Source organism: Pagrus pagrus (genome assembly GCF_965226575.1).
Source record: "Pagrus pagrus genome assembly, chromosome: 9".
NCBI classification, from domain to species: Eukaryota; Metazoa; Chordata; class Actinopteri; order Spariformes; family Sparidae; genus Pagrus; species Pagrus pagrus.
The window spans coordinates 18,129,801-18,342,756 of NC_140193.1; the positions used below are offsets into that span (position 1 = coordinate 18,129,801).

The window sequence follows — 212,956 nt, forward strand, 5'->3', positions numbered from 1 at the left end:
CCACTGGAAGGGCACCCTAGAGGGCTCTTCATCATGTTTTCTCCACTGGAAGGGCACCCTAGAGGACACTCTATCATGTTTTCTCCACTGAAAGAGCACCCTAGAGGACACTCTATCATGTTTTCTCCACTGGAAGGGCACCCTAGAGGGCACTCTATCATGTTTTCTCCACTGGATGGGCACCCTTGAGGGCACTTCATCATGTTTTCTCCACTGGAAGGGCACCTTAGATGGCACCTTATCATGTTTTCTCTACTGGAAGGGCACCCTAGAGGGCACCTTATCATGTTTTCTCCACTGGAAGGGCACCCTAGAGGGCACTCTATCATGTTTTCTCCACTGGATGGGCACCCTAGAGGGCACCTTATCATGTTTTCTCTACTGGAAGGGCACCCTAGATGGCACCTTATCATGTTTTCTCCACTGGATGGGCACCCTAGATGGCACCTTATCATGTTTTCTCTACTGGAAGGGCACCCTAGAGGGCACTTTAACATGTTTTCTCCACTGGAAGGGCACCCTAGAGTGCACAGTGTAGGCTGTTGGCATGAATGGATGGATTACATTAATCACTGTGACAAACATTGGTAAAGTATGTGTGCAATGCCTTTAAAAGTAACCTATATACAGAAGATACCAAAGCAAGACGAATCATCATGTCATGGCCATTCAATGCATTTATTTTCTGATATCTTAAGTAGAGTTCACTCATTTTTTTCAAGTCTGACAAGAAAAATGGCAGATTAAATATTACACGCCAAAAGGCTCTTAAGACTTTTCATTTCATCACAAGACTTTTAACATGTACATAGAAATTCTTACACTAAGAAAGCTCTCTTCCATTATCACTGAGGTGTCGGTAATACTGGTATTTTCAATCAGGCAAAGCCATTCTTCAGCAACAGGTGAAATCATATAAATAAACAAATCAGTACAGATAAATCTCAGAGGTGTGCGCTTTCATGGAGTGTCAGTACAAATTAATTAAAAAGCTCCTTTACAAAGCGGCATGTCACACTGTTTTTTGGAACGGCAGTAAAATTTGGCTTTTTTTTTCATCACTTTATTTACACCATAGTCTGAGAGTTTTCACTTTTCCATTTCAAAATTAGTGGACATCATTAAGTGAGAAAAACAAAAAATCATGTAATAATGAGCTTAAATTTGAGCAGTGTACTTTGTTTTCTTCATTACAGAATCCCTCGTTTCTGTGAGTAAGCAGAGGACTGACACATAAATCACAGTACAGAGAGGAGGCCACTGTGACTGAGAAATAAACCCTGACCTCTGTGGAAGATCGGTACATGAGTTGACGAGATCTCAGCCTTGAGATGTGAGTTTTCTATCTACAGGTTGTTGATTATGTCGAGAAATTACTTTCAAAATTTGTATCTTTCACACATTCTGAAGTGTTAGACATTTTCAAAAGAATGTTTTTTAGAAATCCTGTTTTAGGGGGAGTGCTGCAGCCCCCTCAGCACCCCTGCTTCCTGTGTCCATGGAAACGTGTCCTTATAACCATGAACAATCTAAAGAAGCATTTTGCAAAAAAAGAAAAGGGGATTTTTGAGTTTAAGTGCACCTCTCAGCTGAATCTCTATTAAATGAATAGACTGACCCGGGAGTAACTCAGCAGCTACCATCAGCGTGGCAACTATTAATTGCACAGAGCTGATAGACCTTTTTCACAACAGACATTTTCGCTTGTCAGAGCAGGAACAACATAGGTGTGACCGATAACGTTAACATTAACAATACCAGAGCCCTGGAGCAAGTTTGTAATGAAGCCATCAACACCTGTGCTTGTCTGGCTTTGACAAGTCAAAATGTCTGCCGTGAAAAGGGTCTGTTGAGATGTGCTGATCTGAGTGCTTCCTCGATCTCTGTGGCGTCACATTAGCTTTGTTACAGATAAACACAGGTGTTATTTACAAACATTTGAACATCTCTAAATGCTATTTCAGCTTCTGCCCCTCGTGTGAATCTCTAGTGAGTGGCCGGTCTGTCCGCTCACAGAAGGCTTTAAGGCAGCGCAACACAGGTGTGAGTGATTACACACAGACACATGATCATAGACACACACACACATATACCCCACCTCCTTATCTCTTTGTATTGTAACTCAGCTACAGTAATTGCAGTGCTTATGGGTCTTTAAATTAACTCGTTAAACCAAAACTCTCATTTCAAAGCCTTTCTTTGCTTACGCTATGTTTTGTTTTCCCTTTTTTGCCATTGCGGCCTACTCATGGTCCTTCTGCTGCTCCTTTATATAAAGTTAAGCCAGCAATGCAGCTCAGTGTCGCCTTTTTCTTTCGGCAGCGAGTGATCCCTCCACAAGTTTTCCAGAAATTGCATGCTTTTGTTTGCAATAATACAATGGTAACACATACACACACACACACACACACACACACACACACACACACACACACACACACACACACACAAACACACACACACACACACACACATACTGTATATATTACTTGGGTATATAGCACATTGACAACACCAGAAGTGTTTCATTAATAGCTATAAAGCACTCGTACTGCTCATGCAGTGCTGATGCCATCTGTCACTGGGGAACATTGTAAACCATCCAGCCTGTCACACAGCAGTGCAGCATGTTTATTAAAATACATTTCCATCATGAAATAAAACAGCTATTACCGTACCGAATTATTCTTTATGAAGAAGAAATCCTACTGTGGTCTCACTGCAATTAGCAATGAATGCATTGATCGGTGGTGAAAGCAGTACTCAGTTATCATTTACCTGAGTGAAAGTAATAATATCAAAATAAGCCTCTGTGCACAGTAGATGTTTTGAGTTGTCACAGTAGGAAAAGCACAAGTATTACTAATAGTATGAATAATAACAATAAAAAGACAGAAAGAGACAAAAACATTACCCTGAAAATCGAAGCAGCTTAACAAAAAAGAATCGAAGCAGCTTAATGGAGCTCCGACATCATTCATTGGATTATTTACACCTGCTTTTCCGACTGTGATTTGCCTTTAGTGAAGAAGGCCTAAATACTCCATTACAAGTGAAGTTTACTTGAAGGCCAATAAAACATACTTTGTCATCAGCTTATTTAAACAAAGGATTATCCCATACTTCAGAGCACGGATCACATTTGAAACAGGGGGATGTTGTACTCTTAACTCCACTACATTTATTTGATAGTGTTCCTAGTTACTTTACTGATTAGATATTTCACACATAAACATATGAAATACAGCAATTTGTTAAGATTTAACCAGTGGTTTCCAGCACATTTGGCTTGTGATCCCTTGTAGTAAAACCTTGTCTAGCTGGGGCCATGTGTCAGATATGAGCACTTCCACATTTCCCCTCTAAACAAGCCTCAAAAGTGATCCAATATCTCAGAAAAAGAAAGTGAAAATAGATTTATGTAGCAGAACGTTTAGTTTTTAATTTTCTTTCCTCTACCATGTATCATCTCATGTCATAACCCCCAGACTTGCAGTATTTTGTGACCCTTTGGAGGCTGCTCACACACTGACACATTACTATTTATATTCTAAAGATTGTATTTATTTATTTAGACCTGCAATATTTAACATAGTATGTTAGCATTCGATATATAATGATAAATCAGTCACAGGGGCCAATTTTACTGCACGACAACTACTTCACAGTACTTGAAGTCCATTTTGTAGATCATACTTCAGTGCTTTTACTTACTGTAAGTAGGAAGTAAGTTACTTGCAATGAAGTATTTTTAACAATGATGCATGGGTACTTTAACTTAACTAATTTAGGTAAAGGATCTCAGTGTGTTTTCCACCGCTGATCAAACCACACCCACACTGTCCTGCTAAAGCAGATAAGCGTTTTTGAGGTTTAAATGTTTAATGTCAGAGCAGTATTGAGAATTAAGCAGATCATATCAAAGGTATTTTATATTAATGAACTATTGGTAATGATACGTGAACAGATAAGTAACATGACGGGTGACAAACAGAAGGAAACAAACGACATAAACTGTCTTAATAAGATGTTGATGTTGTTGTTGAAGAGTTTGCAGCTCCACTGAGATACTCCCTCATTTGGTGTTTGGACGACAGTGGTGGAGAGCACTTGTCGAACACTTCAGTCCAAAATCATCAGGTGTGCAAATGGGTTGACGTCTGTTCAGTATGAAGGCCACAGCATACAATTCACATCCTTTTCATACGCATCAAACCATTCAGTGAGGCCTCGTGCCCTTTGGATGGAGGCTTTGTCATCATGGAAGAAGCCATCAGGATAGAAATGTTTCTTTCATCGTAGGACAAAGGTGATCCCTCAGAACAACTTTGTATTGATTTGGAGTGACCCTTCTTTCTAAAAGGATGAGAGGACCCAGCCCATGCCAGTGGATTTGCACTTTGTTCTGGGTGCACGCCACACATGTACTCGCCCACTTGTTGAGAATATGGTGAGGGATGACTCAACTGACCACATCAACCTTTTCCACAGCTCTGTAGACCAGTGGCTACTGACAATGTTTTTTGCACCACTGAACTCTCACATATGTATCCGTCTTTGTAATGAGGGGTTTATGCACTGCAACCTTACTACAGTATCCCTTTGTATGTAATTGTTGACAGACTGGTCGTACTGATGCAGTCTGATCACGTCCTGCATTGACATTCTGAGTCAACTGAGGAAGTGTAGCTCTTCTGTTACAAATGCACGAGCGTCACGTTCGTCAAATGTGCGCCATTGACCACAATTTCCAACCTTGTTTATTTTTGTCACAGTCACTTAGATATTTTCCTCTCACCAGTTTGAGAAAATCAGAATCAACTGGGCCTGCTCAGCAGTTTTATACATGCCACAGAGCACGATTTGATGCTAATTGCCTAATTGTAGTGCGCAGTGCACCTGTGTGGAAGCATCTGCATTCATTATGTTCCTGCATTTATTTACTCAGCTTTTTCATTTAATTTGTCGCCCATCTGATTTTCAGTGTAACGGAGTTTAAAGGATAAGTTCACCAAAGATGAAAATTCTGTCATTATCTAATCACACTTGTGCCGATGGAAAGAAAATTGAAGTATTGTAGTCCACGAATCATTCCTGGAGCTCCACAGCAAAACGGCGTTGCAGCATTCCTTTAAACATCAGAAGTAGCTGGGGACTTGTTTAAAAATATGCCAAAACAACTGAAAGAAAAAGCATAAAATGGCTCCATAAAGCTCATCTGGAAGAAACCAAGTCTCTGGAATCCCTGGGATCCCAAATTGCTTTGAAAAGAGATGATTTACACCCCTGCTGGGTTAAGCTTGTGCACCCACTTCAGACAGGTTGTGCTTTCATCTTAGCAGCTACAATGAAGATTACGGCTTTAACAAAGGACGTAAATGACGTCTCTTCATATCAATTTGGGATGTCTGGGATTCCAGAGACTTGGATTATGCCAGATGACTTGTATGGAGCCATTTTATGATTTCTTTCAGTCATTTTTTCACGTTTTAAAACAAGTCCCCATCTGCTTCAGTTGTTTAGGAGAATGCTGCAACACTAATTGCTGTGAAGCTCCAGAAATGTTCGGCATGGGGTGAGTAGATAATGACCTCATTTTCATTTTTGGGTGAACTTATCCTTTAAAGTGCCTTGTATAAGGTAGCATAACACTGAGACAAAATGTACTGAAACAAGACTTTAGACTATACTGCTCTTTAGGAAAAAATAAGTATCCAAAATGACCCTTTATCAATCATTTGACATAGACGAACATGTTGTCACCGTGTTGTTTCACTGCTGACTATGTCAATTATAAATTAAACAGAGAACGACTCAATATTCAGAGCTGTAGCACATCTTGAAACACATGATTGATGATCGTTATCAATATGCTATACACCTCATATACACCTACTTTCCCATTCATGCACACACTCAGTGAACTCATACAGACTTAAGTGCATCCACACAGACAAGTGCACCAATTTAGCTCCAATTGAACACTTTCGCTGTATGAATCACTCAACCAGGACAGAACACAGGTGATTCTTTTATAATGGAACAAAAGTGTGCTATCTGAGGTATTTTATAAGAAATACTGCAATCACAGAAGAAACATCATGTTCAAATAGCAGCAGCCACAACACTTAAATGTCTACATTTAGTGAACATTTAATTTGATAAGCAGGGATTTGGAGTGAATATGAGATAAGAGGCATAAAAAGCATCACTGAAGCCTATTCAGCCGCATCAAAACAAGCCCTCTTTCATCTCCGTGTACTGCTGTGCTGATTGGATTTGAGGGACTGGAAACTGTTGGGCAGAAGAAATGACAGACATGTTTTATTTCCCAACTATCTGCTGGGCCGGTCTTTGTAGGCTGGTGCTCTGCTGGCATTAGAGCGCTCTCACTGCCCGCAGAGCAGTCGCCGTCAGCTCTGCAAACATGTAAAAGCAGCCAGTGTGACGGGGAAGGGGCGTGAGGACTGAATGCTGATCATCTCATTCACAGTCGGGCCACACAGCAGCCACACTGACACATTTCATCACTTGTTCTATTTACCAACTTTTTATCTCAGCAGCCGACTACTTCAAAAAGGAATTACTCACAAAATATGGTTTTCTCATCACAGAGTTGTTTCCCATTCTGGTGTTAAAAAACACAATGTTCTACCGAAAGTAAGGGGAGTGTTATATTGCTTTGTGGCTGTGTGATTTGGAGGCTTAGGGCCACTATAAAAGAAAAAATTGAAAAAATTTAGTTTAGAACTTTTTCTCAAAATGCTCACTTAAAATTCAAAATTCTGAGGAAAAAGTCACAACTCAATTTTTTGTCTTTTATGTCTTTTTACAGTTCTGTGTGTTCATATTATGTTACCTTTGGGAGACGTGTTAAAGTCTGCCAGGTATTGCACTTGGACAATACATATATATATGTATATGTAATAATATATCTTGTGCTGTAGCCAAAATATAAAGCATCAGATATAGAGCTTCTGTATTTGGGTTAAAACATAAGTAACGCATGCATACAACATGATCTTTAGAGAGGGTGTCAGTGTCGTTAAATAAAAATACAACAAATGCATTGTGTTTTTTATTAAACTTGGCTCGTAAATATTTTGGAAAATTCACTCTCCTCAGTTGTCAGTATTATGTGGACGTGTGACATGCAACCATCTTCTACAACTACATCCTTCAAACGGAGTACGTTTTTCTACCAGTTGCAACGAAGACGACATTCATCACTCTTGCACTGAATGTCAAAATTAAAAGCAATGCAGTCTATGGCAGCTTCTTTTGATTGTTTTGTTTTTTTTTCTCTTTCACCTCAGTTTAAGTATTCTTATTCAACACATCATAAATAAACAAGGCAGAAATTAAATGACAAAAATATAACAGCATTTAAGAGAGATTTAAGACACCAAAGGGCACTCCAAGGCAGAGCTGCTGTGAGACTCACAGACTTGGCAGTTTTCATGAAGAAACAGCAGAGCACTCGGATCACACTGAAGCTGAGAAACAGACAGATGCAGGAGACAGATTAAAGGTGAGACGAAAAGAGAGGGACACCAGGATGTGCCAGAGAGAGAGAGAGTCAAAGGAAACATTTCAACTAGTCTGTGAGGAATCTCTCTCTTGCTCCTCTCTCTCGGGACCAAAGCCTCACCAGCGGGCCACTTGGCTCGTGTAGTCCTCAGTGGTGGTGGGGAAGTCACCTTCAGTCCCTTTCTCCGCACCTCCTCCCCTCCTCCCACCTCTATTTCCTCCCCCTCTGTGTTTGGCCGGCCATGGCCTGCCCTGCTCTTTCTGCTCCCTCAGCCAACGCCTTTCCTCGCGCCTCTTCAAGCGCACTTCCTGGTGCTCCCTCTGGCGGGTGAACTGGAAACGCTGGAGGAACAGGTCCTTGGCGTACTCGTACAACTGCACGTCCAGGAAGTTGAGCTCCTCGATGCGTCTGCGCACGAGCTCGCTCAGGTCCACGTTGGCGGCTCGCGTGCTGTTGATCTGCGTGAAAGCGGCGATGAAGCGCAGGCTGAACGTCCGCTCAAACAGGTACTGCGTCTTGCGTTGGAACTCCGTCAGGCCGTAGAAAGCCATGTTCTTCAGGTTGCTCATGGCGCTGCTCAAGAGGATGTGGTTACGCTGGCTCTCGTTCATGGAGGACAGGTTGTAGCAGCCCACCAGGCTGAGGTCGGCCAGCATGCGCACCTGACGGTTATTGGCCAGGTTGGACGGGCAGTTCATGAACTCTGTCAGGGTGACACCGGACCAGTCATCCCCGTTGTAGCAGGTGGGCAGCTCGTCCTGGGTGGGCGAACGTCCATCACACATATGGAGAGCGGTCTTCCATGTGGCTCCGCGCTGGACATGCTTCCACTCGCTCAGGTAGCGGGAGACCGGGTCACGCAGCATGGTGATGTAATAGAAGTTCCTGCAGCCAAAACAAGCACAGTTAGAGAGCTGTGAGCACATCATCATCATCACAGAGGGCTGCCCTGCATTGTGCTGACAGATGGTGACTTTTGTCTGTGTATGAAACTTCAAGGTTGAATGCTAATTGGCTAACTGAAAGTCTCAGTAATGAGGTTAATATAGAGTATCTATTGCCCTTGCAAGCTGAACCCTTGCATCAGAGTAATGATTTTACAAAATTGAGCTGGAAGTGCTTTCGTTCCACAGATTCCTTCCACCTGCCAACATGAGGAATAATTGGGAATCAAGACATAATGGTAATCCCCCGGACACACAGGAAGTGAGTAAAACCAACCCAACCAACCCCCTAAACATGTCACTGCTGCAAAATAATGAGGTTTCAATTTTTGTGCCTCAAATCTGTTGAACTCTTAACTGGGTATAGCCATCATTTGTCACCCAATCACAGCAGGGTATTTTACAGGCACAAACACATTCGGCTGGCAGTTTGGCGGTGAAGAACTGGTAAATGAGTGCTATTTTTTTCCTTTATACAAGCCACTGCCTCTGCCAAGAGACTGAATATGTCCTCAATCATTGCAAAAGGACAGCCGCTGAACTTGGAAGACAGGCCTAACATTGATTCATCAGCATTCTGCGGTGGCGGAGACATTCAAAGAGAATGAGGTAGAAGAACAGTCATTTTCTACAATAACATTTCTAACAATACTGCTAAAGAAAAAGCAAACAACAAATATACGTAATTGCGAGTCGTATTGTTCAGTTGGTATTTTGCTTGAGAAACAACACGCACAGAGTCACATCTGCCCTTCATGCCAAGGAAGCAGACCTCCAAGGAGATCTACTCCGCTGAGCTGCAGAAATGTCAAAGTGCATTCTGATGGAAAACAAAGATGGGACAGGTGTTGGTCAGGTAAACCTCTTCCTAAGGTGATGTCCTCTGAGTGCCATGTGAATATTTGATGATGCGACCACCTCCCCTGAGAACAGTCTGGACAGATAAAGTGCAGTGCGGCACTGACATTTCACATTGACTCTCAGTGCTGCTTCAGTTCATGGCAAAACACTCAGATATCACCGTGAAACTTCCCCAGTTGATTACTTTTTTGTGTTACAAGTTTTCTGAAATGTTTAAATATGGAAATGAGGCACTAATCAATTAAATATGTAGCCTACGCATTTGAATTAATTTCCAGAAAAGAAATCTGAACTTTGGCTCAAGCCAGGTTCAGATTTCTTATTTCATTTTGTTAACATATTAGAGTAAAAGGTTTTCACAAAGGGGAATGTGAATATCTGAAAAAATAAAAAAGAAAGAAAAATCAATCCATAAATCAGAAAATATTGTCAAAAGCCAGACGAAATATAAAAATAAAAAATAAAAATGCTTTGCCTTGTTCTTAGCAATACAATGTAATATAAATCAGGCTATGAATGATACATGAATAAACCCCTCTGTAAAAACCTTCAGAATAGTGATCCGAGTAAAACTGGTCTCGTCTGAGAAAATCTTTGAGAGATCATCCTTTAAAAATAGGTAGTGTTGTAGTACTCCAGACCGGTCTTGGTCTCAAGAACGGTTTCAAGACCAGTTTCTGAGGGTCACGTCTCAGAATCGGCACATTTTTACCTGACTTGTCTCAGTTTCAGAAAAAGAGGTGTCTGGATTTTATTTCAAGACCAGTCAAGACCACAACTGCAGGATTGTCACTCCACTGTTTGATACATACTGTACTTAATAATGGTTTTCTATGGGAAGAAAACCAGATGTATTGTGCAAGGTCGATGGTAAAACTTGGAAGAGGAGTTTTCCCTACACATAATTCTTCTGCTGCGAAGACATTTCTCCTATGACAGGTTTGCAGGGTCCACAGGTGTGTCATGCAGTGAGGGCCTTGCACTGGTCTTGTCTTGGTCTCTTTACACTCTCTGACTCTGCTGACTTACTTACTTACTCTTAACTATGACACTGAAGATTCTCAGACATAAAAAAGATGAATAAGGTCATTTTTTAAACTAATAGATATCGCCATTAAAATGCTCGGTTTACTACTTACATGAAGACAATTATTTTGTTGTATTACATTATTTCTTGAATGAATCCCCAAATATGCAAATGCTATATTATACAATTTAACATTGCACTTATTTGCATTAATTTCCAGAACAGAAGCTGTTCTGCTGCCCTAAGTTATGAAGGAAATGTTTGGTAGGCACGTTCAAAACCACTGTTAAAAAATAAGAAGAAAAACAGAAGTGGTGCAGCAACAGGTTACATTTATTCATACTGCTGAGTGTTTTGAGTATTTATTAAAAAGGGTGTCTGTATTACACCTAAGTGTGTATTTTAGATGTTTTCTTTCCACCAGTCTGAAAGAAAACATCTCAGGGAAGCAAAATAGCCCAAAATCCCAAAAATTGACCAGTGCATGAAAAAACGATTTTTGCCTGCCGTGTCTGGCCTTACTCAGCAGACATCCACCCAGACTGACCCCGGAGTCTAAATAAAAGCGCTACACAAACAGTCTCAGTGTGCTCATACTTTCTTTTCCTTCAGGGTTGGATTCAGTGCGGACGTTATAAGACCTCTGAGATTGTTGGTATACTGGTATACCAACAATCTGGTATATTTTTCCCAGACTTCATTCAGGTTGTTTTTAAGGGAGAATATACTGTTTGTTTTGTCCTTACCAGTCTTCTACCACTGAGATACGATCAGAGGCATTATCAGAGTCTGATTCACTATCAGCCTCTGAGAAGGATGGAGGTGACTGTCTCCAGGACGCTGTTCTAAACAGAAAACTAATGGATTCACTGATTTAATCGCCAACCTAAAGAAAACCTCAAACATTTTCTTGTTCCAGCTTCTCCATTATGATCAGAGGACTGTTGCCGAGTTTAGTTGTCTATCTTTGTAAACTAATACATTGAGTTAAATGTATGTAAACTCTAGATTTTGGTCTGACACAACAACACATTGGAAGATGTCAGCTTGGGAACTCTGTGAACATTTTTCTGAAATTTTTTAAAGCAAACAATTAATTTATAAACAACAGATATAATGAATGGATTAACTAAAAACGAACACAGATTACTTGAAGGGGCACTATGTAGTTTTGGAGAAGAAATTCAAGCTCAGAATAATTAATGAGGTTATAATAAAAACTAAAAATATTTTCTATTTCCATAACTGAATTAACAAGCTGTTGTCAGAGGAAAATAAGGTCAGCAGAACACTGAAGAGCACATCTTTAAGGTCAGTTTGTTTATTCAGTTTATTCAGCCATGAAAACAAAGAGAGTTTGTTTATTTGGTTTGTTGAAGTACAACAGCCAATGGAGATCTTTCTCTTCTGATCAAAATGTCTTCCCAAAAACTACACAGTGCACCTTTAATCAAATGTTTTCATCAGTTTCACTTAAAATAAAAAAAATCTTTGTTTTATGGCTGCCATGTCAGGTGATGGCAGGCTATCAAATATCAGTGCATATCACACTTCACACTTCGTCCCTGCAGAAATCAAGCTGTATTTAAGTGTGGTGTAATTTGCAAGAGTGCAGACCTGCTCTCATACTAATCATTTGCACATTAAGAAAAGTAATTTTACATATCCTGAAGACTGAGTGAAAAACAGGAGGTCGTTTGACAGCGAGGTGTAAAGTAACACCTCGAATACTAAAGTGGGAAAACCTGACTTTCTCTTCTGGCAGAACTGGTTCACTTCCAAACACGCAAGTTGCTGTGGGCTGCTGTGCATTAAAGGTGCAAGACGAAGAATTTTAGTTTAAACATTAAAGTTGCAATATGTAAGAATTTTAGTTTAAAACATTAAAAAATGAACTATAATCATCAACAGAATGTGAAGAAGTAAAATTTTTGACATTTTGTGAAAGACGTCTATGTATTGTGTTGCAGTGATATCTAGGGATGTTAGCATGCTAACCAGCTAGCCCAGGGCCTGTAAACCTCTAATTCCAAGCAGTCAAGCAGTGTAAAAGCCAACTCTCTGGCTAGCTGCATACCTAACTAAGCTAACAAGCTAACAGTGGCTACAGTCATTTGTTTGGAGTTCAACAGGTAACCACATCTTATATATTACAACTTTAAAAAATTAACAAAACTTTTCAATAGAATGTTAAGAAATAACACTTTTGATGATGTGTCAAGACTGCTATGTATTTTGGTGTTAGCATGCTAACCAGCTAGCCTCTAGCCACCCGTTACCTCATGAGATGATGATCCTATATTAAACACCAACACTCCCACAGTGATCCAAGCTCTCAGTCCGGGCTAATAGGAGCTACATGGCTGGCTTAGCTAACTAGCTAATGGCAGCTACAGTTAACAGTGGTTATTAGTTACTCTGGTAATATACTGCCCCCTATTTGTTTGGAGTATGAATTTGACAGGTGGCCAATTCTTATATATTGCACCTTTAAGGTTTTATTTGTGGCTAAGCATGATCAACCTTTATCTCATACCTCAAACACACTTCTTCCAACCCAAAACACAACACCGGTTTAGTATGCTGAGAGAAAAGTAGTGAATCCAACTTTCCCTGAGATATCACACAAACACGCCTCAGGATGAGAACAGACTGAGCAACAGGAAAATATGCGGGTGTATTCAAGCGGCAAATAGCAACATTAACTGACTGAACAAACAACAAGATTGCCAAATATATGTCTTAGTTATAGTTAGCAATATCTTATCTAGGGAAGATTCATCCTAACTGTGCCATAGAAATGCCACCGCTGACAATGCTACCCAATGTGAGTCAGGCAAGAGGCTCTGATGATTACAGCCCTGGTGGCAGCTGCATCCTGGCACCTGCTGCTGGAGTTGGCTGGCTGTGGCTACATCCTCATTAGACTGTCTCTGAGACATAAACACATGCAGCAAGTGTTGTTTGAGTGCACTCAACAGCCCAAAGGTCAGTTGTGTGCACCATCAGTGTCAAAATGCATCAGGATCAGCAGGCCTGCAGAGCTGTCTCGAGGAGGCTTTCCCTGAGTGATACAGATGGCTGTCGAGAGGGGAGGGGGTATAAGCTAACAGGCGTCTCTTACCTCTGGCCCGTGTTACCACCCCTACAGTCATCTCTCACGCACTATCAAAAGCAGAGTGAGAAAGTTTACACCGCTCTGCTGCTTTCCTGTAGATTCAATTCAAAATGCACAGAAAATACTGTGGAAAGCAGCTTTAATGAGACAATTTATTAATAAACTGTCTCATATGTCAAAGCTGTGACAGAGCCACCTCTCTTTGCCAAGACGCCTCAGCCTGCTGTAGTGTGATGGAATAAGTCTTTAGTCAGACACTGGGGCAAAAACAAGTATATACGCATATAGCCTGTGTGTGTGTGTGTGTGTGTGTGTGTATAACATTATATTTTTTAAGGTTAAAGAACAACCATCAGCATCTGTGTATGGTATGTTTTATAAAAATGGTCACACACAATGGGTTTCACTTTATTTTTAATATTAACCCTTTAACCTGTTACTCGCTACATGTTGGATGTTCAGTAAAACACTGAACACACTCACACAGAGTGATAAGGACCAAACGCCACGGGCAATGATTACGTTTCCGAACTGCCACCCATTAGTGAGTTTTTTAACAATAACATAACTATAACCTTGCTGGTTAAAGCAACAATATGTAACTTCCTGGAAAAAGATCATCAATTACTGATGCTTTGGGTTGGCAGCTAAGGTCGGTAAAGCCTCAGTATTTGTTGCTGTTGCTTTCATAACGACCTAGTTTAGTGACAAATCAACAACAGACACACATTTCTAAAGGTGATCTTCCAGCCTGTTAAAAGCACCCAACCAGATATATTCATTGAGGTTGAGCAAATGGGCCTACTTGGCTGAAATGAGTATCCGGTACAGATAATGTGCATTCATCTGAGTGAAATGTGTCAATATCTGTAGCCATGATGAAGGAAAAATACTCACTGGGTAGCTGACTGAAGTTTATTCTTTGAAGTTTATTTAAAACTTGCTCGGTAAAGTGAAATCCTCGTACTCTTAAGATCAAAAACATTGATTTCTGAATTCTGAACTACTGAATTTCGACATTTGTATGTATAACACAACTGAATGTTTATGAGGAGACGATGGGAGAATTTTCAGCCGTGTTTGTCGTGACAAAATCCAGATATTTCTGACAGGAAGCTGAGACATCTTCAGGCATTTTAAGCCAAAACATGATGTTTTCCTAAACCTAACCAAGTGGTTGTAGTGGCTAAAAATGACCAGACCATAATCACAGCATTGTCATAAGAAAACTAAACCTAAAGAAACATCAAGTTACGAAATAAAGAATATATATACATATTTCATACACTGGATGGGACATATTCCCATATCTTATATATTGGGGGGACATGACACCCCGTCCCCTTGCGCTTGCTTGCCATCAAGAACTCTGCTGAACTCTAGTTAATCACTGATCAATAATGGATAGGAGGCATATTGCAGCTCATTCCACCACAGAATACTCATCTCTAAAGCAGCTGCACGAGCAGCAGCAGCCTGACTTCACTGGAGCACAAACTAAATAGGGGCCATTAAGCAGAGGGATGGAAGAGGAATTCAAAAGTATGGATAAAAATGGAAACTAAAGCAGGGAGAGACGAGGGGAGCTGCAGACAAGAATATTGAAGCTTAGTGTCATTTGAATAGATGTAGTTAATGGACATGGAAAGAGTTTGGTTGAGACAGCATGCATGGAAACGCTGTTTGACTGAGACATCTGAAAAATGTCTTAAAGCCATTTGAGATAACAGAGAAGAAAATGATATGATATTTATTTAAACCACCAAGTGTTTTTCAGTTACAAAATTCAAAGCTGTTGTTGAACCATTTGGGGTAGAGACATGGTTTTTTGCTCTTTGAAGAAGGTTATAAGCTGATTTTTTTCCCCAAGCTGTCAGAAGCTTCTGGTCAGGGGCTTCTGACATTGATCTATAGGAGAGAACGCTGAATTATTCATTTATTTTAAAATAAGCCCGCAGATGACCTGTAGCGGTTAGCTGGAAAACACAATGGGTCCACATCATATAGTCGAACATGGTCCAAGTTTGAATTAGATAAAAATATCAATGAAAATGAAAACTTAACGCGTGTTTTCTAAAGACGTATTCAGACGCCTGGCAAAAGGAAATCTATTTTGTGACCTCAAAATAGCCCTGCTTGAGAGTAACATGGGCAAAAACTCATTTGTGCATATGAAATAGTCAAAAACTAGTGCTTAGGTGGAAAAACAGCCTGTTCAAAGAGCAAAAAACAAATACACAAAGCTCCCCCCACACACACATAAAAGCAGAGAAAAAGATAGAGAGGTAGAATAAGAGAGTACGCACGCAATCCCATGCTAATTATAAACCAAACAATTTATGTTTTAATGTTGAAAGCACGTTTTTCTGTTACAATGAAGATACAGATTTGCCAAAACACTTCAGCTCGTGTGTGTTTATAAGGGTGTAAAGCAGAATGGATAAAAAATATGTCATATTAAAATTATACTGAACGACTGGATGTTTTGCATAACTAATGCCTAACTATAACATTTATGAATGTATTTTTAATACGCTGTAATTTTAATGTAATTAAAGAGGTCACATTATGCTTTTGGGGGATTTGCCTTTCCTTTATTATGTTATGTAGCATTTTGGTGCATGTAAAAGGTCTGCAAAGTGAAAAAGCCCACACCAAAGGGAGTTCCTTGTATATATATATATATATATTGTGCAGCAGTGCACAATATGAGAAGTATGTAAACCTATTCTTCTAGGACCCCCAAATAAAAGCGTGAACCTGAAAATTAGCGTAACATGACCTCTTTAAAAACCTGCCCAACTGATACTAACCAGCCCAAATCCTGCACATTACACCCCACACAAAGCTGCCCAAAAGCACCATATCTGCCAACACTGTTTGCAGGTATTTGGTCATAAACCAAACTAAATTAAAAATTTTGCCTGCTGATGGTGCCAGAGGAAAAGTCAGAGAACAAGGTTTTTACATTTCATTCGGAGTTGGACAGACAACACTCAGATCATTTGCATGGCACCAGCTCCCTGTGAATATTGTCACTAAAACGGACCCTAAACAGATGCAACACAAAGGAACAGTTTCGTCCTGAACCAGTGTCAGTGAAATAGACTACTGGCTTTTAATTGCCCATAATTAGCCTCAACGACACGCTTTCAGCCCACTGCTTCTCCCTGATTGCAGGCTGCTGAAAGGGACATACAGTATCTATACTTTCAGCTTAAGTGCGTGGTGTTTGGAAGTGGATGAACTGAATTCGCTCATCAAGACAGTCATGTGTGGGAGTTGGATATTGTTGCAGGTGCTCGAGGGTGGGCTAGACAACAGGGAGAAGCAAAACAATATATCTCTGTGAGCTGGGCAGAAAGTTGTTCAGAGCAAAGGCTAACACAGTGAGCAGTAAATAAGTAAAGACAGACCGTGTCCCAGTACAACAGTGGGACTGACTGATGTTGATGGGATGCAGTGAAGTAGACACTGTGTGTGTGTGTGTGTGTGTGTGTGTGTGTGTGTGTGTCAGAGTCGAAACCTTAACCTGTTTACAGTCTGCTGACTTCTCTCCTCACAATGTAACAGCTTTGATCTCCCTCCATTACTCCTCTGCAGTCCAGGAGCGTTCAGAGAAACAGTTTTTAAACATCTTTTTACTGTCACTCTCTGGACTCAGCTGCTTTTACAGTCAGGACAGACAGGTATGACTGTGGATGACATTTAACACCACAGTTACATAATGTGCTGCTAAACAACTGGAATTGTGATTTGATTCATATCCGTCAGGTATAAATAAGTCTGTTGCATTTAACATCTATTTAATTGTTTTCCGCTGTGTTTATATTTGTTGTATTTATTCTACATTTCTTCCTGGTTTCCCAGCAGGACCCCTTGGATGTCACAGTTAGACCACTAAGCCAACATGACACCCCAGGATCTTATTATTAACAAACTTAAAATCACTGAAGGCACTGAAAGCTAATTTTCTCAATCAGCTTCTCACTGTGAGCAACGATGTGTTACATGAGCACTCAATTTTCAGCTAAAATAATACAATCTTTAAACCAAAGTTAGTGAGTGTATGCAGAGTTTTTAACCACGGGCAAATCTGCTAAAATTATTGTCAGTGTTGGTGTTTCCAGAACCGGGGCTCAGCAGCCTCCAAGGACATCATGACAGAGACGCAGACAGAAGATAAAAACACAAGACTACATCTCAGATCGGCTTTTCTTTGTTGTCGTTGGCAGCAGAGTCACTAAATAAAAAGCTAGGGCGAGCTGGACTCGCTAACTTACATCTTGTGCTGTTGCACTTGCTTGATGTTTGACTCTCTTACCAAACTTGTCAAGTCTCTACTGTCATGACCATGAGCCAAGTAAACCCCTTTCATCAGAGGTTCAGCCGGTAGCATGTTATAGCCAGGTGTTAGCAGCATATTGTCTCTGGTTCAGGTTACATTAGCTTGGCCTGGCAAGGCTTGAGCAAACTTTGACTGCCGCATGGCAAAAAGTCTGAGCGTGCATGTTCACTTCAAGTTTTCAGTTTTCAAGAATTGACATTGTTGTGACGTGCTGAGTTTTGTTTGTGGTTAGCATGTAACGTTACATCGTAGGTGAGAAATTGTCACAGGAATCTGGGATCCATTTACGACAGACGTGTTGCACTCAGAAGCAGTAGGGGGCGCCAAATAACACAAAATATGAATTTCTACAGAATGCTGCTTTAACAACAGCATTCTCAAAACATAAAATCGCATAAAATTCAAATGAAGAGATTCAACATATTACTGGCTTGCATAAATGTACAATGCCAACATTTTTTTCTGACGACTGCGTTAAGAAACCAGCTGTATGTCAGGCTGTGTGTCAGGCTACATGAATAAGGTGAAATTAAATGAAAATGCAGTCTGATTGTCAGGCTAGTTTTAGTATTAAACTCTTAATAACTGATAAACAAGACATAAGGAAAATACCATCTTTATCATGAATGTCCACCAATTATTACTATTAAATGCTGCTATTAGTAATTGATCTTACATTTACAGGGATATTTTTGATATCCGTCTAAACCTAGTATAGCTGCAGGGCAGTTAGTGTTCAGGATTACAAGCATTTTATGTGCCGTTATTCAGTATTGTCACTAAAGAGGCAAAATATTCTGAACCTCGAGGCGAATGTAGCGGCACAGTATGACAAAGGGATATTCCTGTATTATGGCACCTCACTTGACTCTTGCCCTTTTCTCCACTCCGCCTCTCCTCCATGTCCGACATTACTGTTAGACATTAGTGTTCCCTCCGGATCCATAACCTTTTCTTAAAGGTTGTCACATTAATCACACCGCTGATTCCACTCGTCAATCTCCCTCCGTATCTCTTGTGTTTATCTCTCACTCTGCTGTGCGTCGTCTCTCTCCGCCGCCCTCCACTTGAGGCACAGCATATAAACAAGAAGCGCCCTCCTTCCTCACTCTGTGTTTTTTACAGCCTCCTCCCAGAGACCCCTCATTCAGGTAAATCATGGTAATGATAAAAGTTTACGAGAGCGGAAGGCAACATCCTGATGTCTGATTCAATCTCAACAAACAATTTCAGGCTGGTGTAGTTTTTATTTTTTAACATCTGAAATCAAAGAGTGGAACATGAGAACTGTTGAAAGCTGCTCCCGAGGAAATCAGTTTTATTAACAACCATGGTAACAATAGACCATGGAGAGCATTACAAAACGGGGTTACTGAGTGCACGGAGACAGTTTGTCTAACACTTTCAACCCCGTCGCCTCAAAATTACATTCATATACATCATAATGAGGAAATGTTTTCCACCAAAATATTAGATGGCGAAATACATTTTCAGCTTGTAGTGAATACATTATTGAACTTTTTTTAAAATGGATTTTTATGGTCTAGTCAACATTTTTGCATTAATAAAATGTCTAAAAACAAATAGACCTTAGCTATACACTTTGTTGAATTGTGTATTTACATTAAAACCAAACTTTTCCAACAATCTTCAAACCCAGAGAAATCAGAAATCAGCTGTTGCTAACTTATGTTGCTATAAGTTCGCGAAACACCAGATGATTAACCGGACAAAAAAAACGACTAAACGTTTCATGACTGAAACTGTAATACATCATCTGTCTGCCTCGTGTCATGCCAGGTAAGACTTTAATGACAATTGTGGTTGTTCAACAATAAAACTTTATATTTAGGTTAAGCTAATGAGAAAATATTAGTTGTTTCCACCATATCCCTGTATGACTTTTTACAGTGTGATTTTGGAAAGGATACTACTACATGATCTACAACTCCCATGAACCCACGCTACTTCAGGCATCATCAAACTACTTTTGTTTTTAATGTTTTGATTGAGGGACTGGTGGTGGAAAATTATACCCTGTGCGTGTAAGTCTGTGGTCTGGGTTAACAGAAAAAGGCCGTATTTCAGCAGATTGTAACAACGAGACCTTCCCCGTCGCTCTCGGTTGTCTATACAAGCCTGTGGACAAGGATGTGACTTTATGCACGTTCTCGAGCGCCCCATCTCAGTGCCTCTCTCCGCTCCACTAACAGAGAGCAAGAGTAGCTAACGTTAGTTGAGAAATGGAGTCCGCTAAAGTGAACTAACAACCGGAACAGCACAGAAGCTCTACCGAGCCCCTTTAACCAAAGTGTTTAGCTTTAGCGTTTCAGCATCTGTTCTATTATCTGCCACAAAAACCCATCCCAGATAATCTATTAGCAATATTGCCACTGTTTTTTGTGATTTTACATATTCGTTCTTAATAGTTGTTGGTTGTCTAAACAGAGAGCGAGAGGGACGAGCACATACTGTACAGATACACCCACACTGGCTGCAGCTAGGAGAGAACCTACCGTCCTTTTAACTTCATTGTTACAGAAGAAGCAAAGTACAACCTGTCCAGAGACACATAAAAGGCTATACGTTATAAATTCATGAGGTTATTGAAAAGATCAGCACCCCTCGCATCACCAAAATGTGAACAAGAGAAGTAATGGCACCTTTGTTTTACATAGTCCTGGACTTCGTACGCCCACAATCCACGCCAGCCATCTCCACGCAACTGCGCTGCTGTAGATAAAATGTAATGTTTCATTATCTCAAAAAATGTTGCCTGTGAACATAATCCATTTGTCATAATTGTGAAAACAATTTGGTACGAAACAAATACATTTCCAGGAGAGAATGTTATGTGCATGGCGGAAAGCTGCAGCAGATAGTGTCTGGTTGTGTTGTCCCACAGCCCTCGAGCACTATCCGAGCAGTACGTCTGATCAGAGTCAGTCTTCAGCAGTCAACAAGATGACTGAGCAGGAATGTGGGTATGCCGGTGGCACTGCCCTCAGCTAAACTACCTCAGCTCTCAGTGAGATGGCCTCAGTGCTCCTCTTTAACCAATAAACAACCACAGAGCTGCAATCCCAGACACTCATATACACAGATGTGCTGATGTAAAGCATTTCGCAACATTCGTACAACTCCGATCCTTTTTTATTAAGATCATGTAGTAGTATCCTTTCCAAAATCCCACTGTGAAAAGTCATACAGGGATATGGTGGGAACAACTAATATTTTCTCATTAGCTTAACCTAAATATGAATGAATTGAAATCAAAATTTTATTTCTTTTTAATTTTCAGGCCACTTCAGAACTTATAATACGAGTTATTTTAACTTAAAGTCATTTGACTTAAAATGATGAGTTTTATGAATATTCTGCACAGACTTCAATCAACTCATTAAAATAGTCAGCATATTAGCAGACTACCCAGCAAGTATTTTTTAACAGTTAAAATTCCCCTCTTGTTTTGCATAGTTCCTCATAGTTGCTGTGTGTCCTTGATACAGATTTAAGATAATTCGGGGTTGTTTATTGTTTTCACAACAATGAAAACATTGCCAACTATGATAGAGGTTAGTATTGAATTCAGTCTTTACCCCTCACACATTTACTTTGAAAATATTACCTGGGAGTGGTTTAATTTTATACCAATGCTGCTACAGCTGTTTTTTAAAGTGACAATGTTGTTGTATCGAAGTTAGATAAAATAGATATTTTAGGTAGACTGAACTGCAGATGAAGTATTTTCAGCTTTGGAAAAAAGACTGTGTTGACTTAAAAAGTAACATTAATTGATTGATTAATTAATTAATTAATTAATTAATTAATATCAAGTTCATATGACTGCAAAGGTTTATTCATTTTGAATTATTACAAAATGACCTCAACTTGTCTCATCAAATTTAGTCAACTTAACACTTAAAGGAAGCCTGGACAATAACTTTTATGTAATAAGTTTCATGTATATATAATATATATATGTATATGTATATATACATATACTGTATATTACTGCTATATATGTTATATATACAGTGTTTTTACGGGTGTTTGACAAACTGGTGAATCTCGTCCCATCCTTGCCTGTGAACGACTGAGCCTTTCAAGGACGCCCCTTTCGTACCCAATCATGATACTATCACCTGTAACCAATGAACCTGTTTACCTGTTTTTGGAGTGTTCCACCATGTGGATTGTCTGATGTTCCTGGCATCGAATTCAAAATAAGCATATATTTATGAAAATCAATGAAGTGAAACATTAAACAGATTCCCTTTGTGCTATTTTCAACTGAGTGCATGTCAAAAAAGGACTGGCAAATTACCACATTTCACAGCGACATAACAGTTCTTGTGGAATCTGGTTTGCAAATTATTTTAACTATAGTGACGAGCTGTTGAAAACTTGACTTTAAGCACAGGCTTCACACACAAATGACAAACTGCTCTAGTCTTAGACGCAGTTTGAATCAAGCAGAAGAAATGTGTGCCACAGCGGATGTAACTGCATTATGTTCAGCTCACCTGCAGAGCTTCACAAGAACATAATACCTAGCTGGACTTTGAACAAAAGCCTGAAAACTCTGCAAAGGTGCTTTCTGCTCTGCCAATATATCTTTTGATTTAAATTTTCAATGAGTATGGCCTGTAACCTTGGTTTTGGTAACGGTTCCATTTCACCAAACAGTGGTTTCAATATTTTAAAACCATTTCTTTGGGTCAAATTGCTGAAAATCCTTCCAACATGGTGTATGCCTACATCTGATTTCGTAAGTCAAGATCTAATACAGCCGTTGTAATGAACCCTTTACCTCAAAGGGAAAGACCAAAGAAAACAATCAGATCACAGCTGGATCTCAGGGGAAGTTTCAATTTACAGCCTCCTGAGGAAGAAATAATAACCTTTTTAAGTGTTGGTATATACCAGATGAGATGCTGCAATCTTGTGTTTTATTAAGCAATTTCTTTCTAATATAGTGCCAAGGACAAATAATCAGACTTTACTTTACTTCAACACACTGAGACATTATTAACTGATTTGTCAATTACAAATCAAGAAACCAAAAATAAAGAGAAAACTGTAAACCCTCATCTTTCTAGTTATCATACTCGGCATATGAAGGTGTAAATCCATTGAAAACTTGCCACACAATGACAATTATTGGAGCAAATATTGCTTCATATAAGTGAAAGGAAAAAAAAACCTTGAGACAATTATGAGCTCTAAAAAGATTCAACAGCATATGACCTCTGTTTTTATACAGTGAGATAGGAGAAGACAGAAAAGAAAGGAAAACACTGGAATAGATTAATGTTTTTAATCAACTTGGTAGCTGTGATAAAGAAAGTGTCTGAAGCTGCTTTATGTGAGCGTTACTAAAATCTTTAAGGCCCTCTACACGGCCTGGGTTGGAAGCTTTCCTTGGTGTGAACACTGGCACACCAAACCCAACCTGTTCACGACAGGCAGAGCTCCCATCGGTCCATGTCTCAATGTGAGACAAACAGGCCAAGTTCATACATGAGATATGGATTTGATATGTGTGATGACACGCTGGGTTACTCACATTGTCTTGACGTAAAAACCATGTCACACCCAGTTCGAGTGATGGAGGTGACTGATTAAATCAGACATGACTGAGAGGAGATGATAAAAGCAAAGGTATGAGGCAGATATACAGTGTATTCACCGTTCACCTGCTGCAGTAGATTCTGCATCAAACATGAGATTTTTTCATGAATGTCCGCCATGTTTCTACAACACCTTTTGCATTTTTTGCGATTTTCGCATTTTTAGCAGAGACAAGGCATACTCAGTTCGTTCAGCCAATAAAAAAAAAAAATTGAAGAATACGCTAAATGTAAGAAGTCTTGCTGAGTAGCAGATAACAGCTATGAGCACTATTTTGGAAGTCCTAGATATCAGATCATCACGTCAAAACATAGATTCAGTATAATAGTTAATATGGGTAATGATCCCATGGCTGATGCCCACAAATTCAACACATCCTCATGCCTAAAAGACTGAATATGTTGTCCTCAGCATCTAAAAAAATGACATATCATCGTTCCCAACATGACCATTGCAGTGTAACAGCGACACATGTATCAGACCTTTGTCGTACGGTTGTAGGTTTCGACAAGAAAACTACTTGGCTAGGTTTAGTACATTATGTTATGTACGTGAGGTAACTTCACCATGTTAGTAAATTCAAATTACTCACTCTTGACCTCTTGACAGCAGTCTCCTGAATGAAAGTCGTGAGCTTAACCCGACCATCCATATCCGACCTCCTCCCTATACAGACTTTTCACTCTTAATACTGCTTCTCCTCACTTCCTCCTTTGCAGCTGTAATCATTTCTACAGCTGCTAGAGATCGCCACCTAACAACAAATGCAAATATGGCTAATTTTCAACCTATATGGTTGTTTTTTTGATGAGGACAGGCTCATCGAATTATATCCAAATATATTTCCTTTTCTTCTTTCTTTGAACAGAGCAAAGGTGGGGTTAGCATCTCCTCCAAGATATGGCCACCTTTTTACATATGGAAGAAGTTCAACAAACTCTATTTGCCAGTAAGGTGCCTTCGAGTTCAGATTATTCTGTCAGATAACACAAATCTCTGCCCGGATCACCGTCATTAAATTTTACTGCAAGGTGAGAACATCATATTGCTATCAGACATTGTTGCAGATGTAGCTGTCAAACCACAGAGTGTAAGGACTAGAGCGGTGATGTGGGGATATGAGCTCACATAGATATTAATACATTGCCAGTATTAAATAACTAATTCTCTCTGCTGTAAGTGCCACAACCCTGGCTGTGTCTGAGGATGTTACAGATATTAGCTGCACCAAAGGAATCATCAGGCATCTTCGGCGGGATGCGGGTGTCTAGTCGTGCTTGATCAGAAGGATACAACAGTATGAATATTTGGTACACTCCGACTGCTGCACTGAGGCAAATTTTCTTTAATTTCTGTGATACAGATCATTTTCGTGACACGCGCCGTAATGACAGTGTTGTTCACTGGCAGACTTCTGCATTTTGTTCATTACATTTTAAATATTTTCCGGTGGAGAGTGCCGCTCGCTCGCTCGGCTTCGTCACATGGTCGTCAGCGTGAATCCTAATGTTACAGCCCGTGGCCCACAATGTGCCGAGGAACATTTAGTCGTGTACTTGACATTCACAGTCTGCAAGGTTTTCATTTGCACAAAAATCACTGCGTATGAAGGCAATTTAGCTCTCTCATTAAAAAGACATAAACGCCTCAGAACTTAATGGCATCTCACAGTAAAAGAGGGAGCCTTTAGAGTTTTGAGATTACATCTTTAGATTGTCACGCGCGTAAAAGCGGACAGGCTGGTATCGGCTCAGTGTTGACTTTCAGTGTTTGAAAGAAAACGGCTGAAAGTACAAGTTTGTGGTCGTCCAGCTGTTTATCTGCAGTGCTCAGACATTATGTAAGGCGTTTTGCGACTATAACTTTGACATGTTTTGAATGTGTTTTAGTCACTACAAGTATTGTGTCTGCATGGATACAATGTAGAGGCAATATGAGGTGAACTTGTGTCAGTGATGGGGATCTTAATCAACCACAAACCAGCGTGTCATGCTTTGCTACCAGCACCTTTCATTATAAAATCCATCACAGGGAGATAGTTGTGGGAGGAATTTTCTGCATTTGATCATAATTCATTTTGATGAGTGCATCTTTTAGCACTTCAGAAATGTTACAGAAAGTGCTCTGTGCTTAAGGTTGCGAAGAAAACCTCGAGCGTTGCACCACGCACCATGTGCAAAGATGTTTAAAGAGAAATGACTTCTCTGTTTAATGACTTCCTGCATCCCTGCGGTCTTTAATTTCAGCAGTCATGAAAAGTGACATTGATAACACCAGCGGTAAGGTGATTGAGACTGATGAGGACTCTGCTTTATCAGTCCACTTTATGGACTGTGACATTACGTATCCTCCCTTCACACAGCAGAACAATAAAAACAATCACAATATGATGTACAAAAGAGACACACAATGTGGTGTGTTTGTACTGTAGATCTGTCTCAGTTGTTCATATAGTTGTTTAACGGCTTTGGAGTGGGGATTATATGGCAAGCTCTTATCTGAATCCTCTCTTCGCCATCTCTCTGGTGAGGAGATGTCCTTGGACTGTGAGAGCCATTCAGCATGCAAGGTCTCTGCGGTGCATCTGTACATCTCTGCACTGTCCCGTTTCTCTCAGACAAGACGAGAATGAGACTGGAGACATGCATTATTTGCAACCGATACCATTCCTTAATGGTGTCTGCGCTTCCCCTGGCAGCCCATAATGGACCGTTTTTGAGGTTCTCGGCATCTTGTTCGGCTTTTTGATGGTGACGGAATGGGGACAGTGGGTGTCACCTGGGAAGAAACAAGAAGAACGATGGGACCTTTCATTTACTTGTCAGGAAGCTGGCATTGCAAGCACTTGACATGGTGTGCATACAGAGAGTGCTTGTACGAGGAGAGGCAGATAACAACGAGGGGAAAAATTGCCCTTCAATGGGGAAACATTTTATTCTTTTATCCTATAGAAGAAGAGGATAAAAGGAAAATGTCACATAAACAAGGGAATACTTAATCCCTCATGTATAAAATGATTCAACTATTTAACAGGGAAATGTGCAGATTTTACACATCAGAGTCTGTGTACTGATCTTGGGGAGTATGACTGCAAATGTGAAAACAAGGCTGTCTAAAGAATTTTGTGGCTGTGGAGGGAGCTGTACAAAATCTGATAAACTGCCTCAATTGACATCACTTGAGACGCTCCTTATCTCTTCTCAGGGTCATTGGTAGATTTCTAAGTTTTGAATGGAGGGCAGGACTGGGGCATAGCTTCTAAAGGTGTATAGTAATTTGTCAGAAATAGCCAAAATTGGAAGTTGACAAAGGTCCTCAGTCATCCAGGTCATGGTAAATCTAGGTGCTGTATTTAGGCAACTGGACTTGTTTCAGTTTCTTGAAGATGTTTCACCTCTCATCCGAGAGGCTTCACGACACAGCCTTCGCAACCAACGGACGCCAGTTTGTAGACTGATGATAAAGTATGGAGGTGATTTACAGCAGCTCTGACCAAGACTATGACTCCCGGGCAAGAAGACACAGCAGGCAAGGACGGGAGTGGCATGAAGCGGCAGAAGAGCGAGAGAGTCCGGCATCAGAGCTGAGTGAGTTTTGGTGAGTTTTGTATTGTTTATGTCGAGTTTGAATGAAGTATGCTTTATGATGAATTAACAAGGCAGTTCATCTAGTCCTAGTTCAGTAAAAGAGAGAACTGTGAGTTCAGAAGGTGTATGGTTGTATGTTTCTGTACAGTTAAGAAAAGAGGGGTAAAAATATTTTCTTTCTTAACATTTTTTAAAAATTTTATTTTGTTTACTTATTAGACTAAGTACCACTTGCATACATCTCCCAGCTGAAACTACAATGGACTGCACCATCTGACTTGAGGTAGTGTTACAAGACAGGACAGTAGAGGGTTAACTGGTTATCATGCTAACTTCAGTAGAAATCTCTGCGACATAATGTGTCTTTGACATGACATCAACACTGTTGTTTCTTAAGGTTCTGTTTATAATGTTAGTTCATTTTTTTAATGTTTTAAACTAAAATTCTGGCCATATCTCACACATTGCTCCTTAAAGAAGGAAGGCACATTTGTAAAATTTATAGCCCTGTTTCTTAGCAAAAACATGGTTTTGTTGTTATTAATAGTTACATTGTTTTTTAGAGTAATAAACGAACATTAAATGAACAACTTGGATGAGCTTCTGGGATGCTTAACAGTGTGTGACTTGAGTAGCTGACCTGTCCATTGATTATTGACATGAACTTAAACAAAATGTTTTTATATATTGCTGCTGGTTGTTGCTGCATGTATGCCGGTCTGTTGCCTGTGACAGATAACTTTCTTGCCTGGGGGTTTGGGACTTGGTAAGCTATGAATTCAATTGATAAGCTGCAGATGAAGTGCCCTTCTTTAGATGAATGATTTCCAACTCTGAATCTAAATCTAAACTTTAACGTATATTCTAAAATAATAAAATGAAATAGTTACTAATTGCAACTCCAAAAATCCTACATCCATGGACGGATTATGAGCAAATATGACACATCTAGTCCTACATAGAGGAAAGACACCCAAGCTGAAGAAATGCTTTACCAATGTGTAAGTAGTTGCTTAGTGTGTCTTTGTTTTTTACTTCATACAGAGGTTCTCATCCCTGGGCCTGTACCTAGATGGCCTCAATAATTTGCGATATTAACAAGCCAACTACCCATCACCTTTTGAGTCTGGTGGAGCCCCTGGCCACCCCTCTGGCTCAATCCCTAATTGAGGCTAGTAGCTTGAGGCTACATTAGCCGCTACTTCACAACTCACAAAAATCTCTGACCTAACTGCTGGTGGTCGAACTGCATTAGAAGGAAAATGTGTTGATCAAAACAGAGAAGGGCAATTCTATGTGCAATACTCTTTAACCACCTATTTCTACGACTTTGGGTCTTCCTTGAAGCCAGGATACAGACACAACAGCTCACAGAACAATCTCCCTGAGCTGAGACACAAGAAACCACTTCATGCACGACAGCGATGGTAAGCAGAGCAATGTAGCGGCTGAACGAAAGTGAGTGTGGAGTGAAGTCTCAGGTAGCAGACTGCTTTAACAGAGTGAAATGCCACCGGAGGTGAAATCACCACATTCTGTTCAGATATGAAATACACACTGCGAGCAGGGTCATTGAAGGCCTTCCTGTTTTTATCCTCTGTGTGATGTTCATGCACCTTGCAGTCTGACACAAAGGTGCGTGATTCACAAACACAAAATCTAACCTTGCCGCAATGAGCAGCAGCGTATAAGGGCAGGGAGAAAAAATCTTTACCGGGGGCGAGACCTAAATAACAAGCTGAATACTTTGGGAGAGATGAATGCACCTCCAGAGGATGCAGCTCAGGGTTGGCACCATCTTCTCTCAAATCTGAATGGCTGTGTATCTTTAATGAGATCTGTCATCTCATTTCAGCTGCTGGGACAGCACCTGTTTGACCTCCCCTGCTTGTCCGGCAGCAGAGAACAAAGATTTAAGTGGCAGTTTAGCAGTGCCAATACAGCTGCTTAATTGTGTAACAATCATAACAGATCTCATATGCTACTTTGTAACACGTGACATAGTTGAAATGCAGAGAAATCTACAGCCATGTAAGTGCTGTGTTTGTGTAACCAATCACGTTTTTGTAATGTCAAAGCTTAGCAACTCGCAGAAAAAGACTGGAAAAATAAGCACATGAGAGAACTTTTAAACACTCGGTTAATGTTGTGAGAGGGAGTATTTTGACCCAAAATATGTTTTCCTAGACCTAACCAAGTGTTTTAGTTCCCTAAACCTAATCAGGTATATCTCTTGCTTAAACCTAACTGAGTAAATTAGTTCCCTAAACCTCACCAAGTATTTTAGTTCCCTAAACCTAACAAGTATATTTCTTGCCTAAACCTAATCAAGTGTTTTACCTGCCTTAACATAAGAAGTATGTTTCTTGCTTAAACCTAACTGAGTTTTTTAGTTCCCTAAACCTAACCAAGTATATTCTTGCCTAAACCTAATCGATTATTTTAGTTCCCTTACCCTAGCCAAGTGTATTTCTTACCTGAGCCTAAGCCCTTCCTTAAACCTGTCCAAATATATGTGTTGCTTGAACCTAATCATTTATTTTTAGTTCCATAAACCTAACCAAGTATTTTAGTTCCCTAAACCTAGTCAAACAGCAACAAAAAACTTTAGAGACACAAAAATAATAAGTGAACTGTATAATAATATATTGCAGGCAGGTCTCTAAAGAGTCCGATACATATCCCACTCAACCAGCACAGCTTGCTCTAGATGTGGTGTCAGTTGCTATTTCCCTTAAATTAAGTTGAAATGATGGTCTTTGAACAACATTAACTTTAATGTTGCTGCGATATTAGATGCACAATAACTGGACAAGATATGCTGAGATAAAATAAAAAGTACTGGTTGGACAGGCAGGCGACACCCTTCTGTCATAATTGCTTTTCTGTAATTTGAGACCAATTAGACATTGTGACATGACAGCACAGCCTCAATTACCATGATAGTGAAAATCCTCCTGTCTAATTATGCTCTCCTTTTAATCTTTCTCTTTTAAAGATCTTTCCAAGAGACAGAGGAGGAGAAGACAAGGCGTGTACTCGCGTGAATTAATAATACAGCCAGAGGAGAGACACAAGTACACAGGCTGGCAGTGGAAACCACAGTACATGCCACATCACATATCACAGAGCTGAGGACACTGAGAGCTTTCCATGCTGCCATGAGAGTCCAACGTCTCCAATACTTTCACTCACTCACACACACACACACACGCGCACGCACGCGCGCACACACACACACACACACACACACACGTAGCTGCAGCATTACATCCTCTCACTCCTTCATATTACCGCACATTTAATGTCCCCAAAAGTATCATTTAAACTAAGGAGTAATACTTTTTATCCTATTTGTGGAATTGAATTTTCAGGATGACCATCACCATCATCATCATCATCATTGTTGGAGCAAAACAAACAATGCTGAGGTAGCATTCTCTGGGCATTGAGTGAAAAGAAGGAGGGATGGGGAATTATTAATGATATCAGCAACTGTCCTCAGGCACTGACACACAAATACTATCAAGTGATACTACTTCTTGTCAGTTACTCTTGCTGTATCTCACCATGCAGTATCTCACCACTCCACATGACTTGGGGGATGGAAATATCTGTTGGCCCATCACTTTGGTCCAGACAGAAATATGTGAACAACTACTGGGTGGACTGCTATGAAATTTGGCACATACCTTATTCATGTCCAGCTCAGCAGGGATTTTATTTACTTTTTTGATCCCTCAATCTTCATGTAGTCATGTAGTGTAGCCACCAGCCTCAGCTTTACAGCCCCACAGAGCAGCAAGCATGGCTGTTGCCTCTCAGTGTTGTTATAGGCCAACTGATATATCCAGATGGTTGATAATCAAATGTTTTGGCACCTTGTGTTCTCTGTTGTAATTGGTGCTTATATACATATAAAGCAGACACGGAGCAAAATTAACATTCATGCAGAGTTGTGTTTCTGTCTTCTTGCCAAATGTAATTCCTATAATGTATCATCACTCTCCTTTTTGGGCACCTTTAGATCTCTTTAAAGGTTAACTCCACAAATCTCAGCTTTACGGCAATGTTATGACACATTAATGTGCCTACATTACCCACAAAGCAATTTAGCCACTGAGTGACATCACTGGAGGCAATTTAGCAGATTACAGTACATGCAATTTCCTCTGGAGACACAAAAGGCTTTATGAACCAAATGAACCAAAACAGATAAATTGTTGGCTGTAAAACCAAAACAACGAGCCGAAAGCTGCTGGAGTGTTCTGTAGGGTTGGTGGATTCTGCATTAGATTATAATTTTTTTTCCAGGGAGTTAGATGAGAAGATTGATACCACTCTCCTACATGTATATGTCCTTTAAATATAAAGCTCAAGCCAGGAGTTAGCTTAGCTTAGCTTAGCTTAACACAAAGAGTTGCAACAAGAGAAAACATCTAGTTTGGCTCTCTCCAAAGGTAAAGAAATCCACCTACGAGTGTCTCTAAAGCTCGTTACTGACTGTATTAACACTATAAGTAACTCAATATATGTGTTTCTATGAGTCAACTGGATTTTCACATCACTACAGTTGACAATCTTTCAATAGGGCAGTCCAACGTGGGGCCTGCAGGCCAAAGTTGACCTGTCATGCAATACAATACAATACAATACTATACAATATTTTTTGCTTAGGCCTGTGGGCCACTATTTAGTTTCAATTCTGGCCCTCCAAGGAGAAAAAGTTTGCCTTTAAATCTACAAAGCCACCAGGGATGTTAATAGATGATAATTTATACAATAACTTCCAAAATCCGAAGTGCTTTGACCATTCCTGCTTACTGAGCTCGACTAAGTTACAGTGAATAAATTTAATCAAGAATGATGGAGCTGGCATTGATTTTATAACCTCATGGTTTTACACTACGAGACTGGGTGGTCTGCTTTATTTGAAGTGCACCAGCCAAGAGCTTATGAACTCTGAGAGAAGGAAGCTGTAACACCACCAATAAACATTTTCATGTTATTCTTGCAAATACCACTCTGCTACAGTCAATAAAGCTTGTTCTTTCAATAATTACTTTTATGTGGTCCTTTCAAATTATATAGTGGCTTTAATCATGATACATAAAAGTTTTAATTTCCTTTAATGCCCATTTCTAATGGACACACTCCTCTGCCAATGTAGCTGTCGGCCATGTTGAGCAAATTGAAGAGCAATTGATGTGGAAACATTTCCCAGCACTAAGGAGGCCTGATATTGAACTGGCTCTACTTTTGCTTTATCCATCCATGTTATCCAGCAATGGATATTTGCATACTTTGCTCACTTGGCTTATAAAAATGTTTCTTTTCAGTGTTTGAACTTATTGTCTTCAAGATTTGATCTCCCCAAACATCCAACCAGGTGGGACTCGAAGTTTAATTAAGTGAGAGCCTCCTAAATGTTAGTGTGGCTGAGAGAGAGTCATGTAGATGAGGCCGATTATCTAACTTTCTGAAGCTCATTTTGGTCTCTGCTTGGCACGGAGGATCAAGCCAGTAGCACTGGAAAGGTTTTAACCATGGCGATAATCCCTGCCCTGCTGAGAGTCTGGATTTGGAGGGAAAAAAAGTGTGTGTGGGTGTGAGTGTGCGTGAGTGAGGAAAGGATGTTGGGTAGAGAAACAGAAGGGAAAACTAGAATTATCGTGTACCAAGTTGCTGTTCCTGAGTTTTGGCGTTAAAAAATGGATAGAAAAGTGTTTTTGCACAACATTATGATGTCACAGTGAAGTTGACCTTTAACCTTTTGGATATAAAATACCATTACTTCATCATTTCATCCTATTAGACATCATTTATCATATAAATTGTTGAGTAATTGTCGAGTCATCTAATCCTTGAGTCTAACTGGACAGACATCCAAAAACCGTAATGCCTCCGGCCATGGCTAGTGCTGGTGTGGAATACTTTAAAAGAAATAATGACAAGATAGAGTAAACATATAGGGTATACAACACCGGTTCTGTTGTTTATTCAGATAAACACATCTTGAAACAATATTGATTTATCTTTGAGTCATTTTCTAACTTTTATGTCCGAACCTGGCCCTGCCCTTTGGGACCGCTTCGGATTAGGTATCCACGCTCTAGTTCCAACTACGCTGCTGTGCAGCTTCTCCTTGTCTGTGATATTGAACAGAGAACTTAAGGCGTCTGGTTCGTTGTTTGGGGAAAAAAAGCCATTTAAAGACATCACTTTAGATTTCTGGAACATTATGATGGACATTTTTTCAGAGAAAAGAGAAAAATGCTGTGTGCAAATAAATTATAATGTGTTATAAAACATTTATCAATTGTTTGCATACTGCTGTTAAATGCTAAATAGGGGGAATTCAGGAATTCGGTGATAGATATAGATAGATAGAGAGAGATAGAGGTTGTCCACTGTCAGAGCTAAATGCAGCAACGCACCAGCTCTGCCTGCTTTCTTCAGGACACATCGATTCAGCTACTTATTAGTCTAATGAGCACTGTGTTCGATGATACAGTGGGGCTTTTAGAAACTCAGCTGCATACCCACCACTGTATCTGTGCAATTCAACAGAAACACTCAAAATTTTGCCTCATGGTTCGTATCTTAGTTTGCTTTTATCACTAATATGATAACTGCAGAGTAAATTATTCAGAAGCGCTCCCTGCTCTCATGTTTAAGGAACCATAGCTAGCTGTGATCAAAGAGGGAATGTTTCTGTCAGCCATCTCTGTAAAAGTCTGTCTATAATGAATGATCAAAGGAGGACACTCATGTAAACACATTGGTTCCATTCAGTATAAGCTGTCATCTCAAAACCAGGTCTTTTGTGACATTAAATCTGAAATAGCAATGAGATGGGTTTAATTATGAACTATGCCCAGAGCAGATGACTGGTCTTCACAGGAAATGAAGAATGACCCACAATCTTTCATGGTGGAACTTCCAGCTGACTTAAGAAGGCGTAATTACTTATTTACAGTCAAAAATATACTCACGGAAGAGAACAATAACTTTCAGCGTGTAATATGTCCATCAGAGGTGTGTTTAAAGGGCCAATTTGTAAGATATGGACAGAATTTTTAATTAAAACAGAGTGTGAATAAACAACAGTGCAGACAAAGACGTCTGTGTTCTGTATTGAAGAGATACCTACTTAAGTTAGCATGCTAACCAGCTACCCCTTGGCCAGTCCTGTCTCCTAATACGACTTTGTACCCAAAGAGTTTGAGAGCACAAATGCAACCGTCCCCTTCTGAATTTCAAGCGTCTTTTTCTAGTCCCTGGTCATAGTCGCTGTAAATCACCTCTGTACTGTATCCCCTGTCTGCAACTGGCATCTGTCCGTCTCAGAGGCTGTGTTCAGCGTCCCCCCTTCACCTGAGGTCGTAGTGTGGGCAGACTCAGCTAATATGGCCTCTTAGCTCCAAAGCTAGCTGAGCTACTTGCTAACGGTAGCTTACATTAAGATCACTACAGCCAAAGTCAGCTACAGCAAGGAGCATAGTGAGCAGCTGTAAGCGGTAATGCAGCCCACTCTAGTTTTGAAGCTACCTTCAAATTCTGCTCATTTCTTACAAATTGTAAAGAAAACGCACAAAAATATCAGGTACTAAGTGAATCAGGACTTCTAGTGCAAGTTCTTGTAAAAAAAAGCAAGAACACAAGCCTACTCAAACATGTTACTAAGTAATGCATTACTACCCAATGCTAGTCTACAAGATCTACAACTCAAATAAGTTCCTACATTTGTTTGGCAAATGATCAACACACAAGATATTTTTAATTGAAATTATTTAAGAGTTTTTTTATTAAACACATAAACTCTGTTCAACTCCCTGTTCAAACTTTTTCTCTTGGGGACAATTTCACTTTACTCTGCAGATTAATAACCGAACACTTTTTTCTAAATTCAGCATCTGAAACTAATTAAAACAGTATTGTATTAGTGGCACAATAATTCAAAAGTGAAAGGAAAAGCTTAGGAGAAGAAACACAAAAGCTACAAAAGCTTGGTGATGGCTTCGTGCCCGGCTGCCCTCCGAGTTCTTTCTGGCACTGAGTGAGCATGATGTGCAAACTGAGACTCTCATGCTGTACAAAGCAGCGACCTGAGGCCTGTATTTACAGACACCAAACTCCTCTTCAGTCCGTCAGATCAGCAGGTTAATCAAACAACTCACAGCTATTTGGATCTGAGATAGAGCAGAATAAATTATTCACAAGAGTGACAGACTTTCTGAAGAGGGCTGGCAGTGTTGGGGATCAAAGTTGTGTCATGGTGTGTGAGTGTGTGTGACGCTGAAAGTTGCTGTGTATCTCTTCAGTTTGGTCAATTCAGAGATTTTTGTATTTGGAATAATTATATCGTCATAAAATAGGCTACTCAATTTACTGAAGAACCCTCTGGAGTTATCAGCAGAATTTGAAGGATTTCAGCAGTTCAAAGTGGCTCAAGGAGATATGAGAATCATTCGTACATGCACTAAGGCTCAATTACATTTCCAATCTTTAACCCCTCGTTTTCAAGTGCCCCCTTGCCCCACAGAACAGTTTCAAGGGCGGGTCGCTGAAATCTCTCACTATGAGATGAGCCAACCCTTCAGGCCCCTCATATGTCATCAGCTGTTAAGACATTTCCAGCGTGCCTTCTTCAGCTACGGTGTGTTACTGTGCGAACCTTCTATTATCTCTATGCCTTTTGTCATTAATATGATGGAGATATTAAAGCATGTACGCTCGAAATTCATTCACAACTTCACACTATCAAGCAACTCATCAAATAAAAAAGCACACTGTTTCATTACTTGACCACTAGCGTTGTTTTATAGGCTAGAATTACTGACATGCACAATTCATCAAAACAATTTTACGTCAGCTAACTTGTAAGTTAGCTTCGAGACAACAGCAAAATCTTGGCCATTGTTTTATGCTTGTTATAAAATACAGGGCCATAGAGAGTTTTCTCGTCATGCTACGTTTGAAGTGCATTTGAAAAAATCTCCATTTGGTGGACCATGTGGCCCCAACACTGCCCGACCCTTCTATCCCGAGTCCCCAGGAAGAGCGCCAGGCTTTTGTACTGGCCAAACCATGTAATTACAATGTCATGTGATGCACAGAGGCCCAAAAAGATTTTTTGCCCCTAAGTTTACATTGTGAAAGAAGCATCTGGAAAATGGAAGTAAGCCCCCTCGGTTGGTCGAAGTCTCTAGCACGTATGCTCTATGGGCCCCACATCATGGAAGATCTGGGTAATTTTATAGAGTCAAGTTTTTTGGCTTTGTGCACCACTGAGCAGATTTCATAGGAATGAACCGGGCTGCTGTATCCAGATTTCTCTTGATGGATCCATGCTCTATCCTAACAAGAATAGGGACACCCTACCCTCATGTATGAACATGCAAAACAAAGGGGTAGGGCTAAGTGGTAGGGGCAAGGGATGTTTTGGGATTGGGCCTTTTAGCGAGAAAATCCAATACTTTAATGTCTTCAATCACACATACTCCCAAAGATAACTTTCTAAGCAACTTTCACTGATAAATACTTTGCTTTTAAAACCAACTCTGAACCTCTTAATTAAAAGCTCTGGTTTTCTTAAAGCCTGGAGACACCCCAGGGCTTATATGGCAAATTGTTTGGGAATGCAAAAAAACAAGACAAGAAACTCAAAAGAACAGCAAAAGCCTGCAATGCATGAGAATGCTCTTAAGACTGCCTGGTCATTGCAATATCCAAAGTGTTGAAAAAAATGAAAAAGCAAGAGGATCTCAAGTGGAAATGTCTGTTATCTAATGAAATATTCAACAGGTACGTTTCAGAGAGATCGAAAAAAGATTAAAAGTTTTTCGATACACTTCGCCCCTGACTATGAGTAAAATAATCACCATGTCAGCATTATTCACAGAAAAAAACCAACACCTCTTAAGTGGTGTGGTGAGAGGTAGATGTTTCTTTGCCAGGTGATTTGTTCATTATGAAGCGATGCTGGTGAAGGCAGAAAACACTGATCTTGTCTGGAGCAACAACTTCAGGCAATTACTCATATAGCCTTTGATGTGCGGTGTCAGGCTGACAGCCGGGCAGACTCAACACTCCTCTTTGCTCCACTGACTCCATCAGCCAAAAAACCCACTGAGCTTCAGTGGACCGTAGCTCCGCATCAGTTCACAACCCATCTTGCTGTCAGTCCCAGAAAAGCTAACAGGTAGAATATTGCTCCAATTATTGGGCCCTAATGTTTGACCTTCTCCGTCCCATGGGAAACATCTTGATATTGATGTAGCTTTTCCTGTAACGCTTAACAACAATAGTTAAGTTTAAGGCTGCTTGGTTAGAATGAAAAATATATGAACATAGAAATATAAAGAATAAAGTATTATAGACTATTGTCCCACTAATGCTGCAGTGGCTTGCACTTGTCTTAAACCTCTGCAAAGGAGAGAAAGAGTTTGGCCTACAGACATTTCTGCATCTTTAATGAGTCTTGTCCCCGGTAGTGATGCTTGTTTCGTTTAATGTGGGAAGAGTGTATCATTAGAAATAAAAAGAACACCGTCAGACAGTTAAAACTGCTCTTAAATAAATAACTGCATTACTTCCCTGCCCACAGTAATCTGTGACTTTGTACCACACGCTAGTGTCTCAGCATTTGGGTGGTTTGACTATATATTCAGCCTGCTTTCTGTTCGTTGGCTGCGGTATATAATTAATATTACATGCAAAACATGGGCACAATGATCAGTGTTGCTAATTGTTCTGCATCTGTGACCGTGCTAACACTAAACACAGACACATGATGGAGGAACATAATGTTTTTTTTCTGCACGCAATCCTTTGTGTAAAGTTCAGGTGTACTTTGGGGGTATTTTCACCACCACAGGTCGATCATGATGTGTTGACTCACAATTCTAGATGGTATTTTCATGATGAAATTAACTGGGCCCGAAAGGATGTCAACATTAGGGCGGGCAGGATCAGCTGGAGCGGTCTGAAGGTCCAAAAAAAATTGAACTTTGGAAAACTAATTTCCTGCAGTCCTAAAATATTAAGAATATTTGCCCCTTCGCTCACTGATCCCCATGTCCCCTGCTCTTCCTGCCCCGCTGGCGGCCTCATGCCCTCTCTCTCCCTTATCTCAACACACCAGAGCGAACATGAAAGAAATAAATATTAACAGTTGACAAGCACTGTTTGTTGCCGTGGTGTTCAGGAATAGATTACTAACCATCTCTGATCTGAATGGCAATGATTTTTACAGAAAAAAAAAAGTCGTGTCTTGTGCTTCTGTATACTTCTAATCGTCTGACTGGTACTCATTTTGTAACTGTGCTCAACAAATGTCACCGCCACCCTTTCTCTTACTCAAGATGACAATGATCGCTGACTGTGATAAAACCGCCCGCACACTCATCAAACACTAACAATGCACTTATCATAAGAGAGTACAGCTGGGTTAAAATTGTGGTGAATTAACTTTCCAGATAACTGAGCTTTGATTACTAACATCAGTGATGATTAACGAAAAATAACACTCACGAATCGTCCCATTTTCACCAAAAGTGTTCACTTCACATTCATTCAACACTTTTTTTCCCCTTTTTTTAGCATAATATGATCTATTTCCACAATTATAGTTCAGGCGCAAAATGACGTATTGAGGATAATGTTACCTTTTTCTGGCTGAAGCTAAGTGTTTTTATTGGCAAGGTGTTACAATAAGTGTCCCATCAACAACTGATTGTAACACACATCCTCACTTTAGGAAAAGCGAGCACAACAAGGACCTCACATTAAACTCTGGACACATCTTTGGAGGTGGAGCCCCGCTCATTCCTATGATAGCTTAGGTTCAGTGGTGCATGAAGCCAAAATGGCTCAACTTCCCGGCTATAAAATCACTCGGATCTTCCATGTTGAGCGTGAGCACTAGAGACTTCTGCCGATCGAGCCAGCTAACTTCCGGTTTAGCGCCCGGCTAACTTCAATAGAAATAAAATGATTTAATCTTGTGGCTCTCCAAGACTTTTCCAACAGACACAGGCTGTTTGACATTGATTGTACTTAACCACAGCAGTGGATCAACAGCTTCTGTGAGGATAATGTTTAGCAACACACCTCAGACTGACCAAAGTCACTACACATACCTGGCCACATCAGGCTGCGAAAATGAAGTTGATTTTCTGGGGAAAAGGCAAATGACCTACCCTCAACACCGCAGGTTATTAGAATAAATACAAGGATTTAAAAGGAGAACGACTTTTGATTAGTCCTAAATTCATAGATCACATTCAAATAAATAGAAAAAATCATACAAAATGTGTCAGAAGTCAGAAGTCAACATCTATAATTTACATCACAAAAAAAAATATCTGTAAGTGCAAACGCGAAAGAGTGTTGAGGAGCCATCATTGCCAGGCAGACTTTCAAATAGAAGATAGGAAAAAATGATAGTACAGTCTGCAGAGTTGAGGCAAGACGACGAGCAAGTCAGACAGGAGGCAAATCCCAATAAGTTTAGAAGCGTATTTCTTCTTCTTGGGAACGGTTTCATCCATTTTCAGCTTTTGAGTGAGTGCTGTGACAAAGATGCACATCAGGTTGGGACATTTGTGAATGGGGTGCTCATTTCTGCCTCTGGGTTTGGGTTGCCAGGTACCAGGACACACATCCCACGCAGAAATTGAGAAACACCAATTTGATTTGTATCACTATAAAATCGAGAGATTAACGGAAGAAGTTACCGACTGGGAGCACAGCGGGAGAAAGGCTAAAACAAAGGGAGACTCAGGGGTGGTGGCAGGTATGAGTACACCATAATATTAGAACCGGTAGTAATAATTATGGCAATCTGTTAAGTTTATTACCTGTGTGATAATGATTAAATTTTTCCCATGATTAATTTTAGACAGTGGTGCCATTTTTAATTTATATTTTTTATTTCAACATATCTGTACGGGGACATTTTGAGCATATTTGAATAGGGTGGGAGGGAGGGGGGATCCCTCAGTTATATCACAATTACGGCCCTGCTGTGCCGCCAATCTCTGGTTTTGTAAATGAAATTCTATTGATTGCAGGAAAGGTGTTACCAGGGCTTTAAATGACTTCTCTACATGTTCCTCGGCCTCACAGCTTTTTCAAGCCTCTGAAATCAATACGTGCCAAAGTCCATTTTTACTCATTATCATCAAGATCCCTTGCTACTATTTGGAGTCAATACCAGGAAAATGCCTTCATCAGGAAAAAATACAGGAGTAGCACATTGTAGCTGTGTTCAACTAATTGACAGAACAAGTGGGATCTCTTCAGAGCGTTCACGGTCAAATGAGAGTAAATGAGAGGAATTCATCTCCGTCTGTCATATAAATGTTGCCAAAGTCGTAATGCGGTCCAGAAACTTTATTAGTGCTCTGATTTGTTTTATTTGAAATGTGCAAATGTGGAATTTCTATTCCAGTAAATGTCTGATGATAACAAACTACTCACAAACATCTGTACAATATCTGTGCATTACCAATGTTTGACTTGGTGGAGTTTGTTTTAGGCTATAAAGGACTGCAGGAAAACCTCTGTCAGGTTTGTATCGTCATCACTAGAGGTGACTGTCACAACAACAAAGCAACGCCCGTGTTACGACCTCTTGGTCCTGCTGGTTTTTTTCTGTTTGTCAGAACAGGTCAGGGAGCAGAGAAACACGGTCAAATGCCGCAGGAGTGGAAAACCTATCAAACTCCTCAACTTCTTTGAGAGTCTCCACAACATAGAGACAAACTTGGCTTGGACATAGTGTACTGTATGTCACAGTGGAAGCACTTACAAAAACTATTATGGGTGCTATCTGCAGCCAATATAGAGGTGTAGCGGTGCTTCATGACTAGACTGCAGCATACTGGCTCAACTCAAAGACTGGATGCCTTTTAAAAGTTTGTAGGGAAAGAAAAGAAAGAAAAAGTAAGAAGAGATCCTGTCATAACTCCAATCTGCATAAAAATAATCAAGAAAATAATATTCTCACACGTTAACTTGTGTAGTTTGAAATGACTTTAAAACTTTCATGCTTGTCACCCAAATATATTACAGTAGGTGTGAAAAAAAATAAGAATGAGAAAGCAACCTTTGTATGAGATTTTCCATTACATCCCAACATTAGAGTTAATGAGTCCAATAAGCCTTTGAAGACCTGTTTCTCGCTGTATTATTGATGTTACAAATATAGCTCTGCCGTGCTATCAGTTAACAAGAGATGTGAGCTATCTGTCACAGCACATTTCCCAGACTTGAATTCAGAAAGTGGGGGCCAGATTGATACAAATAACCACTGCTTCAATTATTTAGGCTCGCCGCGGTTGAAATGAAGACTGTTCTGCCTTTATTACAGTGACACTGATGAGCTAGGATGAATGACAGAATGCATATTTAATGTCTTAATAAGGCTTTTTTACCCTACAGCTCTTTACCTTAAACTGAGTTCAAGGATATTTTCCCTTCTGCTCAGTGCTGTGAAATAAAACAGAACAAACAGCTTAATTAAGGGAGGATACGCTCTTTTGGTTACTTCAGGGCACCAATTTTCTCACTTTGAATCTACATACTGTGTTTCTAAATCTCTGTCTCCCTCTGGTTTGTTGAAAGCAGTGAGGCTGACCACTGACAGAGCTGCTGACTTAATCCAAAAACTCAACAGGAGGCTCTAATCCTGCTGTAAACTTGTTCACTGAGTATTGGGTAGCCACCATGACAGCCAAAGTATGCTTGAGCAAGGCATATCACTTCAGTGAGTACTGCTCTGATCTTGATATTTGATTACTTTTACATTTTCATTTAATTTTGGGTTAATACCAGAATAAGTTTACATGCTTTAATGCTCAAAAAACACAGCAGCAGCTCTGTATTCACCCTCTGTCTGAAACGCTCTGTTTTACCTCCTGTTTCTTTAAGGTCCCCCCGCCTGAATACCCAGTCTCCTCTGATTGGTCAGCTCACACACGCCTGAGCCGGCACTGCTAACAAAAAAAAGAAAAGCTTCGCTGAATCAATTCTTACGTGCCAAACTAGCGCTAGGCAGAAATTATGCAAATGTGTGACATGGTGATGTAGTGTGATGTCACAAAGTCACAGAATTAAAGGTGGGACTACTGATGAGGCGTTTCAGGAGCAGTGTTTTCTGTGGGAGAGAGGAGCTTCTGTTGGTGCCGCAGATCTTTTACATGCAATACCCGACATAAAACACTGAGGGAAAGGAAATATACCATACAGGAACTTTTGCCGATCTTCAACCAGCTTCGTGATACTATGATGTTAGTAGTATATGCAGCTAGGGCTGTTGCGATATACCGACATTGAGGATAAACTGTGGTATTTAAAAAAGAGATTTATATTGTGTTAATAACGTGATAACATTGTGTCAATACACATCGCCTCTTAAATCCATTTCTCTCCGTTCTCCCTGTGTCACAGTAGGTGGCAGTAATAGTTGTGTAATTGCCCCACTGAGATCGTGGACATTTCACCTGAGATGGCATCACTGCAGTAATACCAAAGTTGACTTTGTAACAAGATGTTTAATCCAATAACAGACTAGAAGGAATACTGTGATGAAATACAAGTGATGCGGATGAAAATCAATGCTGTGATATGACAGAGAAGATTTATGCAGTCAGCAGTATGTATCATCCTAGTTCCAGTTGTAACAGCTAACACTCAATAATTGTTACTCATTGGTTTATAACTTATTTGAAATTCCGTGAAATTTTATGACTATATATTTAAAAAATAATGGATTCAATATAGTTTGAAATTGTTAATATAGTTCAATTATTAGGAGGAAGTGCCTGCCTCTGCCACATGGTAGTACAGTGAATAGACTGCCTCAAATATAGTTTCCAGATATTTGGAAACAAAACGCTCAGTTTGTGTCTGTGTTCCAGTTCACACAGGAGCAAATGCACAGTGAGGAGTTTTTGTTTTTTTTCTTTGAAGACACGATAATGTGATTTTTGGTTGATTGTATGAAGGGTTTTGAGCACAACACAAAGTGGAGCGTTCACTGGCTGTTCTGAAAACTGAAATGCAGTTTTGATGTTTATGTCAACTGCTCTCAAAAGTGCGTCTGTTGTTTCTCACAATAAATCCAGACAGATATATTCAACTGTTTGAGAAAAACACGATACTGATGCATTCTGATCAAATCTACATTTTTCACTCCCGGTCAACATTATTTCTTTTTTTCAATATGAAGATAATGACATCTCCTTTTTGGCTCGTTGTACCAGTTGACTCCACAGGACTGGAGGTTTGAGGACTAATGAGATTGGAATAATAGCTCTGACTTCCCATGTTTCTCTCTTCTCACTTCAGCCCTTCCTGCCATCGCACATCTGGGCAGCCAATTACTACTTGTACTGTGTACTACTGCAGTCTCAGGGAGGGTGTGAGGTCCCTGCCAGCCAGTGGCTCAGTGCTGGGATGACAGGGCTTTCTTGTGTAGCTGAACATCCAGCTAATCCATCTCCTCATGTCTCATCTTCTGCACAGACTACACAGAGCTCAAAGAGCCAAATGCTCAGTCCTATTAGAGCAGTCCTCTGAGGACCAGATGCAAAATGAGACAAATTCACATGGATCCGGTTTTGATGTATGTGCTGCACACTGTACCACTCCACCACATCTTTCTTGGAGAGAGCAGTTGTCACTGGATTCATGAGAATGCATGAATTTCTTCACATTAATCTTATACTATCTCCCCCAGCATTCAGCCTCAAAAGCCATTTCGGCATGTGCCTTGAATATGTATATAGAGCAAACCAAGGAGGCTTGTGGTGAAGGATGAAATGACCGACTGTAATGTATCACTCATTTCCTCTACGCTGCAGTGCCTACATGGGGGACATATCCAATACAGACTGATGTAGCATTCAGATAAAATCAAGGAATGGAGCTCTGTTTCACAACAAAGTAATATTCAGGGAGAGCAATGGAGGCGTTTTGCGAAAGGTGGAGAGGAGAGCCTGTCGCGCCATTAGCGCTGTGTCCTTGAGTTAGGCAGGGTTACAGTCCTCCATCGCTAATTACCACATTGAGACCACGCTGCTCTGTTTGACACCTCTCTCTCAAAATGTTGAGATATCAACACAAACACTGACATATTTAAAGATAAAAATACTACTATCATCAGAAAAACCTGGGAAACGACCGACAATGGAAACACATAATTCTATAGTAGACAATCTACGTATAGATTGTATCTTGATCTATTTTTTATTTGCAGTTTTTATTCACAGCAGTGGGGTTAATGCCTTCTGCCAACCGTCTCCTAGAAATCACAATCATATAGACTACTAATTTGCACAGGAAATACATTTTTACACCACAAAGCTGCATTTGTTTTCCCAACAATAAAACTAAACATGACGAAAGTTTATATTTGTTATTTCAACATTTTTAGAAAATACACGTATTTACTTTTGTCTTGCCGAGTGTGAGATGAAAAGATTGATACCACACTTGGCCTGTTTGGTAAATGTTGGGTTAACGATAGCAGTTAGCTTAACTTAGCATAAAGACTTGAAATAGGGGGAAACAGCTAACCAGGCTCCGTCCAAAGCTAAAAAAAAAAAGATAATAAAAAAAAGTCACCAACCAATACCCCTAAAGCTCACTAATATAATGTGTTATATCTCGTTTGTTTAATCTTTTCTGTTTGTCTGTTTCCAACATTTATGCTAAGCTACGGCTGTTGGCTGCAGCGCTGAGGCTGTAATGCTCATTGTACAAAAAACCCAGTTCAAATATAAAAGATTTTGTATAAAGGTTGAGATCTGAAAATTGGTTTGTGAACTAAATAGTGGCATAAATGTAGCAATTGACCAGATCGCGGTGTTGGAATGAAGGTTTTTTGCTATCTTTGAATGGTTAATCATGTTATGAGCATGAAAGTGTAAAGACAAGTGGAAGTGGAAGTGTGAACATTAAGTATTTATAATATAGTATGTATGGCACTGGGTGTCCTCAACTGAGTTTTCATCATATTAAGCATTGTTACCATCTTAGTTCAGCATGTTAGAGAGCTGAGATTTACCAGTTGGCACAAAGTATATAGGCTGATGGGAATATCATCAATTTTGCAGCAGAGCTGGGCAATACATCAATATCATATATAAGATATGGGACTAAATATTGTTTTAGATTTTGCATATCGTTATATTGTGATATAGCACAAGTGTTGTCTTTTCCTGGTTTTAAAAGCTGCATTACATGTGCATCTGCATTAATGTAATTTTCTGAACTTACCAGTCTCTTTCAAAATATCAAGATATGTATTGTGTATTGCAAACTAAATAAACAACCTCTCTTTTGTTTTCATGACTGAATAAACAAACTGACCTTAAAGACAACACAGTTTCATACTGTTTTACTTTATTTATATTTGGCAGACCCTGCCACCTTTCTAGCTTCAGACAGTGTTCTGGAGATCTTATTAGAACAAACAGCTTGTTTATTCAGTTAAGGAGAAAATAATACTGAGTTTGTATTATTACCTCAATAATATTGTAAATATTAAAATTCAGAGTATAAATTTCTTCTCCAAATCTACGTTTTGCACCTTTAAGGCCATGAGTACTGATTTTGATGGTAGATTTTTTTCTCAATGGGCCATGAATGTCGGTACAAAACTTTTAATACTTAAGACATTACTGTCTGGAAAAACATAAAGAAGAAAGAAAACAGGAGAAGTTGAAGTGTAAAACTACTTCGCCCTGATGTACAGCTCCGAGCCTCAGACAACAATGGGATGAGTGGCACAGCGGGCTAGATATCTCTGATTCAGTCTCTCTGTATCCTACTCAGGCCAGGCTGAACCCCACAGCTTTCCTAAAGCTCCACTTTGCCACGAATTAAGCCTTAATGCGACTCTTCTGTCTATTGATTTGTCAGCCATGCATTTCCTGTCCTGCTTTGATGTCATTGTGGTGTCAGTGTATGGAAGATTCCAGATAAAATTATGGAGGGTTTTAGCTCTTAAGCTTGTTATTTCAGGGGATTATTCGGCCGCAGTTGAATTAACATTTTTATTCTTTTTTTGGCCACAAACTGGATTATGTGACTCCGTTCTGCAGAGGCGATATCAAATGCCCATCGCTTATATGAAACTAGCATGAACCCCCACCACTGCGGAGGAGACCAGTGCTGATTGGCTCCGGGGAGAAGGCTGTGCCAGGGATCTGTGCAAAATAAAACACATTCAGCAAATGTAGTACAAAGAGATCATTATGTATTATAGGGGAATATTCACGGATGTTGATGTTGTTTAATAAGTTCTGGCAGTCTTATTGCATATTGACTGAACTAATACAAAATGTCCTGTTGTTTTGGCTCCCTGTTTGAGACACTGGGGGGAAAAAAAGAGCAGAGTTTTAGTTTCTTTTGACCCACAGGGATCCTGTCACAGCTAGCTGGGAAGGAACTGAACTTTTGCAGGAAAATAACCCCCGCCTGTGTTTAACAAACTGGATGTGGTCCATCGGTCCCTCTGCAGAACTCAATACGCTCTGCATGGGAACAGACTGAGACACGCTGCAAAGCACAAAAATACAATACAAACAAAAAGCAGATTAATGGGCAGGATAATCACAACCCAGAGATTTGTCCCTGTTTGTGTTTGTATTTTCTGACTCAACAATTTCAATCCATGCAGTGCGGAACTTTTCCCAAAGCCTCACATGCGGCCATGAAGAGCAGCTGGGCTTTAGCTGCTCATCCCTGTCCTTATATGATGCGGCAGCTGCAATTCACATTGTCGTCAAAGCACCACTGAGATACCAGATGACAATCAACACAGTCACATCAGTAGAAAATTGTTGTTGTTATTTTATGGCAACACACTGTACGAGTAAGTGTGGCCAAAGGTGTGATAATCATTTACTTTTTTTCAGGAGAGCAGGGCAGGGGCGTTTTTCTTTATCCCAAATTTAGATTTTACTTGAGCATTTCTTTGCAATATGTCATGGTCTGTCTCATTTCATTGTGTTTTCTGGGTTTTTACTGTTACTGCACTTTGCATGTTTCCCTCTTGTGTTCCTGTGCTCCCCCCCAGATTTTCCCTCCACACCTGCCCTGTTCCCTGTGTTATTCCCAACCTACCAGCGCCTCTCCTGTCCTCCTATTTCTGTGCTTCTCTGCCTATCTCTCCACTTGCACCTCATCCCCTGGTAGTTTAGTTTGTATTAAAAGTTGTTTTTTAAAGAACTAATTTAACATGCACCATGGTTCACTAAGGCACAATAGTACAGTATTCAACATCCTCTACCCTTAGATGCCTTGTGAGAGTGAACACCTTCAGGTTTTGGACGGCCGTTAAAGGCCACATTCACAGATATGCAAAGCCAACATTCGCCTCTCGTTCGCTTCCAAACTAGACCTGTGTGTTTTTAACCCCCATCAGACAACAAACTAGCACGCTGAGTACTGCTTCATAATTGTTTCTGTCCTCAAGCTATGGCATTGAAAAAAAATTGCAGAAAATGATGAACTTGGATATAAAATGCCATCAACTCATTATTTATTATCATATCAGTTCTTGATTAATGGCCATAAATATGTTTTGTGAGTCCACAGTGACATTTGACAACTAAATTCAGGTCAGTTCATCTTGAAATCAACTTGACTATTTTAAAATTTAAATGTAAAGAAATTACTGCAAGGCGTGTCTTGAACGAAAAAAAACACATGTTCTGTTTTTCTGCTATTCATTATTTTTCTAAACAAAGATCACAATGCACTCCATCAATATATTTTCATGAATATACAGTCAATTTTGCTGAATAAACTTCTTTGACGCACGAACGAGTTGAACTAGACGGTCAGAAGAGCTGTTTTTTTGTCGCTACTTATGAAACATACATAATGTTGTGTCTGGGCACTGCTCAGCCATTATTCCCACTTAATTAATTAGAGATGTTCTTTCTGCTCTCCTCTTTCACTTCCAATATGAATGTCTGCTGCATGTGCTCTCTGAAGGATTGTGAAGGCAGGATCTGATGCCTGGATCAACAGACAGCATAATGGTGGGATGTCTGAGCTCGACGATACGTTTGCCGGATATCAATAGGCCCTTACTTCACTTGAAGCGGTCAATAAGCTGTCATGAATGTGTTATGGGGAGCACATTATCCCTAGATTACATCTACAGAAAGCACCATTACTGATATAATTATGACCTTTTATGCTAAATGGGTACAGCTATGTGCAATTGTGGCACTCAACTCTTTAAAGTATGACCGTGTTTCATGACTAACACAGCCGGAATAGAAGCTCACAACAGAGATACAGACTTAATCAAAAGTGTTGATTTCATTCTATGGGACCTGATAAATAATTGATTTTCAGATCGATTATACTCATAATCTCTGTCTCAAATTAAAACCATCGCAGCTTGAAAATGAATGCAGTATATATAGGAAGAACACGGTAAATATCTGCATTTTGTGTTGGGTGTGTGGTTTTTAATATTTTAATGCTCAACAAGGCGTATAAATTACACATACTGAGACTCTCGGGCTATTTTTATGCAGGTGTTGATTTGGTTTGAAATCACTTTGAACTGGAGCTTTTGTGTAACTTCTGTTTTTCTCTATTCACGTCAATGCAAATGAGATCTTTTCGAATGAATAGCTGAATGAATCAAAGCTTAATAAGAAACACAACAGGGAGAAAATCAAATGTGATAGAAAAAGGGAAATGAAAAAACACTGACGAATAGGAAAATAATTTCTGTGGGGCAGTGGGTAGTTAATTATATACGAGTTAATGGAGCTCCTGCCATCACCTGTGAAATGGTCCAACGCTTTCTGCAAAGTGGTCGACAATCAGGTAAATTCTTTATTAAGCAGGTAAAACTTGTCATGAGACTATTAAAGAGGGCGTGATGTTTCCAGCGCAGGTAATACAAAATGAAAGTTGTTAAGGTGATAATATCAGAGAAAGATAAAATGCCCTTTGTTAATTTCATCAACAACATTCGTTAGCAAGCAGTGTGGCTCCAGGCAATGTCAGTCGTCCTCATGTCATTCACTTGGTTCGTCCACCACTTTGACCCAGACTGAAATATTTGAACAATTATTGGATGAATTGCCATGAATTTTAGTAGATATTTTTTGTCTCTAGAGTATGGATCTGACTGACTTACTGGATCTTCATCTAGCGCCTCCATTCAGTGTATTTTGTTCTTATGCTGATAGCATGCTAACATGCTAAACGAAGATGGTGAACATGCTAAACATGATGCAAATATGGTGTCACTGTCATAGCATGATGACTTTAGCATTTAGCTCAAAGCCCCATTGTGCCATTGTGCCAAAGTACATCCTCACAGGGCTGCTGCTGTGACTCTCGAGGCTAATACAACCATTGGTACAACGGTAATGGTAAAATAAATAAAAAGGTGTCTTGTCATGTTGTTCTCATTGCTTCTTTTGCTGGAAACCTACCTACAGTTTATAACCCACTCTGTTTAAAGCAACACGGGATTATAAGTCTAATAATTTCTAGTAATACTAGTACGTTTGTGTAATTATACACAGTAGATCTACATACAATCTGAATTTATCTGATGTTCCTAGAACATCATAACTGTTGTTGCTCCAGGGCCATCATTTAAACTGGCCAATCCAGTTGTTGTAATGTCGTAGCTTAGCGACTCCAGACCGGAAAAATGCACACATGGGCAAAGTTATCCCTAAAAACCTGTGTCTGAAACACATCTTTGATCTGTATGTACAGCAACTTCATGTTACTTATCGGCAGGTTGCAGAAACGCTGACATATATAAAAGCAGATGTGCAGCAAAAAATTTTCTGTACAAAAAAACTGAAAATCATCACACACCTGCTCTCTGGTCACCTGCTTTCTATATCGTCTGGTTGAGCCTGCACCTTCAATTTCATCTTTATTTTGTGCACGTTCACGCACGAATCTAACAAATATAATCTGCTGCTTAACAGCTCATGTTGTTATCAGCTCAGGTTTGCCTGATACGGACTACCATCATTTCGTGCCCTTGGACTGAACTACAGTTTCATTATGCTTTGCCCTCGCTGTGAGGTGATTTGGTCTCCAGCTTGTGCTCCACGCTGTGTGAGGTGCATTGGGTGAAAATATGAGACTGTCAAAATGACCTTTCCCCACGACTCACAGGGACCGCTCTAATTGGCACTTTTTGTTGTTATCAACTGAGGCAAACAAAAAATGTGCTCCTGCGCGCCGCTATGTCGCCATTTCATAAGAAATAAAGAGAAAAAACGGGAGAGTGGAACGTCTGGTTAAAGATGAAATATAATATTTTAAGCTGCTCTTTATCGATCTCTGTAATGTCTCGCCGATAAAAATCCTCATACTGGTTTATATCACTGCTTTGCCTTGAAACGATACAAGATCAATACCAAAGGGGGAAAATAAACAGTGCACTTCATGGATATAATGTGTATAGCTATAATCGATCTCATCATGCAACACTATAGGAAAGGTCATCCCTCACAAACAGTGAGGCTTCTCCTCAATCAATACTGACATTGTTGCAGTTGAGTTGAAAGACAGTGGGCTTTTACACTGTCGCTACCCAGCCAGGCATTTAAAGGGGCACTATGTAGTTTTGGAAAAGAAAGTGAAATTCAGAATTTTAATATAATCATTATTAATGAGGTAATTATACAAACTCAGAAAGATTATTTTTTTCCCCATAACTGAATAAGCAAGCTGTTCTCAGAGGAAAACAAGGTTTGAAGCCAGAAAAGTGTCAGGGTCCGCCAAATAAGAAAAAAAAAAAAAAGTAAAACATTATGCAACTGTGTTGTCCTTTAAAGTCAGTTTGTTTATTCAGTCGTGAAATCGAAGAGAGGTTGTTTATTTATTTTGTTCAGGCATGAAAAAAAGAAGATATTTTTCTTCCGGTCAAAATTTCTTCTCAAAACTACACAGTGCCTCCTTTAACCTTTGGCTGGACACATGTGCATGCACACAGAGAAAAACATGTCCAACCACAAACAAACTCAAAGCACACACATAATGACAGCGACAGACCTTCTGTTCATTTTCTCGTCAAGGACAGACTGAGAAACCAAATATCTGCCAGAGATATCTCCCCCTGAACTGTCCTGAAATGATTTCTGTCACACTTCCAGCTGCTATTCTGTTCTATTGTGTTATCCCCTGTTAGGTCATGTCAAGTGCTTAAATCTTGATTTCGGGTTCTGCGTCCTCAATTAGAAAGCTGCTCTCAGCTCTGCTTTTGCTCGCCGTCGCACCAGATGGACCCACAGATGGACACAGCGACGTTCTATTGGTCCATCGGCTCAGTCGGCAGCCAGCGCGTCATGCTTCAGTCTCTCGTCTCTCTCGGTCCAAATCCCCGAATTAGTTTTTTTATGTGCCTGTAAATCACAGATTCATCGGCGTCTCACAATAAAACGATAAAGCTGAAAGAGGCAGAGAGTGTGCCGTGAGTGTGACACTCGGCAGATGTCTGACACCTCCAGCAACAGACCTCAAATGGATCCTGTTTTGTTGTGAGGGCTATGCTTCAGATGCTTGTTAGTGTAGTGGATGTGTGGAGTACGTCAGGGGCTCTGACAGGGTCGGCTGAATCTCTCTCTCTGAGCTCTCACTGTTTGGAGTGATGCCGGTGTCAGATCCCCCTCCTGGCTCCTGCTCCAGCGTGGACAGTTGGCATCCGCCGAGAACGACTGGAGAGATAGGAGTTTCTGACCATCAGTATCAGACAAATGTAACCAGGGCTCAGTCTTGCGTTGCGGCATTTGATAGCCGCTTTTTGCTCGCCGCTCTATAGCGCTTATAGCTATCAGCCCGCGGCATCTCTGAGGAGCAGAGCTGTTCAACTTCCCTGATCACCTAGAGAGCAAAGGAGCACGAGCGTGGCTCCGGATGTTAACCTGATAACATCCAGGATTTATCTCCTTCATGTCATGCTGCTATAATACAGTCTAGGAGGAGACAGTAGCCAGGCCCCTGGCTGACAGCCCCAGTGCTTCTTTGGCTTTGGTTGCAGGCCGATCAGCTCCGATTACAGGCTGAGCTTCAAAGAGCATCTCAGACATGTAACCTAAACTACTGAAGAGGCAAAGAGAGGACAGCATGGGCCATGAATTCAACGTCTTGTCTTCACACTATGAAAGAAAAGGAAAATAGCTGCAATTCTTATATAGATGGATAGATTTCATGTTTATAACACTCCAGGGCTATAAAACAATAAGACTCAAAGTATGATAACACACTAACATATTAGCCCGCTACGCTAGCAGTTCTGGAAAAGATCTCACCACAATGTTTGTTTACAATAAGTTCTGGTTAGATAACCCCCGTGTCACATGTTGTTACATCTCATTCATTTAAAGTGCTGAGTTTGAGTTGACAAAAAACTAGCAGTTGCTGTTTGCTCAATTAAAATAACATTTTAATTTATCACTAATACAGTCTACACATTTTTTTTTTTAAATGGCTATTTTAGCTGGAACTGGCTGATTTTAATGGAATATCTACATAGGTGTACAGAGGACAATCTTCAGTTTGTCAAGTTAACTTAATCAACTTAATTGAGTTAATGGAGGAGGCACCAGAATGTTCAGCTTGTCAAAATGCACATTTGGAGTTGTAGTTACCTTCATCTCTGATGTTTTTATGCACACGGGCTTGTAAACTTTGACTTTCTATCAAAAAAACAGGTATTTTGTGAAGCAGCTGTTAATCGTTTGGACTGTTTATTCTACCGGGAGAGTTTCACGCCCATCCGAGCCATAGTCGGGTCCAACTGTTAGTCACATAACATTGTCTATTACCTTATTCTCAAGGAACTGGTCCCACTGCTCCAACTGGTATTTACAGAAAATCCAGGATATGTTGTCAAGGTGATGATGTGTGATATCAACATTTCAGAAGCACAGCATCTATTCTTCAGCAGCTGCATTATTAATATAGTTTACAGTTGTTTTGCTTACTGTTTGCCTGTGTTACAAGTATAAATACATATTTACAGCTTAGGTCAAGTAACAGATGCTTTGTGGCTTTCCTTCAATATGACGACCTTTTAAACATCAATATAGCTGACCTCACAGGTCAGCTGTTGACTGTTTTTCAACATATTATGAGCAGAAAACAGAAAACAGTAAACAGATTTTTAAAAAAACCATATAACCTTTAATCACCAACATGCTGTTAGGTGAAATATGGTGGGTATTATGCGGTGGAGTTTCTCCTTTACAATCTATGAACATGGCAGATTTGCATGGGATTAAAATAGTGGACAGATGTCCTCCACAATTATTACAAATCACTCGAGGTCCAGAGGTCCTGCCGATAGGGCTTATGGAAGTAATGAATTGGACTTTTACTTCTGGAACAAGGGGCATCTGAAATAGCTAATAAATGCTAATTAGCTGAATATAAAATCTGATGGAAATGAGTGGACAGTCCATCCGGAGAGGGATGTCTGAGACAAATATAGAGATCCAGCCAGTAATTGTCGGAAGATTTCACTCCAGACGACAAATATCAGCCAAACCAACAATATATCTCACAGTTTGGCTGAACTCTCAGCCTAGCAGACATTTCACGATTTGTTTGCCACGTTTGAGAGCACTTAAACTCATCAGTAAAAGATGCATATTTCAGTGCTGCATGTATGCATACACCCACACCTGCAATCTAATATCTCTCCTCCTTAATGACTGCTACCTCAGAGGTGCTTCACACTTTGCCCGTTACATCAATACGGGTTAAATAACCAAACCCCCGCTGCGTTTTCTGTTGAATAACTCTACCATTAACAAGGTAGACTTTGATTCGTGAGCATGTATTATTTTAACGACACAGCGGTTCAATTCAAGTTCAGGTGATTACATACGCCCAAATATTTGCACTACTCTACCTGCACAATACACAAAAAATATTCCACAATGAATCACTCCTGAATAGATGAAAAGACAGCTGCTGCCGCAGAGAATCCCCCCGTAGCCTCGCTATTATCAGAAGGCAGAGTGTAACGGCTGTGTCTGACAGATGAGTGGGACTTTGAGTGCTTAGCTGGCTCACAGACACAAAGTTTCATTGACAACCTGAGCTGAACGACTTGCTCAATGAACAAAGGCGTCGGAAGTGCTGACAAGCTGATCACGGGGCTGCAGAGAGAAGAAAAAGACAGGAAAAGACAGAGAGAAAACAAAGAGGGAGGGTGATAGAAGGAGACTGACACGCTGCTATAATATCTTTGTTGCTCACTTGCTTCTGATCCTCTTGTTGCTCTACAGATGATGAAACTTCGTCACAAGTTAAGCCGGACTTGCCGTCCTCAGTGCGACGGGGTTATATCTGTTCCCCATGAGGAAACCCCTCCTCTCCATCACACTGATACTGCACGTCACCTCTGCAGCCTCTCATTCGGTTCTCGTGAAGCGAAAACTGCTGAAGTCTGATGCGTGGAGAGTCGTAACAGTTCAGGAGTGCCGAACAAACAGCCGGGCTGATAGATGTAATACCGTGAAAGAGGGGAATGAAATAATCTTTGTCGCTGTTCTCGTGACACCGCACAAATACAAAACAGAAATGACTTAGTGGTTGACTTCCTTTGAGGCACCAGAAGTCAGAATCCACATTACTCCCTTGTTTATCTCTCCTACGGAGACAATTTTTTTTTTTCTAAGGCTGATTTAACCTCCAACTCAGCCCACCAACCCAAAGCAAAGCTACAGAATACATTCACACTTCATTTACTCGACTGTGGCTGCACCTTTATGACTCCCATGGGGCAGTGCAAAGTTGTTTTTTTTGCAGCTCAGCAGAAACCTTCCTGCATTTTACTGCTCTGCTATATGCCTTTAATCTGTAGGTACCAGGGCTGTATCAGCAAATGTCAATGTACTTTATTCGCCATAGCAAGACTCTCTGAATTAATTCGTGGAATTTAATTAGAATACAATTTTACGAGTGCGCATACTAAAGTAAACTTGTGAAATTGCCGCGTCCTGCCATGACCCAAATATAAGACGCGAAACGATTAGTCTATTAATCTATTAATCGATCAACAAAATATTCACCTGCAGCCACTTTGCAAATATTTTAAGTCATCTTTGCGAGCTGTGTTTGCATCGACTGTATACAGTATTTTTAATGTGCTACTGTACAATAGTGAGACAGAAGTGAACTGATTCGCAGGCTGTACGTCACCCATTCACCACTGCTGATGCACTCTCGGAGTCTACCAACCTATTTTTAAGCTAAAGAAATCTGACAGAGAAAGAAGAGAAATCAAAAGCTATAACATTTCTGAAATCGGCTGGCACGCTCTGCCAAAACACCCGAGCCATGCTGCAGGCACAGTATGCCACAGAGAAGCAGAGCCAAATTGTTTGTCTAAACTGTTTTCAGGAAGAAAAATGGAGGTTAACAGCAAAAAGGCTGTTATACTTTGACCTCCATTCAATAAAGGAATGAGGTTTTGCCAATTAAGTGGCCTTGGCATATGAGGATTTGAGGACAATATCTTTACACTCTCTCCTGCTGGCATTTCACACAAAACACACTTCCAAACACATTGATCTCACCTCACAGGGGAGACTTTACGGTACCTGCTTCCCAATTACTCGCATAGGCTTATTCCTCTGACACAGTCTCAGGGAGAACACACCAGATTGGCCGCTACTCATGACAGAAAAGCTTAGCGGAGGTAAATTTGTGGGCAGTGCGGGAGAGCTGCCAGCTTTCAAACATTCACTGCACTCAGAGAGGCAGATTTACTGTCTGCGCTCTTCCACAGGCCTCTCTGTGTTTGTCCTGTCTCCAGTGGCTGACTGAAGACCTTGCTCGCCCAACAAAAACACTGTCAGAGATAGCTCGGCGAGGCATGAAATTGATTTTGTATTAACAAACAAGGGGATCTGTTTCTCCCGTACTGTTAATCAAATCATTTCGAGGAATGAGGGGAAGATGAGAGTAAAATCATTAACTTCCAACAGTAAATTAGGTTCACTGCCAACCTGTTGTCCCATTAACCCTGAAACCTGTTCAATAGCTAATTAAGGCAATTACTTCAGGCATGACACGCCAGTTAATCATGAATGACTAGCCCATTTATAGTGGTGGCTTCATTACCATTGGCAGCACTCGCTGATTGCACCCTTCATTCTCCACACACACAAATAGTGAGGATAAACGTGACAGTCGGTCTGTCTCGCACCCACTCCATGTTTACTGGGCTATTACTGGAATGGATGGTGGCATAAAAAAAAAAAAGCACCCAGCAAGTTGTGTGCTCTGATTTCTGATGCTGTCTTTTATTCGGTTGGTGTGTGACATTCAATCATCGTTTTTATTGTCGATTTTGTTTTCCTTATATTTTGGGGTCATTTTATGTCTCCAGTAGAGAGATGACAGGAAACAAGGGAACAGGGTGTATTACATGCATAACACCCTGCATATGGAACCTAAAGTGTTCAATATCAAATAAATAAGTTGTTATTAAATAAATGTTAAAATGAAAATCTGCATTACAGATTTAAATACACCAACTGCCTAGCCAGCTTACGAGCTCGGTTGTTGGTGTTCATACTCAAAGTAAAGAGTCAGCGTTAGCGTTTAGCTGAGCCACCACTCAGAAAGACCGTCTGTCTTTGTGCTCGTCACAGAGTTGTGTGTCTGTCTCTGAGGTTCATCTTTAGATTCACCCGGTAAGTATAGCTGCTGACACTTATGATTACAGCTGGCAATTTACAGCGTGAATAGGCTACTCCGGAGTTACGGTGTAATCTTTTGTAACAGGGACGGCCTTCCATTGCGAAACACCCCCACTCCGAAACACCGCTGTTCCGAATCCGACTTTCAACTTCCAATTACTCCCTAATAGGGTTAGGGTTAGGGGTTAGGGTCAGGGGTTCCCCAATAGCCTTTTCAGAATAGTGGGGTATTTAGAAAAAATGGGAAACCACGCCGTTACGAAGAATGGAAGTCTATTTTCGGAACAGCTGGGTTTCGGAAAGGCAGGGTGTAACCATTTATAACGGCATACCCGTACAGTGCGTACCAATACATATATGTCGGTACTGGGGAACAGGATGTCAAAATAAGGGGTTAACAATTCAGGATTGCACAAAGAATTTATACTGTAGTTATTTTTTTCGTTCAAGATCATGATGTGCTATTTCAGGCTATTAAATGAGAGGACTTGCTGTTGGTGCCAGTCACACAGAAAGGATGACAGTACCTGCTGTACATTTTATTTCACACTCACAGAAATCTGATGTGAACAGGTTTCAAAGGTGTGAAGAAAAAAGGGGCAGAAAAACCTGCGACCGACATTTTGACCGAACCTTTCTTCTTCGTCCCTGTCTGTCTGGAGCTGTCCATGGTGCTGAACAAGTCTTCAGTCGCTCTCTAACAGTGTGATCAGTGCGCTCTGACACCTACCTTGTCAGCGGTTCCCATCCCATCCCGCTTGAGGGACTGACTCTGACAGATAGCGGCCCTGAGGGAGGCCCTTGTAGTGAACTGTCCTGAGTGGGAGTATTGATTTTCCTGTTTGTCTCCCCTGACTGCGGCAAGGTGGAGGCTAGCTGAAATGACTCCCTCAGCTCTGAGACCCATTCCTCTCACCCCCCATCAGTCCCCCTTAAAGACAAGCTATACTGTAGTCCGATTGTATACGTGCCAGGGCATCTGCTGCAGAGTATTCAAGCTGGTCAGAGGGCCGCTCATCCCCACACTGTTAAATGTCACTCTCTTCCCTCCACTGCACATCAATAACTGGCCCTGGCACTGCAGGAAACCTCTCTTGGTTGTTCCATTTCCATTTGCACCCATGAATATAAATTTCTGGACGACCTGCCACTCTTGTCAACACAAGGGGAAATTCATTCTGCCACTGTTCCACTGAGCTGAGGGCTCCTAATATTGGGTGACATTAAAAAGCTGCACTGTATATTTCCCCGTAGCTCCGACATAAAAAAAGAGAGAGCGAGAGAGAGGGAGAAAGCAAAAAGCTCACCTCGAACACACACTGCTGGCACTGCTTTGACTTTGATCTACTTTCACCAGACGACAACGCAGCAGACAAATTTATTGCTGTGATTGCAAGTGCGGCGCGTTAATTAAAAACAGCAGCGGTTACCCTCGCTTAGACGTTGTTTGTCGTCTTAACGTGACAAAACACAGCCGCTCATCAAAGCCGTGTACAAACAGGCATCTGTTTGCTCCAATTTATCAAGCATCAGGGCTGAGGTCCTGAGGGAGTGTGCCTCTGTGCCTTTGCGTTTAAACAATTACAGCATGAGTCAGGCTATAACCTCGCTGGGTCACACTTTCCATTTCAATGTAAATGTCAAGCCGATACATCTTTGTGCGAAATAAACCCCCTGTGGACAAACCTGTTGTCTAAAATGCAGCTGTTCTCGTTCCAGTCATAGCACACACAACAATAGCAGGCATGATATGCACAAGTAAAAGTATCAGTACCAAAAATACTGCTTTGAAATTGTACTTGAGTAAAAGCACTACTAGCAGAATGAGAGTCTTTCCTGTTAGTTTTGTTGGAGGGCAATTTATAACTGTATTATTCTTAAAGGATAAGTTCACCCAAAAATGAAAATTCCCTCATTATCTTCTCACCCCCATGCTGATGGAAAGTTGCGTTGTCAATTTAAGATTTCTGGAGCTTCAAAACAATCCAGCGTTGGCTCCATACAGCCCCAAGATCCCAAAATTGATTTGAAAAGCTGTTGTTTACATCTTATTTAAAGCTGAAATCTTCACTGTAGCTGCTAAGCTAAAAGCATTAGCACACACCCATCTGAAATGGGTGCACAAGCTTGACCGTAAATCAAGGGTGTAAATATTGTCTTTTCACTGTTGGATCTCACAGCTTCCAGAGACTTGGATCTAGCCAGACAAACTGTATGGAGACATTTTATGTTTGTTTGTTTTTTAAATTGTTTTTTTAACGTTTTAAAACGAGTCCCCATCTTCTTCAGTCGTTTAGGAGAATGCTGCAACGCTGTTTTGCTGTGACGCTCCAGAAATGTTTTGTGGATGACAAAACTTCACCAAACTTTGCATCTGCATGGGGGCGAGTAGACAATGACTGCATTTTCCATTTTTGGGAGATCTTTATCTGTTATTACTTACAGTAGGTACATGATAACTTCACATGAATCCCAGGACAGCTTTGCACAACTACAACCTTAATAGACCTAATTAGCAACATACATGAATTGGCCGAGTCTGAGTTTGGGGCCCTTAATATATAACAATGCATCATCATTAAATAAGTTGGTTATATGTTTCGCATGTAGAATTAAAGTAACTAGTAACTGAAGCAGTGAAATAAATGTAGTGGAGTAGATGTATAAATTAGCATAAATTGAAAGCACGGTACTTTGCTACATTCCACTAATGATGTTAATTAACAGATGTTGGAAAAAGTACAACAACCTTCTCATGGAATCAGCTGCCACAGCTCACACAAACTGATCAGAGACGAAGCTGTAAATCAACACAAACACATCTGTACTGGCTCAAAAACACCCCGACAGCCTATTATACAGGTCTCATATGCTGCTGACCATTTTCCCAAAATTCTGACTATAGAACATGTGTTCGAACTGAAAGCTTAATATCTCTTCAATAATTACAGCTTTTAGTGTGTAATAACCTTTTATAGTACTTAAGCTTTCACTCAGGACAAAAGGAGAGCCCTGCTGTACAGAAGCACATTATTTCACAGCCTTTAAACACAACCCCCCACTGGGAAAACCATTATCATGGCTAATGCAAGTTGTTAGAGAGTGAGTGCAGCCTGTATATGAGGATCCTGCAGGACAGTAATCAGGGAGGATGTTGTGCTGTGCTGTAGGGGGAAAGTTAAAAAAGTCTGAGTGGTAAAATTGCTTTTGAGTCGCTCACAGCAGCCCGTGATCACGAGCAAGAAGAAGCAAGATGAATGTGAGAGTCTGGTATAGTACAGACCTAAATGCTTTGCTGTGGATAATAACAATGTGAGAGCATGCACAGAGCTCTCTAACTCCCCCCCTTCAGAACAGTGCATGCATGCACTGGTTCAGCCAAGCAGGACAAAGAAGGACCAATAAATAGCCATTGTACTCTAACTCAGTGTCAGTAAAGTCAGCAACTCGCAGAAAAGTAGATTAGAGGGCTCGACCAGCGCTTAGAGAACCAGTGTTACGATGTGTAACCTTCGTTCAGTCTCACACAAGGTTTCCCCTTTAGAGAGCAAGCGCTCCAGCAGCATCCAGCCCTCATTATGATCCCCCATGGAATATGATTCATTGAATTATTTAGTGATTTCAACACATTAATTCACATTTTAACCTATCTTGTTTGTATGGCACATTTCCAGAAACGGTCTCTCAGGTATTGTGGTGTTCTCCCTAAAGAATCATAATTAATGTCGTCCCAAGACCATTGCTGACCAATCATGCTGATGGGCTGTAAAAGCTTTGCAACTCCTGTGGGTGTTGTTCCTTAAACATCATGAGTAATGTTGCTCCGGGACCAATATCTAAACTCATGAAGTGACCGAGTCCGTATGTGGAGCAAGCTGTCATGGCTGAATGGGTTAGGTTTATGAATCTCACTCAGGACACTCATCATCTTTAAAGGTGCAATATGTACGAATTTTCATTTGTCCCCGGCTCATCCTGTTCCAGAGCTCCTGTGCTAGTGTTGCAAACACCAACAACACCCTGGTGTTTTCAAGCTCCCAGTCTGAACCACTAGATGCACGGCTAAACGAGCTAACAACAGCTGTAGTTAGTTACTCTGGTGATATGCCACTCTGTGCTTTGAGTATGAATTTGACAGGTGGCCAGTTCTTATATATAGCACATTCAAGATACACTTCTATGATGAAATTCCCATGGCGTGTCTCTGTCACCACTTTAAAGTAAACTTTACTGCACTTAACCAGTTACATTATTTATGTGTATTTTATTTTATAGCCTAAAGTAGAAAACGGTAGCAACTTCTTCTGTAACCGAATGGGCCATAAAACTCACTTACAACTGAACTCAGTTTAATCAGCCTCCACCATCATCACTTTAAGCCACCAACATTGGTAAGTTCACTGGTTGACAAGGACAGTAAAGTATAGAGGCAGGTTATGATAGAAGATAAATACAGCTGACAGTAAATAGCTTTGCTTTTAGTCTGACCTGTTATTAAGTGTTTCCTCAAAATGTATGTCTGTGCAGCATCAGACAAACCAGATCAGCAATTTGTTGATATTATAAATCCTCTGCTGAAAGAAACTTCTTGTGACTGACAGCCGATAGGATAAGACACTGTGTCCCCAGGAAGGGTGTGGCTTTGGATACCTATGGGTCTATAAGGCCGTCTTAAGACATGCAACAGCACTGTGTGGATAAAACTCGACCTTCTCATTCATTTCAATGGGACTAACAGCTTCGTTCCCTAAATGTGTCAACGCAGTAGGACTGAAAGAAGGGAAGACGCTTGCAGTCCATGCACACACAAGGCTGTGACATCGGATGAGGTAGGAAAAAAATATCTCAAGGGCTTTGCAAGGACTTATCCCAAAGTCTCTTCAAACCCCCTCCTTCCCTCTCTGTTCTTTGCCTCTTACTTTTTCTTTGGAACATCCCCCTCTTACAGAGAAAATGGATGTGCTAGCACTCAACAATGCTGCTTTTCGTGGACCTGGATGGATTGCATGTAAGCGAGGAGATTGGTTTCAGTGTTCCCCCGTGGACTGAAGCCTTTGGTGTTTGGTGATAAATGCCTCCTGTGTGGTAATACAGTGTGATTAACGGACATAGCCCAAAGCCTGATCCCTCCTCTCCCTCCTCACCGCACCTGAATCCATCATCTACATGGAAAGGCCACAGTCTTGTGCTGGAACAGCTGCTTAGAGCTCAGCTCTCTCCTTTCTCACTTTAGGAGAGCAGAGATGGCTGCAGGACTCACTTCGAAAACACAGTAAATACAAACAGACAGAGCACTCTTTGCTCACGCCTGCGTTATTGAGCAGGTATGCAATTTACAAAATATGCTCAATTCAACGTAAATAAAAAATGTACATGTTCAGGTTATAGTTCTTAGGATTGGTGGTGTGCAGTGCCATATTTTAAGCAGAGAATACCTCCAAAACCCCTTTTTAATTGCATTTCATATTGTGAGTGCCGAAGACGTTCAATGAAAAACTGAAGTAACCTCGCTGGTGATGTCGACGGTTAACCACAGAGAATATTTCCGACCAGTTCAGCATGTTGGTCTGTAGGCTAAGTGCTTACAAACACACTCCCACACACACGCACACACACACTCCCTCTGCCAACGGGTTCACAAGCTGGCAGTCTGACAAAAAAAGATAAAAAGCAGTCAGATGAAAATGAAGCACCCTAAACAATACTTGTGTGGGAACACTGTATCCAGAGAGGCAATAAAGTTAAATGTAAATTGTGTGATGATACTCCTCAGTTTGGTCGTACTGTCGCACAATAACTACATTTATAACCTGGCTACCATGTCCGGAAATGGCTCGCAGCCAAAGATTACAACTTAGCTAGTTCTGACCATCCTTAATCATCACTATTAAAGTTCCATCCATCCATTATCTGAAACCGGGGGGCTGGAGCAGATCCCAGCTGACACTGGTACACCCTAGATAAGTCGTTGTGGGGCAACATCGCTAACCACTGCGCCGCCTTGCTGCCACCAAACCTTTTAAAGTTAGGTTTGGTAAATTATTCTAGTAGCAAGTTTTGTTATGTTTGTAAACTTTGCATATTTGTGTTTCCTCTACATTAACATTTTCTTCAATCTACTGTTATGCTGTGGTCAAATGGATGCATTAAGACACTGAAAAATATCATCATAAAGGCATTTTATATGCATATTTAGTCATTTGTTATTTCAGTAAAAACAATGAAGTACCCAAACCTATAAAACCTTAGTTGCAGAATGAATACGTCCATCTGTTCTTATAACCCAGAGGTGACATGGTAGTTTGAATTCAGAAGAGTAACCCGACACTGGGCTCCACACTGAGCAGCCTACATGATCAGATTTGATATTGTGGCTGACATTAAAAAAGTGCCGCAGCAGCACTTTTACAAATAGGCGTGCAACCGTATCACTGAAGGGGAGATTATGGCGGTGGCATAAGCAGTCAAATCAATCGCTGAGTATTTCTGTGGAAATCGATAGAGGATCCAGGTTGGGCCCATTAGTCATGTTGGCATCCTGCATTGCATTCCCAGGCCCAGAACGACCCTGCGACTTCTCTGCACATTGTTTCTTAAAGCTCCCGACACAACCACATTGACTTTTGTGAAAAAACTGGAATCAATGCTAATTTATGTCATATGGAATTAATATGCATGGCTTCATACTCCGTCTTGAAATATTTAACAAAGGCATAATCTGCTTCTTGATGACACGGAGAAGGAAAAGCCATTTGCTGATAATTCATACGTACAGTCCTGAACAAAAGGAAGCACTCAAAGACACTTAATATTGTTCTCTCCGTAATTTATTATGATTCACGGACATGCCTGGCATGACAATTGAAGCAAATGCCTCCAGTGTTAGGACAATCTCCTCTCACCGCCCTCGAAAGAGAGAGTAAACAAATTCGGGGCTCTAAACACGAAAGGGGAGGCTGACGCAGAATGATGAATGAAGCGAGGTCCACTATCCGTTGCAGAATAGAGGACTGATGAGAAGTTAAGTGATCCCCGGATTTGTGAGCGGGATTTAAAGCTCTGTTTTCTAGCCATTCATCTGGCACCTCGAGAGGACCGACTCACATGGAGGGTACATCGGATTCCTATGATGAGGTTGATGTGCTGTATCACGACACGTGCTGGGACATAATGCTATTTGTTCCACACCAGCACTCTGTGATGCCACAAGATGTTACTCTACTCTCTGGTGCCGTACCGTTGTTAGGACAGATTTTCAATCCATACTTATTATACTGTAGCCTGGGACCCAATTTATCCTGCAATATTGTAGGTGGGTGCGAACAGGAATTGATCTAAAGAGGGAAATCCTGTTCCAGTGGGAAATAAACTATTGTTCAGTCAGCATAACACACAACAAAACACACACACGCACAACACATCTGATGTTTTCTGACTTTATACTCGTGAAAATATGCAGGATTTCAAAGTCAGGTGTAATTATTAGAGATAAAAATTCAGATTAGTTGTTTTGTTGTGTGATTAATATGGAATACTGTTTCATAAAATTATTTTATATTCAATTATACACTGAACATTAATGAAAACAAGTGTCAGTGCTTAATTATATGCGCTGCAGATCAAATATCTATAATGATTTTGCAAAATAAAACGGGACCTATTTATAAATGCAGGAATTTAAGAGGCAATCTGGACCGCAATCTGTTTGGTGAGATTATTCAAATCTCTCTCACAGCGAGTTGGAGTGATGCTGCAGCACAGGGAAGAAGCAGAGGACTCCAGCAGCGATGATTTTATTGATTGAACATATTTTATGGATTACCATTTTTATTACATTCATACATACATACATACATGCCGTGTCTGATTTTGGTAGAAGCAGACCTCAACCCACATCCTCCCTGTAGTGCACGACTTGCTTTTTTTTAATATATTTCACAACATCACCAGCCAGCAACAACATCAAAACACCAGAAGACTCTGGGGTGGCACAAGCAGAGATTAGTCCGTGTGAAGGTGACTCTACCTGTGCTTACACTTTAAGTGTGCCAGGTGCTCAGTCAACCACTGAATCCAAATTGGGGAGCGGTTTGAGGCAGGCAGCCTCAGCTCGCCGCCCTGCAGTATAACTTACCTGTCACCGGCTCGCCCCAGATAAGGACAGATGACCTTTCTCCAGTTGTTATAATAAATCAACTCCAGAGGCGCTTATTCCTGGCACAGTTCTCTCGTCAGACCTTACAGGTATCAATTGAGAAATAACACGGCCGGGCATGGCTGCTGGCATTTTCCATGTCACTGTTTGACATCAAACATACACACACACACAGGCAGGGAGGGAAATTCACTCATTTCTGCTCAATTAACACAGAGGCTAAACAGGTCTGCCTTGTTGACATGATTGTTGAACATTTTATTTTCTCTATTTGCTATGTTTCTTTGCAGTGATTCATGAAACTGATGCTTTGTTTCCAAAATGTAATGTACGCTTTAAATAGAAAATAAAGCACGCAGTTTCGAGGTTATATTGCGTGTGCAATTTAAAAGTTGCTGACAATTAAAAGTCCCCGATTATGTTTATTTTCAGGTTCATTCTTTTATTAAGGGTGTCTACTAGAACATGCTTTCAAGGTGCAATATGTAAGAATTGGCCATTTGTTGAATTTATAATCGAAACAAAAAAGCATTTCACCAGTGTAAAAGCAACAGTAGCTGCCATTAGCTAGTTAGCTTGGTTAGCACTGCATCCAGTGGTCCGGACTAGGAGCTCAGCACCTCTATTCACCCTCCATCTGAACGCTCAGTTTAAGTACCTGTCTCGCCCGGTCTGCTCTGATTGGTCAGCTGTCGCAGGCACCGCCCACCGTGTTTCTGCATCAGCTATAGGGGCTGTGTATATCTCTCTGTGGATTGAGTTTTTTGATACTTTCACAGTATTTATATAACACCTAGATCTGCTTTGTAATAAGAAAGACAGGAAGTCTCAGTTTCTACAACATGGGACCTATAAAGCTAAAGCTTAAAAGAGCAACTCTGAAGCCAAATATTTTAGCAGCAGAGCATAAAAGGCTGTAGCAGCGGTATAAAGTCAGTGTCTTCAAAGCAGTATTCAGGGACTTGCTGATCAGGCAGCTCTTGATCAGCAAACACTAAAGAATTTATGGTAGAAAACTTCAGGTTTTGCACAATTACTTTTTTATGGACTGTTTATAGTACAGAAGTAGAATGTTCTTTTCTCAATTAGGGGGAAGACAGAGCCAAAGTTAATTGCCCCTCTGATAATAGGAGCATTTGAAAGGCTCAGCCACCAAACAGGCCTCTCGGGGACATTAAACGCAGAATCTCTGAATCACTGCACCAGCTGACTCATTCTCATCAGACTGACGACTACATTTAACTAGATCAGTATGAGGTGCTTTGCCTCTCTTCTTTTTTACTTCAGTCTAGGGGGTGATCTCGCGCTGATCAAAAGCTGACTGGGAAGTGGGAGTTCAGCTCCATGACAGCCCGTCTGGGATCTGAGAGTTCACGATGGCACACTCTTCAGAATTAAAACAAGGTATTCATCATTGTGATGGCATTGATCAAATTAAGAAAACAACATGTCTGACTCCAGCCAAAGCACTTTAACAGCAGAATCTTGCAGTGCTGTGAAAGGAAGCTGTGAAATTGTGCCATAAACACAAAGAGAAAAAAAAAAAAGGAATCGTGCAAAATTCTTACCACAGTATCAGAGGACGAGGGTCTTTGCCAGCCACTCAACCAAATGCCACATTTTAATCAGCCTATAAGAGCTGAATCAGACGATTGGAGATTCATATTTGCCGGACCAGCAAGTATTTGACAGCAGCATCAGAGAAGCCGCAAGCCTGCTCTGGCGAGCTGCTCGGCTTTCATTACCTAGAGTGGCTTTTAGAGATAGACGGTAAGCTCCATCCATACTACATCTCGCACAGATCCAAGCCAAATGAACAATGACAAATATCCATAACGACTCAAACACATGCAAGCTTTTCATTTTTTCCCCCTAAATTTTAATACTGCAAAGGCCTATCGGGGAGTTATTCAATCAGCGTGCACTGACAATAATGTGTGAAGACAACTCGGGACTCCCCGTTTGGTGCATCATGTATCAAGCAGCAGATTTCCGCATAGAACTGGGACACTAATCCCCTTTCCAATAGAAGAGACATCCGATGGCAATATATATATATATATATATATATATATATATATATATAATCTTCCTAAAAGTGATTAAAAACTTCTGAAAGTGGGGACACACTCACAGAAAGTACAACACATCTTTACTTAGATAAGCATTGTGTGATAAAACAAGAATTACCCCAGAGATTGATGGCAAAGATTAATTTAACTCATAGGTCTTAAAAAGTCTGTCGCATAATCTGTCTATTTCTGAAGCTGTTGTTAAAGTATGCAATGAGAAAATCTTTTTCCTGTTTGCTTCTAGATATTTTTTTTAAAGCCGTGATAACTTAAGCTAACTCGTGTTTTGGCCACTTGAGGGCAGTGCAACAAGCTGTAACAACAACAATGACATACTGTCACCTTAGAAAGTTGGTGAACCTGTTAGCAAACAAGTTCAGGATCAATATCATTCATCTGAAGTTGTGTTTTTGTCCCTCAAATGTTCCAATTTTCTCTCCTTTTAGCTCTGTTTTGGTCTCCACCATCTCCTGAGGGAAATATCTTTAGACACTTTTGCTGCTAATTGCTCCGTTATGCTCATCAGCTAGTTGCTAACTGTGTCTGTCTGCTGTTTGGTGTTGGGTAGGTCACGTAAGGCAGGTTTTGTTTGTGTTTTGCTGAAAACAGCAACCTGTTGATGAGAGTGGACTCAATCATGGGCTATAAAGCCAAAACAATGAGCTGAAGGAGGCATAAAGCTCTGTAGAGCTGAGGGGGAAAAGCAGAGCTTCTCTGTAGGTTTGTCAATATTTCTTCATTACGTTGTAAGATTTTGGGTCGACTAATTCCACTGGATGGGATTAACAGCGTCTAGTGTTGACATGCAACAACAAATGTAATCAGAACAGCTGGATGATGTGCAAAAGTGAAGTTAGATCATGCCTTCCTCTTCCTTGGTGGATTTTTTGGCACATGTTTGATCAGCTTCATGTCCTGAAGATGGAAAAAAAAATCTCTCCGCAGCAGACCAGTTCACCTTCAAAGCCACCATCTTGAGAAGTTGAGAAACGTACCAAGACAGTGGACCTCATCCAGTATCAAACTCAATAGCTCTGTATGAATCCAAATTTTAAACAACCCATAACTGTGTTACCATAATTTGAGCTCATCAGATCTGGGCTCTACATCAACTTGTACACGCCTGTAGATACCAGCCAACTAAACACATCTGTTTTTTTCAGTCCAGATCAAAACATGATTACCTGAGAAATTAGCAAAAATGTCGATTCCTGGATCCGTCCCTTTATCCAGATCTGCACTAGAAGTTAATGAGACCCATCCTTCATCCAAGTTTCTGGGAAATCTGTTCGGGAGTATGTGAAATCCTGCTGACAAACCAACCAACAAACGGAAACGGGTGAAAACATAACCTCCCTGGCAGAGGTTAACTAAATAATAAATCAATCTGAGTTGATCTTTAAAAGTGAAAAATGACAGGAGAACAAACTTAAACAGCCAACGCTGCTTGAGGAGCGGCTCTGATTAAAATTCAGATGGCGTAGTAGCAGATACTACACAGCAATCATTTTAGGAATTCCATTTTTCTCTCCATCAGACTTCATCAGCTTTATTAGTATCAATCCTCCGAACCTGACATGGTTAATTTAAACCTAACCTCTCCCTCCTGCTCTCTGTGAACTAATACAGACATGTTATAACAGTATTGAAAAATGATAGCCAGCATCAGTAAACGTAGAAAAAGGTTTGAGTGAAACAAAGATATTTTAATTGGATATTAGGAATGAAGAGAAATAATTAAACCAGAAAATGGGCAGTCGGCTTGGAGACAACTGGCTGCTACATGGACTTTACTTGAAAATGCTCCATTGTTAACAAGGTAAAACTTTGTGCAAGGAAACACTTAAAAGTTTCTATTGAAAAAAACAGCACCGCACTTTCCTCTGCATAGCCTAATTTGAATCACATTTAATGACTTCCTTGACCGTTTCATTTTCATTGTCATGACGGCGAACAAGTGCTTGACATATGCTGTTGCACTCTCTGTAGAGGTAACACTTAATTATCAAACCAACTGGATTGCTGCTCGGGCCTGCCAGCAATGACGACTTGAATTAATGACACATGAAAAGCAATCTCCGCGCCCTGGAAGTCCAAGGCCTGCAAGGGCACCCACAGCTGCACACGTAATAAACATCCCATCATTGTGATGAGCACTTTGCCTCCTACATCTAAAAATATGACCAGAACTGTAAACCTGCTCAATTTTCCTCCTTCAGGTTCATGTGTGTCCGGAGGGCATCCATTACCATACTGAGTGTGTTACTATGTGTCATTTAGGTCCTGAGTGTTCATTTTTCACTCACTAAGAGGCTTCAGAAGAAACAGAAGGAAAGTTCAATTTACTGCCATTATCATATTTAATTCAAGTCTCAGATTTGTGCGATTCTCTCCAGTTTTATGTATGCTTTGCTAATATTCCTGAGACACTGAAACAAATTCACAAAAACTACATACATCAATAATAACAAGTGTAATACTTCAGTTCCTTAAACCTGTGATAACTGATTTCCTTGGCCACTTGGGGGCAGTTGAAACAACATTCAGCCCGTCCTTCTCAGAAAAACAACCAATAACACAATGCAAGCTAATGGGAAAAAGTCTTTTAGGGCCCCAGTGACGTAATGACACTGTTTGGACACTTTGAAAAATAGGATTCAAAGCCGGGCACTTGTCCTGGGGGCTTGGACTCTCCTGGATAAAAACATGATATTGCTTCAAATAAGCATTTTGACAGTTAAAAAATTAGATATGTATCAATTAAATACAGACAGTTGAAACTATGAAAGTTATTTCCGGTATTTTTAAAACTGGGCCATGTATTTGTTTTGGTGCGTAAATGATTCATACTTACCAAAAGTTTGTCCAGTAAATCCCCTAAACTGGCATTGCTACACGGCTGCAATGGCTACAACATAATCCTTTGGGTCAATTCCAACTGTCAAAGTTACAGCCACTAAAAGTGCTTGTTTGGGGTTATGTAAATGTATATTACGTATATATGTTTGTTAAGTGTCTGACAACATTACAGAAACGATTCCTACAGAGACAGACCTTTTGGTTACATAATAACATCCTTTTTGTAACCAGAAACAGGAGTCTCGCTCAAGGAAAAGTCTTTGGTTCTGAAATCTTGCGTGAGGTGATTTGTTGCAGGAAGATGACAGTGGAAACATGAATCAGAGTGAGGAGGGCACACTTCAAAGTCCTGGTTGACTGTTTAAGTGATTTTGACAATAATCCAGATGAGGCAACAACTGTAACAACTCAACAAAGATGTCAGAGCAAGACTTGTGTTCTGTTTACAAAATGGATCTTACACTTCACCAAAAGGTCTGTAGGAATCATTTCCATAATTTTGTCAGACACACAAACAAGAACCTTTAGTGGACGTAACTTTGACAGTCGAAGTTGCCGAAGGATTTTGGTAAGTATGAAACATTTACACGCAGAAATATGTAAATATGGAGCCTAGGTCCACACCTTTAAGTGGATGACACACTTAAAATGACTACAGAAATGCTAAAATTAAGTTGTTTTACAAAAAAAAGTAGTTCATATAAAGACTGATCCACAAAATCCTGATGCAGAAAGTTCTTTTAGGATGTAATTAAAGGTTATTTTAACAGTGAACCAAGTGGAAAAGTTGCGGGGCGGACAGCTAAACAATGAGATGAAACTCGCAACAAAGCTCTGTAAAGGTTTCCGTGGGTTCATCACGAGTGACGCCTCTCACATCAAAAAAATGAAAATTTCTACAATTCCACGACAAAAGAACGAACTCCATTTGATGAACATTGTGCAATATGATTGAAAGGTCCAGAGGAGATACTCCGGGAGAGTTGTTTTTCTCGGCCACAACTATATTGATAGATCAGAAACAACAAGTATTCAAGTTTCACTAACTAACAGTACAGTCTAATAACAAAAAGAAGAATCTGCATCAGTGTAAAATACAGCTGCTCTCTGCAACTTCAAATTCATTTGGGTCAGGGCGGTAATGACTCCCTCCCACACGCTGTTTCAGGAAGATGCCCGACATTGGTAGTGCAGATACTAGATAGAGTGAGACGTGCACGGTTCAGTGATCAGATCTCAAAGTGGTAACGGCCACGCGGTAATTGCAGCCCTCGCTGCATCGCTTATTATGAATAAAATATGATGTCGGGTGTTAATCAGCCGAAGATTAGGGCACATCACCGATGTGCCAGGTACGTAATAACAGTCCATTACTGCTCCTGTAGGATTGATGTAGAAATGAAGGTAATGTGAATATTTTATTTTCATGACTTGTGGAAATAACATAATAGCAGGTTTGATAGTAAGTGAAATACAGATACAGTAGCTTTGCATGCTGCTTATACAGTTCTGTAATTAAGTCACTTGATGAATAAAGAATGCTCTCAGCCAAGCAGATAATTCTCATGAAGTATTGCTACCCATCGTTTAATGGGTACTACTCCAATTATGCAAGAGCAACCATTGATGATAACACTGGTGGCCTCCAACAGACTGGAAAAGAACCACATCAGGCCATATGGCACACAGGACTTCTCATTCATCTTCCACAAGACTGGCAGCAAATGGATATGTGATCACTGTAAAGTAGCCTTTATGAGTTGCCGATATTCTTCCTTTATACACAGACTTGAAGACTTTCTTTCTTTTCAGTCCACATGGCATGAAAAACCTCGAGGACACTTTGATCTATACATCCTTATCCAGAATCACAGCAGAGGACATCCTCTGTGATTGCTATATAGGCACATCTCTCTCTCTCTCTGTCTGCGTTTCATCAAAGGAGAGTATCGAAGAGCAGCCGTGCTGTACTCGTGTTTTGGCTTTGGTCTCTTTGTTCTGCTGAACTGCGCATTCATTATGCATAAGCAACAAGAAAGCTGCTAATGAAGATTTCATAATTGATAAAAAACTGCGACATCAGCATATGCATAAGATTATGAGGCCACAGTTTGAAGGGGAAGCTGTACATTCTGTTCAAAAAGGCTTATAAAAGTGAATATGAGTGTGTTCAGTATACTGGTCTGAATATTGTTCAACATCCCCATGTGAATGATTAAGGCATTAATCAAAATAAAAATAAATGCATGTACCTGTTCAATATGTACACGAGCAAATGGATGCAAGAAGCAAGGAACGAGAAACAAGACCGGGGCTTGTAGGGACACAAATAAGCATGTAAGCAAATTTGCTGTTAACTCGGCAAGTCGGCAGCCTCACCTACATGTGCAGGAGTCAATTTTGTTCAAATTTTCAAACCCAAATTGAATTTCTAACACCACATAATGGCAAGATGTGTTTTGGAATACAGCTGAAGGCACAGATGATTTGCTTGTTTGCAATTACTACAGTGAGTGGAAACCTAGAGGTATGCACCCTTGCACACACACACACACACACACACACACACACATTCTCTAGAGTGAAACACGAGCGGCCTATTTAGATGGATTTGTGCTTGTTAACAGGGTTTCAGAACTTTAAATAAATATGAATTTTTGTAGTGAATACTGATTCATGCGTAATGGCACGGCTCTGGACTGTTCTTGAACCCAGGAAAAGCTGCATAATAGATGTTATACTGAAGTGATACATTTGTAGAAATCAGTGAAAGGACATGGAAGCAAAGCTCAATCCAGTTCGGACACAAATTCAAAGGTATTAAATATACATCATGTAGAAATATTATGGGCTAAACAAACTCTTCATTCAGCATGAAAAATGGGCTGAACTTTATTTTAGAGTAAATTAATGAGACGTACTTTGTGTCAAATTAGGCAAAAACTAGTGATAAGACTGGACAGCCTAATTAAAAACCACACACCTAAATCACGCTTTAATTAGAAACTGCATTTAATGCCTTATTAGAACTGAACTATACTATACTTAGACGATATTATACCGACTTATACTCTGATTAGAAACCAAATAGGACATCCTAATACACTCTTACACACTATTTTACAAGATGATGCAATTAGAAATCAAATGCAATGCCATATCAGATCCAAAGTATGTTACTGAGACGCTACCCTTACTGCCAATAATGCCTTGGACCAGCGATGGCTTAATGAGACAACACAGGCTGTAATTTGACAAATGTAGAGCCAAATTAACAATGGTGGGACAAAACACAGAGCTCAGAAGATGATGATGATGAAGATCATTTATTTGGGCTTATTTAACATAGTTTCATTAAACTGTACTCTAAAATAAAGTCAAACAACATCATGGCCTCTTGTAGTGTGGATGTTCTCCAGAGTCACGAGGAGTTTGTACAGTAGGTAGGCTACTGGTTCATAGTCACATGCTTCCTTGATAGTTTTTTTGTAATGTGTCGCTTATTAACCTCGCACAAAGTTTACTAAGGGTAGAACAGGTAGGGAGTAAAGATGGTGTTTGCTTTATTTTGCTGTATAGTTTTCTTGTAATGTGAAGCAAATGAAACTCTAAGACAGTCTAATACTAACAAGGAAGCATGTGGCTACGTACTAGTAGCCCGCCTACAAACTCCACGGGACTCCGGAGAACATCCAGACTACGAGAGACTACGATGCTGTTTGATTTTATTTTACAGCACAGTTTTATTGTCATTCGCTACATTTAACCTGTTAACCCTGTTTATTAACTGTTTGTTTACCCTTGTTTCTAGTTTTGGCTTGTTTTTATGCCAAATTTGGCTTGTTGCGCCTCATCAGTTTACTTGGGATGTACCTTTGTTTTTTTGTTGTCTAATAAAAGACGTATTATTTCAACATTTTGTCTAATTTGATATTAAACTCAGCTTGTTACATTGTATTAGTTTACTTAGGTTATAACTGTGTTTTTCTTATTTTCTAATAAAGAACTTATTTCTAGTTTTTGCCTAATGTGACAAAAATTACAGCTTGTAACATCTTATTACTTAAAACTTCTTGTGTAGGATCTATACTGTGAGAAATGCTTACAATGTCAACAGCAGCATCGCAGTATGGAACAAAAGAGATGTTCATTTTTGCATCAAGAAAACATGCAGTGTCCACCTCAGTGTTTCGACGCATGTAAACCATCTGTGACAGCTAGGCTCCGATTGGTATTATAACATATTTTCAGGCAAGCCTTGAGTGATTGAAGCCATGAAGGAGAATGTGTAATAAATGAGAATCTCAGGTAGAATCAGTGGTTTCTTCAAAGTCTTCGTCCACTCCTCATCTTAAGCTAAAAAAGTGCACACTCTGGGCCTTGAGAGGAGGCTGTGTAAAAAGTCTGTGTCACCTCAGCGGAAGAAGCAGGCTGTCGTGGTGTTGTATGAATGGTAATGTGCATGCATGAATGTCTTTGTGTTCTGGTTGAGTGACCTCGTGCTTCAATGGTAGACACTTCTTGCTACGTGTGACAAAGGCTTCATGTGGCTTTTCTGCTGTTAATGTCAAGTCTGCAGAATATCTAAATGGCCATTGCCATAATTATTAAAGTGGATGATTTAATAAAAAAATAATTCACATTAGTGTTTAACCCTACATATTCACTATTATAACACAGGACATTTAAAATATGTGTTGCTGGTGTTTGCTCAATGCAAATATTCAGTGATTATTAAAGATGCAATATGTAAAAGAAATGTTGAAAAGTACTAAAATTATCATGTGAATTATTGTAATTATTATGTGAAGAAATAACAGTTTTGATGTAAAGAAATCTACTGTAAGTATGTATTGCTACTGAAGATAGCATGCTAACCAGCTAGCCCTGCTACCCATCGCTCCTGTGCCAGTGGTGCCGACACCCACACTCCCCCCCTCTGCCCCCAGTCCAGACCGCTAGCTGCACGGCTAACTGAGCTAACTAGCTAATGAAAGCTACAGTTAGGCGCAGTAAGCGGTTACTCTGATGATATGCTGCCTCCTGTTGGTTTGGAGTATGAACTCGCAAGATGGCCAGTTCTTATATACTGCACCTTTAAACTGAAATGATACCCTGAGTCGCTTTATTCGAGGCGTATGATGCTTCACTGTAGGGACTTCAGAATGTGTTTGTGAAAATAAAATTTCCTCACCTCAGACCTGTAGACAGAACAATAAATCTGTGTTGTTTTTTAATCTCAGTGACAGATGTTCTGACAGCAGCAGGATGGAAACTGATGGTTAGATATCACAGCGCGAAACTGAATAAGCTCATTTTCATTTCACTGGCAAGCAACATCAAATATTTCTCTGACCTACCACCTTTTAATGCAAAATACTCCTGTAGATGTGATTTACTCAGCCCCTCCCTACGCAAGTGCGTTCTGAAAAGCAGCTCTTTGTTTTGTGACCCAGTGTCACATCGAATATATCGCCAGTCTTAACAGTTGGCTAATCAACATGTAACAATCAAAAATAAGTCTAGCAGCTCTCCTCGCTGCGGGCCTCTGAATTCATGTGAGAGGAAAACAACCTGCTCAACAAGGCATATTCATTCAGCAGAAATGACGCTCTCAACAAAGCAACTTAAGAGGCCTACACTTAGAGTTATGTTCCTCCAAAAAAGCCTCTGAAGACCGCGGGCCTGCCTGCTCCACTTCTCCCCTGACTGACAGCACACTCCAGGGGAAGCACGCCGCAGGACACGCACACTGATCCAGTCTGACACGCCTGACCTTTCCTGGGCCGCACGGCTGGCTCACCGCGCACTGCGCCCTGCGCGGCTGAAAAGGCCACACAATGCCAGGCAGGCAGTGCCACCGCCGCCCACCTCGGCCCCTCCTTACTGCCATCTCGAGAGCAGGCAAGGTGAATGCCTGGGACTGCGGAGAGACAGCCACTCAATCTGGGAGGCTCTCAACCGCAAAACAAGGGTATGCCATCTGAATTTGGCAGTGATATACGATAGGTGGTATTCCCCATTGAGCCCTTAAGTAGGGTAAAGATTTTTGTATCAAGTGGATTATTGCATCTTTATTACAAATTACGTATTTTGCAGTGCAAGGAAGCTTTTTTGGTACCATTTAAGATATTTTAATTAAGGCATTGCTCATACACAAAATGAAGACCAAATTTGCATAATACTATTAGTCATCTCACTTAGTAAATGTGCGGCGTGGAGTGGCTGGTTAGTGAGGAGGTCTAACATAGTGCGTCTGCCAACAGTCTTGGTCGAAGGCAGAATTATCTCAGAATAGATGTTGCAGGAGACCACTAAAGAACAAGGGATGAGAGGACTTTAAGTGCAGAGTAGATGCTGCAGCTGTGAAATGAAGAGCTGTCGCGTCCAGCGAGCACTTTCCTGAGTAAAAGGAAACACTTGGCAAAGCAGAAATAAATCATGTGCTCATGTGGTTTAGTGTAAGATTGTATTTTTCAAAACAGAAAAGGGTTTTCTCTGCAGTACAAAAATTCAGCTTGTGTGAAAAAACAAGTTTGGGCGGCGCTTTTTCTATGGGATGTGTACATGTAGAGTCATCTTTAAGGATATATCAGTAATTGTACTGCATCTCTATCGCTGTAGTACACACGATTGCAATTCCAACAGAGAATATTGTAGAGATAATGCATTTTTAACTGTTTCTACTTTGCTTTTCTTCACAGATTACTTCTATGCATCTACTGAACCAAACGTCTTGGGATAATTTGATCTCAATCTTGAGATAAGATTTCATCAAATGAAAAGAAATTGTGTTGTACAACAGTAGTGCACCAGTTCTTTGAGCCAACAAGCCTCAGTGGGTCAGGTTATAGCAGGATGCACCCCAACTTTGAACAACTTAAAGGGGCACTATGTAGTTTTGGAGCAGAAATTCAAACTCTGAATTTTAATATTTACAATATAAATGAGGTAATAATACAAACTCAGAAATAATTTTTTTTCCCTTAACTGAATAAAAAAGCTGTTCTCAGAGGAAAATAAGGTCCCCAGAACACTGTTTGATGCTAAATAGGTGGCAGGGTCCGCCACAAATAAACAAAGTGAAACATTATGAAACTGTGTTGTCCTTTAAGGTCAATTTGTTTATTCAGTCATGAAAACGAAGAGTTTGTGATTTAGTTTGTTTAGGCATAAAAATCACTTAACGAAGATCTTTCTCTTCTGGTTAAAACATCTCCCCCGAAACTACATAGTGCACCTTAAATAAACAGCGATGGATACCTGCATTCACAAGGATGACACTTCAGCAAAGAAAATCAGTCATCAGCCCTTTAACTTTTCCAACTTTCAGTGTAAATGGAGCTTTGATCCAGCGACAATTAAATCACTACAGGGGTGCTCGAACCGCAGGCTCACAAACAACATCATTTCAGCTGTGAAGAGGGAGTTCTGTAAATTGTTCAGTACTGTTGGTTAATGGCACAGATCCGGAGAATAACAGCCCAGGCACAGCTGGACAGGAACAAATTGATTGTGAGGGGCTGATGTGAACACAAAGGACAAACCCAGACGATTTATATGTCTCAAGGTCCAGCAAAGTGAGAGGCTTTCTTTAATGTAATGGCAGTTTATACTAGGGCTTGACCGATTATCAGCCAGACCGATATTCAGCATTTTTCTGATTATTGTGTCTGGTTGCAGATAAAATAAAATAATTTAAAAACACAATACTTCAGCTCTGATGCAGCATAATTTCTCTGCCTATAGTTACCTCTTAATGTTCCACCCACAACAACACTGTCTGATTGGATACACTTCACAAGTTATAGCTAATCAACAAGGAATAATCTGAATCCGCAAAGTATCAAGAAACTAAAGTTATCAAATAAACGTAATGGAGTTAAAGTATGAAGTAGCAGAAATAGAAATACTCAAGAAAAGTACCTCAAAAATGTACTTAAAGGGTAACTCCACCAATTTTAAATATTAAAGTGTGTTAACAGGTCTTAGGGAGTACGCCTGTATATGTGAAGAAATGAAGCAGCCTAAAGAGCTTTTAATGGCTCCGGAGGAAGCTGCATGTAATCTGATAAATTGCCTCCAGTGATGTCACTCAGTGGGTAAATTGCATTGTGGGTAATGTATGCAGCAGGTTTGGAAAAGCAGTCCACTGGTCTAGCATTGCACTGTTGAACTCACTATGGACAGTTTATGATCAAATGATCAAAACGGATACAGCAGAACCAGAGATATCACCCTTTTTTGGCGTTCTTCTTCCTTATCAAAACCAGGTGCCTACATTACCCACAATGCAACTTAGCCAATGAGTGACATCACTGGAGGCAGTATATCAGACTACATGCAGCTTCCTCTGGAGCCACAAAAGGCTTTTTACTACTTTTTTCACATACACAGTCGTACTCCCCAAGACCTGTCAACACACTTGAACACAATGTAAAACTGGTGGCGTTACCCTTTAAGTAGAGTACTTGAGTAAATTTCAGTTAGCTACATTTCATCGCTGGTTATTCTACATTTTAGCACAAATATTTTTTTATTTTTACTGCAAATGTAAATTGGTTATCGGCGTCCTTGATAACTAATAATGGTTATCGGCCTTGAGAAAAGCACATTGTTCGATCCCTGGTTTATAACCATTACATCATCCCCAAACCCAAACACACTCACCTCCCACAGATGTGAGTTATCTGACTGCTGGGTGATTGGCTGGCAATTGTTTGCCTTTTAACAATCTGCTTCTTTGCAGAAACTCGCACTAAATGTCCACACTGGTGGCAGAAAATTGTAGCTCTATTTGCGTATATCACTCCTGTGGGCTCACCGTGAATACCCGTCCAATCCATCACTGCTCACTTCAACCCAGCAGGATGTGCACATTTACACCAGGACTGAATTAAACTCACATTTAGCAAATTTCTCATGGAGCTCCAATAGGATTGGGGACCCACAAAACATCTGTCCTGCGTGCTTGTTTGCACACTTGTGGTTTGGACACACACACACACACACACACACACACACACACACACACACACACCAATATCAGGAGGGATCAAGCATGTACCTTTTATTCCTCTGGGCCTCCTTCTTATCCATTATGACCGGCACACAGTTCGTTAGCTCGGTCCAGTCTGCGTGCAGTCCGCAGCTCCAGCCGGTGGAGAACCGGGAGAAGAGCCAGGACTCCTCTTTCCCCGGCCGGTGACATGTGCATTTCTTCTGCCCCGGCTTGCAGTCGCACGGCTGCTCCAAGCGAATATTCCTCACCAAGTGTCTCCCGAAAGTGGTCCCTCCTGTCTTCTGGATGTGCAGGAACACTATCACGTCGTCCCCTTTCATGTTGAACTCCACGTGTCTGTCCAGGTCTCTCTCGGTGAAGTTGAATTTGGACGGCACTTTCTGCGGGCTGTCATCCTCCAGGTCCTGATCTCGGTAGAAATCGTCGCTGTCCTGGTACGGGCTGGAAAGTAGGCTCACCCCCTTCAATGTCTCCCCAGCCTTAAAGTGGCACGAATTGCTGCCAGCGGGACAAATGTACTGGTAACCTATCATAACAAAAAGCACCGCTAGGATAGGAACCAAGATGAGCTTACTGGATCTATCATCCATCATATTAAAGATAATGTCTTCATTCCATTACTGTGAATAATAAGCAGCACCCATGGGTTCTTCGGGGATCAATAGTCATCCATGAAGGCGCCCGTTATTTTAAGTGCCACATGTTGATCAGGTAACACCCAGCGAGGACGCACAATCTGGACAAAAGGACAAAAGGTCCACCTTTTGGTTTCTAACGCACTGCGCTGGAGATCTTGTCCAAAGTCAAGAGTCATGGCATTCAGACGTCTGCCTGTCCAACTTCTTCTACAGCCGCCGTGGAGCCGCATCCGCGCCGACGACTCCCCATGCTCCGGTGGCAAGTTGAAAGAAAAAAACGAGGCAGCTGATGAGAGTTTTTGATTTTCTTTCTGTCTGTCTTTCTTTCTTTCTTTCTTCTCCGGGTCTAATCTGCAGCGTGCTTCATATCGGTGACGGACTTATTTCTGCACGCCTCGGACTGTCGGGCTGGATCCTCCGGCAGCATCCTACATCAGCAGCAGCAGCAGCAGCAGCAGCATCCTCGGCGGGCTGAGGCGGTCTGACTGACTGTGCTGAAGCAGTGCTTTTGAGAGAGGATGCTGCTGCATCCCAGAGCCGACACATATGCGTTATGCTCTCGTCGCGGTTGGGCTGGGAGAGCTCTACATCCCATCCCGTCCATCCCATAATCTTGTTTAACACAGTGCAAAGCCAGGATCCCACACGGACACATAACTGAGACAACATGGAGATTTAACCGCATATAAATACTCAAATCCGCTGTAACTTTTTTTTTTTTTTTTTTTTTTTTTTACAGTGTGACCTTTGATGATTAAAGAGGTATAGCCCTGTATCCCCCTGCTTACAGCCTGAACTGTTGGCAGTGTAAGGGTATAGTATCTTTAAAAAGGCCAATTTAAAGTCTAATAACTGCTCAAGAGACATAGGCTACTGTTAAGAGGACCAATTAAAAGTGAAACCGCTCTTTTCTCTGCAGAAATAATACTTACAGTCTCACATCTTGTGAAAGCATATAGGATATTATTTCAATTCAATTAAGATAAGGGCTTTAACGTTCAAAATAAGCACTTTAAATGAAAAAATGAGTCTAAATGCAATTTTATAAACCAATTAATACATTAATTAACCAATGACTATCATCTATCATTTATTTTTAATTCATGTATTTCTCTCATAGGGCTCCTTTAATTATGGCCTTAATGAAGCAGTACCACCAGAAAAAACCCCAAAAGTTTCAATGGATATGAAATGGAGAAAGCTTTAAATGAACGTGGCTTCAAAATTGGGCTATGACACAGGAGGATCTGTTTTCTGGTCATGGGAAACACTACTCAGCCTGTGAAAACAGTTGTAGGATGTTTGCTTTGGCTCTGGAGGGAGCTTTCTAAAGTCTGCAGAAATTACCAGGTTATCTTGGTCTGGACTTGGGAATTTCAGGTTTTGTAATGCCTGATTCACAAGCTGGCACATAAGGTTTAAAAAAAAGTGAGCTTTTACCAGATAGGGGCACCTAATGAAAGACGCTATGAGGTTGCCTAATTTGGAAATTATAGGAGCCAGCGTTTTTAGACCCACATGGATTATAATTCAGGATGTCTCAGCCTCCTTCGCCTTCATTTAGACCAGTGTTTTTTTCCCATCTTATTCTCACAAATACACCAACTTTATTGTAGTCTGATAGGGCTACTGGATTGCTGGACAGTAGCATTTAAAGCAACATCATGTAACTTTTTTTTAGACCTTAAAATAACAGCTTCAAAATCATGTTGTCACCGTGTCTTGTAATAGGTTGAATGGTGTCTCTGTCTCAGCCACTCTGCCCCCTATCACTTGTTTCTATGTAACTTCAGTCTGAGGGTAGGATCACAGCATTACATACATGTTTACTTCAGCATACACGTTTTCAACACATACAATTGTAATGACATAATGAGTTTTGTTTGTAGTTAGCACCTACATTACGTCTGACAAGTTGTGACAGACCTAGGATGAGACCTGGGCACAAAATGCCAATTTCTACATAATGTTGCTTTAATGTTCTGATGATTTACTGTTAGATAGCGGTATAAAGATAATCTATAACAGTAATCCAGGTAATATAACATTTGATTGTTATCATTATTTGTCAAGCTATAAAGCTGACTCTGCTAGGCAAGTTATAGCCTATGGGCTACATCTTATCATTAAAATAATGTCACATTGTAGTTAATAACATCACACCACTGTCACTTGCATCGTCATTTTGTTTTAAATGTTTTTTTATTTTATTATCATTTTAGTGTTATACACCTCTTATTATTTATGTCTAGTGTCTCTATTTATCTGTAGTCTACCCATTTCTGCCCTTTTGTTGCTACGACAAAATATTGTTTTCCTCTTGGGATCAATAAAGGCTTATCTTACCTCATCTGATCTGATCTTATTAAATATTTTATTGAGACTGAGCAGCTGTAAAACGTCTGGCTACACACATCCCTTGACTACACAACGCAGCTCCAACACGCTCCGGTGTTTCGTGGGAAAACGTTTGAGCTCCAGCTTCTGCCTCTTTAGCTGTCTGCCGCTGTGCCAGATTAAATTTCGACTTTACCGTTGGGTTTTATTTTTTCTTAAACGTTACACTGAGTGTCACTAACTATGTCCACGTAAACATAGTGAAAAACCGTGCCTAAAATTAATCAAACGCCAGGGTTAACATTTTATTTTAACGTTTGCTTCAGACACGAGTAACGGTCAGCCCGAGCCACCACAATACACAGCTACCCCGGCGACTTGCTAGCTACACGGGTCGTTAGCCGCTGCCTAAAATACCTACCTGAAGCCCTTTGCTTTGTATGGAAGCGGTCAGCAGCATCACTAACGGGGTGAGGGGGATATATTATTGGCAACAGAGCGACCCCTGCTTATATTTTTGTAATGTACACTGCTACATTTTTGCAGTTAGCGATATTTGCGGACGCTAGAGTTGCGCTTTCATTCACGATAAGACTGTTTACTTTTGTGCCACAGCTAAGTTAACTTCAAGTCTGACCCCTTTGAACGTACGTTATTTTATAAGTATGCCTAGCTAACAAACACGTCGACGTGTTTTGCTCATGTAGCTAGCATCTTTTACAACTGTGTAACGTTACTCTGAGTTTCAGAGAGTTTTACCAGACGTCTGTGTTGTGGTTTTAGTTAATTGAGAGTAACTACGTGGCACTGACTGGCAGTTCTTTAAAGCCGGAGGAACAGAGCTGACTGCTGGTGTTTTTTGCTCCCCGCTGCTGTAGGTTCATGTTACGTCGCGCCGGAGAAAATGAGGAACATTATTGTGCTGTCACTGCTGCTGCTGCTGAACATACACAATGTCAGATCAGCACCCAAAGGCGTCACTGCCAGTCTGAAGGCAAAGTGGAGCATGACGCCGTTCCTCCTGGAGACAAGGTACTCATCCCCTGACATGTGTGTCTGGCACTCTCACAACTACAAGGGCTGTAGCCAGGATTTTAATGTTGAGGGCATGGGTCACCCAAGCAACCCAAATACCCCCTCAAGCATATATTTTGTTTATTTAGGCAATTGATTTGTTATTTTCTGTACATTTCACAACAGGAAAGCCCTCTGCACACAACCAGGACTAAAATCCTGGACACTGAGTCCCTTCTTTCATTCTTGTTTGGTTTAAAACAGAAAAGAAATACTTTGCAAATCATGAGCCAGTTGCCTAGGAGAGGGATGGGTAGACCAAAAGTTTGAAAAAAAAAAAGACCTGCACACTGTATAACTTCCAACCTGTGGGTACTAGTCTAGTACCGAAGCACAGCATATACATGTAACCAGACCAGTACTGAAACGTTGCAAATTAATGTCATTTTGCAACTTAGACAGTGTGCAGGTGTTTGCTTGCAACCTTTTCCTTGTTTGGTTTAAAAATAATCCAGTCTGATATATTGAGTCTATACAGTTCTGTAGTCAGCCTATAAAATTGCCAGCATGTGTACATTTTTAAATGTCACGTGTAAACTCGATGAATGTTGTTTAAGCATTCAAATTCCCATTAGAAACACATGAACTCATAATCGTCAATGGGACTGTAGCTACGATTCTGGCACTAAATACAGAATTGTTTGAACACATACTGTTTCTTCATAGTTGAAGTTGCTTCATATTGTAGTGGCAAAGAACAACTGATGACTGTAATGCCACCAAAATTGTATATCCACTGGAGAGAATCTGCTCTTAAATTGACATTCATCATAAAAATGATTAAAAACACAACAATTACGGAAATAAGGGCTCATTAGTGGGTCATAACTTAAGTATACATAATGGTCTTGAAAAGCAGCGTACAGTTGCTTTGTTCTTAACACTTTTACTAACTAACAGTGTAGAAAGGTCTCTTTTTATGATGTTATTTGAATTTTTTCTTGTGTGTGTTAAAATATTCTTATTGTAATTATAACCTACTGCTTGCCTGTAAAGTCTGTTTAGTGTTTTGTGATACTTTACAGTGGACATTATGGAACTAAGACAGGAGACAAGTTTGGCATACATTTTACCAGAAAATGAAAAATTATTACGTGGTGTGTAGTCAGAAAATGGTTACTTAGATACATACTGTGGTTCTGACTAATGCTCACTATGCTCTCATTTTTCTTTTCTGCAGCGAGTTTATCGGAGAAGACGGGAATGAGAAATTCTGGCAGTTTGTTGACACTGTGAAAGAGCTCACTGTATACAAGCAAGGAGGTATGTTGTTTGTAATTGCTGTATCAAAACAGATTTAAGATAATCTTGCCTCACAACAGGTGAGCTTCTCTTCTAAATCGCATCATTATCATTATGTTCATGTGTCTCACAGAGTCTGTGCGCTCGTACTACAACTTGATCCTTAAGAAGGCCGGCCAGTTTCTCACAGATCTTCAACTTAATCTCCTCAAATTCGCTATGGCCCTACGGTCATACTCACCAGCCGTTCATGCATCTCAGCAGGTATGTTGTGATCCAAATAATGTGAATTTAACTATTATAAAAGCTTCTCAAGGCAGCCTGGGTATATAACAAGAGAGCCAGGTCTCCTTCTTGTCTGTTTACCCTAATCTTCACCCAGGGTGTCCTGCATGCCTGACTGCTTTTCAGTTTTTCTCAATTGCACTGGCACAATCTTTAAATGACCATCATTATTCTCAAACTACTGTGTGAAGTACTCCACATCAATAACTCATTTTCTCACAACAGTAGCCGTATATCTCTGTGGTTTCTCACAGAATTAAAATGTGAATGATTAATTATTTGTTATTGATCCAGTGACAAAGTTTGTTTCGGTGATCAAAATTGATTGCAAAAACACCAGCAGCTCTAAGGTGGAAACACGATGGGTGGTACCTACTCAGGCCTGTGAGAGCTGACCTATCGGAGCCGACTGGGCTTTCAAGTTGGGAAGCCTTAAAGACACGGCACTAAAATAGAGCTCTCCAACAGAGGGTGAATGGAGGTTTTTTTAAACATTAAAGCATGTAAACATTTTCTAGTGGGCATTTTAAATTAAAGAATGACTCTTAAATTAGCTTTATATAAGACCTTTAAAATAAGTGTTGGCCGAAAGCATACTGAATCTGATCTGATCTTGGAAATTTACTTGAATTAAGTCTAACAGCCTTTTACAGTCAGCACTAAGTAATGAAATCCATACTCAAAAGAATATGGATTTACAAACTTAATATAAGTTTATTTCACCCACTCTGTAGTATGGGTTTAGATTTGCAGGTGCAACTCATTGAATATAATTTCTTAAACCAGTTACACTATCGAAGAATGGTTGGTACCACAATTCCTGCATATAAAACATGCAGGAATAATAGAGTAACAATTTCTTGCTCATGCCAGAGGAGGAGGTGTACAAATTAATGAACCTTTGGAGAGGGAAAGGTGGACAGAGGGAACAGGGAAGCAAGGCTTTGTGTGAGTACACTACTGCAGAGGCCAAAAATATTTTTCCCAAAGTGACAAAATGAACACTGAGACTGGATGGAGAGTGTGATTGCAAAGGAAATTTGATTTTTTTTTTTCTCTCAACAGTTGTTACTAATTTATCTTTAATATACAACGCAATAAGAGTCTTAGCTTTTGGATATTCTTTTGTATATTACTGTTATTTACATACTGTAAGAAGAGGAAATACATGAAAAGTGTTTTTTGAGAGATCTGTGAAACCGTTCCTCTTGAAACTGCAGTTTATTACATGAGTTTTAAATGCACAGTGCTTTTGGCTGTAGACTAAATTTGACTGTAATAATGGGTGACTCTTTCATTTTCAGAGCACTCTGTGTACACAGTCCCTCAGCCTTTCGATTGTCATGGTTTCAGTGATGATGAGGAGAAAATTTCATCTTGGTGACAGTGATGCACTGGTTGATGAATTTCTCTAATTTTAAAATGTGTTAAACATCTGAGTGAGTAATGGCCTTTTGCTGGTGAAATGAAGTGTTGTGCCGCACACTGTAAATTGCTGTGGTGTATGCTGGAGAGTGTTGAGAATAAATCAATCACAAAACTGATTTAACTATGATTAACTTTGGCCCATCATGTTGTCGCCAGTGTGTTAAAGAACGTTTTCTCCCTCCTGCTCTTAACAGATAGCTAGTGATGAGCCTCCGCCTGAGGCTTGCCCTGCCTTTGTCTCCATTCATGGTCAACATAGCTGCAGTACCAAGGAGATCAAGAAGCTCCTGAAGGCAGCTGCAGGCAGGTAACACAGAATGGAACGATCTTCCTCTTGAGGATAAACTCAATTTATAAAACTAAACAAGATGAAAAGTTTGCAGTTACTTTGTTCTTAAAATTGTATTCTTTGATGCTTTTCCATGACTCTATTATATCTGTGATGAAAAATGATAACAAATCATTTTATATCTGAAACGTCTTTAACAGCATTTCCAAATGTTTGCAGGCCAAAACCCTATTTATACAAGAATGATCACACATATCCAGGGGTCAATAAAACAGATGTGCCTGTTGTGATCCTGTATGCTGAGATTGGGACCAAGAAGTTTACCACTTTTCATAAGGTGCTGTCGGAGAAGGCTCAAGACGGCACACTTATTTATGTGCTGCGGCATTTTGTAGCGGTGAGTAGCAATGCTTTTGCAGCCATTTTAAATTGATTTTGCACTGATTAAATTTCTTTTAATAAATAATGTGATTTGCTGTACCTCTCAGTGAATACGTTATCTTGTAATCTCACTTGTGTCTGTGTTAAAAGAGGTTTTAAAGAATGGAGCTTGTGTTACTCTATATCTTTCATATTGTCAACAAATCCCATGAAAACATCAGAACCAATAAAAGAATGTATTCTCCCGACAAGTATTGCCTGTGCAGCCAAAACCTAATATAGCTTATTCCTCTTAGACCTCCACTGTTTCATCTTTCCTTGGATGATGGCAGAAGTGCTGTAATACACCAGTGCCATATTCCTTTTAGTTTCATACTTACAAAAGCAGGGATCATCAATATATTGAACTAAGCAGATGACAGTACTGGCAAGTGATGTAGAGAAGAATTTACAGATCCCCTTCAAATCTAACCAAATACTCAAAGTATTTGGTGAGATTTAAAAGGGATCTAACTGAGATATAGATGCCTTTGATGGAGTAAAAGGTGATTTTCTTGAAGAAAAAGCAAGAGTGTGGGTGTGAAAATCTTCTGATTGTGCCTGTGAAAGACTGAGGCAGTGCTTTGAGTCTGGGTGACATTCCTGTCAAGGTTGAATGTCAGCAAATCTGCTGCCGCATGTGGCAGTCCATGTGCTTTTTGTCCCCAACGGTAAAATGTGTTATAGATGTTTACCTTTTTTCTGACCGTGTAGTATGGTTGTCAGAAGTATCAAGTATTGATACCACATGTTAAAAACTATAAAATATCTTCATTCAGTAGTATCAAAAGTAGCAAAGCTAACCCAAGGCTGCACAGAGTTGAGCATTAACTGGCGTGTGCTGGTATGCTGTGGGGTCAAATGAGGTATTTAGTATTGTTTCTTTTGTACTAGTATTGTATCGAAGTTTCTATTCTGGTATTCACTGTGTTGCATTGAAAAATTGATCAAGGTAAACTGGGAACTTACAATTAGAGGGTGTTTCTACGTAATTCTGGCCATATAGTGTATCGGAAAAGGAAGCATCATCAAAGGGATGTATCTGTAGTGTTGATGATCATTATCACAGCATTTTAAACAGTAATGTACATGTAAATAAAACTCCACACTGATTTGCATTTAAGCCATTTCTCTCCTTGTCACTGTTTGCAGCATCCAAAGCCTCAAAAAATGCTTTTATCTGGGTATGCTGTTGAGTTGGCTATCAAAAGCACAGAATACAAAGCAGTGGATGACACCAAAGTAACAGGTCAGTTGGTGACTTTTCAAACATTCTGTGCTGAACCTTGCTGTGTCCAAAGCAATTAAACACAAATATTTTGAATTGTAGATTCAAAGGCAGCTACAAATGCAGAGGATGAGAACGACGATGAAGTTCAAGGATTCCTGTTTGGAGCATTGAAGTGAGTAGCGTAACTGTAACATTCTGAATGCAATAAGGTTTTTTTCGTTTAATCGCTAGTATTTTCTGCTGTTGCTGCCAGGCATCCTGTGCTTGTGTAACTAAAAGAGAAATAGAAATCAGTGCATTATGTTTGTATCTTTTTTCTTTGACCTTAAGGAAATCTCACCCTGAAATCCAGGAGCAACTCACTGAACTTCGCAGACATCTCCTAGAGAGTACCAATGACATGGCCCCTCTCAAAGTGTGGGAAATGCAAGGTATCATTTATCTTTTTCAGTTGTTTGATGATTGTAAGAAAAACGTTAATCAATACAGTTGGGATGTAGTGATAGGCCAACTGACGATTCAAGATCTAGATCTGAATCTGGAAAGCATCCACAATCTCCTTTTCAGACAAATCATAGAGATCCCTGTACAGTATTTTTATTACTTATGTTTCCAAACTTTGCAATTTAACTGGTTTGAACAGACCAAAAGAGTAATGGAACCAACTATAGCTTTAAAGCTATAGCTACTAGCTATAATCACAGCAAGTGTCTCTTCCTTGGGTTAGGTTTTGTAAACAATGCTACTTCAGTTATAGCTAGCAACATGGTGGATAAGGTGCTTGTGGCAGAAAATAACTATCTTTAATGTAATATTGTGTTTAGTGTTCCCGGCACACAGACGCGGGGGCCATCAATGAGCATCTATTACCCTAGTTGTTGGAGTTTGTCCTGCACCGCTGGCACAAGTCAGCCCTTGTCAGCAGCATTTTGGCCGATTGAGCATGTTGAATCTGCGTTTGGAGCCCGTTGGAGAGAGAAATCACTCTGATTCGCTGTTCTGCTAAGTGAGAAGAGAAATGGAAAAAGAAAGCAAAATCCTCTTGAGCCTGTGCTGTAGTATCCATGATTTTGCCGATTTGGAGGAGTTTCTCCTTATTCTTGGCCTCAGCCTCTTTCGGCAGTGCCATTTACAACTTTTCGAACTGTTTGAAACCGCGGCTTCATCATAACAGCGGTTTGTGTATTCACAGTCCGAAGTCTTTCCCTATTTGAATGATGAATATTGACTACCGCCACCTGGTGGTATGGAGAGGTATTTCTTCTCACACAGGTACAGAACTTAGAAGCTAGTTGGCCGTTGGCTATAGTCTTTGCAGTGCGTTCAAGTGCAACGTGAGGCAGCACAACAATAAGCCTTAATTGCCACAAATGATGAAATAGATTGTGATATTATTTTTGGGCCACATCTGCCCACCCCTTTTGAAATATATAATCAAGGGAAAGTGGATTTTTGTTGTTTGAACTTTAGAGATACTGTACCATTTGTGGCCAGTGCTGCTTTTATTTTTTACTGTTGTCTCTGACTGATTATTAATTATTAACATAGCCAATGTCATAGAACCTTGCATGGATTTAATTTGCCTTAACATAATGTGCAAATGTTTGTGATTTCATTATTTGATCTCCACAGATCTTAGTTTCCAGGCAGCTGCCAGAATCATGTCCATGCCAAAGTTTGATGCTTTGAAGCTCATGCGAGACATCAGTCAGAACTTTCCAAGCAAAGCCAGGTAAGAAGATTCATCTAATTTTCTCTTTCTGGCTGACTGGCTAACACATTTGGTACCAGTCCCAAATCCATATTTTTAGAAGCCCTACTCCTGTGTTGCAATCTGTGAATCCAGACACAAGTGCTGTTATTTAAGTGCCCGTGAAATGTGGAGTTCATGAACTCATTTGTTTGAACATTATCCATAATAAATACATCTTAAATATAGTAATCTAATCAGCTTTTTGATGTTTGCTTCTGTTGGCCTAGGCAGCTTGTAATAACACCAAAAAGTGCTGAGTAAGAGTCAGGTGTTTACAGGGAATTGACTGAAAAACTTACCGTCTTGAGGGCCCACAGGATTTGGAAGATTAAAAGTGGCATTTTACTGCCGGCTTGGGATGTGGTAAAAGCTGATGGTGACTGTACATGTTTTACTGTTCCCACAGATCACTGACAAGAGTGGCCGTAAAGCAGGAAATGAGAAAAGAAATTGAGGGGAACCAAAAGGTGCGATATCATAAGCAGCATTCCCACATGATAGTGCAGGAGGTTTTCTTTGATAACATCCTCCGCTATTGCACAAGTTTTATTTTTAGAGAATGATTGTCTAATCTGTATTTGAAATAAATTCAATGACAACATCAAATGGGACATTTCAAACTTAGTTCTCTCCTAGTCGCTGTGCACACTTTGTCTTCTACTTACTGCAGTCATGTCTCTGCTTTTCTTGTCAAAACATGGAAGATCACTCATTTAAGGGGTTTTGGCATTCACCTAACACCTTGAGCTTGTTCTTTCAGCATCTCAGTGAGACTATTGGTGTTCACCCAGGAGACGGGGAGCTCTTCATCAACGGGCTGCACATTGATCTGGACATTCACAACCCTTTCAGGTAGGAATCCAGCAGGAGGGAGCAGTGGTCTGTCTGTGCTCTCCCCAGGAAGCCTCAGATCAATGCATTGGCTCAGTAATCGTGTTGCGACAAGATCAGAGTTTGTTCTAACGCAAAACCGCTGCCACTCAGCTAAAATGTCTCAAGAATTAACCTGTGATTTTGTATTTACAGCATTTTGGACATCCTCAGAGGAGAGGCCAGGGTCTTGGAGGGGCTTCATAACCTAGGCATTAAAGGAGAACATCAGGGCAAGTTGCTGAAGTTGCCTGTGAGTGCTGTGGATGACAGCTATGCCTTAGATATCAGACATCCAGCTATAATGGTGAGTTCTGTCAGAAAGCATTATTGTTCAGGCCTAAATCAACTCTGCAGGTGTTTCATTCTTCTTTGTGTACTGGCACCAGGGTGTGAACTAATGGACCAGTCATCAGGCTATTGCAGCAGTCTCTAGCCTGCCAGAAACTTCAGTTATTAATTAGGAAGTTAGCCAAGAAAAGCTATCAAATTAAAAACTTGCAAGTTTTCATTTTGGCCCCTCTGGCCATTTTAATATTCGAGGTACTATAAAAATGCCAAAGAAATGAAAATATTAAGCCTTTCCACATTCAACCAAGAGGTCTGTCATTTCAGCTTGCATCCACCCTTCTAGAGATTGGAGATTATGTGTGTCTGAGAGAGAGACGCACACACACACACACGCGCGCGCAGAGGGAGAGGGAGTCTGTAAGCGAGATAATGACAGTTGGCCTGTTGCACTGTGGGGAGGCTTGTACTCTAAGTTACGGAGAGACAGACAACTGTTAGTGCCAGATTGGCCGGCAGTAATGGATCATTTTGCAGTTAGCCATCTAATAGCTTTCTCTGATGGCGAGTAGTAGGGCTTTACAACAGGTTTACATGGATGTCGTACAGATCAGAGTATTTCTATCCACAGAACTGCAACAGCTTTATTTACCTGTGTATTATGTTGCAGAAGTTGGCATTCTAACCAGCTAGCCCCAGCCTGTCCCTGTCCAAATCTTCTACTAGCAGTGTAAACACCAACACCCCCCAGTTCTCCAAACTCCCAGTCCAGACTGCCAGCTGCACAGCTAACTAACTGCAGCTGCAGTTAGCGTTTACTCTTGTGATATGCCTCAACATAGTGGCCAATTCTTACATACTGCAGTAGACAGGAACTCCATGCAATATTTTGGTGCTCTTGACAAATAACAGGATACACTTATCACCACACTGAGTCATAAATGTCAATTACAGGGTGTAGTTACTGCTGAATATACAGTCATGCTCAGAAAGATGCCAGTGTTTGATACCCAATATGTGTGAATGAAAGTTTGGAATGTGGAGTTCTAGTGATGGAGGCGACAGATGCAGAGAGGTAAAATAAAACAAAAACAAAAGTGTTAAGTATTTATACAACTTCTTCCCAACCCCATGAAACCTTGTGAGAGTAAGCCAGGGCTGGTCAATATGACCATAAAATAATATCATGATAATTTTAGGCTATAATGTGATACATGATGTATACACCTCGATATTTTGAAAATTAAACATCACAGCATTTTTGACCAAATAGGCTCTACTTTGATCAATATTGCAACAATATTGTAGGTATGACTATTTGTACTTTCCCATTATATATTAATACAAAGCTATTTTTGTAAAAAAAAAAAAAAAAAAAAAAATCATCAGTAATGTGGACATAATGACTAATTGGATAATGGCAGGTATTGGTACAAGTACAGTCTGGCAAGTTCAGAAAATAACATCAATTTACTGTAATGCAGCTTTTAAACCAGGAAACAATAACACTTATGCCATATCACAATATAACCATATACAAAATCTAAGCCGCTATATAATCCCATATTACGATAATAATATCGTATATTTTGCTCAGTGTTAGACTAAGCCATGTGTTGTGTCTCAATTTTTGTCACACACTCGACTGAAAACCAATGTAAACAACACCCTCAGTTAAAGCAAAATCCAGCATTTTTTATGGGTATCATGTCTTAACCAATGAAGAAATGTATGACGAATATAGAAAACACCACTGTGTCTGGCAGAATTATCCTTGAGCGAGGTACTAACTCTGTCCTTATTTCAGGGTTGCTGCTTTGATGCTTGCACTTAACTCATGAATATCATCATTTCACACAAGCCCTCTTTTTGTCATGTACTTTCCAGTGGCTAAATGACATAGAGAATGATCCAGCATACCGCAGCTGGCCAACAGGTGTACAGGAGCTACTCAGAGCCACTTTTCCCGGAGTCATCCGGCAGATCCGACGCAATTTCTTCAACCTGGTGAGTCCTCTGAAGTCAGGAAATGCTGAGGGGGTGGTGGTGATGGGGGGGATGAAATTGATAGCAGTCTTCATTGTACTTCAGTTGTTCCTCTGACTTGACTTTAACTGAACCCTGTGGAAGTCTGTGGCTGCTTCAGACTCGTCTCTGCCAGACTCAGATTAAATTGTTTTTGCCAAATTTACAGGGTGTTACATTACAGTCGGTATAGCCAGACAGACCTTCACAAAAGAGAGAAAAGAGATTGAATGGTGTTTGTTTGCTTTGTTGTTAGGTGCTGTTCCTTGATCCACTACAAGAAGAAAGTGTTGAGCTGGTGAAACTAGCAGAGCTTTTCTACAAGCACAAGATCCCCCTGAGGTTGGTGCTGTTATTCCTCACACAGCCTTGCATATGGTCCACTCTTGGCATTTATACTCTTTACCAAGTAGTGATTCTCATTTCACCTGGAAAATTAAATACGTGTTTTTGACCCATTTTCCATAGAATTGGATTTGTGTTTGTCGTCAACACCAAAGATGAGATTGATGGCTTCTCAGACGCAGGGGTCGGATTTTACCGACTGCTGAATTACATCGCAGATGAGTACGATTTATCCCAGGCTCTGATATCAATGCTCTCAGTAAGTATACCATATATATAAATCTCTGTTGTTTTAGCAAGCTCTTCTCCAGGTATAACTGAAGCACACTTCTCACCAGCTTATGCTTCTTTGTGTCTCAGCAGTCAGTTGTTTTATTGCACCTTGTGTTATCCCACAGTTTTTACAAATGATTGGAAAGGATAAGTCAGCGGGATTTTGCTTTCAAATAGAGTTGCAGGGATTGAAGACAGTGTTGATCACAACTGATCTGACTTACCTCTCTTGCAGTTGTACACCAAAGTAGAAGCAGGGGAGACACTGTCTGTTGATACAGTCACTGCTTACCTGAAGAAGAAATTCCCAAAAGCCAATGCCAAAAGGATTCTAGGTGTAGAATCCGAATATGACTACAAAAGGCAGGTAAGGAAATGAAATATCTATATTTTACTTTCTGTTGATTGGTAATACTTAAAAAAAAAAGATTAATTAGGAGTATCCAAAGTTTCAGTCCATGTTTTGTTTGCTCCAGGATGGTTCCCTCTTCTACAAAACGAGTGGCCTGGGTGCCCTACCTCTGGCTTTATTTAATGGAGTTCCTCTGAGCCCAGATGAGATGGACCCAGATGAGCTGGAAACCATCATCCTGCAGCGCATTATGGACACCACCACCGCCTTCCAGAGAGCTGTCTTTATGGTACAGAAAGAGACTCGCTCTTCATGTTCAACCTACCAAACTTGCCTTTTTTGTGCTCGTCTAACCTGTACATTGATATACATGATTTGCAAGATAGCAGGGCATTGCAGTTTGCAGCGTTACCGTTTAAAATGTGTAAATACTCCTCCCTGGCTAAATGTAATAAAGAGGATTATTACATTTGCAGACATGTTTACGCTGCATATTAGCTACACACACACGATCCAGTATTTTCTTATCAGGGTGTGCAGGCCCTTAAAAAGTCTAAATAATCGACATTTTAGGCCTTAAATTGTGTTTAAAAAAACAAACTGCAAACATCTGCAGATTTTCCTTCATATCATTCTTACTTTTTTTTGCCAGCCCCTACACAAAATAGGTCTTAAATTGGATTGTCTTGGTGTGTTCTTAAAGGTGCACTCGGTAGTTTTTGGGAAGAAATTTTAATCAGATGCCTAAATGAATTAAATAAACAAACTGTCTTCATTTTCATGACTGAATAAACTGAATAAACAAACTGACCTTGAAGGACAACACAACAGACCCTGCCACAACTGTTCTGGAGACCTTATTTCTCTCTGAGAACAGCTCTGTCATTCAGTTATGGAGAAAATGAATATTTCTGTGTTTGTATTATTATTACCTCGTTAATATTGTAAATATAAAAATTCCGAGTCTGAATTTCTTCTCCAAAACTACATTGTGCCCCTTTAAAATGTCTTAATTATAATTTGTAACCTGCATATGGATTGATGTTCTCAGCGACGTCTGACTCATCTGTTTTGTTCTCTGTCTACAGGGTCAGCTGACTGAGGGCTCCGATGTGGTCGACTATCTAATGGAGCAGGCCAATGTGGTCCCCAGGATGAACCCTCTTATTCTAAGCACTGACAGACAGTACCTTGACTTCACTGCCAAGCCAGGTTACCTGTGCTGCTGATCTTAAATCTATTCATTTATTGATTGATTTACTGTATATATTCCTCTTATTTTTTTTTTCTTTCTTGTGTTGCAGTTGTGGATGATTGGGAGGACACAACTATGTTTTCATACTTCGATTCCAGAGACAAAACAGCTGTGATGGCTAAAAGGATGAAGTACTTTACAAATAGTGGTAAGGAGTCACTAATTATGTAATGCCTTAGTTTCCCATTTAATACAATTTCACAGGACACCATTTCATTGTCAGTAACACAACAACATGCACAAGTATAAATCACTTAATCGAGCATCTGTAAGTTTGTCAGTTGAATGGAGCAACCATTCTGCATTTGCTTGTTGAAAACCTTTACCTGAGCAGTATCTTAATAAAAATGAATCCTGTGCTGCTTTACTGATGTATGAAAGTGTGAAATTGACCTTTGTTAAAGCGGACACTCTGCGCCTCCGGCAGGATAATTGCTGGGTCTGCTGACTGGCTTTGGGCCAACTGTCCTAATGGTCGTCAGAGCTGCATTTCACTGCTCAAGCCTGCAGTGTAGCTGTCTCAGTGAGGTTGAGGAGGCTGATTGCCATCCTCCCTTTTGGGACTAACTGACCGGCCGACTGCCTGCTTTTCTGACTGACTGATTGACTGCTTGACTGCCTGACCGGGGGTGCGGGTGTAACTATGACAGGTGGCACAGTTCTCTGCTAACATACTGAGCTCTTTGCTATGTGTCTCTCTCACCACTGAACATTCACTGTAATGATTGAACCTCAATTTCCTTCTCACTTTCATCAGACTGTCGGTGTATAAGCATAAGCTAACCCTTTTAAAAGAGTAGCTGCTCTTGCTAAATTGCTAAATGCTGCGTCAGCATTGAGGTTGAAATTGAGATGGAAAACTACTCAAAACTACATTTGCTTTACACTGAAACTTTCATTATGCTATTAGTTTATCATACAAATGTCAGGAACTGCAGCAGACTGTTCAGAATGTATTTTAGCATGATGTGATGTTAGTCATTCATATTTAGAGTGCTTTTGAGTTATTGCTTTTTTAAAAAAGTGTTTTTTTACCTTAGATGAGGATGGGATGAGCGCTGTGACCATGTGGATAGCAGGAGATTTTGAGAAGGTCTCAGGAAGAAAACTTTTGCTCAATGCTCTGAAACATGTGGTGAGTATCACCTCTTCTCTTCATCATTCCCAATTCTTTCAACCAATGATTTTAGGGCTGGGTATCGAATTTTGATATTTTTATGGCATCGACCAAATTGCCTCTATACTATCAAGCATCAAAAAATGTCTTGTCATTCGATACCAAATTTCAGTACCTAAGAAGTTTATCTCATCAGTTTCAATGAGCCAAGAAGCATGCAGCATACTTGTTGTGCCAAGATCTAATAGTGCTGGTGATCAGCTATCTTGAGGCATGCAGGATAAACACAAGGTTACGCTCTGACACAGGACTCAACCTGTGTATGTTTAATGTAATCTTTTCTGAAAACGGATTTCATAAAATTGGTATTAAAAAAGGGATGGTTCAGGAACAGGTGTCAAAGTCAAGGAATCGGTATCATATTCAATTTGGCCTGCCAGATGTTTCTAATAAAAATTGGTGTAGAAAAATAAGAATATAAGACTGTTTATGTTGTTTTATTTTTGTGAGGTAAAAAAAATCTCTTGAAAACTGCAGTTAAGAAAATGTTTGTCCTAGTACCATTTTGCATCTTAAAGCAACGTATGTAACATTTTTACCTTAATATATGTCGGCCTCAAAATCATGTTGATGGTACAGTGTCTTGTAATTGGGTGAATGGTGTCTCTATCAATTGTTTCTGCACTATGTAACTTCAGTGAGAGTGTAGGATCACAGCGTTACATACATGTTTACTTCAACATACAAGTTTTCAACTCAACATTGTTGTGACGTAATGACTTTTGTTTATAGTTAGCAGCTACATTACATCTGAGAAATTGTTAGAAACCTGGGATTTGTACTTATCACAGTGGTGTTGCACTCAGAAACTGTGGGGAGTACCAAATCGCACAAAATGCCAATTACTACATAATGTTGCTTTAACAATACTATAAAATAAAAGTTTGGTCACCCCTGCCAGAAAGGAACGCTTGAAAAGCATGATCTACAAATTGATGAATAGTCATGTGTGTATTTGTTGTTTATTATGCGTTAAAAACATAATTACTGATCTTCAGTGTACTGCAATTAATCAAGAATCCCAACACAGTATATCACAAGCCTGAAATTCGTAGAAGACATGAATGTTGACTCAATCAATAACATTTTTCACATTGGCCTGTCTCGCACACAAATCTTGCAGCTGGTGTCCCTGCAGCTTCAAAACTCATCCGCTGTAAATCTATAAGCTCACATACAAGCAGAAGAGATGAACTTACAAAATACTTTTTTTTACTTCTTATAAGAACAGGCCCCATACGACTAGACTATAACTAAGTAAATGTTCCCTGAAAATGAATTTTCTGTGTGTGCGCTATCACGAAAATCATGAAAACAGGTGCTTCTAAAATGTAATATTCACTGCTGATACATGACAGGTGAATGACGTGTGATACAGCAGGCAATCATTTGGTATTTCTCATGAAAAAAAGATTCCTCGCTGGTAGAATAAGCAGAATAGGAGAAAACTTTCCTGTTCCTTTTAAGCAATCAGAAACCTCTCCCTCCAGTCCTCTTCCTTAGTGACACCTGTGGTCGCTGGAAATATGAGAATGTGTGATATTTCTGTGAATTGTATCACTGCTATGATTGTGTGTATGTGTGTGTGCGTGTGCAGAAGGCCAGCCCTGGAGTGCGTGTGGGGGTGATAGATAACCCCACTGGAAAGCCCAGCGAAGATAACACTGTGCTGTACAGGGCTATCTGGGCTTCTCTCCTCACCCAGAAGAATAAGGCTGCAGCAGAGTTTGTGCAAAAACTCCTGAAAGAGGAGAGCAGCCAGCTCCTCCAGCAGGGCAGGACCAAGATGAAGGACTTTCTGATTCAGGTAAGGGAGGAATTAAGGAATGTAGCTCTTATTTCGTTCTTCCCTCAGTTCAGAAATAATCATATTCCAAACATTTACATATTTCAAGCAAATGTGATGCCTTTGTATACTGTATTGAAATAGCCAGTTGTCATCATAGTGATGTATTTTTATATCAATAATGAGATATTTAGTCAGAAAAAGCTGGTCCCCATTATGGTCCAACTGAGACACAAAATCAAACCCCAAAAATCTTTTAAATTTGGCCTGTCATCACACTTAGACCAACATCAGCAGTCTGACCACACTGATACCAACTTCGCCTTTTTATCCAGAAACATGCGCACATTGTGGTGTGGTATATTACTTTATTTTTTGTGTGAACTAATTAGCATGTCATATTGAGTTTATAGCACGTTAGGTCTGCCTCCCGGCTGACAGAAAGGAAGACCACATGATCATTATTATAAGCAGGATATGTGGTAATTAGATGTCTCCTACCAGCTACTGCACAAGCATTTAACATAGAAGTTTTCTGATGCCAGCAGTCAAGGCCGATAAGAAAATACAAATGTATTTTCTGTTTTGTCAAACACATGAATGCCTGGAGACCTGAGGGGGTGTATTCCATTTCCTGTTTTCTCTGACACGACAAGAATGTGTTAAAAGTGAACAAGGACGCACAGGAACAAGGAAGATAAACAATATTGATATGTATTTTGGTATAGTGCATTTGGTGAAAATTAAATTGATGAGCCATTTAGAAATAAAATGGCTAGATGTAATTGTCTGTTTTTGACTAAAACAAATGTAAAAAAAATACAGTACCTGAGATACTTCATCACATTTACGCAAAATCCTATAAATCCAGTGCTGCCATAAAACTGTCCTGCTCACTGATTTGCAACTCGGCCTGCCAGAGATATTAAATGGATACCTACGTTAATATGAACAATATGACAAAAGTACAACAAAGCTGAGGAATTTATATTGTCTTATGATATAAAGCATCACATCTCTGTCACGATAACTACTTTTGTTGGATGAGATGTTGTAAAATAAATAAATGCGATAATCAATATAATTTGTCATTTCACGTGATTTTAAGACCATTTCATGCCACTGATACAATGTTAGTATGATAGTGTAATAATGCATGCACACCCTTTCAAAGAGTGCTGAACTTTCTCAAGGATATTCATTTATTCATATTTATTCACTATTTATATTTATTACTTCAAGTGATATGTGTAATAAATACTGAAATATCCTAAATAAATAAAACATAAATAAAATATAACCACATTGATTGATTGTGTCGTGAAAGTTGTATCAGTGAGATTTGTCTTCCACGTGATTTTAAGTGCACAGTCGGGAGAAAATGCTGATTGATGAGCCCATCTTCTCATTCTTCTCCTGAACATCAGCTAACAGAATACATTTAGAGCACGCATGATGCCCCACAGCCCGGGGATGTCAAAGCAAGCAGTCTACTCACTGTCAGTTCCACTTGATCTGTCACAGGGGCCAGCTCAAGGCGGTCACCACACGCTGAATCTTTAACTAAAAATTGCTGGTGGATACCTGGTCTCCAGTACCTGAATGCATGGCCGAGCTCCTGCTCACCGTTCATGCTTGTGTGAGCATCGTGCTCAGCCGAGCCTGACCATCACCCTGCTTCTGTAAGCAGTCTACAGCCACTAGTGTTCTTCATGCTGTAGTGTGCACAGTATCCACCCACACATCATTACACATAACAATTCAAAATTCTCAGGCACTAACACTAATCAACAAATCAGCTGACAGGAGGGCTCCCAACTCTCCCATCAGGACAAGTTGTACAGCACAGGCTACATTTGGGACCAGCCATAACAAACTGCCCTTTAATTATACCAGCCTAAAAGAATGGGGAGAGAATGGGCTGGAAATAGCAACAGAAAGATAGGTAGGAGGTGGCTGTGTGAGTTGAGACTCCGAGTCGAGGGATATGAGTTTATTATTGGCTGCCAGACAGACTTGCTGACTGGATTGTGCTGACATTATTGGTATTTCACCTGTTCTCCTGAGGAGAGATGTAGGAGAAACTAATAACCTGACTCCACAAACACTTCGCACTCCCACACCTAATTTGTTATGGACAAAAATGGCTGAGGCTTAATTAAGAGTTTGTTGTATTAATTACAAATTGATTAATCTAATTTTCATGTGCCTTTCTTATAGCTCGCTCCTCTGTCTGAAATATTTTATGTTTTGAAAGCTGCAGTGATTGTGCTGATGTAAGGCATCAATGATATTGTGAATAATTCTCTCGCCTCACATACATCATTCCCTACGCCAATGCATCACTCAGATTTTGTTTTGTACAGGCTGTAAAGACAGAAAGGTCCTTGAGTGAGTCTATTGGATCTTAAATTACATCACACATTCCTCAGAAATGTGTGAGCCAACAATGCAATCAATTTATCTTACCTAATCAGAATTTTGTTTTTCTGCTCCAGGGCATGGACGAAGATGCCTTCGAGAAAAAGTTCAACACAATGGAAGTGGATTTTATCCGCAGTCAGCAGCTGTTTTGTAGAGATGTCCTGAAACTGAGTCCTGGACAGCGGGCTGTCATCAGCAACGGCAGGGTGAGTGGACTTCATCTCCAACACAGTTCAGGGTTTCCCCCAGAAGACTTGTTAAGCCCGGTGGTAGGGTGGCCCACCAGCGGCCCACCGGTGCCCAAGCGTGTTCTTTTGTGTCAGGGGCCTGACCCTGACCATTGACTGATGGCAGGGCCCTATAGGTAACAGATTCATTAATGGAGTAGTAGAACTTAGAAGGAGTGATTCCATAAGGCTTTAAGATCAATGTTAAACTGAAGTTGACTGGAAATTTGAAAATATTATCATTATCATGTATTATTATAAGACATTTATGTAACACCAGGTCTTACAGATTGCACTCTTGAAATGCTGTTCTAACAACCACAAAAACAAATAAATAATTAAAATACTATTTAGATAAATAATATCAACTGTCTGCACTAAAAACTAAAAAACAACTGCCTGGTGTCTCCAGAGATTTTTGTTTTTTTCCTCAGAGATTTTTACAATCTGGAGTCACGTAAACATGACCACGCGTCTGTTTCCGGTCAGTTGTCATGGAAATGTGACAATCACGGATCTACCAAAGATACTCTGTAATCTACTGTTTGGACCAGAGAAAACAAACGTGTGTAAACGCGAACCGTACGTGCTGAAAAATGAAACGCTAGGTCATTTTCACATCTGGTGAAAGCACCTCGGCTCACAGAAGTCCGTAGCTCTGACGCTGCAGGGGACGACGTGCTAACAGCTAACAGCTACTAGCAGACAGGATTTGTAGTTGATTGTAGTCTGCAACCACATCACTAACTGCCACTAAATCCTACACACTAACCCTTTCAATGTTGCTGCTGTTCGGGTTCGTATAAAGTCTTGAAAGTCTTGAAAATCCTTCATTTAAAGGATAAGTACCGTTTTTTACAACCTGGACCTTATTTCTGGCAAAAGATATGGTCATTTACTCACCCAGATAACTTTGGTGTCATTCGGCGTCGTTCGGACGAAATTAGATCCAGTGTAGCGGCGATATATCCATATAATGGGAGAGACGGGGCAGCGACACACAGCCTCTATATAACACATTATCTGCCACGAAACTAGTTAATTTCATCAATATTTTGTTACGATATGCTAGCGCTATTAGCCTCTGAGTCCGGGCTCGTCCGTTATCAACATCCGGGGTCAAACTAGCAGTAGCAGCTACAGGTAAACAAGGCGCGCTGTCGCGGGTGCGCGCGCAGCTCAGAGACGACATCTTCCAGGTCAGAGGTAGTAGCTCAACCTACAGACCCCGGATGTTGACAATAGACGAGCCCGGACTCAGAGGCTAATAGCGCTAGCATTTCATAACAAAATATTGATGAAATGAACTAGTTTCGTGGCAGATAATGCGTTATATAGAGGCTGTGTGTCGATGCCCCGTTACTCCCATTATATGGATATATCGCCGCTACACTGGATCTAATTTCGTCCGAACGACGCCGAATGACACCAAAGTTATCTGGGTGAGTAAATGACCATATCTTTTGCCAGAAATAAGGTCCAGGTTGTAAAAAACGGTACTTATCCTTTAAAAGCAACATTATGAAACTTTTTTTACCTTAAAATAACAGCTTCAAAATCATGTTGATGGTACAGTGTCTTGTGATGGTGTGAATGGTGTCTCTGTCTCAGAATTCCATTATACTCCTTGAAAAATGCTTGATTTTTACATTATCTGCGGTTTCATCTTCTCAACTCATTTAGCTTACACCAACATTTTTTAGTACTTGGAATGAAAAGACTCATCATTTTTGTCTGTTGTCTCCTGGCGTCTGAATAAGCATCTACGTTTTTGATTGTGATCAAAACAGGCAATCAAAGGAATCATGAACAGCTGGTAAAATAAACAAAGTAATGCTATGTATTGATCGCTGTCGGTGTAAAGGAATTCTGGAAAACTTAATTTCTAGCTGTTGCATTTATAGTAACATATAGCAACAATTAAGATAAAGGCTTCGAGTTTGGAAGTTTTTGGTTTAGGTACATTTAAAGTGCTTAAAAACTGTGCTTGAATTTTACTCTTAAAAAGCTGTACAGCCACTGTGCTACTGTTTGGTACAGTGGAGCAAGATCCTTTTAGCTGCTGCACTTGGATGATTTTCCCTCTTGTGTTTTCAGAGCGCTTCCTTAGTACTGTCAAATCAGCATTACTGTTTCTCAAAGGTCACAGGTGGCACAAACTGCACTGTGTGTGTGTGTGTTCGTGTGTGAGTGACTGTATGTCTAAGTGTATGTGTGCACAGAGCTGCTGGCTGATGTCTCAGCAGCAGTGATGCTGACAGTCATATACGAAGAGGCCAGCCCCTGAGATAGCAGTAACAATTAATATCATTTTACATTCCTCTGCTGCAGTGGCAGGACTCTACTCCCAAAATAGAAAAGGAGGAAAACACACGAACTGAATATCACGACTTTAATGGATAAAACACGGTGTTACAATCCCATTACATTAAACACCCACTTGGCAAACAGTAAATAATACATGCTGAGATAAGAATTTTGAAAAGTCGTGTTCTGACTGCACTCTTTTACTCGTGTTAGATACTCGGCCCGTTTGAAGAGCTGGAGGAATTCACTGTGGAGGATTTCCACTTGCTGGAGAAGATTACACTGAGCGGTTCTGCAGAGAAAGTCAAAGCCAAAGTTAAACAGATGGGGATGAAGCCAAAGCAGTATGTTTGTATTTTTCTGCCTTGTCATATGAGAAAAAATTACTGTATCTTTCTTTAACTGCCTGTGCTAAACATTCCAGCATCCCAACATTTAAAGATAAAGACAACAGTTGTTGGAATGTGAAAGATCTTTAAACCTTTTTATCACTTTCCTCTGTGTCACTTCAAGGTGAATTTTTATTTAGTCTTGAGTTTCTATAAACCTATTATTGTCCTCCTCAAATGAAACATCTTGAACATGTGTGCTATATCAAGTGTTCTGTAATGACGGAGATGTCAGTCTCTCAGTGTGAAGTTCAAGTACCATTAACTGATTTATAAGGCCACCTTGTTAACAGCTTGACATCACATTACATGAGCTCTGTTTGACATCTCTCCCAACATGTAGCATTAATAAATAAAGGGCTCACCCTGATACACCTCTTTCCCTGTAGCGCCAGCGACTTGGTGATGAAAGTTGACGCACTCCTAACTGCAGCACCCAAAGGAGAGGTCAGGAGGGATGTCCACTTTATCAAAGACAGCCACAGGTGGGCAACGTTTTTCTCTTTTCTCTGTTTACTCCCTTATTGTTCTCTGCACTCTCGCAATGAAGCTTTTCCTTTTGTTACAATGGATCTGAAAATTGCAACGTCATCATTTCAAGCAGTCCAGAGAGGCGAATCTTTTGATTTGCAGTTCTGCTGAATAAGGGTTGTATAACCTTGTAGTGCTGAATCCGCTTTGGTGTGCTGTTCCTCTCTCCACCTCAGTGTGCTCAATCTCTCCCCGCGTGAAAACGAGGTGTTCTATGATGTTGTGGCTATCGTCGACCCCCTCACGCGGGAGGCGCAGAAGATGTCCCCTCTACTTATCGTAAGCTGTATTCTTTCTCATATTCTTCTCCTCTTTTCTCCTCATACAGCAAGGAGACTTTAAAATCATTAAAAGGAAGAGTAGAGATACACAAAGCTTGCCAAGGTGCAAAAATGCACAAGCATTTTTCTTTTTTTATGCTATCCTCCCATGAAGCTATGATCAGCTGTTTCATGGTTACATTCTGTTGTGCACATTGTTTATGCTGAAGGATACTATACCCTTTAAGAGTACTTCAACTTCCAAAATAGAAAGGAGGAAAATACAGTCACTGAATACCCTGACTCTGAGTGGATAAAATACTGTGTTGGAATCCCATTACATTTAACACCCACCTAGCAAACAGTAAATAATACTTGCTGAGATAATAATTGAAAAGTTGTGCTCTGACTCCCTCCTTTTTTAACGTTAGATACTTTAAGAGCAGGAGGAATCTACTCCTGCTCGTTCAAAGCATTTATTGAGTCAGTAAAGTTGATTAGAAAAGTGGGAAAAAAACTCCTTATTTTATGCTTATGCCTCCTTTGTGAGCTGAAACAAGTATGCTTATTTATTCTTTGAACAGATAATGTTATTTAGAAACGGTCTCCTTAGTGGGCTTAGTTTCACTGAATCCCATTAGCTGTCTGCTGCATCTTGCCGGAGGCTTGCTGCGGTGAAGGATTTGACTTGGGTGAATATGAAAATATGACTCACCGTGCTTTTACAGACAGCAAGTCAGACCGCCACCTTCAGTAGCTGTTGTTTGCAGTGTATACCTTTTCTGTAGTGAAATTGTTGATGCCAGCATGTCAGCATCACAATTAGTTTTAAGCATGGTGTGCTCTTAACCGCTGACTCATTATGCTTTTGATTAATGTTATATGGTGAAAGATGTTTTTTAAAGGTCTATTTGCTTCATCATTTGAGATCCTCTTGAAATTCGGTATTGTTAGGGAAGCTTTCAGTTCTTTTGTTCAATAAAAAGCTCTTGTGTGTATTGTACTTCTCTGCTGGACTGGGCTCTTCCTTGCTCCTGATTTCTAACTGGCCTCTTCTTCTGTGACTCTGCAGGTGCTCAGTCAAGTGGTCAATGTGAGACTGCAGGTGTTTATGAATTGCAGGGCCAAGTTGTCCGAGATGCCCCTCAAGAGGTAAGCTCTGGCTCCAACAGTAATTACATTTTCCCTGTTTGGCTTGTTTGTGTATCCTCTGACCGCTGCAGACTTAGCATCTCTGCCGCGCTCCTTCCCTTTGTAAGATTATACTGCACAGATGCAATCTGCTTAATAACACCACCTTATTGCTTTGGGCCTCCCTTGCATCACTGGGCAAATTGCTTACGGCTTGCACTCCTGCGGTTCCAGCCATGCAGTAAAAACAACAAAATAAAGAACAAAACAACACATCAAATGAAAACTTGAAATCGTCCATTAACATTCACATCACTGAGTAAATGCTAGTCATTATCTGATTTGGATTGTTTTCTTTTTAATTTGTTCCATAATGGGCTGACTCATTTGTAATGGCAGTGTACTGAAAAAGCTCAAATGCTTTTTTTTCGATACCGAATGACAGAAATTTTCAAGGGAGTTTACCCTCACTTTGGAGGGGCGATTTACAGCATGACCTTTGTTGACCTCTGTCACAGACCAGCAGGAATTGAATTGATGGAAATAACCAGTCCCCCACAAATCACTCACAAACTCTCTCCCTCCCTAACCCATCACACTTCCTGTTCCACCAGAGTGACAATTGCCTGTAATTGACACAAATGGCTACGTGATACTTTCACATGAGAGATAAATATGCTGGATGTCTGCAGTCAAGCTGCTACTAGCTGCTCCACTAGTCCAGTGAAGAAACATTTTATGTAATTAGCCTTGGTGGCAGAATTGTTTTGTGTTACTCGTTGTTTAGTGTTAAGTACCATCCTCGCTTTCAGCCACTTAAAATGTGAGTATCCGAGCAGATAGAGGACGGACTCTTCAAAGCTTAAAACTTCAAAAATATTGAACTCCTGACTAGATGATATTTGTTGAGTCATTGATCTTGACCAAGAACCCTCAGAAACTTCCACTTTAGGGAATTAATAAAGTTTTTAAGTGACCAAAAAATGTGATAAAAAACTAGACAATAGTCCACTATTCTGTTCTGTGATTCTGTCAGTGCAAAGTTCATGGTCAATATAACTGCTTTTGATCATGAAGTTTGAACATTTTCCTTAGAGGTGCAATATGAAAGAATTTTAGTTGAAAACATTAAAAAAAAGTGTGTATTTCTATAGCCCCACCTTGAGAAAACATTTGGTTACAGTTGTAGGGATGTAACAGTTGTACCAGTTCTCCCATGAAACCACTTTCTTCTTGCTACACTCTGAAACGAGAGGGGAAAGAAGGGAATTGCCAAGGAGACTAATACTTTTACGTTGTTTAAACGTTATAGTTCGTACAACTTAAATGTAATTGGTTTCCTGACTTTTTTAAAGTAAAATCGACGTTAAAATTTTACAGTGTACTGGTTTTGTAAATTTTAGGCGTTTTTTTCTGACTGCGGTTTTTCCGTAATCCTGCTGACAAACAGTTTAACTGGAACGAGAACATAACCTACTTGGCAGAGGTTAAAAAAAGAAAATAAATAAATGTGACAGGGGATCTGGTTCTAATCCTAAATATCTAAATCACGAAGGGGCTGATAGCAACTAACATTACAGCAGATTAGTTTTGTAACTGCAAAGTTACAACTGCCCTGCTTAATATCCTTTGCAGAGCCATGAGCTTGGTAATCTTTTAGGCTACCTTTGGAGGTACTGCTGTCAGCGGACGCACATGAGTCCTTTTCTGCTTCAGTGGGTTCATTTAATTCACTGGGATACTTCTGATAGCGGTTAGACCGCAGCAGAGACCACAGGGCTGCTCATCTTCTTTCTCTCACTTTTCGTCTTGTGGAGAATTGGTCATCTCACAAACAATGCAATCAAATGAAGATGGTGTTTTTCCCCAGGTGTGCTGGCTTTCTTCCTTAACTACAACCTGTCCCTCATCACTTACTGTACCTGTGCTGCGTGCAGCTAGCCTGGAGTCAACAGCCCCCCTATAGCTGCTCTGTTCTGGTCTACAGGAACAGCTGCCGTGGAGGGAGCTAACTTTTGTGATACCTCTCTGTGAATAAGAAATGCGACAATGTACCTTTGAGGATAAGAAGCGTTCTAAATAAAAAGAATTAGCCTTGGTAATGCTTATCATCTGCCACGTTATCTACACTCATTATGACTCCTCGGTGTCAGAGGGTGCACCGAAGAAAAGCAATTAGCATTAAGATTAGCCCAGAGCTAGCATCTGCGACAACTGAGTAATAATGGAGAGAGGGAGCATTTCTGGTGCACCACTTGACATATTTTTGTTATTGGCTGAGCAGGAACACTGGCAAGTAATAGTATTAGATTCCTCCCTTTTATAAGATTGTGTATACCCAGCTGTCACAACAGAGCACATCTCTCCTGTTCTAGAAAAAAAGACTATTGCACAACATGTCATCAGTTTAGTGCTTGCTGAAGAGAGCAGTGGGTTTGTTGGATGCATTGTTGACTAGGTCTTGTGGCAAACAGGATATCCACCATTTCAGGGCTTTCAGTTCTCTGCCCAATTGTTAGATGTTACAGTATGTTAATTCACAGTTGATGGACAAGCACTTAAATTGTGATCATCTCTGTTTGTTTTCACAGCTTTTACCGCTTCGTCTTGGAGTCCGATGTGAGTTTCTTGGCCAACGACACAGTGTCTCCAGGACCAGTTGCCCGCTTCACAGAGCTCCCAGAGTCTCCTCTTCTCACCCTTAATATGATCACACCAGAGAGCTGGATCGTGCAGGCTGTACGCAGCCCTCATGACTTGGATAACATCCACCTTCAGGAGGTATCTTAGCTCCTCAGTCATTACTACCAGCGGTCTTATCATTCTCACTCCTTAATTAGGGCCGAGGTGCTTTCTATTAATTGTTCCCCTGTTGTTTTTTGCCCTCTGCTATTTATGTTTTCACTCCAGGTGAGCGGGGTTGTGACAGCAGAGTATGAGCTGGAGCACCTCTTGCTGGAGGGCCACTGCTTTGACCTTTCAACCGGCCAGCCTCCCCGTGGACTGCAGTTTACCCTGGGCATGAGTCAGGACCCGCTCATGTATGACACTATTGTCATGGCTAACCTGGTCAGTGGCCTTCTGCATCTGAGTTAGCAAATGTTCTTGCATGGGTTACATACTGTATATATCAGTGCAGTTAAAGCAACATTATGTAACTATACTCCTATATTCTTTAAAATAACAGCTCCAATATCATCAATGATGGTGCACTACTTGTAATAGGGAGAATGATACCCCTTACCTTCCCACTCTGCAACCTGAACACCTGTTCTATGTATTTGGGTTGTTGGGTACAATCTGCCAGGAGAAGTGCACTTTATGGCCCTACGTCCCACACCACCAACTATGTCAATGAAACTGGATCATATTTTATGGCAATGTTTTCCTCCTGATGTCCTTCTGCTGCTCTTCCGCGACTCTCAGAGATTTACAGAGTCTCCTGATGGACAGATATCTTAACTTGTTGCTAAGGTAATAGCTAACTGCTGCTAAATGTAGCTGCTGTTCGTTAGTTGCAGTAGCTCAGTTGGTCGTACAGCAAGCTGACTCTGCCCGGACCGGACTGTGAGCACTGGGGGATTGTTTGTGTTTACACTGCAGTACAGCAGCTCAGAGATGTGAACTTGAGTCATTGTGACTTGGACTCGAGTCAACTCGAGTCACTGTTTTGATGACAACTTGCCTCCTACAGAAAATCATTTTCTGTTATTCTGTTAGAGACTGGAACTTGGACTTGGATGTTAATACTTGTGACTTGACTTGAGACATTATTTTTTCAGTATTTTAGATTTTGTTGGTAATTCACACTTCAGAAGGGACAGGTTTTTGATTGACAAGAAATTGATAAATAAATAGGCTTTTATATAATATTGTTTGACTATATTTATTTCACTGAATATCAATTATTACGGTATATACAACATAAAAATGTAATTCTTTGTCATCATTTTTATATATAATTTTATATAATAATGGTCTATATAATTATTAGACAGGTACTAATACCTTGTCTTTTTTCTCTATAAAAACCTGGGTAGGGAAAAGGTAACTTGAATGGGGACTTGATCTGATTTGAAACTGCATGTCCGTCAAGTCACAAAATATTCTTGCATAATGTTGCTTTAACTCAAGCAGAAAGTTTGTAACAGAAACATTTTGGTGCCAGGGTTGAGAAAATGTGTGTGAATTGGATTGCTTTGAGTAAACACTCATGTTGTTTCAACCACAACAGGGATATTTCCAGCTGAAAGCCAATCCTGGCGCCTGGATCCTGAGATTACGTAAAGGGAGATCAGAGGATATCTATCAGATTGTGACGTGAGTATTCATCTGTATCTGCACACTATTCTGAATGCCATTGTAGTCTTTTCCATCTCATTCAAGTTAGGTAATGATGCTAATTAGGCAGTTTCATCAGTAGCTCAGCATCAAGGTTGTTTTCAGCTACCTCTCCATTTCATACCGGTAGCTATGAAACCCATCACTATGGTAACATGGAGAGCTGCTGACACTGTACCAGCTCAAGGTTTTGATGAGTGCAGGGAGTTCTGCTCACCACAGAGGGGAGAGAGACAAGTAGGAGGAGAGGGGTGCTATTAAAGAGAAGACAGAGTGGAGGGATGATTCAGCTGGTCACCTGCCACGCCATCCACCTCAGACTGCCAAATATCAGCAGCAGAACGTGTTTCAGTTAGGACGGCGTAGGTGTCAGAGGCTGCATCTACTAGACAGAGTGCGTTGGCGTTGTCTGATTTCCCCGGACGAATAGAAACAGTATTGTGCTTTGGTTTATTTGATGCATTTTCAAACAAAATGCAGTTCTCCATGCCTTGTATTCTTTTAATTCTTCCCTTTCACTTAATTAAAATGTACAGTGGTGCTTTCTGCTTTGATCTAAAACAAATCCAGTTTCTTAATTTTCAAAGGAACAGCATATCATTTCTTTTTAACATCACAAAGAAAGATAATCCCTCACTGTTGTGATTATTGCTCAGATCCCATCCGGTGTATGTGAATGTACGATGTCCCTACAATCACAGATATTGTCCTCTCTGGCTATCCTCACATAAGATTTAGGACACATACAGCCCTTGGTTCCTCTGGAATCATATCAGACAACCAAGATTTATTCCCCAATCCTCCAGGTGAAGCTAAGAGGTGATGTCATTTTTCACCTTGGCAGTGTCATTATTCTTGTGGTTAGCGGCACTCTGCTCTGGTTAGGTGGCCGATCAGCGTCCAGTGGGAGTGTCTGTGCTCTCCGGTCCCCGAGCCTGCGTTTTTCCTCTCGCGCCCTGTGCTGCCACCGCGCCTCGCCATGACAGCGATGAATGAGATGGCCAGCTCTCCTCTCCTCTGAGCAGGGATACAGATTGATCTCTGGTGCTTTCTAACACAAGCCCTAAAGGCTGAGTTGCATCAGTGACAGCAGAGGGGGGGGGGGCAAAACACAAGCAGCATTTGAGCTTAGTGGCGGGGGCACTTTTGGCCCAAAGAGGAGGGGGCATTTATCATAGTGATAAGGTTAGGGTTTTTTTCGCCTTTGGTAAGCAGCGGGGTTGTAATGGCTTGCTGTGCATCATACCCTATTGCTCATCTCTTCCTGAAGTTTGCTCTCTGGTGTTTCACCATCAGACCCTGCAGATCCCGCTTGCTAAAGCATATTCTCCACTGGGCAAATCAGCCCTAAAACAATTGCAGTGAACGGCCAGTGTTACGCAATCAATACCTTAGAGACTTTGTCATTATATCAACCAGTGTATACAGCATGGCTGGAAAGTAGTGATGGATAAAATAATGGTGAGGTGATTCTTAATGATGATGGAGGGTAATGAATATAGTCAGAGTGTGACCCTGGCAGCTGTCCCAGTATCCGCTTTTAAGTGTGTGCTCACACCGTCTGTCCGTCCATTAGCTGCTGTTGTCTCCCTCATGAGAGGGAGCCTACTGTATGTATTTCAATTTACTGTTGCCATGGTTAAAACATGTCAACCAGCCTAGTTGTGTTAATGCTTGTCAGCTATAGAGCCACAACACTTGTTCGTTTAATCATTTAGTTTATCAAAAGAAAAATATTTGAATTATTTTGATAATCAATTCATCATTTCAGTCTTTCTCAAACGAACATGTCTTGCATTTGCTGGTTCCAGCTTCTGAAATGTAAGGTTTTGCTGCTTTTCTTTGTCATTAATGGTAGTAAAGAGATGAGTCTTTGGGTTTTGTATTGTTGATTGGACAAAAGATTCAATTTGAAGAAGTTGGATTCTTGGAAATGATATACATTTTTTTGGTTTTATAGATTAATCAATTAATTGTGAAAATTACATGCAGATTAATCAATAATGAAAACAATCATTATTTGCATCCCTAATCAGCTGTATCACATTGAACAGTCCAAAAACTTAAAACAAAACAAATACTGATTGAGCATTGGTTAGTTTTAGACACTAAATGGTCCACTGCCTGCCGCTGTCTGTCCCCGGCTTGTGAAGTACAGTTAACAGCACAACATTGGTTACATCATATCTGTGCTCCTGTTGGCTCACTTGTCCAACACATACACTGACCTGCCTGCTCCAACCCTTTTCCTATATCTCCATCAATGTTTTTTTCTTTCTCTTGATTAATAAGAAATATCACCACTAAATCTGAAAATGAGATTGACAGTTATTATTGATCGCAAAAGAGGACAACTCTTGTGGCTTCAGTTGGATTTTAAGATATGTCATTGAAAAAGCTTTATGACTAACCTTAATTTAAAGTTGTATCATGGATGATTGCTTAGTCAATTGAGCTTTGGTATCCATAGTCATCCATAGGCAACTGATTTTATTGCCAGCTTGAATCTACTACTGATCTAGATATTCAAAAGATTTCTAAACATTCTTCAAAATCCCCCAAAAAATAGAACCAGCGGATAATGGATTTTTGGGATCAATATGTTGGCCAGTATTCTTATATACACAGAATATATGCATAAATACACATTTTTTCACAATAATCCTTCCAATGTGGTTATCAAATACTAATACATATGTAATGGAGGCAGGATATTTTACAGTTTAAAAATAAACTTTTTTTGTCCAAAATCATCTCAGTGTACTGGGAGTTTAATAGCCTCACATTTCTGCAAGCATCTTTTTCAGCATTTTTTTCTGATAAAAATGTAAAACCTTAAAAGCTTTCATATGGGCACATCAGACAAGATATACACCGATATCGCTATATCTGTGATAGGCCAATATTGACCGATATATCAGACAGGCTCTCATGAAAAATTAAGAAAGTTGTTTTTTTTTACGTTATTTACTTCTCACAATTGTCATGTCCGTGGCTTAGCCACATATTTGTGATTCGATATATATACTATGGGTTAATGAGTACCTCTCGTTATGTCTGAATTACATATTAATATGGCTTGACTGTACTTAAATGTGTAGAATGACAGTCATGACCAATAAAGAATTAAAGATCATCAGTATTTAAATAACATGTTGTGTTGTTGTATTGAATTGCTGCTATTTTGTTAATTATGTCATTTTGTTTATTTTCCAGTCTGTTGGGACGTTTCCAAGTTTCAGTTCAGACTAACTGGCTGCAGATCATCGTTTTCTCACTCTTTATCCTCGTTTTCAGGCACGAAGGAACCGATTCCCCCGCAGATGCTGGTGATGTCACAGTTGTGCTGAACAGTTTCCACAGTAAGATCATCAAAGTCAGAGTGAGTGGCTGTTTCTTGAGTGTAGAATATTTCTAATATCACTGGACATTACTACACGTGCAATAAATTGATATGACTTGATGAAATCACTGAAAAAAAATAAGTTTTCTGTGTCTTCTTTCTTATTACAGGTACAGAAAAAGGCAGACAAGATCAGTGAAGATCTTCTAAGTGAAAATAGTGAAAGCAAAGGCATATGGGACTCCATAGCAAGGTGTGTAATCTATTCCTACATACAGCTAAAATTTGGTTGTTTTTTGTAACTGTTAAACCCTCCTCCAGCTGAGTGACAGCAACAACTGTTAGCTCATTGATTGGTGGGTTCTTTCCTGATGTGCCTTCTGTTTGTCAATTATACGTTGCGATTTCAGGAGATCTTATTCCTCCCTTCGACCCAGACTGCTATATTATGCTGTAAGATCTAGTCTTGCAAAAAATATGTGCTTCTGTAGGTATGTGTGTGTGTGCATTTGTGTGTGTGTTTCCCCCCACACTTCCTAACTGTGTGATCCTGTCTTCTCACTTAATGCTTGCTGTGTGAAGTGTTTGGAGCACTTTTGAGAAAAGGTAGGCAGTGTTGCTGCAACCCATTTAACACCTGAAACTTATTTCATTCTCATTAGCATGCAGTGTTTATTGGTTGCTTTCAGATGCTGCGCTACTCTGTCAAGTTTTGTAATGAATGAGAATGACTTAATATTTTCAGAATGTGGTAAAACTGTAAAGCTGCTAAATATGATATTTCCATTTTCATGCTTTCTTTTGTATTTATTTATTTCAGTGTTTCAGCCTCTATAACATGTTTGTATCCATACATACTTAAGTGCGCAGAAATATCTACACAAAGATAACGTACTGCACATACGTACACAAAGCCATACTTATATACTGTGTTTTGAAACTGTAACTCCGGCTGGAGCTCTCCTAGAGGACGGCAGTTCTCATATGAGTAAACCCTGAAGGAGCTTGACTGGGAGGAACAGCAGCCTGATATGAACCAAAGTGTTGTTTTGTTATTGAACTTGTGTCCTGCCTAAGGGGACTCCACAGCAATACCAGGGTGCTGGAAACTGTTGAATTGTTGATTCATTTGGAGCAGTGCAGACTGCATCATGGTCGTGGGACAGTGGAGCCAGTGAGATGTTCTTTAGCGTATATAATGCTGTTATTGGATGGTTTGGGGTCTGATTTTTAGACTGTTGTTGGGGCAACCGGTGAACATCTGTGGCCCTAGTTTTTTTGCTGTGTCCTGCATCACTAGTCTGCCCTTGTTGACAGCTTCTCAGTCAATTGAGCATGATGAAGTGGCAGCGGTGGCAGTCTGTGAGAGAAATCACTCTGATTGGCTGTTCAGCTAAATACGTGCATGAGAAGAGAAACGGAAAAAAAGAAAGGGTAACTCCCTTCAGCCTGTCGCTGTAGTAGCCATGACTTCACCCAGCGCCATTTTGTCCTTATTTTATGGCTCTGCCTTTTCACCAGCACCTATTGCAACTTTTTATCAGACAGATTCCCGAAGTGGCTATGTTGGCGAGAGTGGTGTGAAAATGTTGCTTTATCATAACAACAGTTTATATATTTCCACATTTCTGAGTCTTCTAGTTTTTCTTTTTCAATGACGAATACACACTACTGCCGCATGGTGGTACGGAGTTATTTCTTCTCATGCAAGCGCAGAATGTAAGAGCTAGTTAGTTGTCGGCTGTAGTCTTTGCAGCTTTTTTGTCATGGCACAGGCAACATGCGTCAGCACAACAGTGGGCTACGTTGATGTGACTTTGGTGCATCTGGGCTCTTTATAGATGGAACAGCATGCAAATAACCTTAGAAATAATGGAAAACATGAAAAAATAAGATGTAAATTAGAGTTATTCGTACTGATTGATATTGGAGGGGTCTTGGACATTTGCTCATCCAGTCTTTATGTCATTCAATGAAAGGAAGGTATATGATCCTATATATCAGGGTGTCTGTGAATAGTGTGTGTTGCTGGCTGTTGCTATGAGCCATCGAGTCCTTGAGTAATTGTACTAAGAGAGCTATATCTTACTGCAAGCATGTTCTGGTGATCACTGTTCCTTCACCTTGAAACAAGCAAATTCAGGGAGTTCGTCTGTCTGAGTGATCTGGATGCTTCCTGAACACTTCATGTAGAGGTATTCTCGGCTTGTCCAACTGGGAGGACTCCCCGAGGCGCAACCCAAAACAAGCTGAAGGGATTACAATTCCCTCCTGGCCGTGGCATCTGCTATTAGGAGCTCTAGGGTGCCACTGGGGAAAACAACATTTAGTGCTAGCCGGTATAGCCCGCTGCCTCTATCGTGACCAGGACCAGATAAGAAGCTGAGAGTGGTTAGATAGATGGATGAATAGATTTATAATTGAACGTAATCTTAAGACCGTTTCCCATGGTATGCTTGCATTTGAGTAATGAAAGTACTTATAGGTTTAAAAAATAGGTTTAATAAGATGGTTTCAAGAGACATAACTGCTGCTTAAGTGGCTGTGATGTATGAATCAAAAAAATACCTGAATTCTGCTGCATTTGGAGAGAGTATTTACTTGGGCATGTTTCCAGCGTGTCGGCCTTTCAAAACAAGAGCACATAAATCTTAACAGTGGGAAGCCACTCATCATGTTGAGTTTGAAAAGTCTTATATTTTCCAAACTGCTAGTGTTAGTCAATTATTCTCTATACAACCAGTCTTAGACAGGCGTTGAGTCCAACTGTAGCAATCACACTCCAACATCCAGTGAAGGCAGCTGGTCTCAGCTTAAGTTTGTAAATGATGATTAATTAAAAAAAGCAGGTAGGAAGAAAACACTGTTGACAGCCACCAAATTCAATTCCCCTGAGAGGCATAACACAAAGTTTCCAAGAAATATTTGCCAGTTTTACAGCTAAAACTTTGACAAGAAAATACTTTTTAACAGGATTCTGAATGATGCTCCCACAAAAATACATTGTGAAATAACCGCACACAGCACAATATCAGTGAATGGTTTGCAAACATAAAAGACTGAATATTTCAGCAAAAAGACATTTTTAGACCTTGACCACTGGTCCTTTAAGAAATTGTGTTGGTTTTCAAGGAAAGATGTTTTTATTCCCATCACTTTGTACCTAACCTCAGGCTGCTTTGAGGGATTCGTTGTAAAGGGCGGGACTAAAGGCCATGCATTGATCTAACACCTCTGAAGAATTACTGAGGTGGAGCCGTGCGTCAGAGTTGTTACAAATTCTCTCGTCTTTACAGAGAGCTTTATCGCCATGGAGCAATAATGGGCCGGAAAATAGATACATCCTTGTTGTTTTGTGATTCCTTTCTTTTAAGCTTTCTCTCCTTGTATCTGGGTGGGAGGAAGATGAAGGATAGTTGTACCTCCTTGCAACTCTTACTGTAGCCTGAAAAACTTTGGGTTTAATTTCCCTGATGCTCCTCTGAGAAATCAGAAACATCAGGGCCACACCAGGTTTGAGAGAGAGTCAGTGGCTGTGTTACTTGAGGGAGATGTTCATCTTTCCAAACTGAGATTTTTCCAAACTGAATCCAGATAATAGACAGTGGTTGTACTGCTACATGTATTTGCTATTTGTAAACTGAGAATGATCTTGTCTGTAGCATTGTACATGTTGTGGCTCAGTATGGTCAAGAGCAAGGTGTTACGCAGACTGTCTCAGAAAACTAACTGAATTGCAGAGTAGTAAGTTGTTGTAATGAGGATGTTTTCCATGGTGAATTACCAACATTGACCTCAGTATTACAGAAGTGGGATAAGTTTTCATGACAGCAGAATTTGGTAATTACTGATTAGAGATTTCACAGCAATGTGACCTCACAGGGCAGAGCGGTGCACATCACCTCAGCTGTGATATCTCTCGCTCTCTCTCTCTCTCCCCTTCAATGTCTCCTTATGTTTTTTTTGTTTTTTTAGCTCTGTCCAAAATGGTAACTCAGCTGCAGAAAAGCAACTATTGTCACTGGGTCCTCATTTGACGCTTCAAAATCGAAACAAGGTCAGAGTATGAACGTCATTTAGACACAACAGGCTGACGATCCGCTGTTGGCCAGTGTCGGGGCCATCAGTGAGCGTCTGTGGCCCTGGTGGTCGCAGTTTGTCCCACACTAGTTGACCCTTGTTGACGGCTTTTTGTCCCATTGAGCGTGTTGAATCAGCAGGGGGGGCAGTTGGTGAGAGAAATTACTCTGGTTGTCTGTTCAGCGAAGGAAGTCTCTGCACAAAAAGGGAAACAAAAAAAGAAAGGGAAAGCGCCCTTAGCCTGTCACTGTAGTATCCATAATTTCACCTGTTTAGTGTTTGTTCTATTTATTCTTCAGCTCCGACTATTCACCATTTGCAACTTTTATCAAAGGCTTGATTAAAAGTGGCTATATTAGCAAAAGTGGTGTGAAAATGTTCGACAAATGCTACTTAATCATAACAGCAATTTTTATATCCGCGTTCCTGAGTCTTGCAGTTTCTCTTTTTCAATGACGAATACAGACTACTGTCGCCTGGTGGTATGGATTTGGCCGAGACACAGACAACGCGAGACGGCACAACAGTTGGTCTCTGTTGCTGCTTGTTCTTTGATGTCAGGTGTGTGTCTGTGCCCTTTTACATTGAACAGTATGCAAATAACCTTAGAAAAAATGAAAAACGCAAAAGTTTTGCTCCCCAGTGAATTTGTGCTATATATCGACTATCTGTTTGTTGGTCTTTTTGTCTGCTCATTGGCACACATTTTAATGTTTATTTCTTTGAATGATCTCCTCACAGATGTTAGAGAATTGTTTTCTACAGAGCTGGAGGAAAAACACAAGTAGAGTGTTGTCCGGTTATGGCCGTCCACTGCTCAGGATTTACTCAGAGCTTTGTTGATCATTCCAGAGGTCCAGATTATCTTGGGTGAGTCATCCAAACGGGCTCTCACCTGACCCTCTAAAGCTGCTTATCTACAGGGGGCCCCACTGTAGCGCTGGAGGCCCTTCATAATGGCTGGCTTAGTCATGGCAGGGAGTCGGTATCCCTAGACTCTACAGATGTGCGGTGACTCCCCAAGAGCTAGCAGTGCTTTGGTTTGAGGAGTACATGCAGGGAAATGCACTGAATGCATTTTCAGAGGAGCAGACCACAAAAAAATACAAAATGGTAATGAAAAGTTGTGCAACATCCTGAGCCACGAATGGGTTTGTGCTTGGATGTGACCTGCTTTCCAGTCAGTTTCTTGTTTGTGTGTGTCAGAGTTGGTTTTAGAGGACATGCAGAGACAAACAGTATGTTCCCTCCCATCCCTTCACACCTCCCTCTCACTCACTGGTGTCTTCCCGGAGCCTCGGGGCCGAGGCTGTGGTTGTGATTGAGTGAGGGAGAGACAGTCCTTCACTCATCAGCAGTCTGTTGTAGACAAGGACACACAGTTTGACTGCAGACACATCTACCCTCCAGCACATATCCTGATTTCTGTCCGCTAAATGTGCCTTGCATCATGAGCCAGTGCTCTTCTGTAGTGCCAAGGGTATGTTGCTGTGTTCTGAGGTGTAGAGAGCGTCCTTATATCTCAATATGAAAACATTTTAGTTGGTAACTTCACACTCACTCTTATTTACTTAAATTTATAGTTGATTTAATCTCAAAAGTAATGAACTGATTAGATAGGCACTACTTTTTGTGTAGGCAAGTTGTGTAAAGTGACGCTTCAGGCTATTTTTTTCCCTGAAGGTACATTGAAGGGTGAGGTGCTGGTTTAGTATTTAGGTGGCTCGCCGAACACCACAGTAGGAGAATTAGATTTTGAAGGCAAACCCCAAATTACTCTCAAAACCTCCCCTTATTAATTCCTCCCTTTATTTAAAAAAAAAAACAAAAAACTGGGAGTTGCAAATTTGGCATTTTTGCTTATTAACAAGGTAAACTATCAATTATCAAAATTAGGTCAACAAATTTTCCGACAGTCAACCAATAAAATAATTGGCTAATTATTGCAACACTAGTTAATTCAGTGCAAATGAACACCAATAGAGATGGTAATATCCTCAGGACACACACAAACACACACAGTTCATTCAGTTTCGTAAAAAAAAAAATTAAAATTAAATTCTCTCCTTTAATCATTTGTCTCCCTCAGGATGACCCATTCTCACCAGTTCTGTCTCTGTGTCCTCATCTTACAACACCAGGCCATGTCTGTGTCTCAGAGTCTGGCAAAAAAATGGTGCCCGAAGCATTGCATTTATAATTGCAATGTGATGCGTTGGAGCAGACTCATCATGACTATTCATAAATACTGTGGTTAAATTATTCAGTTTCATAGAGGCATAAACAGACACATTTTTCTTAGTGTTATATAGAGCTTCAACAGTTGTTGTCAGCTATTAAATCAATCACCACCTCTTTTAATAGCCGATTAAAGGTGCAATATGTAAGAATCAGTCACCTGTTGAATTCATACTCAAAACAAATAGGGGGCTGTAAATTACCTGTGTAACTGCCAATTGCTGCCAACTGTAGCTGCCGTTAGCTAGTTAGCTCGGTTAGCCATGCAGCTAGTGGTCTGGACTGGGAAGTGTTAGCGTTCCCGCTGCTAGCGCAGGAGATTTGGACCAGGATCGGCCGGGGCTAACTGGTTAGCATACTAAACTTGCTTTTCAACACAATACATGGAAGTCAAAACAGTTATTCCCTCAGAACCGGTTGATAATTTTATTTTAGTTAAGTTTTTTCAATTGTTGTCAACCACAATTCTTGTTCGAGAGTAATGTTTGAAAAAAGTTATTAAACGTGTATATTTTGGGTTTCTTTACTCTGTGACAGTGAAGTGAATATCTTTGGATTGTGGTGAAAACATGACATTTTAGGACTATAACTTTTCTAGGCTTTGGAAACACACTGATCGACATTTTTCTCCATTTTCTGACATTTCATACACCAAACAACTAATCAATTTATTAAGAAAATAACCATGCCTCCAAATATTAATTGACATGTTTGTTAAATAAAAGAGAACCAGCAAGACACTGGATCAGATTTGTATTTTAATCTTCATTTTGTGTTTTTACTTTAATACGGTACCACATGTAAACTGTATTTATACATTAACTGGAAGTGGAATATCAACATTCCCAAATAAAATCTCAAGAAATGTGTCTAAACTTGACTTTCATTATTAAAAAGTTAGTAAGTTAGTTTTTTCGTTTGCTTCCCTTCCTACCTTCCTAGCGGCTTGTTTGGCACGTAAGAATTGATTTATTAACGCTGCTCTGTTGTTGTTAGCGGTGCTGGCTCAGGCGTGTATGAGCTGACCGATCAGAGCAGACTGGGTATTCAGGAGGGACCTTAGAGAGACAGGAGCTAAAACAGCGTTACAGACAGAGGGGGAATACAGAGCTGCAGAACTGGACAGTATGAGAAAACTTATCTTTTTTGAGCATTAAAGCATGTAAACCTATTCTAGTAGTAACCCAAAATAAAAATTATGAACCTGAAAATGAGCAGAATATGTCTCCTTTAAAAAGAAACAGAATGCGCTGCCGTGCATTTCCTCACAACTCTGCAGTCCCACAGGAGGTTGTTAGTTTCTCTAGACTTCCCGCAATATAACCAAACTGTCAGCAAAGGTAAAAGTTGCTTTTAAGTTGATGAGAGGAGCTGATGTGATTGGTTTTGATCGACCAACCAACCACAAGCACAGTTAACTATAATGTTTGACAATGCATTTTTGCAATTTATACCCCATTCGCTCCCAGTGGCGCACATTAATTCAGCTACAAAAATAATAGTGTGTGGTAAAATTACACACCATGGGTAGTGCACATGACTGCACTCTGCAGCTTGATGTGTGTCATCTCTACTGTTACCAAACATTGACATCTCATGTCATAATGCTCCTAACAAGTGCAGCAGGAGAACTGAACCGCTGTTAAAATCACATCAAAGCCATGTCTTTCCAGAGCATTGCCATTTCCCTCATTATCAGACCATTTAAATGAAACACCTCAGTATTGCATGGAGTGTTTGGAAATGTTTTTTCTGCTCGCTGTTGTTACTCATGGCTGTACAAAAGCATGGCGGCTTGTGGCTTAGTTCTTGATTCACTGTCACTCTATAAAAAACAGGCATCAATCAAAACACAAGAGACTCAAGTCTTATGGTCTCATTTACAGCATCACAGGTGGCGGCTCCAAGAAGGATGAAGCAGAGAAGAAGAAAGAGGACGTTCTAAACATATTCTCTGTGGCGTCGGGCCATCTGTATGAGCGCTTTCTGAGGTGAGTCGCTTTCACTTCACAAACGCACTCGCACGCTTATGATACATCTCAGGTCCGACACATTACATCCCTTTAAAATCCTCAAACCGATTCTTCACTCTTTCTCTCTATTTCAGAATAATGATGTTGTCCGTCCTCCGGCACACCAACACACCTGTCAAGTTCTGGTTCCTCAAGAATTACCTCTCTCCCTCTTTCAAGGTAGTCATGACTATGTACAAGCATTATGTTTTTCCCTGCTTGTTCAGAATAACTTTTTTCCAGCTCTTCAGAGATTTATTCATACGAAGCAAAGAAAAGCTCTTTGCTTTCTGTCTTCCTTTTTATGTTCTGTTTCTAATCTCAGATTTTGTATAGCGGAGGGGGAATCTACATCCACTGCCCTCTGTGACACATGTTGAGTTTAAAAATAGCAAAAGGAAAATGGCTTGAAGGGAGGTGAAGCTAAACAGTTTGCATTTTTATGTTAGTGACGTCTTAAGTTGATACAGGTTTATTTATACAGAATGTTCAGATATCTTGCAGTATAAACTATACCACTGATAGCTTCAGCCCTGCATAATGATTTGGCTAACAGGCATTTCAATGCCAATATCTGTGAATACAGATGTCCAACTATGTCTCAATAAGAATTACTCTGCCTTATCTGCCTTATTATGCTTGTACCATGGCCGCCTATCAGTGGCTGGGCCTCAGATAGGCTGTACAAAGTAGCCAGCATTATCTGTTTCCTACTGGACAGAATTTAGCAGTGCATAATCTGTCGCTTTACATGTTAAACGCAATACTTTTTTCTTCACAGAATCCAGATAAACCTCCTCCCTAATGCTGGTTGTGACATCCTGTAGTTGGCTTAACAGCTTATTACAATTGTCTGCAATCACAGTACAACGTTTTTCAGTTTTTGTTTCCCTGTTAACACCTGAGAGTTTGACTAAAAGCTGAAACAGTCATTAGAATTTATTAAGGTAATGGAAACATTGTTCACTACTCCAGTAAATAGGACGGACCTTAGATACGACTTAGCAAAGGAAGATTCAAAGTCAATAACATTGCGTACCGTCGACAAACACTAAATATAATTTCACAGCATGTTAATGAACAAGACTTGCGAGCTAACCAGCCATGTCACTGTCCCCAAATTAATTCATATTTTCATGAACAAATGACCAGTCAGCTGCAGCCTGAAGGAGTGAGTTGAAAAGCCAATGTGATGCGGTAGGATCACTTGATACAGTGCGTTCAGGGGGACAGTAGTGGGGCGTGAACGCACATAAAGTCAGCTTTTTTAAATTAAACATGGTTTACTCACCTTTTTATGAGTTATCCATTACCCATGTTTTAATTTACTAGGCTACTTCTTGAAGCTTGTATGTTACAAGCGCTGCCCAGTGGTGTTCAGAGGATGATGCACTCCATGAGTACTGATGGCTACATTTTGTATTGTAAATAAGTCAATTTTTTTTTTTTATTTCACGCGTCGAGGTGTCTGCAGCCAGCTGATGCCAGTGCCACTCATTTTAGATACAGGCTATAGCGCATTAATTTAGAGCGGTGAACAGACGGTTTCATAGGAACTACCTGAGGAGTTGTGGTCTGTAGTTCAAAAGTCAGTTGACACCCTCTAGCCAATCAGAATCCAGTATTCACCCAGACAATGGTTTAACATGTAGTAGTCTCTTGCTCGTTGTTTATGTGAGCCGTTCCTTATTGTTAACAGAATTTTGCACACTTCTTCTGTGTTACTCAAACATCTGCCCTTTTATTTGCTTTATTTAAAGTCCTGTGTTTGTTTCTGGTTTGGTTAGGAGACCATCTCTCACATGGCAGAGACGTACGGATTTCAGTACGAGTTGGTACAGTACAAGTGGCCCCGCTGGCTCCACCAGCAGACTGAGAAGCAGCGCATAATCTGGGGCTACAAGATCCTCTTCCTGGATGTTCTGTTCCCTCTGGCTGTGGACAAGATCATCTTTGTGGACGCCGACCAGGTGAGCTTCGAATTAAACTGACACAGGCTGAAAGTAAGAGACTCGTCTGTATCAGTCCCAGCGCTGGTGTGAAGACTGGATGAGATTTCTAACCGCGCTGAAGTGTTGTCAGTCCTCTCCCTACTCACCAATGTTCTTCCTCTCTCAAACAGATAGTTCGAGCTGATCTGAAGGAGTTGAGGGATTTAGACCTGGAGGGCGCACCGTACGGTTACACACCGTTTTGTGACAGCCGGAGAGAGATGGAAGGCTATCGCTTCTGGAAAACTGGCTACTGGGCCTCACATCTAGGACACAGGAAATACCACATTAGGTACACTTTCTTAAAAGCTGTGAAGTGTAATTTAACAGCACAAACTGTTTTGAATGCCTTACTTGATGTTCAGCCTATACACCCTACAATAACAGTACAATCGCCTGCCTTTCACCTTTTCACTCTATTGTCATTTTCTAAGGAAAATGAAGGGAACCACTTCTGGCAGGGATAGGTGGCAGAATAAATCCATGCATGTCCATAGATCAGCATTCAACATTGTGCTTCCACAGCCACCATCTTCCTTGCAGGCCACTCACCCACTTTATTTAGTCGGGGGACATTCATGCCTCTGAAGCAGAATGAAAGGAGTGACAAATAAATAAAAGTCTAACAGAGACCATACTGCGAAATACAGCACATCTCTCACAGTCATGAAAATACATCTTTCACTTTGCCGATACATCACGGCTTCAATTCAGTAGATTATGTAGAGGAATTATTCATTATTCTGCAAGAGAGTGTGTGTTTTTTTTTTTTTTTTCCTTCCAAGGCCCAAATATGACAGAAGTAAAAGGAAGTGTATTTTTGTATTTGTAGGCTAGAAGTGCTCTTGCTGTTTTTGTTCCTCTTTTTCCTTCGATCTGTCTCGATCGCAGAAACTGGAAATCCAAGAAAAAGTTAAACCCTTCACACAGTTTTACAATCTCACAGTGCTGGAAAGACTACTGAAAATCTGTACTCAAGTACAAGTAGAGTTTTATTACTGAAATATTACTCAATTACAAATAAAACTACTGGTATTAGAATAATACTTATATTTTATACCTATACTTTGTGCTTTTTACTTAAGCGTTGATGTTTAATGCATTATCAATGCCAGGCATTCAGTCACATTTGTTTTTCAAATCTTCAGTCTAAATTACTCCCAACTGTGCTCTGCTCAGTGGTCATGGTCACCTTCGAAACCTGCGCCTGCTGCACAGTTTAGATTTTTTTGTCTGTATATCAGGGTTTTCATTGGCTTGTTGATGATCAGATGACCCTATTGGCCACAAAATTGCAGATGAAAGGTTTAGATATTAATTCAAATTGTATTCACTTTTAAAATCAGGATTTGAGTACTAAGTAGAAAACATGATGTAATTCATACATTAGTACGAGTAAAATTACAGACTTGAAAACATTTTTAAAAAATGACTTGATTACAGTTATTTGAGTAGATGTAATTAGTTGCTTCCGACCCTGGGAATTATCCACAGTTCATATGATGTCTAACACAAGGTTACCATGGGTTACCAGGGGAAGCCTGGAAATGAAAATCCAGATGGTGGCACCCTTGAATATCTGATTGTCATTACTTTATATGCAACAATTTATGTTCAAAAACAGAATTGTTGGACATGGCAACCATTGATTTTATATTTTAAAACGTATGAATTTTAAAAACATATAGTAAAAAAGTCCCAAACCCACAAGTTAAAGTAAAATGGCTGAAAGTGCTGTCCCATTCCTATTTATATCACTTTGGCCTCTTGCAGCCACTCTCATTTAACACTTACCAGGTGACGTCAACAAAGTCCGCAAGGATTCAGGGCTTAAGGCCTCAGGGGGGATGTTGGGACTGGACCCAACACACACCATCACACTGATACACACAGTTGACCTCCATGCCAAATTTCAGCCTCTTAGGGCGAGAACCGTGGCCACGGAAGGTTGGGGGATATTTTTGTGGACTGACAGAGAATGATTAGGTCCCACCAATTATAGTTGCATTTCTTGTGGCTTTCTTAGGATGTGTTTTTTGTATACAGCCATATTAAATCAGGCATTAGGTATGAAATCCTTGCTGGGAATGTGGCACAGAGCTCTCCGTCTGTCAATGTGATGGCTAATCAGGTGGCTGAACAGAGAGAACTGGCTGATGAGGACGGAAAAAGAAAAGTTAGAAAACCACAGTGGCTTGATTGGATGCCAGTGAGCTGCTTAGCTCTGTGGGGCAGAGAGGGGAGTATGATCAGCATCAGTGAGCCCTGGGAAAACATAAGGTGGTGAATATCCTCTGGCAGACTTGAATCTAATAAGTGATAAGTGAAACCACATACTTTACGCTGTTCAGTTTATTAACATGCCATGTTAGGTACAATTATCCGCATGTGCCTGGGGTATTTATCTTTATCGAGTCATCGTTTTTATTTTTATTACATCATTCCTCTGAGCTTTCAGGCAGTCATTTTCTCACACCTGCTTTCTCTGTCTTCTCAGCGCTCTGTATGTAGTAGATTTGAAGAAGTTCCGTAAAATTGCAGCCGGGGACAGATTGCGAGGTCAGTACCAAGCCCTGAGCCAAGACCCCAACAGTCTATCCAACCTGGACCAGGTATGTAACTCAGAGATGACATCATCACATTATACCTTTGTTGATTTATCCCATTTACTTCATATTTTGTTTTCTGATATTTTTAGGACCTCCCAAACAACATGATCCACCAGGTGGCCATCAAGTCTCTTCCACAGGAGTGGCTGTGGTGTGAGACGTGGTGTGACAACACCTCCAAAGTCACAGCAAAGACTATAGACCTGGTGAGTCTCAGAGCAATTAGATCTACTAATTAGTGGAGCAATGTGGGGGAAAAGCTAACAGACAAATGTGGCGATGGCTAAATAATTAATGAAATGTGACTGTTCCTTTTTATTTCGGGGCCAGAAGGCGCTTTTGTATTCTTTATTTTAACCCTTCTGTCATGTATTGAAACATGCTATTAATTGAAAAAAAGTATTTATATACCACCATGTCTTCAGCTTTGTTGGTTGTAAGCTGCAGCACTGAAAAACAGGTGCACATTTCCGGCCATTAATGTCCACGAGGCACTTGGCATTTCGGAGACTACTGGAGTCTCCTAAACTAATTAAGAGAATTACTGGACGGGCTCCAGCAGACTGGAATAAGAAGCATTGTCTCGTTATGGTATAGGACACCACTTGGTAATTCAGACACGAGACATGGGCTAATGTCCTTTTAACAGAATTGGAAATCAAATTAGGTCCGAATGCTTGCCACAGACAGTGCTGGGAATGGCAAAATGACTTGTGGGAAGAAAGTGGCACTGGTGGCGTGAGTGATGTGTTTTGCCTGCTTTTTCCCGCTGCAGTGCAACAACCCAAAGACCAAGGAGCCCAAGCTGACGGCCGCTGCGAGGATAGTGCCCGAGTGGGTCGAATACGACAACGAGATAAAGCAGCTGCTGAGACGGGCGCAGGAAGAGGAAGACACAGCGACGCAAAAACAGTCCAAGAAGAGTCCCTCTTCTTCACAACATAAAAAAGGTGAACAAAGAAAAAAAACATTTTATAAGACAAATTGTCACTGTGACATCTCTTCTACTATTAAAGGTGCATTATGTAAGAACTGGCTATACCTCTCAGCTCTCAGAGCTTATTTATTTAGTTTGTTTACGCATACAAAAATCTGTCAATGAAGATCTTTCTCTTCTGATTAAAATTTCTGCCCCAAAACTACATAATGCGCCTTTAAGCTAATTTGTCTCTCTCTCCACTTGTGCTCATTCTCATTATTTCTTCCCAACATCGCCCCCTCCCTCTGCACAGTGGACAACCAACGTGATGAACTTTAGTGTCTGCCAGCTCCGTGCTGAAGAAAGCGGCAGCTCCTATTGCAAGCAGGCCACCTGTGAAGCTTGAAGACAGACAATTCCATCTAAACATAGCCATGAAGTGTTACATCCTCAGCCGGAGAAGGATGTGATATTTTCAGAGATGCCATATCTGCTTCTGCAGTCAATACGTCTTACAAATTTAACACACACGATGCAAGTGTTAACTGCCAACTGTGAACCTGTGGTGTGTTCTCAGCACTGCAGTCTTGGGAGAATGAAGAATATGGAGAGAGTTAATGAGAAATCAGTGAAAGCACTCTATTAGGTGTATAAATTGTTGGCATATATTGCACTGATGATGTATGCAAAGAATCAAAAAGAGGAGGCACATTTCTAAAAATCTCTTCTTAGAGTGTATTTTTTTTAATGTAAAAATTGTGTTCACAAAGCTTATACATTTAGGTATTGTTAATTTGACTGTGTTGACTGAAATGCCCAAACCAAACTTGTGACTGACATGAAGCTAGTCGTGTTTTTAAATTTCAAAACGTGCTGCAAAGTTGTTACATTATTAGAAGTCTGACCTTTTTTTGTCCTACTCCATAAGTCGTTTTGAGCTCAGCCTTCCCTTCTTAGATTTATTATTATATATAAAAAGAGGTCAGAGGACTGCATCAGAAAGCTCTCTTATTCTCACCTCTTATGTTTGCCATAAACGTTTGTTTGTTTTGTGATCTTGTGGGGAGGGTCTTGCATTTTTTTTCAAGAATCAAAGGGAGGGTCCAACGAAAACACTGGGGAGGGGAGTCTCGGTTTTTTATAAGATAAAATATAAGATTCAGTCCTCTTCCCCCTCCACCCCTGTGACTTTCGTACCGTCCTAGTTGGCACAGACAATTTACCACTAACTAAACCCTGCCCCCTAACAGCAATAGTCCAATTGTAGCCATGATTTTGAGGAATCTGCACCATTTTCTTTCTACTGCATGTGAACCTTCCAAGTGCAATGTTAGAAATCACAAATGTTCGGGATAAAAAGCTCGACCCTGCAATAACATTACACGAACAATGTTGCTGCTTTATCATGAGCGGGATGCTGACTTTGTGCCTGGGACATGTAGCTAGCTTTAGCATTTATGTAGCCCCAATGTGCATATATAAGATCAAATTTGGTTCTTATTTAAAATTTAATCAGCACTAAAAACTCTGCTGCTTTTTTTTGTGCAGCCCCATTGGAAGCTACGGTCGTGGCCATTACCTTGTAGCTAGCCAACACTACAGCAGATTATAATTTGTGAGGGTCAGTTTTCATTTCAGCTGACAAAATTGAAGCAAAATAATGTGTAAAAACAGTCATCAGTGGACTAATTTGCCTAATTTCATGAGTCCTTAGACTGCAGCTGAGACGGGGACAACAACAGGCTGTATGAACCTTTTAGTTTCTTGAAAAGTAGTTCCTGGGACTAAAAGTTAAGGGTACTTTGGGTGGAAATGTGGCTCTATATGTGCCATGCTACAACATAAAGCTTTACAGACATAGTCTCTTAGGGGGGCGGGCTTAGCGAGCAGTTTTCTGTCCCTGCACAGTCATGTGAGCTCCATTAGGTATGACTTTAATTCAACAGACCAGATTAGACTTTATTATTACCAAGTTACAGATCAAAGAATCCTCATTTGCACACTAAAGGTCATGGTTGCGGGATAGAATATAGGATTTAAATTATTGCAGTATGTTTACGTTCTATGTACATCCAACTTCCCTGTTTTCAGAGTATTTTTTCACAATGGACCAGTGTTTTTGTCTCAGGAATAAGATGGGTGTTGCTGCTCAACTGAAGCCAACAGTAGTTTTTGCTGTCTTAAAAGTCAATAAAAATGGGTGCAGAAAGTCTGCTCTCAGGACACCCATCTTTCACTGTGCTGTGTCAAATAGACATGTTTATATTACTGTCTGGTGGAAAAAATAAATCTTTGCTACAAAACCGTCATCAGAGAAGCTGTTTGTGAATTCTGTTGTGCCCCAGTGTTGTCAGTGGGTGTGTGATTCATGCACTAAAAAGGTCTACAGTGAAGGGATTTTCTTACACTGTAATTTGGTCCTCACTGTAAACCACTTCACTTGAAAATGCATTTCTGGGGAAAGAGGGCGGTTAGGATGGTTGCTATTAGAGAAAGGTTAGCTGCAATAATGAAGAAGTGTCATTTCTAAGTGCCTTCTCTCGAAGTGGCTTCAGTGTATGAATGTAGCAAAGTCACTCTCCAAACTGTCCATACAGGAACACTCTTGCCCTTCAGCTCAATTAACGTACATAAATAGTATTTTATTTACAGGTCAGAAAAACTCCATTCATATAAAAATAGCACTGTACCTATGTACAAATTGAGTCGTACGAATGGATGTAGATTGTAGCGTGTACAATACATGGAAAGAATGCAAGTGTCAGAATCAACCACTTACACCTGACTGATAAAAGCTGCTTCACACATGGCAGATATTTGTTAGCATAGCAACAGACACTTCCCCAAACGGAATCCAATGTTGTATCATCCAACAACAGAGATGCATCTTTAATTAAGGTCACTGAATTAAAGTCACAATTTGCTCCGCTGACATTCCTAATGCCAGTCAACCTCCCTTTTAAATAGGGAGGAACATTTTCGAAAGTCCGCTCCAGCTGAGCTGGATATGAGCCCCCTCAGTTGAAGTTGAACTTAAAGTTGAAGGGTCCGGAGCCGAACGGATTGAAACCCTGGAAGCCGTGGAAGCCTCTGTGGAAGTTCTGTTGATGCTGGCTCTCTGGATCCATGGGGTCCTCTCCGTGGTCAAACTTGGTTCTCTTTTCTAGAAAAGAGATGACATGTCAGCACAGAACAACTTACCAAATATATCCATACCTGCCAACCTCCAGACATCAAAAACAGGGAGGATTCTGAAAATAAAGTAGGGTTCTGGGGGTCCTACACACCAAAAATGTTCGATTCAAGGATATGTGTCCTGCATTCTGGTGACATTTATGTCAAATCATTTTAATTATTAATAAGTGTAGATCTGTGGAATAAAGTTATAATCATCACTTTTAATTCATTCATTTTTTTCCCCAGGCCTTTTAGAGAGTCACGCCACCGCTCTGTTTGTTTGCCTCTCAATGGGGACACAGAAGAATCGAAGTGGCAGATTTTTCATCCCCCATTTGATCTGAATTTGATCCATTTATGCTGGAATATGTGAGGATAATAAAAATGACAAGCACTCTTCTGTTCGGCCTGAGAGTTGTTGCAGAAATTGGGCAAAAATTGCTACTTCTTGCTGGTTCACAAATATAATACACCAGTTGGATGAATTTGCTTTAATCACAGCAAATTCCTGGACGAACTAAGACACATGTCAACAGCGATGTCAGAAAGCAACGTGAATAGAACCCACAACAGATATTTAAACTATTCAATTCAGTTTTACAGATTGACTGAGTCCAGTTAGGAAAACACTTTGGGTAGATAAGTGACACTAGCGCAGTTAGGTTGTTATATGGTATTGTGAGATGGTTTGGTTAAAACCATTTTACAAAAAAAAAAAAAATGATGCCCAGTAAAATAATGAAGGTCTCGAGCGCCTTGAACAAAATAACAAGTAGCGAGCAGTTCACAGCAGCTCCTCGGAGGCCTGACATTTAGTGGGAGACTGGCAGTAACAACTTTCCACTGACACTGCAGCCGACACGCTTCTTACCTGGGTCAGTGAGAACCTCTTTAGCCTGAGCGATGTCGATGAACTTCTTCTCCGCCTTCTTCTTTTCCTCTGGATCCTGGAAGTTGTCGGGGTGCCACTGCTGTGCCAGTTTCCTGTAGGCTTTGATAATCTCCTTTTTCTGGGCAGTTCTGCAGGGAGAATTATCAGCACATTTATTAAGGATAAAAACAGCACCCCTTCCCTTCTTTTCAACATAAGCTGGACCTAATAATAACCATCCCGGTGTCAGGGTTACCGCAGTGGCTCTGATGTTGTAAACCATTATTTTGTATAACTGAGGTCGCTTTCATCACCATGAAATATATTCAGTTTTGTGCTTTTGAACACAAATGATCAAAAGGGATAAATGTTGTGGTTTACAGTGCAGGAGGGATTCTTTTGTCTCACAGCAAAAACAAAAGAAACTAATACACACAAACTCCTCTTGAATCTAGAAAACTTCCTGTCTGTAATACACCTATACTGTATAAATCTATAGAAAAGACCAAAAATTCAGAGATCACTTCCAACCTCTTCACTCCCAGAATCTTGTAATAATCCCTCTTCTGGGACTGCTTGAGAAGCCGCTGCGCTCTCTCCAGGCCTTCTTTTATCTGACGGTCGTTCTCGCTGTGTTTTGCAGCGGTCTCGTAGTCCTTAATAGCTGGAAAATAAAAACGCAGGGTAGAATCGTTATTGCTTACTCATCCAAAGCAGCTAATGGGAAGCGAAGTGCGGTATTTAAAGGCAGTCCTTCAGCGGGTCAAAACACAGGCTTCAAGATCTTGTTGTTGGCAAACGTACCCTGCTGAAGTGTCTTCGAGCAAGGCACAGAATCCTCCAATGTCACGGGGTAATGTTATTTCTCTGAGGTTTCTTTAGCCACCGTGACACCAACACTGCTGTGTGACACGGCTGTATTCGATTTCTTGATTCTCCATCACATCTTCACTGATACAATCAATCGTGAAAACAATAAATAAGAGGACTGTTTGCTGCACTTTGTGGCTACTGTTTGGATTCATATACAAATGATTTACAATGTTGGCATTGTATTTATTATGTCTTAACACTGAAACATGGCTCACTCAAAGCCTGATCTTCCGCTATTCTAAGTAATCTGTGGTTATGTATGCGAGCGTACCATTCAAAAGTAAATAGATATTTTTTGTGTCTCCAGCCATCGTAGCAGCTCTGTGTTCATGCTCACAATGAAATTGCCAACATGTTGATGTTTAGCAGGTATAATGATTACCACACTCGCTGTCTTTTACCATTTTTCCCTGGGGAGGTTACTGGAGAAACGATTACGGGAGGTACTTCTAGTGCTCCGCAGAACTCGCGTAAGTAACAAAGTATCATAATAACTGACGCACCGGCGGCACTTTCAATCCTTTAGAAGCAGTAATAATAACGGTGTGAGTAGTATTCACTCAATAAAGTCGCTATCCTAGATCTTCATGAATGAATCATACACTGTACTAATCACTCTGAGGAAGGGGATGAGTGTCCAGTTACCATGGAAAAGGCCAATTCCAGTTAAGTGACAGGACATACCGGCAGTTGAGCCCAAATTTCGTGCAAGGCATCGTGGGTGCTCGGAATAAGGTGGATATGCAGGATTCTCTTGTGCCAAGGTCTGTAACTTCCAACGCACATCACAGCATTGCAAGCGGAAAAAGGGGGCGAAAAATTGCATGTCCACCCGGGTGTCAGGTTTACATCCCTGCACCCAAACGTAGCTGAGACTGATGGGAATGTCTTCAGGTTCATCAGTTATCTAGAAACAACGTTTTGGGAAAATTGCAACCCTGACCTGATGACTGTGTGAGCAGAATTGTTAGATAATACCCAAAGTGACTACAATTCATCCTGAGTGGCTTTAAATGTCAACAGGTGACTATATCTGATTTGCTCTATTTTTCTAAAGGCAACCAACTGCACTTTTAAGTGAAGTATTGAATTGAAGGAGCATTTTTAAGCAAATGTTTTTGTTTACTGAGGCTCTTGTGTTAAAGATGTGATCAACTGTAGTGAAAAAGGTGATGTAATGTTTAACACGATCAACATTCAGGGTAAAAAAAAACAAAACACATACAATTATGTCTCGGTTGAAAAAAACTGAAATGTATTAAATTTTTTTAAAAAAAAGGAAGTAAATGTAAATGATATTCTGTTGCTAGAATCACTGGTGTCCATCACTATAACCAACATTATTGAACTAGTCTCCGTGGTAATGCATTTTTGAAAGAGCTTGATCACTCTTAAATAAACCACTTTCTTCATTAAGTAAACCCACCCAGTCATCTTCAGATCGTGCTGCTGCAGCTCCGAGCTGTTTGTGCGCACACGTTTCGCTGCTTTGAAGCTTGTTTACCCTGTGAGGTGTACTGAAGTGAATTTAACACCCATGGGTCCTGACAGTTTAAAAGCCCACATGAGGTTTGGCCTTCCCGCCTGCTGATGTGTTCACGCCATGTAAATGACAACATGCGCAGCCGCAGGTCAGCCAGCGTCCACAGTGGCTGCAGTATCACAGCAGCGTTACTACTCCGGGGTCGACCTGCCTGGAGTGATGCCGATGTTAACTGTGGGTTTAATTGTATATTTGTGTGTTTTCTTCAAATATGTCAGGGACTTGTTTTGTCCTCATATGAAAGCTAAAACCAGTTTGCATAATATATGGAATAAAAAACACTGTCATGGTGCTTTAATTGATCTCCTTTGTCTTTTATTGTTTTAATTGCTGATATTTTCTTTGCATTTGTGTTGACTTTACATCTCACACTTCTATGAGCTGTTAGATTAGATCAGTCAGTTGTGCACGTTGTCAGTAATTAATGCTACGTGTCCGCAAGATGCAATATGCAATATGCACATGAACGGTGGGAGCAGTGTTGGGCTCGTATCATTGCTGGAAAGGTGAAGACACATTGTTTGCAACCTCCCACTTTCCTGCTAATGAGTAAGTTATCTCATTATATCTTATTTGCAACGTTATCAATGATCAAAGAAAAATACATAGCACTTTCATGGACAATATTAATATACGTAGCTGCATGGCCACCACAAGAAAACACTAACTACCAAGCAGTCCAACGTACCAGACTCCATTATAAAATCACTGAGTTTTGTGAGATGTTGAGTCAGGGGAAACTCCAATTATTTATCCGGCGACTCTGTGACTAGATAAACTACATGCCTCGTTAACTGCAGATCAGCTGCCTACATTTTGACTTTACGCCTGCTCCTGACCACGCGTACCTGTACAACTTGCGACTGGTCTTAGCGAGAAAAAGGCTTATGGTGGTGCGACCAGCGTTACTGTCAGGTCGGTCTTTGAATGCCAAATTACAACTGACTTAGCTTAAGACAAGACGGAAGCCCCGTTAGTGTTTGGGGTGTTTTGCTGTACCATGTAATCATAATGTCCAACTTTCAAATCCAACCGGGGGAACCCTGCCCACATCTCTCTCCTAAGAAAATAAAAGAAAAGAGTCCCAACTAATACTAATAAAGTTTTGTACGATAAATAATGGCAATAATGGCAGTTAAGACAGAACAAGTACTGACTAGGATGTCCCATCTACAGTGGGAAGCCTGTTCTGTATGACAGCCTTACTTTTTAGTCGATTAACTGCCTGTAAAGGGACTAAAAATGTTCTTCATCTGCACTCTGTGATCTGAACGACGCAGTTAGTCAAACTGTGGTCACACAGACGAGATCAACTGTAGTTCCCTCCATTCAAACTTCATTTAACAGCAGACTGTTGGAAAATAACAGCTCAAATAAAATCTCTACTTTTGTGTACATCACACCAGTTGGCTCAGAGAGAGCAAGATAGAAAATTTAATATTTCTAGGCCTGGCCAAATATTGAGTATCTGCCAATATGTATCAATCCTATACTCATATACAGTTATATAACTCTGTTCCATTCCTTTGTATAATGATCTCTAAGTATTCTCTTAAGTTTGTGGTATGAAACATTCATTCAACCAAAATTCAAGGGTCCTTGTCTTCTTTGTTTGGTACGCAGCTGCTCTCACTCACCTGCTACACATCCGTTTTTGATGTATAACAGTGTATTTGTAATATATTTGGTTTGAATTCTAACATCTTGTGACATCTTTCCAATATTTGATCTGTGTTTTTGTCTTGTATGAGACTGAGACATAGTTAGTATCAAATGTGTGAGAGTTTCAAACTGTAATACACTGAACAACAGCTGGAGTGAAAACTCTTCTATAGGAATCAGGGTTCACCAAGTCGCTGAGATGAGTGGGATGCCTTACACTAAATTTCAAACTTAATTGACGGATAGACATCATATGTAGGCAGGGATTTCGACAAAAATATCTGTTGGTTGTTTGCACGGTGGGAGCAGAAAATCAGGTGACAGGTAAAGTGATGGCTGGGAGAAAGATTATTCCTGGGGATTTATTTCACCACCTGCCATCACTGGACTCTCTGTGATTTGACAACAGATAGGGGGATACTGTTGTTTCTGCATAATCCCCCCTCAGCCAGCAAAGGCTGCATGGAGGTAGTAAGTGCTCTCTCTGTGTGTGTGTGTGTGTGTGTGTGTGTGTGTGTGTGTGTGTGTGTGTGTGTGTGTGTGTTGGCACTGGCTTTAGGCTTAGGCAAGATATTCTGCATAATTTCAGCCAGCAGTGCAGAGCAGCTCTACATCTCGCAGGCTACACTTACGTCTAACACACTGCGCTCTACACCTACTTTTAATTACACTGTATGGGATAAGAGCTCTAACAGATGACTGTTTCTGGCTTTAGACATAGTAGTTATATGCTGTAATCAGATTAGATACAGACACCCTTGCTGTATTTATCTACATTTAGTCTTTATTGTGCAGAGTCGAAATGGATTTGGTGACGAGCAGAAAGATTGTGTTAAATGAGGCAGAGTTTAATTAGAATGGAGCATCCTCCTCTCTGACTGTATGCTGCCTGACAGCATTTCTTTTGCATATTTACATTAAAATCACATCAATTTTTCAGTAGACGGAAACAAATTCCAAAGAATAAAATGAAGAGTCATTGATATTTTAACTTGATTTCACTCACTGTTTTCTTAAAACAGTGTTACAAGGGCCCCTTGTGTTGGACTCCTGCCATGACACCAGCAGAATGAGGGTTATTACAGGGCCTGATTGATCAGTGACGGCAGGCTGAAACACCTCTCAAATGCAAATCAATTCAACAGCACCGCAAACTGCAGCCTCCAAAATTACCATACAATTGATTTAGGCAAACGCTGAACATTGAGACCTTCATAAAAGGTCTGGTTTCGTTCCATGACTGTTGAAGTAAAATGGCGTGAAAAGAAAAAACACTAGGCACCCACAGTCTTGTTTTAGGGTTTCATCACAGTCGCCGCTGTTACATGTCAAATTCTGACGCAACATGGATTTTGCAACACCGGCATTACTGTGATGAATGTTTCTTCACAGGTCTTCCTTCCGAGGAAGTGAAGAACGAGTGCATTGACTTTATTTTTAATGGAAAGGCCTTTTTGAACGAGGGCAACAGCAACGTGTAAAGCAGGAATGCGCTTTAACACTCAAGCTCAAGGAGCGATCGTTACTCATCCAAACTTGAAATCGGTATTTTTTCGGTGGTGAGATGCCTAATCCTACCCCTAACTAGTCTAACTGAGAAAACTATTCACATGATTATAATGACTAATTAATCCGCATGATCAGGCAGACTACTCCTCCGAAGACATGTTGGCCTATACCTAATTTGTATTCCTATTTGAGGCCAATAAACACAGACATTTTAGGTCGTATCGCTAACCCCTGATGTACACTGTAGCTGTTAATAAATCTATACATTTTGTTTCCTAAACAACTTCCATCCACGCCTGCGTCATAAGTCAGTCCAGAGACACACTGGCCATGGGTTTTGTCAACTAAAATGGACAAATTCCTACTGAAGATCACCCCTCAAAAGCATTTAGTGTGACCCATCTGGTTCTGTGAGTTAAAATTTAACAGTCTGTCTACATCAAATTGCAAAAAAACAATATCTTGACCACATACAACTCCTCTTACCTTCCTCATACTGTTCCTCTTGGATGTAGGCCTCAGCTCGGTCCTTCAGCACGTTGACGTTCTCCGGGTCCGACTGGAGGACTTCCCCACACACTGAGATAGCTCTGCTCCCCTGCTGTCCCTGGTCATGACACAAAGGCAACGCGCTGTTTAGATATACTGTTGAATAAAATCAAGGAGTGAGTCGATGCATCTCATGGCAGCAGTAAGAGGTCTTACCTGTGCCAGAGCCTGGCAGATCCGTTCCTTGGCAAAAAGAGTGAAGTGGGGCACGTTGGGCTCAGTCTTCATCACTGCCTCATACTTGCTCACTGCATCTTCATACCTAAAAGAGCAGGAGGCAGGGAGGTGTTGGGGAACAACATAGATCGTTACGCCCACAAACATCACGCCACTCTTGTTATTCTCCCTTTTTAGTCTTGTGAATATGATATCTTTGTACTGTGTGTCAACTCTGATGCAACATCCATTCACATCAACATAGGATTTGCATGCCCGTTTGTAAGACCAGAAAGTCAGAGTGCTTGAGGGAAGGAGACAGTCACTGTAGAGCTGATGCAATCCCTGGTACTCAGAGGTGACATCATTTTGTTTTTACAGGAATATACGTTCGTCTGAGCACAAACACAAACAAGCAATGCCCACCTCTGCTCTTGCATGAGTTCCTCTGCAGACTGGATCTGTTTGTTGAGCTTCTTGACCTGCTTGTAATGGCTGTAACACTGCTTGTGATCGGGATCGAGCTTCAGGCACTCGCGCACCTCACTGCAAAAAAGGGGGAAGGGGGAGGAAGGTGAAAACAGGCTGATTTTCCATAACACCTGATTTACATGCTATATTGCCATGTTACAGAGGGTAAACATAATAATAACATGAACACCTCAAGAAACCATGCAGCAGTCCAGCAGTAAAGACACTTGATTTCAACCTTGTGGTTTTTTAAGCTTTAGTTTGTATTGCTAATAGCTGGATATCCCATTGTGTGCCGTATAAGTAGGTTTTGCTCAGGGTGTCCCCCTTTGCCAACAAGGGTTTTTTGTGTCTAGCATTTGTCAGCGTTTATCTGTGTTCATGCTCGGCTGTTGGCTACAAAGGCAAGTAATAATAAGCTAATAGCACTTTGCTAATATCCCTCTACAGCACTACACTGATATGAAGTGGAGCATCACTCCTTGATGTTTACATGACTATCTTTAAATGGATAATGTCAATGTACAAACATAATTCATTGTGCCATGTTTGATTTTTGGAGGAACAACTTAGTAATCAAGTTTTCTTAAAGTGACGCTGTTAAATGGCACTGATACTGACACAGCATGGGAACTTCCCTTAAGAAAGCCGTCTGAAGGTGGGTCTTACTTGAGGGACATCTCGTGGTCTCCAAGATTATAGTAGATGGTGCTGAGTTTGTAGAAAGCCTGAGTATTGTCATTCTTTAGCTTGGACGCAGCTTTAAGGTCACTGATGGCCTTCCCCATCTCTCCCATTTGAATGAAACACTCTGCCCGCATCTCACGAGAGGTCACATCCCAAACGCAAGTCTGTAAAAGGTGGACAATAGCTCTTACAAACTGTGGTACTCGTTACAATACAAATGCTCTGTGCACCGTGCAGTGATGATAACATGGTAAATGTCATGCTTGCAGGGAAATTAGGCAATGCTGACAAGGCAGGTATCTTACCTCAATGATAGTGTCAAGCTGGGCAGCAGCTGTCACATAATCCTGGCTGTGGAAGCTGCTGCGAGCCTGAGCCACCAGCCGCTGAATTTCATCTGACTTTGTCAGCTGACTCTGGGCTTCCTTCTCCTCTTTGTCGCTGGGAATGGACTTCAGCTGGAACATCGCAAGACTAAGCATTACATTGCATACTTATAGTCATTACTAAAGCAGAGTGTGGAAAGTGGAGAAATATTGAAGCCAGGACAGAATATGGAATATGAGCTGAGACCAGAGAGACCAGAAAATCATTGTGCGGTGCTTCACCAACACAATATGAGCTCTTACGTTTCTGAAGAGGTTCTTGTGCCAAGTTTGCCTCTTGAAAGCATTGCCTATCACAGCAGAAGCAGAGCGTACTATTCCCTAAACCCATTACATTATAATCATCCTCATCATAGAGGTCATCATATTCACAAGAGCAATCTCAGCTAATGACACATCCTTTACAAATAGACCTTGGTAGCTTTTAAGTGTTTCCTGCGAGCTCAGCTTAGGAAAGAGAGTCATGCATAAATGTGATTCACTAAGCTGGGCCAAAATTGTGGACTGCTGAAGCAGCAGGACAGCATGCACCTTGACATTATACCAGCGAAGAGTTGTCCACATGAAACTGCCCGTTGGCCTCTTCTGGGAATGTGGCCTCTAGCCCTCTTTATAGGAGGTGCGTCGCATTGATTGCTATTACAAAACTTTTTATTCCTTGGACACTCACAGAAAGTGGCTGTTTAACTTGTATTTAAAAACACTAATCGTACAGTTCAGCAGTACAGCGCAAACTTTCATATTAGCCACCTGAGGTTTTGCCAAACAGGAATACGGGACAAACCACGGAGCCCCAGCCTACATATAATGAAACTCATCACAAGGCAAGGAGCTAGTGGTCAAAACAGACCTATGAGGCCTCAGGCCTGCCACTGTGGAGGACTGAATCTACTTAAATTAGTAAATCAATGTATTAAATGTGACATAAATTGATATTTCTGCTTTAATTTGCCTGTGTAGTTACAGAAATACAGAAATGAATAAATAAAATAAACAATCGAATGGGAAAGTACATAAATAGTTGAATTAATAGAAAGGTAAATAATATTATATATGCAAATTAAAGCAGAAATATTTATCTATGTCACATTTTATATACTATTATATATATTTATTACACTAATGCGTACATGGTGCATTTAATGACATATTTATTGATTGATTTATTTCAGATTTTGGCCGATTCAGTCCTCCATACGACATTTAGAAGATGCACTTAATTTTTCCTTGTATGATTTCCACACCTGAGAATACAGCAGCTTTTAATAGAATCTATAAATTAATAGTAAATATAACAAAGGCCGTTGTGTCTTCTGGGGGTCGTTTTGAGACCGACACTCTAAAATGGTAATTCTAATGGAAAATGCATTAGTGAGCTACAGTCTTAATCCTTAACGAGCACCTAAAAATGATCCCTGAAGGCCCATATGAGAGTGCATTACCAATTTAATTATCATCTACATCTTGTGTCGTGGCTTATGGATGCATGGTTGCCCTGTTCTCTAAGGACTTACAGTATGGAGCCTACTGTATATGCATCTGGTTTTAACTTACTTGCTATCTGACCTCAAAGAAGCTGTTCACATTTGGTTTTACCTCCCGTCCAGAGTGATTCGATATGTTTTTCTACACAAAGAATGTGTTGTAGCGTTTCACAAAGTTTATCAAGTTTCTCCAAACTCAGCAACTCACAAAATTACAAGATTTTTTTTTTTAGGAAATCTAGGGATTCTCTTTTACTGTTATTGTTACTGTATTTGTAAAATTAGGCATGCCTACCGTCAGTATTTTATATTCTCTAAGATATTTGATGTTAATGGTGAAATCAGTTGAGTTCAAACAGCTGCTGGGAGGAATGACGCACTTCAGACACAGAAGCAGACAGGCTGTTATGGTGACAAACTGACACTTTTTACAGGAAAAGAAACATCTTAATGTTTTGCGTTCAATGCTGAATTTACAAGAAGGCACCAATTACTTGGACTTTACTGTAGCTGTTTCACAGCGTTTGTTAAGGTTCTCCTCATGCAACAACTCCTAAAATCACGCAATTAGGCAAGGGAGTCTGGGAATATTGCGGTTACTAGTTGAATGGTTAGTAGACGTTCACAAACGTCTGCTGCTAACATCAGCAGGTTAAAAGAGCACAAACACATAAAGTGGTCCACTTGTGATCACTCAGAACGTGTGCTGATACCAGGTCTGAACAGCCTCAAAGAGTTTGATTAAGTCTTTTCTCCCCATCAATAACAAAACCTCTCCAGCTGTCAGCTGTGTAGTACAACTCAACAGCATAGTGAAATAAATCATGTGCACACTGCAAAGACACACAAAAAAATCCTTCAAGAACAATCAGCATGTTAATATATTAAACTCTTCTCCCTATTTTAAATCATTATGTCCAGTTTTCATGCTTGAGTTTAGTTCGCTACAACACCAGGCTGCAGATCAACACTGACACCTTCTGGTGAACTCTACACATCTAACAAAAGTGTCTTCCTCTCAGTCTTGTTTATCTGGATAATACAACACTTACCACTTTCTTTAAGTCACTCTCTGCTTCATCGAGTCTTCCCTGCTTCAGAAGGAGATTTCCTCTCTGAAGCCGTGCCTGTTCAGAGAAGGCGAGAGAACTTGTTTTGCATAAAACTGTAGATACAGACTTATCAACGCAGCTGACACAACTGACCATTTTCCCAGCACAATTGTGCCAGGAGTTATTTGAAGTATAAAGCGTGCACGGATACAATATAAAGCAGCTTCAGAGGTAGCAATTGTACACACATTCTTTACTCAAGTACAGATACGTATATAAAAAGACTCTGATTCAACTTTGTTACTCAAGTAAAAGTAAGAAAGTGCAGGCTCTGAAATGTACTCAAAGCATGGAGGAAAAAAGTAGCCCTCTGAAGGACATTTCTACGGGCCATTTCTCTGCAAAGGTAAATGAACCTGAGCCTTTGTCACGACATGCTTTTTCTCCCCATTCGAGTCACCTTCTCTGTCTGTTTCCATCTTGTCCTTTACATCTTGCTACTTCTGCTGTGCATGATGTGCACTGATGTTGGGAAAGCATCATGCAATGACACAAAATAAAAATAATGGATAAGTCCCCTCAAATGCATTAAAACTACAGTTACAAGTTTGGAAAATGATAGCAGTAGAAAGTACAGATATTTGTGTTAAAATGCAGGGAGAAAAAGTAAAAAGGTAATACTTAATAAATAAATACTCAAGTAAAGTACAGATACCTGAAGACATACAGTAATGAAGTATTTGTACGTTGTTACTTCCCATCTCTGCAATTCTGCCAAACCCACAGTGCAAGTCTGCAGTACGACATACAACGGTGTCCAACTGTGCACATATAAATCACTTCAAACCAAGCGATGTAAAAGCAGAAACTCACAGATGTGAAGTCTGGTTTAAGTTCAATGACTTTGCTCAAATCTGGCAGTGCAGACTTGGACTTCCCCATGGCTAGAAACACTGTAGCTCTCCTGTAGTAGGCCATGTAGTTTTTGGAATCTCCGTCTGACAAGGTACAGAAAAAAAACATGACTTTCTAAGTTTTAGATTATACTTCCGAGTGCAAAAACCTGGGTAATATGTTTCTATCCCTTACCCACAGCAGCATGGAAATGTGAGAGGGCATCTGCTAGCTGGCCAGCAGCGAGGAGTTTCTTCCCCATCTCCATGTGATTGTCCACACTCCCATCCCTGCCACATTTCACTCCTGGAAAACACACAGCACACACACTGCCACTGATAAAACTGAGCATAGCACCATAAAATACCACAGTAGAGTACTCCACTTTGTATCCATTCATGTTAATTGCCGAGCAATGTCCAGACAGCAGCCTGTCAGTGAAGTTACACAGGTGACGTATGCTAGCTGTCATACTAGGCTACTGTAAGTTGTAAGTTAGGTTAGGTTACACGAAACAACCTGACGTTAGCTAACTAGCTTACGTTAACAAATAAGTTGTCAGTCATGCTTTTAATTTGGATAATTAGTTTTAAATTACCTGTGGGCAACTTTAGTTATAAGCTAAAAACCGGTTGCCTATGATTTGCTAACGTAAGCTAACTTGACGTTAGCCATAAGTTATCGATTTTGCTAGCTATCTTTGCAAATGACATTTGTGACACAACCTTTGACTGAAGGCGGGCTGTCTGAAAACAAGGTCAAAGTACTTATTTAGTTAATGGTAACGTTAAGTAGTCAAAAGCTATCGTTAGCTTGTGGAGTAAAGTAGCCGCAGTGAGCCTCTTACCTTCATATCTCAGATCAATCAAAACAAGAACATACGGGATGTAAGTGAGTATCTTGTGAGCTACATGGTCGATGGAAACCATGGTTAGACTTGCACCAGACAGGTCCTGCGTCGTTTATGTCTCACAAACTTGAGCCGATGTTAATTTAACTAATGTGTCACCTAGTTGTCAGCAGCCCCATGTGTTGACCGCTGCTCAGCATTGCTTCTCTTCTCCCAGTCACCGCGGAGCAGCGGACTCAACCGACCGGTCGTGGGGCACCGTGATTGGCTGGATTGTTTGGAAAACCCCGCCCACCGCCGTTGGCTCAACAGAGAGGAGCCACGGCAGCACAAGATGACCATCTGTGTGTGTGTGTGTGTGTGTGTGTGTGTGTGTGTGTGTGTGTGTGTGTGTGTGTGTGTGTGTGTGCGCGCGCGCGCGTGCGTGCGTGTGTTGAGGAGAAAGTAGGCCTATTTAAATGGAAATATTCAAACACAGGAGCAGAGAAGAGTAAGTGTGTTATGTTAGCTGACTGCTAGCTAGTAGCCTGCATTTCTGATTTGTTTATAGGCATGTTGTCATCAATCGTCTGAAATATCAAAAAGAATATTGTCTTGGCAAGTGTAGAGCAGGGGTGCCCAAATATTTTCCCTCGGAGGGCCACAGCTGAAACATTATGGTGGACCAACGGGCCAAAAGCAAAAACCCATCGACCTCGCTCATACTGCGGCCATTTTCCTCCAATGTCACGCTCAGGGTGGGAAATGCTTGTAAGTCATATAAATGCAGTTAATCTGACAAATTGTTGTCATTTTCGCAGCTTCCCGAATAATCGGCAGCTGAAAAGATGATGGGTAGTTAAAATCTGGAGGCACGTTCAGCCATATTTCAAGTTAGAATAACATTTTTAATAACTTGTTGGCTAATTCATTCAACAACTTCCTTGCTAACATTACAGTTTGATTGCATCCTGTGTGTTTCACTTCGAGGTTTAGAGATGCGTGTTGATATGTCTCAATTAATTTACGACTTCCCTAATCGTATCACATCAAAACAGTATTTTAACAGTAACTTTAGCTAGAATTTGGCTGGATGCTAATGCTAGCTGTTGTCTGATGGAAGCTTAAACCTGTTATTTTACCATGAAATATGGTCCGATGTCCCTCCAGATTATCCAATGTCTTCACAGTTGCTAATTAATCAGGAAGCAGTCAAATGATGTCAATTTGTCAGATTGCCCATGTTTGTATGGCTTGACTAGACCCTTGAACACAGCAGTACAACATTTGAGCTTCCCATTCTGTAAGTGTGATTTAAATTGTTTTTTCTCTTGTGTTTATGGCTTAAGAACAGGCCATGAAAATGCTCTGCCAGGATGAGTTCCTTAAATCTTTTTTCACTCGCCTCTCAGGGTTTCCAATAAACAATACCTGGATCCTGAGTTACCTTAAGTTGACTGACTTCCTGCATGAAGAGTCACCTTGCCCACAATGCTTAGATTGTGAAAATGATCAATAATCTGGGATCCTACATATTTACAGATCATTTTAACTTCACAACGATAAAACAGCATGAATAGTGATTCATATTATTTATTTATTTTCACTAGAAACTCCTGGCGGGCCAAATCAAACTTTACAGTATGATGGGCAGACTACTTTTAGCCACCTGGTGTAGAGCGTCAGTGTTAGTCAGTTATGTCAGTGTGTGTATGTGTGGTTAGAGGTCATATGTACTTAGGCTAGTTATGATGATGGCTTTTATAAGGAAGCAATTAAATTTAATTTCTAAAGCAGTTTAGAAAATAGGTTACTACTGCTCAGTCTGAGCTTTTAAAAAGCAGTTGAGCAAGACACAGTCTATGTGATGTCAGCAGTCTTATCTGTACTACTTTTGCTTCCTATTATGTTTGAAACTGAGGGATGAATTTAAAACATCCACAACCCTACAACCCTGTCCTGGAGACAAGCTTGGTGACAACATCTATGGAGGTGGGAAACATTCATGGTATCCCTCTTGAAAGAGTTGAGAGCCAGAGCCAGCCTTAAGGCTCATTTATGCTCAATGTTAGATACATTGCAAGTTTTCTTACAGATATGGACCAACGGAGCAGAACCTCTGGTGGCCGGAGGGGGCAGTGTGAGTGTGATCAGTGTAGCCAATAGTTCAAGCGAGACATGACCTAAGGACAAGAGGAAGGGTTTCTAAAAAAGGAACTTTACGCGAGTTGGTGAGACGTTTTAAACATCTGTATGATGTTACTTTGCCCGGGCACAAAGACAAACAGTTACTACAGAACAGCTGGGAGGAGATTTGACGATGGCGAATGAGAAGTGGAGGTCCGTGCAAGACCGACTCTGAGTGGCGTCCTCTAGTGGTTGTATCGCTTAATGCTAACATGAAGGACGCATGGAAGTCGGTGGGTGGTGACGGTTATATCGTTTGAAACGGGATTGAGCCTTTACACTAACTTATCTCTCAATGTCGATGTGACAATCTTGTTATTTGCAGTGACTCATCCATTCTTTCTTTTATGAATCAATATCAAAAATGTGTTTAATTGCAATTTTCAAAACACGACAATAATTTGTGTATTCATATAGAGATAGTTATGTCTACATTTCTACATATAGTTATATACAGCAAGAAAATGATGTATCAAAATATATTCAGACAAAATACTAGCATTCAAATAAATGACATGGCTACAACAAACATCTAAAAAGTTCATCAACACATGTTTTGTGCTCTTATAAGTGACATTTTGAATGATTTTATTGCATCATCTTGTCATCATTCAGGTCATGAAACCTTTTATTTTCTGTAAGCAAAGCAAAGTGTGAGAAGTCACTGGAGTTCAACTTGCATATACACAGGAGAAAGTAGATTTGTCACGGATGGAAAAGCACATTTGTGAATAATTAAATTAATGACGGCTGAATTCCATTTCGCTGCTTCAGTATCAGGTTCCTGGTGTTGTGCAAGCTGACTCACTGTTTAGGGCTTACTGGGGCAGCCATCATTCATGTTTTTAGTTACACCTGTGCTTTTCCTACTGTGACGAGTCAAAAGGTGCGGAAACAGAGCATTTTCAACCTTTGAAACGAGGTCACACATATGCATTTGTTGCTGACGTCTTGGTGGAAGAGGTGATCCCGGAGATGCTGCTGACTCTGCTGCCACTGGATGTCCTTGATGATTTTGTGCCCTTGCTGGCCTCACTGTTTGTACTGGCCGAGGATGCAATGCTCTTTTTTGTTGGAACAACAGTGTAGGCGTCAGGAAGCTGGTAGGTGGGGAATCTTTTTGAGCTGTGTGGCACAGGTTCAAGAAAATATATTTTTTCTTTTAGGTGGCTGAGAGGTAAGTAATAGAAATGCTGGGGAAATGAATCAATTATACAGTAACAGTTTTATACCTTGAGTGGAACCCTTCCCTTCCTGCAAAGATACTGTAAATAAGGCCTCCGACAACAAGTAAGGTGGACCCTCCCCAGCCGATGAAGACACCAACACCTATTTCAAACCTGAGAATAAATACGACAAAGATACGTGAATGTACAGTTCTTCCTTCGCAGAATCATCTTGTGTGTGTTAATGCATTAAATAGAGTCATATAATTGTACGTGCTTCTGAGCTTTGAAGAGAGGGTCTTGAAATTCTGCTCTAATTTTGTTTCCATAATAGGAGAAAGAAACCATGGAGCACATTCCTGAAATAACAGGCAAATGTTGATTTTAAAATTCATCATTTTGTGCATTTGCAAAGTGAATTATATCAAAGAAATCTTAGTTATTACCTCCGATAAGGTAGTTCATCCCCCCAGCAAAGGTCACTCTTGCGTTAGCAAGCTCTGATCCCCCAATTTTGGTGCACTTCATTCCCACTAAGACCAGAACGGATCCAAAGAAAGACAGGATAATGGCGATGATGATGAGTGCACGGCACATGTGAATGTCCCCTGTCCAAGAACAGCACAACAGTGTTAAGCACAAATTACAAGATGTCCGTCAAGAAGGCTCTTTGTGCTTTTTGGAGGAATACATTTTACTTACAGTTCAGTGCGAGCATTGATGGAATTCCCTTGCAGTCAGATACTCCAGTTGAATCAGATATACAGTCCTTCCACAGGTTGGAGAAATAGTTTGAAGTGGTCAAGACTATACTGTCCACCTCAGACCAAGTCCAGATCTCTGTGGGCATGGTGGAACAGACCAGTATCCATCCAGATACGCAGACCACAAAGCAGCCAATCTCCATGTACATCACCACAGTCCTGTAACTCATGCCTGCCTCGAAGTCGAGCGTCTAGACAGAGAAAAGGCAAATTGGAGGAATGGCACGACGCTGCTTGTCGATCGCTGTCTGCCCCTAAAGTCTCTCCTCAGGTGAAAACACAGAAGAGCGTGAGCGTTTGTGTACAGCATCACATGTTTTGCCTTGGACTGCGATTCTGTTTGTTGTTGGTATGACACACTCGGGTCTACCAGCATGGGTTCAGTTTTGTGTACCATTCGGCGGCCAAAGAAGCTCTTTGGTACACTGTCAAATCATTCTGTCAAACCATGCTGGAATAACACGAGTCCTCAATTTTTGCAAAAACTTGTGGAGTCCGTGTCAGCACCAGTGCATGTCATTAAAGCAAAAGTGGGACATACCAAATACTAACATATGCTAAAATGAATGTACAGTTTTCAAAGAATGAACTTTTCACTCAACTTGTTAGGATGTACGGAAGCCCTAAAGGGCCATGCATTCATAAATTTTATTTCATTTGTTTTCTTGAGATCTCGAGTTATTATCTCGAAATAACAACTGCCGTTTTCCCGAGATAACGGGGTAATTTTCTTGAGATCTCGAGATAACAAAACTTTGTTTTCCCGAGATAATGATATAATTAATTCAAGATCTCGTTAGCTATGTAGTTAACGATGACATCAGGCTCACTTAGATTGCGCTGCCGATATAGCTGAAGCCTTGCTAACTGCCTTTTTAGATACGCACACTAATGTGTATATTATCTGTAATAGCAAGGCATAATGCTATTTCAGCCTGTGTCAGGCCTTGATTGAAAAGATATGTGACGCAGTGGTCGATATGCTTCTGCTCCTCTGACATTGCTACACTGAATGATGTTTCCTGCAATGACTTAATATACTACACTATCGTTTTGTTTTCTCAAGATCTCGAATGAATTATATCGTTATCTCGGGAAAACAAAGTTTCATTATCTCGAGAAAATTATCCCGTTACCTCGGGAAAATGGCAGTTGTTATTTCGAGATAATAACTTGAGATCTCGAGAAAACAAATGAAATTAACTTGTTATCACGGGAAAACGGAGGACATAAAATGTATGAATGCATGGCCCTTTAGGGCTTCCGTAAATATGATATTATCATTTGTAAAGAAATAATAGCATTACATTTAAAATAAATGCAAAAGAGAAGTATTTTAAATAGTAGTCTCTGACTTTATGACCCTACTGCTTATGAATTTTTGTTTTAAGCTTTGGACTGCAACACAAATGCATCTCTCTCTGAGTTTTTCACCAGTGCTTTTCCTGAGAGACTTAGATCTTGGAGCTGCTGGGTCATCCTGAGTCTGTATAAGATCAATACATCCTGGAATGTTTGCACAGGGACTGTACTGTATGTGCCTCCTCCATTGGCATATACTGCTGGATGGATGTATTCAGTACCTTCCAGGGAAGATTACTTAGCAGACTGTGGCAGCTAAAATAAAAACAGACCCTAAAAAGATGAAACAACATCCTACCAATTCTAGAAATATGGGAGGGCCGATGTCATACCATGATACAATGTTGATTTTTCATAATGGTTCAGTTTAATTTAAGGTGCATGTTTCTATGATTTGAACTATAATGGACAGAGTGTACTTAAATGCACTGTAAGATTCTTGGCTCTCAATTGGCAATCTTGTTGATGTATAAGCAGAAGCCAGAAATTGTGCAGAGGTAATGTTGATTCCAAGAAATAATGAGGGCAAAAACATTCATCATCCAACATTCAAACAGTTATTCACACAGACAAACATGTGCATGGTTCATATTCACCTCAAGCAATATGAAACACTCAACTTGATATCTTTAATCTCCATAAAACAAAAAAAAACAAAAAACAAAAAACACAAAAGTCTTAATTTTACATTTAAGTAATATGCCATTCCTTGTCATTAACTTCTATTGAGAGCAGATCCATAGTCCGGTGACCTTTGTCATCATTGTAGTAAGAATAAACATGCCGTTGACATAGTGAAACATTCACAGTTGGGTAGGTTTAGGTAACAAAATGACTTGGTCACCGTTTGGGTTAAAATTAGTGCTTTAGGTTATGTTTTGTCAAAGTCCTTCTAGGCAAGTCTTGCTACTTAGCAACCATCTTGGCAACGCCCCTGGGCAGTGGTTTTGGGCTTACAACACCAAGCCCTGATCTGACTGAATATGGTGAGAGCCAAAACTTCACGTTCAATGTTCACCGGGACATGAAAAGGGTTAGGGTTAATAACACTTTGTAACAAGTAGAGAATCAACAGTAAAATCTGATAAAAAATAAAAATAAAAATACCTTTGAAAACCTAAAAAGTTTGGTGACTTTGCCCCAAAATAAGGTTTAACATACCTTTTTTTCCCACTGCTTAGACTTCTACTGCACATTCTCATGGTCTAACGACACCAACTTCCTTAACAGCGTGCCGCAATGTGACGTCTTCAGCTCATCTCATGAGACCACAGTAATACTCTGTGACATCCTCCTCTTCCATGCTTATTAGAAGTCCATCTGCAGCTGCGCTAAATCAGTTGTAACCATCATGAATCTCTAACTGCAATCACATAAACGCAACAACACAATTGCCTGATATCTTTCCCGGTTTCCCAGCAAGCATTAATCATTTGTTCAGCTAATCATCTTGTTGTTGCTTCATTATCTTCATTAAGACACCCCCCTCCATTGTGCTCACTACAGTACACAGCAAAAACATCAATCTCAGTGATATCCTAAAGAAGCCAAATATTTTGATCAGATGTTTCCTTATTTATTAAATTATTAAATCACACCAGGTAGTCCACTAAGTAATAAAATGGGTAGTCTGTGGCAGCGTGTCATGTGTAATTAGTGTTGATGAGGACTGTGCCACTTTGTTTGAGGTGTTTACTCTAAACCGTCTGCTGTCTGCTGCCCACTTAATTCACACCACCTGCACAGTACCTACCTCTTGAAATGAGGATAAAGTATCAATGGAGTAAAACAGCCAACTCTCATGGATCATCTTAAGAAAACATGACACAAATAACGCAAAACTGATGCCCTCTTCAGATCTGCTGCGATCACTGCGGAGCACACATGACATATAAGAAAAACACAAAACTCTGTCAGCTAAAACTTAGTGTAAATTATTTGCATCTGTTTTATTTTTGCTTCAAACATTCTTCAAGTTTTCTTACTGCAAATTATAGTTATTTATAGTTATTTGGGACATCGCACATAACATTTGATTTTGCTGTTTGATAACATACAGTAATCCTACCATTCTGTTCACAGTAATATATCGAACAGTCAAATATAGAAAATATAAATTCCCCAACAATACATCTTTGAATTGTACTGCTGAAAATAACATGCAAATATTTAAAAAATATTTCCCAGTGAGACAGGTTAAGATCAACTTTAGCTGTCTGTTGGACAGAAACACCAAGTTTCTGAATCTTTCAGACTTACTATACAGTATATTTTTTAAGACTGCCCAGTGACTTTGACTGAAAGTGTTTTATATTCACATCCCTCACACATTTACATTCTTATCAAAGTGCTGCATCTCGGAGGAGTCGCTGCAGTCTGGAGTCGGTCTCTGGTCTACAGACTGTGCTGTCCCACTCGAGTAGGAGGAGATATGAGAATGTGAGCTAGCAACTTTGTAGATATAGCTTGCTTGACTGTGGTAGTGAAGAAAACACAGACTAATCAACAAAATTGACTTATACAGAAGGTTTTTTTTACAACATGTATCTTCTGTATATTTAAACATATGTGTTACTTGTACAAACCTTTTGGTAAAAGAACCTGTGATGGAGAAGCAGAGCATGCTGCCTCCGAGGATACAGAGGATTGACCCTCCCCAGCCGATATAGAGAGCAGCTCCCAGTTCATACCTACAGACAAAGACCAATAGTTAATAGTAATTTCTTTTAATTGATGGAGTCATATTAAAATACTCTGGTTCTACAGTCTTACAGTTCTTACTTTTGTCCCATAAATGTTGGGTCGAAAAACTCTGTCAGTATCTGGTATGCATAAATAGAGCATGATGACATTGAGCAGAGGCCTGAGAGAAACAAGATAAAGAGAATCTATTACACATATAATCACACAACTACACAGACAATTACCCTATACCTACCACTAAGAATGAAATTTCCGCCAGCAACGCAGGCAATCCTGGCTTTGTTTTTGCCAGTTCCTCCGATTTTGGTACATTTCATTCCAACCAGGGCAAATGCAGACCCAAATAAACCCAGACAGACAGCTGTGATCATCAGTCCCCGGCATGCTTGGATGTAGCCTGCAAACATTGAATAGAGAAAAAACAATTTACACATAAAGCAAGAAATACAATTAATCACAAGTAAGGCTAATAGTTTAAAAAGAGCTGACCATCCAGTGCCAGCATCGAAGGAAAGTCTTTGCAGTCGGACACTCCTGTTGAATCAGTGACACAGTCCTTCCACAGGTTGGAGAAGTAAAGAGGTGTGGTGATAATGACTGTTCCAGCAAGTGAATATACCCTCCAGTACTCAAGCGGCAGGGTGGATGTCACCAGTGCCCACCCTGAAGTGGTGAAAATAAAGGCCAAGATCTCCTGATACATTACCTTGCTTTTCATACTGCAGAGATGACTCGTGTGACGACCGATGAAGCTGGTGACACCTAAAATGTATCAGCGGCTCTGTACAAGTAAGTTCAATGGATAGGCTGCGATTGATAGGTCATGTGTTGTTGACTGTTATATTCTGGAGGGAGGAGTTTGGCCCTGAAAATCAGCTGGTTACTGGTGCATAGTAAAAATGTTGGAATACAAACAAGTACGTAGGGACAGCTTTTCACCTGACATCACCCTTCCCTCCCTGCAAAGATACTGTAAATAGGGCCCACAGCAATTATCACCCAGTCCCCACTGGCTGGGCCTTACATACCTTTGGCCTGGAACATGCTCTGTCTGTCCCAAAGTCTTCTCACAGAAGAGGCTGGTTGTGGTTTGTGTGCATCAGCATGTTTTTTTTTCTCCATGATTCTGTTTTGTGAAAGTCACTTTTTTTTGGGTTAACCTATTAAAATGCTTACATGCGTATAACTGCTGGGCCAGTCCACAACAGTACATCACTTATCTTCTGTGCCTGTACTCCTGTACGTCTCTCAAAGCTGGGTTGGGGTGCTGACCCCCATCTACTGTTGGTAACACACTGCCCATGGACAAGTACCTCATACAGCCCCTTTAAACTACCCTTTTTCATTCATTCATTCACTCATTCAACCTTTATTTAAATCTCGAAAAATCAGCCAGCCCTCATTTTCAATGACGTCAAGAGCACAAATAAAAAAAACAGAATAGGTGCAAAAATGTGATAACAAACAGAAACAAACGAACATAATCACAGCGAATAAACAGAATGGGTACATAAAAATGATAACAGATAAGAAGCAATATGACAGAATACAAATAAAATGGAAAAAAGTGCATGAAAATTATAAGAAACTGCAAGCAAATGAACATGACAAAACACAAATAAAACAGGTGCATACAAGATAAATGGCAGACAACCATACGGGACAGCACGTTAAAAACAGTTACATTCAAATGCTGAGTAGCTTGAAATCAAAGTCTTAAACTGACCTATAGGTATAACTGTGTCAAATTTACGTTGTATACTGTTCCAAGTGTATGGAGCACGGAAACTGAGTTTTCCCAAATTTAGTGTTTACCCGGGGAACTTGGAGCATTATACAATCACTGGGGCGTGTTGAATAGTGACTCCGTGACCAGTTTAATAAAGAGCTGATACTGTACATATGGTGGCATGTTGCCCTTCAAGGCTTTCAAAAGAAACAGAAACCAGTGGCTGTCACATCTTACTGTAAAGGGTGCCCATCCAACTCTTTCATATATGTTACGACCAGGGCCTAGGGGAAACCCTGGCGCAACATGAAAATGAGACTCCCCTCTTCCCATCCCCCAAGCACCACCAGCAGCAAAGCATTTTTAAAGGTTTTTATTTAAAAACATCTCGCACACAAACAGCCATGCTGGCAGTTGAGTCAGGAACCAATCAGCTCCCTGGACAACCTACACTCACTCAAACACACCTGCAACCAATCACACACGTAGGTAACAGAGGGGCATTAAAGGACAGAGGCAATCAAAGCACATACAATAGAAATGTTTATACGACCTCTGGGGTTGTAACAATATAGAATACAATGATGAGTCAAATAACAGTCATCAGTAACGAATCTGAGGGCGGAGTGATAAACTGAGTCTAGTGGAGTGGAGTGGAGACAGAGGCATGTCCATAGATAACATCACCATAATCCAGGACAGATAAAAAAGACAGCTTTAATGATCCATTTCCTACAGATTATGGGGAAAGTAGTTCTGTTTCTGTATAAATAACCATTTTTTTGTCTTTGCTTGCTAACAAGTATTTTAATATGAAATTCAAATGTGAGTGTCTGATCCAACCAGGTACCCAAATATTTGATTTCAGAAACCCTTTCAATAATGTGTCCTGTTAGAGTGGTAACATGCAGACCAATGTCTGCCATATCTCTGGCTCTTGAGAATATCATGAATTTGGTTTTGTTTGCACTGAGGACTGATTTCAGGTTAAAAAGGGAGTCTTGCAGTTTGTCAAATGCTTGCTGGCGAATTGTAATGGCTGGGTGTTACAATTTGTTATAGAGGATGTGATATTGTTAATATAGATTGTGAATAAGACAGGACCCAGTATTGAACCTTGCAGAACCCCTTTAGACATGGTAAAAACATGGAATGATCAATTCCTACAGTCACACATTGTTCAGATCTTGGAGATAACCCCAGAAGAAATTGATAGATTAAAAAGATAAGTAATTTCATCAGAAATAAATGGAGCACAGAGCTTTAAAAAATGTGGGTCTAGTTCATCCTCGCCAGTTGCTTTCCATATATCTACGCCTTGAAGTGCCTCCTTAACAATAGAGGAAGTGAAATTCTGCAGTGTAAACACAGAGGTATGGTTTGAGGAGGGCTCATGAGGCAGCAGCTGACTGTTCAAAGCTGAACCTGAGTACACCTGTCACCACCCATGCCAAATTGATTTCCAGCAGCAGCAGCAAAAGATTTGTTAAAAGCATCACAAATATCTGATGGTTTATCTATTTGGCAATTATTAAATGTTATACTAGAAGGTATAGACACAGAGGATTTGTTTTTATTTATATTTACTGCTTTCCAAAAGTTGGATGGGTTTGTATAAGAGCTGGAGATTAATTGTATGTGATAGTTGGCCTTTGCTTTACACAATTAAGATATGCATTTATTTCTGAGTTGTCTAAAAGTTAACCAGTGGGCTTCCTCACCAGTACGCCTTGCTAGAGCCCCGGCTTTGTCCCTTGCATTCAGCATCATTAATAGTTCTGAGCTGAACAAGGGGTTTTTAAAGGATGCATGTTTATCAATAATGGCAACTAAAGACTTGGTAATATGTTCAAGAGCCTGTTCTACATCTGGTATTTCAGTAGTATACTGTATATTTCTGTTAGCAATGTCGGTTAAAAAAGCCTTCTCATTAAAATGTTTTAAATTTCTTTTGATAATAATTCTTGATGTTGATTTTGCTAATCCAGCACTTCTAACGCAGGCTACAGGACAGTGGTCACTTAGACCAAGTGCAAATACTCCAGAGGCAATACTTTTGTCCTCCTGACACACAGAATCAGATCTATCAATGTTGACTTTGAGGGATCCTTCAAATTAGGTCTGGTCTGCTCATCGATCAGCTGTGCCAGATTGAGATTGTCACATATCTCTTTTAGACAGTTTGAATCATTTGTTAACCAGTTTAGTTTAAAATCACCTAGAACTAGCATTTCTGAGTTACAGTACTGAGCAAGTAAGTCTGCTATATTGTCAGTTGCACTGGAGATAGCTGAGGGTGGTCTGTATACACCCACAACAATGATGATTACAAGATAACTTAATTTTCAGAGTAATAAATTCAAAGGAATGAGGTATAGTGACAGCATTTCATTCATTCAATTATAATTTAGATTGATTACACAGACTTCTGATATTTAAATGTATCAAACCTAAGCCCTTTCTGCATTTAAAAGCATGCGAGTTAAAATATTTTGCTCTGAGTCATCATAGGACTTACTGGCAGGATGCAACGTAGAGCAATGGATGGCAGGTTGCACAACAAATACATTTCTAGCTTCAGTTGTAAATGTTTTAAAAAATAATGGGGCTATTTTGTTATATGCTTATGATGTAATGATGATAGTACACTTTTCTTTTCCACAAACTGGCAACTACCAAGACTGTTTAATGGTGGAGAAACACAGATAACGTGATAACAAGTGCATTACACTATTAGCTCACAAACCTTGCCAGAAGCTGTGACCAACATCAGAATTCTTACACAGAGATAAACAAAACAATCATTTTGGATTCGACAAACATTCGACACACATCTCTTGTTTTACGGCACAAATGACGTGCCCCAATGCACAACCAAAACAGGAGGAGGATTTGTTTCCCCTGGTAGCTTTTGTGTGAACAAACACACTTACTGAGGAAACTCTACACTGCAAAACAAAAGAACCCCTTTGATGGATGATTTAAGTGACAGAAACCAAGTAAAATGTTGTTATTTTTTCTTTTTTGTCACACTTTTTGCACAAATACAAAAAAAACCCCATCTACTGCATGCTTGTTTCTGGCGGCTAACATTAGCAGTTGTCTTCCCGACGACGTTGCCAAACAACAATACTTGGAAACACTTGGGGAGGAAAAGCTGAAAAATTGTCTCTTTCCATTTTGATTGTAATACGTGCTTTGGTTAAAACACAACAAAGTTAACAAATAATGAGTAAACACAATTTTATACAGAATATAACAATAAAAAATTACAATTGTACATATTGATGCACTGAAGAGGAAGGTTCATCCTATCTACATTATGAGATACATGCTGATTGTTAATCAGATTTGGAGCTATTACTTGTGTTTGAGCGTCTTGTCACTACACAAATGCATCCCTTTCCGAGTTTTTCGTCGGTGTCGTCTGAGAGATCTTTGAGATCTTGGAGCTTCTGGATTGTCCTGAGCCTGTGTAAGATCCGTACAGCCTGGAGGGTTTGTAGTATCCGGTGTACAGGGTTCTTCCTCTGGAGCGAGGGGACATATATGTGCCTCCTCCATAGGCATACACCACTTGACTGTAAGACCAAAGCATTAACAGTTTATAATGTGGTATGAACTCAGCAGTCACAGAAAAAAGGCAGATGGATGAATTTGAATACCTTTCCGGGCAGATTACTCGGCAGACTGTCACAGCGTAAAACATAGCCCCTAAAAGGATGAGGAAACATCCCACCAATCCTAGGAATATGGGAGGTCCGAGGTCATACCTGGAATTAGTTCAAATATAAGAAGTCATGATAGTGTACATCCGGTTTCTCTTAATATTTTACTGTGGAATCAAAGGTGAAAATTTCATCAATTCAAACTATAATGTACCGTAAGACTCCTGGCCCTACACTGGCAGCAAAGGTTGTTTTGGCGATCCTGTTTATGTATAAGCAGTAGGCAGCAAGATCAGACACACCTGTGTGCAGAGGTATCGCTGATTCAATAATGAGGGCAAAACATGTCTGTCATTTACAGACACAAACACTGGTATGTTCTGTATACTCACATCCAGCAACATGAAACACTGCTCCGGAAAAAAGCAGTTTGTCCTTGGTTTTATCAGCTCCTCCGATATAAGTGCAGTCCATCCCAACAAAGCAAAGTACTACGGCAAAAAATCCCAGAGTTAAGCCGCACATTAGCAACCCTCGTACTCCTTGAACGTAAGCTGTGAGAAACAGAAAGAAGGAGTTCAGGCAAGAAGAGAAAGGGAGAAATTATTGAACTGGAAAAGTTCAATTTCTAGGACTTGTTCTATTTGTCTAAGAAACACCTCACAATCTAAAGTGTTCCCACACAAAAATATCAAGTACAGCTTTATAATGGCCATTGTAATTTGAATCGATACATTTCTGACAAAGTTAAGACAAGCTTGTTTTATTGTGTGCACACAGTTTGAGCTCTGATGTTAAACTCAATGTCACTGAGAGCACTCCTCCATTGCAATGTTATTGTCTATTGAACCACAGGACATATTTTTCTATTCATTCAAAGTGAAAAACCTTGAAATGCAACATAAGATTGACATTATGGAGTAAAGGCATTTCCTCTGTAAATGTGAATTGAAGTCTTGTAAACATTCCCACATGACATGGCAGATGACAGTCTTGCCTTGAGTTTATTTATGGTGTTTATCAGTTTTTTCCTTAATGTTTAGAACATTTGAAGGTTTTAGACAAATTAAGCTCTGTTGTCTCAAGTGAGTTTGTTAGAGGCTTTAAAACTCATCAGACCAGTCTGTGTGACATTTTCTCAACAGCGGCCACAAGAAGTGACATATGACGGGATAATATTGTATGTTAAGAGGTGACAGCTAGCTATACAAGAAGAGTTATGTCAGCTCATTGATTGAGTAATGTTATTTACATAGCAAAATATATGTAACGTTATCTAACATAGCAACCACTGCTGGCGTTGCCCTGATTGTATTGAACTTAACAAGGGGGCATTTTATTGCTTATAAATTCAACTTTTCATTTCTAAAACAAAGGTTATATTATTTTTTTTCCTTCCAAAAGTCACATATTCTAACTTTAAGCACTTTTATAAATTGTAAAATGACACTGCTGAGTGACAGAAATAGTATTAGGGGCCATCATTGCTGAGGGATATTCAACATGTGGATAACTTACGGGTGACAGCCCAGAGCACAGGGAAGTCTCTACAGTTGGTGACAGCTGTGGAATCGGTGAAACAATCCTTCCACAGGTTGGACCAGTACCAGGCCACTCTGATGATGAAGGAGCCTCCTTGTCCTCCTATTTGGGAGATCCTCCAGAAGTCCATGGCCATGGTACACAGGACAAACAGCCATCCCAGTGATGTGATCAAGAAGCCAAATATTTGAATCAGGCGTTTTCTCATCTTGTAAATTAATCAATAAAGTCAGGTAGCGTCCACTCAGTTGGGTAAAAACACCCTAAAATACCTAGTCAGCAGCAGTGTGTCTGTGCTGTGTGCCATTAGTGTTGATAAGGGCTCTGTAAAAGTGTGTTGAGATGTTTACTGTAAACTTTCTGTGGAGTGTGCCACCCACTTGAGATCATTTTCACCACCTCTTTTTCTGGATAACATCCCCTTTTACACCCACTAACAACTTTTAATATGAATTTATAGTAAATAAAAAGCCTTGGCCTAACCACCATAAAATGTTTAATCAATTTTGTCTCACGCATGGACAGGATGTTTGAATAAAGTGACACACAACACAAATTGCAAACTGCTGCCCTCCTTAGACCTGCTGCCATAACTAAGGGGGCTTGTATGACCTAACCTACTAACAAAACAGGCAAAACACATATTAGTCAGCTCAAACTCAGTTTTATTTACTTGCATTTTTTATTTCTAGTCATATGCTAAAAAAACAGAGCCACACGTTTTAACAGACAATGACGAGATGCAGTCCTTGTTGACCCTCCTCAAGTTTGCTCATTACAAGATCATAGTTAATGGTTATGTCATGGAAAACAGGAGAATCTGTGTTTGACACAGTTTTAAATATTGTCATTACAGATTAACAACATGTGCAAGATACTTACAGTTAAATATGCAACCAACAAAGGAAATGACTTACAAAATATTACACACTGACATCTAAATTTATTTTAAATTACGCAAAACTTAGATTAGAAAGGCCCATTTGGAACAAATATTTTTGATCTTGGTGTCTAATTATAATATACACATTACCTAACATTTAATGCACAGTGATATGTAGAACTGTCAAAAATGGAATATATACTTTTGTCAAGATCAGAGTGTAAACTTATCATACAACTTTAAAGGTTCAATATGTAAGAATTTTAGCTGAAACCATTCAAAAGTTTAAAATTATCAACAGAATTACAAGAAATAATAGTTTTGACGTCATGTCAAAGAAGTCTGTGTACTGTGTTGCAGAGTTATCTATTGAAGTTAGCATGCTAACCAGCTAGCTCCTGCCTCTCCTGTGCCATAATACCACATCAAGCTCCCAGTCTACGAGCTGCACGGCTAACTGAGCTAACTAGCTAAAGGCAGCTACAGGGTAAACCGCATATTGCGGTTTACCCTAGTGATATGCTACCCCTTGTTTGTTTGCAGTATGAATTCGACAAGTGGGCAATTCTTACATATTGCACCTTTAAATTCGTACTCCTGGAAGAAACACGTCAATATATTAAACGTGATTCCTAGTGAGCCACGGATCAATATGAGCAGATTCTGCTGGTGTTAGTCACAAACCACCAGGTTTTGGACTGAAGGTGTTTTATATTCACATCCCTCACACATATGCATTCTTATCATAGTGCTGCACCCTGGAAGAGCTGCTGTAGTCTGGAGGCGGCCTCTGGTTTACAGACTGTGCCTGCCCTCTCGGGTAGGAGGAGATATGAGAATGTGAGGCAGCACCTTTGTAGATATAGTTTGCATGACTGTGGCTGTGAAGAAAACACAGATTAATTTTTGTTGATGTGAATCAACAAAATTGACTCATACCGAAGGTTATTTATGTATCTCATGTATAATGTAACATGTGTTACTCATACAAACCTTTTGGTAAAAGAACCTGTGATGGAGAAGCAGAGCATGATGCCTCCGAGGATTGAGAGGATTGACCCTCCCCAGCCGATAAAGAGAGCAGCTCCCAGTTCATACCTACAGACAAACACCAAGACTTAATGGTAATTTTTCTGAATTTATTGAGTCATAGTAAAAAAAAATCCAGCTCTACAGTCCGCCGTGCTTACTTCTGTGCCAAATACATGGGGTCGAAAAACTCTGATGTTATCCGGTGTGCATAGAGAGAGCAGGCTGAGAGAGAGCAAAGGCCTGAGAGAAACAAGAAAAAGGATATCTAAGTAATCTCACAGATAATTACACAATTATAACAATCTCACTATACTTACCGCTAAGAATTAAATTTACACCAGCGAAGCAGGCAATCTTGGCTTTGTTTTTGTCAGTTCCTCCGATTTTGGTGCATTTCATTCCGACAAGGGCAAATATAGAGCCAAAAAAACCCAAACACACGGCTGCGACCATCAATCCACGGCATGCCTGGATGTAGCCTGCAAAATTAAATAGAGATCAATGTGTGAGCAAAAGAGCGTCATGCTCTGTGGCTCCACCTGAACACTGCAAGGTCAGTGAGATACTGACCTTGTGACCAATTCACACATAAAGCAAGAAATACAATTTGTCACAAGTGAGCCTAATTGTTTTCAGACACTTTAAGGTAGAATGGTGATCGTCCTGCTGTGAAACTTCCTATTCAGATGTGATTTTGAGGGAAATATTACCCTGGAAGTTGACCCCTGAAACTAGTCAACCATGGGAGAAACCGCCTGAGGTTACCAGTAAATCTCATATGGCTTTCAAGCTCTGAGAACTAAAGCTAAACATTGACATATTAGGAGGTAAATGAGTTGTTCCTCAAAGAGTCAGCCTCAGGATATCTCTCAGTCCTGAGCAGCAATGAACTTCAACTTGAATTTTAGTTTTTAGTTTAGAGAGAGAAGGAGCTGAGGTTGAACATTTGGAAACTGAGGATGAATCAGCGTTAGTTTAAACATAGAAACTTTTCTAAAAGTAGAAGTAGAAAGTAGAAAGGCGAGCAGAAAACTTAAAACAAATTTTGAAATAAAAGAAATCGTCCAATAAGGAAGGAAAAAAGAGCTGACCATCCAGTGCCAGCAACGAGGCAAAATCTTTGCAGTTGGAGACTCCAGTTGAATCGGTGACACAGGCCTTCCACAGGTTGGACCAGTAGGTAGCTGTGGTGATGACGGTACCATCCAGTGAAGACACCTTCCAGTAGTCCATCGGCAAGGTGGAGGACACCAGCACCCACCCCGAGGTGGATAAAATAAAGGCAAAGATCTCCTGAAACATGCTGCTCAACCTGCCGGGGTGACTCCTGCACACTGCTGTGTGACGACCAATTAAACTGGTGAGAACTAAAATTGATTAATGGTTCCCTGGCTAGTAAAGCTTGCTGAAAATGTAGCCAGGCTCCGCACCAGTTAGTTCAATGGATAGGCTGTGATCAATAGTTAATGTGTGGTGGGCTGTTATATTCTGTAGGGAGGAGTTTGGCCCTAAACATTAAAAAGAGGCCTGTGGTCTATTTTAGTGACCTCCAGCCTTTTACCCAGCACACGTCACTGTGACTCAGTCAGAGATGATGGGAACTGAAAGTCCCGGATGTAAAAAGCGTGACAACATCAGTAATGACGTTTAAAATTTAAACTGCGGTTGGCTCTGTGCTATAACGGTCAAGACTCATCTGATTTGATTAATAAGTAAAAAGTAATGAGAACATGAAGTAAAAGTAATGAGAACATGAAGTAAAAGTATACTTTGTTGAGCTCACTGAATTAAAAGTCAATGTACTTTTGTATCACACACAAAGCGTTCTTCCTGAGATGTATTAAATTAAAATTTAAAAGTTATTGACATATACTAAAAAAAACAATTTATTAAAAATGTATTTTTATATATGGAAGGACTGATACCAATATATTGTCATTTCATTTGAAGAATATGATAAAAAAAAATATAATGAACGTACATTTTGATGAAACACTGGTAATATATACTGATGGACGGTATTCTTACAAATCTATAAATATAATATATTTTGGATGCTTTGTGTACCAGATAATTTATTATAATATATGACAATTTTTTTTTTTACAATATATGAAAAATGGGAATAATTAAGAAAATAAATACAGTAAGTAGCCTATATTACTCAGTCAGAGAATACATCATTTGATTCAATAAAACATTGCAAGTACATTTTCAAATATATATTTCAATACATTTGAACATGACACAAATTTCAAATATAACCCTGTGTTAACTCTTCATATCAGTGTAACATGCAATTACAAGGTGAATATATTGTCATACCACGGTTTAGTTGACACAAATAATGACAAAAAAACCAAACAAATAAACATGACAAAAATTGAAGGTTAATATATTAGCTCTACATGTGTGGAAAATATATTTCCTTTGCTTTAAGTTAGTGGTCTAACTATTCCTTCTCTGTGACAGGTAACAATTAAGTTCCTGTTTTTTTTTCCTCAACTCAGATTATGGTTTCCCAAGTGGAGCTTCAACCAAAATTAAAAGTACACTGGTGGAGCCAGGATGGTCGTGGTGCGATCCCCGACAGCTGTGAGGTTGTGACTGAAGGTTAGCAGGTGCATCTATGGGTGCCACCATCTCTGCCTACAGTATGTTTTTGGAGCTAATCAAGGCACGTTACCCCAAAAACGCTCCAAGAGCGCTGCCCTGCAGGCAGTGTGTCATGTGTAAGAGGGAGGTATGTACAAAAAGACAAATTTCAATTACCTTGTGTACGTTGACAGTAAAGTATATGTCAACCACACTAAAAGTTAAATTTATTTGATAGATGGTAACGCTTTTCGTGTTTCTTTTTTTCTTATTTATTTAAATTTAAAACTTGTTTTTATATTTTTTTGTGATTGTAGGAGATTGTCTGACACAGAACAGACATCTGAGACAGGATACAGTGCAGTCAATGTGTCACCTTCCACCTGTCACCTTGCACTGCTACCTATAAGAGCGCTAGGGGTTCTTCAAAGATAGCTAAAAATAGCAGGATTGAGATAACTCATTAACAGCCTGCTACTCACTCCAATGTCTCAGGAAGTAGAGGAAAGACACTTTCTGTTAAAGTACAGAGAAATGTGTTTAATAATTCAGAATGTAGGAAAGGCTATTTAAAAATCAAACAAGTGGGAAATCACACCCTGAAAATGACTTAATTGTGTTTTTATCATGTGAATGAGAGCCCCATCTGGTGGATGGTCACTCTGTAGAGCAGGTTTCTGTCATCACACTGCTGCCACCGTGAGACGGAGCTGGGAATCGCAAAGCCGCTCCATTCTTTCTTAAATAAAGCTAGTGTTTTCAAAAATGTACAATATAATACAACATGTTTCTGAACCCATTCTTTTACAATACAGTGGTGAGTTGAAATATGATGATGAACAAATGATTAGCAAAACATGTAACAGAAAAGAAAAGAAGGTAACAAATAATGAGTTAGTGACGGACAAAATCCAATTCTAGTCGTACAGTGATGAATACAATACTAAAAACTAGTCAACTAATGGATACAGACAAACACTGGACAAAAGTTGTGCATATCCAATAATTGTAGACAATAGGCAAAATCCATTCAATAGTGAGTAAATAATGCAACTACAAAACATAAAATATGAGGCAAGATGGCGACGCAAAAAATTAAAGATTTGAATGGGAGTCTAGTATTTTTCCCCCTTTTGTCCTCACTGGAAGCTTCTGTGACCCAGACACGGTTTGATATTTCCAACAAAGGATTGCACATTTGCCTCAGTTAATTCGTGAACCATAATCTGCAACAGGATTTATTCCTTACTTATTTTGTCTGCGTGAGGTCATAATTGAATTTCTGCTATAAATCTGTACAATATTTATCATGACAACAAGTCATTTGTAATTATATATATATATATATATATATATATATATATTTTAAAACAAAGATAATTTGATTCATTCACTGACAAATTGACAAAACATTGTCAGACTGTGTCTCTATGAGACGTTCTTAATGACGAAGAATTTTCTTCACCTAAGTATCACTTAAAAATGACTTCTTCATATCAGTTTGCTCCCCAGAAACTTTCAATAGTATTTAAAAGGCTATTTTATATATTTAATAAATTGCAAAAGTGGTAAGGATAGAAAAGAACGATTTAGAGTCTGCTGCACTTGAAATTATAGGAAAAAAATATGCACTTAAGTTTTTCAAAGAAGTTCAGCAGCAGGTTCGTGGTTATCGCCCACAGGTACAGGCTTTTGAAACCAAGGTGATACATTTGTTTCGGTGGAATATCTCACTAAGCACCTCTACCATATACATGCAATTTGCCATAATAGTATGTATTCAAACACTTCATGTCCTTCCTGTCATGTAATGACCATGAAAGCTGCTAACTGAGACAACTGTGTCATGCAACACTACGAAAACACAAGCAGACACTGTGTGTGGTCGCTGAGAGATTATTTTAGTTTACCTTCCAGCTTTAGGATGGTATGATGTGGCCTGCAGTGCACAGCTCCAATGGCATTTCCAGCACAGTTGTTCCAAAGACCCTGGAGCACCCAGGTCGCCGTGATGACTGAGGATGCCCGGCTGGTGGCCCTCCATTCATTGGACACCGTGGCACCAATAGTGGCACCCAGCCCAGCCAGGCTGCTGATAAAAGCCAGAATCTGCAGGCTTGACATTTGGAGCTGTAAGATATGTGTAAAATCTTTCAAATTAAAGAAAAATAAGAGAAAATAAAAATCCCTCCAGGCTGTCAAATTACACTGTGGACATGTGTTTCATTGAGATGATTTACAGACAGGACTTTGAGCATCTCTTGGGGCAGGGGATGGACCCAGGTGTCTTGAAAGTGAACTAGTAGAGGAAGCATGAGCTGGAAGTTAGTCATTCACCTCTGACGAGCAGCATCTTAACGTTTAACGTTTTGGTAAAAAAAATAAGGTCAAGTATCATATTAACATCAAAAATAACAAAGGACTAATCAGTAATCTTCAAAACAAGACCCAAGGTGACAAAGTCCAGTTACTGGTTCATCTATTTCTACACAAAATATTCAGCAGCTGAATGACTAATGATTGCCAGCTCTTATGTGAAAGTGTGTGTTATTTTTAAATGCTCACTTTTCTCAGCCAGGAGAGCTTTCATCTGAAATAGCAAAGGAAAAAGATTTATCTTTTAAAAGAGAAGGTGGCATCACAACTAAATCAACTATAATGTGAAACACAATAGAGTTCAAACTAGGATCTTTTCAGAGAGATTGCAAATCAGGTGATTTTTCAATTCTTTGGATGCTTATTTTTTTCATTAGAGAACAGGAAAAATACAAACAATCTCATTCTTTCCTTGAAAAATAAAAAGATGTATCACGTTTTCCTCTTTGTCTTGAATGCTGGTGTGTTGACCATCAACACAGATGACATTTGACTGACTGGATGAGGCCTGGAAGGAAATCCTTTCATAGCAGAAATAAAGGAGACCAATTCTGCTCATTGTCAGGTTCATAATTTTATTTTGGGTTGTGACTAGAAAAGGTTTACATGCTTTAGTGCTCAAAAAACACATCAGTTTCCTCAAACTGTCCAGTGCTGCAGCTCTGTGTTCCCCCTCTGTCTGGTTTAGCTCCTGTTTCTTTAACCCCCTCCTCCCTCCTGGAGACCCAGTCTGCTCTGATTGAAGGAAAGGGGAGAAAAAAACCCAAAAAAGTACAAAAGGTCTCCTTTAAACTGGACAATCTTTAATATGAATGATTGCTTAGGATAGAAATCAGCCTGTAAATGTATGATCACTGCTCCACGAGAGAAAGATTGTCACAGGGAAAAAATAGCCTTACCACAACTGATGCATTACTCAATGGTGACATTTGGATAAGTCATCTACACACTTACAGTACTACACACTTGTAGTTACAATCAAAAGAAGGGATGCACGTTTTTTTTCCCTACAAAACTTTATTGAAATAAAACAAGGACACATTCTGTAAAATCAACTTGATGACAAAAAACAACTGAAAACCTTGTAAGAGTTACATTTTCTCAACATATTTTAGGTTGGCTCTTTTATTTGTAGCTGAAACGCACTGTTACAGAAATCAAATCAAAAAGGTCAGGCTTCTTTAACCATAATTTAACCACAACTGCTCCACAGCAGTTGTGGGATGTAACTTAACACATGTCCTTCGTATACTATTTCTATTTTTTGTTACTTTATTATTTCACTCCACTATATTTACTCAACATTTGTTACCTGAATGGAGTTAGTGGTGACTTGACAGATTAAGAATTGACAGCAAAATTATCAGTTCTACCAGTTGTTTTAGTCATTGAGCTCTAAAAGTCATATTTTCATGTTAAAACAAGTAAAAAAAAAATCACCTGTTTTAATAAAAGTCAACTTTATACATGATTTAATTATTCTTTTTCTTTTAAATGTATTTGTATATCAATTATCAGTACCAGTGTTGAGCGCTTTACAATAAACACAGAAACACAAAAATAAAATACACAGTGATATTTGAATAAACAGGCCAGCATTAATATAAAAACATTGTACTGTGAACTCTTTCTACCTGTGATACTCACACACAAGGTGATGATACTGTTACCCACAGATGGTAGCACACCTTACAGACTGTGTAAATACCTGCTTTGGGTAAGAAAGGACTGAAGAGGTGATGGAGACTTCTGTCAGCCAATCAGCGGGCAGGTGGGCGGGGTCACGCAGCGCCCCGTTCACCTGACAGCCAGACAGCCTGTGCGCGCTGTAGTAATCCTGTCCTGAATGTCAGTAGGTGTGATACAGACGGGCATTGGGAGTTTCCAGCAGCTGTTGTCTCAGTGTTTCCCTCCTCTCAGTGTTTATCGATACACTCCTGACAAACAGCCTGCAGAGAAAGTCTCCAGGTCGCTGTTGCTGTTTTGGGGGGATGGATCATGTGCGGAAGGAGGCGAAGGATAATCCGTCAGCTTCAGCTAATCTTCTCTCCAAGATTTTCTTCTGGTAAGAAAAACCGGTTCACAGTCACCAGCCGTGTTTGACGTGAATTGAATGGAGAGTGACAGTTTGTGGCCACTTAAGACAGCCTGTCTCTCTGGGTGTGATAGCAGGTGGTGAGCATCATGAAGCACATTGAGGAGAGAGCTCAGGATCTTTGGTGTAAATGTGTTTATTACCCACAAGCAGAGTTGTGCAGGGTAATTCTCAGGTAGCATGATGAGTAAGTTGCAGTGCTCCATTACATTATGCTTATTCAGTACAAGTATTGAAACTTTTACTTAAATGGGGACTATTTAGAGGAAATTCAGTTTTAATGTTTACAATATGACTGAGGTAATGACACAAAGCAATTTATTTTTTCCATAACTGAATAAACAAGCTGTTCTCAGAGGAAAGTAAGGTCCCCAGAACACTGTCTGAAGCTAGAAAGGTGGCAGGGTCTGCCACATATAAACAAAGTAAAACAGTATGACATTGTGTCATTAAAGACAAAGAAAAGCAACAAATCCTCACATTTAAGATGCTGGAACCAGCAAATGTTTGACATTATTACAATAATTTCAAGAGTTATTTTTGACCACTGAACATACATTTGCTTTATCTCTAGTTGGTTGAATCCTTTGTTCAGAATTGGATACAAGAGGAAGTTGGAGGAAGATGACATGTATAACGTGCTTCCTGAGGATGCATCAGACAGACTCGGGGAGGAGCTACAATGGTAAGACATTGAATAATGTCTTTTTAAAGGTGCATTTACACTGATTCTCTAGGCTTACACTCTGGGAGTCTGCGACGCCATCGTGATCTGTTGCATATCTTTCTGAAATTCAACCTGTCAAGTATCAATCAGACCAGCATTCAACCCAAGTCGGGGTTCAATTAGGGTTGAATGCATCAACCATATTCACACAAAGGCCATTTTCTTCTGACATCATCCTCAGGGTGGGAGGCTCAAATGTTGTACTGTTGTGTTCCAGGTTGCAAGTCGTATAAATGTAGGAAATCTGATGAATTGTTTGCATGTCAACACTTCCAATTGATCAGCAACTGAAAAGACAGTATATAATGACAATCAGGCAGTTGTTGAATGCTAACATTAGCTAACGGGTTGTCAAATATGTTGTTTTACCTTGAAATATGAAGTCATGTCCCTTCGGATTATCACCATCCATTGTCTTTTCAGTTGCCGACCAATCAGTGAGAAGCCAAAGACTTAATAAGACTTGAGCATGACGTCAGAGGAAAATGGCCGCCTTGTGAACATGCACGTAACGTTACTGTACATAAATGTAAATGTAAATGTTACGTTATGTACGTAAGTATCGGAAGTTTTCTGGTTTCTGTCTGTTGTCCATTTGTAGTTTTGGTTGTATCACGCCTGCTCAAACATGATTGGTTAATACAACCAGGACTACAAATGGACGACAGACAGAAACCAGAAAACTTCCGATACCAAACTCTTGTCCCTTGCTCGCAGATTCTGCAATCACATGCAGATATATTTATATAAAGAGTATCCGCTTCATAAATCACATGTGTAGTAGTCAACCGTGGATGTCCCAACCACTACCTACCCCCTCTTGGCCTGGAGACCTTATACTAGGGGACAGACCACCCGCTCTGAGGGAGTCTGGTGTCAGGGTTGACTTTGTGCTTGGAGGTGAGCCCACCTAATTATAGACAGTACTTCTGACATCACATGAGAGTGCGCTCCTCCCCGCACACTAATCCTGGTGCCTCTAGTAGGGGCTGCCACTTTGAATTGAGTGCTTGGTTTTCTTGTTTGGTATAAAGGCAAGCGTTTTGACTTTGATCACTGGACTTTAACACACCGTAGTCCCCTTCCTGTTTATGAGTTTCATGGACAGCATGTCAGGGCAGAGCTGAGGTGCCCCAGTGACATTAAGAGCATCTCTGCTCCTGACAGGTGATACGATACCTCTGGCCTAAATGAATTATGATCACTATTGCACTGTGGAGCAGTTTACAGCTACTTGTGACGTGGTCAAAATGTCAGTGAGAGAGTTGGCCCTCGACTACCGGCTAGTTGAGGGGTGATCAGCACTCAAAATAGAGGAGTATGATGCACACAAGACTAATGGTGGATGTTGGATATGGCAGCTGCAGTAACATTTCTTTATAATTCATGTCTATTTAGAATTAAATCTAATATAAAAGCATGAAATAGAGAGTCTTGTTATTATTTTGTCTTTGTGTTGACTACCTGAATTAACATGCTTGAATGCTAACATTAGCTAATGGGTTGTCAAATATGTGAAATATGAATATAAACAATGTTTGCTACAGTGCATTATTGTGGGTAACATTGCTTAGTTAAAGATTATTAACTTGAAATAACAATTGATTTTCTGATTGCTTTTGAAAGGTACTGGGACAGAGAAGTTCAACAGGCGGCAAAAGATCTGCGCCCACCCAAACTCACCACAGCGCTTGTTCAGTGCTACTGGAAACCATACTTACTCATTGGAACGTACATCTTTATAGAGGTACAGTGCGAACTCACAGTGAAACTCAAAGTCCAGGGAACGATCCTGCATTCAAAATTCATCCACGTATCTGCTTTACGTCTCACTTTCTATCAGGAAATTATCAAAGTCATTCAGCCGGTGCTTCTTGGGAAGATAATTGAGTACTTCGAGAGTTACGACCCCGCTAACACAGCTGCAGTCTATGAGGCCTACAGCTATGCTGCAGGCATCTCGCTGTCCACTGTCAGCCTGGCCATTCTCCATCATCTCTATTTCTACCATGTCCAGCGGGTAGGCATGAAGATTCGTGTGGCCATGTGCCACATGATCTATCGGAAGGTCAGTCATTACAAGACATCTATGTATACAATCACCTTCTTGTCATGTACCTGTGGTGTGTAGAACCTGATTTGACACCTTTGTTCTGCAAAGGCTCTTTGTCTTAACAGCAAAGCGTTTGCCAAAACGACCACGGGACAAATTGTAAACCTCTTATCCAATGATGTCAACAAATTCGACGAAGTAATTATCAGAAATGATTCATGTTTATTTGTCTGATGTTTTGCATGTGACTTACTCATTTACTTTATTTTTCCAGGTAACCTTGTATTTGCACTTTTTGTGGATTGGTCCTCTACAAGCAGCAACTGTAATAGTGTTGTTGATGTATGCGATTGGACCGTCATGCCTTGCAGGAATGGCCGTCTTCTTTGTCCTGATGCCAATTCAGACTTTATTTGGACGCTTGTTCTCTACTCTGAGGTTTGTAGGCCTGTTATCCACCAGATTTATCAAGTATTGATAACAGATGTCTCTACTTATGAAAGGTTTCTGTCATATGTTGCATTTTTGTCTGTCTGTGTGTGTTGTTTTAGGGCTGAAACAGCAGTTTTAACAGATGACAGAATACGCACGATGAATGAAGTCATCTCTGGGATCCGTGTTATAAAGATGTATGGGTGGGAGAAGCCTTTTGCTGCTTTGGTCGATGAGGTCAGAAGGTAGATCAATTCCTCCTCATATATTTTAATTTTAATCTGATAAAGTTTTACAGTATTGATACTGCTATCATATTGTAAATCATAATGTTAAAAAATGGCGTAGCATACAATGATAAGATAACTATAAAACCTCTCATATCTGCATAAAAAACTAACCTGTCTTCCCTTTTACTACATTTAATCGAAATTTATTTGCATGTTTTTATAATTAAAATAAACAGGGACAGTTTCCTCCAAAATCAAAAATACGTGTTTTTCATCTTACCTGTAGCACTATTTATCCATCTAGAGGGCGTGCTGTTAGGCTACTCATGTCAGTCAAGAAGGCTAACGTAACAGCTCAGTCAAGAAGGCTATGTAACAGCTCAGTCAAGAAGGCTAATGTAACAGCTTAGTCAAGAAGGCTAACGTTACAGCTCAGTCAAGAAGGCTAACGTTACAGCTCAGTCAAGAAGGCTAACGTTACAGCTCAGTCGAGGAGGCTAACGTTACAGCTCAGTCAAGAAGGCTAACGTAACAGCTTAGTCAAGAAGGCTAATGTAACAGCTCAGTCAAGAAGGCTAACGTAACAGCTCAGTCGAGGAGGCTAACGTTACAGCTCAGTCAAGAAGGCTAACGTTACAGCTCAGTCGAGGAGGCTAACATTACAGCTCAGTCGCGAAGGCTAACGTAACAGCTCAGTCGCGAAGGCTAACGTAACAGCTGAGTCGAGAAGGCTAATGTAACAGCTCAGTCGAGAAGGCTAACGTTACAGCTCAGTCGAGGAGGCTAACATTACAGCTCAGTCAAGAAGGCTAACGTAACAGCTCAGTCGAGAAGGCTAACGTAACAGCTCAGTCGAGAAGGCCAACGTTAAGCTCAGTCAAGAAGGCTAACGTAACAGCTCAGTCGAGGAGGCTAACATTACAGCTCAGTCAAGAAGGCTAACGCTACAGCTCAGTCGAGAAGGCCAACGTTAAGCTCAGTCAAGAAGGCTATGTAACAGCTCAGTCGAGGAGGCTAACATTACAGCTCAGTCAAGAAGGCTAACGCTACAGCTCAGTCAAGAAGGCTAATGTTATAGCTCAGTCAAGAAGGCTAACGCTACAGCTCAGTCAAGAAGGCTAATATTATAGCTCAGTCAAGAAGGCTAACATTCCAGCTCAGTCAAGAAGGCTAACGTTATAGCTCAATCAAGAAGGCTATGTAACAGCTCAGTCGAGGAGGCTAACCTTATAGCTCAACAGAGGAGGTTAATGTTACAGTTTAGCTAAGGACATTAATGTTATATGTATATTTGAGTTTTGGGGTGAACCGTTCCTTTAAACAGGATTCACTGACAACATGTCTTGTTATTGTTACAGAAAGGAAATCTCCAAAATCATGAAAAGCTCCTACTTGCGGGGCCTGAACATGGCGTCTTTCTTTGTGGCCATCAAGATCATTGTCTTCATCACTGTCCTTGTCTACGTACTGACAGGAAACCACTTGTCTGCTAGCAAAGTCTTTATGGCAGTTTCCCTCTACGGAGCGGTCAGACTCACCATCACGCTCTTCTTTCCCTATGCCATCGAGAAGGTCTCCGAGTCTCTCATCAGCATTAGAAGGATTAAAGTAAATACACCACAGACTTGGGCCATATTTTGAACCAGTGTGTGTGAATTACTATCTACGGAAACTGATACACTGAATGTGATTTTTTTTCCTCTCAGAGTTTTCTTCTGCTGGATGAAATAGACCCTCAACATCAGTGGCTTCCTGTGGCGGAGAAGAAGGACTGTATGGTGAAGATTCAGGATTTAATCTGCTACTGGGATAAGGTGAGAGTTATTGTGGACAGTGTGCAACAATCCTTAGACCTGAGCTGCATAAGTGAACCAGACTTGAACAAGGTACTGCATAGTTACTACTTGGCATTTAATTAACTTTTCCTTACAGATGCTAGAGGCTCCAACTTTACACAACGTGTCTTTCACAGTGAAGCCAGAGCAGCTCCTGGCAGTAATTGGACCCGTTGGTGCTGGAAAGGTCAGGTCTGTTCTAGTTCTAGCCTTAGGTTAATAGTCACGCACACATGGTTGTAAAGCGGACACGTGTTAAATAACTCAAAATAGTTAAAAATGAAATGTTATCAACTGTATTACTTACAGCAGTATAGTGTTGAGTCAGTGCCAGCAGCCAGCAGTTGAATGCCATATAAAAGGCCCCAGGGACCATTAAAATAATATTGATGGCATGATAGCAAGGCTAGCATTTCTTCGTTAGTTGCTAGCTGCTAGATAGTTAGCTTGTGTGCAGGCAGCAGAATTGATTTTGTATTCATTTTCGTTTTTGTTTTATTAATTGTCTTATTGGACAACACACTGGCTTTCTTCCTTTGGATGAAAAGATTATCTCCCTTGTGTCTGACTGGAGCTGGAGCTCGGAGACGATTAGCTTAGCTTGGCTCAAAGGCAGGGATAGCTACAGCTACAGCTAGCTTGGCTCTTTCCAGAGTTTTAAGATACAAGCTCATTAACTAACATGTATCTAAGTGTGTTGTTTGTTTAATTTATACACACACAGAAACAACAGTTTGTGGTGACACAGGGAGGTAGGCCAAAGTGCTGCAGCTTGTTTATGCTACGCTAAGCTACCTGCCTCCTGCCTCCAGCTCCATCCTTAGTTCCAGTGGTTTCGCTCTTCTCATCCAACTCTCAGCAGGAAAGTGATTTTTTTTATTCTGTGTTTGTGCACGTCAGTCCTCACTCCTCAGTGCCATCCTGGGAGAACTGAGTCAGGAAAGTGGCGTGGTCAAGGTCAGAGGAGAGCTGACATACACGTCTCAGCAGGCCTGGATTTTACCTGGCACGATTCGAAGCAACATCCTTTTTGGCAAAGCGCTCAACCCCCAGAAGTATGAGCGAGTTCTGAGAGCCTGCGCCCTCAAGAGAGTGAGAAGCACCTTGAGTCATGTTCTTGATAATAACGTGTCCCGCTTCATTGTCATACTGTGTAGTTTAGTTGATAGAAAGCACATCTAGCTTGTTCTAAGTCTGGTAAGGGTTGCATTTGGACCCTGTTCAGGACATGGACCTGTTGCCAGGTGGTGACTTGGCGATGGTTGGGGACAGAGGGGCCAACCTCAGTGGAGGCCAGAAGGCAAGGGTCAGCTTGGCGAGGTGTGCTGGATAACAAAACAGAAATGCACTTTTCCTTTGGTGTCCATTATCTCTGATAACTTGCATATGTGTGTATTTTTAGAGCCGTGTATCAGGATGCAGATATCTACCTTCTGGATGACCCACTCAGTGCTGTGGATGCTGAGGTGGGAAGGCACCTTTTTGAAGAGTAAGTCTTGTTGTTTTCCAGTGAAACTAACGTACCAGGTTAACGGATGATTTATTATTGTGTTGTTAGAATGTCTGCGTTAAAAATATGTGTTTTCTTCAGGTGCATCTGTGGACTTTTGAGGAAGAAGCCCCGTATCTTGGTCACTCATCAGCTCCAGTATCTGAAGGCTGCCGATGAAATTGTTGTCTTAAAGGAGGTGTGTGTGTGTGTGTGTGTGTGTGTGTGCGCGTGTATATTTGTTTGTGTTTGTAAGAGTTTACATGTAAAGGGAACTGCTCGTTACTGATGCTCCATTTATGCTCCGTATAGTTGCTAATCAAATAGTTTCTTTTTGCTGTCTTTTGTTTGGTGCTGGGCAGGTCGTGTTTCATTGGTCTACTTAAAAACATGTGCTTGCCGGTCTTACAAACAGGCTCGATGATAACAGCTCGTCAACCACACAGTATATGTGAGATTTGTAAAACAATCAGCTAAAAGACTTTTCTGTGGGCAGGCGACCCAATAACCACAATAAATGTTCGCGATGTAAGTTTCTTCAAGCATTTATTTGTTGATACATTTCTTTAGGTTCAGTTTTCAATTTCAAGTTGTGGCAACCTTGTGCCTATGGTGTGCTCGGCTAACAACCGGCTAACGACCGGCTTACAGAGTTATCATGTCACTTACAGATGCTGCCATTTCCATGACTTTGTGTGAGCTCTCGAGCTGCTAACTGCCTCTCTTTTCTGTCGTTGTCAGGGTCAGATGGTGGCACGAGGGACCTACAGTGAGTTGCAGGGCTCTGGACTCGACTTCACCTCTCTGCTTAGTAAAGATGAGGAGGTCCAGGAGGAGGAGAGGCAGGGCACGACCCCCGTCTCTGTCTCCCACTCACTGTCCTCTATGTCCTCGCTGTCCTCCTCCAAGTACTCTTTGATTGAGGGAGCAGATCCACTGGCAGTGGTGGGTATATTTAGAAACATGTCTTGTTGTGCACTCCATCAGCCGCTAGAGGGCAGAAGGTGCTCATCTTTTCCTCGCTGCTCATTACAGCCTGATGTGAAGTGTCGCTGGATGACTGGCATTGACTCTAGTGTCTATCTGTAGGTAGTGCAACCAACGGAGGAGGAACACCGCTCAGAGGGAAACATCGGCCTGCGTATGTATGTCAAGTATTTCAAGGCTGGCGCTAACTTCCTGGTGCTCCTGGTGCTCATTTTACTCAATGCTCTGGCACATGTGAGTTCATCTTCTACAATTCATTTAATGCCTGTTTTCTTTCAATTTTAGGAAAATTTAAGACATAATTGATCTATTTTTTATCTATTTAATGATGTTAATATCAACCATTTTGGTAAATGTTTTAATTTCTTTGTTTGTTTAGATTACATTTGTTCTGCAGGACTGGTGGCTCGCTTGCTGGTGAGATGTTTTTTTTATTTTTTATTTTAAACCCTGTAAAATCATGAGAAAAGCAGCTTTTCTTAAGCTAAACTGGAATATTTTCTCAGACTGGAAATGGTTGATGATTTAATAGAAGACGACTGAACCAAAACATTTTTTTCTTTGTATTATCTGTCACTTGTTGAAACTGACCTTGTGCTTCAGGATAAGAGGAATGTGTTTTGTATAGTGTCTCTATGTTGCAGCTTTCTTTCTTTCGTTGTGTTTATTTGTCCTTGTGGATTTGTGGTTCCTTTGTGGCTGATTCACAGGGCCTCTGAACAGACGCACATCAATGTGACAGGGCACCTCAATGGCAGCTTCCCTCAGCAGCTGGACCTTGACCTGTACCTAGGTGTTTACGCAGGTGAAGCTCACTGAGCGCACATTGCTTTTTTTGTGTACTGTTGAGGCTGTGAATACGCCAGGCATTCAATGAACAGATCCACAGTTCTTTGGCTGTGGCCCAAGGCCTTCAAGGCCCAGTGTATGTGTACATGGGCCTCAGCTGTACAGGGAGATAGCCGTGCCTTTCTAGTTCTCGGCTCTTGGGTTGTTCTGATTGTCTCCCTGTGACTCCCAGCCTCTTCACCTTTTCAAGCTTTGTATACACAGTGGTAGATCAGCATTCAAGACAAAAAAAACCCATCATTGAAGGAAAAACTTAAGTGGAATATATCTCCTTTTTTTTGTATTATTCAGCGTTCTTAATAATGGCCCCTTGAATGCATAGCTGACCTTGGAACAGGCACAAGGATAGCATTGTAGAGTGCTGATGGATTTCTTTTTTTCTGTGCTTCAGGTTTAACAGCTACTTCGGTAGTGTTTGGCTTCCTACGTAGCTTGCTCTTCTTTAATGTCCTGGTGAGCTCGGCCCAAACCCTGCACAACAGCATGTTCGACGCCATCCTCAGGACCCCGGTGCACTTTTTTGACGTCAACCCGATTGGTAAGTGGCTGTCCTCCTCACCAAGGTCCCATTTAAAATAACTGATGACTAATAATCGGTTTTACAGCACGGTATGATGTGAGATGTTAACATTCAGGTGGACCTGCTGGAGAAGTTCTGACGTCTCACCACTAGAGAGCAGACTGTTACTTAATTTGTCGTGTTTAGGTCCACTTTACTAACATCCATATGCTTACCTTAAATAGTTTGTCATTGCCATGAAGTTCTATATGATATGATAACATACATTTTGAAGTATCACAAATGTCATTAAAAATTGTAATAATTTTATTATATTAGAATAATAATTAATATTATCACAACATTGTTAAAAATTGTCAATCTAATTTATGTTTAAATTGATTTAGTAGCTGATAATTATTAATTAGAGGATCTAATATGAGCTGTAATATAAAACGGTACTGCTGCACTGGTTCAGGCTGAACTGTGTTTTTCTGTCCGTGGGATTTATGGGATTTAGTATCTGACTGTAGATGATATGGCGTCTTAAAAGTCGCTGCTGATAAGTGAAGCCAGTGTAACCAAGAGGCCAATTCAGCCATAAAAAAAACATGTGATATGACTTCATATATGGCCGTGAAGTATTTAAATGTAAAGAGAGCCCTATCGTTTTTATTGTGAGCCTGAACAAAAAGCAAACAATCATATTGAATAAATACTGTTTGCACTAGATCTTGGACAGTGTTGTGTTTGGACTACAGAGCTGTGTCAATACAGATGTATTTGTCTTGCACGCTGTATCAGAAATCTTCGATTATTTCATTAGCTTTGTAGGCTGTAGCTGCCAGGTCAATGGAGTGGGCAGATGGACATGATTTTAAAAGTGAGCAAACACTCTAAATACGTCTGACTTTACTCAGGGAGGGCTGCTGTTTTTTTTTTTTTCTCTGTCTCTCCAGGCGTGTTTCGCACCACCTTTCAAAACAGAAACCAATAAAAACAGAAAGCGAGATTTGTTGAAAGCTTGTTTTGCTCTCCTTGTTTTTTTTATGCCTATGATTTTATGGTATTAATTAAAGACCTCTTTTAATTAGGTGAAGTAGTGTCACTACAATCTGTCATTCATATCCAAAGTCAACTGTCAAGTGGCCCACTTTGATAACTTTAATTTTTCTGGAGCATTGTTCACCTGTCAGAAGATAATTACTCAGCCTAATCTCTTCATAGTGACATGCATGTACAACACAATCAGCTCGGGTGGGAATTCTCAACAAGAAGGGGAACTTGTATCTGTATAATGAGTCATAATAAGCCGGTAACACAAGTCTAAATATGATTTGAGGGTGTTCAGGAGCTTGCGGTTTCTCCTGGCATTAGAAGTGGGTGTAGCGACAAAGCTTTCCTTTGCAGAGCTGTGTTTGGAGCAAACACCACAGGTCTTAATCTTTGGCTTTTGTTTTTACTGCTGCCGCTGCGGTATGCATTGGGCTACCTGACGGCTTATCTGGGTGTGCCTTGCTCGGCAATCTACGCACGGGAGGAGGACAAACACTTTGAATAATGTAATAATCTGTTTAATAGCGCAGCAAAGGAGAGGCTTAACAGACACTGCTATCTGATTGCTGTTGTGCTGCTATCAGTAAGCATTGTATGACCAGTCCAGTCATTACAGCTTGGCCTCCAGGCTGGCAAACAGCACTGTGTGTCTGACTGGATTTATAGACAACTGTCCCAGAGAGAGAGAGTATCTTTTGTCCTTTGTCCAACCAGCAGTAGATTAAACATGAACATGACCTTTTTTTTTTATCTACACAATATAAATAAGTTTCATTCATTTCTGGTATTTTTTTCTGTTATTCTATTATTTCTGATCTTCTCCTGAATTTTTTCTTGTGGAGTTTATTCACCGATCAGTTGAGTGAAACAGAAAAGACTGGGACAAAGACAGCTTTCCATCTTTCTTTCTTAAAGGTGCACTGTGTAGTTATGGGGGAGACATTTTAATCAGAAGAGAAAGATCTTCATTGACTAATTTTTTGTAATATAATAATAAACAAGCTCTCTTTGTTTTCATGATTGTATAAACAAACTGACCTTAAAGGACAAACACAATTTCATACTGTTTTACTTTGTTTATATGTGGCGGACCCTGCCACCCTTCCTGTATCAAACAGTGTTCTGCGGACATTATTTTCCTCTGAGAACAGCTTGTTTATTCTGTTATGGAAAAAAATAAAAATATTTCAGAGTTTGTATTATTACCTCATTAATATTGTAAATATAAAAATTCTGTGTTTGAATTTCTTCTCTTCAAACTACACAGCGCCCCTTTAATGTTTTGCTGCCATCACAGCTGCTCCCACATCCACCACTGTCTCGCAATAAGTGCGAGCAATTTGTAACCGTGTGTTCTTAAGGATTTGACAACTGTTTACATGTGTAAGTGACAGGTGCGCCGCTGCTGAACAGGGCCCAGTGTTTGATAGCTTGTCCACAGAGTTAAAGGTTACCATTTCAAGCGTCACTGCACAAAGGTCTTATTTGTTATTCTGTGAATGTGGTTTGTAACAATAGAGCACAGCAGAGGTGAATTATGATTGATGGAGAGGCATTGTAGCTCCCTGTATCAGCCTCTGCGCCCTTCGAATCATGTTCCTGTGTTATCTTTTGTGCTGTGTGGAAATATTTGATTTCCAACTTGGGGCTTTTGGTGATTAAAACCTTTATATTTTGTAACAATACCATGTGATAGATTTTGATATCGATATCTAGATGATAACGCTACGGAGTGGCATTTCCTCTCTTATGTGAATTTATATAAATTGTTGCTCAATTTTAGCAATATGTACAGTCTTATTACAGCTGTTCATCCAAATGTGATCCAGTTAAAGCAGCACAGACAGCAGTGGATGTGTTGAGCTGATGTTGATCCCTGTAATTTAGTGTCATTGAGTGGGCTAATCCCCTCAGAGACTGCAGGCCAGGGCTTCAGCTCATCAGCACAGTCGAGGAGTGGAGTTTCAGTCAACACACACACACTCACTCATACACTCCTACCGTCCCCCCTTTCACGTCGGCATAGTGGGCCATCTCGCTTGCTAGGCGTCACTCAGTTGCTGTTGACGCAGGGAACATTAGATCTTCTGTAGTCGGTGATGTGAGATTCTAATTGTGTCTACAGAGGCAATGTTTTTAATGTCTGTATTTCAGGTCTGGGATGCAAGAGTGTTAAGAGCGAAGTGGAGAAAGTACTGCAGAGAGGATGATGATATCGAGGTGTGTAAATTGAATGTGGAGATGGAGCCGTGTGTGTGTGTGCAGTATGGCTGATAGGGCTCCCCCTCGCTCTGCACTTCCACTATTTAATTGCATGAAAGGGAAGGAGAGGAGATTGCAGGAGCCTGGCGGTGTGAGCGAAGAGAATGGATTTAGAATGTATTAGTATTGGCAGCAAGGCGCCGGCGGTGGGAGGCTGCCCCAGGCCCCTGGGCCCTTCATGGAAGTGCAGGTGAGCTGTGCCACCTCCAGCCTTGGCACCCCCTTCCCCAGTATTCCTTCATTATCGCACTTGCCTCACTGAAAGGCCCCTCCGACTGCACTGGGGCCCACACATGGCGCGGCTCTGAGTTGTCCCCTTATCTTGATGTTTACAGGGAACAGCGATTTGCCACACGCCCCTTTCGAGCCGGACCCCACTGTTCCACTTCTTTAAGTGTGATTCGGGGGCCCTGCTCACCTAATATCTCCTCCTAAGGAGCCACCTTAGTTGGGAGGGCTTGATATTTCCTGAGCCTGAAAAAGTGGTGCAAATCACCCCTGGAGTCTTAAACCATGAGAAATTGTTTGATACTAATGCTGCTGATATCCTGAAACGTCTATACCCCTCTCGACACAATAGGTGATATTGTTGACAACCACCCATAGTGATTGAAGCCATTGTCCCACACCGATCTTACCTCATAGGCATTTCCATGCAGTGAATGTCTTTGTGTAACTGCATCACTGTAATGTATCCCCTCTATAGTCTGCGCAGGATGGAGAAGGGTCTCTTTACCTCATCCCCTCTGAAAGTCTGTGTTAACTGAGCCGCTTGTCAAACAGCTGATAGCTGACTGATGTTCTCTGCTCCAACACCCTCCAACCATGGTATGATGTAACCCGGAGAAACCTATCCTTTTCTTATTGGCATTGTTTGTCAGATATGCATGAATTTGGGTCATCTATGGCTTAGACAGTGAAATTACATAAAATATTATTGGATCTTCCGCAAACACAGTTTGACAAGTACTCCCCCCATTCCCACACTAAAGCAGCAATATTCGACACAAGCATAGTAGCAGCTTTACCCCCTTCGCTCGAACCCTCCCCTCGGGATGTCTGTATGCTAAAGGGGCACTCACACTGTGAATAAGATTAGTCTGCCTCCAAGTGTACAACATGCTTACGCCACTTGACTTTGAATCAGTACTGATTTGGAGCATTGCTGGGTTGTTGCGGGGAATAATGCTCTGGCTGGGTTTATGCAATGGCTGTTATGGGGAGCCCGGCCTCGTCTGCATGCATGTTTTTAGGCGGGAGCGGCATTTTGGATAAAGCTGTAAGCTGCTTACGGCCGTGGAGAGAGGTGATTACAGGGCCCACCTCCGTAGGACTGACTGGGAGGCTGGGAGGCAACTTTTAGGTCAGTGGTGCCACGGCTCCGCCACGCCTCCGGAGTGCCATACCGCCACATTGTGCCAAGATGTTCCCTCTCTCCCTCGGTCCCGTACCAAGTCCCACCCTGTTTCACGGCTGATTCTGCGAGGCTAGATAAACTCATCTGCATGCTCGCACAGTTAGTTTCACTTTATCAGGGGTTGTACCCTAAATATGTGAGCGCTGCTTTATTTATATTCTCCTCAGACAGATATCATTGTTTGCTTAGTGATGTGTCACCGTGAGAGACAATGGGTTGCTTAAGCACAGTATGAAACATTATGACACTATTTTGGAGGCGCTTTGACAGGGAATATACGCTTTAGACTGCACACACAGCAGATCCACACTCAATCGTGTCTTTCAACTCGAGCCCAGTTCTAGTAGTGGCGACGCTGGCACCGCTCCGGTACTTTATGTCTGCCACTGAGAGTCTGAGGGCTTCCTTCAGGGACAGAGATAGAGAAAGGTTTTCTGTCTTGCCTGCCTTTAGGTAGTGTAGTGTGGGGATTTGCTATCACTGACCCTGCAGTAAACAGTGTGTGAAAGCAGCTGGAGTGTAATCTTATGTGCTGTGGGATCAGAATAGGGGGAGCAAAGTTACTAAAAGGAGCCAGAATAAAGGGACTGCCACAGCACCTGCAGAGCACCAGACAAAAATAATGAACACCTGAGCAGATTGGAGGCAACTCAATTAACGTCACTGACACTGCCAGTCAGAACATAAAGGGCAGGTACGCGGCTTCTGTTGCCCTTTTGTTTCCAAACAAAAGGTTCCCTCACGTATTCAGCCAAGAGTAGGGCAGTCTTTATGTAATGTTAGACAAATAATGACTCATTGTTTAATCTAGATAGGCCTGTGTTTATCATCGAATATCACACTCAATGTATAAGCTCTTTGCTGTTAAATTGGTGGAGACTTTGGTAACAGTTACTCAATAGTGGAGTGAGACTTAAAGGTGCAGTATGTAGTTATGGAGAAGACATTTTAATCAGAATTCATTCATTCATTCATTCATCATTGACTGATTATTTTTATGCCTAAACCAACTTAATAACTGAACACAATTTCATACGGTTTTACTTTGTTTATATGTGGCGGACCCTGCCACCTTTCTAGCTTCCAACACTGTTCTGGGGACCTTATTTTCCTCTGAGAACAGCTTGTTTATTGAGTTATGGAAATTTTTTTTGAGTTTGTATTATTACCTCATTAATATTGTAAATATTAAAATTCTGAGTTTGAATTTTTCCTGTTTTTTCCTCCTTTTTCCTTTCCTGGTCAATAAAGAATATCTAACTATTTTTAGCGGGTACTTTGTAGTTTTGAAGAAGAAATTCAGACCAAGAATTGTAATATTTACAATATTAATGAGGTGATAATACAAACTCAGAAATATTATTTTTTTCACAAGCTGTTCTCAGAGGAAAATAAGATCCCAAGAACACTGTTTGAAGCTAGAAAAAGGTGGCGGGGTCCGCCAAATATAAACACAGTACAACAGTATGAAACTGTGTTGTTCTTTAAGGTCATGTTGATGAAGGTTCTCAGTCATCCAGGTCATGGTAACTCTAAGTGCTGTATCATAGGCAACTGGACGTATTTCAGTTTCTTGAAGACGTTTCACCTTCATCCAAGAGGCTTCTTCAGTTCCTTAAATAATCCTTTAAGGTCAGTTTGTTTATTCAGTTTATTCAGTCATGAAAACAAAGGGAGTTTGTATATTTATGTTGTTTAGGCATAATAAAAATCAGTTAATGATTAAAATGTCTTCCCCAAAACTACATTAAATAAAGTGTTCTTTAATTTTTACCAATATCATTCCGATTCACTTGACATCTCTATAACCAATAAAACAGAACTCTGCTGTCAATTATGTGATTCAATCTTAAATCTACTCTAATGTCATCTAATCTGTCCCCTTGTGTTGTTTCCCAGGAAGAATCCTCAACAGGTTTTCGAAGGACATCGGTTACCTGGACTCTCTGCTCCCATGGACGTTTGTGGACTTTATCCAGGTGAGTCTCACCTCGGCAGGTTTGGTCGCTGGCGCTGCAGCAAGGGAAGGCCATTTCATGCCTGGCTAAACCTGCTTTGTGGTCCGGGTCCCCTAATCTGGAAACAATTACTGTAGGATTACCCGCCAGCGCAGCCCAGCGCCTGCACAGATTTAATAAAAGTGTGCACATAGGCTGAGGGCGTGGCTCCCCCCTCAGTGTGACACAACAGAAGCGGCATCTTCAGAGAATGTGTATGGAGACTAAGCAAGTGATTGGGAGAGAGAAAGGTACCAAAGAGGAAATAAAGGCCACAGGATGATGGGTGTGATGTGGAGGAAAAACAGCGGGGAAGGAGGAGGGGAGGGCGACAAGGATGATGCGTTGAGTGGCAAAGAGAAGAAGAAGTGTGAGCAGCAGGCGTACGATGTGTTTGCAGGAGTGGTAGAGGGGGAAGGGGGACAGGTCAGTTGGAACATATCCAGAGCGCGACTTGCCCCCTCTCAGCGCAATTCCCCTAATGCTCCACAGTCTTACAGGCCTTGGTAGCCAACGGCCACCCTGGTGTATAACCAGGTTGGGTTACCGAATGCCACCCTGCCGCCTGTGACAGCCATCTCCCACGAAAAGCCCGCGGAGAAGAGCCAGCTCATGCACCTAGCGCCACAAAGAAGGGAATGTTTGCCGCACAATTCGAGGTAGAGGAGCAGGCGTGGCTCTTTGGTTAGGGCCAAAGAATAGAACAAAGGCACGCTGAAAATGAATCCCCCCTCCACAATGCCTGAGTGATGTTTGTGGCAGATACCCATCTCACAGTAGACAAAAGCCATCTTAAATGCTCAAAGCACAAAAGATCATATGCACAAAAGCTTTTTGTCTGCTATAGTTTCCCTCATTTTGATAATAAGGTGAATAATGGCCGGAGTGAAATAATAACTTTGTAGAAGGCCCTCAGCTCCAACTTAAACCAGTGAAAGTAGACTAGGTCATCACAGAAAAGAGACTTTGTTGCACACTGTACTTCATATATGAGTTATTAGTTATAGTGAAATACAAGACCATGCTCCTGTGTAGAAGTCAATGATTGCATTTCACAACTGAAGAATGAACTGTCGTATTAAGACTAGATATTTTGTGCTTTTGCTTTTGAAGGAGCACAAACTGGGAAGTGATTGTGCTCACTGACAAAGGTGGTGTCCTTCGGACAAAACACTTTTGTTTATTGCCGCTCTCTGCTCTTGTTTGCAGGTGTCTTTCATGGAGTGGCCTTTAATGCTTTCAGGAAGGACGATTTTCACTCTTTTTATCAAAGTATTAGCTGCGCAGAAAAGCTGCTGATCCCGACCATTGTTGCTCATTCGCGGAGGGACATTTCCCCATAGTCATTGTTTAAATGGTTGTCAGTGGGGAATAAAGTGAAACTTCATAAACAATGCCCTAACTGGTTTATCTCCCTCTATGGGGAGAGGCCGCTTCTGTGCTGGGGGATTTGCACCAGAGCCTCCCCCCCATTATGGTGGAGTAAGCACTTCACAGCCCCTCAGCACTGCCCCCATACCCGCCTAACAAGGGGATTCCCTCAAGCTGGGCGAACCTGGTTACACCCCAGAGCCCTATTTTTTTCACAGGTCTCATTTAGTAGTAATTTAGTGTATTGGGAAATAGGCTCTTTCTCTCCCCTCTTTATGGTCAGGGGACAATGACAGAAATGTCAATTAAAAACACCTCAGGCTTCGGGGACTGTCGGCTTTTGTGTAGACTTGACCTTTAAATCCTGGGTTGCCTCTATTTTCAGAGAGGGGGGCAGAGGAGGAGGGCAAGACAATGCGGGGTTAGTACAGGGGTCTTTCAGGGGAGGATTCTGTGTGAAGGCTCTTGACCAAGTCACACCACTAACTGTGGGGTCCACATTCATAGGTCTTCTTAACCGTGCATGCAAATTCAGTTTGTATGCTAAGCAGTGATGGAATGTAACTAGGTCCATTTACTCAAGTACTGTACTTTTTTATTAATTTTTTATCATTTTTTTTGGCCTTTGTATGGCTTTATTGATGAGACAGCTTCAGAGAGATGACAGGAAACAGGGTGAGAGAGAGGGGGGGTGGCATACAGCAAAGGGCCCAGGCTGGACTCGAACCCCGGGCCGCTGCAGCGAGGGCAAAGCCTCTGCACATGGGACGCCCGCTGTACCAACTGAGTGAATGGGCGCCCCTTCACTTGTATTTTTGATACTTGAATACATCTAACATAAGATACTTTAAAGACTTTTATCCAAGTGTGACTTTTGGCTATTTTTGGCTACAACGCCGTCAATTTATCACAAACATTCAACATCAACACATCTGGAGATACGTGGTTTTCACTGGGCGGGGAGGTAAACTGAAAAGTAAAGCATAAAGCATAAAGTTGCATAAAATGGAAATACTTAGTAAAGCACATTGAAATCGTTCCGGTACAATACTTAAGTAAATGTACTTTCCACGTTGAAAACACTGTAAAATGATTATACTGTCGTCAAGAAAAAAAAAAAAATACAAGATAAGTGTTTTGTAATCATCTCAATTACACAAAGAACTTTGTGGAGTTTCCACTGATGTAAGTATGTATATTTACTCAAGTACAGTACTCAAGTACAATTTAGAGGTGGTTTCACTTTCCATTTTCTGCTACTTTATACTTCCACTACACAAAATTTTGTAGGCAAATATTGTACTTTTCACTCTACTACATTTATTTTATAGCTTTAGTTACTAGTTACTTTACAGATTACATGCTGCATCAGAGCCAGATATATGTATAAGTTACTTTTACTTGTGCTTTTGAAACTTAAGTACATCTAATGTCAGATGTTTTCAGGCTTTTCCTCAAGTACTGTTTAGATGGGTGACTGACACTTTTACCAAAGTAATATTTTAACAAGATGTCTTTACTTGTACTCAAGTGTGACTTGTGAGTGCTTTTTACATCACTGAAGCTGAGACACCAGCTGACAGTACCTTTCTTTTAAGTGTGACTCTCACCAGTGTTAATGCCATACACCGTAAACATACATAAACACAGACTCATAAATGAATCACGTGGTGAGAGAGAGAAAATAGTTTGCCTGCGTGTGAGAAAGAGTCAATGTGCATGTGCGCAGGATGCAGCAGCGAAGATGCACACGAGCACATAGCAACGATGTGGCTATTGTCTGGAAAACACTGGCGGGTGGATCGTTGTGTGTGTCTGTATATTGTGGCACATTGTGTGTCAGGCCCTTTCAGTGGCTTTGTGGGATATGAGAACTGCTGACGTAACCGTGAGCGCTGTAGGATGGGATTTCACTGGCTTTCTCTGCTTCTTTACCACGCTGGTGACAGAAGAAGTGAAGAATGCACCGGCTGCAGGCATTACACAGGTTATCCTGAGAAACACAGGAGACGGCCCTATGTGGAAATATATAGGCTGTGCCATAAATCCCTCCGAGCATTGTTTTTATGACAGCGCCATTGTCCTCCTGCAAGGCGAGACGATTTAGATGTTTTACTCACTTATTTGTCAAATTAGTGTAAAACAAACCAAAAAACAACAGAACAACATTGTGTGTGTGTGTGTGTGTGTGTGTGTGTGTGTGTGTTTGGCCACTCAGCAATACCACACACTGTCATTTGATGGCGAGCACCGGCCAGCAAACGCTTCAAGTGTGTGTGTGTGTGTGTATGTGTGGTCTCCCATGATGCTGTCGTCCGGCACCTCAGCTGCTCTGACTCAGACACACAGGCCTGGGAACTTACATAACAAATCTAATCTTGAATCTCGCCTCATGTCGACACGATGAAGATAATGAATTCTGTGCTTTCTGCGAGGGACTTTTTTGTCTCGGTGAATTGCTGAAAATGTGTTTTTGTGTTGTTTTTCAAGAGGAAGAGGAGAAAAGAAAGAAAGGAGCGATGACTGGATGAATGAATTTTCTGGACACAAGTGATTTATAGCAGAGAGAGAGAGAGAGTCAGAGAGAGTGAGAGAGAGAGGCCGCATTTCAAAGCCTTTCTCTTATTTCCAAAATGGGGTTGGAAATCAGCAGCTTGACTGAGCCCAAATAAGTGACTTCTTTTACCTTTTCACAGCACACAAAGGCCTAATCCTAGGACTACTTGAGCCACCAATGTAGACAGCGACTGAGACCACCACAGTATGTGTCAGACCCTCCTCACCACACACAAAACACATTGACTGCAGCTTTATGAAGTGAAAATGGCCCAGAAAGGGAAAATGTGAAGGAGGTGTCCACAGTCGTTTCTCCCAAAGAAAAGGCCACAGCATCTGGGCATTTAATGCTAAAATAAAGCCCAAAGACGGAGCAGAAAGGACTGGGTCACCTCAATTGTTCCAGAGCCAGAGTGGAACAGCCCTGTTTTGTTTCAGTACCACTGACCCTTGCGACTTATTGTGCCGCTCTGTCACGGAAAAGCGTGGAGTTAGAAAAAACAAAAATTCCAGCGATGACAGAGGACTTTTCTTTTGAGGAATTTCTTTACCTCGCTTTCCCCTCGTTTCCTGTTTTGTTTGCACTTTTTTTTTCTCTTTTCCCAGCGGCAAATATTCCACACTGTCAGTAAATAAAGGGAGGATGAAAAAGGAGTTGTAAAAAGCCTACTGATTCCTCATGTCCGGGGGGATGTTTAATTAAAGGCAAGTGTTTATTTTCTGCTGCGGAACAACAATCGCTATCATTGCCGAACACAAATATAGCAATTAACTTCAATTTTCTACATTTATTTGGACATCAAAGAGCTGATAGAATCATTGAGAAAATAAAGCAATTAGGGTCAGCGGAGATCTCAATGGTCTTTGGACGCAGCAGTGCGCCCAGTTTGCTTGAATGACTGAATCGCATGCGTGCGGTAGCTTTCTTTTCTTGCTAAAGAGCAATTAGTGGTAATTCTTTATTTAAACTGTTTGTATACAAAACCTTTCATCCTTTTATCCACTTTTATGTGCAGCGGGATGTGGCTTTGGGAGTTTTCTGTTCCTGTGTGGTTTCATGGGAGATATGAATGTGGTCCGAGGGGGTGAGGTGTACGCTCGTAGGATCCCTTATCTGACTCATCTGTGTGTAGTGTGGGTGGGGGCCACGGTGTTCCCGATGCTGACACGATAAGCGCCAGACCACGCAAATGGATCACATCAAACGGGGGGCCTTGGCGACTGCGGGCCCTGGGGAGCAGGAGGAGGCAAAACTCCTATCTAATGGTTCCTGTTCCTCCTGCATCTCCTCAGATGACCCCTCCACAGTGTCAGATAAGCCTGTCCTCGGACCTTCGGCTGAAATGGGCCCAATTAGAATTTTAAATGAGCCAATCAGCAAACATGAATGAGCAGTGTCACCAATCAGAAAGAGAAACAGTATATATGATAAGACATTTGTTCAGTTAATATTTGATCCCCTCTAGGGGAGGCTGGATAACACGCAGTAATGGCTCATGTGCCTCCATCTCACTTTGCAGTCTGGTAGCCTTCCATCAAGGCTAAGATTGAAACTTATGTACTGTGAAATTCTTGGGATCAGTTGTGCTCAGTAGCTTCCACTCACTGTTTGATTGTGTGGGCTCCACTACAGCAATGGTTAGACTAGTAATACCCTCTTATCGGGACTGCAAATGGAATTGAGTAGCTTTTCATCATAAAACTACACTGAAAGTGATCATGCTTAAATGTGTGCTTAAGTGGAAGATAACATCCGTAATTAAGGCGCTAAATTAAATTTTCATCTCTCTGGGCTAGTCTGAGACCACTGAAGGTAGCAGTACGATCCTAATCTCCACGTCTTAGGATTCAGCTCTTAGGAGGATGTGTCTAATTTCAGGGTGTGAGGTTTCAATTTTATCATCTATCAATCGAATATGAAATATGTAACACAGTATACCTTTTCAGTTGAGAAGAAATGGTCTCTCGCATATTCACTAGTAGAAGTGAAGTAATCAGTTCATTTGCTGAAGTAAAAGTATCAATATTGTGAGGTGAACACACTTACAGGTCCTTCGTTCAGAACAATACTGAAGTGAAAGTTTAGAAGTAAAGAGAAAAGGTACTCGTTCTGCACAAAAATGGGCCCGGTGATATATTACAATTAGATTTATATATAGATAGATATATTGTTACTTTATATAATGTCAGGTATTATAGTCCAAAGGTTCCCAATCTAAGGGGTCCCCTTAAAGAGTCGTTAGATAAATATAAGGGGTCATGAGGTGACTACTGGTGTAGGAAAGAAAAAGTCTGCTAAATAAACTTTTTCTGTTTTTGTGAACCTCAGACTTCTAAAGGGCCAATTTGTACAATATGGCCATAATTTTAACAAAAAATAAAAAAGGGACTTACATTTCTAAAAGAGTGTGAAGTGTTGATGTTGTGCAAAATACATCTACGTATTGTGTTGCAGAGGTTTTTACTGATGGTAGCATGCTAACCAGCTAGCGCCAACATTGTTGTTTCTTCACCGTCTGTCATCAAAGTTAAAATTCTGGCCATATCTTTTAAAATAAGCCATCAAAAAGTCTAAAGAGTAAACATTTTAATGTTGTAGTTGGTCAGGTGGAGCTAATACTTATTTGGAAGTTTAGTCTATATTTTATAGGGTATATAATATGTCATTATAGAAGTCATATAAATGTAACGGGCTGAAAAAACCCAATATTTGATATTTATAAAGTAGAAGTATAAAATTGCATTAAACGAAAATACTTGAGTACTTCAAAGTGGTACCTCAGAAATGTATTTGAGTACTTGATCATTACCACAACACACGGATGGGCTACGGTAAAAGAATGATAATAATAATAATATTAATAATGACAATACTTTATCAGATGTCAACTTAAGTTTTCTAAACACAGTGCAGGTGTCATCAGACTCACTGCCTCCAATCCTGTTGAGGCAGCTCTGGTATCCTGGTCTCGATGTGTCACAGAGCCATTAACACGGGTGATGAGTCACTGTGTTGTTGAGGGCTGTGTGGTTTGAGTGTGATGTATCAGACACCCACAGTGTGGTTCCCAGAGCCCTCTGCCAGTCACTGCGGCCATGCCTGTTGGCCGTCTGCTCTGCCAGGGAGGCTTACGGGCCAGAAGTGTTGAAGGGAAAGCCCAGGAGAGCCGGGGATATGAGCTGCAGTGGCCAAGTGGTAAATTCTCACCTGCTACTAAGTGAGAATTAGCGCTGTGATCGTTTTCCTTTCACACTGTGAGTCACATAACCCCTGTCCCACAACCTGCTGTTACCTTACAGTATGTCCGTGATGGTCTCACACAAACACAGCTGAAAGAGTTTCTCTTGTTTAGCCTGAAGAAATGGGCCTCGCTGCCCCCGGTGGTAGCTCACACAGCAGCACTGGAGCTTTGACTCTGTGCTCATATTTCTCCTTCTGTCCCAGGTACTTCTCCAAGTCATTGGAGTGATCGCAGTGGCTGCCATCATCATCCCCTGGATCCTCATTCCCGTTGTTCCCCTTCTTGCTGTCTTCCTGGTCCTGCGATATTACTTCCTGCAGACCTCCAGGGACATCAAGCGACTTGAGTCTACCAGTAAATTTTTTTTTGTGGTGGTGGTGGTGGGGTGGGCATGTCCATTTGTGGAAAGAGACAAAAGCAGACCACAGGAATGCTAATAGACCATTGAAGGAAGCCATGGTCATTAGCATAAAGGCTAAAGGTGGCGGTGGCCTATGGCTCGGCCACACGCAGTTTCCTCAAGAGACGGGAGTTCATGACATCACATACAATGGGAAAAATGCCAAGTGGGCATGACTGGGCCATTGCAGGCTTTAGTTCATGTATTTTATTCTGGGCTGACAGCCCGAATGCACATTGACCAACAGGTTCCATCATCTTAAAGAACAAAAGTTCTATTAAAAAGCTCAGAGGAAACATTTAGGTTTTGTCTTTGCTTTTGTAAGCCCAACAAATAGAAACAAAAGGCCACTCAATCGCAAGCTCTCCCTAAATCTAAACTGTTTGGCATCATTGTGAAGAAGATTTCATATCCATTCATGTATTTTTACCTTGGTTCCATATCACTCGAGTATATGTTCCTCAGTTTATTATAGCCTTGCCTGTCAGTAGCTGGGTCCTGCTTGCTATGTATGTCTGTTGGTTAAATAGCCTGTCAATCAAGCTTTCATAGGCCAGATTCACACAGTGGCCATTTTCCTCTGACATCACACACACAGGGTGGGAAGCTTATGTGTCACCGCTGTTTTCCAGGTCACAGGTCGTATAAATGTAGAGCATCTAACAAGTCATTATCATTCCAGTGCTTTAAAAGACAATGGACAGTGACAATTTAAAACAACATATTTAAGGAAATCATTACTTCCCATTAGACGGCAGCTAACGTTAGCATTCGACCACTTCATAGCTAACATTACATTTTGATGGTGTTACACGATACAATAGGAAAGATTTAATTTAATTCTGAAATATTAGTGCACATCTTGGAATGGTACAGTAATGGTAGCTAGTTAGCAGGGAAATGGTTGAATGCTAATGTTAGCTGCTGTCTAATGGTAAGTAAAGTGTAATCAAATTTATGTCCTTTCAGTTGCTGATCAGTTCGGAAGCAGTTAAATGTAAACACAGCAGTTCAACATTTGAGCTTCCCAGCCTGCACCTGAGGTCAGAGTAAAATGACCACAATGTGAAGATGGTATCTATATCATAATCTTTGTCATGACTAGAAAAAACAAACGAAAAAAACAAACAAACAAAACAGTCAATCAAAAGAAAAGAAAAAAATAACCGACTAGAATGAAGAAAAACTTTTAGTGACACAAAAACACCACATTCATTGAATTCCTTTAGATCATAATGGTATTGTGTTTTTTTTTGGGTGTAAATACTGGACTAAATAATTTCTCTTCAGATTCTCATCTGAAACCATGTTTAGAGAAAAAATGTGTTTAAAATTATGATGTTTTTCTTCAAATGGAAAAAGCTGCACCCATACTCAGGAGACAGTAGACAACAGTCAAAATCACAAGGTCTTTACTTGAAAAGGTTGGAGGCGGATGTACAAAATAAAAGTAACTTGACTTTACGAATCAGTAAGTACTTGAAAAACAGACTGACAGTGTCGACAGGCAGAATCAAAAACAAGCGCCGACATGAAAAACGAAAACTAGGGATTAAAACACAAAGCATAATAACAAGATTGTGTTGAGGTGTTGCAGATACTTCTTCTCCGTCCTCTGTTCTGGTCAATCCGTGACAAAAACACTTAAAATCTGTCCTCAGTATAGAGTAAGGAATGTGTCACGGTTGGGAATGTTCAATGGATGGAGAGTTTTTCACACTTGTCTGTTCAGACAGAAGCAGATGTGGTGTATATATAAAAATATATATATATGTTTCTTTCAGCTCGGAGTCCTGTATTCTCCCACCTTTCGTCCTCTCTCCAAGGCCTGAGCACCATCCGTGCCTTCAAGGTTCAGCAGAGGTTTCAGCAAATGTTCGATGACTATCAAGATCTCCACTCAGGTAAGAATAAAGAGATATTTCAGCTAAGGAGCCATTCAGAGTAATGTTGTTAGTTTCAGTTATTTTCAGGCGGTAGAGATCACGTGTATGACCTAATCTATTGGTTCGTTAACAGAGGCCTGGTTCTTATTCCTGACCACTTCTCGCTGGTTTGCTGTACGTCTTGATGGCATTTGCTCCATTTTTGTCACCATCACTGCTTTTGGCTGCCTTTACCTCAGGGATGGTACTGTGTGAATGAAACACGTGACACATTGTTGACATGTCAGACAGCATTAGTGAAACCATGATGATAAACTCATGAATGTGTGTTTACTTCTATTCTAATGTCACAGGACTGGAACCAGGTGCAGTCGGTCTGGCTCTGTCTTATGCTATGACGCTTACAGGGATGTTCCAGTGGGGCGTCAGACAGAGTGCAGAGATCGAGAACATGGTGAGAACATTTACATTTAAACACGCAGCTGCGGTTTATTATTCGACTGAACTTTACTAAACACATTCATTCTCAAATTTTCATTCAGTTTCAATCATTTTTATAGAGGGTTGTTATTTTAGCTTGAGCTTAAAAATTTGAACAGTACGCCAATGTTACACACTGGAGGTGCTTAGTTTGAGACAAGTGGGCATTTAGGAGGCAGGTAGGGTCTAAGGAAACACACAATTGAGTTGCATTATGTGTAAGGGGTTTAACGATTCAGAAACCGAGACTTAAGCTGCAATACAAACGACCATTGCTGCGTCAGAACTTTATCTCTTTTGCTTTCACAACCTGCCTCGCACTGACGTGTCAGAAAACTCGGACTGTTTATCATCAGTCCTGTCCCCGAAAAAATTCATTTCCCCTCAAACTAGACTCCTTTTTCATCTCTAAAACTCGAGTTGTGTCCTGTTGACTGACTGCGCTCCACATGATGCATTCAGGGGGCGCTCGTAAATTATAATTGTTGCATGAATGCAACACATCCCATCCAACTTTTCAAGACCTTTTGCTACACTTACTTAATATGTCCACTGCTCTCAAGAGAAATGTTGATTTATGTTTACTAGGTGAATTTATGTGAAGTCAGTTTATAAAGTTAATCTACCTTCATCATGTTCTTTTAATGGTCTTGATATTCTAAATTGTAGTTGATTTAATAAAAACAATAACAACAACAACAACATAAGTATGAACCAAACTGTGGCCCACAAATCAAGTTTTGAACTGAACCGCAGATTGAGAGAATTTTTACACACCTAGTTACGGGAAATGTAGAATCTTCTAGAGGTACAATACTCAATTGTTGGAATACTCCTTTACTCCTCTGGTTAAATATGATTCTGTTTCAGATGGTAAAATCAGAAATACTAGTTGTCATGTTTACTGTTCTTTGTTCAAATGTATTGAAGCAGAAGTCCTCAATCGATCAAAGGAGCAACATTTCCAGACATTAGTATTATATACTGTACCTCTATATGTTCCATGAAGAAATTGCCTTATTTTTTGTAGATGACATCAGTGGAGCGAGTGGTTGAGTATGCAGAGCTGGAGAGTGAAGCACCCTGGCAGACGGACAAACAGCCTCCGCACGATTGGCCCAAGGCAGGCTCCATCACCTTCGACAGAGTCAACTTCTCCTACAGCGCTAGTGAGCCTCTGGTCCTGAAGAACCTCACTGTCGTCTTCACATCCAGAGAAAAGGTTCTTGTCTTTATTCCCACCTGTGCATGCTCACTGGTGTGCACAGCCCATGACTTGGGTTGATATGCAGCTAGCGTAGAAGGTGTGATGTGATTCTTTTTTATGTGGCATTATTTTCGAATCAATTATTAAAGGGACACCATATTGTGCGGCTGAATCTTCAGGACTATACCATTTGTGATTCATGGAATACATATCATGTAATTAAGACTGTTCAAGTGGATCCATTTGTACCCAATTTGCATTTTGAGCTACCTGACGGTGACAACTGTTTATTCACTATAAGAGAGAGGAGAGGCCGAGGGAGAGGGGCGAGGGAGGAGAGAGGGGGTGAGGCAGAGGGAGATGGTTGAGGATGATTGAAATTGTGTTTAATGCAGGGGGTGTATTTTGCATGGCTATGGTTGGCCAGGGCGGCTGATTTCACAATGGATGGGTTGATAAGTGTAGAGGCCCTGGCTCTGACAGCCCATGGGAAGGATCTCTGCCACATGCCGTGGGGGGTGAAAGGCTTTGTGTATATTGACAGTTCCCCTGACACCCTTTCACAAGGAAGCCTGCACCTACCACCTACAGTACAAGATCCATTCAGTCTGGCCCCTCGCTACAGTCACATACTGTAACATAAGCACATAATAAAACAGGATCCACTACAACACCACCGTTGACCTTTTATTGTTAAGAGGGACATTGCTGAGAAAGGGAATATTCCTCCTCTCTAAGATGCAGAAAATCAGGATCAGTGATGCACTTTCACATGTCATTTCGCTTTAACAAAACTGGAACTGCAAGGAACGTTTTCTGAGATTAACTTTGAGTTTAAGTGTTTTTCATCTGAATTAAGATGGAAAGGTAACATGTAATGAGCTTCTTTTTCTTACATTTCATTTGGTGAAGGCCTCATTGCATGTGTGCAATATATCCTTGATAAAAAATACTAGAGACCATCTTGCACTGGGATCACATCGGCCACAATGGCCATCGACATGTTGACATTCAGACCCATGAGTACTCAGTAGTCATTACTACATTATTACATGAGTACTCAGTACTCAGGGGCAGACCACACCCAAACTTGGCCTCCATTTTGATGTCAGCTACATACATGAAAAGTTTCCTGACTGCATCAAAACGAAAGTGGGCCAGGGGGGTAAAGTGTGACGAGGCCACCGCCCTAATTTCAACCCACTTGTTCGGACCACACCCATCTTTGAACTGAGCCTTCATTTTGATCTCAACCACACAGCTGAAAAGTTTCGTGACTGTTTCTCACACAGTTGAGATGCTATCACACTGACAAAAATATGTCCACAAACAGACGGGCAGACAGACATAAACACCTGTCAAACTACTAAAAATCACTTCTTTGTTAGCTACCGCTACAAAAAAGTGTCTCAAGGACATTATTTTTGCTACAATGACACACACACACAGACTCACAAGGTGAAAACACTACCAGATGATGCTGTAATGAAGCCTCCTTCAAAACCAATCCACTGTAGAATTTGTGCAAAATGAAAATGCCTTTGGTTTACGTGTTGCGACTAACATAGGTCTTTATCAGGGTCATTGTCATCAGTAACTTACACATCTTGATTGTATTGCACTAAGAAGTTGAGTGGGAAGGTGGCTCTCTATCAATGTACAAGCCTATTGATCAAAAACAAGGAAGTGATGTATCATAGAATAGAAGAAAGAAAGAAGGAGGGCAGGAAGGAGAGGGAGAGAGGTGACTGGATCAGGGGTAAATTTCCATGATCATCTTAATCAATGAAAAACAACCATAGTCAGTCTTTTGTTCAAGTAACTTAATATTATGACCAAACTACCAAACCTGCTTTGGTCTACTGCAGTTTGCGCTGCACTAGTTGACACCCAGGAGAGAAGCACTAGACAGGGTATCTTTCCTTTTTTTTTTTTTTGAGCTTTAAATGCATCGCCTCTTCTACTGTCTCCTAAAACACAAAACAGTCTTCACCTAACCCTTACCAAGTAGGTGCTTTTGGTTAGATTTAATTTCGAAAACACGTGTACAGGTCGTTTTTGAAATTCCCACATAGATCGTTCAGAAAGGTGCCTACAAAAGAGCCAATTTTGTTGTTAAGACATGAACAATTGTCAAACATTATGTTATTGTACTTTGTACAAAATGTGGAATGGTGGGCTCTCATTCACGTTTGACATTTTGACTTGTTGAAGCAGCATAACACTCACACAAAGAGCTTTATCGCCAGGCGATAAAACTTCTGAATAGAGTGAAAACGTATTGAATACAGTAACAATTTGTTGAGGTGACTTCTGCTGAGAACAGATGACCTGTTTTGTGTTGCTCCTGTTCAACAGCTCCATCTGTGAGTCTGTGCTTGCAACGGTGCTTTCTGCTACTTCTTCATTGAAAACATTCAAAAGGTGAAAACCTTTGTTCATAAACATCTAAACATTCTCACCAAAGCTGCGTCTTGAGTGGAGTGAATATGTCTAGATCCTAAGAAGCAGAGGTCCTGTATGTCTAATAATATGTATAGTTTATTAAGATCCTTATGCTATTCCTTTCCACCCTGCACCTAAACAGGCAAATAGGGAGGAAAAAACGACATTGTTGCATCCTCTCTGTGTGTTGGCATGTCGTGAGGCACACACAGCAGTTCTTTGTTATACAAGCAGCATTGTTGGTAAACCCCTGGCTAAACAAAAGGTTGCCCATTGGCTGTGTAATGGCATATAACAAGCCTATGTGTTGGCAGGCAGCAGTGTGTGGCACCAGCAGCCCAGTTCACTGGAACAAGTAATGATTTGCCTCATGGCGCCACACCATTTCCATTTAGTTCCAGGTTGCATGCGGTGGAGTGCGTTCAGCATTCAGCCAAAAAATACTGTGAGCATTTTTGTCCAAACTGGTCATTTTTCTGTGTCGGTCCTCTTTGGCTCTCTCTGCTGATGAGAGACCAATAGCCAATATCAAAACCACAGTAATGTCAGCTTCCTCTTTTCATCTGCCACCATCATTGTGTCAAATAATACCACATTTATCAGCAAATACTTAGTGGGCACTGGGACCGAATTCGGCCTTGCACTGAACTAGTGCAAGGGGCTCTGTTGGTGGGGTGTGGTGGGGACGTGTTGCTTCAGCCAACAACGGGACAAGAAATACAATCTAGAAAGTCCTGTTTGAAGAGCAGATCTAGGAATTTGAAGGTTTCTCAGATACTAAAGAAAACTGCACAACACTTAATAATACTCGCAGATTTTGTACATGAAATGCACAGATACAAAAAGATGGGTGGTTAGGCTAATAAAGCATGCAGAGCCTTGTTTAATTACTTTAATTAATTCATACCACAGTAATGTCAGTTTGCACTTTTCATCGACCACCATCATAAGGTCAACATTTTAATTGAATTAATGCTTCATTTATCACCAAACACGTGTGAAACTAATGACCTTCCCATCTAGCTCTGCTGTACCTTTGTGTGTAATGCTAATTAGCAAATGTTAGCATGCTTACATGAAAAACCTGGTAAAGTTGTCATTTTGAGCATGTTAACATGCTGACATTAGCATTTAGCTCAAAACACCATCTCGCTTAACTGTAGGCTACTTTGTGTACAGTGTTACTTGGCATATGTTAGCATGCTAATGTGCTAAAATAAGGTGGATTAACATGCTTTTACTACTAAACCTTCTAAAACTTTGAAAACTTAGAAAACAGCACATTAGTTATACAAAAAGATGGCTGCTTCAGCCATTAAAGCCTATGAAGCCTTGTTTAATGACTCTCCTTTCTTCACAGAACTAGAGTTATAAAGAGTAACTACAAATTTCCGACCCACAGATATTGGCATGTACAAGGCGTAGAAATATTGGACTATGAAATGAGAACTTTTATAGAATATAGCACACTTTAAAAAAGCTGCTTTGAATCATAAACATGCAAAAGTTCCAACACAAAATGATACAGTTCATATATATATATATATATATATATATATATATATATATATAAATGTGAAATCAAGTTTGTTTCACCGCATGTGTTTTTAGTTTTGCACCAAAAAAAACTGTTAAAAATCAGGTATTGTCTCCATTTTCTGGACAAAAACTGTCCAAAAAGTTAAAGAAGCATGTCTATATTTTGTGTTTTTCAGTGATTTTATTTTCGTGAAATCAAACAAATTCTCATCTCTCCTCTGTAGGTTGGCATCGTTGGACGCACCGGTGCTGGTAAAAGCTCCCTGATCTCTGCCTTGTTCCGGCTGGCAGAACCTGAGGGAAGAATAATGATCGATGGTTTTCTGACTTCTGAGATCGGTCTGCACAGCCTGCGCCAGAAAATGTCCATCATCCCACAGGTGCCGCGCTGCGCTTAGTCTCAGCTGTTGTGTCTTTGGAAACAATTCAAGCAGTATGATATTATGCTGGATTTTTAATGTTGCACTTTCTTTTTCCCTTTCTAAAACTGCTGGACTTTTTGTTTTGATTCCTTGTGAATTGAGAAATGGCAGAAATGTCAGATAAATACTGGTAACAGACACCTTCGTGCTCTGGCCCTTTTTTATACGCCTGGCTTTTAAAAAAAAGCTAAAACAAGTGAGGAGAATTACAGTCGTCTCTCAGGGGATTTCTGAAAGTGAGACAAACGGATGCCTTGAGACAGTTTAACTTTATTTCCGCTTGTTGAAACTGATACGGCATTAAGAAAATGCCAGCCTGCGGGTGAGTGTCAGCAGGGTGGAGGGAGGGGAGAAGACTCCCACGGCCTGTACTGTGAAGAGAGCAGTTCCCCATCCCTGACAGAGGATTAGCCCTCTACCCCCCAAACATGGGAAAGCTGCTTAGAAGAAGTCTCCCCCATCCTCACAGCCAGAGTCCCCTTGTACACCGTCACTTTGCCCAAGTCTCAAACATTTCCAGGGTGCAGCCAAGATGCCCAAAAACAGTTTCATTAATGCTTCTTCTGTGGATTTGATAGGTTCCTGGCATTGCTACTACTTCAGATAAAGTTTTACTTCCTCGTCCAAACTAGTTTGAGATGGATGTGTGATGTGTGTTTGATGTGATTTTGTTTACTCTTTCAGTCTCTCCTAGAGGGAGAGACTCGCACAAAGTGGCAGGTTACGAGTCACAACTTTAACCGCACACCCATCCGTATCACACACTGGATGGCATTTTCATGATGTGAAGAAGAGTTTCTCTGTAGCATGCACTTAGTTTTACAAACTTATACAGCGAGAAGCCTCTTGGATTTACACAAATTCATCTGAAAGACTTTTTTATTCTCCCGCTAGACGCCCGAGATAAAGCGATATTCAGTCAGCCTTTCACGTGGAAAAAATCTTGATATAAATTGCGAGTTGCCTTACCTTTTCATGTGGAATTTTTTGAGAGTGTGATATGTATACTATACATTGCCAGTGAGGAGTTTCATTATTTGCCACCCGCAGATTTGATTACGATAAGCTTTTATTAGCATATGGCATTAAAAAAGGATCCATTTCAGTTTCTATTGAATTCTCAGGAATGACTTGTGGGAAAAAAAAACGAATTCTGTGGCAAACAGAGGGCTTAGAATTGGTGGAGCACATAATCGGTCTATGGAAAAAGCCCTGCTTGAAAGCAGTTTTTCCGACCCAACATTGAATCCTCAATTAAAGTGTGTCACAAAACTAGTTTGAATTGGGACTTCAGCTGGCTTAATGACAAGGCTGTATTTTGGGGACAGAAGGGAAAAGCTCATTGGAAGTAAAGAGGTGGAACAGTTTCTAAGGCACAGGTAGCAGGGATGAAGTCCTGGAAGCTTTATTTCCCTGGGTGAAAATTGAGCAGTTAGTCTTCTGACCTACATGAAGGTTTGTCGAGACATGATTTTGTATTTGAGGGGTGTATGAAGCTGTGCGCTTACACACATGAGTGCATGATGTTTTGCTGTCGACGCACTGGCTCTGACGCTGACCTGTGAGAGAGCAGAGATGAAGGCGTGGATAGTGAGTCACATTCAGACCAGCAGCTCTGTAACCTCAACGCAGGACACTTTTACACCCATTGTGTATTTTACTCTCACGCCTGGTCTAATCTGACAGTTGCCAGGTGAACATGTCCTATCTTGATTTGAGGTTAGATTCATATCTTAAGTAAACTGGAGTTATCGCATTGCCTGGGCTGCGATGAGGATACAATGGTAGCCTATCCGTTTGTGTTATGGACAGTTGCTTGCTGCTGTCTGTCACCTCTGTTGTTGCGATTGGAGCTGCAACGATTAGTTGATTAATTAATTAGTTGATCAAAAGAAAATAAATCAATTAGTCGTTTCAGGCATTTTTCAAGGAAAAGAATCAAAGATGTGCTGGCTTCAGCTTCTGAAATAACAATTTACTGCTTTCTTTGTCATTTATGACAGTTGATGAGTCTTTGTTGGACAAAAGAAACAATCTGAAGACATAACTATGGGCTCTGAGAAACTGTGTTTTGACATTTTATGGACTTAACGATCAATTGATTAATTATAAAAGTAGATTAATCGATAATGAAAAACATCATTAGTTGCAGCCTTAAATGATTAAAGGATTAGTTCACACAAAAATGAAAATTCAATCATTCTCTACTCACCCCCATGCTGATGGAAAGTCAGGTGAAGTTTTGTAGTCCACAAAACATTTCTGAAGCTTCACAGCAAAACAGCGCTGCTGCATTCTCCTAAATAACTGAAGTAGATGGGGACTTGTTTTAAAATGTAAAAAACCAACAGAAAAAAAACTACACAACAGCTCCATACAGCTCGTCTGGCATAATCCAAGCCTCCGGAAGCCCTGAGGTCTAAAATTTATTTGGAAAGCTATTATTTACACCCTCAACGTGCAGTGGAGCTTGTACCCCTTCTTCAGCTAGAATGAAGACTTGACTTATGCCAGACGAGCTGTTATATGTTTTATCAGTTGTTTCTTATGTCTTCAAAGTCCCCATTTACTTGGACTATGTGGACTATGAAGCCTCACCCTACTTTATAGGGTAAATAATGAGTGAATTTTCATTTTTGGTTGATCTGTTCCTTTAAAGCTTTTTCAAATGGCCGTTAAAACCATTTAAATGTCTGAAATTCTGTGTTATGGTTCAATGATTCATTGATTAAACTAAAGATGCCGTATGAGAGGCTTATCTGCAGCAGCTCTGTACCATGAGAGGTGACACGGCCCCATTATGACGTCCTGGGAGAGTCCCAGTAAGCGTTCAGTAAATCACTTCAACACTGGAGCAGGATTTATGAATAACTATCTGACCTGACACAAGGAGACGCTGGCTTGCTCCTGTTTATCAGGTTTACCACAAACAGTGTGGCATGTTGGAAGAGTGCCTGTGGACTCGCGGGCTCATTCCTCTGCACTGTAATAAAGAGCTTTATTTACTCTCTTAAAGATGGCTGTGCGGCTGAACCGTGATACAGGTGTGTGGCTCACCATAAATACGTATCTCGGACATCCTAGCTGTCTGAGATCCGAGGCTGTCCTTTCATGAGGGTAGTCAACTGATGCGATAACCCCTCTTGAAGGATCGCTTGTGCGTTTGACAGAGTAAAGCTGTTACTTTTGGCAGACATTTTCAGATTATCGTTTCTAATACAGCTACTGTATGAAATTCTTTGTGTGGTAACAGTGACTAGATGGCCCTTTTTTGTGTCATATTATTTATTCAGACAACCTCGCACAGCTCAGATTTTCTAAGTAAAAAGATCAACTTATTGAAGCATAGTTGGCTGGAACATTGAATAGAGCTCCTGAGTGGAGCTGGCCCTTTGTGAACATCTTCCCCTCAAACATTGCCTAGCGGTGCTCTATAAAGCTTGTCTTAACCCTTTCATACATCTTCCCCCTTGTCATTATCTTAACTGGCTACGGCCTTCTCTTTCTATATCCATCTATCCACAGGACCCAGTTCTCTTCACGGGCACCGTGAGGAAGAATCTGGACCCTTTCAGGCAGCACACAGATGAGGACCTGTGGAATGCACTCCAAGAGGTACTCCAGCGTGGCTCTGAATGATTCCCCCTCACCGGCCCAGGGGGGGATCCCTCTGTCCCCCCGTACAATGCTGCCATTCAGCCTCCCTGCTCGCCACAAGTCATGGGGGGAAATCCCATTAGGGCCATGGGGCCCAGCTCAATGTGCGGCTTGTAACTGGGAACCATTGAAAGTGCTGGGGGAGATGTGTTTGGGCAGTCAGGCCAACCAGGATGAAGGCTTCCCCCACAGTGAAGGGCTTCAGCTCCTGGTCCTGCCTCTGAATGGGTTTGGTGGCCTGGATTAAAGCTAGAGGCTGGCCACAAGAGAGCACTGGCCAAGGTCATCAGTGGACCTGGCCCTGCATTGTGCCAGGCAGTTAATGGGTGTGTTTGGATAGCTCTTTAAAGACATCCCCACAGGAAGCCTTTATGCAGGAGTAATGAAGGGTTGGGGCTCTGCTCTCCCTCTCCGCAGGTGCAGATGAAGGCCGTGGTGGAGGACCTTCCCAATAAGCTGGAGACGGTGCTCATGGAGTCAGGCTCGAACTTCAGCGTGGGCCAGAGGCAGCTGGTGTGCCTGGCCAGGGCCATCCTCCGGAAAAACCGCATCCTCATCATTGATGAGGCCACAGCCAATGTGGACCCAAGGTCAGGGGTCATTTGTTTGTCAGTCAGTTTCCACAAGCAGCTTGTTCACTTTAAACTAGTGATACTCCAGTTGGATAGTTTTTAGTTGTAGAACTACTGTGGAAATAAAGCACAAGCACATAAGTGAAACCCTCCTCAAAAGATGTAGAAATTTAAGACTTATCAACCAAAAAACACATTTAATTATTGTGTTGAAAAGAGTATGTAAAAGGAGGGTAAAACTTTATTTAAAGGGGTGTGCATAAAACTGAAGAGACACCGTCATAACCATGACATGACACCTGTCATGAAGATGGAGGAGTCTTTATGAATGGTTATGACCTTTATCAGTTTTTGAGCAAACATAATACATCAAAACAACCCAAAATGATCTCAAGCAGGTTGAAATAAATATTTTGTACTTAGTTCCTCAGCAGTAAATCCAATTTAGACATATTGTCACACTGCACCCCAAACTTTGATCGTAACACCAACTGAAAACGACAGGTGACTGTGCCCCACATGCACAGGGGAGTGGAGATGATCCTCATGATCTGAGTTGTACAAGCAGCCACTCTACTTGTCTAAAGCCTGGTAAAAATCTGACAGTGCTATTGACATTTTAATGTCTAAATTGCACCGCTGTTGTTGAGGTCAAGAAAAATATTCATGACACCATTATATTGGTTTCATTACAGTTAAATGTAATGTTTACACATACAGCTAAATAGTGTCTTCTAGTATAATAATTACCCCTGCTATGACCTGTTCAGGAACAGTTGTTTTTGTCTTGGTTAATGTTGAGACAAGTCAACTTAACAATTATTGTGCAAAAATAGGTGTGTACACACATCAAAGCCATAAAGGGCAGGTGCTGAATCGATAATTAGCAAAACATGAAACAAAAAGATGCCTCGCACATGGTGATGATGAGCAGGTTTGCTCAAAACTTCACTACTTTGATGCGTCATTATAATTACAGTAATATTTTTATTAACTAATATCGATATAATGTGGATATCGGAGCCCTGCAGTGTGCAAGCCAACTTTGCAATGAATGAGATCACAGTCATAAACATTCAAAAGCACTCCTTCATGGTCACAACTGGTTTCATGGCAGTCATCAAACTAAGTGTCACGAAGAGGATTAAATCGTGTGATTTGAGCGTTAGAACATGTGCAGTCTGCTTATCGGAGTATCACTGCAGTAAACAGTCGGTAAGTAATCAAACATTAATAACACCAAAATTAAACAACTGCATTTTTAGTGTGACTTGTAAGCATCAAAAGATGACGTGAAATCAAATCAGAAAGTATTATAAGACAAAATAATGTCTAATAAAACAAAATGATAATAATAAAAGTCTACCTTTGTTAACTCAAGGAGCTCTGCTACCCTTCACCCTTCATACCTGCTGCACATACCTCACTGCTGATGAGCCATTGTTCTGTGTTAAGTAAAAATCCCTGCCTCAGGGTGTGTAGGAAGAGAGTTTTTTGTGCTGAGGTGTTGTGTTCCCTGCTCCTTTAGAACTGACAGCCTCATCCAGCAGACTATCCGGGACAAGTTTCACGAGTGTACAGTCCTCACCATTGCTCACAGGCTCAACACTATCATTGACTGTGACAGAATACTGGTAAGTAAGAAGACGGTAAATTTCCATTAACCAGCACACCAGTTAGTATGTCAGTATAAAGTTATCGGCAACGTCGTGTCCGGAGCTTTTAGTCTGAACATTTTATGATATTCTTTGTTCTCTATAATCAGCTATAATAAGCTGAACTCCTGTTGTGTGCCGAATCAGCCTGCAAATACATTTGTCTTGTAGTCTGCTGTATGTCAAACACACCTGTGAGCAGGAGCTTTCAAACACTCCTTCCTGTCTTTGCAGAGTTTTAATTCACTTGCCCTATTTTGCGACAGCCGGCCTGATCTCTCCCTCACAGCGTTCCCTCTCATTGAGCCCGTGCTCGTGCCACTTGATCTTTGGCCCTTTCCTGCTACTGCCTGCAGAGGTGCCAATTAGTGCCATTTGTGGCAGCATTTGTTAAGCGTCTATGGAGGACAGGGCACGACCTGGTGGCTGCTCGGTCACCGAGGGGGCTGTTGAGAAACGCCAAATATCGCACAGCGGGGACCGTTTCACACCTACGCTCGCGTTAAATGCCCCCAGATTGTTCCGCACTCCGGGAGAACTAAATTGGGGCCCACCTGAATTGCCTCGCCCAAATCCTCAGCTGTGCCACATTTAGAGGCAGAATGTTTTCCAAGATACAAACTTCATCTCCCGGTATCCCGCTCCTCCTAAACTGTCGATTATGACGGCAGCTGCAGAAGTCTCCCTTTCACGCTAAACACTCCCTCAAACCGGGCTTTAGCGATAACAAACTGCTCATTACCGCTCTAAGGGGATCGAGCTTGTTAAAATTTGTCTGTGATATAATTGCAGTCTTTTCCAAACTGCTTGTAGTGGCACTATTCTTTGTGTGGTTTATATAGCATGTGATGACACAGAGATGATGGTAATTTTCTACAGCGTCTTCAAGGTGTGATTGTTGGATTTGACTGAGGACCACCCCTGAGCCGCTGAAATGCCTGGATAAACACACTGCTAAATCACCGATCTTCATTCTGTCGGAGTCAGCGCACTTGACTTTCACACTGCTAACAGGCGACGCTCATTGTCTGAAGCCCTGTCGAGCAGAAACAGGCACCTGTGTTTGCTGTTGCATGAGTCACGTAAAATGGATGGTTCGAACTACTGTTTCCCCCATTCATCTTGCACTGTCTGCATGCATCACTCAGCATGGAAACAGCTGAAATGTCAGTTTTCCCTACACACACCCAGCATTGTTTGTGTGATTGCAGGTTCTGGCTGCCGGGAGGATCCAGGAGTATGACCAGCCGTATGTGCTGCTCCAGAACCAGGATGGGCTCTTTTACCAGATGGTCCAACAGACAGGCAGAGCTGAGGCCGCCTCCCTGCTGCACACAGCCAAACAGGTAACCACACCCACCTTTTTGTGATCCCCTGTCGCTAAATAGAGTCCAGCCGTGGCACACTAATCCCAGACTCTCCCTGACTTCATTGCTCACCTCCAAAACATCACAGTTAGGCGAGAGAAGATGTGCATAACCCTGACAATGCAAAGACACTTGATTACCATTTTAATTTAAAGTGCCTTCTTGGAGCATGGCAACACCATAACATTAATTTCAAGAGAGAAATTGTCTTCTTTGTAGATTTACATCCTCTGATTTTATCGAAGAAACTCCCCGTATCATCTTTTTTTCCTCCTAATGTAATTTTGAGATCATTTTGGAGATGATTCCAGAAAAGCAGCTTTCTTTGCACTATATCTATTTGGAAATATTGGGTTTAACTCCATCGCGATTTGGGATAAACTTTCTATGGGGATTACTGTAATAGAGAATGTCCATATTTCCTCCCTGTAAAATTCATTTGTGATGTATTTCCCCTTCAGACACTGAGCAGATAAGAGGCGGCTATTCATTGTTCAATTCCATTTTATGTGCATCTGTCTGGGACTACAGATACCATATTGCAACTTCAAACAGGTCTTTGTGAAATAAGAAAAAGTAGGCATCATTTCATTTTCTCTCTGTCCCTCGCACAAATTTATCAGCGGAACTGTATCTTCTCAGCCAGAGGAGTGAAATGAGTAAAATACTGATTTCAAAGACTCAGCACACTGTGGTATTATTTGGTATCGTCTTACCCTGCACACTGGCGGATTGGTAGCGACATTGTTCAAGCCCTTACGTTTTCTTTTCTTTATTGTAGGGTGCTCTCCTTAGATCAGATTACCGCAGCATCCATAACTGTCTCGCGCCACTTATTAAATACTGAGATGGTCCACATGTTGTGTGTCAAGTTTCTATAGTTGTCAGTCAAGGTTTAAATACATTCAATAATCTGATATCAACCTCTAGCGCCTTTGTCCGTGCTGAAAGAGAATCCCAGAGTAGACAGTATATCTCACGCCGAGGCCGAGCTGTTTTCACCAGTTTTGCCTCTTTTTCACTTAACTTTCTGTCACTGGAAATCGCTATCCTGTCTCAGCCTCTTTGTATTGAGAAGTCAAAGATTTTGTGAAGGCAGAAATGAGCTCTAACAAAACAAATAACCTCAGTGATTATATATTCTTCCCTTTGGATTTCACAGTTGTTTACAAGCTTAAATAAGCCACTTTTGCATGCTTCAGCGGATGACAAATCCCTTCACCCGGCTCTGACTCGATCTGTCATAAATCACACCTCAACAGATCGTAGCTTAGATTGGACTGTGTGCTTGTGTTCTGTGACACCGCTTCCCTGATCCGCTTCCAGGTTTACGTGAACAAAAAACGAGCGACAGACGTGCACCATGCCAAGGACATCCACGTCATCTTTGAGACGTCTCTTTGACAGTTTGGAGAGTCGCTGCGCCCCCTCGCGCTTGCCATCACTGACCAGATCTTTTCACCAGATGTACTTAGACTCCTTACTGTGTATTAAAACGTCTTTAGACTCCCAGCAGGCAGAGTGTAGTGTGTGCTGCATTTGATTGGCATAGTATCCGAGGCAGGATGTGCCTTTATTGACAGCATATTACTGCTCGGCTTTTTATTGATTACACCCTGCTATGTTTATGTATGTGCGTTCTGGCCTCTTGGGTAGCTTCAATCCTGCACTGGTGCTCCAAAGAGTGCAGATATTGGATGTGTTCATCCTGGTGCAATAAATAATCGGTGGCTTAAATGTCCCTTTAAGGCAAACATTGTTTTGTAGGTCTTTTTATTATTTGGAAAATGCTTAAAAAGATGAGGAAGGCCTGAGAGCAGGCACCGATTTTCAGCAATTATTGTGCCTTAATCAGACAATTGATTTTTGTTTTTGTAATTGCACTGTTTTAATTGAGTAGTCTTGCAGCACTTTGACGATAGTGGTTTTATGTCTACCTCAGCTCTTGTCAGCAAAGAACAGTAAATTGTAAATGCACCAGGAAGAGTGGGACAGAAGTTTTATTGCATCTGAAAATGTTTCTTTAGTGTAATTTCATCTTTCTGTCTTTACTCTTGTGATGAATGGGCTGTTGTTGCTTCAAAAACGTTTGTACTTTGGCTATAACATACATTTTAGTACAGCTTGTTAAAGCTGTTTAAAGGTGCAATATGTAAGAATTTTTGTTGAAAACAAAAAAATAAAAAGTAATAACCAAAATTACCTACAGAATGGGAAGGATAACATTTTTGACGTTATGTGAAGTTAGCATGCTAACCATCTAGCCACGGCCTGTCCTGGTCCAAAGCTACTGTGCTAACGGCGTAAGCACCAACACTTCTCATCGTCCGGATTGCTAGCTGCATAGCTAACTGAGCTAACCAGCTTACTGCAGATGCAGTTAGCAGCAATTAGCGGTTACTCTGGTGATATGCTGCCCCCTATTTGTTGTTAGCATGGACATATCAAGTGATCTGGATACAGTGTTGGTGATGCTTGACTTCTGCGTTGCGTGGCCCATAGAGCATGCCCACTGGAGACATCTGCCGACCGAGCATGCTAACTTCCAGTTTAGCGCCCGGCACATTTTATCGGAGCTAATGACTCATATTATGACAGTCAAACTTGACATGTCTCTGGGTTTGTAATGCTCAAAAAAATTTATCCACAGTTTGACAGTCGCTTCTCTCACATCGTAAGCTTATGAGAAGAAGTGTTTTTGGGCCACAGTGCGTCATGTGATGACGTCATTACACGGTTTGGCCAAGCCTTAAACTGGCTTCAAAGCCTGGCGCTCTTCCTTGGGGCTTGGTTTTGAGTTTGAATTTGACAGGTGGCCAATTCTTACATATTGTACCTTTTTAAAAATGTGGACTCTTTTTTTTTGTATTTCTTTGTGTATGGGTTATAACACTAATTGAGTATTATTAAAGATAATGTTTTATGGTGTTTGTACATGGTAGTTGTTTAGTCAAAATGCTCACTTATTTACAGCAAATGAAATTCAAATTCCGTAATAAAATAATAATTTTATTATAATAAAAGTATTTCTTAACTGTTTCAGCCCTGTCTTCATTTTGTGTTTAAAACATTGTCTACTGTTACACTGACTCACTAACCATTTCCTCCCGCTGTTGCTCATCCTATACTCATACGTCTGAATGGTGTGTTTGCTTCAGGTCAGTGGTTACAAGCCGTCTTGACCAAGATGCTACAAATTGGTAAGTGGTTTAAGGAAAACAACCCAGTGATTATTGCGTTGAGTCAAGTGATTTTTAAATTCGGTTTCACGGTGGTAAAGCGGTGCCGCTATTATTCTAACATGTTGCTGGTGCAATATGACGATTAGATCCCAATTAAAATGTAATTTTGTCATCACCAGCTCAATTAGAAAAGAGCTGTTTAACACACACGAGAGCAGAGCCGCTGATTACACATTCAGAGATGGCTGTCAGTAAACACTTAGCTCAGTATAAAAGGCGGTATTTAACCAGGCCCAGATTTGGGTCGTGAACTGCGGGACATCAGTCCCTTTAAAAGCTGAGTGATTTACACAATTCATTAAAGCCAGTGAATCTTCAGCCAGCGTCATATTAAATGGTTACTTACTCTCAAATAGCCCCGCGGGAGTTGAATTGTTGGCTCGCGAATAGATTAAAGTTTACATTGAAAAGAGAAATTGAATTCAGAGGTAATCAATAGCATAATGGGCCAGTGAGAGGAGCCTGCTGCCTGAAATGAAATTACCATATTTTTAATCTTAATTTTCCACTCTGTTTATCTGACAGTGTGGATGTGCAATCCAAACAGATAATGAGAGAGTGGGATATTGACAGCGGGGTCCTCTGGAGTGCTTGTTTCAGTGATTAAACGCTGTGATCTGTGATTACTTTGTGTCGGGTGTCAGGCTGGCGGCCAGGGGCCCGGGGAGACTCAGGCACACAGCAGCTGGAGCATCATGGGTCTCCGAGGTGCTAATGCACCTGACACAGCATTGACAGCATCCGAAACCCTATCAGGGACTGCACCACACGGCAGCTGCCACAATAGGAATACTCATGGCACTATCTACATCAGAGTCAGCATATATCCTCTCTGCTCTCCCCTCGATAACAGCTAGCACAAGAATGGCGACAACAAAGTTTGCACAATAAGTATTATTAACCGGATACCTTCCTACGTCGCCCAATAATAGGGCCATTTTAAGACATATCTGAATAGGTGTGCGAAATAGCAATGGCGTCAACATAGTGCTGATATAGCTTTAATAAATAAATGTCTGAGAAACCTGGCTGTCCACACAATGAAGTTTAATCCCAAAGAAATAAAACACAAATAAGAGTCAGCACAATGTGGAGGCAGTGAATGAAATGATGAATTCACGCTGTTAGCCCATGCACACTTTAAGAGAGAAGTGATACCGATTTGAGGATGTGATACGTGTCCAGTTAAAGATGTTTTATTGTCGGCCGAGAGAATAATGACACAAGTATCTGAAAGTGGTGCAGATTGTTTAAGGCTGTTTTGTTATGGGCCAATAAATAACTAGTCTCAAGGCCATTTTGGGTTGAGGAGACAATGTTGTTCACAAACTTTCTGTTGTGCCAGCATTTTCTTTTGTGATGGATACTGCTGTTTGACAAATGGAAACAAATTGCACGGTGCAGGCGCCTGAATGGCAGGGAGTTGGGGAGTGTCAAACTCGGTGCTGAAAGACGATGAAGCGAGAGCCTCAGGTTTTTGTGGGCGACTCAGACCTGACTGATCCCCGCATAAAGTACTTGTTGAAGAGAAGGAGAAAAGGAGAACGGGATTTCGACAGGCTGCAGTGAAATTAGGAGAATTGACTATGGCGGCTTTGTTCCTAGCTGGTGACATGGGGTGGGGTGGTGGGGGAGTGACTGGAGCGATTCCCCCGAGAGACTCTGCGCTCAGCTTTTCTAAAGTGACTACAAACTGAATATCTGACAAGTTCCCAAGGCCTGACATGACTCTGTGAAGAGCTCAGAAAAACAAACAACAAATGGCACGTTTTTTAAGATACATGTGGTGACACTGGATGTAGTGTGTTAGAAAATGGCTTTTTATCTCGTTAAAAATAGGTTCTCAATTCGGGATATGTTGATGATGCTATATTTTCTAGATTGTCGCAACAACTTAGTTAGACCTAGTTTTTCCGGTGACAGACTTCGTGAAAGTGGAAAAATGTTGATTTCCAACTTATCGGAGGGCTTATAACTAGCAGTTTCTCTTTGATCATTCATCACAAAAAAAACACCCAGAAACATTAAAGGTGCTCTATGTAAGAATTGGCCACCTGTCAAAGTCAGGCTCCAAACAAATTGGGTGCAGCGTCTCACCAGAAAGTCCTTTAAAATAACAAGGAAACGCACAGTCCCTGCCATAGCTCTTTCTTTCAACAAACAACTAACTTAGCAAACATATTAACACTGTCATAGGACTTCGCACTTTCACTCGGTTTGAGTCCTGTGTTATGCACAGCCAATGGGGACTGATTTGAGGAAGTAGGTATTATAAGCGACATTATAAACCACAATATTAAGTAGTTTTAGTCCCTTTATTTTGAAAGTGTAACCGGCCGTAGCATGTTTGTTATTGGTAACTTGACCTTGGAAGAGACCCTGTCGTCTTCACTGTGAGGCAAGGCCAAACGTGACAGGTACCTGATGGACCGGTGGGTTTATTGCACCAGTTGGTGTGATACCAGGTTGCCCTTTACTCGCCAAGAGCTGTCTCCAGCTGTTTTCCTTTGTTTTCTACAATGACTCACTATCGCCTCTTGAGGCAGCAAGTGGTATTACAAGACAGGATGGGCCAGGGCTAGCTGGTTAGCATGATTACTTCAGTCGATATCTCTGCAACACAAAACATCTTTTAGGTAATGTCAAAACTTTAATTTCTTCAGATTCTGTTGATAATTGTTGTTAATGTTTGAACGTTTTACACTAAAATTCTGACTTATAGCTCCTGTAAAAGTAGTTTTTCCCTGGATGCACACGTGAGGTCTGATCAGCCACACTGCATCATGGTGCCTCAGCAGTTTAGTGACCACCCGGGACTGGCCGACTAATGCTGCTACAAACAGTAATTATAGGTCATGTAATGGATGATTATGCTTCATAAACTCCCCAGGCTGTGGTTTGTTTCAGCCTCTGTAGAGTGTGAGTGTATTTAATTCAGATTTAACATGTTTTCATGCACATTTGCACGGAAAGAATATATATAGCATTGTTTTGATGAGCAGGGTCCCCATTTTTAAAAAAAAACAATGTAGGCTCCAAAGTCTTCGATTTGTTAGGCCTCGAGGATAGACACAAAGCTTATTTGGTGAGAAACGGTGAATATAAACAGAATTTGTTTCCTTTAAAGAAACAGAACAAGTCTCATAGAAGCTTGGGTTTTTTTTGTAATTTTACCAGCCCCTGCTACTTGGGACTACACGGGCTAATGTGGCCCTTTGAAAGGCCACCAAATAGGAAACCTCTTTGCATGCTTTAGCCTTAAATCCCGGGCATGCTCTGTCACCTTCCAAAAGTGCTGTTTGATTCTTCAACTGCGAGAGAAAGAAGAAAAGTGGAGGGCTAGACAATAGCAGAGGGCTTATCTCATCAGTAAATAAGGCTTATTGCTTAAAGCTATAAAGGGCTATGCTTATTGGTGATGTCATCCCTTTGTGGAAGATTGATGAAGCTTGAGGCAGGGGGCATAATGTGAATGTGAGTGTGAATGTGTGTGTGTGTGTGTGTGTGTGTGTGCGTCTGTGGTGGAGGAGGAGGAGGAGGAGGCCTGGTGCACCAAACTCAAGAATTTCCAACTTTCCCCTGCAGAGTTTGATATAATTTAAAATGTATGACATATATTTTAACTGCGGCTGCACTAAAATTGCACTCTTTGGTGGTAAACTAACCCAAATTCACTTCAAAGTTCCATCTGGCCAGGGGGCTTTTATCCTTGGCCATGAGAGCGGTTGATGTTCTGTGCATGTAAACGTGCAGCTTTGGGTAAAGGTGGAGACAGCTTGTGTCCCCCATTATTGTCTGGTTGCATTTACGTGGGTCCAAGGGCCCACTGTGTCTTTTCGGGTTACTTTCTCATCATTTCTCCTAATGTAGAGACCCACAGGGTTGGTGGCAAGCGCACAATGCGGCTGTTGTATGGTTACTGTCAGCTCTCTCAAATAAGGCTTCCTGTTCATTAGACTTCTTTTCACCTCCGCACAATGCGCCGGCTTTGCAGCAATAGTGAGTCGACGCCCATCTCTTCAATGCCATGTGAATAGTTCTAAATAGTGTTTATGCAAGCCATTGTTGTCTTTTGTG

The 212,956-nt window shown here is 40.7% G+C and overlaps 8 protein-coding genes across 10 annotated transcripts; 2 read left to right on the forward strand and 6 right to left on the reverse strand.

Annotated features, from left to right (window-relative positions):
* Nucleotides 1–664: 664 nt before the first annotated feature.
* hs6st3b (heparan sulfate 6-O-sulfotransferase 3b) lies at nucleotides 665–80,217 on the reverse strand. Its single transcript, XM_084363075.1, has 2 exons — nucleotides 78,936–80,217; nucleotides 665–8,416 (listed from the first exon to the last, which is right to left on the reverse strand). The coding sequence occupies exons 1-2, from the start codon at nucleotides 79,481–79,483 to the stop codon at nucleotides 7,648–7,650; spliced, it is 1,317 nt and encodes a 438-aa protein (XP_084219201.1). The 5' UTR covers nucleotides 79,484–80,217; the 3' UTR covers nucleotides 665–7,647.
* Nucleotides 80,218–82,076: 1,859 nt separating this feature from the next.
* Nucleotides 82,077–129,069, forward strand: uggt2 (UDP-glucose glycoprotein glucosyltransferase 2). Of its 2 annotated transcripts, XM_084362548.1 has the most exons (41): nucleotides 82,077–82,335; nucleotides 82,744–82,897; nucleotides 84,120–84,202; nucleotides 84,315–84,445; nucleotides 86,089–86,201; nucleotides 86,403–86,580; nucleotides 87,756–87,852; nucleotides 87,934–88,006; nucleotides 88,165–88,265; nucleotides 89,467–89,566; nucleotides 89,994–90,054; nucleotides 90,348–90,439; nucleotides 90,614–90,764; nucleotides 92,633–92,752; nucleotides 93,027–93,112; nucleotides 93,239–93,374; nucleotides 93,624–93,755; nucleotides 93,865–94,029; nucleotides 94,829–94,952; nucleotides 95,045–95,143; nucleotides 96,036–96,130; nucleotides 97,770–97,979; nucleotides 100,457–100,588; nucleotides 103,130–103,260; nucleotides 103,695–103,790; nucleotides 104,013–104,115; nucleotides 105,169–105,248; nucleotides 107,819–108,008; nucleotides 108,138–108,296; nucleotides 109,462–109,547; nucleotides 112,866–112,950; nucleotides 113,082–113,164; nucleotides 113,494–113,517; nucleotides 121,116–121,220; nucleotides 121,337–121,421; nucleotides 123,029–123,211; nucleotides 123,364–123,524; nucleotides 125,730–125,844; nucleotides 125,931–126,047; nucleotides 126,617–126,791; nucleotides 127,074–129,069. In XM_084362548.1, the coding sequence occupies exons 2-41, from the start codon at nucleotides 82,770–82,772 to the stop codon at nucleotides 127,097–127,099; spliced, it is 4,611 nt and encodes a 1,536-aa protein (XP_084218674.1). In that variant the 5' UTR covers nucleotides 82,077–82,335; nucleotides 82,744–82,769; the 3' UTR covers nucleotides 127,100–129,069. The 2 variants fall into 2 exon arrangements, with proteins under 2 accessions (XP_084218674.1, XP_084218675.1); XM_084362549.1 differs by lacking the exon at nucleotides 113,494–113,517 and having other exon boundaries at nucleotides 82,078–82,335.
* Nucleotides 129,070–129,381: 312 nt separating this feature from the next.
* Nucleotides 129,382–143,145, reverse strand: dnajc3a (DnaJ (Hsp40) homolog, subfamily C, member 3a). Its single transcript, XM_084362550.1, has 12 exons — nucleotides 142,922–143,145; nucleotides 142,270–142,380; nucleotides 142,054–142,178; nucleotides 141,181–141,255; nucleotides 138,564–138,716; nucleotides 138,241–138,422; nucleotides 137,527–137,646; nucleotides 137,101–137,206; nucleotides 136,882–137,002; nucleotides 131,340–131,472; nucleotides 130,809–130,957; nucleotides 129,382–129,923 (listed from the first exon to the last, which is right to left on the reverse strand). Exons 1-12 carry the CDS (start codon nucleotides 143,001–143,003, stop codon nucleotides 129,778–129,780), a joined length of 1,503 nt encoding a protein of 500 aa, XP_084218676.1. The 5' UTR covers nucleotides 143,004–143,145; the 3' UTR covers nucleotides 129,382–129,777.
* Nucleotides 143,146–145,663: 2,518 nt separating this feature from the next.
* Nucleotides 145,664–147,207, reverse strand: LOC311262182 (claudin-10-like). The gene is made up of 5 exons (XM_084361418.1): nucleotides 146,959–147,207; nucleotides 146,703–146,864; nucleotides 146,534–146,615; nucleotides 146,323–146,430; nucleotides 145,664–146,215 (listed from the first exon to the last, which is right to left on the reverse strand). The coding sequence occupies exons 1-5, from the start codon at nucleotides 147,188–147,190 to the stop codon at nucleotides 146,014–146,016; spliced, it is 786 nt and encodes a 261-aa protein (XP_084217544.1). The 5' UTR covers nucleotides 147,191–147,207; the 3' UTR covers nucleotides 145,664–146,013.
* Nucleotides 147,208–150,705: 3,498 nt separating this feature from the next.
* Nucleotides 150,706–151,788, reverse strand: LOC311262922 (claudin-10-like; the record flags this gene model as incomplete). The annotated part of the gene is made up of 5 exons (XM_084362671.1): nucleotides 150,706–150,856; nucleotides 150,968–151,072; nucleotides 151,164–151,245; nucleotides 151,321–151,482; nucleotides 151,575–151,788. 5 exons carry the CDS (start codon nucleotides 151,786–151,788, stop codon nucleotides 150,706–150,708), a joined length of 714 nt encoding a protein of 237 aa, XP_084218797.1.
* A 3,706-nt stretch (nucleotides 151,789–155,494) lies between these two features.
* On the reverse strand, nucleotides 155,495–158,232 carry LOC311262461 (claudin-10-like; the record flags this gene model as incomplete). Its single annotated transcript, XM_084361845.1, has 5 exons — nucleotides 155,495–156,395; nucleotides 156,480–156,587; nucleotides 156,697–156,802; nucleotides 156,875–157,036; nucleotides 158,001–158,232. The coding sequence occupies 5 exons, from the start codon at nucleotides 158,230–158,232 to the stop codon at nucleotides 156,200–156,202; spliced, it is 804 nt and encodes a 267-aa protein (XP_084217971.1). The 3' UTR covers nucleotides 155,495–156,199.
* Nucleotides 158,233–159,631: 1,399 nt separating this feature from the next.
* Nucleotides 159,632–164,658, reverse strand: LOC311262359 (claudin-10-like; the record flags this gene model as incomplete). Its single annotated transcript, XM_084361694.1, has 5 exons — nucleotides 159,632–159,788; nucleotides 159,901–160,005; nucleotides 160,098–160,179; nucleotides 160,257–160,418; nucleotides 164,445–164,658. 5 exons carry the CDS (start codon nucleotides 164,656–164,658, stop codon nucleotides 159,632–159,634), a joined length of 720 nt encoding a protein of 239 aa, XP_084217820.1.
* A 2,095-nt stretch (nucleotides 164,659–166,753) lies between these two features.
* LOC311262773 (ATP-binding cassette sub-family C member 4-like) lies at nucleotides 166,754–208,624 on the forward strand. 2 transcript variants are annotated; one of them, XM_084362480.1, is made up of 31 exons: nucleotides 166,754–166,975; nucleotides 167,580–167,690; nucleotides 169,359–169,479; nucleotides 169,576–169,800; nucleotides 169,894–169,983; nucleotides 170,060–170,223; nucleotides 170,337–170,462; nucleotides 171,806–172,055; nucleotides 172,154–172,261; nucleotides 172,380–172,469; nucleotides 173,183–173,374; nucleotides 173,508–173,602; nucleotides 173,685–173,771; nucleotides 173,874–173,970; nucleotides 174,513–174,716; nucleotides 174,861–174,992; nucleotides 175,138–175,175; nucleotides 175,469–175,563; nucleotides 175,999–176,145; nucleotides 182,741–182,820; nucleotides 190,211–190,361; nucleotides 192,192–192,311; nucleotides 192,427–192,537; nucleotides 192,647–192,747; nucleotides 193,804–193,995; nucleotides 198,189–198,344; nucleotides 201,912–202,001; nucleotides 202,461–202,633; nucleotides 204,144–204,249; nucleotides 205,482–205,616; nucleotides 206,964–208,624. In XM_084362480.1, the coding sequence occupies exons 1-31, from the start codon at nucleotides 166,902–166,904 to the stop codon at nucleotides 207,039–207,041; spliced, it is 3,939 nt and encodes a 1,312-aa protein (XP_084218606.1). In that variant the 5' UTR covers nucleotides 166,754–166,901; the 3' UTR covers nucleotides 207,042–208,624. The 2 variants fall into 2 exon arrangements, with proteins under 2 accessions (XP_084218606.1, XP_084218607.1); XM_084362481.1 differs by lacking the exon at nucleotides 167,580–167,690.
* Nucleotides 208,625–212,956: the final 4,332 nt, after the last annotated feature.

Excerpts from the sequence above, each read along its gene's own strand:
- hs6st3b (XM_084363075.1), bottom strand. The coding sequence starts at position 79,483 with ATGATGGATGATAGATCCAGTAAGCTCATCTTGGTTCCTATCCTAGCG. Across the intron at positions 8,417-78,935 it reads GAGGCCCAGAGGAATAAAAG|GAACTTCTATTACATCACCA; the intron begins GTACATGCTTGA and ends TTTTGGCTGCAG.
- uggt2 (XM_084362548.1), top strand. The coding sequence starts at position 82,770 with ATGAGGAACATTATTGTGCTGTCACTGCTGCTGCTGCTGAACATACAC. Across the intron at positions 84,203-84,314 it reads CACTGTATACAAGCAAGGAG|AGTCTGTGCGCTCGTACTAC; the intron begins GTATGTTGTTTG and ends TGTGTCTCACAG. Across the intron at positions 92,753-93,026 it reads GACGCAATTTCTTCAACCTG|GTGCTGTTCCTTGATCCACT; the intron begins GTGAGTCCTCTG and ends CTTTGTTGTTAG.
- dnajc3a (XM_084362550.1), bottom strand. The coding sequence starts at position 143,003 with ATGGTTTCCATCGACCATGTAGCTCACAAGATACTCACTTACATCCCG. Across the intron at positions 141,256-142,053 it reads TTAAACCAGACTTCACATCT|GCACGGCTTCAGAGAGGAAA; the intron begins GTGAGTTTCTGC and ends TTCTCTGAACAG. Across the intron at positions 129,924-130,808 it reads AGAGGTTCTCACTGACCCAG|AAAAGAGAACCAAGTTTGAC; the intron begins GTAAGAAGCGTG and ends TCTCTTTTCTAG.
- LOC311262182 (XM_084361418.1), bottom strand. The coding sequence starts at position 147,190 with ATGAGTTACAGGACTGTGGTGATGTACATGGAGATTGGCTGCTTTGTG. Across the intron at positions 146,616-146,702 it reads GATGAACTACCTTATCGGAG|GAATGTGCTCCATGGTTTCT; the intron begins GTAATAACTAAG and ends CTGTTATTTCAG. Across the intron at positions 146,431-146,533 it reads CCTCTCTTCAAAGCTCAGAA|GTTTGAAATAGGTGTTGGTG; the intron begins GCACGTACAATT and ends ATTTATTCTCAG.
- LOC311262773 (XM_084362480.1), top strand. The coding sequence starts at position 166,902 with ATGGATCATGTGCGGAAGGAGGCGAAGGATAATCCGTCAGCTTCAGCT. Across the intron at positions 174,717-174,860 it reads GAGCAGATCCACTGGCAGTG|GTAGTGCAACCAACGGAGGA; the intron begins GTGGGTATATTT and ends GTCTATCTGTAG. Across the intron at positions 182,821-190,210 it reads CGTTTGTGGACTTTATCCAG|GTACTTCTCCAAGTCATTGG; the intron begins GTGAGTCTCACC and ends CTTCTGTCCCAG.